This window comes from Mobula hypostoma, chromosome 1, assembly GCF_963921235.1.
Source record: "Mobula hypostoma chromosome 1, sMobHyp1.1, whole genome shotgun sequence".
NCBI lineage: Eukaryota > Metazoa > Chordata > Chondrichthyes > Myliobatiformes > Myliobatidae > Mobula > Mobula hypostoma.
The window spans coordinates 138,598,490-138,886,847 of record NC_086097.1 but is presented as its reverse complement, the minus strand read 5'-3'; the positions used below and the strand labels follow the sequence as shown (position 1 = coordinate 138,886,847).

The window sequence follows — 288,358 nt, the reverse complement described above, 5'->3', positions numbered from 1 at the left end:
CCCACCTCCCTCCCTTTATTCCATTCCACACCTCCCTCCCTTTATTCCATTCCACACCTCCCTCCCTTTATTCCATTCCACACCTCCCTCCCTTTATTCCATTCCACACCTCCCTCCCTTTATTCCATTCCCCACCTCCCTCCCTTTATTCCATTCCACACCTCCCTCCCTTTATTCCATTCCCCACCTCCCTCCCTTTATTCCATTCCACACCTCCCTCCCTTTATTCCCATCTCCACCTCCCTCCCTTTATTCCATTCCACACCTCCCTCCCTTTATTCCATTCCACACCTCCCTCCCTTTATTCCATTCCCCACCTCCCTCCCTTTATTCCATTCCCCACCTCCCTCCCTTTATTCCCATCCACACACCTCCCTCCCTTTATTCCATTCCCCACCTCCCTCCCTTTATTCCATTCCCCACCTCCCTCCCTTTATTCCATTCCCCACCTCCCTCCCTTTATTCCATTCCACACCTCCCTCCCTTTATTCCATTCCACACCTCCCTCCCTTTATTCCATTCCCCACCTCCCTCCCTTTATTCCATTCCCCACCTCCCTCCCTTTATTCCATTCCCCACCTCCCTCCCTTTATTCCATTCCCCACCTCCCTCCCTTTATTCCATTCCCCACCTCCCTCCCTTTATTCCATTCCACACCTCCCTCCCTTTATTCCATTCCCCACCTCCCTCCCTTTATTCCATTCCACACCTCCCTCCCTTTATTCCATTCCCCACCTCCCTCCCTTTATTCCCATCTCCATTCCCCACCTCCCTCCCTTTATTCCATTCCCTCCCTTTATTCCATCCCTCCCTTTATTCCATTCCCCACCTCCCTCCCTTTATTCCATTCCCCACCTCCCTCCCTTTATTCCATTCCCCACCTCCCTCCCTTTATTCCATTCCCCACCTCCCTCCCTTTATTCCATTCCCCACCTCCCTCCCTTTATTCCATTCCCCACCTCCCTCCCTCCTTCCCATCCATTCCATCTCCACCTCCCTCCCTTTATTCCATTCCCCACCTCCCTCCCTTTATTCCCATTCCCCACCTCCCTCCCTTTATTCCATTCCCCACCTCCCTCCCTTTATTCCATTCTCCACCTCCCTCCCTTTATTCCATTCCACACCTCCCTCCCTTTATTCCATTCCACACCTCCCTCCCTTTATTCCATTCCACACCTCCCTCCCTTTATTCCATTCCACACCTCCCTCCCTTTATTCCATTCCCCACCTCCCTCCCTTTATTCCATTCTCCACCTCCCTCCCTTTATTCCCATCACCACCTCCCTCCCTTTATTCCATTCCCCACCTCCCTCCCTTTATTCCCATTCCCCACCTCCCTCCCTTTATTCCATTCCACACCTCCCTCCCTTTATTCCATTCCACACCTCCCTCCCTTTATTCCATTCCCCACCTCCCTCCCTTTATTCCATTCCCCACCTCCCTCCCTTTATTCCATTCTCCACCTCCCTCCCTTTATTCCATTCCCCACCTCCCTCCCTTTATTCCATTCCACACCTCCCTCCCTTTATTCCCATCCCCACCTCCCTCCCTTTATTCCATTCCACACCTCCCTCCCTTTATTCCATTCCACACCTCCCTCCCTTTATTCCCATCCCCACCTCCCTCCCTTTATTCCATTCCACACCTCCCTCCCTTTATTCCATTCCACACCTCCCTCCCTTTATTCCCATCCCCACCTCCCTCCCTTTATTCCATTCCACACCTCCCTCCCTTTATTCCATTCTCCACCTCCCTCCCTTTATTCCATTCCCCACCTCCCTCCCTTTATTCCATTCCACACCTCCCTCCCTTTATTCCATTCCCCACCTCCCTCCCTTTATTCCATTCCCCACCTCCCTCCCTTTATTCCATTCCACACCTCCCTCCCTTTATTCCATTCCCCACCTCCCTCCCTTTATTCCATTCCCCACCTCCCTCCCTTTATTCCATTCCCCACCTCCCTCCCTTTATTCCATTCCCCACCTCCCTCCCTTTATTCCATTCCCCACCTCCCTCCCTTTATTCCATTCCACACCTCCCTCCCTTTATTCCATTCCCCACCTCCCTCCCTTTATTCCATTCCACACCTCCCTCCCTTTATTCCATTCCCCACCTCCCTCCCTTTATTCCATTCCACACCTCCCTCCCTTTATTCCATTCCCCACCTCCCTCCCTTTATTCCATTCCACACCTCCCTCCCTTTATTCCATTCCACACCTCCCTCCCTTTATTCCATTCCCCACCTCCCTCCCTTTATTCCATTCACCACCTCCCTCCCTTTATTCCATTCTCCACCTCCCTCCCTTTATTCCATTCCCTCCCTCCCTTTATTCCATTCCCCATCCCTCCCTTTACCTCCCTCCCTTTATTCCATTCCCCACCTCCCTCCCTTTATTCCATTCCCCACCTCCCTCCCTTTATTCCATTCCCCACCTCCCTCCCTTTATTCCATTCCCCACCTCCCTCCCTTTATTCCATTCTCCACCTCCCTCCCTTTATTCCATTCCCCACCTCCCTCCCTTTATTCCATTCTCCACCTCCCTCCCTTTATTCCATTCCCCACCTCCCTCCCTTTATTCCATTCCCCACCTCCCTCCCTTTATTCCATTCCACACCTCCCTCCCTTTATTCCATTCCCCACCTCCCTCCCTTTATTCCATTCCACACCTCCCTCCCTTTATTCCCATCTCCACCTCCCTCCCTTTATTCCATTCCCCACCTCCCTCCCTTTATTCCATTCCCCACCTCCCTCCCTTTATTCCATTCCACACCTCCCTCCCTTTATTCCATTCCACACCTCCCTCCCTTTATTCCATTCCACACCTCCCTCCCTTTATTCCATTCCCCACCTCCCTCCCTTTATTCCATTCCCCACCTCCCTCCCTTTATTCCATTCCACACCTCCCTCCCTTTATTCCATTCCCCACCTCCCTCCCTTTATTCCATTCCCCACCTCCCTCCCTTTATTCCATTCCACACCTCCCTCCCTTTATTCCATTCCACACCTCCCTCCCTTTATTCCATTCCACACCTCCCTCCCTTTATTCCATTCCACACCTCCCTCCCTTTATTCCATTCCCCACCTCCCTCCCTTTATTCCATTCCCCACCTCCCTCCCTTTATTCCATTCCCCACCTCCCTCCCTTTATTCCATTCCACACCTCCCTCCCTTTATTCCATTCCACACCTCCCTCCCTTTATTCCATTCCCCACCTCCCTCCCTTTATTCCATTCCCCACCTCCCTCCCTTTATTCCATTCCCCACCTCCCTCCCTTTATTCCATTCCCCACCTCCCTCCCTTTATTCCATTCCCCACCTCCCTCCCTTTATTCCAATCCCCACCTCCCTCCCTTTATTCCCATTCCACACCTCCCTCCCTTTATTCCCATCTCCACCTCCCTCCCTTTATTCCATTCCCCACCTCCCTCCCTTTATTCCATTCCCCACCTCCCTCCCTTTATTCCATTCCCCACCTCCCTCCCTTTATTCCATTCCCCACCTCCCTCCCTTTATTCCATTCCCCACCTCCCTCCCTTTATTCCATTCCCCACCTCCCTCCCTTTATTCCATTCCACACCTCCCTCCCTTTATTCCATTCCACACCTCCCTCCCTTTATTCCATTCCACACCTCCCTCCCTTTATTCCATTCCACACCTCCCTCCCTTTATTCCATTCCACACCTCCCTCCCTTTATTCCATTCCACACCTCCCTCCCTTTATTCCATTCCACACCTCCCTCCCTTTATTCCATTCCACACCTCCCTCCCTTTATTCCATTCCACACCTCCCTCCCTTTATTCCATTCCCCACCTCCCTCCCTTTATTCCATTCCCCACCTCCCTCCCTTTATTCCATTCCCCACCTCCCTCCCTTTATTCCATTCCCCACCTCCCTCCCTTTATTCCATTCCACACCTCCCTCCCTTTATTCCCACCCACCTCCCTCCCTTTATTCCATTCCCCACCTCCCTCCCTTTATTCCATTCCCCACCTACCTCCCTTTATTCCATTCCCCACCTCCCTCCCTTTATTCCATTCCCCACCTCCCTCCCTTTATTCCATTCCCCACCTCCCTCCCTTTATTCCATTCCCCACCTCCCTCCCTTTATTCCATTCCCCACCTCCCTCCCTTTATTCCATTCCCCACCTCCCTCCCTTTATTCCATTCCCCACCTCCCTCCCTTTATTCCAATCCACACCTCCCTCCCTTTATTCCCATTCCACACCTCCCTCCCTTTATTCCATTCCACACCTCCCTCCCTTTATTCCATTCCACACCTCCCTCCCTTTATTCCATTCCACACCTCCCTCCCTTTATTCCCATCCCCACCTCCCTCCCTTTATTCCAATCCACACCTCCCTCCCTTTATTCCATTCCACACCTCCCTCCCTTTATTCCATTCCCCACCTCCCTCCCTTTATTCCAATCCTCACCTCCCTCCCTTTACTCCACTCCCCACCTCCCTCCCTTTATTCCATTCCCCACCTCCCTCCCTTTACTCCAATCCCCACCTCCCTCCCTTTATTCCCATCTCCACCTGCACTGAATCATGGCTGAAAGAAGATCGTAGCTGGGAGCTTAATGTCAAGGGTACGCATTGTAACTTAAGGACAGGTGTTGCTCTGTTGGCAAAAAATGAAATCAAATCATTAGAAAGAGGTGACATGGGGTAGGAAGGTGTTGAATCATTGTGGATAGACCTAAGGAAATAGTCATAGTCATAGTCATACTTTATTAATCCCGGGGGAAATTGGTTTTCATTACAGTTGCTCCATAAATAATAATAGAACCATAAATAGTTAAATAGTAGTATGTAAATTATGCCAGTAAATTATGAAATAAGTCCAGGACCAGCCTATTGGCTCAGGATGTCTGACCTTCCAAGGGGGGAGTTGTAAAGTTTGATGGCTACAGGCAGGAATGACTTCCTATGACGCTCTGTGCTGCATCTCGGTGGAATGAGTCTCTGGCTGAATGTACTCCTGTGCCCAACCAGTACATTATGTAGTGGATGGGAGACATTGACCAAGATGGCATGCAACTTAGACAGCATTCTCTTTTCAGACATCACCGTGAGAGAGTCCAGTTCCTTCCCCACAACATCACTGGCCTTACGAATGAGTTTGTTGATTCTGTTGGTGTCTGCCACCCTCAACCTGCTGCCCCAGCACACAACAGCAAACATGATAGCACTGGCCACCACAGACTCGTAGAACATCCTCAGCATCATCCGGCAGATGTTAAAGGACCTCAGCCTCCTCAGGAAATAGAGACGGCTCTGACCCTTCTTGTAGACAGCCTCAGTGTTCTTTGACCAGTCCAGTTTATTGTTAATTCGTATCCCCAGGTATTGGTAATCCTCCATCATGTCCACACTGACCCCCTGGATGGAAACAGGGGTCACCGGTACCTTAGCTGTCCTCAGGTCTACCACCAGCTCCTTAGTCTTTTTCACATTAAGCTGCAGATAATTCTGCTCACACCATGTGACAATGCTTGGTAAATAGACCTTGATGGGAGTTATATACAGACCCCCAAGCAGTCACCATGAAATTTGAGAAGCAGAAGCTAAAGTCAGATGTATCAGTATTACAGTAGAGTAAAGGGAATTACTGAGGCATGAGAGAGGAGTTGGCCAGAATTGATTGGAAAAGAACACTGGCAGGGATGATGGTAGAGCAGCAATGGCTGGAATTTCTGGGAGCAATTTGGAAGACACAAGATATGTACATTCTAAAGAGGAAGAAGTATTCTAAAGGAAACATGACACAATCGTGGCCAACAAGGATGTGAAAGCCATCATAAAAGCCAAAGAGAGGGCATATAATATTGCAAAATTTTAATGGGAAGTTAGAGGATTGGGAAGTTTTTAAATACCAACAGATGGCAAATAAAAAAGTCATTAAAACGGTAAAGGTGGAATACAAAAGTAAGCTGGCCAACAATATTAAAGAGGATACCAAAAGTGTAAAAGGGAAGTGAGAGTGGATATCAGATCGTTGGAAAACGATCTGGAGCGGTAGTAATGGGGACAAGGAATTGGCAGATGAACTGAATAAGTATTTTCATCAGTCTTTACTGTGGAAGACACGAGCAGTGTGGTGGAAGTTCCAGGTTTCAGGTGTCATAAAGTGAGTTTACCACTACTAGAATGAAGTTTCTCGGAAAACTGAAAGATCTGAAGGTAGATAAGTCACCTGGACTAGATGGTGTACACCCAGGGTTCTGAAGTAGGTGGCTGAAGAGATTGTGGTGGCATTAGTAATGATATTTCAAGAATCACTAGACTCTGGAATGGTTTCAGAAGATTGAAAAATTACATATGTCACTCCACTCTTCAAGAAGGGAGAGAGGTAGAAGAAAGGAAACTGTTGGCCAGTTAGTCTGACCTCAGTGGTTGGGAAGATGTTGGAGTCGATTGTTAACAATGTGGTTTCAGGTACTTGGAAGCATTTGATAAAATAGGCCATAGTCAGCATGGTTTCCTCAAGGGAAGATCTTGCCTGAAAAAATCTGTCAGAATTCTTTGAAGAAATAACAAGCAGGATAGACAAAGGAGAATCGGTTGATGTTGTGGAGTTGGATTTTCAGAAGTCCTGTGACAAGGTGCCACACATGAGACTGCTTAACAAGTTACGAGCCCATGGTATTACAGGAAAGATTCTATCATGGATAAAGCAGTGGCTGATTGGCAGGAGGAATAAAGGGAATCATTTCTGGTTGGTTGCCAGTAACTAGTGCTGTTCCACAGGGGCCTGTGTTGTATGTCATGATTTGGATGTTGGAATTGATGGCTTTGTTGCAAAGTTTGCAGATGATATGAAGATAGGTGGAGGGGCAGGTAGTTTTGAGGAAGTAGAGAGGCTACAGAAGAACTTAGCCAGATTAGAAAAATAGTCAAAGAAGTGGCAAATGGAATCTGTGCCAGGAAGTGTATGATCATGCAGTTTGGTAGAAGGAATGCAAGAGTTGACTATTTTCTAAATAAAGAGAAAATACAAAAAACTGAGGTGCAAATGACTTGGGAGTCCTTGTGCAGGATTCCCTAAAGGTTAATTTGTAGGTTGAGCCTCTGGTGAGGAAGGCAAATGAGATGTTAGTATTTATTTGAATAGGACTAGAATGTAAAAGCAAGGATGTAATGTTGAGACTTTATAAAGCACTGGTGAGGCCTCACTTGGAGTATTGTGAGCAGTTTTGAGCCCCTTTTCTCAGAAAGGGTGTGCTGAAACTGGAGAGGGTTCAAAGGAGGTTCACGAAAATTATTCCAGGATTGAATGACTCGTCATATGAAGGGCCTTTGATAGCTCTAGGCCTGTATTCACTGGAATTCAAAAGAATGAGGGGTGACCTAATTGAAACCTATTGAATAGTGAAGGGCCTTGATAGAGTGGATGTGGAGAGAAGATGTTTCCTGTGGTGGGAGAGCCTAAGGTCAGAGGTCACAACTTCAGAATAGAGGGGTGTCCTTTTAGAATAGGGATGAGGAGGAATTTCTTTAGATCAAGAGTGGTGAATCTGTGGAACTCTGCCACAGTCAGCTATGAAGGCCAAGTCTTTATGTATATTTAAGGCAGAGGCTGATAGTTTCTTGACTGGTCAGGGCATGAAGGGATAGGGAGAAGGTAGGAGATTGGGGATGGATCAGCCATCATAAAATGGCAGAGCAGTCTCAATGGACCAAATGGCCAAATTCTATATCTTATGGTCTTCTGGTCTTTCCTATCAGATTCTACTTCTTCAGCTCTTTGTCACTTTACTATCACCTCCCTTCTGACATCATCACTTCTCTCTGCCCCTCCATCTGCCTATCACCACCTTAACTGGATCCACCTATTGCCTGACAGCTCTTGCTCCAACTGGGTAGCCTCCAAACTAAAGGCATGGACATCAATTTCTTTCTCTCTCCTTTTCTCTTTTTCCATTCCCAGAGCCAGTTACCCTCTGACCCTTTACTTTTTCCTCACCTGCCTATCACCTCTTTCTAGTTACCCACATTGTGTTGGCGCGTGGCCAAGTGGCTAAGTCGTTGGTCTAGTGATCTGAAGGTCGCTATTTCGAGCCTCAGCTATGGCAGTGTGTTGTGTCCTTGAGCAAGGCACTTAACCACACATTGCTCTGCGACGACACCGGTGCCAAGCTGTATCGACCCTAGTGCCCTTCCCTTGGACAACATCGGTGGCGTGGAGAGGGGAGACTTGCAGCATGGGCAACTGCCAGTCTTCCGTACAACCTTGCCCAGGCCTGCACCCTGGAAACCTTCCAAGGCACAAATCCATGGTCTCACTGACAGATGCCTATTATTAGTTACCCACATCCTTCTCTTTCTTCCATGGTCCACTGTCTTCGTCTAGTAGGTTCCATATTTTTCAGCCTTTACCTTTTCCACCTATCTCCTCCTTACTTCATTCTCCACTCCCCCACCCACCACCTGGTCTCACCCTCCACCAGGAGGCTTGTGCTCCTTCCCTTACCCCACCTTCTTGTTCTGGCTTCTGACTCCTTCCTTTCCGGTTCTGATGAAGGATCGTGGCCCAAAAGGCCAACTTCTTATTCCTTCCATAAATGCTGCTTGACTTTCTGATTTCCTTAAGATTTTTTTTCAGTATTAATCACCCTTTCCATCTATCTTTTTGTATTGGCTATCTCCGCTCTTTCTTTGCAGTCGAGGTGAAGAATCTCATCCTGAAATGTTGATTGTCCATTTCCCTCCCTTGATGCTGTCAGACCCATTGAGGTCCTCCAGCACCTTTGTGTTTTGCTTCAGATTTCCAGCAACTGCAATCTCTTGATCTCCTCCCAGCATCCTCTGCTTATTTTGTTGAGTTTCATCACCCACTTTAAAGTTTTATAGTCACTGATAGCTCCTTGTTCAACAAGAAGCCCAACTATAATTAACTACTCCATCTTCTGACTCCAAACCCATTAATGTCTGACCATCGTCCAACTCCCCTGACAATCTTCTTCCTTGGGCATGGATCATGGAGGAGAGACTTTTTTTCCCTCAGAGCAGTCCGGGATCTGACAGGCTGGGAATTTGGCTTATGGGCTATCAATAGGGTTTTTACAAATGCAGAAGTCTGCTGAGTCTATGAGTGTGCTTTAAAAGACTTCTGTAGCTTCAAAGGTACATCTTAACATAGGGACTCGTGCAAGGTACCTCCCGTCACCCAGCCTCAGACCTTAACCACACTTCCCATTTGCTGTACAGAGATTGCTGCCAATATCCACACATAGCAGCTACGGGCATCACGGTGACACTGACGAACACAGCAACAAAGAGCAATAAAACCACAGCACTTAATCATCAACAGAGTAAACCAACAATAAATCATTTTTCCTCAGTATAAATACACTACCATAGCAACACACTGAAGAGTTGGGAAGGATCTGACTGGTGAGCTGGAGACATACCAGGCAGATTAGAATGATTTGATTAATGGTATTATCCAACTCAGATCTAGGCAGCAGAAACATTGGACGTGAAAAGTTATTTAGACTTCTCAATTTCTCCTTTGTGTGGCAATGATTCATTGCACAATGTAACCATCAGCACACTGAATAATTTAACACAGCCTAGAGAAACTCACTAAAAACTAAGAAGGAGCCTTTTCTGTATATTTAGCAAAACAAACTTGCACAGGTTCACTATGTTCAGAAACAATTCCATCATCAGGTTGATGGAGTAGGGGGTGTGGGGGAGGGAGTCATTGAACTCTCCCACTTGCTAGAACTAGTAGGGAGGTGTAATAAAACACAGTCAGCACTGACAAAGAGTGCGCCTCTGTACTCTGTTATAACACTTCCTACAGATCTTCCTGGAGGTGCGCTCTCATTGAGCACAGACTTTTCACCATGTATCTCAGTCGCAGCAGCAGTTTCCTGGGTATCTGGCAGAATTTCTCAAATTTCACTTAACATTAAGTCTTTTGTTTTCAGATTACTGCTGGCAATATCAATATTTATTGCCCATCCCTACTTACCTTTGAGAAAATGATGGTAAGCAGCCTTCTTGAAACACTGGAAGGAGGCAGGTCTAGAGTTTAAACCCAAATGGCAATATGGGACCAGCAGTGCACTTCCAAGGGATGATGAGGAAACCTGTTCTTGCTGATCGAGTCTGCAGGTGCTTGGGTGAGTTGCGGGGCAGTGAGGGTTGAGCTCTTCACCAACAGGAGCGTCACAAATGTGTCAAGTTCATTTCTTACCTGCATCATTGCCCACTCCACTCCAGTAGGGTTCACTGAGCATAGGCCTGAGCTTTCACAGTAATGATAAGTCACCTCCATTCCCTTACTACACCCCACACACCTGTACAGCACAGTTGGGGTATACCAGTCTTAGAAGGAGTGCTATGCAAATTCACCACAAGTCCATAAGACATAGGAGCAAAATTAGTCCATTCAGCCCATCAAAACACTCCAGTCATTCTCTTGTTCTTTACTTATAGAACATAGAATAGTACAGCACATTACAGGCCCTTCGGCCCACAATGTTGTGCCGACCCTCAAACCCTGCCTCCCATATAAGCCCCCACCTTAGATTCCTCCATATACCTGTCTAGTAGTCTCTTAAATTTCACTAGTGTATCTGCCTCCACCACTGATTCAGCACCAACCACTCTCTGAGTAAAAAACCTTCCTCTAATATCCCGCTTGAACTTCCCACCCCTTACCTTAAAGCCATGTCCTCTTGTATTGAGCAGTGGTGCCCTGGGGAAGAGGCGCTGGCTATCCACTCTATCTATTCCTCTTATTATCTTCTATACCTCTATCATGTCTCCTCTCATCCTCCTTCTCTCCAAAGAGTAAAGCCCTAGCTCCCTTAATCTCTGATCATAATGCATACTCTCTAAACCAGGCAGCATCCTGGTAAATCTCCTCTGTACCCTTTCCAATGCTTCCACATCCTTCCTATAGTGAGGTGACCAGAACTGGACACAATACTCCAAGTGTGGCCTAACCAGAGTTTTACAGAGCTGCATCATTACATCGCGACTCTTAAACTCTATCCCTCGACTTATGAAAGCTAACACCCCATAAGCTTTCTTAACTACCCTATCCACCTGTGAGGCAACTTTCAGGGATCCGTGGACATGTACTCCGAGATCCCTCTGCTCCTCCACACTACCAAGTATCCTGCCATTTACTTTGTACTCTGCCTTGGAGTTTGTCCTTCCAAAGTGTACCACCTCACACTTCTCCGGGTTGAACTCCATCTGCCACTTCTCAGCCCACTTCTGCATCCTATCAATGTCTCTCTGCAATCTTTGAAAATCCTCTACACTATCTACAACACCACCAACTTTTGTGTCATCTGCAAACTTGCCAACCCACCCTTCTACCCCCACATCCAGGTCATTAATAAAAATCATGAAAAATAGAGGTCCCAGAACAGATCCTTGTGGGACACCACTAGTCACAATTCTCCAATCTGAATGTACTCCCTCCACCACCACCCTCTGCCTTCTGCAGGCAAGCCAATTCTGAATCCACCTGGCCAAACTTCCCTGGATCCCATGCCTTCTAACTTTCTGAATAAGCCTACCATGTGGAACCTTGTCAAATGCCTTACTAAAATCCATATAGATCACATCCACTGCACTACTCTCATCTATATGCCTGGTCACCTCCTCAAAGAACTCTATCAGGCTTGTTAGACACGATCTGCCCTTCACAAAGCCATGCTGACTGTCCCTGATCAGACCATGATTCTCTAAATGCCTATAGATCCTATCTCTAAGAATCTTTTCCAACAGCTTTCCCACCACAGATGTAAGGCTCACTGGTCTATAATTACCCAGACTATCCCTACTACCTTTTTTGAACAAGGGAACAACATTCGCCTCCCTCCAATCCTCCGGTACCATTCCCATGGACAACGAGGACATAAAGATCCTAGCCAGAGGCTCAGCAATCTCTTCTCTCGCCTCGTGGAGCAGCCTGGGGAATATTCCGTCAGGCCCCGGGGACTTATCTGTCCTAATGTATTTTAACAACTCCAACACCTCCTCTCCCTTAATATCAGCATGCTCCAGAACATCAACCTCACTCATATTATCCTCACCATCATCAAGTTCCCTCTCATTGGTGAATACCGAAGAGAAGTATTCATTGAGGACCTCGCTCACTTCCACAGCCTCCAGGCACATCTTCCCACCTTTATCTCTAATCGGTGCTACCTTCACTCCTGTCATCCTTTTTTTCTTCACATAATTGAAGAATGCCTTGGGGTTTTCCTTTACCCTACTCGCCAAGGCCTTCTCATGCCCCCTTCTTGCTCTTCTCAGCCCCTTCTTAAGCTCCTTTCTTGCTTCCCTATATTCCTCAATAGACCCAGCTGATCCTTGCTTCCTAAACCTCATGTATGCTGCCTTCTTCCTCCTGACTAGATTTTCCACCTCACTTGTCACCCATGGTTCCTTCACCCTACCATTCTTTATCTTCCTCACCGGGACAAATTTATCCCTAACATCCTGCAAGAGATCTCTAAACATCGACCACATGTCCATAGTACATTTCCCTGCAAAAACATCATCCCAATTCACACCCGCAAGTTCTAGCCTTATAGCCTCATAATTTGCCTTTCCCCAACTAAAAATTTTCCTGTCCTCTTTGATTCTATCCTTTTCCATGATAAATGGTTCAAATGGTTCAAATAGCTCAGTTTATTATTAGAGAATGTATACAGAACACAACCTGAAATACTTAGTCTTCACAGACATCCAGGAAAGAAAGACTAAAGAACTCTCTCTCTCTCTCTCTCACTCTCACCAGCAAGGAACAGAAAGATGTCACCCAGTCTGTCACGATGTTGCATTATGCCACATTGCTTTTTATTCCAAGATTCTCTGACTCGAGACTCGGCAGCAAACTCTCCCCAGCATCTAGAGAAAGAGAGAGTGGTCGTTCAACTACAGAGACCTCTGTCTGCAGCATCCGCCACCGCAAAATCCTGGTGTTCCTTCTCCTACGATAACTCAGTCGGTGGCACCAGCCTAGAATCTGTCTTCTTCGGAGTCGCACAGGGCCGCATCCCAGCATCTTCCATGCTGCATAGAGAATGCCTTAGTGTTTTCCAGAATCCCATCTGCCCCCTTCTAACTCTCCTAAGTCCATTCTTAAATTCCTTCCTGGCTACCTTGTAACTCTCCGGAGCCCAGTTTGATTCTTGCTTCCTAAACCTTAACTAAGCTTCTTTCTTCCTCGCAACAGGATGTTCCACATTTCTTCATGGTTTCTTCACCCCCACCATCCTTTCTCTGCCTCAATGGAACAAAAGTATCCAGAACCCCATGCAAGTACTTCTGGGTAATTTCCACATTCCCATTGTGCATTCCCCTGAATACATCTGCTCCCAATTTATGTTTTCAAATTCCTGCCTAATAGCATTATAATTTGCCCACCCCCAATTAATGCCCCACTGCATGATGAACTGAGACTGAGGCCTTGGGCCTACTCCAGCTGCTCCAGGCTTCTGGGCTATGGGCTCATTTTGTTTCGGAATGCTGTTGCTTGCTTTTACTGTTCGCGTGATTTTTTTTTTCTCCTTGTCCACACGTTGGGTGTTGGTCTTTTTTTATTTGGGTTTTTTCCGGTTTCTTGCTTTGTGGCTGGCTGAAAGCAAACAAATCTCAAGGTTGTATAATTTTTTACATTCTTTGAAAATAAATATACTTTGAATTCTTAAATATTTCCCCATACTGTCTGCTCCTATTTGTGTCCAAGGCTGTGGTGAAGATCAAGGAATTGTGATGACTGTCTCCAAAAGGCTCACCCGGTGAGAGATCTTGCACCTGATCTGGTTCACTGCCTAGCAGCAGATACAAGATGGCCTCTCCTCTGGCTGCCACATTGACATATTGTGGCAGGCATCCTTCCTGGACGTAACTACAAATTGTGTCCCATCTAAGGAGGTGCCAATCAATATTAGGGAAATTGAAGTCACCCATGACAACAACTCTGTTATTTTTGCACCTTTCCAAAATCTGCCTCTCAATCTGTTCCTCACTGTCTCTGTTGCTATTGGGTGCTCTATAGAATAAGCGCAATAGATTGATTGCACCCTTCCTGTTTCTGACTTCCACCCATACTAACTCAGTAGACAATTCCTCCACCACATCCTGCCTTTCTGCAGCCCTGATAAGCAATGCTACTGCCTACCTCTTTAACCTTCCTCCCTCTCTCTTTTGAAACATCCAAACCTCAGAACAGTCAGCAGCCATTTCTGCCCTATCAATAGAGAACGGGAGCAGCTGTGTTGGTCCAGTCAGATACCGAACCAGAGGTTAAACATTCAACTGGATAGAGTCTGAAGGAGACTTCAAAAATCTGTAAACTGGTGGGTGGGGAGTAAATTCTTTGGAGCTGTGACTTCTTGGTCTCACATTTAGCTTTCCATCTGCATGTTTGAAAGGCATACTGCCCACATACAAGTTCTGCAGTCCATTTAAGTAACACTAATCAAAAAGTAATTTATGCTGAAGTCACTTCTAGTATGTAAAACAATTAAAGCGATTATCCATGTTTAGGCTCATGATGAAAGTAAATTAATAAAATAATAACTAGTGCAGAAAGTCTATTTAATAAAAGTGAATGTCACTGGAGAGAAAATAGTAAAGATCTAGAGTAAATCAGGAGATGCCAATCAGTGAGGCTAGCAACAATAACTTGCATTTATTTGTAGCCTTTAACCAAATAAAGTTCCCTATATTGCTTCACAGAAGCAACATGTGAGAATTAGGGTAGATGCTCAAAAACTGAGGCAATGTTTGGTTAAGAAGCAACTTCAAGGAGAACATGAAGTTAGCTTAGGGAGGAAATGCCAGAGCTTGGGATCTTAGTGGCTGAAAATACGGCCATCAACAAATGGAACAATTAAATTTAGAAATGATCAAGTGGTCAGGAATTTGGGAAGGGATTGGAAAACAAGAGTGCAATTTTAAACCAAGGTGCTAACTAACTGGGTCCAGTGTAGGTCAGGATGAAAGGGACTTGGTGTACTGTAAGCTTGCATATGTACAACAGTAGTCTGGACCTTATAATAAAATAGATATAAAACTTGATTAAGACATGCTCTTGCCACATTTAACCCTTAATTAAAGTGGATATTAAGAGGTTAAACTCAATGTTCTGCAATTTGTGAGTTCTTCCCAGCTTGTTCCACCTCGCTGGAGATGGGCAGGTGAAGAACGTCCTTAACTGGGGAACCAACGTATCCACATCAGTGACAGTGGTAAGGCTGGATTGTGTGGTCTGTGCAGTGCCAGTGGTCATTATCTTTATCTGAGCTCCAAAGCTGTGATTTGTTGTGACTACAAACATCTCCTCTAGGTTTCTGAGACTTTTGGCTCCCCAGCCAATCATAATAATAATAATAGGCATTCGTTAGTCTCCTGAGACCATGGATTTGCGCCATGGAAGGTCTCCAGGGCACAGGCCTGGGCAAGGTTGTATGGAAGACCAGCAGTTGCCCATGCTGCAAGTTTCCCCTCTCCACGCCACCAATGTTGTCCAAGGGAAGGGCATTAGGACCCATACAGCTTGGCACTGGTGTCGTCGCAGAGCAATGTGTGGTTAAGTGCCTTGCTCAAGGACACAACATGCTGCCTCAGCCAAGGCTCAAGCTAGCGACCTTCAGATCACTAGACGAACGCCTTAATCACTTGGCCAAGCGCCAACAATCAGATCTAATATTATGAGTCACAGTAGGTCCAATGCCAAATTAGAACATGAAGTTAGGAGAGAGATAGACAAATAGAATTACGAGAAAGAGAATTGAGAGGAGGAAGAGGAGATGGAGATAGAAAACAATAGTACAAAAAAAGTGACTTTTATATACATGATTGACAATAATTCAGGTGGAATCAGACTGCAGAAGGGTAATTTCTCACTTTCAGTTCCAGAAAGATAGTTCAGCAGTAATTCAGATTTGCCCTTTGCCCTGTACCCACTAACCCCAACTAAACCTTCACGTTTGGTTGGAATCCTGGAAGGAAGTACTAACTGGAGCCAGCAGGGAAATGCTTGAAGCTAAACCATTTCTGGCCTGGTTGGTACTTGGATAGAGACCAGCAGGAAAGTCAGAGGGCATAGCAGTAGAGTTGTGGGAGCCTAAGAGTCAGCTCTGATACAAACCACACTGCATCTTCCACAATGCAGAGACTATGGGGTTGATTTTGACTTTTAAACTGGTCAGTACCTAGCAACCCAGCTATGCCTTCATGCCTAGTTGTGCTGATTTAGTTGGTGAGGTTTAATTGTGACTCACCTGAAAATGCCTGATGCAGGCCTCTCATGGTCTGAGCCGACATTCCCTCCCTCCCCTCCCCACCTGGACAGGACTACTGCAGCATGGGTTTGCATGTTCAGCTGGTTATGTACCGGAGCTAAAAACTTCATTTGATTTACTGTACTTGCAGCAACCCAAAGCCTACAGCTAATCTATACCCTAACTTTAGAGTCATGTAGTCTGTAGTTTGTCTATGGAATGCAGCAAATTTTCTGTAGTTTACAGTTTGTCTGTCTCCTACTATCTGTGTTCTGTCCTATTGCGTCTTCTGTAGCCTACAGTTAGTCTCCCACTGTATAGACCACAGTTAGTCTATAGCTGATTATTAGTCTCCTATATCCTATAGGTAGTCCCTATAATCTGCGGTTAGTACCCAACAGTCTACAGTTAATGCACTGTTGTCTACAGTTAGTGCACAGATGTCTACTGTTAGTGCACAGTTGTCTACTGTTAGTCTTTTGTAGCATGTTGGACTGAAAACCCACTTTCTGCAATCCAGATGCAGTCAGTTAGGTCTATAAGACTACCCAGGACTAACTGTAGGCTATAGTGACTAGCTGTAGGTCATAGAAGACTAGGAATGAACTTCAGACACTAGAATGGGTGGGATGGGTTGATTGGCCTCATTCTGTGCTGTATATCTTTTGTAATTCCTGCCTTACCTCCTTCCACAGCACAGCCAATCTTTTCTGCTCTGCAAGTCTTTACTTTGACTGTAATAAACCTCACAAGCAGGAGTGAGCAGCTCAAAGTCAGCAAATGGTTTTGAAGAATATTATCAAACCCCAGGATGGAGCATCTTGTGCAGCTGTCCTTAATTCCCCTGAGTGTGTTTATGTGTGTACTCTACAGTGAGAAATTCTCTCTCCTGCTCTCAGCTCTCTTCTAAATTCACTGCCAACGGGCTTCCTGACAATGCAGACACCTTTTATCAATATTTTTGCAGGGAACAGACCGTCTCTTTAAAGAGTGTTTCTAAGCTACAATTAGCTGGGGGATGATTGACGGTTATGATTAATGATGGCATGTTGAATCTATAAGTTTAATTCTCCCTGGCTGTGCAGAGTGCTGGCTGAGTTTAACTCTGCTACAAATTACATGGCTGATATCAGCAATAAAAAGCTTATTTGCTGTGAAATGTTCTACACAAAAGAATCGAGCAAAGAACAAGTAAGGTGAAACCACACTTTCTTTCTCCTACTTGTCCTCAGTTCCAACAGAGCCTCATAATGAAGAGGCTGCAGAAAGGAGAGTCTTGTATTGTATGTGTATATGTTACTCTCAATGAAGAGGCTGGAGAAAGGAAAGGTGGAACAAACCTCAACAAATAAGACTCATTTCCTTGGCTCTGTGGGTGTGGTTGTGTTCGTGTTGGGCTCTGAGAAGAAGCTAGTCTTCTCCCTGGCCCAGGGTTGGATAGAGGAGGACTGAAGTGAGAGGGTTACTGGCATGGATGTAGTTTCTGTCATGAGCCTACTATCATGGGAGGGAAGGAGGTGTAGAAAGGTTTTTGCTACCCTCACCCCAACTGGCACTTCAGTGCCATTAGTGTGGTGGCTCTGGGGTAGTATATTCAGTGCACAGTTCACACCACCTCTCAGACAGCTTTCATACAATATACAACACAGAGCAGTACAGCACAATGTCTGTGCCAAGCACAGTACTGCACAAATTGGACTAATATCTCTTCTACCTTTACATGACCCATATTCCTCCATTTTTTTGCATATTCATGTGTCGAACAGCCTCTCAACCACCTCCACCATATCTCCTTCCAGCACCTTTCCTGACAGCCCATTCCAGACACCCACCACTCTCTGTAAAAAAAAACTTGCCCTACACATCTCCTTAAGTGTTCCCTCTCTCACCATACATGTATGTCCTCTAGTATTTGACATGCCGAAAGTGGAAAAGGAATTCTAACTCTGTACCCTGTCTCTATCTCTCATCGTTTCTATCAGGCCTTCCCTCAGGCCCCAACACCTCCAGAGAAAGCAAAGGAAATTTGTCGAGCCTCTCCTTGTAGCTCATACCTCCTGATCCAGGCAGCACCTGGTGATCCCCTTCTGCACCCTCTCCAAACGCTCCACGTGCCTTCTGTAGCAGGGCAACTGGAACTGCACACAATGAGTGTGGGTGAAGTGAGATTGAACCAGTCTGTAACCTCTTCCAGGGCAAGCTGCCCTGCTCCCTTTCCAATCAGAGCCACGGGATCCTTTGTGCTCCATCCCTTTCACTCCCGGTAGGAAGTCAGACCATCGGTGGAGAGGGCCTGTGATCACACAGCACTCCTTCAGTACTGCTCAGGGTGGGACATCCAAGGGCTCCTGACTTCAGATTCTGGGGTGAGAAGCCTGGTCTTCCTGCAATGAGAGGAGTGATTTGCTGCTGCTAAGGTTTGGGCTGATGTGAGAGCGGGAGTTCATGAGCTATCAGTATCTGTTCCCCACATATGGTGTGGACTCAAGGAAAAGAGAAGCAAGGCTCCTACACTGCAAGGGACAGAGCCCCTGAGAAGGTATCAGAGACCACGGTGCTAAGACATGGGCAGCAGATACTAGGGAGTATGCCACTGACAATCCCCCTGCATCTACCAGACCATTGCCAGATGTATACCAGAACCACCTTACCCCTACTCGACAAAGTTATTCATTATCCTGGATGGGAATCGAATGCTGATTGTGACCTCGTGAGTGAAAGCAAGGGACTCCCCTCATTCCCTCAGGTCACCATAGCGCTGGGCAAACGCGGGAGCCAATTTTTACCCAGCAAATTCCCATGATAGTCAGCAGGCCATCTCTTCCAACGGGTGTTATGGGCATTGTGCTAAGATACCAGAGACAACTCACTCGCCCTGCTGTGAGGAAGCATTGTCAGATATGTTGCATCCTACAATCAGAATGTTTAAAACACATTTAGACAGGTACACAGACAGGAAAGATTTTGAGTGATATGGGGCAAATGCAGGAAGATGAGAGTTGCTCAGAGAGAGATATCTTGGTTGGTCTGAAGGGCCTGTCTCTGTGTTGTGTAATTCTATGAATCTATGACTCTGTCCCTTTGGGTGACCTCAGTTTAATAGCTCATTCTGTGATGTTTACTGTACCAGGATTACTGAACATACCCCTGGACTTTACAACTTTCACTCAGCATGGTGGAGGAAGCAGTGAATCTTCATTCACCAGATATCTTTGCTGAACTCCACGGGCAGTGCTGCACCTACTGACTTCTAGTGAGAGGTTCCGAGTCCCTGAGCATCAGGAACTCTGAGGATTTATCCAGGGCCCGACATACTGATACGTTATGAAGAAGGCACGCCCACAGCTCTACTTTGTTATAAGAGTTTGAGAACGTTTGGTACATCACCGAAGACACTAGCAAATGTCTTGGGTCGGATCACAGCCTGGTGTGGAGGCTCCAGTGCACAGGATCACAAGGAGTTGAGAATGTTTCGGAGTCAGCCAGCTCATTCATGGGTACACCATCGAGGATATCTTTGAGAGGCGGTGCCTCAGGAAGGCAGCATCCATCATTGAGCACCTTCACCATCTGAGCCATGTCTTCTTCTCATTAGTACCATCATGGAAGAAGTACAGGAGCCTGAAGACCCAAACTCAACGACTCAGGAACAGCCTCTTCCCCTCCGCCATCAGATTTCTGAACAGACCATGAATCCTCAAACACTATCTCATTTCGGGTAGATGGAGCTCGTCAGCCTGGGAAGGCAGTCCATCTAAGAGAGGGAAAACTCTGATTTCAAACCTCCGCTGCCTTGCGGCCATACCCACTCACGGGAAAGGCTTCGGGAGTAAACACTGAGGACAAATCCGGAGCTGGAGTCCCTAAGGCAGTCCGATGTTGCCTTCAACCTCGTTCTGGCAACTCCTGCGATGATACTGGTGCCAAGTTGTATCGGCCCTTGCCCTTCCCCTGGACATCGGTGTCATGGAGAGGGGAGACTTGCTGCTTGAGCAACTGTTGGGCTTCCATACAACCTTGCCCTGGAGAGGATACTCCAGACTTACCAGGCACAGATCCATGGTCTCACGAGACTACGGATGCCACCACCACCTCACTATTCACACTATTTATTTATTTTGTATCTTATAGATTTTATGTCTTTGCACTGTGCTGCCGTCCTGAAGCAACATATTTCACACTGTAGTCAGCGATAATAAACCTGACTTGGATTCTGTGCGAGAAGAAACATCTTCATCGGTCTTCATTACATTAAAGTTCTGTGTTATCTGTCATCTGGATGTTACAGTTAGCCAGTGAAGAGAATGGGAATGTCCCCGAGGTGACCTCCTCTATTAAATGTTTCAATGGTGCTCTAACTCCACACTGCAGTCACGTATCATTGAACTCAAGAGCACCATAAAATGAACAAATTGCCACCATTGGCCCTCACAAATCGTGCAGTGTTGAATCTCTCAATAAGATTTACATAGGGAATTACACAGGGAACTGTTAGTTTATACAGTTCCCCTATACAGCAGAGGCTGACATCTCCCAAACTTGACTGGGGGTGTGAGTGAGGAGAATGGAATGGGGGAAGGAGGCTATTCAGCCCAAAGTGCTCATCCCGGCCCTTTGGAAGAACTCCTACCAAGCCCACTCCACAGTTCTCTCCTTACTGTAAAATGCATGTGGACAAGCACATGGATGGAAAGGCTGAAGGGAATATCAGCCAAACAGGACATCACATGACACATAACACCGAACACATAAATGGGACTAACTTAGATGGACAGCTTGGTCGGCATAGATCAGATGGGCAGAAGGGCCTGTCTTCCAGCTCTACGTCTGATTTTACAGACTGCAAAACATTTCCTTTCCTGCTACTTTTCCTTCATTTCCGGAGGTTCTTGTTGACCCTGCTTCCTTTGCTCGCTTGGGCTTGGAATTCTCCCCACCGCCCACTCTTGGTTCTTTTGAAGGAAATTCCAGGCCCCTGTTTCTTGAGCTCCTCCATGTTTGTTGTGGCTGGGGAAGTGATTCTGACTGGTCAGTGACTGGAGGACTGTTCCCATCTGACTTCTGATCCTGAAGTAGTCACACTTCCTCAGGGCTCCTGCCCAGTCCCACATACGGAGGCTTGATGTGCCTTGCTACTAAAGGTTGGAGACTGGAAGGAAAGTTTTACTGGACAGTGTTGTGACTGTCAAAGATTTAATGAGCCAGAGGCATTGAGGAGGGCTCAGGATTGTCTACATCTGGTGCCAGCACTGATTAACTCAGTGGAGAGTTCAGGGAACATCTGTCCCTAGAGACTAGGGAGGGGCTTAATGCATTGAATCTGGCCTTTCGGCCCACTGAGTCACTGCTGTACCTCTCTATCACCCATTTACCCCAATCATACACAAATCCCATTTTATCCTCCCCACATTCCCATCCACAGCAACCTTTCCCACACTCCAGGGAGGGGTGTATTTTACAGTGGCTATAGGGCCTACCAACCTGGGGAAGAGACCTCGTGTCTCACCTAGTCCAAACTAGCTGTCCCAAGGGAGGGATAGATGGTGTCCATGATAGATCTGTCTGACACAGAGAGCTGGTCCCACAGGCACAACGTGCCAGGTATCCACTGCAAAAGCATCACCTACAGCATTCCTGCAGAAACCCTCGCCTGTGGCTCTGTCACGTAATTCCTGCAGGGAATGTCATGAGATCCAGTCAGTGACTTCCAGTGGGCCAAAGCGATGGGGCGCACCAATCACCTGCCTAATTGCCTGCCCATTCAAGGGGTTCAAATGTGCCCATTTCACCATCGCAGCACAGAGCCTCAGGGAAAGCACTGTAAGCAACATCACAGGCAGAAAGCTAATGAAAGAGCTGGCTTTCATCAGTCAGAGCACTGACAGTGGAGTTAGGACATTATGTTTCAGTTGTACAAAATGCCAGTGAGGCCACACTACAATGCTGTTTACAGCTTTGGTCACCCTTTTATAGGAAAGATGTGGTTAAGCTGGAATAGGTGCAGAGGAGATTTATGAGGATTTTTTCGAGGACTGAGCAAGCTGGGTTATCGAGAGAGATGGGCCAGGATTGGTCTTTATTTCCTGGAGCATAGGAGAAAGAAAGGGTAGAGAGTGGTCAGTATATAGGAAGTGGTTGAAGAAGGTACAATAATACCATTTAAGATCGGTGGGGCTTAGATAGATATGGCCCAACACAGGACATTGGGATTAGATGGCTGGGGACCATGGGTTAGCATGGACTGTTTGGGCCAAAGGGCCCATATCCTTGTTGTATTGCTCGATGACTTCATGACTGCAGAACCTTGATCAATGCATAGAAAATATTCTGTTACCATAGCGACGCCAGCCTTGGGAAACTAGAACCAGCTACTCCTTTTGGTTAGGCAAAATTGAAAATAAAGTGAAGAGTTTGAGCAGATAAAGAGGCATTCAAAGTCAGCCTGTGGAGAGATGAATCACAGAATGGAACACTTTTCTGCACAGAAAACATCGCCTACTGTCCTTCTGAAGTCATCGCTCATCGCAGTCATATGTACAGATAGGGAGAAATCAATTTTGTGTTTCTGGGACTACTCCCTCCCTCACTGTTTGCACCCACTCTATTCATTCATTCACCTTTCAGGATCCGGGCATTGATGATATTTATTGCCCATGCCTAACTGACCTTGAGAAGGTTGAGGTGATCTGCCATTTTGAATCACTGCAGTGCGACTGGTGATGGTGCTGCATCAGTACCACTGGACAGAGAGTTCCAGGATTTAGGAAAATAAAACCTGGAGGGAAGAATGGTGTTACGTTTCTAAATTGTCATTTGCTCTTGTTCCTGTCATTTTTGGTGGGAGAGGTGGTGGGGTTGTGAGATGCTGTTGAAGTAGTCTATGTGAGGAACTGTAGATCATTTTGTAGATGGTGCACACTAAAACCACTGGACATGGGTCGTGGAGGGAGGGAATGTTTAAGATGGTGGATGGGATGCCAACCATGCAGGCCACTTTGTCCTGGATGGGGTCAAACTTCTTGAGTGTTAGGATCAACAAACTGCAAGTGATGAATATAGTGGTCAACACCACTGTGGCATGGGACAACTGTTTGCAGTTGTCAGCTGAATGTGGTGGTGTGGAGATTACCTTGGAGATGCAAGAAACCTGCTGATGCTGGAATTTGGAGCAAAAACCAAAGTGCAGATGCAGACCCAAAATGCCGACTGTTCACTTCCCATCACAAATCCTGCTTGGCCCACTGAGTTGCTCCAGGGAATTGTTCGTTGTTGCCACGGCAGGAGCCCAGTAGAACAGCGGTCTGCGGGTTTGATTCCAAGTGTGTGCTCAGAGCGTGAGGAGCAGCCCAGCAGACATGGGAAAAATGGCAAAAAAAATATCAAAATGGCCATGGTTATGGAGGGATACAGCACTGCAAAGTCAAATTGGGAGTTGTAATGGGAAATAACTCCATAGGCAGGAAGTTGCAATGGAAAATAACTCCACAAGCAGGTTGGGACAGCCCAGAGCACAAGGTCAGGACATCATCAGACTTTGGTATAGTTCCAGTGATGATGGGCAGGACCCGCCCACCTGAGATCAGAGCAGGTTTCACACGATCTGGTAGGGGCACTGATGAGAATGTGGCAGACCCTCAGAATCATTACACAGGTCAGTCTGGATTTTGCGATCAATGTCTGGAGTGGGGTTTGGACCCACAGAGAGGGAGAGGTCATTACTCCCTGGGTTCAGGCTAACTGCCAGCATTAGGTTAATAACTGGACCAAACTCATTCAGAGCCAGAACAGAAAGAACTGTCAAACTTGTGTTATTAAACTACTACTAAGGCACGAGCACTGGTTGTAAAATGGACCCGAAGGAGCAGGTAGTTGCACAGTAATAAATTTCCCAGAATAATGTCCCAGATCCTAGACTAACAATCTAGAGAATCACAGTGTTATAAGCCCTTCAGTCCAACTGATCCAAGCTGACCAACATTCCCACCTGAGTTTGTCTCCTTTACCTGCATTTGGTCCATTTCCCACTTCACCTTTTTTATCCATGTACCTTTTAAATGTTGTTAATATACCTGCTTGACCACTTCTGCTAGCAACTCATTCCATATACGGATAACCCCCTGCAGGAAGAAATTGCCCCCTGGGTTTCTATTACTATCTTCTCTCTCATCTTTAAACCTATGCCCTCTAGCTTTCAATTCGCCAATACGTGCATTCATTGCATCTATTTTGTACATCACTATAATATCACACCTTACTCAAATAAGGTCCGTGGATAAAACCCCAAAGTTTCCCTGCAACCCGGGCCCTCGATTCCTGGCAACATTCTCATACTGTGAATCTTCTTTGCATCCTTTCCAACGTATTCATGCCTTTCTGTAGACACAAGTAGATAGTAGATGTGGAATTAGAATCTAGTTCGTTATCTGGAGTTTCAGGACTTGTCAGTGGCTGTGGGAGGGGAGGAGGGGATGGTGGGTTTTGCAGAAGGCCAGCTGGAGATTGGGGGAAAATCAGTGAAAGGGGCGGGGAAGGAGGAGGGTCAGAAGAGGAGTGGGGAGAGGTTAGAGGAGAGGTTTGCAGAGGGAGGCGTTGAGGTGAACTTTAGCCAAGAGTGGTGGCTTGGGGAGAAGTTAGATAAGGTTGTCAGGGTTCATCCTCAGGCCTGGAAATCCTCTCACTATTTTGAACTGCACTTAATCAATGGAATCTAACAGCAGAATATTGTCGACTTGGAAAACGGGAATCTAAATGGTGAGAGGTACAAGAGCAGATGCAGGGTTTTTTAAAGGATAATTTTTAAGAACTACTCAAAACAATAAACAAAAGCATTAGACTCCTCCTAAAAAAGATGCTTCATGGTCTACATTGGACGTGGGTCAAAGTCTGATTAGAACCCACACAACACTGACACTGTCCTGGTTTCCTTAACTGTAGATGTTATATTGGTACTGGCGAGAATACCAAAAATATTTACCAGGAGCATACACAACTGAGAGGTCCCACCCATCAGGAAGGACAGGTTTGCCAGCACCTTTCCGTTGACTGGGAGTGAGCTATAGGGGTTTATCATTTATTTAGTGCATCAGGGGTTTAAATACACTCTGGATGGACAATCACTTCCAACTTGACCATGTACCTCAGAATCAGGTTTACATTGGGAAATGTCAGACCCTACGGAGGCTAGTTGTTGGGCTCAGACCCCACTGTAGTTATTCCAATAATTACAGCCACAATGTACCTTCTCCCCTCCTCACCACCATGTTCAACCACTAGGGCCCAACATCTGACCTCCCAAAGATCCCACTGTCAACTCACTACTACCACAAGAACCTGATCACCTGCCCTCTAATCTCTGATGGAGCTACTGACCCAATCACATAAGCTAAAACTCTCCATTCTCCAGTCATCCACTGGCTGACATCCAATGGAGCTAGTGACCGGATCACACAGCCTAAAACTCTCCACTCTCCGATCTTCAACTGGCTGACATCCATCTCTGTTTTGGCAATGAGGTAATTGGATGTGCACTTGATATGGAGTCACAACAGAGAGAAGAACATGACTCAAGAGGAGAAGTGGCAGGTTGAATTTCCTGCGAGATGTAAACCCCAGACATATCACACTTCACTCCAGAAATAGTACTTTATTCATGGTTTGCGCCAAAGTAAACAGTTCTTTACATTTAGTCTTGAATCAACAGCTCCGATCAGGGCAATAATCGTTTGGGGAACAGCTTTTGTAATGCAGATGAGACAATGAGAAGCAAGAAATTAACTCAGTTTCTACTGCAACTGTTGAAGTCTTTTTCACTGGACTGATTCCTGGGATGAGAAGGGAAGACTGGTCCATACCAGGGATTCCCAAACTGAGGTCCACGGACCCCTCAGGTAAGGTTCCATGGCATAAAAGCAGCTGGGAGCTCCTGGTCCACACACACTAGACAGAGCGGACATCTTCTAGAAGTGTCCAGGAATCTGGGAGGGATGGGTAGGGCAGATCCAGGGAGAGGTCCACTGGGCGCTGGACACTATACAATGGAGGGAAGTCTCGATCATGTAAAATGGAACTACTTCTTTCAGAGAGTTGGAAGCATCTGGAATTAGATAAGGGAAGTAGATGTGCAGGTGACTTCAAGGCCGAGACTCAGAGGTCATTGTGCTCGTAGTGAATGTAGGGTGGCTAGGAATGTGCTCTCAGGGTGAATGGCGGGCAGGTTCAGTGTGCTGAACTGCATGCTTGCTCTTGTCTCTGATATATGATGAGGGTGGCACTGTAGTGTATTGGTTAGTGCCATGCTTTAGGACACTTGCAGTTGGGGTTCAATTCCTGTTGCTGGCTGTGCGAAGTCTGTATCTTCTCCCCGTGACTGCATGCGTTTCCTCACATATTCCAAAGACATAGGCTGTGGGCGCACTATGTTGGCACCAGAAATGTTGCAATACTTGCAGGCTGCCCCCAGTACATCCTCAGATGGTGGTGGTCATTGACAGGAAACTGTTTCAATGCTTTCGGTACACATGCGACAAATAAAGCTAATCTTTAGTCTTTTATGTCATGTATGAACCGATGTTAGTCCTTGAAAGTTAGAGCAGCAGATTTTGTTTTGTATGTAAAATTCCTGGAAATGCCTTATTTAATTAAATAATTCAGATTCTGACAAACGCAGCAGAGAGGTCCATGAACTGGTGTAGTGTTACTCACTATCCGTTGGTTGATGAGAGAGGGAAAATGCATTCAAGTCACCAGTGCTGTGATACACATGTAATATATATTATGTTGTCTATTGATTCTGTGAAGTGGATACTTGAGACTTCCGGAACAAGTGCCAACAATTTGTTTCAACTTAAGCTTTTGAGGGGAATATTAAAACACACCATAATTAATAATTTCCTGCAATTTATTCTCATACTGCCAGTAGGTTCAAGAAATTGCGGTCTCCTCAGCTAATCGGTCTGCTTCCAGATCACGTGCTGCAATCATCTTTTATGGCAGAGCAGAGTTTTTAAGTGCCTCAGTCTTTAATGGTCCCCAATGGGAAGAACATTAATGTTTCTCTCCGTAATGATGTAATAAACAGCCACTGTATTGTTCGGGCAATTACCCTGACTACAACCCCACCCTCACATGCATCCCCCCCCCCAAGGGCTCTGCAGCCAATGAAAATCTTTCTGGTGGAGTCACTGCTGTAAAGCACAAGACACCATGGCTGCTGCCTGCACAGAAAGTTCCCACGACTTCCTTTTGCGATGTGAGCGAATGACCTATTCTGACTGCTGGCTAAAGGAAGGGTATTAACCAGGCATGCGCTGGGTTCCAGGTCTGCGACACAGGGACAGTCAGCCTCAGCCACCCTCCTCCTTGACTCCTTGGCCTTCTCTCCCTTCTGATACCCACTGCTTAACTTAACCAATGCCCCGTGTGCCTGCTAGCTAGACACTGTAGACAAGGTCAGCAGTGGTGAGCTCCCCACATTGGTGAGCTGTGGGATGGGCCAGAAATTGGCTTAGGCTTCCAACAGAAATGCAGAAGAGCCAAAATAATAATTTCTCCACCAAAATAGTAGGAGTTCCAGGTCACAGGAAATTCTCAGTATCCGAGTCTCACCGCTGATACAGAAATCCGGAAGTCCGCACTGCAGGACAGGATGGAAGGAGTGATGCATTGCAAGGAGTGCCATCTTTGAGCATGAAGGAATGACAGGCCTCCATTGCAAAGTAAGGCAGCACAGTAAGTCCTGGCCAATATTCATTCACCAAACAACAACTCATGTTATCACTCATATTACGTTCAGCACCTTCTCACAGAAGAACAGTGATTTCACTTCCAATGCGCCACTGCATCATATTAAAAGGGCCGTTGAAAGTGCTTTGGAAAATGCAACTCTTTCTCCAGTGGCTGAGGAACACTGCCGGCCCTGGTGGTGGGATATATTGGATTAATAATGTTTATACATTTTAAATCTAATTTGGAAGATGTGCAGCTGAATAAATATCTTGACAGTTTGCAAAGGTTAAATGTATATTCATGTATTTGAAATCTAGAGAAAACAGGAGACATTTAAACAGAACTGTGGATGTAAGTGTCAATTAATGGCTTTATGCAATGGATATAAAAGTTCAATAACCTTAGCCAATCTTTAAGAACAGATGACAGAGTGGATAAGGTTGTTATATCAGGTTCCAGCAAAACTCAAGCACTTCTCATTGAGTAATGACAAAGCATCAAAAGCATTAGGATAGATCTAATTTGTAAAGGGAATATTAAGCAAAGTCACAGTACACCCAGAGGCATAACCAGTATTAACAACACCTGCTCTCTCCTGTGTTCCTCTCTTGCAGAGCCTGCTGCCTCCCATCCATCTGAGACACAGTGTCAGTGATCTGGGCAATGTCTGCATGCTGCTGGTGGCTGTGCTCAAAAAGCAGAGCTTGATTAGGTCACACGCTTGCAAGATCTGCATGGGGATAATCAGCCCGGGTGGGCCCGGGGGTCAAGAAATTTATCAGGTCTTGTTACAACTAGCAGGACCTGCGAGCTTCATAGTAAACTCTATCTCCCACACCATTATGTTTCCCCCCTCCCCCACCAAATATCAGCATCGGCTTGCATTTGGATAGCACCTTAGAAACATCTCAGTACTGTACAGCAGTGTGATTACATGCACATCTCCTGGAGCGATAACAGGGCAGTGGGCAACTGTCTGGTCAAAGGGGAAGGTTTAAGAAGAGTGCTGAAAGGGCAGACAGAAAGATTTTGAGATTCCAGAGGGCTGGAACTGGGGGGAGCACAGAGGTTGCAGAGGCTTTAGGTTTGGAGAAAGTTTAGTAACAGGAGAGGTGACTGTGCAGAGGTCTGGAAGCCACAGAAAATACTTGAAAAGCTGGTTGTTGCTAGAAGGGGAATACAAGCCTGAAGGTCTGAATGTCCCCCTCCACAGAGCTGTGTTAAATGAGAGTGAGTGGGAGGGCTGTGTCACCAACACCCCCTCACGCTCACAGAAGCAACCAGACTTCAACCTCCTCTTCAATGTCAAAGCATGAGAGGAAATGAAAGAGTCAGGAAGGATCTTGCTGGGGTGGATTGATGCTCGGTGTGTCTCCGCGCTGCAGATCAGCTGTCTCCCTGACTCTCTGAGAAAGCACACGTCAAAGCACACTTCTGCCAAGGAGGATGCTGCAGCCTGGAAAACCCCACGTCCTTCTCTCTCGCTGCTCTGTGTTCTGTAGAAGCAGATGTGCCTCACCCCGAGAGCCTGCCCCTGCTCCTCCCACCGTGAGTCGGATGACAGGGACACTCAGACAGTAAGCAATTCATACATGGCTGTGGGAAGGAGTGGTTGTGGGGGAGGTTATTGTGTTGCTGTGACTGGATAAGTAAACCTTACAAGGTAGATATGTCACATTACTTAAACCCTTCTTTACTGTCACTTTCTAACAGAATCAGGTTTCATTTCACTGACATACAGGTATGTTGTGAAATATGTTGTTTTACAGCAGCAATACATTGTAACACAAAATTTAAAAAACCAATAAATTACAATGAGAAACATACAAACAAATATATATATATAATTAAATTAAAGACGTAGTGCAAAACGAGAGCAAAAAAGAGAAAAAATGGTGAGATAGTGTTCATGGTTTCATTGTCCATTCAGCAATCTGATGGTGCTGGAGAAGAAGCTGTTCCTGAAGTATTGAGTGTGTGTCTTCCGGGTCCTTTACCTCTTCCTTGATGGTAACAAGAAGAAAATGGTATGTCCTGAGTGATGGGAGTCCTTAACGATGGATGCTGCCTTCCTGAGGCATCGCCTTTTGAAGATGTTCGCGATGCTGGTGAGGCTGGTGCCCATGATTGAGCTGGCTGAGTTTGTAACTTTCTGCAGCTTTTTCTGACCCTGTGCAGTGACCCCTCCATACCAGACAGTGATGTAACCAGTCAGAATGCTCTTCAAGGTCCAACTTTAGAAATTTGTGAGAGTCTCCAGTGACATGCCAAACCTCCTCAAGCTCCTAATGAAATGTAGCTGCTGTCGTGCCTTCTTTGTAATTATGTTGGGCCCAGGATAGACCTTCAGAGATATTGGCAGTCAGAATCTTGAAACTACTCACCTATTTGACTACTGATCCCTTGATAAGGACTGCAATGCTTAGGCAGGAGTTGATTCTGGCCATGATCAACCTCTCAAAGCACTTCATCACAGGAAACGTGACTGCAGCCGTGAATAGTCACTGAGACAGCTTACCCTGTTCTCCATTACTCTGTCTTCACTATAAATTCATGAATTGACATTACCAACAGAAAATAAAATCCTGCAGATACTGGGCATCTGAATTAAATGCATATGCCTGTATCTCAGGTTTTACCAGCTTGAACTGAGAAAAATAATATAATAATATTGGTCTGAAACCGATCTGGAAAATTTAAAAAGAAAGAAAAGAAATTAAATGACAAATTTCAAAATGACAAACACTATGTACACTCGAACACACTTAGCTTAACACTACCATCAAATTCAAGACGAAAAATGCAGAAAATGCCATGAGAAACCAGAAACAGTCCAACACATTACAGGATCCTGCAGCAGTTTAACTCAGTCTGATTACTTACACAGGGGCAATCAAATGGCAAACATCATTCACCAAAATCTTAATTTAAAATACAAATTTACAAAAGACTCCATACCTTACTATAAATACAAGCCTGCTCCAGTTTCAGAGTCAGAGTCCTATAAACTATATTACAACTGATCCATTCTGACAAATAGGGTAATCCATAATAACCATCCGGATATAATAATACAGGATAAACAAGCAAGAACAACCTACTTAATAGATATAGTCATTTCAAACACACATAACTTACAGAAACCAATAAGTAAAAAACCACCAGAAATATCCTGAATTAAAAGAGGAAATTGAAAGACTATGGAACATGAACAGGGTTTACATTGTCCCAATAGTAATGTCGACAACTGGTATCATCCCAAAGTCACTACACAATAGCATTAAACAATTAGACCTACAAAGCAATATTTATCTCCAGAAAGCCACATTACTAAACACCACTAGAATAGTCTGAAAGTTTCTGCAATTGAGAAATTAGTGTACTTTGCTGTGCCTGTATCTCGAGTTTTACCAGCTTGTGCTGAGAAAAAATAAAAATACAATTATAATATATTGTTATATTGACTACCAAAAGGCATTCTGTTCCATGTTCCTGGTTAATAGAAGCTCTTAATATACATAATCTACACAATGCTTGTGAAATTCCCACAACATCTGATGAAGCATTAGCTAATTAACTGAATCAGACAAAAATAGGATATCAGAACAGAGACAACAAAACAAATTATGCCTCGACACACCTTCTATACATGGATGATTTGAAATTATACGCTCCATCGGTAAATCTAAAGCAATTAATTTAAATAATAGAATTATTTTCTAAAGATATAATCATGAACTTTGGACTTGCTAAGTGCAGAACATTAAACATAAAGAAGGTGCAATAGAGCTAGTAGAATATAAAAGAGAGTAGCAGAATAAAATACAATCAGTGGATGAATGTTAAACATAAATATATGGGATATCATTAAGCAAAGAAAATAAATCATTGTGCAATAAATGGAAAACTTTTAACAGAATCTACTTCAAGGCTTAAGAGTATTTGCCAAACAGAACTTAATAGTTAAACTATAACAAAGGCAATAAACACTTTTGTTATACCCATATTAATGTACTCTTTTGACATAATATATTGATCTGAAACCAGTCTGGAAAATTTAAAAAGAAAAGTAAGAACTGAAATGACAAATTTTAGAAAACACTATGTACATTCAAACACACTTAGATTAACACTGCCTTGGACAGAAGGGGGAAGAGGAATACCAGACATTAAAAAATACACAACTGTCAGATAAAACTTCTAAGAAAAAGTTAACCCATGGAAGACCATGACCCTCCATGGAAGACATCCCCATGATCTAAACAGACTAGATGTTGACAAGGAAGCATTGAATGGCTGGCTCTAAGATGGAGATCTGTTCCCATAAACAGAGGGGTTCCTTGTGGTAATACAGGACCAGGTGGTTAACACAAAAAGTATCAAAAATACATAATAAAAAGACAACAGATTCAAGACAGCAAATGCAGAAAATGCCAAGAGAAACCAGAAACAACCCAACACATTACAGGATCCTGCAGCAGTTTAACTCAATCTGATTACTTACAGAGGCACAATCAAGTAGCAAACATCATTCACTAAAATCTTGCTTTAGAATATAAACTCATAAAAGATACGATACCTTACTATAAATACAAGACAGATCCAGTTTTAATGTCAGAGTCCTACAAATTATATTATGATTAATCCATTATTACAGATATTCAATCTATAATAACTATCCAGATACTATATCACAGGATAAACAAGCAAAAACAACTTAGTTAATAGATATAGCCATTCCAAACACACATAACATACAGCAATCAATAAGTGAAAAACACCAGAAATATGCTGAATTAAGAGGAAATTGAAAGACTATGGAACATGAACAGGGTATACATTGTCCCAATAGTAATATCTACACCTGGTAACATCCCAAAGTAACTACACAATAGCATTAAACAATAAGGTCTACACAGCAATATTTATGTACATCTCCAGACATGCACTATACTAAACACCACTAGAAATTCCTAGCAATTGAGAAATGAGTGTTTTTGGCTCTGCCCATACCTCAGGTTTTACCAGCTTGAGCTGAGAAAAAAATAAAAATAAAACTAATAAATAAATGAATAAGCAAAAACTATCAAGAACATGAGATGAAGAGTCCTTAAACATGAGTCCATAGGTTTTGTGAACATTTCAGTGAAAGCTGAAGTTGAGTGATGTTGTCCCCTCTGTTTCAAGAGCTTGATGGTTGAGGGGTAATAACTGTTCCTGAACATGGTGGTGTGGGACCTGAGGCTCCACTCTATGTAGATGTGCTCAATGGTGGAGAGGGTTTTACCCATGATTGACTGAGCTGTATCTACTACTTTTTGTAGGCATTTCCGTTCAAGTGCTTTGGTGTTTCCATAAGTGGCTATGATGCAACCTATCAATATACTCTGCACCACATACCTACAGAAGTTTGTCAAAGTTTTAGATGCCATGCTGAATCTTCAGAGACTTCTAAGGAAGTCGAGGCTTTGCTGCGCTTTCTCCATAATGCCACTGTTGTGCTGGACACAGAACAAACCCTCCGAAGTAATTGCACTAATGTTACTGACGCTCTCCACCTCTGATCCCCCGATGAGGACTGGCTCATGGGCCTCCAGTTTCCTCCTCCTGGAAGTCAGCTCCTTGATCTTGCTGACATTGAGTGAGAGGTTGATGTTGTGGCACCACTTAGCAAGATTTTTGTTCTCCCTCCTGTATGCTGATTAGTCACCACCTTTGAATCGGCAAGAACAAGTGGTGTTGTCAGCGAACTGCTCCTCCCTCAAGTCCTTAGTTCTGGAATTTCCCCCTCCAGATGGGAATGCACATCGTGAAGATGTTCTGTGGATCATCGTTGCAATCTGTGACAATATCTTTCTGTGGTAACAAGGTGACTGACACCTGTTCTTCTGTTTACCCAGTTCATCGGTTCCCCTCATCACCAAACTTCACCCATGGGATGTCAAGAATGAGGCATGGCAGGGGGAAATGATTCTCATGTTATTTCACCTCCAATCCCCTCCAGCAGAAAGCATGGATGCAGTATTATGTATAAGGATGGATCAATTATTGTCTGTCCTGATGAAAAAAAAAGCCTAAGACATGCGGCATCTCAGCCAGTAGAACATTCAAGAGCACTGTCTCCTCTCCGAAGAATATTCCCCAGTTCCTTCTGGTTTTTGACAGGTTGAAATGAGGAGTTGCTCATCCCTAACAAAGCAAGGAGGACATTATTGCCCATAATAGTTATTACCCTTCAACCATCAGATGCCTGAACAATCATGAATAATTTCACTCCCCTCAACTCTGAACTGATTCAACAACCTGTAGAGTCTCTCTACAACTCATGTCCTCAGTATTATTTTATTTGTGTATTTAGCTATCAATTTATTTATTTATTTGTTGATTGGTAAGTTAGTTTTTATTTGTTTTTGTGTTTGCGCAGTTTGTCTTCTTTTGCACATTGGTTATTCAGTCTTTGTAGTTTTTCACTGATTCTGTTGTGACGCTTGTTCTACTGCGAATGCCTGCAAGAAAACAAATTTCAGCATTATATATGGTGACATCTATGTGCTTTGATAATAAATTTACTTTGAACTTTTCTAATGTCAGCTGTTCCATTCCACCACCTTCTAGGCAAGAGGAAAATGCTCCAAGATTTAGGTGCACTGGCAGTGCCGTGATGCCACTATACAGTAATGGGATCAGCCCGCGGTGGGTGGAGGAGAATGCCGTATTTCATCTCATTGTCTCCCACCTCCCAAGCGCATCCAGAGCTATCATGACTAGCAGTCAAGTCAATTGCGAGATGCAGGTGCTGAATTTTGATACGAAAACTGACCAAACTCACCAGATCGTGTGGCTCTAATAAACACAGTAACACCTCAGTGAAGAAATGCAAATGACATTAAAGTTCCAGTGTTCTGTGGTTCACAGTAGACCGCATCCCAAGTAATCACACCACAAAATTACCGCATCAATAGTGGGTGGTCAGCAGAATTGTTTTGAGTCAATAACAAATTATTTAATATAATGTGGTTTAGCAGATGGATTTTTTAGTTATAATAATAATTGCAACTAGAAGATAATGATAATGAGAACCAAAGTGTGAGCAATGTTGGGATCAGTAGATAATTACAGAGTGCCCTTTCAATATCTGCAGAGCTAGATTAATTTACTCCGAAAGAAACAAGTGGCATTTCTCAAAAGGCCAGGCAGGGATGTACTGGATTTAATTTTCATTTCTCAATCACAGCTTATGCAGTTGTTATATCTAGTGTGTATTCAAACAGAATTCATTTCTTATTAATTTAAGTTTGAAGATCTTTTGTGGTATCACTCCACCCAGTGAAAAGATCCCTGGAAAATCTCCATGTGAGTGCCACATTGCCTGTCCTTTGGGTCCTGGTGATTGTCGTAGATCCCATAGCTTTGATCAGAGTCAGATTCTGTCTTCTCCTCACTCTGAGAGCTAGCTGTACTCCAGGACATTGCTCCTGTGCAGTCAAACACTGACGATGGCTGGCAGCTATGGCTGTCGTCAGCCTTTGTCTTTTGGGCATGGTGTTGAAACAACACCTCCTCTCAGGCAGACCCGGTGAAGAAGATCGAAGGAGTTCTCACCAGGACCCACCTGCTCTGCAGTCAACATCCCTACAACAGATGATCAGGTCACCATCCTGTTTGTGGGACCTTGTTGTGCACAGAAATGCCATTGCATCAGTGAAACAGCTGTCCTGGGGGTTGTAGGAAATGTCAACTTGAGGTGCTGACGGGCATTTTAAAAGTAAGTCTTTCGCTCTCTGATTCATGATTTGAGTTGACTGGTATTTTCCCCTGAGATCCCAGTCCTCACCATGAAGTGGGCTGTGGGCAGTAAGATGGATGTCAGACCAGCCACCCCATCACTGCACACAGACCTCAGACCAAGTCTTAATGAAGACGGGAGCAGCCTATTAGTCTGAGGAGAGGAGCAGGGATCCCAATCATATTCTGGACTGGGTCCCTAGTTAACATATTTAGGTACTTGTTTGATGTGTGGGCACCTCAAATAAAGGCACTCAACAAACTGGACAATCACCTTGCAAGGTTAACTGTCCTGCAATAAACCAGCTAGCTTGGTGCATGCACGTGGCATATGGTAGATCTGCCACACCCTCTGCAGCAATCACGGACCTTAGCCTCAGGTGTGGTCTCCGCACTACAGGACGGATGTGATCGCACTGGAGAGGAAAGGGTGTTTACCAGAACTGAATGTGGGTCACTGTTTTCTTTGGAGAGTGAGCCGAGATTTAATTTAGACACGATTATGACACTATGTGAACAGGAAGGAGTCATCTCCCCACTCTCACCGGTAGAGTGGACAATAGGGTGAAGAAAGAGACTTAAGGTATTGGCAGAGCATTAGATGGAGTTTAAGGAAAGATTTGGTGTAATACAAACACAGTCCTTGGCTGAGCTTCTGCAAAGCTATGGCTGGAAAGGCTGCAGCCTGCATTACTCTGTGAAAATTGAACTGAATGCTCTTTCTCTGGTTTCGTGTCGCTTGACAGCTCTCTACACTGGAAGTTCTAACTGCCTTGACCTTGGCCAGTTTCCCCTCTCACCGTTCAGCCCAGCACCCCGGAGATTATTCTGAGGTTGTTCTGCATTACGTGGCCTTCGGGCTCTGGTGAGTGTTGTAGTTAGAATCAGATTCTGTTACCGAGGTCAAATGCTCATACTGAGACAAGTCAGCCCTTCTCGACACCCATCACACAACTCAGCGGGGAACACAACACCCTAGATATGTCACAACCACGGAATCGGCAGCGCACCAGATTCAGCAATTGCACTCGTGAATATGCACATGTCCGCTAATTATTATTTCATTGTGATAGTATTTAAATCCATTCGCTCCGTCATAGTTTTTGTCGAGACTTGAACCCAGGATATGATAGTACTTCGCTACCTGCATTCCGCCTTGCCTGAGAACCTGGACTATTTAGTCAACTGAATCTGAAGACTAGCGGTATTCGTTTAATTCTTCAACCACGAGAAAATCTGCAGATGCTGGAAATTCAAGCAACACACACAAAATGCTGGTAGAACACAGCAGGTCAGGTAGCATCTATAGGAAGAGGTACAGTCGAGTTTCAGGCCGAGACCCTTCGTCAGGACTAACTGAAAGAAGAAATAGTAAGAGATTTGAAAGGGGGAGGGGGAGATCTGAAATGATAGGAGAAGACATCAACCATCTCGACTTCATTACACCTTGTTCCAATTCCAACCTCATTCCTTCTGAACGCTCTGCTCTCCACTCCCTCCGCACCAATCCTAATCTTACTATAAAACCCGCCGATAAGGGAGTGCTGTTGTAGTCTGGCGCACTGACCTATACCTTGCCAAGGCATAGCGACCACTCGCTGATACCTCCTCTTATTTACCCCTCGATCATGACCCCACTAAGGAGCACCAGGCCATTGTTTCCCACACCATCACCAACCTTATCAGCTCTGGGAATCTCCCATCCACTGCCACCAACCTTATAGTTTCCACACCCAGCACTTCCCGTTTCTACCTCCTACCCAAGATCCACAAACCTGCCTGTCTAGGTAGACCTATTGTCTCAGCTTGCTCCTGCCCCACCGAACTCGACACTGTTTTATCCCCCCGCCCCCCCCCGTTCAATCCCTTTCCACCTATGCTCATGACACTTCTCACGCTCTGAATTATTTCAATGATTTTAAGTTCCCAGGCCCCCACCGTCTTTTTTCACCATGGATATCCAGTCCCTATATATCTCCATCCCCCACCAGGAAGGTCTCAAAGCTCTCCACTTCTTTTTGGATTCCAAATCTAACCAGTTCCCTTCTACCACCACTCTGCTCCGTCTATCGGAATTAGTCCTTACTCTTAATAATTTCTTCTTTGGCTCCTCCCACTTCCTCCAAACTAAAGATGTAGCCATGGGCACCCGTATGGGTCCCAGCTATGCCTGCCTTTTTGTTGGCTTTCTGGAACAGTCCATGTTCCAAACCTATTCTGGTATCTGTCCCCCTCTTTTCCTTCGCTACATCGACGACTGCATTGGCGCTGTTTCCTGCACGCATGCTGAGCTCGTTGACTTGATTAACTTTGCCTCCAACTTCCACCCTGCCCTCAAGTTTACCTGGTCCATTTCCGACACCTCCCTCCCCTTTCTAGATCTTTCTGTCTCTATCTCTGGAGACAGCTTATCTACTGATGTCTACTATAAGCATACGGACTCTCTCAGCTATCTGAACTATTCTTCTTCCCACCCTGTCACTTACAAGAAATGTCATCCCCTTCTTGCAATTCTTTCGTTCCACTGCATCTGTTCTCAGGATGAGGCTTTTCATTCCAGGACGAGGGAGATGTCTTCCTTTTTTAAAGGAAGGGGCTTCCCTTCCTCCACCATCAACTCTGCCCTCAAACACATCTCTCCTATTTCATGCACATCTGCTCTCACCCCATCCTCCCACCATCCCGCTAGGGATAGGGTTCCCCTTATCCTCACCTACCACCCCACCAGCCTCCGGGTCCAACATACAATTTTCCGTAACTTCTGCCACCTCCAACAGGATCCCACCACTAAGCACATCTTTCCCTCCCCCCCCCCCACTTTCTGCTTTCCACAGAGATCACTCCCTACGCGACTCCTTAGTCCATTTGTCCCCCCACATCCCTTCCCACTGATCTCCCTCCCAGCACTTATCCTTGTAAGCGGGAACAAGTGCTACACATGCCCTTACACTTCCTCCCTCACCACCATTCAGGGCCCCAGACAGTCCTTCCAGGTGAGGCGACACTTCACCTGTGAGTCGGTTGGGGTGATATACTGTGTCCGGTGCTCCCGGTGAGACCCGACGCAGGCTGGGAGACCTTTTCGCTGAACACCTACGCTCAGTCCGCCAGAGAAAGCAGGATCTCCCAGTGGCCACACATTTTAATTCCACGCCCCATTCCCATTCTGATATGTCAATCCATGGCCGCCTCTACTGTAAAGATGAAGCCACACTCAGGTTGGAGGAACAACACCTTGTATTCTGTCTGGGTAGCCTCCAACCTGATGGCATGAGCATTGATTTTTCTAACTTCCGCTAATGCCCCTCCTCCCCTTCTTATCCCCATCCCCAAATAATGTACCATTTCTTAATGCATGCATTACTAAATGACAATAAAAGAGGACTACGTGTCTTCATAATCTAATGTAATCCCCTATTTTATTTCATTTATTATTTCCCCCAGCCTTTTCTCTCTCTTTCCCTCTCACAATCACTCCTTGCCTGATCTACATCTTCCTCCAGTGCTCCCCTCCCCCTTTCTTTCTCCCATGTTTCCAGCTTTGTTTCCCTTTAGCCACTCAACTTCTTGGTTCTTGATCCTCCGAAATATTCCGCATGGAATTTAAACTGGAGGTGGCGGAGGGTGGACTTAAAAAAGAGATTTTGAAGAAGAAAAGCTGCCTTAAATTTAATTGGGTTTAGTTGTGTGACTATGGTAGGATGAAGATTATTCCATGTTTTAATTGTGCGGGGGGGGGGAATGAATTGCTGTACACATCTGACTTGGTAGTTAGTATTTCAAATTGAATTGAGTGCCCTCATTTGCTCCTAATAGGTTTGGTTTGATGTGGGATTGGTAGTCTATGTCGAGCTGACTATTTAACATTTTGTAAAAACAGGCGGTGTGCTTCACGTCTATCTTGGAGGGAGTTCTACTTTAATGAATTTAAAAGTTGAGTAACACTCTCTTCTCTCTCATAGGTATTTGTGACAAATCGGGCGGCCTGTCTTTGGGTGTCCTGACGAAGGGTCTCGGCCTGAAACGTCGACTGCGCCTCTTCCTATAGATGCTGCTTGGCCTGCTGCGTTCACCAGCAACTTTGATGTATGTGGCCTGTCTTTGGACTCGCTTGATGGAAGTAGTGTTTCTGTTTGTGTATGGGTCCTATGCAGCGACTGCATATTCCAAATGTGGCCTAACAAGGGTGAAGTACAACTTCTCCTTGACTGAAGTTGAACAATGATGAAAATTGTGTCTCAAAAAATTTAGGACTCCTGTTGCATTCACTGTTGCATGATGCATCTGACTATTCCAGTGTAGGTCATTCTGGATTTCGATACCAAATACTTGATCTGTTTGGTTTCTTCAAGGGTGACACCCAGGGTTTTATATGATGTTTTACCTGGTTTTCCCTTCCTGGTGACACGCATTGTTTCACATTTGGAAGGATTGAACTGCATGCCCCATTGTTGTGACCACTCAACCATACTATCAAGATCTTTTTGGAGAGCATCTTCATCATCAGTTGACCTAATTGGACGGTATATCAAACAATCATCAGCAAAAAGTCTGGTGGTGCTTGTGAGTTTTTCGTGGATGTCATTAATGTAAAGTAAAAACAAATGTTGGCCCAGCACTGTGCCCTGGAGTGTACCACTTAACACTGGATGCCATTTAGAGCTTTTTTCCATTCACGCACACACGCTGAAGACGTTTTGTCAAGAAACTGGAAATCCATCTTTTAGTATTGGAGCAAACACTGTAGAAGTCAAGCTTCCTAAGTAATCTTTGGTGGGGAATAACATCAAATGCTTTGGAGAAGTCGAGCACTACTAAATTATTGATGACATTGATATCAAAGTTCCTGGCCTGGTCGTTTATTATCAGGATAAGTTGAGACTAGCATGATCTATGCTTCCTAAAAGCATGCTGGTTGTCAGCAAGAATATTGTCTGCTAAGGTACCTCATCAGTTTGCTGTCAATTATATGCTCCAAGAGTTGACAGCAAGTGCTTGTTAAAGAAATAAGATGATAATTTGCTGGGTTGGTGGTTGGACCCTTAAAGAGAGGAGTGATGTTTGCCTTTCTCCAATCCAGGGGAAGATCACCTGAGTCGAGCGACTGCTGGAAGATAGAATGCAGAACAAGAGCTGGTTCTTCAGCTGTGATCTTAAGGGCTTGATTCTGAATCTGGTCTGGCCCAATAGCTTTGTCGTATTGATGTTGAGCAGTAACTTTTTGACACCTTCACCCTCAATTTCGATAGGAGGCATATCTGTATATGGGCTCGGCGGTAGATCAGGAAGAGATGCAGGTTCTGTATCTTCCCGGGTAAAAACATTTTGAAATTGGTTTTCAAGAGCTTCTGCTTTCTCCTGGTCCTCAGTGATCACAGTTGTTCACCTTTTGCGTCTGGGCACCAGTGTTGTCTGTCCATCTGGATTTCACATATCTGCAAAAATCCTTAGGATGAGATGCTCTCCCTCAAGAATTGAGGAAACATGTTGTTTATGAGCACTCCTAATGGTAAGGCCGACTTGCTTATGCACTCTGGTGAACTTGTCCCAATCCAGTCTTGTACCACTTTTTTGGGCACGGATGTAAAATTTCTTTCTTACTAAAGATGTTTTAATTTCGCTGAAAACCAAGGAGAACAAGTTTGAGGAGCATAATTTGTAACAATATCATTCAGTGAGTCTCCCAGCCACACCCAGTTGTCTTCAACAGATCTTTTGTCTGGTTGTAAGTTAAAAGAAGTCTTTTCCAAGTTGTTTTGCTAAGTCCTTGAATTCCTCACTGTTCACTTTTCTCCAAAGGGGAATTTTACGAGGTGGTTTAGGGGGAACTTTAATCTTTGTGTGCAGTTTTGCTTGAATAATAAAATGATCACTGATTCCAGCACTGGGGGAAACCTCTGAAATTAAATCTGGATGCGAAGTCAGCAATAAATCTAAGGTGTTTTTGGTGCCACTTGTTTCATCACGTCTGGTAGGAAAAGTGACTTTCTGAGACAGATGATTTTTCAGAATCAAATCAGCCAGGGCTTCCTGAAGAGCATCCTTTGGTTCACGTTGTGTGCCGTCAGTCTAATCTACACCTGGGACATTAAAATCATCCCCCAGTGCGACAAGGCGTTTATTTTGGAAATGCTTGATTCAAGGTCTAAAAAGGGCCCGGACTTAGCATCAGGTGGACGGTAAAAACTTCCGATCCGAACCATTTGTCCCTGAAGTGTAGTTTGACACCAAATTTGCTCAGAGTCACTGCCTAAGTCAGTTCTTTCAAAACAAGGAATAGTATTGTTCACACCGATAAAAACACCGCCTCCTGGAGAGTTCCTGTCCTTTCTAAAAATTTGGAGATGAGGAGGGAATATCTCAGTAAATTTAATTGAAGGGTCAAGCCAAGATTCAGTCCCGATTAAAATGTCAGGATTTTCAGTTTCAATAAATGAATTAATAACAGCCGATTTTCCTTTTATACTGCGGCAATTAAAGATAGCAATTTTAATCCCATTACTTTTACTAATATCCATTTAACAATTCGCAATAAAGTCTGTGATCTATCGACCTGCTTCAGTGTGTCTCAGTCTGCACTTGGGCCCTATCCGAACCGAGGGTGACAGGATAGGGAGGCAAATTGATAGCACTGGCTCTTCCTATTTTACTTCCAGTTAGATTTCAGGGGACTTCCAGTTCTGAGGAAGTTCTTCATCAGAATCTTTCTCCCCTCACCCCCTCCCCCGCATAAATGTCAAATATTGGAAAACAAGTATCTGGCCTGACCCACTGAGTATTTAAAGTCAACGTCAAGTTTATTGTTAAACGTACGAGTATGTACAAGGGCAATGAAAAACAGCATTCACAAAAAAATCAATCACACATAAATTATACACAATCTCTACAAGAAAGAATAATTAGAACAAAAACAAAATACAAAGTCCATTTTAGTGCAAATCCTAATAACGTTGCTAAAGTGAGGTAGTAATTTGGGTTGTGCATGTTGGTTCAAGAACTGACTGGTTGAAAGGGGAGTAGTTCAAAGTAATTTTTTTTCAGAGTACATGCATGTCACCACCTACAACCCTGTGATTGTTCCTCCTGTGGGCATACAGTACTTAGCAAATCTTTTGAAAAGTAACTGTAAGCAGGATCAATGATCAATACCTATGCAAATATAAATAAATAGCAATAAATAACAAGATAAGGAGTCATTAAAGTGAGACCATCGGTTGTGGGAACACTAGAAATAAAATGAATGTGGTTTTCCCCTTTTGTTCAAGAGCCTGATGGTTGCGGGTAGCAACTGTCCTTGAACCTGGCGGAGCAAGTCCTGAGGCTCCTGTACCTTCTACCTGATGGCAGCAGCAGAAAAGAGCATGGCCTGGATGGTGAGGACCTTTGATGTTGTTCATGAACCTGTTGGTTATGGGACTTAAGGCTCCTGTACCTTCTGTCCAGTGGTAACTGCGACAAGATGGCACGGCCAGAGTGGTGGGGATCTGCGGTGATGGGTGTTGTCTCCTCTGGACACTACCGATGATGGTGGGGGAGAATTAGATTGTGCCCGTATTCAGCCGAGTTCACCGTTCTTTGCGACTGCTAATGTTCCTGCGCATTCGAACTCCGTTTCCAGCACCTCCTGTTTTAAGTTTGGACTTGAGTGACTATGAGGTGATAAAGTGTCCATCCCGCAACCTCTCACTGGCAAGAAGCTCCCGAAGCCACACCCTCAGTATTTGTCCGGCAGTGGCAGGTCAGGGCAGGGCACTGGACGGCTGCCGCTGGTTTATTTGGATGACCACGCACATCTCCGACGTTGCTGTCTTTCTGTCATCGTGAGGCATTGAGGATGTAAAGCCCTTCTTACTAGAGTATGCAGAATATGCCGATAGAGGATGGGGAATAGGGATTGCACGTTGATAAAGGGAAACCAGTCAAATCCCGGGGGAACGTTCCGCTGGAATTGAAGGAGTCCGCAATTACCCCTTCAGCCAGGTTTATTTTAAAGTGTCGGTAATGCCTTTCCGGAAAGATCAGAGCGGGCTGCCGTTTGCATATTGTAATCAGGGACTGTCGTTCAAAGGCAACTCTACACACCACGGCTTCCCTCCCCCTCTCGGGGGCTGGGCTTCTCCTGATCCGGAGTTCGCAAAGGCTAGTAATTCACAGAAGCAAAAACGGCATACTCCGCGGGCATACTCTCGCTACGGGCGGCGATCCATTTTACCAGAAACCCTCTGTTAACCACGTTGGTGGCTGGTAAATTGATGGAGAAGATCCTGAGAGGTAGGATTTATGAACATTTGGAGAGGCATAATACGATTAGGAATAGCATAGCTTTGTCAAGGGCAGGTCGTGCCTTACGAGCCTGATTGAATTTTTTGAGGATATGACTAAACACATTGATGGAGGTCGAGTAGTAGATGTAGTGTATATGGATTTCAGCAAGGCATTTGACAAGGTACCCCATGCAAGGCTATTGAGAAAGTAAGGAGGCATGGGATCCAAGGGGACATTGCTTTGTGGATCCAGAACTGGCTTGCCCACAGAAGGCAAAGAGTGGTTGTAGACGGGTCATATTATGCATGGAGGTCGGTCACCAGTGGTGTGCCTCAGGGATTTCTTCTGAGACCCCTACTCTTTGTGATTTTTATAAATGACCTGGATGAGGAAGTGGAGGGATGGGTTAGTAAATCTGCTGATGACACGAAGGTTGGAGGTGTTGTGAATAGTGTGGAGGGCTGTCAGAGGTTACAGCAGGACATTGATAGGATGCAAAACTGGGCTGAGAACTGGCAGACGGAGTTCAACCCAGATAAGTGTGAGGTGATTCATTTTGGTAGGTCAAATATGATGGCAGAATATAGTATTAGTGGTAAGACTCTTGGCAGTGTGGAAGATCAGAGGGATCTTGGGGTCCGAGTCCATAAGATGCTTAAAGCAGCTGCGCAGATTGACTCTGTGTTAAGAAAGCGTACAGTGCATTAGCCTTCATTAATCGTGGGACTGAGTTTAGGAGCCGAGAAGTAATGTTGCAGCTATATAGGACCCTCATCTGACCCCACTTGGAGTACTGTGCTCAGTTCTGGTCACCTCACTACAGGAAAGATGTGGAAACTATAGAAAGAGTGCAGAGGAGATTTACAAGCATGTTGCCTGGATTGGGGAGCATGCCTTATGAGAATAGGTTGAGTGAACTTGGCCTTTTCTCCTTGGAGCGACGGAGGATGAGAGGTGACCTGATAGAGGTGTATAAGATGATGAAAGGCATTGATCGTGTGGATAGTCAGAGGTTTTTTCCCAGGGCTGAAATGGCTAGCACGAGAGGGCATAGTTTTAAGGTGCTTGGAAGTAGGTACAGAGGAGATGTCAGGGCTAAGTTTTTTATGCAGAGAGTGGTGAGTGCATGGAATGGGCTGCTGGTGACAGTGGTGGAGGTGGATACAATAGGGTCTTTTAAGAGACTCCTGGACAGGTATATGGAGCTCGGAAAAATAAAAATAGAGGGCTATGGGTAACCCTAGGTAATTTCTCAGGTAGGGACGTGTTCGGCACAGCTTTGTGGGCTGAAGGGACTGCATTGTGCTATAGGTTTTCTATGTTTCTATGAGCCCCAGTATTCATCAAATTGGGGAAGCCTACACCCAATTGTAACTCTCCTCCCCAGTCAGATTTAATGCACAGTCGTCAAGAAAGAGGCCATGAGGAAGAAAATATGACAGGAAATGATTGACCAGAAGCTGGGATAAAACTAAGCTAATGAATTTGAGGTGGGTTAGTGGAGTCCCAACATCAGTGTCACATTGTCAGAGATAGAGAAGGACAGGAGTCTACCAGGTTTACTCGTCATTGAGCCTTCTAGGGGATCAGCTATACTGGATTGGGTGTTAATGTAATGAACCAGAAGTGATTAGGGAGCTCAAGGTAATATAACCCTTAGGAGGCAGTAATCACAATATGACTGAGCTTAACTTGAAATTTGATAGGGAGAAAGTAAAATGGCAGTATTTCAGTGGAGTAAAGGAAATTACAGTGGTACGAGAGAGGAGTTGGCCAAAGTAGATTGCAAGGACTTACTGGCAGGGATGTCAGCATAGCAGCAATGGCGTGCGTTTGTGGGGAAAATGAGGAAGGTGCAGGATAGGTGTATTCCAAAAACAAAGAAATACTCAAATGGCAGAATAGTACAATTGTGGCTAACAAGGGAAGTCAAAGATCATGTAAAAGCAAAAGAGAGGGCATTCAACAAAACAAAAATTAGTGGAAAGGTAGAGGATTGGGAGGCTTTTAAAACCCTACAGAGAGCAACTAAAAGAATCATTAGGAGGGAAAAGATGAAATATGAAAGCAAGCTAGCAAGTAATATCAAAGTGAATAGTAAAAGCTTTTTCAAGTATGTAAAAAATAAAAGAGAGATGAAAGTTAATATAGGACCACTAGAAAATGAAACTGGAGAAATAATAAAGGGGGCCAAGGAGATGGCTAATGAACTAAATGGGTATTTTGCATCAGTCTTCACTGTGGAAGACACGAGCAGTGAGCCAGATGTTGTAGTGTGTGAAGGAAGAGAAGTGAGTGCAGTTACTATTACAAGGGAGAAGGTGCTCAAAAAGCTGAAAGACCTAAGGTCACCCGGACCAGATGAACTACACCCTAGGATTCTGAAAGAGTTAGCGGTAGAGATTGTGGAGGCATTAGTAATGATCTTTCAAAAATCATTGGACTCTGGCATGGTGTCAGAGGACTGGAAAATTGTAAATGTCACTCCACTCTTTAAGAAAGGAGGAAGGCAGCAGAGAAGAAATTATAGACCAGTTAGCCTGACCTCAGTGGTTGGGAAGATGTTGGAGTCAATTTTTAAGGATGAGGTTATGAAGTACTTAGTGACACAGAAGAAGATAGGACAAAGTCAGCTTGGTTTCCTAAAGGGAAAATCTTGCCTGACGAACCTGTTGGAATTCTTTAAGGAGATTACAAGTGGGATAGATAAAGAGGATGCAGTGGATGTTGTATATTTGGATTTTCAGAAGGCCTTTGACAAGGTGCTGCTACACATGAGGCTGCTTACTAAGATAACAGCCCATAGTATCACAGGAAAGTTACTAACATGGTTAGAGCATTGGCTGATTGGTAGGAGGCAGTGAATGGGAATACAAGGATCCTTTTCTGGTTGGCTGCCAGTGACTAGTGGTGTTCCGCAGGGATCAGTGTTGGGACCACTTCTTTTTATGCGGTTTATCAGTGATTTAGATGATGGAATAGATAACTTTATCGCCAAGTTTGCAGATGGAGCAAGTAGAATTGAGGAAACAGGAAGGCTGCAGAAGGAGTTAGACAGATTAGGGCAAGAAAGTGGCCAATGAAATACGATGTTGAAAAATGCATGCTCATGCACTTTGGTAGAAGAAATAAATGTGCAGACTATTTTCTAAATGGGGAGAAAATCCAAAAACCTAAGATGCAAAGGGACTTGGGAGTCTTTGTGCTGAACAACCTAAAGGTTAACATGCAGGTAGAATTGGTGGTGAGGAAGGCAAATGCCAGGCTAGCATTCATTTCAAGAGGTCTAGAAGACAAGAGCAGGGATGTGATGCCGAGGTTTTATACGGCACTGGTGAGGCCTCACCTTGAGTATTGTGAACAGTTTTAGAAACATAGACCATAGAAAACCTTCAGCACAATACAGGCCCTTTGGCCCACAAAGCAGTGCCGAACATGTCCTTACCTTAGAAATTACCTAGGGTTACCCATAGCCCTCCATTTTTCTAAGCTCCATATACCTGTCCTGGAGTCTCGTAAAAGACCCTATCGTATCTGCCTCCACCACTGTTGCTGGCAGCCCATTCCACGCACTCACCACTCTCTGCATAAAAAACTTACCCCTGACATCTCCTGTACCGACTTCCAAGCACGTTAAAACTGTGCCCTCTCATCCTAACCATTTCAGCCCTGGGGAAAAAGCCTCTGACTATCCACACAATCAATGCCTCTCATCATCTTACACACCTCTATCAGGTCACCTCTCATCCTCCGTCACTCCAAGGAGAAAAGGCCAAGTTCACTCAACCTATTCTCATAAGGCATGCTTCCCAATCCAGGCAACATGCTTGTAAATCTCCTCTGCACCCTTTCTATGGTTTCCACATCCTTCCTGTAGTGAGGTGACCAGAACTGAGCACAGTACTCCAAGTGAGGTCAGACCAGGGTCCTATATAGCTGCAACATAACCTCTCGGCTCCTAATCTCAATGCCACGATTGATGAAGGCCAATGAGTTTTGCTCCCCTCGTCTATCTTGTCATGTATTGGCAGATGAAGTTCACAACAATGATTCCAGGAATGAAAGTGTTACATACGAGGATAGTTTGATATCACTGGGTCTGTACTCACTGGAAGGATGGGAGGTGTGGGGGGTGGGGATCTCATTGAAACCTTTTGAATGTTAAAAGGCCTAGACAGAGTAGATGTGGAAAGGATGCTTCCCATAGTGGGGGAGTCTAGGACAAGAAGGCACAGACTCAGGATAGAGGGGTGTCCATTTAAAACAGAGATGCAGAGAAATTTCTCTAGCCAGAGGGCGGTGAAGTTGTGGAATTTATTACCACATGCAGCTGTGGAGGCCAGGTTGTTGGGTGTATTTAAGACAGAGCTTGATAGGTTCTTGATTGGACACGGCATCAAAGGTTACGGGGAGAAGGGCGGGAAGAGGGGCTGAGGAGGGGGAAAAAAGGATGAGCCATGATTGAATGGTGGAGCAGACTTGATGGGCCGAATGGCCTAATTCTGCTCCTATGTTTTATGGTCTTATGGTCTTAGGAGTCTGGTGCTGAGTTCAGGGTGCAGATTGTAGTGGTCTCAGGGATGATAGAGGTCAGAATAGGACCTAAGCAGAGATTTTGGAATTACTGAGCAGTGTAGCAGCTGGCAGGTGAGAGATAGGGAGGTATCTAGTGATCCAAAAATCAGAGATAGGAATCGTGTAAGAGTTGGAGGGTGTTACAGAGATGGGTAGAAGAATAGGGGTTGGTGTAAGTTACCAAGATGAGGAGGCAAGTAGAGGTTTGAAGAGTTACAGGCAGAGATAGGAATAGTTTGGGAGGAGAGAAGGGATGTGGGTGAATATAGAGATAGGATGTAGGGATTTGAGGAGAGCTACAGAACAAGATTGGGAAGAGATATTTTAAAGTTGTTATAGAAAAGACCAGAGATGGAGCAGTAATAAAGGTCTTAAATTAGGGGAAAACCAGTGTCATTAACATAAAAGAAGAAATGACAAAGGTAAATTGGGGGCATCTATTTGTAGGTAAGTCTATGTTCACAGCAGAAATAGCTGGAGTTTGGGTCACCGTGTTCCTGTCAGAGTTCCGAGTGCAGGAAACAATAGATGCTGAGGGATATCGATGTCTGGATTAAAAGGGAAAAGGAAACATGCAATGAGTATCAGGAACTAATGACAGGGGAGGGGACAAGTATGAAAGTGTAGGTTGGTGTTAAGGTAAATCCAAAATGCTAGTCAGGTCTCAGCAGGAGAACTGAGAGCAATTTTGGGCTGAGGAATAATCGCGTGCTGCTGGGAGATGTAAGGTCCCAGGCGACATTAATGATCCACAACAGGACTTAGATTTCTAAACTAACAGTGTTCCCATGCAAACACGAGGAATTCTGCAAATGCTGGAAATACTGGTAACACACATCAAAGTTGCTGGTGAACGCAGCAGGCCAGGCAGCAGCTCTAGGAAGAGATACAGTCGATGTTTCGGGCCGAGACCCTTCGTCAGGATGAAGGGTCTTTCTGTCCTGACGAAGGGTCTCAGCCCGAAACGTCAACCGTACCTCTTCCTAGAGATGCTGCCTGGCCTGCTGCGTTCACCAGCAACTTTGATGTGTGTCGCAATGTTCCCATGCAGATTGACAGGACCACAATTTGCTTGGAAATTGAAATTCTTGGCAGATGTAACCCTCTAACTTGCACTAAAATATGTGGTGATTGTGACTGTGATCTATTTGACTGTCAGTCTAATGTAAAATTAGCCATTGAGTTATTTATACTCAGGGTATTTGAATATATCCCTTCGGCTTCAAAGTGGTCACAGGGGATGCCCGTGGTCATGTGATTATTTTTAATTCATTAATTGGGGGCCTTAATTGATCTGCTAATCACTACAGTATATCATTAAACTAATTATGGGCTGCTTTGAAAGGCATGCATTTGTAAAGGAGCGTTGAATTCTCTACAAGCCTGCTTGTTTAAGAGCTTGTGGCATTCATCAAGGAAATGGTTTAATTATGCAGAGCTGCAGATGTAAATGTAATGCACACAGGTGGCAAACCAACTTGTAATTAAAGAATTCTCCTTTACCTGGACTGGTTCTCAGATTCAAGAATGAAAGATGCAAATAGCTTCTCATTTTACTAACAAACCGGCACTGGGTCCCGTGAGATCAGCGCACTTCTGCAGAATGTTTTAACGGGCTCCCCAGAGCAGCCTTCTATGTTCTGCGGGTAAACAACATCAGGGGAAGGTGAGTGGCTGTCAGTGTAATTTCAACGAACTCATTACACAAAGGACCGCATTTGCATTTCTATGGAAGCCTCTGAAGACCCAAAGAGATTTGCAACCAATGAAGCACCTTGAAGTGTAGCCACTGTTGTCACATTCGAAGCAACGTGGCCTTTGTTTGTGTGCACAGGAGGGATTCCACAAACATCAACACGGTGGTGGCCAGAGACATTCCAGCGGTTGGAGGCACACTGTGCACCAAGGGTGATGCTTGTTGGAGGTCAGTCATTGCAGGGATTCCTCAGAGCAGAGTTCTAAGCCCACCCAACTTCCATTGCTTCGTCAATCTGTCACAGAACCAGGTCAGTACAGCTCATAATTCCTAAGCAAATGAAGCAGACATGGCCTGTACAGAGCAAGGCTTGGACCATATTAATGGCTGATAAATAGCAAGTAATATTTGTGTCACAAGTCTCACACCCAACAAGAAACACCTACCCTTGAAATTGAATGGTGTGATGGATATTGACTTTCCGGGCCCCAAAAGGGCTTATTAATAACCTCAGGATTTTAGCACAGCAGCAGAAACTGCCAAAGTGTCAAGAGGTTTGTTCATTAAGGTAAATTCTTTCTTGGTGCAGCAGCAGAAATTGCCCAAGGTCAAGATGACTGTTGTTCAATTAGTTAAACTTCTTAATTGTTTTCTTTCCTTGCCGTCTTGACTTCTAACCAGTACACTTTATTCACCCTCTTGACTTAATCAAGAGAAACAATGCAATCCATGTTGGCTTAGCTAAACTATGATCTAATCGAAAAGATACATATTGACCTAATTAAACATTCCATTCAGCATGATAATGTAGTTGAGAAACACCAATTAACAATGATGCCAATTAATAGAGAAAAAAACTGTATAAATGTTAAAAGGCTGTCAGGGTTGTTAAGAGCAACAGAAGGAAGATACAAAATTCATTCTTCAGCCATGGCTTCTGTAATAGATGACTTATTCATCTGAATTCTTTGGAAATTTTTCTAGTCTGTAAGAATTGTACTTGTATTTGGAAATCCTTTGCAAGTTATCCTGTAAATCTCTGTTAAGAATTACTCGTCAGGAATGAAAATGTGCTTCACTTAAAAATAAACTGTGTTTAATCTTCTTCCTTTCCTGGATGGTGGGGGTCCTTGATGATGGATGTTGCAGTCCTTGTAGAAGAAGAATTGATGAAGGTAAGGCAGTGGATGTTGTCTACATGGACTTTAGCAAGGCATTTAACAAGATCCCGCATAGGATGCTGGGTCAAGAAGGTTCAGTCACTCAGCATTCAAGATGAGGTACTAAATTAGATTAGACATTGGCTTTGTGGGAGAAGCCAGAGAGTGGTAGTAGATGGTTGCCTCTCTGAGATCTTAGACTAGTGGTGTGCTGTAAGGATTGGAACTGGGTCCCTTGTTGTTTGTCATCTATATCAACAATCTGCATGATAATGTGGTTAACTGGATCAGCAAGTTTGTGGGTGGCACCAAGATTGAGGGTGTAGTGGATAGGGAGGAAGACTGTTATGGCTTGTCATGGAATCTAGACTAGCTGGAAAAATAGCAGATGGAATTTAATGCAGACAAGTGAGAGGTGTTCCACTTTGGTAGGACCAGACAGGGTAGGTCTTACACAGGACACTGAGGAGTGCTTTAGAACAAAGGGATCTGGGAATACAGGTCAATAATTCAGTGAAAGTGGTGTCACAGGTTGATCGGGTCATAAAGAAAGCTTTTGACATATTGGCCTTCATAAATCAAAGTATTTACAAAAGATGGGATGTGTTGTTGAAGTTGTGAGGCCTAATTTGGAGTATTGTGTGCAGTTTTGATCAGCTACTTACAGGAAAGATGTAAATAGTTTGAAAAAGTACAAAGAAAATTTATAACGATGTTGCCGGGTCTGGAGGACCTGAGTTATAAGAAAAAATTGAATAGGTTTATTATCACCAGCATGTGACGTAAAATCTGTTAACTTAGCAGCAGCAGTTCAGTACAATACGTAATATAGAAGAGAAAAAAAATTTATATAATAATAAATATGTAAATCAATTACAGTATACGTATATTGAGTAGATTTAAAAAACATGCAAAAAACAGAAATCCTGTGTATTAAAAAATGTGAGGTAGTGTCCAAGGGTTCAATATCCATTTAAGAATCGGATAGCAGAGGGAAGAAGCTGTTCCTGAATCACTGAGTGTGTGCCTTCAGGCTTCTGTACCTCCTTCCCGATGGTAACGGTGAGAAAAGGGCATGCCCTGGACACTGCTCCCTGAAGATGTCCTGGGTACTTTGTAGATTAGTACCCAAGATGGAGCTGACTAGATTTACAACCTTCTGCAGCTTCTTTCAACCCTGTGCAGTAGCCCCAACCCCCACCATACCAGGCAGTGATGCAGCCTGTCAGAATGCTCTCCACGGTACATCTATAGAAGTTTTTGAGTATATTTGTTGACATACTAAATCTCTTCAAATTATTAATGAAGTATAGCCACTGTCTTGCCTTCTTTATGACTACATCGATATGTTGGGACCATGTTAGATCCTCAGAGATCTTGACACCCAGGAACTTGAAACTGCTCACTCTCTCCACTTCTGATCCCTCTATGAGGATTGGTATGTGCTCCTTTGTCTTACCCTTCCTGAAGTCCACAATCAGCTTACTGATGTTGAGTGCCAGGTTGTTGCTGTGGCACCACTCCACTAGTTGGCATATCTCGCTCCTGAACGCCCACTCATCACCACCTGAGATTCTACCAACAATGGTTGTATCATCAGCAAATTTATAGATGATACTTGAGCTATGCCTACCCACACAGTCAGATGTATGTAGAGAGTAGAGCAGTGTGCTAAGCACACACCCCTGAGGTGCGCCAGTGTTGATCGTCAGCAAGGAGGATATGTTATCACCAATCTGCACAGACTGTGGTCTTCCAGTTAGGAAGTCAAGAATCCAATTGCAGAGGGAGGTACAGAGGTCCAGGTTCTGCAACTTCTCAATCAGGATTGTGGGAATGATGGTATTAAATGCTGAGCTGTAGTCGATGAACAACATCCTGACGTAGGTGTTTGTGTTGTCCAGGTGGTCTAAAGCCGTGTGGAGAGCTATTGAGATTCCTTGGAACATAGAAGATTGAGTGGAGATTTGATAGATGTATACCAAATCATGAGGGGTATAGATAGAGTAAATGCAAGCAGGCTTTTGCACTGAGTTTGGGGGAAACTACAACTAGAGGTCATGAGTTATGGGTGAAAGGTGAAAAGTTTAAGGGGATCATGAGGGGAACTTTCTTCACTCAGAGCATCGTGAGAGTGCAGAACGAGTTGCCAGCAGAAGTGATGCATGCAAGCTTAATTTCAACATTTAAGAGAAGTTTGGATAGGCACATGGTTGGTAAGGATATTGAGAGCTATGGTCTGGGTGTAGGTTGAAAGGAGTAGTCAGATTAAATAGCTTAGCACGGACAAGATGGGCCAAAGGGCCTGTTTCTTTGCTGTACTGTTCTATGTCTCTATGACTTTATATGTACTCAATGGTGGGGAGGGCTTTTCCTGTGATGGATGAAAAAGCCCTCCCTACCACTTGAGCACCTACAATTACAATTATGAAGAGAGCGCGGCCGCGCTTCTACTTCTTTAGAAGTTTGCAAAGTTTCGGCACGACATCCAAAAATATGACAAACTTCTGTAGATGTGTGGTGGAGAGTACTGTAATTGGTTGCATCACGGTCTAGTATGGAAACACCAATACCTTTGTGAGGAAAATCTTCAAAAATGTAGTGGAAATGGCCCAGTCCATCAAGGGTAAAGCTCTCCCCACCATTGAGCATATCTACATGGAGCATTGCTGCAGGAAAGCAGCATCCATCATGATGGGACCGTCACTGCCCAGGCCATGCTCCTTCTCGCTGCTGCCATCAGGAAGAAGGTACAGGAGCCTCAGTACCCAAACCACCAGGTTCAGGAACAGTTACTACCCCTCATCCATCACCAGGTGGGATAACTTCACTCAATTTCACTTGCCCCATTACGGAACTGTTCCCACAACCAATGGACTCATTTTCAAGGGCTGTTCATCTCATGTTCTTGATAGTTATTGCTTATTTATTTATTATTATTACTTTCATTATATATGTTTCTCTTTTTATTTGCACAGTTCGTTGGCTGTTGCGCATTGATTGTTGTCTGTCCTGTTGGGTACGGTTCTATTGTGTTTCTTGGACTTACTGTGTATGCCAGCAAGAAAGTGAATCTCATGGTGGCATATATGTACTTTGTTAATAAGTTAAATTGGAACTTTGAACCCATGTTCTCACTATTGTTTATTTCATTGTTGATTTGGTTATTTTTTAAAATTTGCAGATTGTCTTGTTTTGCATGCTGTTTGTTGGTTTTTGCTTTGGTGCTGATTTTCAAACAATTCACTGCCAATACCAAGTATCAATACTCACCAACAATACTTACCATCAACACCAAACATCAATACTCACCATTAATTCCAAATGTTGATACCTACCATTGGTACCAAACATCAATGCTCACCATTGGTACCAAACATCAATGCTCACCATTGGTACCAAACATCAATGCTCACCATTGGTACCAAACATCATTACTCAACATCGATACCAAGCATCAATACTTACCATCGATACCAAACATCAATACTCACCATCAATACCAAACATCATTACTCACTGTTGATACCAAACATTAATATTCACCATGAATACCAAACATTAATATTCACCATGAATACCAAACATCAATACTCACCATCGGTACCAAACATCAATGCTCGCCATTGGTACCAAAAATCAATATTCACCATTGGTACCAAATTCAACATTCACCATCAATACCAAACATCAATTCTCACCATTGGTAGGGCCACAGACACGCACCACTGCTGCTAGGTTACCAAGACACAGGTTTCATCTGCATTTTTTTTTGTTGTGAAGTTGTCAGTAACTTTAAGCGGACCATCTTTATTCAGCTCAGCTGTGGAATAAATTATTTCATCAACATAGCTCTTGAGAATCAGGTTCAAAGCCTCTTGAGTAGCACAATTATGTTTTTTGAGAGACTGGCAAAAACACTATCAGAATTAGCTGAGGATAAGATTTAAAACTGAAATGAATCTGCTACCAATGGCCACAACATTTAAATTAACACTATTCCCTAATCCAGGTTTTGGTGTGAGCTCTGAGCTCCTGGTACACTTGACAAAAGTGAACTTAACCTCCCCAATAAGCTTCATGGGCACAGTTTCCAAACAACATATCATGCACCTTGAAGCACAGGGTGATGCCACCAGTATTGTCCCTGCAAAGTCTTCCAGTTGCACCATAAGATTAATGGCATCAGAATCCCCTCTCAGGCCAACATCCCCAAAGATGAGGCTCTACTTACCTGTACACTGTCAGTTCTATTGGCCTTATATTCAACATCAGAGCCCAAAAACAGGCTCTCTATTTTGAGTTCTGTTGTGATAGTGGTGTTGTGGGGGGGCATGGTGGGATTTATCGAACAGGAAGAAGGAAAGATTCAAAGTTGTGCTGTATCCTGCTCGGAAAAAAAGCCAATATCCCTGCTGTCTTTTGGGAATCCTTGTCCCATGGTTGTTCAGACTGCATAAGGAGCATTAAGGAAGGGAGAGATTACCTCAAGGCCATGCATCAGGACACACAGAGACTCTGTGTAAGTGGGAGAAGATGTGTACCCACCCATAAAGTGAACACCTGTCCACTCCATTTGGCATCTTCTGCCCAACTGCGTGAGTCACATTTGAAACCTCAGAAGAAAGACACCTTTAACCCAAGGAACTGCCAAAAAGGGGAGGAGCAGGAGGGAAAGGTTTTGGGGAAAGAGTAGGAAGTGGGATTGGCTGGACTGAATGGGTGAGAGGTCTACCTTCGGTTATGAGTCTGGGCTTCTCTGAGACTGCACCCTCCATGTGTGTGTGTGTATGTATGTGTGTATGTGTATATATATATATATATATATATATATATATATAAAATTTGAGATGGAGTTGGAGTTTATAGCTAAGCAGGGAGGAGTGTTGTGTATTTTTGATTAAACGTTATTTGTTGTATACATAAGGCATTACGGGTTATCTGTAGAAGTACATAAATGGCATACGTCATCACACCATCATGTGATACGTGCACACCTCACTTACAGTAAAAAATGAAGTTAGACTTGCATTCCTGGCTCTGTGTTTTGCTTCTAATTAGTTTTATGTTTTGGAGTTACACAACATAATGTAAGTTCAGAACTTGGTCCATCCCCAGGAGTGGGCTCTGCAGTTCTCTTCTGGATGTCTCAAATGGTTCAAAGATTCTCCATGGTTGGAGACAGACCCCGCCTCCTCTATTGACCCTTCTTTCAATGCCTTTGCCTGGTCCCAGGAACTCTGCTGCACAGCTAAGCACCTTCTGGCCAGATTAACCATGCAGAGACATGCCCCACTGAATAAATCTTATCTTATGACAAGATGCAGGAACCACTGAATATTACCAGTACCTGCTGTAGAAATAAACCACGGACAGAGCAGAAGAATGAGGATTCTCCGCTCACTCACATGTCTGGAGAGAAGCGATTGAACTGACCACCTGTCTGCCTGTGAGAAAGATTTGGAAGGAGCTGTTTGCAGTGACGTTGTTGAACTGAAATGATTAATGTTCCCAGCAAGAGGCAGTATCTACCAACTTTTGTAAGATTTCACTGGTAGTGTGGGAAATGCCAGCACTGAAACATTCCTACCAGTTGTTTTATCACAGTGACCCAGGACACCCTGTTATTTTTTTAAACTAGACCAAGATCATAGACTGACACGTGCTTTTCAACACTCAGTCTCTACTTCTGATTGCAGTATGTATTACTGTGAAACTGGAATAATCCTGAGGTCAGGGTTGAGTGACCAGCAAGAGACAGTTAGCTCTCTCCCAGCCCAGCCTCCCTTCCCATGACTTATACTGTGTGTGTGATGTGAGTGTGAGTGTATGAATGTGTGTGTGTGTGGTGTGTGTATATGTAAGTTGTGTGCATGACTATGTGTGTGAGTGTGTGTGAGCGAGAGAGAAAGAGAGAGGTGATTGTGGTGTCCAGGACTAGTGTACATAAAGCTGATATTGACAAGGTGGAAATTTATGAAGTGAGAATTCATAAGACTGGTGTTTATAAATGAAAGTGCATATAGGAAGGGTGTGTCTGGGGAAGGTGTGTCTGAGTGAGGGTGTATATTAGGAGTGTATGAATGGGAAGGGTGTGTAAAAGTGAAGGTTAGTATAGGAAAGGTGCCTATAGAGAGGGTATGTATAGGAAGAGTGTGTATATACAGTACATAGGGTGTATATAAGTGAATGTGTGTGTAGTGAGGGTGTTTAGGAAGTGTGCTTATAGGGTGGGTGTGTATGGGGGCGTGTATGAGTGAAGGAGTGTATAGAGTGTGTGTATAGCAAGGGTGTGTATCAGTTAGGGTGTGTACTTGGAGAATGTGTATAGAGAGAGTGCATATGGTATGTATAAGGAGGGTGTTTTATACAGAAGGTTTGTATAGGGTCTGTGTTTTATACTGAGGGTGTGTATAGGGAGGGTGTTTTATACAGAGGGTGTCTACAGGGTGGGTGTTTTATACAGAGGGTGTGTACAGGGTGGGTGTTTTATACAGAGGGTGTGCACAGAGAAAGTGTTTTATACTGAGGGTTTGAATAGGGAGGCTGCTTTATACAGAGGGTGTGTACAGCGAGGGTGTTTAATACTGAGGGTGTGCACAGGGAGAGTGTTTTATATGGAGGGTTTGTATAGGGCGGGTGCTTTATAGTGTGTGTATAGGGAGGGTGTTTTATACTGAGTGTGTTTATAGGGAGGGTGTTTTATATTGGGTGTGTGTATAGGGAGAGTGTTTTATACTGGGTGTGTGTATAGGGAGGGTGTTTTATACAGAGGGTGTGTATAGGGATGGTGTTTTATACTGAGTGTGTGTATAGGGAGGGTGTTTTATACTGAGGGTTTGTATAGGTTGGGTGTTTTATACTGAGGGTTTGTATAGGGAGGTTGTTTTATACTGCGTGTGTGTATAGGGAGGATGTTTTATACTGAGGGTTTGTATAGGGAGGGTGTTTAATACTGAGGGTGTGTTTTAGGAGGGTGTTCAATACTGAGGGTTTACATAGGGAGGGTGTTTTATACTGAGGGTTTGTATAGGGAGGGTGTTTTATACTGACTGTGTGTATAGGGAGGGTGTTTTATACAGAGGGTGTGTATAGGGAGGGTGTTTTATACAGAGGGTGTGTATAGGGAGGTTGTTTTATACTGCGTGTGTGTATAGGGAGGGTGTTTTATACTGCGTGTGTGTATAGGGAGGATGTTTTATACTGAGGGTTTGTATAGGGAGGGTGTTTAATACTGAGGGTGTGTATAGGGAGGGTGCTTTATACAGAGGGTGTGTACAGGGTGGGTGTTTTATACAGAGGGTGTGTACAGGGTGGGTGTTTTATACAGAGGGTGTGTACAGGGTGGGTGTTTTATACAGAGGGTGTGTACAGGGTGGGCGTTTTATAGAGGGTGTGTACGGAGAAAGTGTTTTATACTGAGGGTTTGTATAGGGAGGGTGCTTTATACAGAGGGTGTGTAGAGCGAGGGTGTTTTATGCTGAGTGTGTGTACAGCGTGGATGTTTTATGCTGAGTGTGTGTACAGGGAGGGTGTTTTATGCTGAGTGTGTGTACAGGGAGGGTGTTTTATGCTGAGTGTGTGTATAGGGAGGTTGTTTTATACTGCGTGTGTGTATAGGGAGGGTGTTTTATACTGCGTGTGTGTATAGGGAGGATGTTTTATACTGAGGGTGTGTATAGGGAGGATGTTTTATACTGAGGGTGTGTATAGGGAGGGTGCTTTATACAGAGGGTGTGTACAGGGTGGATGTTTTATACAGAGGGTGTGTACAGGGTGGGTGTTTTATACAGAGGGTGTGTACAGGGTGGGCGTTTTATAGAGGGTGTGTACGGAGAAAGTGTTTTATACTGAGGGTTTGTATAGGGAGGGTGCTTTATACAGAGGGTGTGTAGAGCGAGGGTGTTTTATGCTGAGTGTGTGTACAGCGTGGATGTTTTATGCTGAGTGTGTGTACAGGGAGGGTGTTTTATGCTGAGTGTGTGTATAGGGAGGGTGCTTTATACTGTGTGTGTGTATAGGGAGGGTGTTTTATACTGAGTGTGTGTATAGGGAGAATGTTTTACACTGAGGGTTTGTATAGGGAGGGTATTTAATACTGAGGGTGTGTTTCGGGAGGGTGTTCAATACTGAGGGTTTACATAGGGAGGGTGTTTTATACTGATGGGTTTGTATAGGGAGGATGTTTTATACCAAGGGTTTGTATAGGGAGGGTGTTTTATACTGAGTGTGTGTATAGGGAGGGTGTTTTATACTGAGGGTTTGTATAGGGAGGGTGTTTTATACTGAGTGTGTGTATAGGGAGGGTGTTTTATACTGAGTGTGTGTATAATGAGGGTGTTTTATACTGAGGGTTTGTATAGGGTCTGTTTTTTATACTGAGGGTGTGTATAGGGAGGGTGTTTTATACTGAGGGTGTGTATGGGGAGGGTGTTTAATACTGAGGGTGTGTACAGGGGGGGTGTTTTATACTGAGTGTGTGTATAGGGAGGGTGTTTAATACTGAGTGTGTGCATAGGGAGGGTGTTTAATACTGAGGGTGTGTACAGGGAGGGTGTTTAATACTGAGGGTGTGTACAGGGAGGGTGTTTAATACTGAGGGTGTGTACAGGGGGGGTGTTTTATACTGAGTGTGTGTATAGGGAGGGTGTTTAATACTGAGTGTGTGCATAGGGAGGGTGTTTAATACTGAGGGTGTGTACAGGGAGGGTGTTTAATACTGAGGGTGTGTACAGGGAGGGTGTTTAATACTGAGGGTGTGTACAGGGAGGGTGTTTTATACTGAGTGTGTGAATAAGGAGGGTGTTTCATACTGTGTGTGTGTATAGGGTGGGTGTTTTATACCGAGTGTGTGTATAGGGAGGATGTTTTACACTGAGGGTTTGTATAGGGAGGGTGTTTAATACTGAGGGTGTGTACAGGGAGGGTGTTTAATACTGAGGGTGTGTACAGGGAGGGTGTTTTATACTGAGTGTGTGAATAAGGAGGGTGTTTCATACTGTGTGTGTGTATAGGGTGGGTGTTTTATACCGAGTGTGTGTATAGGGAGGATGTTTTACACTGAGGGTTTGTATAGGGAGGGTGTTTTATACTGAGGGTTTGTATAGGGTGGGTGTTTAATACTGAGGGTGTGTTTTGGGAGTGTGTTCAATACTGAGGGTTTACATAGGGAGGGTGTTTTATACCGATGGGTTTGTATAGGGAGGGTGTTTTATACTGAGTGTGTGTATAGGGAGGGTGTTTTATACTGAGGGTTTGTATAGGGAGGGTGTTTTATACTGTGTGTGTGTATAGGGATGGTGTTTTATACTGAGTGTGTGTATAGGGAGGGTGTTTTATACTGAGGGTTTGTATAGGGTGGGTGTTTAATACTGAGGGTGTGTTTTGGGAGTGTGTTCAATACCGAGGGTTTCTATAGGGAGGTTGTTTTATACTGAGGGTTTCTATAGGGAGGGTGTTTTATACTGAGGGTTTCTATAGGGAGGGTGTTTTATTCTGAGGGTTTCTATAGGGAGGGTGTTTTATTCTGAGGGTTTCTATAGGGAGGGTGTTTTATTCTGAGGGTTTCTATAGGGAGGGTGTTTTATACCAAGGGTTTCTATAGGGAGGGTGTTTTATACTGAGTGTGTGTATAGGGAGGGTGTTTTATACTGAGTGTTTGTATAGGGAGGGTGTTTTATACTGAGTGTGTGTATAGGGAGGGTGATTTATACTGAGCGTTTGTATGGGGAGGGTGTTTTACACTGAGGGTTTGTATAGGGAGGGTGTTTTACACTGAGGGTTTGTATAAGGAGGGTGTTTTACACTGAGGGTTTGTATAGGGAGGGTGTTTTATACTGAGGGTTTGTATAGGGAGGGTGTTTTACACTGAGGGTTTGTATAGGGAGGGTGTTTTACACTGAGGGTTTGTATAGGGAGGGTGTTTTACACTGAGGGTTTGTATAGGGAGGGTGTTTTACACTGAGGGTTTGTATAGGGAGGGTGTTTTACACTGAGGGTTTGTATAGGGAGGGTGTTTTACACTGAGGGTTTGTATAGGGAGGGTGTTTTACACTGAGGGTTTGTATAGGGAGGGTGTTTTACACTGAGGGTTTGTATAGGGAGGGTGTGTATGAGTTTGGCTGTAGTTGCTGCCAAAGGTGCATCTACTAAATACTGACTTGAAGGGGGTGAATACTTATCCAATCAATTATTTTGTGTTTTAGATTTGTAATTAATTTACATCACTGTGTAGAGATTTGTTTTCACTTTGACACGAAAGAGACTGGACACAGCACTCCAAGTGTGGCCTAACCAGAGTTTTATAGAGCTGCATCATTACATTGCGATTCTTAAACTCTATCCCTCGACTTATGAAAGCTAGCACTCCATAAGCTTTCTTAACTACCCTATCCACCTGTGAGGCAACTTTCAGGGATCTGTGGACATGTACCCCCAGATCCCTCTGCTTTTCCACACTTCTATAACTACTGTACTCTATATGGAACTCCCAGAGCCTACCAGTAGCTGTTGGCAGAACCACCAACTCCAGTGCAAGACACAGCTCACAAGCCGGAAGAAAGATGCCTCATGAAGGTGTAAGTAGCTGTCCTATGCTGGCGTAGACAAGATATTGAGTCGGTTTCACTGCTTCTAAATCAACTGCACAGAGGATTTACAAGGTTCAAAGTCAAAGATGAGTTTATTGTCATATGCAGAAGTACATATGTGCACAGGTGCAATGAAAAACTTACTTTTACTGTACTACCAAGTTCGAGAATTATCATTGAGAAGAAACACTTCTCAGGATGGGCATGCTTAAACTGGAACAGAGGACGTTCAGAGAGGATTTCACTGAGATCAGTAAAATTATCAGAAGTTTACAGAGAGTGAACAGAAGGGCCCATCCCTCAGCAGAGAGATAAGTAAACGCAATCCTCTGCTGGATTGGGGTCTAGGTTGTTGTTTTTATTGTGATTTTTTTTTCTTGTAGTTTTAGCTTTCTTTACACTATCTTTTATGTTTACTACATAGTGTATATTGTATATAGAATATTACAGCACAGAACAGGCCCTTCAGCCCACAATGTTGTGCAACCTTTTAACCTCCCCTAAGATCAATCTAACCCTCCCCTCCTACATAGCCCTCCATTTTTCTATCATCCATATGCCTATCTAAGAGTTTCTTAAATGGCCCTAATTTATCTGTCTCTAACACCACCCTTGGGAGTGCTTCCCATGCACCCAGCACTCTCTTTGTAGAAAACTTTCCTCTGACATCCACCTATACTTTCCTCCAATCACCTTAAAATTATACCCCTTTGCATTTGCCAATTCAGCCCTGGGGAAAAGTCTCTGGCTATCCACGCCTCTTATTTTCTTGTTCACCTCTCATCCTCCTTTGCTATCAAAAGTAAAGCCCTAGCTTATTCAACCTATCTTCTTAAGACATGCCCTCTAGCTCAGGCACCATCCTGGTAAATCTCCTCTGCACCCCCTCTAAAGCTTCCACATCCTTCCTATAATGAGACAATCAGAAATGAACACAACACTCCAAGTGTGGTTTAACCAGGATTTCATAGAGTTGCAACATTACCTTGCACTTCTTGATCTCAATCCCCTCCCTAGGGTCTTAACAACCCTATCAACTTGTGTAGCAACTTTGAGGGGTCCATGGATGTGGACCCCAAGATCCTGCCATTGCTCCACGCAGCCAACAATCCTGCCATTAACTCTGTATTCTGCCTTCAAATTCAACTTTCCAAAGTGAATCATTTCACACTTCCCCCGATGGAACTCCACCTGCCATTTCTCAGCCCAGCTCTGTATAATCACTAATTTCTTTGTAAACTTTTAGTACCTTGTACAGGTCGACCTTCACTAATCTGACTACCTGTAATCCGGTTCCTTCGATAATCCGGCACTGATTATGCTTAATGTAATTCGACATTTTCACTAATCCGGCACTCCTCAGGTCCCAATGGTGCCAGATTAGTGAAGGTCAACCTGTAGTATATTTGGTTCTATGCTTCTGTGTTGTTTTTTGCTGAGCTGAAGTGTGACTCAGACAGTGCTTCTTCACGGGTTTCCTTATCTAACTGATTTAGACTGGTTTACAGTATAAACTGGGAAAGCGTGGGGTCAAGTTCTTCTTTTTATTTCTTTTAATTTGTCTTGGTTGCTGGTACAGGATGACCCTATCTGACCTGTACCTAATGAACATTTAATAAAATGGCAGTAATCATAAGATTTGTGCTTCATTCTTGACTTCCGAAGGACATAGAACATAGAATATATGACAGTACAGTACAGCACACCACAGGTCTTTTGTCCCAAAATATTGTGCTGACCTTTTAACCTACACTAATCTGACACTTCCTACCCTCGTAACCCCCCATTTTTATTTCAGCCTTGTTCCTATCTGGGGAGGGAACGTCGACTCAGACCATGAGAGGCCTGCGTCGGGCATTTTCATGCCTTATAAGGCGCAGATAGGAAGTCTGTGTGGGACGTTACTCCTCGCACAGACACCAGAGCAATGTGTGGTTAAGTGCCTTGCCCAAGGACACAAACACACTGCCACAGCTGAGGCTCGAACTAGCAACCTTCAAATTACTAGACGAACGCTTTAACCACTTGGCCACGTGCCCAACAATTCCTATCTAAGGTTTCTTAAATGTTCATAATGTATCTGCCTTTACAAACAGCCCTGGCAGTGCTTTCCATGAACTTCACACTCTCTATGTAAAAAAAAAAGCCTGCCTCTAACATCTCTCTTTTACTTCCCTCCTTAAATTTATGCTCTCTTATTGGCCATTGGCACACTCTGTCTAAGCCTCTCATCATCTTATACATTTCTATCAAGTCACCTCTCCTTCTTGTTCAATCAAAGAGAAAATCCTTAGCTCGCTCGGCCTTTGCTCATATGTTTTCTAATCCAGGCACCACTCTGGTAAATCTCCTCTGCACCCTCCCTAAAAACTTCATATCCTTCCTATACTGATTCAACCAGAACTGAACACAATGCTCCGAGTGTGGTTTCACCAGAATTTTGTAGAACTGCAAAATTACCTCAAGGGTCTTGAATTCAGTTCCTCAACAAATGAAGGGTAACACAGCACATGCCTTCTTAATCACCCTATCAACCTTGAGGGATTTAAGGACCCGAACTCCAAGATCCTTCTCTGTTCTTCCACATTGCTAAGCGTCCTGCCATTAACCTCATAATATACCTTTAAATTTGACTTTCTAAAGTGTATCACTTCACAGTTTTCTGGATTGAACTCCACCTGCCACTTCCAAGCCAATCTTTGATCCTGTCAATGTCCCAACGTAACCTACGATAGTCTTCTCCACTACTCCCAACACCACCAACCTTCGTTTCATCTGCAAATTTTCTAACCCACCTTTCCACCTCCTCATCTAAGTCATTTATAAAAAATTTCGAAGAGCAAGGACCCCAGAACAGATCCCTGCTGAACACCACTAGTCACAGACCACCAGGTAGAATACACTCCATTCATCTGGACACCACCCTCTCTGGACCTAACCCCTCACCTTCAGAGTGGTGACTTCTGGATCTTTTTGTCCAATGGATGGGTGGTGAATGCTGGATCATTCACTACATCCCAAGAAGTGTTGATAATTCAAAGAGATGGAAGCCTCAGGACTACAGAGGTGGGGAGCCAGCAAGTATGTAACCTTGTCTCAACGTGTCTTTATCAGATGACAGGACATGATGGACTGGGTGGATTCTGCAACTGTGGCACATCTCCACGATTCTGAAGATACTTGGAAGAGACGGTTTGGTGACTTGCGTTTCTTTCAGTTTGGGAGATTGATATGGAGGCAGAGGTGAGGAAGAAGAGCCCAATGAGACACTTCCTCTGTTAAATGGATTGATGATCCTGAGATTTCAGTCCCTTGGACTGATGTGTGAGCAGCCTTCAGGAGGATAAACCCACGAAAAGCATCCAGCCCAGACAGGGTACCTGGCCAAGTACTAAAGACCTGTGCTGATTAACTGGCTGGACTATTCACTGAGATCTTTAACCTCTCGCTTCAGTAGTCTGAGATACCCACCTGCTTCAAGCAGACTTCACTTCTACTGGTCCCTAAGAAGAACGTGGTAACTTGCTCCGATGACTATCGTCCAGTAGCACTTGCATCCACTGTGATGAATATGATAAAACATATCAACTCCTACTTGAGAAGCGACTTGAATTCTCTCCAAATTGCCTACTGGAGTAACAGATCCACAACAGATGCCACCTCATTGGCTCTGCACTCAACCCTGGAACATCTGGGCAGCAAAGGTGCATACATCAGGATGCTCTTTATCAACTACAGCTTGGCGTTCAATATCATCATCCCCTCAAAACTAATCAGTACGCTTCAAGGCCTCAACCTCAATACCACCTTGTGCAAATGGATGCTCAATTTCTTCACTTGCAGATCCCAGTCAGTTCAGATTGACAACAGCATCTCCTCCACAACCTCGAGGAGTACAGGTGCACCACAGAACTGTGTGCTTAGCCCCCTGCTCTACTCGCTTCACACCTATGACTATGTGGCTAAGCACAGCTCCAAAACCATATTTAAGTTTGCTGAAAACACAGGCTGACTCAAAGGTGGTGATGAATCAGCATATAGGAAAGAGATTGAAAATCAGTCTGAGTGGTGCCATAACAACAACCTCTCACTCAATGTCAGCAAGACCAAAGAGCTGATTATTGACTTCAGGAGGAGGAAATAAGAGGTCCATGAGCCAGTCCTCACTGGGGGATCAGAGGTGGAATGAGACAGTAACTCTAAATTCCTCAGTGTTATCAAGCGGACCTCTCCTTGGCCCAGCACATAAATATGAAGAAATTACGGCAGCACCTCTGCTTCCTTAGGAGTTTGCAAAGATTTGGCATGAAATCTAAAACTTTGACAAACTTCTCTAGATGTATGGTGGAGAGTATATTAACTGGCTGCATCACTACCTGATATGGAAACATCAAGACCCTTCAATGGCAAATTCTACAAAAAGTAATGATATAACCCAGTTGTTGCAGGAAAGCAGCATGCATCATCCGGGACCCCAACCACCCAGGCCATGCTCTTTTCTCACTTCTGCTGTTAGGAATAAGGTACAGAAGCCCTAGGAATCACACCACCATCAGCCTCTTGAGCCAAAGGGGATAACTTCACTTAACTTCCCTTGCCCCATCATTAAAATGTTCCCCCAACCTATGGACTCACTTTCGAGGACTCTTCATCTCAAGTTCTATACGTCCATGTTCTATTACAATAAAGTGTTTTAACAGACTCTTGGATCGGTACATTGAGCTTAGGAAAATAGAGGGCTATGCAGTAGGGGAATTCTAGGCAGTTTCTAGAGTAAGTTACATGGTCAGCACAACATTGTGGGCCAAAGGGCTTGTAATGTGCTGTAGATGGCTATGTTTTCTGTTCTATGTTCACGTTCTCAATATTTATTGCTTATTTATTTATTATTATTTCTTTCTTTTGTATTTACAGTTTGATGTCTTTGCACACTGGTTGAACACCCAAGCTGGCACGGTCTTTCATTGATACTATTATGATTACTATTCTATTATGGATTTATTAAGTATTCCGTAGGAAATGAATCACAAGGTTGCATATGGTGACATGTGTACTTTGATAATAAATGCACTTTGGTAGAGAGAGAGAATTTGTTTCTATGATGTTGAACAGGACCTTAAAATCTGAGCTGGGTCACTCAGATATTGCCCCCATCCTCATGAAGGAGGGATGTTGGTGCTGGGACTCTAGATTTGGCAGATCTTTTATGAATTACAGTTCTGTCCATCTAACAATGTCTCATTCTTGGTGCTGCTGCGTGACTGGGTGGGAAACCAGCAGGCTTGCCTGGACGGGAGTTGGTGTCAATGAAACTGGAGGGATTGGGACTCCCATGTTTTCCCTGGCCAAGGATAGGATCTCTTGGTTGTCCTTTCAACTGAGCATTGCAGGAAGCTCGGGGGCTCAAAGTAAGGAGAATTTTCCACTGAGCTGTCTGATCTTGGGTCACTGCTGAAAATTCAAATTCAATTCTTAATTTCACAATGTTTTAAGTACAGGGAAAAGAAGCACTCTACACAGCTAGACCCTGGTGGTATCAAAGCACATCAGTTGTTAGCAAACTAAAATTACAATCGCAGTGTGATTTTTATTATGGTAACAGGAAGCAGACTGCAAGATCACTGTTTAGCAATTAAATGAATGTTACCCATGCCATTTAGCTTGCCTTTCCTCCATAACTTGGTCACTTCCTGAATGCTCCAATACTGATATGATTGATCCTAGGAATAATATCAGCATCATGAATATATCAGTGAAGGAATATCACTGATAATTTCTTCCAACAGATATTGAAGGCACAGTGGTATAGTCTACATCTAGTATACTTTGAAATGAGGGCAAAGCAACAACAGTTTGATCTCTTCCTGATTCATCATTCACAAATTCTCTGATCAAAACATTTCTGTTCTAACCTGGAATATTGACTTTCATAGATTTACTGATCCGGTCACTTGATTCTCTCTGATTCCCATCGCTCCACCACTGGTGGCTGTGCCTTCAACTGCCTGGGCCCCACCTCTGGAATCTGACCACCTCCCTGCCTCCCTTGCCCCACCCCTTTATCTTTCCCCTTACTGGTTTTTCACCTGGAACCTACCAGCCTTCTCCTTCCCACCCTCCCCCCACCTTCTTTATAGGGCCTCTGCCCCTTCCCCCTACAGGCCTGATGAAGGGTTCCAGCCCGAAACGTCGACCAATCTTTTCCACGGATGCTGCCCGACCTGCTGAGTTCCTCCAGCATGTTGTGAGTGTTGCTTTGACCCCAGCATCTGCAGATTATTTTGTGTTTGCTACTTACCAAATCCCTCTTTTAAAAGCCTCTAAAATCCAGCCCTTTAACCAAGTTCTTTGGTTACTAAGTCACCTAATTTTGATATGAGTACTCTGAGCCATGTTAAACAGTATATAAATGCAGATTGTTGTCCATTGAGTGGGTTTGACATCTCTGCTTCTTATAACTGTGTATAATGACTAGGGTATCCATGTCAAGTGTTCCTTAAGTTTTAACTTAGCTCCCAGTGAATAGCAGTCAAAGCAATTATGCTGAAGAATATTCCCAATGACTGAGCCATTCCAAGTCTCTTCAATGGCACTGTTCACTTGTGTACAGATCATTCTTCGGAACAGCAAGGAGATAAGTATTAGATAGACAACTTGGGTTTATGGTAACAGTGTCATTGATCCCTGGGGCTAGTCCACTGGATGTACTAATAAGGGTTTGTAATTATCATGTGACATGGCGTGGGATTAAAAGCAACTAATGGGAAATTTTTCAATAAACAGCAATTTATTGAGAGAGATTCTAATAGTACCTTAATTCAGCAGAAGTGATTGAGCCCTAAGGTCACAGAATGGAACCCGTATGGTAAAAGTGATCGTCCTAGAACAGTGTGCTTCTCCCGAGAACTGATCAACCACATCCTTTACCCCCTTTTCTGCCTCTGAGGCCCCAGAAATTTCTTTGCTTTTATTTTTGGGGAAGTGAATTCTATCCCAATTTTATGTATCAACCTTCCCCGTCCAGGAAAGATGGATCACTGTTGGTATGAGAGTGAAATGTTTTGAGGTAACCATTTTCAAACATATAAGACCCTAAGGGAACTTGACAAGGTCAATGTTAGGATGCTTTCACTTGTGGGAGAGTCACAAGCAATAGGATATAGCTACAAAGTCAGGGCTGATTTTTTAACACAGGCGCATAGAAATTTCTTCATAGAGCAATAGAGCACAGATACTGACCCTTTGGCCCAACAAGTCCATGCTAGCCATGGTGCTCACCCAGCTAGACCGGATTTCCTGAATTCAGCCCATACCCCTCTAAGACCTGCTCCACCAAATCACTCTATTGTACCTGCTTCAATCACTTCCACTGACAGCTCGTTTCATATTTTCACCATCCTCTGTGTGAAAATGTTGCCTCTCAGGTCACTTTTAGACCTGTTCTCTCTCACCCTAAACCTATACCACCTAGTTTTGGACTCCCCTACTCTGGGAAAAGCCTTACCATCCGGCTTATCTGTGCCTGAGGGGGCAGTGGATGGTGAACCTCTGGAAATCTCTAAACCCGAGAGTGGTGGAAGCTGGATCATGAGATGTATTTAAGTTGTGATGGATAAATATCGACAGATCAAAGAACAGAAGCTGGGAAGCTGGCACAGAAGTGGAACTGAGGTTAACACAGATCAGCCATGATTGTATTGTGCTCCTTGAGTTCTGAAGTCAATGAGAAGTTATTGGTAAGTAAACAGTAAATGACGACAGTATAGATGACAACTTCTATCACTGTACTGCTGACTGAAAGTGGGTTGATTGTGTGATGATGAGATGGGCTGGTTTATGCTGCCTCCTTACCTGGGATGTACCTGTGGTCAGGTAGTTACCAGTGTTGTGACTGGAGGTGCAGCTGGTTCAGAACCACAACTGGAGTGTGGCTGGTGCCGTGGCCTTTACTGTCCCTGGTGCTGTCTGTCATGGAGTGAATGGAGATGGGTTTCTGTGCCAGTGGGGTCTCAGGAGGGTTAGAGACCGAGCACCCTGAACGTGGTTATATATAGGTCAGTCTTGTCCCCAGCACTCTCAGGCTGCTCCACCCTCACTGAGGGTAGGGGTCGACCCTGGAGCCCCCTCCACCCGTTACCCCCATCCACAACCAGATGAGGCAGACTGCAGAGCTTGCATCCGATCCCCCGTGAGGTCACTGAGCTCTATCACCCGCTGCTGGTGATGTTGAGCAGCGTGGGGTCCAACTGCAGCTTCACTGGGCGGGGACCTCATCAGCTTCAGGTGGACAGACCTGAGGCTGCTCCCTACCTGCCCTCCTGCACAGCCCATTGACCCGAGTCTGACAGTGACGGTGGGCGAGGGCGGTGTGTCGGCCGCGAGGTTACCGACTGGGACGGCGAAAACTTCTGATGAAGGACCTCAGCGTCTCACGGATGCTCAGTATTGAGTGGATGCCAGATGCGCTGTGGTTCTGCCCCGTTTGGCATAACATGCTGGGGAATATCCTCTATATGAAGAGGGGCCGTGGTGCTCATGGCCAGATGCATCTGCCACAGGGGGGTTGGTGGATGGGGAATTTTCAACCCCTCAGAGCAGGTGTGGCTGTTGGCAGACTCATTCCTGAAAAGATCTCTGACCTCCAACATCTGGCTTTAAATCAGAACTTCTAAACTCATCCATCCTTCCTGCTTACACAGTGCCTATAACCATCTTGCTGCTTCCTTCAAATTCTCAATAAGAGATCAGGTTTTAACATCCAGAGATGAGAAAGAATTTCTTTGAGACCACTGGTGTTTATCAGCAGCCAAAGGACGGGCAGGAGAGATGGGAAAGGAATCAGTAAGCGGAGCAGAGATGAGCCATCCAGGAGGAGCACAGTGCGGGAGGATTTCACTTCCAGTGGATGTGCAGTATCAGCATGGATGTAAATATGGAATTAATTCACTGACACGGTGGGAGGACAGGGAGTGGGATCAGGCTGGGGTTTATACAGGGCTGTGGGAAGAGAGCAGGGCAATACGATTAGGTTCGACTCTAATACAGGGATCTGGGCAGAGAACAGGGCAACGGGAGTAGTTTGGGGACTGATACAGGAATGTGGGGAGAGCACTGGGCGTGGACTTAGTTTAGGCACTGGTATAGGGATGTCACGAGAGGGTGAGGCAGTGGGATTAGTTTGGGCTTGGTAAAAGGCTGGGGGAAGAAAGCCGGGAGTGGGTTAAGAGTGCTCTGGGGAGAGAGCAGGGCAGTGAGATTAATTTAGATGACATTAGATTAGTTTTTGTCATTTTCATCAAAGTGGAATAAAATTCCTTCGCTTGAAGAAAACAGATGGGATTGACGCAGAGCTGTGGTGGGGGTGGGGACAGTGGGTCAGTGGTTTAGTGTGAGGACTGGAGATTGGGTCAGTGGGCTTACTATGAGGCCGCGGGGAGAATGTTGAATGTTTCATGTATGTCTGATGTAGAAGCAAGATCTCACTTTATTCATGGTGAGACCACAGCATTATGCACACGTTTTAATAATTTTCACACTAGGAAATGGTTCTGCATGTGGACAGTTTGGATTAAGTACTCAGCGTGGGTGTGGAATAAAACTTGTTTATTGAGGGGCAGTCTGACAGCTAGACTGGGCACACTCACTTGATGCATAATGTGTGCAGTTCCGAGGATCAGGGTGACGTTTCGTTCCTGTCACTGGCCTTGACCTGCCCGGTGTAATGCAAAGGCAGCAGACCTCAATTGTGTGGCTATCAAGGAAACTAAATTTCAATTCAGGTTTCTCATTCACCTTCCAAGCATTAAAACTATCCAGCACCGGATTCCCTTTCTGTTTCAGTGCAACTGGACCAATATACAGTCAAAAGTGAGGCAAGATTTATTTGTCCTGGATGTCAAATCTTCATCTGGCCGGCAGTGATACAAGCGGCAGCAGACTTTGGAATCTGGAGCAAAGTACAGACTGCTGAAAGAAGTCAGCCGGCTAACCATCCCTTTGCTCGACAGTTGCCGCCTGACCCACTGAGATCTTCCGGCAGCTTGCTTCCTTGCTCCATCTGGCCAAATCTGTCTCGAATTAACTACAAACAGGTTATCTATCGTTCCGTAATTAACTCATGTAATCAGCCTATGAGTAATCACAAGGTACATTCGGTGAGTTTTTAATAACATTTCATTATTAATGCACAAATGGAAATGAGTGTCCCCGTGTGTTTGTGTCCGAGTGTGTATTTGTGTCTGTGTGGCAATGAGTGTGTCGAGGTGTGCCTGCGTGCATGCTCTGCAGAATATTATTAAGATGGATGTGGACAGATTGCTGGGAAGGAAAAAGGTGAAAGATCGGCAAGGGTGAGTGGAAATGCAGAGCTGAGCTTACAGTGACATCAGTTGTGATCTTTTGTCCATATGGAGCCCCTGCAAGCCTGAAATTACTGGGTGTCAATGGGAGATCACTCTAGTGGTTGGCCAGAGTTCTTCGGGGCATTTTCAGCCACTTCAACACCCTTGCTCCTGTCGTAAGGTCAGATGTGGGGATGTTCACTGATGGTTGCAAATGAAAAACCCTAATGCTGCACATAGCAAAGACTGCTAAGTGACAAGTAACACTCTCATCACTAGGGTGCCCGCGGAGATGGTCATTGTCTGGCACTTTTGTAATGCGACTGTCACTTGACACACAGATTTGGGTTGCTTATCTACAGCATTCAATGGCATTACCACAGCACAATCTCTCGCCACCAACTTGCAGGTAGCCACCATTGCCTAGAGATTGACCTGGACCAGTCATGTAAGTACCATGACCATGAAAGCTGGTCAGAGGCTAGGTATTATATATCGACTGACTCACGTCCTGACAGCCCAAGGTCTTTTTACCATCTACAAGAAGGTGGTGAACTCTCTCCATATATTTATCCACACCTAACACTGAATCATTCTGTTTTCTTTTGAGAAATAGCTTCAGGATGTTAACACATTAAATTGGGCAATAGGTTTAAAAAGTCAATTAAAAACTTTAACATAAAGAGAAATGGGCGAAAACCTTTAAAAAGAAGTGTAAATCAATGCAGTTATGGAGTGACGCTCCATAGCTATGAAGAGGTTTAAGCAAAGAGTGAACCACACTGTAAACAGTGAGCATGGTCAGACCAAGCTTAGAACAGACGCTCCATCACAGCATCACTAAGATGGTGGGATAGCGAATTTGCACTTCTGTCAACTAATCTCTTCATGTTCTCTCTCCTCTGCCCGTTGAAGGTCAGATCTATTAACAGAGTCCTCGTGTTTTTAATTTCTGTTGCTATCAACTCTATCAAGAATGATCATCCGCCTTCCCTTTACCAGATGTTGCCCACTCTGTGATTATCTTTTGTTGTCTCGTTATAGTAGAGAATGCTGGGAACACTCAGTGGGGCAGCAGCATCAGAGAAGGAAAACACAGTCGATGTTTGAAGTCAATGACCTTCTCTCTGTCTGGGGAAAATAGAATAAACAGATGTTACGATGCAGAGAAAAGAGAGAGAAGAAAGGGATGGAAGAGAGGTCTGTATAGGAAGATTGTGTGAAAAGGGAAGGATAGTGGGAAGGTTTGCTAGTGCTGCATGGGGTGATGGGGGGGGTTAAACTAGACTTGCAGGGGAATAGAACAGATAGTGGAGAGGTTGTGGGGACTGATATTGTTAAAATCTCAAAGTCAGGAATCCAAAGGTTGAGCATGGTGCGGCTAATGTCCTGAGCTGCAAAAAGTACTGTAGGAAAGGCAGATGAGCTCAGAGCGTGGATCAAAAGCTGGGGTTATGATATTGTAGCTATAAGTGAAATGGTTGCAGAAGGGGCAGAACTGGCAGCTCAGTATTTCGTGGTTCCATTGTTGTAGATGAGACAGAGTGGGAGAGATTATGGGAGGAGGGTTGGCATTACTAGTCAAGGAAAATGTCACGACAGTGCCCCTATTAATGGGGCTATATTACAGACCACCCAACAGCTTGAGGGAGATCGTAGACTGATGCAAGAAACGTAAGGTTGGTATAGTAGGTGATTTTAGCTTCCCACATATAGACTGGGACTGTCATACTGTAAAAGGACTAGATGGGATAGAACTTGCTGAATGTGTTCAGGAAAGTTTCCTTAATCAGTCCATAAAGTCCCAGCAAGAGAGTGTGCGATACTTAAAATGCTACTAAGGAATGAGACAGGGCAGGTGACAGAAGTTTGTGTAGGGGAATGCTTTGCATCCAGTCATCACAATGCCATTAGTTTCAAAGTAAATATGTAAATAAATAGGTCTGGTCCATGGGTTGAGATTCTAAATCGGAGAAAGACCAGTTACAATGGTATCAGAAAGGATCTGGCGAGCATGGATTGGGACAGGCAGCTTTCTGGCAAGGGTGTACTTGGTAAGTGGGAGGCCTTCAAAAGTGAAATTTTGAGAGTACAAACCTTGTATGTGCCTGTCAGAATAAAAGGTAAAGATAACAGGTTTAGGGAACCTTGGTTTTCAAGAGACATTGATGCCCTGATTAAGAAATAAAAGGAAGTGTATTGCAGGCATAGCCAGGTAGGAACAATTGAGGTGCTTATGGAGTATAAGAAATGCAAGAGAACACTTAAGAAAGAAATCAGGAGGGTTAAAAAAGGCATGAAGTTGCCTTAGCAGACAAGGTGAAAGAGAAACTTAAGGTACGATAAGAATCCTACACATATGTTAAGAGCAAATGGATTACAAGGGACAAAATTGGACCAGAACAGTAATCCATGCATGCAAATGCAAGCAATTAATTTAAGATCTCCCCTATCAAAAAAGATAGGGGAGATCTTAAATTAATTGTTTGCATCTGTATTTACACAGAGTCAATAGAAGTGAGGGGAAATGGCGTCAACTTCAGAGAGCCTATACAGATTACAGAGGAGGAGGTGTTTGCTGCCTTGAGGCAAACTATGGTGGATAAATCCCCAGTGCCTGACAAGGTGTTCCCTTGAACCCTGTTGGAAGCAAGTGCAGAAATTGTTGGGGCCCTGATCCTTAGCAACATGTGAAGTACCAGACAATTGGAGGATAACCAATGTTGTTCCGCTGTATTAAAAAAGTCTCTAAAAATAAACCAGGAAGTTATAGGCCGATGAGCGTGATATCACTAGTGGGAAAGCTATTGGAAGGTATTCTAAGGGACTGAGTATTTGAATAGACATAGACTGGTTAAGGATAGTCAGCATGGTAGGTCATATCGAACCAATTTATAGATTTTTTTCAACCTAAGTTACCAGGAAAGTTGATGAAGACTGTAGTGGATGTTGGCTAAATGGACTTCAGCAAGACCTTTGACAAGGGAGACTGGTCAAGGTTTAGTTGTTCAGTATTCAGGGTGAGGTAGTAAATTGGATTAGACATTTGGCTTTGTGGGAGAAACCAGAGAGTGGTAGTAGATGGTTGCCTCTCTGACTGAAAGATTGTGACTAGAGGAGTGCCACAGGGATCGGTGTTGAGTCTGTTGTTGTTTGTCATTTATATCAACTATCTGGGTGATAATGTGGTTAAATGGATTGGCAAATTTGTGGATGACAACAAGATTGGTGGTGTAGTGGGCTACGAGGAAGACTATCATGGCTTGCAGTGGAATCTGGGCCAGCTGGAAAAATAGGCTGAAAAATGACAGATGGAATTTATTGCAGAGAAGTGTGAAGTGTTACGCTTTGGTAGGACCAATCAGGTCAGGTCTTACACAGTGAATAGTAGGGCACTGGGGAGTGTGGTAGAACAAAGGGGTCCGGGAATACAGGTGCATAATTCATTGAAAATTGCCCACAGGTAGAAAAGGTCATAAAGAATGCTTTTAGTACATTGGCCTTCATAAATCGAAGTATTGAGTACAGAAGTTGGGGTGTTATGTTGAAATTGTATAGACGTTGGAGAGGCCTAATATGGAGTATTTTGTGCAGTTTTGGTTACCTACCCATAGGAAAGATATAAATAAGATTGAAAGAATACAGAGAAAATTTACAAGGATGTTGCTGGCTGTAGAGAACCCGAGTTATATAGAAAGAATAAACAGGCTATGACTTTATTCCTTGGAATGTAGAAGATTGAGAGGAGATTTGATAAAGATATATAGAATTATGAGGAGTATAGATAGGGTAAATGCAAGCAGGCTTTTTCCACTGAGGTTGTGTGAAACTACAACTATATGTCATGGGTTAAGGGTGAAAGGTGAAAAGTTTAAGGGGAACATGAGGGGGAACTTCATCACTCAGAGTGTTGAGAGAGTGTGGAACCAGTGCAAATGCTGCATGTGAGCTTGGTTTCAATATTTAAGAGAAGTTTGGATAGGTACATGGATTGTAGGGCTATAGAGGGCTATAGTCCTGGTGTAGGTCAATGGGAATAAGCAGTTTAAATGGTTCGGCACAGACTAGATGGGCCGAAGGGTCTGTTCCTGTGCTGTACTTTTCTATGACTTTACAGAGAAATGCAATGGTAGGTAAGTAATGAAACAAGAGACAGAGTGGGAGAAGTAAACGCCGGAAGCTGTTGAACTCAGTTAAATTGTCCTGGTCCCAGCACATAAATACAATCATTAAGAAGGCATGCCAGTGCCTCTACTTTATTATAAGCTTAAGGGGATTTAGCACATCACCAAATACTCAAAGAAACTTCTACCTCTACACCGTTGAACATATCCTGACTGGTGGCCTGGTACGGCTTGCCAAAACACGGGAAGGCAAGAGGCTGTAGAGAGTAGTGGGCTTCACCTAGCTCATCAAAAGCACAGACTTCCCCACCACTGACAGCGCCTACAGGAGGTGCTGCCCCAAGAAGGCAGCATCCACCAGCAACAATCCTGATCATCTGGATCATGCCATCTTCTCGCTGCTACCAGCAGGTAGGACGTACCGGAGCCTTTTGTCCCACTTTTAGGAACCAGGTTCAGGAGCAGCTGCTTTCTCCACAGCCATCAGATTCTTGAATCGGCCTGCACAATCCTAACCCTATCTCAGCAATGGAACGCTATGGAGCAGCTCTTGCACTACCATGGACTTGTCTTGGATAGTGCCTTTGTTTCTTGTGGTGATATCCTGTGTTTGCACAGTGCATTTTTTCTTCTCTATCTTCACTATAATTCATGCATCATTTATATTCAGCGTGTTGTCTCAACATACCTGCCTGTAATTCTGCTACAAGTAAGTTTTTCATTGTGTACCTGTACTTCACCATATACGTACACATTACAATAAACTTGGCTTGAACACTTGGGCGAGGGCAGAGTAGGAGGTTGACGTTTTTAATAAAACTCAGTTTCTATAAGTAACTGCTCACCTAGCTATCCCTGACCTTAAAGCTGGGTGGGTAATGGGCGGAGTTGGGTGAGAGCTTTGGGTGGAAGGTGTGGGACAGTGCAACAGGGCTCTGGATGTGGGTGAGGGATCCAGATTAAAGCTTTAGTCCACCTAAGAAAAATACAGCTAGGTTACAGCACATAGAAACCAATCAGTGACTGTAGTCTCCATCCAACACAGAAACTGGCTCATGAGCATACTTTCATGCCTCTGAATATTTTGATGTAAGCAAGCACTGAATCTCAGAGCAGACACCAACTGTGTGGCTGGCGGTGTAGGATCCATTCTTGCTCTATGGACTGGTGAATGGTTATTTATATGCAGCCTGCTTTGCCATCCCTTCAGTTTGTGAAACAAACCCTGCAGAGTCCAATCAGAGATGTTGCGTTAACCCCATAACTGCTGATACAGCTTTACAGGCCACTTGTCCCCTCTGCTCTATGCTGGTGATTCCACTCTATGCCAGCCCCTCCAATTCCACCCTCTCCTTCATCTGAATTCCTCACGGGGTTAATTGGCGAGCCCCTTATACTTATGGCTCTAAGTTTTGCATGGGGACAGCTTCCTTGGACCCTTTGATAGCCTTATCCAACTCCGTAGCCTTCCAGTACTAGAATACAAAGCCCACCTCAGCCCTCCCTCTGGCTGACAGTGACCTCTCAGTTGTGTTACTGTCCTAAGGAATCCGTTCTCCTCCTTCTGTAAGTCCACCACACCTGAGTTTTCCAATAATGAACCTGTTGGGATTTGAACCCCGGTCATTCTCAACCCATGCTCAATCCCACTCTGCAAGTATTCCAGAAGCAAAAAGGCCTGTCATACCCCAGAAGCCTGATTCAATTCTTTGAGGATGAAGGCAGCACGTTGATGAAGGTAGATCAACGTGGATGTGGTGTAAGGTGTTTGAGAAGGTGTCCCCCTATTCTGAAAGTCAGGAGGTATGGGATCCGGGGAAACCTGGCTGTGTGGATACAGAATTGGCTTGCCCAGAGAAGGCAGAGGCTGATCGTAGATGGAGTGTATTCTGTCTGGAGGTCAGTGACCAATGGTGCTCCACAGGGATCTCTTCCAGGACCCCTGTCTTTGTGATTTTTATAAGTGACTTGGATGAAGAAGTGGAAGGGCTATTAGTAAGTTTGCAGACGACTCAGAAGTTGCTGGAGTTGTGGATAGTGTACAGGGTGGTTGTAGGTTGCAGCAGACAAGACGCAGAGCTGGGCTGCAAAGCAGCAGATAGAGTTCAACCCGGAAAAGTGTGAAGTGATTAACTTTGGAAGGTTGAATTTGAAAGCAGAATACAGGATTAATGGCAGGATTCTTGACAACTTGGAGGAACAGGTGGATCTTGGGATCCCCATCCATAGATCCTATAAAGTTGTTGCGCAAGATGATAGTTGGTTAAGAAGGAGTATGATGTGTTGGCCTTCATTAGGCGGGGGACTGAGATTAAAAACCATAAGGTAATGTTGCAGCTCTATAAAACTCTGGTCAGGACAGGTGTGGAATATTGTGTTCAGTCCTAGATGCCTCATCCTTTAGGAAGGATGAGGAAGTTGTAGAGAGAATGCAGAGGAGATTTACCAGAATGCTGCCTGGATTAGAGAGTATGTCTTATGAACATAGGTTGAGCGAGCTTGGGCTTTTCTCTCTGGAGCAAAGGAGGATAAGCAGTGACTCGCTAGAAGGGTACAAGATGATCAGTGGCATAGATAGAGTGGATAGCCAGAGACTTCCTCCCAGGGCAAAAATGGCTGATACAAGCAGACATAATTTTAAGGTGATTAGAGGGAAGTACAGGCAGGGTCACAGAGGTAAGTTCCTTACACAGTGAGTGGTAACATCCTGCCAGTGGTGCTTGTGGAGGCAGATACATTAGGGACATTTAAGGATCTCTTAGATGGATGATAGAGAACTGGAGAGCAATGTAGGGCAGAAGGGTTATCTTGATCTTCGATTATGTTAAAAGGTTGGCACAATAGTGCGTGCCAAAGGGCCTCTACTGTGCTGTATTGTTCTATGTTCTTTGTTAATAACCTTTCATCAGAACTCTGTCTCTGACTGACCACTGAGTACTTCTAGCATTTAGACCAAGAAAGCTCACCAACGCCTCTACTTCCTCTGGAGGCTTAAGAAGTTTGGCATGTTGCCTTTGGTCCTCACCAGTTTTTATCGGTGCACCACAGAAAGCATCCTATCTGAATGCAGCAGCTCTTGGTATGGTAATTCTTCTTCCTGAGACCATAAAAAAAAAACTGGAGATAGTGGTGGACACAGTCCAGCGAATTCCGGAAAACAGTCTCCTCTCCGTGTACTCTGTCTACATTTCTCGCTGCCTCATAATGCAGCCAACATTATCAAAGACTCCACCAACCCAGATATTCTCTCTTCTGTCTCATCTCATTGAGCAGAGGATACTAAACCTGAAAGCATGTACCACCAGGCTCAAGGACAGATTTTATCCTGCTGTTATAAAATTATTCATCAGTCCCCTAGTACATTAAGATGGACTTTTGACCTCATAGTCTACCTCATCATGACCTGGTGCTTTATTTTCTACCTGCACTGCAATTTGTCTGTAACTGTAACACTTTATTCTGCATTCTGTTCATGCTCTATCTTGTACCACCTCATTACTGTTGTAATGAATTGATCTGTATGAAGGGTACACAAGTTCTTCCCTTTACCTCAGTACATGCGACAATAGTAGACTAATTTACCAGTTTACTGAAGATCCAAAGACCATCTTGGGGTTAGAGCAGGAATTAGATGTCAACAGATACACATCTCTCCACACACACCACTGGACACCCCAAAATACAGTTATCAGAGAAATAGTACCAGGTACTATGAAGCAGATGGCCAACAATTAAAGTGTAAGTGTGTGTATATATAAAATTACACACATATATATACACATACACACACATACAAATACATAGCCATCTATCTATATATATATATATATATATATATACATACATATAAACACAGTGAATAAGTTTATTATGGATAGACTCAGCACTGTGTACACACCAGTCAAGCAACAAGGAGACAGTCATTGCTTTGATTATACAGTTATAGCCTTTAAAGCGTTTTATGTAGGTGATGTCCCTAGGACCTGTGGCAAACCCTGCATAACATTGCAGCTTGGCAGTGCTTGTACACATATGGGGTCTTCCTGGGATGTAGGACAAACGGAAAATGCAGACTCCATGTAATGAACAGTCCTTGTCCTGTGTTCAAAAGTCTTCCTGCATTTAAATAGACACATCTTGTTCTCCAACTCTGGGCAACTCTACAAGCAGGGGCTAACCTTGCATGTTTTAAATTATCTTAATGCAAACTTTCAGTGGCTTTTGTAAGAGTCTTTGCCACACCAAGCTTGTTCTTTACAGGTCAAACAGGGAACAGCAAACGCCTGATGTATAAATAAAATTTTTGATGGACTTTTCCTCTTTCTTTCATTTCTGCCACTAATATCGTCAAAAGCAGCACAACTGCAGGAGTGTAGGAAGGACGAGCAGCTTGATGTATGTTGTAGATTAAATGGCTTGTCTTTTTTATAGGTCAGTGCTCCCTGTGGTTTGCAGCGCCACAAATTGCTTGCGTTCCTTAGCACGAGCTCTCTTCTTCTTCTTCTTGTCTGCTCCCTTCACTTTTGCTCTTTGCTTTTTCTCTGCCAAAGGAAAGAACGACAGTTAGTCAGGGTTCTCGTCTCTGCAGACATGAGGCATTTGTTCATCTGCCTAATCCCATCCCTCTTTACCCTAAGGAAACTGGGGCTTCTGACAGAAACTGCCTCTTGAAGCCTGGAAAGATTCAGACTGTGGAGTCTTCCAATGAAAAGATGCACTCTCCACCATCCAGTATCAAGGGAACACCACCACCCCTCCAACTTTCCTGGGAAATATATTGCTGTTCATTTAACATCAGTAAATCCTGGGACCCTCTTCTGCGTTCTGGCCATAAAGGAGACTGCCGCCACAGCCAGAACTTAGAGGCAGACAAGAGGCAAAACTTCAAGGATGTTCTCAAAGACTCCTTGAAGAAATGCAACATCCCCACTGATCCTGGGAATATCTAGCCCAGAACAATTCAAAGTGGAAAAGATTTGGGGTGGTAGTGACAACCTCAGTCCTGATTCAGAGCAGACAGAAACCCCACACAGTGGTAAAAGGAGCACCCCATATCACAAGCTACACCCCCACCTTATCAACCACCTCTTGCCCATCTGTGATCCCCACACTAGCCTCAGTCACCTCAGAACCTGCAGAATGGGAAGCAAATCATCCTCATCCTGCCTAATAAGACACAATGCTCTGGCCATTGGTCTAATTAGTGTAAGTGTGGCCTCCCAGCTCTGAGCTTGTGAATCTTGGTTGATTAAGGCTAGATTGCTGCATACTGCCTGGTCTCGCTGGCCTTGACAGATGTGTGAACCAGCACTTCCCACATGCCCCTCACTTCTCCAGTTATTCTGTACAAATTCACCTGCAACCAAGAGGTTCTTTCATGGTGAACCTGCCTGAACTCTAATTTTCTGAGAAACCTGAAAGGTGATTTCATTGAAATATGTCAGGCTCCCAGGGCCAGAGCATTGCGTCGTCTTAGGCAAAGCCAGAGATGACGTGCTTCCACTCCACAACCGTGGGATTGAGGCTGGTGTGAAAGCTGGGAGTTTTGCTTTGGGGATGTGTTTGCAGAGATCCAGGCCTAGGAGGCAAAGTTTCTGGACCAGATGAAGAGGGATTTCTTCCCTCAGAGTATCTTTGCAACAGAGGGCTGAAGAGACAGACACTGAATATATTCAAGCTTGAGATAGGCCGAGAGTGTGGGTAAAAGACAGGAAAGTGGAATTGAGGGCAATATCATAACAACCATGGTCTTATAGATGGCAGCACATATTAGGACTCAGTGGCTTTCCCCTGCTCCTGTGCCATGTGTTCTTGTGTGCTTGGCTGCCTTTAGTACCACTTGCTAGCTCACCTCCTGCAGTAGTACATGATACTTAAAGTTTAAGGGAGATTGTGAGACACTGAAGGTCCATTAAAGGGATTTGTAAACATAGAAACATAGAAAATAGGTGCAGGAGTAGGCCATTTGGCCCTTCGAGCCTGCACCACCATTTATTATGATCATGGCTGATCATCCAACTCAGAACCCGGCCCCAGCCTTCCCTCCATACCCCCTGACCCCCGTAGCCACAAGGGCCATATCTAACTCCCTCTTAAATATAGCCAATGAACTGGCCTCAACAGTTTCCTGTGGCAGAGAATTCCACAGATTCACCACTCTCTGTGTGAAGAAGTTTTTCCTAATCTCGGTCCTAAAAGGCTTCCCCTCTATCCTCAAACGGTGGCCCCTCGTTCTGGACTTCCCCAACATCGGGAACAATCTTCCTGTATCTAGCCTGTCCAATCCCTTTAGGATCTTATACGTTTCAATCAGATCCCCCCTCAATCTTCTAAATTCCAACGAGTACAAGCCCAGTTCATCCAGTCTTTCTTCATATGAAAGTCCTGCCATCCCAGGAATCAATCTGGTGAACCTTCTTTGTACTCCCTTTGTAAATAGATGGAGCCATGGTGTAAGGCTGACGATCCCTGCAAATGCTACGGAACTTTACATTCCTCTCATACAGGGAGTGGGGGCCAAGGTAAAAATGATAGGACCTCGTGTAGTCCCATTGTTAATGGGCAAAGCAACCTTCCATCATTCCACAGTAATTAGCCAAGGTACAGACTCAGCCAATTGGGGATCAGTACCCAGAGTACTGACAGCCTCCATATCAAATGACTTCTTTGATTTTAGAATCACATAAGCAAATACAGCAAGGAGACAAGGCCTTTGACCCAACTTGCCCATGTCAACTATGGCTTCCACCAAGCTAGTTCCATTTGCCACGTTTGGTCCATATCCCTCTAAATCCCTCCCATCTGTCAAAATATCTTTCAAATGTTGTCATTGTACCTGCCTAACCACTTCCTATGGTAATTCAATCCTTATAACCATCATCCTCTGCATGAAGAAGTTCCCCCTGAGGTCCCTTTTCTGACAATGATCCTGCTGGGATTTGGACCCTAAAATTCCAGGAGGATCATTGTCAGAAAAGGGTCCTATATTCTTTGTTCATATCATGCATAGCTAATTCCACTCGGCAAGTATTCCAAAATCTATCCCCTCTCACCTCACAGCTATGCACTCTAGTTTTTAATTTCTTTCCCTGAGAATAAGACAGTGTACATTCACTGTACGTACAGTGTCACCCTCATGATTTTATAAAGCCCTGTATGTTTACCCTCCGTCTCCCACACTTCAAGAGAGATGACCTTTACTTATCCATTGTCGTGATGAAGCCACACTCAGGTTGGAGGAACAACACCTTTATTCCGTTTGGGTAGCCTCCAACCTGATGGCATGAACATTGATTTTCAAACTACCGCTAATGCCCCCCAGCCTCCCTCTTCTCCACCATTTCCCCTTTTCCCTCTCTCACCTTAACTCCTTGCCCACCCATTGCCTCTCTCTCTGGTGCTCCTCTCCCCTTTTCTTTCTTTCATGGCCTTCTGTTTCTTTCACCAATCAGCTTCTATGCTCTTTACTTCATCCTCCCCCTTCAGATTTCACCCATCACCTTGTGTTTCTCTCTTCCCTCCCCCACCTTTTAAATCTACTCCTCAGCATTTTTTTCTCCAGTCCTGCCGAAGGGTTTTGGCCCGAAACGTCAACGGTACTCTCTCCCTAGATACTGCCTGGCCTGCCAAGTTCCTCCAGCATTTTGTGTGTGTTGACTGGTGAATTCCTCCATTGGTTTGTGCTTTGCTTATATGTAATCCACCCCTACTTCTGTTCCACCCCCTCATACACACACACACAACTCACTGACACTTCAATAAAGACACATACACACACTGATACATACAGTCAGACATACTCACTCACACATTCACATACACATATACTCCCAGACACACATCACAGGCACACACACAAACAGATATGCAGATACACAGACTTTTGTGAGAACATACTCTCAGATACACTCATTGATATGCACTTGTGCACACTCAGATGAATTTACATACAAGCTCAACACAGACACACATACATATGGCACATCCTGAGACACATACATACACACACACACACACACACACACACACACACACACACACACACACACACTCTCTCACAAACATCCATGTGCACATACACATAAATACATGCACATGTATGTGATCTCAGGTCACCGTGGGGAGTCCTGCCTGCTGTGATCATGCTTGTTTTGGGGAAATGATACTGCTAATTTTCAGAGCAACACACACAAAATGCTGGAAAACCCCAGCAGGCCAGGCAGCATCTATGGAGAAAAGTACAGTCGACGTTTCGTGTCAAAGTCCTTCGGCAGGACTCGGGTTTTGGCCCAAAATGTGGACTGTACTCTTTTCTATAGTTGCCGCCTGGCCTGCTGAGTTCCTCCAGCATTTTGTGTGTGTTGCTGGGATTTCCAGCATCTGCAGATCTCCTCTCGTTTCTGCTCATTTTCAGTCAGGATCCTGGGATTTCCAGGTGTGCTATACACTCAGGTGAAGATGTACGGATGACTCCCTGCAGGAATGCTGAACTGGTTGGTGTGACCTGATCCAGTTAGGAAGGTGTTAATTCCCATGTTGAAAGATGAAGATTGAGACCTCCTTTCCTAGGAAGCATGGAACTGACTCCAAAGGGAGAGAGGGAAGAGGAGGGGAGCTGGACAGCTGGTAATGGGGGGGGGGAAGGATGGAAAACAGGTGGGAAGAGATTTTATGGGGCAGGAGCACCAGTGCCAGAGGGGCTGAGTGGTCTGTGTCAGCAGTGCAGTATTTGCTTCCTGCACTCCAGGCAGCGTGGAGTCTGTGGGCTCCAATCACTGACCTGTCCCGAATTCATGACATTCACATAGGTGAAGATTGTGAGGCTCCACTTGGTGCTCAGCATTCTGCTTAAACCAGGCCTTGAGGTTACTGAAAGCAGATAGTAAACTATGAATGCTTTGTTCAAAAATTAAGATAAAATCAGTCAGAGGTTCAGTCAGCTTCATTTCTACATCCTATTTACAGGTTGGTATCATATAACCATATAACAATTACAGCACAGAAACAGGCCATCTCGGCCCTTCTAGTCCATGCCGAACTCATACTCTCACCTAGTCCCACCGACCTGCACTCAGCCCATAACCCTCCATTCCTTTCCTGTCCATATATCTATCCAATTTAACTTTAAACGTCAACATCGAATCTGCCTCAACCACTTCTGCTGGAAGCTCATTCCACACAGCTACCACTCTCTGAGTAAAGAAGTTCCCCCTCATGTTACCCCTAAACTTTTGCCCTTTAATTCTCAACTCATGTCCTCTTGTTTCAATCTCCCCCATTCTCAATGGAAAAAGCCTATCAAACTCATTCACTTCATCAGTTGAATATTCCACGGTGAGGTGGAAATCTTAGTGTTTAAAGTCTTCAAGTTACTAGCATTGCAGACTGCTAGACTTTTCTGCTTGGTGTGCTTCTGAAGAGTTTGCTGGTGTGTCTAAGTGTGGTCCAGGGTTGGGCCGGTCCCACACTACGTGAGTACCCGGAGTCAGGTCTGTGCTGACAATCATTGGGAAGGTGCAGCATTCCAGCCCCTGTCAATGGATAACTGATGGAGACAACACCTCCTCAGCGTGCATAAGCTTGACACGGGCCAGGTGTGGGGAGGTTGTGTCCCCTGGCTGAGGAGTCTCACAGCAGTATCGGTCTCAGACGAAGGGATCAGCTGCTTTCGGCCTGATCTCCATAACCATCAACATCTGGGCATCAATCCTGTTTCAAATCAACTCATCTTCCGCAGCCTTCGGGGGATGGAATCTCAGAATCTGTTGGGTGAAGAAGAAGAGGACGAGAAATATCTCCCCTCAATGCATGGTGACTCTTCAGAACTCTTTCCCCCACGCTGCAGAGACAGTCACTGAGTTCATTCAAGATTGCTGGATAGATTTCTGAATGTTAAGGGAATGTGGGGATATGGGGGTAGTACAGGAGAATGGTGGGGCAGGCTTGACAACTTGAATGGACTACTCCTGTTCCTAGTTCTTAAGTCTTCATGACTATACTTCCCCCATGGTTGGCTGGGATAAAGATGGTCACCAGTTAGAGAAAGAGAATTGAGTTTTGTCCACCCAGCTCTCTTAGAAACATAGAAAATAGGTGCAGGAGTAGGCCACCCGGCCCTTCGAGCCTGCAGCGCCATACAGTATGATCATGGCTGATCATCCAACTCAGAACCCTGTAGCTGCCTTCTCTCCATACCCCCGATCCCTTTAGCCACAAGAGCCATATGTAACTCCCTCTTAGATATAGCCAATGAACTGGCCTCAACTGTTTCCCGTGGCAGAGAATTCCACAGATTCACCACTCTTTGTGTGAAGAAGTTTTTCCTCATCTCGGTCCTAAAAGGCTTCCCCTCTATCCTCAAACTGTGGCCCCTCGTTCTGGACTTCCCCAACATCGGGAACAATCTTCCTGTATCTAGCTTGTCCAATCCCTTTAGGATTTTATACGTTTCAATAAGATCCCCCCTCAATCTTCTAAATTCCAGTGAGTATAAGCCTAGCCGATCCACTCTTTCATCATATGAAAGTCCTGCTATCCCAGAAATCAATCTGGTGAACCTTCTTTGTACTCCCTCTATGGCAAGCATGTCTTTCCTCAGATTAGCGGACCAAAACTGCACACAATATTCCAGGTGTGGTCTCACCAAGGCCTTGTACAACTGCAGTAGAACCTCTCTGCTCCTGTACTCAAATCCTCTTGCTATAAATGCCAGCATACCATGCGCCTTTTTCACCACCTGCTGTACCTGCATGCCCACTTACAATGACTGGTGTATAATGACACCCAGGTCTCGTTGCACCTCCCCTTTTCCTAATCGGCCACTATTCAGATAATAATCTGTTTTCCTGGTTTTGCCACCAAAGTGGATAACCTCACATTTATCCACATTAAATTGCATCTGCCATGAATGTGCCCACTCACCTAATCTATCCAAGTCACCCTGCAGCCTCTTAGCATCCTCCTCACAGCTAACACTGCTGCCCAGCTTCATGTCATCCGCAAACTTGGAGATGCTGCATTTAATTCCCTCATCTAAGTCAATATATATTGTAAACAACTGGGGTCCCAGCACTGAGCCTTGCGGTACCCCACTAGTCACTGCCTGCCGTTCTGAAAAGGTCCCGTTTATTCCCATTCCTTGCTTCCTGCCTGCCAACCAATTCTCTATCCACATCAATACCTTACTCCCAATACCGTGTCCTTTAAGTTTGCACACTAATCTCCTGTGTGGGACCTTATCAAAAGCCTTTTGAAAATCCAAGTATACCACATCCACTGGTTCTCCCCATCCACTCTACTAGTTACATCCTCAAAAAATCCTATGAGATTCGTCAGACATGATTTTCCTTTCACAAATCCATGCTGACTTTGTCCGATGATTTCACCGCTTTCCAAATGTGCTGTTATCACATTTTTGATAACTGACTCTAGCATTTTCCCCAACACCGATGTTAGGCTAACCAGTCTATAATTCCCCGGTTTCTCTCTCCCTCTTTTTTTTAAAAAGCGGGGTTACATTAGCCACCCTCCAATCCTTAGGAACTAGTCCAGAATCTAAAGAGTTTTGAAAAATTATCACTAATGCATCTACTGTTTCTTGGGCTACTTCCTTAAGCACTCTGGGATGCAGACCATCTGGCCCTGGGGATTTATCTGCCTTTAATCCCTTCAATTTACCTAACACCACTTCCCTACTAACATGTATTTCCCTCATTTCCTCCATCTCACTAGACCCTCTGTCCCCTACTATTTCCAGAAGATTATTTATGTCCTCCTTAGTGAAGACAGAACCAAAGTAGTTATTCAATTGGTCTGCCATGTCCTTGTTCCCCATGATCAATTCACCTGTTTCTGACTAAGGGACCTACATTTGTCTTAACCAATCTTTTTCTTTTCACGTATCTATAAAAGCTTTTACAGTCAGTTTTTATGTTCTCTGCCAGTTTTCTCTCATAATCTTTTTTCCCTTTCCTAATTAAGCCCTTGGTCCTCCTCTGCTGGACTCTGAATTTCTTCCAGTCCTCAGGTGAGCCGCTTTTTCTGGCTAATTTGTATGTTTCTTCTTTGGAATTGATACTTTCCCTAATTTCCCTTGTCAGCCATGGGTGTACTACCTTCCCTGGTTTATTCTTTTGCCAAACTGGGATGAACAATTGTTGTAGTTCATCCATGCGATCTTTAACTGTTTGCCATTGCATATCCACCGTCAACCCTTTAAGTATCATTTGCTAGTCTATCTTAGCTAATTCACGTCTCAAACCTTCAAAGTTACGCTTCTTTAATTTCAGAACCTTTGTTTCTGAATTAACTATGTCACTCTCCATCTTAATGAAGAATTCCACCATATTTGTGTGTCAATGCAAGGAGCATTCGTAATAAAGTGGATGAATTGAAAGTCCAGATTGTTATTAATGATTATGATATAGTTGGGATCACAGAGACATGGCTCCAGGGTGACCAGGGATGGGAGCTCAACGTTCAGGGATATTCAATATTCAGGAGGGATAGACATGAAGGAAGGGGAGGTGGGGTGGCGTTGCTGGTTAAAGAAGAGATTAACGCAATAGAAAGGAAGGACATAAGTCGGGAAGATGTGGAATCGATATGGGTAGAGCTGCGTAACACTAAGGGGCAGAAGACGCTGGTGGAAGTTGTGTACAGGCCACCTAACAGTAGCAGTGAGGTCGGAGATGGTATTAAACAGGAAATTAGAAATGTGTGCAATAAAGGAACAGCAGTTATAATGGGTGACTTCAATCTACATGTAGATTGGGTGAACCAAATTGGTAAAGGTGCTGGGGAAGAGGATTTCTTGGAATGTATGCGAGATGGTTTTTTGAACCAACATGTCGAGGAACCAACTAGAGAGCAGGCTATTCTGGACTGGGTTTTGAGCAATGAGGAAGGGTTAATTAGCAATCTTGTCGTGAGAGGCCCCTGGGGTAAGAGTGACCATAATATGGTGGAATTCTTCATTAAGATGGAGAGTGACATAGTTAATTCAGAAACAAAGGTTCTGAACTTAAAGAGAGGTAACTTTGAAGGTATGAGACGTGAATTAGACTGGCAAATGACACTTAAAGGATTGACGGTGGATATGCAATGGCAAGCATTTAAAGGTTGCATGGATGAACTACAACAATTGTTCATCCCAGTTTGTCAAAAGAATAAATCAAGGAAGGTAGTGCACCCGTGGCTGACAAGAGAAATTAGGGATAGTATCAATTCCAAAGAAGAAGCATACAAATTAGCCAGAGAAAGTGGCTCACCTGAGGACTGGGAGAAATTCAGAGTTCAGCAGAGGAGGACAAAGGGCTTAATTCGGAAGGGGAAAAAAGATTATGAGAGAAAACTGGCAGGGAACCTAAAAATGGACTGTAAAAGCTTTTATAGATATGTAAAAAGGAAAAGACTGGTAAAGACAAATGTAGGTCCCCTGCAGACAGAAACAGGTGAATTGATCATGGGGAACAAGGACATGGCAGACCAATTGAATAATTACTTTGGTTCTGTCTTCACTAAGGAGGACATAAATAATCTTCCAGAAATAGTAGGGGACAGAGGGTCCAGTGAGATGGAGGAACTGAGCGAAATACATGTTAGTAGGGAAGTGGTGTTAGGTAAATTGAAGGGATTGAAGGCAGATAAATCCCCAGGGCCAAATGGTCTGCATCCTAGAGTGCTTAAGGAAGTAGCCCAAGAAATAGTGGATGCATTAGTGATAATTTTTCAAAACTCTTTAGATTCTGGACTAGTTCCTGAGGATTGGAGGATGGCTAATGTAACTCCACTTTTTAAAAAAGGTGGGAGAGAGAAACCGGGGAATTATAGACCGGTTAGCCTAACGTCGGTGGTGGGGAAACTGCTGGAGTCAGTTATCAAGGATGTGATAACAGCACATTTGGAAAGCGGTGAAATGATCGGACAAAGTCAGCATGGATTTGTGAAAGGAAAATCATGTCTGACGAATCTCATAGAATTTTTTGAGGATGTAACTAGTAGAGTGGATAGGGGAGAACCAGTGGATGTGGTATATTTGGATTTTCAAAAGGCTTTTGACAAGGTCCCACACAGGAGATTAGTGTGCAAACTTAAAGCACACGGTATTGGGGGTAAGGTATTGGTGTGGGTGGAGAATTGGTTAGCAGACAGGAAGCAAAGAGTGGGAATAAACGGGATCTTTTCAGAATGGCAGGCGGTGACTAGTGGGGTACCGCAAGGCTCAGTGCTGGGACCCCAGTTGCTTACAATATATATTAATGACTTGGATGAGGGAATTAAATGCAGCATCTCCAAGTTTGCGGATGACACGAAGCTGGGTGGCAGTGTTAGCTGTGAGGAGGATGCTAAGAGGATGCAGGGTGACTTGGATAGGTTGGGTGAGTGGGCAAATTCATGGCAGATGCAATTTAATGTGGATAAATGTGAAGTTATCCACTTTGGTGGCAAAACCAGGAAAACAGATTATTATCTGAATGCTGGCCGATTAGGAAAAGGGGAGGTGCAACGAGACCTGGGTGTCATTATACACCAGTCATTGAAAGTGGGCATGCAGGTACAGCAGGCGGTGAAAAAGGCGAATGGTATGCTGGCATTTATAGCAAGAGGATTCGAGTACAGGAGCAGGGAGGTACTATTGCAGTTGTACAAGGCCTTGGTGAGACCACACCTGGAGTATTGTGTGCAGTTTTGGTCCCCTAATCTGAGGAAATACATCCTTGCCATAGAGGGAGTACAAAGAAGGTTCACCAGATTGATTCCTGGGATGGCAGGACTTTCATATGAAGAAAGACTGGATGAACTGGGCTTGTACTCGTTGGAATTTAGAAGATTGAGGGGGGATCTGATTGAAACGTATAAGATCCTAAAGGGATTGGACAGGCTAGATGCAGGAAGATTGTTCCCGATGTTGGGGAAGTCCAGAACGAGGGGCCACAGTTTGAGGATAGAGGGGAAGCCGTTTAGGACCGAGAATAGGAAAAACTTCTTCACACAGAGAGTGGTGAATCTGTGGAATTCTCTGCCACAAGAAACAGTTGAGGCCAGTTCATTGGCTATATTTAAGAGGGAGTTAGATATGGCCCTTGTGGCTACGGGGGTCAGGGGGTATGGAGAGAAGGCTGGGGCGGGGTTCTGAGTTGGAGGATCAGCCATGATCATAATAAATGGCGGTGCAGGCTCAAAGGGCCGAATGGCCTAGTCCTGCACCTATTTTCTATGTTTCTATGTTTCTATTATGGTCACTCTTACCCAAGGGGCCTCTCACAACAAGATTGCTAATTAACCCTTCCTCATTGCTCAAAACCCAGTCCAGAATAGCCTGCTCTCTAGTTGGTTCCTCGACATGTTGGTTCAGAAAACCATCCCGCATACATTCCAAGAAATCCTCTTCCTCAGCACCCTTACCAATTTGGTTCACCCAATCTATATGTAGATTGAAGTCACCCATTATAACTGCTGTTCCTTTATTGCACACATTTCTAATTTCTTGTTTAATGCCGTCCCCAACCTCACTACTACTGTGACATCGGTGTGACACTGTTACTCAGGACCACAAGCATGACTGTCTGTGCAGCAGTAACTCCCAAAGTAAACCCTGAGGTCACGTGAGAGCTGGAGAGAACAAATAGAAGCATCAGTAGGCAGAAAGACATCTTCTGTTCTTTTAATGGCCTCATACCTCCTCAAAGTAGTTTGCAGCCAATCAACCTCTTTTCAAAGTGCATCTACTGTCTGTGTAGAGTGGCTGCAGTGCTGTTACGCACGCAGGCTGCTCTGACAGCACCGACTAAAACCTGTGACTTCTATGGCAGCAGTTACAGTTCCCCTCCAGGATACGAACTTCCTGACTTAGAAATATATAATTTGTCCTTCATCCTCACTGGTTCCAAACCCTGGTACTCCCTTCCATCTGCTCTGTGGGAGACCATCACCAGACAGACTAAACTTTCACCAGAAGGATTACACCTTCACCAGAAAAACCACATCTTCACCTGAAAGATTATACCTTCACCAAAAGGCACACACCTTCACCAAAAGGACTTCACCTTCACCAAAAGGACCACACCTTCACCAAAAGGACTTCACCTTCACCAAAAGGACCACACCTTCACCAAAAGGACCTCACCTTCACCAAAAGGCACATGCCTTCACTAAAAGACCTCACCTTCACCAGAATGATTACACCTTCACCCCAGAAGGACCACATTTTCACATAAAGGATTACACCTTCACCAAAATGACCACACCTTCACCAGAAGGATTATACCTTTAACAGAATGAGTACACCTGCACCAGAAAGATTACGCAACTTGAATAAACTTGGATGATAAATGTTATCCTTCACAGACAGAGAATAAAGACAGTCACTATCAGTTTCAGGAATAAACACTGGGGCCAGATACTGGCTCAATAAACATTTAGAATGAAATGTAGCACATCCTTGCTTAAAATGACAACAGATGTAAAAGCTCAATGTGAAGAGTTAAAGGCAGATTTGCCCGGAATCGGTTGCCGGCGTGGGCCCAAATTACAGCCCAGGATGAATGAAGAATCAGAAAATCTGCCCACAAGCAAAATCCACAGTGGGCATCCAGAGCTTTATGCTACCTCTGTACACGCAAGACCTGGAACTTACCTCAGTCTGAATAAATCTGGATGTGAAATCCATTTGGACTGTTTTATATCTGAAGCACTTTGTAGACAAAAGAAAAAAACCTAGCACAACTGTGCTAAAGACTGTGTTCCTGATACACTCCAGATTGATTCAGGGTCACTTGTGTTCAAACTCTCAGCATCTCCTTTTTGTGCTGTTTTTCTAATATTCAGTATTTATTTAAAACGACGTCCAAAGATTTGTAATGGAACAGCCTGGAACACAAGCTGTCGGTGGATGGGAGAAGGTTGCAGGTTACTACTCTAAAGGTTAACTGTTCAAATGTCAAGGAGTCAAACTTTAAAAAAGCAAGAGAGTCTGAATGGGCAGGAGTAGGAGGGGCTAACAAAGATGCTCACTGCTCCTGGAATCCAATCTCTGCCTAACCAGAAAACAATCCTAGGGCTGACACGATCCTCAGAAGGAACAAGCTGCAATTCCAATACTCCTTCCCCCTCCTGGATGTTCTTTTAGTGGCACACACTGCAAGAAGGATATGAGCCAAGTGGATATTTGAAAGGGTAATACAATCCCTGCTTTTCGATTTGAGTCATAGCTCACATATGCCAGCAAGGGAAAAAAAATAGGTGTATCTTCTGAGCAAAGAGCAGGGCTCTATAGCTGTAGGAATGTTTGCACACTCTACTATTACAAACCCAAGTGCTCCGTGAAAAAGTTATCGGTCGTCTTGCAGATTTATTCTTACTCTCTTTGAGTTTCGGCAGTTTCATCATGTGATTTGGAATTTTGCAGATCAGACCCATATATGGAAGTGTAAGCTCTTCTCACTTGGCGTGGAGTGCCCTACATTAGAGAGAGGTAGGCGGACTGGGCCTCACCATGGGTTTGTCAGATCTTGACATCACAACAGGGTTCATAAGTGAAAGCAGAGATGGAACCTGTTGACAGGAAAAGGATTGGTGCGGTGGTGGGGGGGGGGGGAAGAGAGGGAAAGAGGCAAGTGAGAGAGAGAGAGAGAGAGGGAGGGAGGGGAATGGAGGACGAAAGAAAGAACTGACAAAGTCAGGGAAAAAGATGGGTCAGAGGGGAAAAGAGCAACAGTGAGAGAGAGAGAGAGAGAGTGAGGAGTAAGACAGAGAAAGTGATAGACCAAAAGGGAAAGAGGACACAGATGAGTCTGCCAGAATATGAAAGAACACTACATCTGAGAGAAAAAGAAGAAGCCAATAATCACAGCAGGGGACAGGGAATGTAAAATATAGGGGCATTCAAAAATTAGTAATACACTAGGTTCATGGCTACAAGACATAGAGATAACTTTGTAACTCACTCTAACCAGCTCTGTTCGATTGGAACAAAAGCAGAAAATACATTTCAGTGTCCAGCATCTGCAGCCTTTTGATTGTATCTTCTTATCTTCTGCTGAATTTGTCCTCTCCCAAGTTCATCCCACCAGTCCCTAAAGATTTCTCCTCAGAACCTCAGACAAAGCAGTAGGAAGATCAACCCAGAAGTGGGTCATAGAACTGAAGGATCTGACTCAGCCCCACCAAACATCCATCGTCAATCTTTACCTCAATCGACTGCCCAACTGTGTAACTAAAGGCTTAAATCACCAGATATACATAATCAGGTCAACATTTCTCATCCTCCATAATCCAACAATCCCTCTCTCCTCCTCCCCCCCCCCCACCAATCCAACACCTCATCCTTCTCTCTCCCCCCTTCAAAAGCCCAACACACCCATCCTCTTCCCCCATCGACAATCCAGCACTCTCCATCTTCCCCTCCCTTCCTCACCAATCCAACACTCAACTTCCCTCTCCTCCTCAACACATCAACACCCTCCACCTTTTCCCTCCCTCAGTAATCCAACCCGGACCCTTCTCCTCCCTTCTTCAACAATCCAACATTCCTATCTACCCCTCCTCTCTCTCAATATCCCTATCCGTTTTCATCCCATCTCCCCTCCCAAATAACCCAATAACCCCTCCCTGTCGCGATCCAACCCTCCCTTCACCTTTCCTGCCTATCCCCTCCCTGCCTCCCCTCCCCCACCCCTTTATCTTTCCCCTTACTGGTTTTTCACCTGGAACCTACCAGCCTTCTCCTTCCCACCCTCCCCCCACCTTCTTTATAGGGCCTCTGCCCCTTCCCCCTACAGTCCTGACAAAGGATTCCGGCCCGAAACGTCGACCGATCTTTTCCACGGATGCTGCTCGACCTGCTGTGTTCCTCCAGCGTGTTGTGAGTGTTGCTCCAACCCTCCCTCCACCTGCTCCTCTCCAGAATCTCAATTTTTCAAACACTTTGCCCACCAAGTAACAACTTGCAAGAGATGCTTAGACCACAAATGTGCCCACAGCTCCTGGAGACTTTCAGTACATGTGCTGCTGATCTCAGGCGAGAAGGCTCAGCGGGCAGGGGATAGTCCCTGAGGAACTGAAGGCATGTCACACAGTGAGAGAGGCAGCACTGAAGGAGTGTCCTACTTGGAAGCAGTTGTTGAGGGAGCCCTGTACTTTGCGAGGAGCAGTATTGAGGGAGTGTCACACTGTCCTTTTGACTGAGATTCTAAAATGAGATTGCATCTACTCTCTTGCCGACAGTGGCGCTAGAGCCCAGAGAGGTTTACAAAAGCAGGAAAGGGTTAAGGCCCAGAAGAGATTACAGAGTTAGGGAGAGGTGTAGGGTCCCAGAGTAGGTTATAGAATCAAGGTTTGTGTAAGGACCGGAGGGGTTACAGACATAGGGAGGGGTGTAAGGGCTGGAGACAGTTACAGAATTAGGGAGGGATGTAAGGGCTGGATGGAGATAGAGAGACAGAGGAGATTTAGGGGCCAGAGTGGGTTACAGAGATAGTGAGAGGGGTAGGGGCGAGAAGGGTTATAGAGATAATACAGGCTGTAGGGGCCAGAGGTGTTACAGAATCAGTGGAAGTGTAAGGGGCTTGAAAAATCTGACAGTTTTATCATGAGATGGAACAACGTAGGAGCTAAGGGTACCAAAATGAATTATTAATGAACTGGATCAAATGAAAAATGAATGCAGTAATGTGGATTGAAAAGTTTGTTAGAATTTCCATTGAAAGTGCAAAACCCTGAGTTTAGTCTGTCTACACTCTGCAGGTGGATGTATCCAACAGAAAATGTTCGGTAATATCTTTCAGACAGTCCACAAGGAGTTGTACCAGAAACAAATGAAGTAGACAGGCTGGATACTAGGGTCAGAGCTTACACTCTGTGCCTACTGACAGAAACGCCAGTGCAATCAGGAGCAGCTCAAATCACATCTGTCAGGAGTAACACTGCCCCACTCATAAAATGACCTGGAAACCCCGGCTGGTATCATTGAACACTAAAGCAATTAGAGATGTACACTAATGCACAACTCAAGCTCAGACTGCACACTGTCAATCAGATGGTGGCGGCTGCCTCTTTCAGTAACAATCATAGTACAACATCCACCACAACCTCACTTTCACTGTACCATATGTATCTATTTATTGAGATACAGGGCGGAATAGGCCCCTCCGATCCTTCAAGCCATGACGCCTAGCAATCCCCTGATATAATCCTGGCCTAATCACGGGACAATTTACAACAAACCTGTTAACCTACTAACCAGTCCGTCTTTGCGCTGTGGGAGAAAACCAGAGCACCCGGAGGAAACCCACACGGTCACAGGGAGAATGTAGAAACTCCTCATAGGCTGCGGTGGGAATTGAACCCAGCTCGCCTGTACCGTAAGCACTGTGCTAACCACTACGCTACTGTGCCACCCCTACTCAGGCGTTGCACAGCTGGGCACGGAGAGTCGGAGGGAGCAATCAGAGGAATGTCCGAAGTAATCTGCCAGTCTCAGCACCTCTGGCACTTCCTGGTGCTGCACTGAGGAACTCAATTCTGTAGACTGAGACCTGGCAAGATGATTGAGCTAATTCCATTCCTTAGGAGATACCAGAAATATGATTTTCATGGCATAAGAAGTCGATAAAGACTATAAGGAGCAGTAGTGACTGCTGTACATTGCCTTTCTTCATCTTGTCAAACACAGACAGACCCACTGCAAGTCCATTCCCACAGGGGTCCACAAAAGCCAAGTCATGGCTCGGACCCTCCTCTCCATCTACCTCGTTGCAGTACCTGATCCCACCTTCAGCAAGCTTCCTATTGGACAGGCTAAGAGGGAGGTGGTGCAACCTTTGCCTCCGTAACCGGGCCCAACCAGCACTGTGGGCTCTGAACATTGTTGACCCCTTAACTTGGTGCAGAGGGGAATGATCCCTAAACAAATCATCCTGAGTTATAGTGTTACACAGCACAGAAACAGGCTTTCAGCTCATCTAACCCATGCTGGCCTGGTTTTCTACCTGAACCTGGATCATAGGCCCCATACCTCTCTTACCCACGGTCCCCATCCAAATTTCTCTTAAATGTTCTCTCTACAAATTCTCTACAACTGAACCCATATCTACCTTTCTGCTGGCAGTTGGTTTCACACTCGCACCATCCTCTGAGTTCCCTCACAGATTCCTCTTAAAAATAGTCCAACTTTCAGACTAAACCTGTGACTTAGTTCTCATCTCACCCAACCTGAGGCAGAGAAAAACTGGATTCACCCTGTCTTTACACCTCATAAAGACTGAGATCCTTTAGTAAAATGTCCCACCACACACACACACACACACACACACACACACACACACACACACAGCCCCTGACGCTGCTGCAAATCAATGCCCATTTCCACCAGCACCTTTTGGCAGCGCAGCCTTTGACTGCCAGAGACAAGATGACAAGATGTACGTGAAGGCCAAGACCTGAAAATCCTGAACCTTTCATTCTCCTGTGTGTTTCTGGTGTGGCCTCTTCGTTTACACATTAGCTTAGGACCTCCCAGCTCATCTTAACTCTCACCCTGTTGATTACCAGCAATCTGATGGGACAGGACAATATTTCATTGTGCCAAAGACACAGAGTACAAACTCACTCTCATTGCCCGGTCTCCTCTCCCACAAACCAGAACTGTATACGAGTGCATGACCCAATCTCAGACTGCGCACCAGTAACCACACTGCAGCAGTTGCCTCCTTCCTCACTGCTGATCGAGTGACTTCTTGACTCCAGAAAAAACTTGCCCAGTTGCTTTGCATTCAACCCTTCTTGGGAAGGACGAAGGGTCTCGGCCCGAAACGTCGACTGTACCTCTTCCTAGAGATGCTGCCTGGCCTGCTGCGTTCACCAGCAACTTTGACGTGTGGTGCTTGAATTTCCAGCATCTGCAGAATTCCTCGTGTTTTGCCCACAGTACCTGCTTGCTAACTTTCAGTAACTGGTGTATAGGGACACAGAGAACCATCTCACCTTTTAATCTCTCACAGTTTAATGGTATTCTGCTGTTTTAAATATTTTCCACCTGTCGAATATCTTGCATTTTCCAGCATTATATTCCATTAGCCAGATCCTTATCCAATCCTTTAACACATTGATATCACCCGAAAGCCTCTCTGCACTCTCCTCACGTAGCATAATCACTTCACTCAAATCATTTGTCTGGATGATGATGGATGTTGGGGGACACCAGTGCACAGTATCAATCACAGCAACATTGCTCAGACCAGCTAAATGTTCTCGCCTTTCTCGGCACCGCCCGGATTTAACCACACAGGCTACAACAGGGTTCCGTCCGTGAGAACTGTTAGTAAGCTGGAAATGAACAGGAACACTGTTTGGGAGAGGATCACGGATACAACCATGACAGGAGAGTGAGCAGGAATGGGAAGGGCAGCCACCAGCCAGCTTCACTGTCCTCAGCTCTGCTCGGCTCCACCCAGCCCCTGACTGTTGTTGCTTGGGGTGGGAATGCCCTACTCCCACCGAGCAGAAACACATAACATAGGACATAGAAATTTACAGCACATGACAGGCCCTTCGGCCCACAATGTTGTGCCGACCATGTAACCTACTCTAGAGACTGCCTAGATTTTCCCTAGCACATAGCTCTCTATTTTTCTAAACCCCACGTGCTTATTGAGGAGGCTCTTAAAAGAACCTATTGTATCTGCCTCCACCACCGCCGGCGGCAGTGCATTCCACGCACCCACCACTCTGCGTGAAAAACTTACCCCTGACATCCCCTCGGTACCTATTTCCAAGCACCTTAAAACTATCCCCCCTCGTGTTAGCCATTCCAGCCCTGGGAAAAAGCCTCTGACTATCCACACGATCAATGCCTCTCATCATCTTATACACCTCTGTCAGGTCACCTCTCATCCTCCGTCGCTCCAAGGAGCAAAGGCCAAGTACACCTAACCTATTCTCGTAAGGTACGCCCTCCAAACCAGGCAACATCCTTGTAAATCTCCTCTGCAGATGCCTGCAGAAATCAAACCCCGTCCATACCATTGATTTCGCAAGGTGTCCATAAGTCCTGTGGTCATAATTCTGGAAGGACCTGGACCTCCATGTGGGAGAAAGGTCCTCCTCTACTTCCTTGGTCATAGAAGTTTATTTGTGTGACTTGGTACTCTAGTATTTCAAGCAGAGTGATTCGTTATCAGTAATGCAGGGCACACCTGAGTCTGAGTCCTGAAAAAACACTGCCCTGCAATATCTCCACTAAAAGTTACGGTTGATGTGGAGACTGTTTGATGAGCAAAGTCCTTGGGAAGGTTAAACTACATCAGGGAGCTGGACTTTCTGACTTTCATTCTAATGGCTAAGGCACAAACAGTCGACGTGCTTTTAGAAAGGAAAACAAACACGTAAAATTCAGCAGGTTTAGTATTCTTATCAAAGGCTCAGAACCCAGCTTTTCTGTTATCAAGATAATAGCCAACTCATTTCTTTCAGTGAAGTTGTTTGAGGGATAACTATTGACGTCTAGACACAGTTTCACATTCAGATTCAGATTCGTTTATCAAATATACATCCAAACACCCAGTGAAATGCACTGTTTGCATTAGACCATAAGACATAGGAGCAGAATTAGGCCATTCAGCCCATCGAGTCTGCTCTGCCATTCCATCATGGCCGATCCCGGATCCCACTCAACCCCATACACCATATCCTTTGATGCCTTGACCAATCAGGAAAAGACCAATTTCTGCCTTAAATACACCCACAGACTTGGCCTCCACTGCAGTCTGTGGCAGAGCATTCTACAGATTTGCTACTCTCTGGCTAAAAAAATTCCTCCTTTCCTCTGTTACAAAGGTTTGCCCCTCAATTTTGACGCTGTGCCCTCGAGTTCTTGATACCCCCACCGTAGGAAATATCCTCTTCACATCCACCCTATCTATCTAGTCCTTTCAACATTCGGTAGGTTTCAATGAAATCCTCATGCATTTTTCTAAATTCCAGTGAGTTCAGGCCCAAAGCTGCCAAACGCTGCTCATATGTTAACCCCTTTCATTTCCAGAATCATCCTCATGAACCTCTTCTGGACTCCCTCTAATGACAACACATCCCTTCTGAGATACGGGGCCCAAAACTGTTGACAATACTTCAAACTCAACATGACTAATGCCTTATAAAGGCTCAGCATTACCTCCTTGTTTTTATATTCTATTCCCTTGGATAAATGCCAACATTGCATTTGCCTTCTTTGCCACAGACTCAGCCTGTAAATTAACCTTCTGGGAGTCTTACACGAGGACTCCCAAGTCCCTCTGCACCTCTGATGTTTGAACCTTCTCCCCATTTAGATAATAGTCTGCACTATTGTTCCTTTTACCAAAATACATTATCGTACATTTCCCAACACTGTATTCCATGTGTCACTTTTTTGCCCATTCTTCCAATTTGTCCCAAGTCCTGCTGCAATTGCATTGCTTCCTCAGCACTACCTACCCCTCCACTTATCTTTATATCATCCACAAACTTTGCCACAATGGAATCAATTCCTTTATTCAAATCATTGACAAACAATATGAAAAGCAGCGATCCCAATACTGAACCCTGAGGAACACCACTAGTATCTTTCCTGTAACACCACAGGATTTTATCTTGTTAAGCAGCATCATGTGTGGCACCTTATCAAATGCCTTCTGAAAATCCAAGTAAATGACATCCACTGCCTCGCCTTTGTCCAGCTTGCTTGTTACTTCCTCGAAGAACTCTAACAGATTTATTAGGCAAGATTTCCCTTTACAGAAATCATGTGACTTTGACTTATTTTATCATTAGTCTCCAAGTACCTCGAAACTTCATCCTTAATAATTGACTCCAACACTTTTCCAACCACTGGGGTTAGGCTAACTGGCTTATAATGTCCTTTCTTTTGCCTTCCTCCATTCTTAAAGAGTGCAGCGACATTTGCAATCTTCCAGTCCTCCAGGACCATGCCAGGATTAAGTAATTCTTGAAAGATCATGACCAATGCATCCATTATCTCTTCAGCAACCTCTCTCAGGACTCTGGGATATAGTCCATCTGGCCCAGGTGACTTTGAGTTTGCCTAGCATTTTTTCCTTTGTAATAACAATGGCACTCACTCCTGCTCCCTGACACTCACAGACTTCCGGCACACTGCTAGTGTCTTCCACAGTGAAGTCAGATGCAAAGTTCCCATTAAGTTCATCCGTCATTTCTTTGTCCCCCATTACTACCTCACCGCATCATTTCCCTGTGCTCCAATATCAACTCTCACCTCCCTTTTACTCTTTATATGAGGGGTGATTGATAAGTTCGTGGCCTAAGGTAGAAGGGTCAATTTTAGAAAACCTAGCACTTTTATTTTTCAACATAGTCCTCTCCTCCATGTACACACTTAGTCCAGCGGTCGTGGAGCATACGGATCCCTTCTTTGTAGAAGTGGTCCACAGCAGGGATGATTGATAAGTTCATGGCCTAGGGTAGAAAGAGACGACTGATTAACTTCAAACTTTCTGCATTATCACTCAAAGAGTTGAATTGCACGTGCATGTAACAAGAGGAGTGTAACAAGAGTGTCTTGGACCTCCAGGTGGTCCACAGCAGGGGTGATTGATAAATTCGTGGCCTAAGGTAGAAGGAGATGAGTTATACAGCTCTTGTTACATGCATGTGCAGTTCAACTCTTTGATTATGCAGAAAGTTCGAAGTTAATAATTCATCTCCTTCTACCTTATGCCACAAACTAATCAATCACCCCTGCTGTGAACCACTTCTGGAGGTCCAAGACGCTGACTTCTACAAAGAAGGGATCCGTATGCTCCACGACCACTAGACTAAGTGTGTAAATGTAGGAAAAATAAATGTGCTATGTTTTCTAAAATTGACACCTTCTACCTTAGGCCACAAACTTATCAATCACCCCTTGTATAACTGAAAAAACTTTTGGTATCCTGCTTTATGTTATTCGCTAGTCTGCCCTCATATTTCATCTTTTCCCTTCTTATAGCTTTTTTGGTTGCATTTTGTTAGATTTTAAAAGATTCCCAATCATCCAACTTCCCACTCACTTTTACTACCTTATTATGCCCCTTCCTTGGCTTTTATGCAGTCCTTAGCTTCCCTTGTCAGCCACGGTTGCCTACCTCTGCCATTTGAGAACTTCTTCCTCTATGGGACATATCTATCCTGCACCTTGTGAACTATTCCCAGAAACTTCAGCCATCTCTGCTCTGCCGTCATTCCCACCAGTATCCTCTTCCAATCCACCTGGGCAAGCTCCTCTCTCATGCCTCTGTAATTCCCTTTATTCCTTTGCAATACTGATACATCTGAAGTGGGAGGGTGAGGAGCCAGAGGTTGTGGTACATATAGGTACCAATGACATAGGTAGGAAAAGGGATGAGGTCCTGAAAGGAGAATATAGGGAGCTAGGAAGGGAGTTGAGAAAAAGGACCGCAAAGGTAGTAATCTCGGGATTACTGCCTGTGCCACGCGACAGTGAGAGTAGGAATGCGATGCGGTGGAGGATAAATGCGTGGCTGAGGGATTGGAGCAGGGGGCAGGGATTCAAGTTTTTGGATCATTGGGACCTCTTTTGGCGCAGGCGTGACCTGTACAAAAAGGACGGGTCACACTTGAATCCTAGGGGGACCAATATCCTGGCGGGGAGATTAGTGGGCGCTACTGAGGTGACTTTAAACTAGAATGGTTGGGGGGTGAGAATCAAATTAAAGAGGCTAGGCGTGAGGAGGTTAGTTCACAACAGAGGGATGGGAACCAGTGCAGAGAGACAGAGGGGTGTAAAGTGAGCATAGAAGCAAAAAGTACAAAGGAGAAAAGTAAAAGTGGCAGGCCGACAAATCCAGGGCAAGCATTAAAAGGGGCCACTTTTCAACATAATTGTACAAGGGCTAAGAGAGTTGTAAAAGAGCGCCTGAAGGCTTTATGTGTCAATGCAAGGAGCATTCGTAATAAGGTGGATGAATTGAAAGTGCAGATTGTTATTAATGATTATGATATAGTTGGGATCACAGAGACATGGCTCCAGGGTGACCAGGGATGGGAGCTCAACGTTCAGGGATATTCAATATTCAGGAGGGATAGACATGAAGGAAGGGGAGGTGGGGTGGCGTTGCTAGTTAAAGAAGAGATTAACGCAATAGAAAGGAAGGACATAAGCCGGGAAGATGTGGAATCGATATGGGTAGAGCTGCATAACACTAAGGGGCAGAAGACGCTGGTGGGAGTTGTGTACAGGCTACCTAACAGTAGTAGTGAGGTCGGAGATGGTATTAAACAGGAAATTAGAAATGTGTGCAATAAAGGAACAGCAGTTATAATGGGTGACTTCAATCTACATGTAGACTGGGTGAACCAAATTGGTAAAGGTGCTGAGGAAGAGGATTTCTTGGAATGTATGCGGGATGGTTTTTTGAACCAACATGTCGAGGAACCAACTAGAGAGCAGGCTATTCTGGACTGGGTTTTGAGCAATGAGGAAGGGTTAATTAGCGATCTTGTCGTGAGAGGCCCCTTGGGTAAGAGTGACCATAATATGGTGGAATTCTTCATTAATATGGAGAGTGACATAGTTAATTCAGAAACAAAGGTTCTGTACTTAAAGAGGGGTAACTTTGAAGGTATGAGACATGAATTAGCTAAGATAGACTGGCAAATGACACTTAAAGGATTGACGGTGGATATGCAATGGCAAGCATTTATAGGTTGCATGGATGAACTACAACAATTGTTCATCCCAGTTTGGCAAAAGAATAAATCAAGGAAGGTAGTGCACCCGTGGCTGACAAGAGAAATTAGGGATAGTATCAATTCCAAAGAAGTAGCATACAAATTAGCCAGAGAAAGTGGCTCACCTGAGGACTGGGAGAAATTCAGAGTTCAGCAGAGGAGGACAAAGGGCTTAATTAGGAAGGGGAAAAAAGATTATGAGAGAAAACTGGCAGAGAACATAAAAACGGACTGTAAAAGTTTTTATAGATATGTAAAAAGGAAAAGACTGGTAAAGACAAATGTAGGTCCCCTGCAGACAGAAACAGGTGAATTGATTATGGGGAGCAAGGACATGGCAGACCAATTGAATAATTACTTTGGTTCTGTCTTCACTAAGGAGGACATAAATAATCTTCCAGAAATAGTAAGGGACAGAGGGTCCAGTGAGATGGAGGAACTGAGCGAAATACATGTTAGTAGGGAAGTGGTGTTAGGTAAATTGAAGGGATTGAAGGCAGATAAATCCCCAGGGACAGATGGTCTGCATCCCAGAGTGCTTAAGGAAGTAGCCCAAGAAATAGTGGATGCATTAGTGATAATTTTTCAAAACTCGTTAGATTCTGGACTAGTTCCTGAGGATTGGAGGGTGGCTAATGTAACCCCAATTTTTAAAAAAGGAGGGAGAGAGAAACCGGGGAATTATAGACCGGTTAGCCTAACGTTGGTGTTGGGGAAACTGCTGGAGTCAGTTATCAAGGATGTGATAACAGCACATTTGGAAAGCGGAGAAATGATCGGACAAAGTCAGCATGGATTTGTGAAAGGAAAATCATGTCTGACGAATCTCATAGAATTTTTTGAGGATGTAACTAGTAGAGTGGATAGGGGAGAACCAGTGGATGTGGTATATTTGGATTTTCAAAAGGCTTTTGACAAGGTCCCACACAGGAGATTATGTGCAAACTTAAAGCACACGGTATTGGGGTTAAGGTATTGGTGTGGGTGGAGAATTGGTTAGCAGACAGGAAGCAAAGAGTGGGAATAAACGGGACCTTTTCAGAATGGCAGGCGGTGACTAGTGGGGTACCGCAAGGCTCAGTGCTGGGACCCCAGTTGTTTACAATATATATTAATGACTTGGATGAGGGAATTAAATGCAGCATCTCCAAGTTTGCGGATGACACGAAGCTGGGCGGCAGTGTTAGCAGTGAGGAGGATGCTAAGAGGATGCAGGGTGACTTGGATAGGTTGGGTGAGTGGGCAAACTCATGGCAGATGCAATTTAATGTGGATAAATGTGAAGTTATCCACTTTGGTGGCAAAAATAGGAAAACAGATTATTATCTGAATGGTGGCCGATTAGGAAAAGGGGAGGTGCAACGAGACCTGGGTGTCATTATACACCAGTCATTGAAAGTGGGCATGCAGGTACAGCAGGCAGTGAAAAAGGCGAATGGTATGCTGGCATTTATAGCGAGAGGATTCGAGTACAGGAGCAGGGAGGTACTACTGCAGTTGTACAAGGCCTTGGTGAGACCACACCTGGAGTATTGTGTGCAGTTTTGGTCCCCTAATCTGAGGAAAGACATCTTTGCCATAGAGGGAGTACAAAGAAGGTTCACCAGATTGATTCCTGGGATGGCAGGACTTTCATATGAAGAAAGACTGGATGAACTGGGCTTGTACTCGTTGGAATTTAGAAGATTGAGGGGGGATCTGATTGAAACGTATAAGATCCTAAAAGGATTGGACAGGCTAGATGCAGGAAGATTGTTCCCGATGTTGGGGAAGTCCAGAACGAGGGGTCACAGTTTGAGGATAGAGGGGAAGCCTTTTAGGACCGAGATTAGGAAAAACTTCTTCACACAGAGAGTGGTGAATCTGTGGAATTCTCTGCCACAGCAAACTGTTGAGGCCAGTTCATTGGCTATGTTTAAGAGGGAGTTAGATATGGCCCTTGTGGCTACGGGGGTCAGGGGGTATGGAGGGAAGGCTGGGGCGGGGTTCTGAGTTGGATGATCAGCCATGATCATAATAAATGGCGGTGCAGGCTCGAAGGGCCGAATGGCCTACTCCTGCACCTATTTTCTATGTTTCTATGTTTCTATCTGACTTATGCTTCTCTCTCTCAAACTGCAGTATAAATTCAGTCATATTATGTTCACTGCCTCCTTTACGTTAAGCTCCCTAATAATATCTGGATTATTACACAACACCCAATCTAAGATAACCTTTCCCTGAGTACGCTCTAAAAAGCCATCTCACAGACATTCAACAAATTCTCTCTCTCGTGATCCAACACCAACATGATTTTCCCAATCCCTTTGCATACTGAAGACCCCTATTACAATTATGTCATTACCTTTATTACATGCCCTTTTCAGCTCCATTTGCAATCTCGACCCCACATCTTGGCTACTATTCAGAAGCCTATATATGATTCCCATGATGTTTTTTTTTATCCTTGCAATTTCTTAACACCACCCACAAAGATTCAACATTTTCTGATGCTATGTCACTTCTTTATAAAGATGTAATTCCATCTCTTACCAACAGAACAACACCACCGCCTATGCCTTCCTGCCTGTCCTTTCAATACAAAGTATATCCTTTGATGTTAAGCTCCAAACTATGGCCTTCTTTCAGCCACGACTCAGTGATGCCCACAATGTCATACTGACCAATCAGTAATTGCGCCACAAGTTCCTCCACCTTATTCCGAATGCTCCATCCATTTAAATACAGCATCTTCAGTCCTGCATTCTTCGCCCTTTTGAATTTTGCCTCTGTGGTACAATTTAACTCTTCGCTCTGTCTGCATTTGAACCCAATCATTGGCTTGCCATTAGCAACCAACACAACCCAATGATGGGCTGAGGCAGCACACAAGTGTCACCACATATTCAGGCACCAACGTAGCAGGCCTGCCATGTTCACAGAGCAACACTAGCAACAGCAGAACAGCAACAAAACAACAACAGCAAGACAAGTCCCATCCTGTCCCTCCTTCACACCCATGCAATGCCCACACGGACACACAAATAGGACTCCATTATTCCTCCAGCCAGAGGACCCATTCAAACGATTACACTTCTCAGCTGAAGTTCAGCCCCACGACAGTGTGGACTCCTGCACTGGCCGCCCCACCCCCTCACAACGACATTCCCCAACGTGTGACACTCCCTCAGTATTGCCCCTCCCACAGTGTGACACTCCCTCAGTACTGTCCATCCCACAGTTTGACACTCCCTCAGTATTGTCCATCCCACAGTGTGACACTCCCTCAGTACCGTCCATCTCACAGTTTGACACTCCCTCAGTATTGTCCATCCCACAGTGTGACACTCCCTCAGTACCGTCCATCTCACAGTTTGACACTCCCTCAGTACTGTCCATCCCACAGTGTGACACTCCCTCAGTACTGTCCATCTCACAGTTTGACACTCCCTCAGTACTGTCCATCCCACAGTGTGACACTCCCTGTACTGTCCATCCCACAGTGTGACACTCCCTCAGTACTGTCCCTCCCACAGTGTGACACTCCCTCAGTACTGTCCATCCCACACTGTGACACTCCCTCAGTACCGTCCATCCCACGGTGTGACACTCCCTCAGTACTGTCCATCCCACGGTGTGACACTCCTTCAGTACAGTCCATCCCACGGTGTGACACTCCCTCAGTACTGTCCCTCCCACAGTGCGACACTCCCTGAGTACTGTCCCTCCCACAGTGTGACACTCCCTGAGTACTGTCCATCCCACAGAGTGACACTCCATCAGTACTGCCCATCCCACAGTGTGACACTCCCTCAGTACTGTCCATCCCACAGTGTGACTCTCCCTCAGTACTGTTCCTCCCACAGTGTGACACTCCCTCAGTACCGTCCATCCCACGGTGTGACACTCCCTCAGTACTGTCCATCCCACGGTGTGACACTCCCTCAGTACTGTCCCTCCCACAGTGTGACACTCCCTGAGTACTGTCCATCCCACAGAGTGACACTCACTCAGTACTGTCCATCCCGCAGAGTGACACTCCCTCAGTATTGCCCCTCCCACACTGCTCCTCCCGCAGATTTGATATTGGTCTGGATAGCCCACCAAAGATCTCATACATGGTTCCGTCACAGGGTAGAGGTAGAAATATCTCTCCTCGCCTGTCAGAGTCTGAAGAAATAATATGCGACTTTGTCCATTGCAGGTGTGGAGTCTTGTTGTTAAAGGCCAGGGTAGGCCAGGTCTGGATTGGGAGGGGGCCAGGATCTTGCTTCTGCTGCTGGTGTGCTTGCTCGGGGTTAGGTGGGAACCCCCGGGCACTTCAAAGTCCAGTTATGCTGCACTTCGCCAGATCTGGTGAAAGGCCCCTTAGCAAGTCTGACCAATGGGCTGAGAAAGCAATTAAGGCAGAGAAGTTGAATTTAGGTTGCCAGATGAGGAGGGGAAAAAGAGGGAGAGTGAATAAGCTGACTGAAAGATAAAGGAACATATATGAAGAACATTTACCATTTTTGAAAGTCTGTGAGAGAAGTTCAGAAAGTGAAACAAGCTGAACTGTTGAAATCATTCCGTCTCTGGCCTTGCTCAACAATTATCACTATTTAAAAACAGTTATGCTCTATTAGTTAGTGGTCACAGTCTCTGCTATTTGTTTACTTGACAGCGCACTCCATTTCCACATGTTTTCATACAGCACGGAGGATGGAATTAGGATAACACAATGGGCAAACAAAAAATAAAGCTTTAGAGTTGTGGAGCCTCCAGCAGAGAAACAGGCCCTTCAACACATCTAGTCAATACTGAGCTGTTATTCTGCCCGGTCCCATTGAACCGCAACTGGACCATAATCTCCCATACCCCTATCATCTATGTACCCGTCCCAAATTTCTCCTAAATGTTGAAATTGAACCAGCATCCATCACTTCCACTGGCAGCTTGTTTCACCCTCTGAGTGAAGACCACAGGTTCCCCGAAATATTTCATCTTTCACCCTTAAATATGACCTCTAGTTCTAGTCTCACCCAACCTCTGAGGAAAAAATCTGCTTGCATTTACTCTATCTATATCCCTCAATCTTGTATCATCGTCATCACCATCATCATCAGGTTTGAGCTTTGACTGCCATGGCCCACACACTCCTCTTTCGGGTCAAGTGGATCAATTCATTGGTATTCATTTCCAGTTCTCTGGCTGCTGTCTCCATCATCATTTGTCATTGCCTTCCTCTTGCTTTCTTCCCTTCAATCTTTCCCATAATTATCGCGCATTCTAACTCCTCTTTCCCAATCACATGTCCAATGAAGTCACGTTGCCTTTTCATGATCTCATACATTATTTCTCTTTTTGTGTTTGCTCTGTTCATGACATCCTCATTAGATATTTATTTTGTCCATGAGATTCTTTGCATCCTCCTCAAAAACCACATCTCTGCTGCTTCAATTCATTTCTTCATGTTACTAGATATTGTCCAACATTCTGAGCCATATAATATAACTGGATAAACGTAACATTTCAGTACTCTGAGGTGGGTTGTCATGCCTAGTTTAGTGTTGGTCAGTATACTCTTCATTCTCCTAAAAGTGTCTTTTGCCATCCCTATTCTTCTTTTGATGTCCATGTCGCACCTGCCATCTGATGTCACACAGCTTCCTAAGTAGCAAAAGTTCTGTACTTGTTTTATGTCTTCCCCGTTTATTCTCAGTCTGCAGATAGGATTCTCCTTCTTTTTGGATATCACCATACATTCTGTCTTTTTGCACTTTCTTCAACAAATATATCAATTAAGTTTTGTAGTTCTTCCTCTGTACTTGCGATTAACACAGGGTCATCCGCATATCTAAAATTATTGATGTTTTCACCACCAACTTTGATTCCCAAGATGTCTCTTATTTTTTGTAATATTGTTTCACTGTACACATTAAACAAATCATGGGAGAAAACACAGCCTTGTCTAATGCCTGTCTTGAATTTGGAAAACTGACTCACTTCTCCGTCTATTCTTACAGCGACAGTTTGTTCCCAGTACAGATTTCTGATTAGGTGGAGGTCTTTCAAATCTAGATCTAGGGTTTCCTGTAATATTTCGAATAATTATTGTGCTTCACTTTATCAAATGCTTTTGTGTAGTCGATAAAACAAACAAACAAATCTTTTTGCACTTGAATAGCTTGTTCTGATAGTATCCTTAACATCAATATCGCATTTCTTGTACCTTTGTCTTTCACAATCTTGTATACTTCTATCAAATTTCCCCACATTCTTCTGCAATCCTAATCTATTCAACCTCTTCCTATACCTCAGGTCTTCAAGACCTGCCAATATCCTTGTAATTTCTCTGTACTCTTTCAATCTTATTGATATGTTTCCTGTAGGTAGGTGGCCAAGACTGCACACAATACTCCAATTTAGGCCTCACCAACCTCTCATACAGCTTCAACATCTCAACTCCTATATTCAGTACTTTGATTGATGAAGGCCGATGTGCCAACAGCTCTCCTTATGTCCTTGTGCACCTGTGATGCCACTTTCAAGGGAGTAGTCATAGTCGTAGTCATACTTTATTGATCCTGGGGGAAATTGGTTTTCGTTACAGTTGCACCATAATTAATTAAATAGTAATAAAACCATAAATAGTTAAATAGTAATATGTAAATTATGCCAGGAAGTAAGTCCAGGACCAGCCTACTGGCTCAGGGTGTCTGACCCTCCAAGGGAGGAGTTGTACAGTTTGATGGCCACAGGCAGGAATGACTTCCTATGACGCTCAGTGTTGCATCCCGGTGGAATGAGCCTCTGGATGAATGTACTCCTGTGACCAACCAGTACATTATGTAGTGGATGGGAGACATTGACCAAGATGGCATGTAACTTGGACAGAGTATGGGTCTGTGTTTCCTCTGTTCTACTGCACTCCTCAGTAACTTAGTCCTACTATCCTGGTTTGTCCTCCCAAAGTGCAACACCTCATACTTGTCTGTATTAAATTTCTATTTGCTATTTTTCAGTCGTTTTCCAGCTGGTCCAGATCTTGCTGCAAGCTTTGATAGCCTTCCTCATTGTCCACTAGCCCCCCATTGCTGGAATCTGGAGCAAACAAGGAATTGTCAGCGTGTTGAAATTATGTTGATACCCTGCATCAGGTTTCAACCCAAAGCATCGACAATTCCTTTCCAAGAGATGCTGCTCGGCCCATTAAGTTCTTTCAGCAGATGGTTTGTTGGAGTGAGGGAAGTTTCAGTGCAAACTCAGCAGTAGGCTTTGCAGATTCACAATTCATGCAAGACTGAGATCATTCACATTTTAATAACTGCATATAGGTTACACAAAAAACCTACAGCTGAGAGAAAGAGAGAGAATGGGAGGAAGTGATGAGAACGAGGGGCAGAGGGGGAGAGGGGAAAGAGGGAGGGGAGGGAGGGGGAGGGAGGGGGAGGAGGGCGATGGGAGGGGAGGGGGATGGGAGGGGGAGGGGGAGGGGAGGGGGAGGGGAGGGGAGGAGAGAGAGAGGCAATGAGACAGACTTAGAAGGGAGATAAAGAAACAGATTGATAGAAGAAGAGGCAGAGGGAGATACAGAGAAAGAAAGAGAAGATGGGAGACAGTGACGTGGAGAGAGAAAGAGAGGTGGAAATGAGATAGAGAGGGACAGATACAGAGACAGAGAGAAAAATAGAAAAGAGGCAGAGCGAGAGATACAGAGTGTGACAGGGAAAGGGACAAAAAGAGAAATAGAAAGATAGTGACAAGGAATAAGATAAAGAAAGAAAGAATGAAAAAGGTGGAGTAAGCAGAGGGAGAAAAACAGAGAAAAGAGATAGATAGACTGAGAGATAATGAAAGAATGACAGACAGTGAGTGAGAGAGAACGAGAGAGTGAGTGAGTGAGAGTGAGAGAGTGAGAGAGAGAGAGAGAGTGAGTAACAGAGTGAGAGAGAGAGAGTAACAGAGTGAGAGGAGGATTTGACAGCCGACAGGTTTTGGGATACATTAAAATAAAAAAAGACAAATATCTTTGGGGGTCAGTGGTGGGACCAAATGGGAATTTGTGGTATGTTAGATTGTAGGGATGACTGTCCTAGCCAACTGTTGTGACCATGGCTGCGGATTGTGTTATAATTAAGGAAAAGACCACTGCACTTCCCCTTTGGGCAATCAAGACACAGAAATGTAAAGTGAAGCGTAAACCAGCAGTAAGCGAAAGGGCCTGATTAAGCCCACAGTCTGTATTTTATGGGTCATGTTTGTGAACTTCTGTTCCAGCTGGTGGGCATTGAACACCGTGCCAATGATTACTGAGCCTAACAGTTATTCCAGAAAGAGGAAATACACCAGCTCTAAGACAGAACAAAAAGACTCAGTTGATTACAATAAAAGATAGAAGATAGAAGATTCCCATGGTGGTATTTTGAAGCACTAAAGGGTGTGAAAGGTGTGAAGGGAGCTACTTGTCCCATCATGTCAACTAACTTCTTTGATCAGCCTTTACTCCCATCCCAACTCCCACCCCTTTTTCTTACCCAATACTTTTGTTTTAAAAGCTCCCATAGCCTCTACAGCAAGGCAGCATGACCCAGATCACAACTTGTAGAGCAAACAGTCAAGGACATCAGCCACACACACAAAATGCTGGAGGAATTCAGCAGGACATCAGCCATCCTTCTCCCATCAAGCAGGAAACACGAAAGCTTGAGAACATGTACTTCCAGCTTCAAGGACAGCTTCTAAACCACTGTCATCAGACCCCTGATTTGCCGTCTCTCTCACTAAAAGATGAACCTTGAACTTTGAGCTCCCAATCGACCTCACTGAGGCCCTTATGCTTAATTAGTCTCACTGCTCTGCACTTTCTCTGTGTATGCAACACGATATTCTGTGTTCTGTTTTATTTTAAGCATCTCAGTGTAATTATGTATGGCACTATCTGCATGAATGGCATGCAAAAGCTTTTCACTGTATCTTAATCAGGGCTGTGGGCTTAATCAGGCCCTTTATAACAAACTGATAACAACACCTTCCTCTCCTGCTCCACTTGTTAATTCCTCTCACTCCATACCTGCTGGTTCACCCATCCTCCATCAAAACCTCCACCAAATGTCAAGGGGAACAATCCCAGACCCCCAGATTCTCCAAAGGCCTGAACACCCGACCTCTGCAATGCTCCCCAAAATATCCCTTAACCTCTCTCTAAGTTTTAAAGAACCTTCCCTTAATTTGGTGACAGAATTAGCCACAGAATAATAGCTAATGCCCATCCAGTGATCTTTATAAAGTTTTAAAATACCGAAGTCCTGGCATTTGAGAATTATGTGTGCTTTCCGTTTCCTGGACAAACTTTGGTACAACGTAACTAGTTCTAAAACTCACTTATGCCAAAGAGCTGATAAGACGCAAAGAGTAATTACTGCATCCCTTATAGAATTTTTGTTGAAGGGCTCTGCCATGCTTCAGTTTGTCAAACTTCAGCTAACAAAGTTGCAACTGTTATTCAACTGGAAAGGATACAAAAAAATTTACAAGGCTATTACCAGAGGTGACTTTATAGAGGTTTATGAAATCATGAGAGATGTAAATAAGTTGAATGGCCAGTTTTTCTCCCAGGATAGGGGAGTCTAACACTAGAGGGCAAAAGTTTAAAGTGGGAAGGGGAAGATTTAAAATAAATTTGAGGAGCAGCTTTTCTACAAAGAGGGTAGTGGATTTATCGAACGAGCTGCCAGAAGGAGTGGCAGAGGTGGGTACAATTATATCATTTAAAAGACATTTGGACAGGTACGTGGATAAGAAAGGTCTAGAGGGATATAGGTCAAATGCAGGCAAATGGGACTAACTCCGTTGGGAAACTTGGTAAGAATGGATAAGTTGGACCAAATGTCCTGTTATGCCATTTATCTTTACAACCTTAACGACTGAATGAAATAGCTGCTTCTCCCCCATTTACAGCCTCTCAGCTCAGTCTCACAGAGCTGTTAAACAACCAACCCTGCCACCACACTGCTACATGTTTACACATCCCTGCCAGTAGGCAATGCATTAAAAAAAAACAAAATGGTTTAGAAGCCAATCAAAACATCAAATTTGTCTTTGATGTACTTCAAAACAGATGTTGATTAGCAGATCCTTAATCAGAAATGAGAGGACGACTAATATCCTTGCACTAACCACAGCAAAGTCTACACTGGTAGTCTTGACGATTTTAGCTCTGAAGTTTTTTGCTTATACTTATCAAACAGCCCAGGGAAATTGGTAACATATGGTCAAGAACCCTTGGCTAACCTTCTGTCACAATGTCTTTACTGTATGCCTTCAAATAAGCTGGTCCATAACTGGCAGATACCTGTCTTAGGTGTCTTCATGGGATCTGAGTGTTGCCAGCAGAACTAACGTTTATTCTCCATCCATGCCATCGTTGAGAAGGTTAGGGTGAGCCACCTTCTTGAAATATTGAATTCTCCCTGGTGAAGGTATTCCCACACTGGTGTCAGGGAGGGTTTTAGACCCAGTGATGAAGAAGGACCAGTGATCTATTTTGAAATCAGGACAGTAGTTTCCCAACTGGTGGGAAACCTACAGGTGATGGTGTTCGCCAGTGCCAGATTAGGCTAAAAGATCTATTGAAGTATTGCCACACTGGCAACAAGCCCCTAATGCCAGTACTGCTACCCACCAGCCATGCCAAGGGTGTGGTCAGAAGCCTTTCCATATTGAGAACCAATTCCCAGAACTTTCCAAAATTAGGAATCACTCCCCATTCTAACCCAGCCTTTGTTAACCTGTACATTGCTAAACATAAATAAGGTCATAACTCCAAAGAGGAAAGGAGAGAGAGAAAAAGAGAGAGACAGAGAAAGAGAGCGAGAGATAGAGAAAGACAGATATAGAAAGAGAAATAGAGAGATACTCGATAGAGAGAGATAGAGACATAGAGATAGAGCAAGAAATAGAGAAAGAGAGAGAGAACGCGCACCTGGGAGAAAAGATAGAAAGAAATAGAGAGAGAGAGAAAGAGAGAGACAGGAAGAGAAAGAGATAGAGAAATAGATAGAGATAGAGAGAGCGAGAGAGAAAGAGTGAGAAAGAGAGAAACAGGGAGAGAAAGAGATAGAGAGTATAGTACTTACTCATTTGAACATGCAGTACCTCGGTAACTCCCATGTTATAGATATCACGGGGTAAGCAGTGCAAACTGAGAAGATGCAAAATGTTATCAGATATTGTCTGTTAGCTGTTGGAGGGATGTCTGCCTAGTTTTATGTTTTAACCCAAACGTTCTGCGGCTGTGCTATCAGTGTTGAATGAACTCAGCCCATCTACCACGCCAGTATCGTGTTCTGAACAGATCCACCAAATTCATGAAAAGCTCAATTCTTTGCAATAAAGATAGGAGAACCGCAGCCAATGTGTTGTAGGGGGAATAACCACTCCTCACCACCAACACCACCCTCCCTCTGTTCAAAAGAAAAAAATCAATGTTGGTTTAAGTCTGGTCCATGCAACTTCCACCCTCTAATGGGCAGGGACTGAGACCTCAAATATTTCCTCTTGACACTCTGCCACATTTTGCACCTCTGCACTGAGCCAGACCTGCTGACTTCAGCCTGCTGGGTGTTACACTTCGAGACGGCACAGACCACATCTACTGAAGATCTTGGCTTTTAACAATGCTTTCCTCACTGCAGTTCAGTAGTTTGATGGTTCGATTCAGCACAGCAAGAGAGTATGGCTTGTGACTGGGATCCAGCTCTTCGTTCCCCTGTAGACATCCATGGCACTCACTGCCAGCTCAGACTGGCCCCAATTCAACGTCACAAAACTGTCCAGCAGCCAGCAGCTGATGAAAGTATCAGCGAGGCGTCAAGCAAACTTCTCATCACAGAGATCAAAGCCCACTGGCCCACCACAGGTTTAGTTCCAGAAGTGGTCATGTGACCCTCTTGGCTGGGCCCCACTAAACCCCATTAATAGTTAAACTAGGAACAACAACCTTCTCCGGACCTCAGCATTTGAGAGGCTTGACAGAGATGGTCTCCGTGCTTGGAATATAGACTGTGAAACAATTGAAATAATCTAGACTGCTAGACTCTTGTCCAGGAATCTGACAAGGTCCCCCCAGTAGGTTAGCCCAGAAGACGATTTTACATGGGATCTAGCATGAACAAGCCAACTGGGTGCAAAACTTAGCTTGGTGGTAAGAGTCAGAGTGCGAGTGGAGAGTTGCTTTCAAATTAGAGCCCTATAATCAGTGGTGTGTCACAGGGACTGGTGGTGGGTCTCCCATTGTTCAGCATCTGTGTTACAATTTGGATGAGAACATTTAGGGTTAGTAAGATTCCAGATGACACCAAAATTAAGGGTATACTCAACAGTGAAGAAGGTTTCTAAGGTTACATCAGCAAAATAGATCAAATGAGAAAGTGAGCCAAAGAATGGCAGATGGAACTAAACCCAGACAAGTGTGGAGTGTTGCATTTACTACATTAACTCACTGCAGGACTTGTACAGCAAAAGGCAAGGCCCTGGAGAACATTGAAGAAGAGAGCTGGGGGTACAGTACATAGTTCCTTGAAGGTAGACAGGGTGGAGAAGACTGGATCTGACACACCTGCCTTCATCGGCCAAAGCACTGAGTGCAAGAGTTGGGATGTCATGTTACAACTGTACAAGATGCTGGTGAGATCGCAGCCGAAGTATTGTGTGCAATTCTGGTCACCTAGCTTTAGGAAGGGTGTCTTCAAGTTGGAAAGGATGCAGAAAAACTTCACAATGAGTGGGGGGCTTTAGTTGTAAGGAGAGGCTGATAGGCTGGGACTGTGTTCCAGGAAATGAAGGGAGCTGAGAGGCGACCTTCTGGAGGTTTATAAAATCATGAGGGTCATGGATAAAAGTCGGTCTTTTTCCCCCAGGTAGGGGAGTATAAAGCTAGCTGGCATAGTTTTTAGGTGAGAGGATAAAATTTAAGGGAACCTGATGGACAACTTTTTCACACGAATGGTGGTAGGTATATGGCAGGAGCTGCCAGAGGAAGGGGTAGATATGGGTACAATGAAACACTTGAAAAGCATGTACATGGATAGCAAAGGGTTGGAGGGATACGGGCCAAATGCAGGCACGCAGATGGGAGAACACAAGTGGGAGTAGATCAGCGAGGCAACTTGGTCAGTATGAACAAGCTGGGCTGAAGGGCCTGATCCTGTGCTATACCACACTAAGAGTGTGAGGACATGGAGACTGAGCCCAGCGGCCGACTCCATTCTCCCACTCCCAGAGTCAGTGCGGCAGCTGGATCAGACCACAGCTGCGTGGGCTAACAGCTGCAAGGAATCAGGACTTCTGAAAGACGAGCTAAATTATATGCATGCACGAGCAAAGTACAAGGTAGACCTCCTGCCCAAGAGGAAAGCTGTAGGAATCTGGCAATTGAGGGTAGGGTTTTAACAGTGGGTTAGCAATGTAAAAGGCTTGTGTTTTACCCAGTGAGGCTTTCATTAGGCTATCTGTCTACTTGATCTGCACATTTTAAGCATATGAAAGACTCACCACAGCAGTTCAGAGGCAGGCGGGAACAAGCAGTAAGCTCTCCAATTGTTTTAATGTCCTGGGGTACACTACAAGCTTAACTCCTGCAAGACAGCACACATGATCGGGGAGCTGGTGCACCAGCCGAGCTCTCCCCTCTGTGATTGATACATGTAACTGTCGTTCATGCTGTTGGTAAAGGAAATCAATCTGTATCACTATTTCAGTAGAAGTGAACGATTACAAATCTAGGGCAAGAACCACTAGGAGACAAGTCTGACCAAATAAGCAAAGGACTTTCCATCAGGATAGTTTGCTAATGCGTAACACTGTTTCATCATCTCACGCATCCTGAACTTTACAATATCCCCTGTGGCACATCCACTGTCCTGGGGGTAACCAAGTAACCTGCACAAACAGCAACACTCTCCAAATATTTACCTGTCTCCTGGCCCTGAAGATGCAGAGCTGGGAATCTCTTCCAGTTGGAAATGCTCAGAGAACTTGTGGCACAAGTCATTACAAAGGGGTAAAGGTTGCTGGTGACACCACTGTGGTTGGCCAAATCAAAGGTGGTGACGAATCAGCGTATAGGAGAGAGAATGAAAATCTGGCTGAGTGGTGCTGCAACAACCATCTCTCACTCAGTGTCGGCAAGACCAAGGAGCTGATTATTGACTGCAGGAGGAGGAAACCAGATGCATGAACCAGTCGCCATCGGGTGATCAAAGGTGGGGAGGGTCAGCAACTTTAAATTGCTCTGTGTTTTCATTTCAGAGGACCTGTCCTGGTCCACGTACGAAAGTGCAATTATGAAGAAGTACGGCAGCACCTCTACTTCCTTAGGAGTTTGCGAAGATTCAGCACGATTTCTAATACTTTGGTAAACTTCTGTAGATGTGTGGTGAAGACTATACTGACAGGTTGCACTTCAGCCTGGTATGGGAACACCAATACCCTTAAACAGAAAATCTTACAAAAAGTAGTGAACACGACCCAGTCCATCACAGGTAAAGCCCTCCCCACCATTGAGCATGCCTACACTGAGCACTAGCACTGTCACAGGAAAGCAGCATCCATTATCAGGAACCCCCATCACCCAGGTCATGCTCCCTTCTTGTTGCTGCCATCAGGAAGAAGGTACAGGTGCCTCAGGACACACACCACCAGGTTCAGGAACAGTTAATACCCCTCAAGCATCAGGCTCTTGAACCGGAGGGGATAACTTCATTCAATTTCACTTGCCCCATCACTGAACTGTTCCCACAACCTATTGTCTCAGTTCCAAGGACCCTACATCTCATGTTCATGTTAGTGCTTATTTATTATTATTATTAATTCTCTTTTATATTTGCACATTTCGTTGTCTCTTGTACGTTGGTCGTTTGTCCGCCCTGCTGGGTAAGGTCCTTCATTGGCTGTATTACGTTCTTCAATTTACTGATTATGCCCACAAGGAAGCGAAGCTCAGGGTTGTACGTGGTGACATATAATAAGTTTACTTTGAACTTTTGATTTAGTCGCCATTACAGAAAAGTGGTTGCAGGACGGAGATGACTGGGAAGTAAATATCCAGGGTATCAGGTAATGATGGGCAAAAATGCAAGGGAAGTGGGGCCATGCTTTTAATTCTGGATGAGAGCAGGGCAACAGTGAGAGACGATATAAGATCTAAGGTGCAGAATGTTGAATCAATCTGGCTAGAGATTAGGAACAGCAACGGAGGGGGGAAAAATCACTGATAGGAGTTGAATAGTTGAATATAGGCCATCTAATGATAATATTACAGAGACACGGGCAATACACCAAGAAATGGAATGGCAGTTGTCATGGGGGACGTTGGCTTGCATATAGATTGGGTGAATCAAGTTGGTTGAGGCAGACTTGAGGGGGACTTCACAGAGTGTAGGTATGATAGCTTTCCTGAACACAGGGTTAAAATGTACAAGGGAACATGCTGTCTTCAATCTGGTCTTGAGCAGTAAGACAGGTAAAATGAATGATGTTATAGTTCAGGAAGAGTGATCACAGTGTGAATGAATTTCTCATACAAGTAGAGACTTGATCTAAAACCAGTGCATTATACCTGAACAAGGGAGACTACAAACAGATGAAGGATGGCGTTATATGGTGGAGCAGATGAAGGACAGTGGAAAACTTTCAAAGATTTTTCATATTGCTCAACTAACGTATATTCCAGTTAAAAGCAAAATCATTGAGGATCAAGACAGCCACCCTTCAAAAAGCCAAAGAAACAAAGGCAAGCATCAAACTAGAAACTCACGCATACAAACAAGAGAAAATCTTCAGAAGCTGGCTCTTGAACCAAAAGGGATAACTTCATTCGACTTCACTTGCCCCATCACTGAACTGTTCCAACAACCTATGGACTTGCTTCCAAGGACTCTACATCTCATGTTCAAGCAACACACACAAACTGCTGGAGGAACTCAGCAGGCCAGGCAATGTCTCATGGAAAAGAGTAAACAGTCAACGTTTCGGGCCGAGACTCTTCGCCAGAGCTCATGCATACGAAGTCACTAAGAACAGGTGGGAACTGGATTCCATCTTTATCGTAAACAAGCAATAAAGAAAGTGAAGATAGATTATGACAGTAAACTAGCACAGAATATAAAAAAGTGAAACCTTCCATAATTACATAAAGCGGAAAAGTTTAGTGGAAGTAAATATATAATGAGAAAGAAGAATTAATTTTGGGTGATGCAGAAATAGTCAAAGCTTTGAACAACTATTTTGTGTCAGCTTCACAATGGACTACATGTCCAACATGCCTCAGAGAGATGTTATGGATGCAACAGCACATGAGGACCTCGATACAATTGCTATCACTAAAGATGTAGTCTTGAGTAAACTAATGGGCCTAAAGATAGATGTCCCCTGGTTCTGATGGAGTGTATCCCAGGTTACTGTAAGAAATAGAGGCATTTGTAATAATTTACCAAATTTCTCTGGACTCTGGGCATAGGCTGATAGACTGGAAAACAGCAAATATCACACCACTATTTAATAGATTTATGCAGAGGACAGGTAGCTATTGGATGGTTAGCTTAATGTCTATAGTCAGGAAAATGCTCAAAGCAATCATTAAGGAAGATATTGCAAAAGATTTGGATAGAATTGGTTCCACCAGGCAGACACAGTATGGATTCAGGGGGGCAGATCCTGTACAACAAACTACTGGAGTTCTTACATGCAGTGGATAGAGAGGAAAAGGTAGATGCTGTATATTTAGATTACTGGAAAGCATTTAATAAGGTGCCATGAGATAAAGATATATGAATTTGGGACAATGTATTGGCCCAAAAAGAGGATTGGTTGGCTAATAGAAGGCAGAGAGTTTGGATAAATGGTTGCTTAACTAGTTGGAAATCAATGGTGAGCAGAGTACCACAGGGTTTGGCGCTGGGCCTTCAGCTGTTCATGACAGACATTAACAATTTGGAAGAGAGGGCCATGTTTATCATATCTAAGTTTGCTGATGACATTAAATTTAGTGGAAAAGCAATGTGCAGTTTGCAGAGAGTCTACAGGGAGATATGGTTAGGTTAAGTCAGTGGGCAAGGGTCTGGCAGATGGAATACAATGTTGGTAAAATCAAGTCATTCATTTTGTAAATAGATCAGATTATTATTTAAATGGTGAAAAATGGCACTGTGCCATTGTGCAAGGAGGGCTTTGGAGTGCTTGTGCATGAATCGCAGAATATTGGTTTGCGGGTGCAACAGGTTATCTAGAAGACAAATTAACTGAATTCAGAAGCAGAGTGTAAAGAGTACAATGCCCTTCAGCATCTCGGGATGGTCCAAACCACTTGGTTATTCACTCCAAAATGGTGCAGCAAACTTATGCACAATAAACTTCCACAAACAAATGGACGATGATCAGATCATCTATTTGAGGTATTTAGAACACATTCTTGCCCTTTTTAGTCCGGCCTTTGCTGCTGCCAATGACATTGCAAGTAAATGCACCTCAGCAACTTTGCTTTGTGCACTTCCAGTGATTATGGGAATGCACTGTTAACCCATCTTAGACCATGCCATAGTGACTGTCACTCCGGTCCTGTCTGAAAACGATCTATTTCTTCTTTAGTTCTGCTTCTCTCTCTCTTGCTCTCCTGGTCTGCTTTCCCCTTTCTTTCTGCTTTCCAATACCAGCACCTGGTGCCCAGTTGCGTTACACCACTCCGCAGCTCTGCTGAACCTTCCTGTGAGGACATTAGTCCCAGCTCTGCTGGCATTCAATCCATGAACCCCTGCAGGCCCCACTTGCCCAGACCCAGTCCCTAGGGATCCAAAGCCCTCCCTCCTCCTCTACCTCCCCGGCCCCACATTCACCTGCACCATACTCATAGTTCTGTTTTCCAGTGGTAGGGAGCCCAAAGATAATGTGGAATTACCACCTTCAGTGCCCTGCCTAAACTCTTCCCCAGCTTCTGAAGATTCTGCTCGCAAGACCTTGTTCCCTCCTCCGTCCATTTCGTACCACCCTGGTACCACATCTGCAGCTACAGAAATGTCTGCTTGCTTTCCAGGCTATGGAATCTTTTATCAATCCGTTACAGCCGTTCAGCTCACTGAACCTGTAGCAACTCTATGTAAGAACACCTACCCTCTTCCCCAGAAGCCTTCAAGTGCTTTCCTTCTAGATATTTATGTGGCTCCCTCTAATGCAGACTGAATCTGCCCATCCTGAATTTCCTGCATTCCAGACCCATCCTCATGTCCCTTTCACCAGATCTCATTCCCTGGCTCCTGGTGTGCCCACTGCTACCTTCATGTACAAGCTAGTTTAGATTTCTACACAGCTCTCGCAAACCTTCCTGTGAGGATGTTGGCCCCAGATCTTTAGGGATTTAATCCATCGAACATGTGCAGGTCCTCCACAAACTCCTCTGCATCCTCTCCTACATCTTCCTAATGTGTGGTGCCCAGAACTGGACACAGTCTCCCAGTTGTGCCTGAACCAGTGTGCAGTAAAGCTTCATTATGAATCCCTTGCTCTTGTACAACGTACGCGTATCAAAGTGGTCTGAGAGCAAGGAACAAGCTGTGTTTGGCCAACTTAAGCATCAGGCCGGATCAAAAAAGTCAGGGTGTTGGGGCCGGAGGCAAGGGTTGGGCCGCTGCTCGGCGAGGTTAACTCGTCTCTGCATTGAACTGAGGCTGTGGCCTGCAGCTAACCGACTCCTGGACCTGCTGCAGTGATGACTGGCTTCGTGGCTGTGAACTCACTTTTGTGAACTTTAATTCTGAATATTATTTGCTTACTTTTTACTGTTTGCACAATTTGTTTTCTTTGTTTTTGCACATTGGGTGTTTGACGGTCTTTTTTTATGGGTTCTCTTGGGTTTCTATGTTTTGTGGCTGCCTGGAAGGAGATGGATCTCAAGGTTATATATACTGTACATACTTTGATAATAAATGACTTTGAACTTTGAACTGTTTTTCCAACTTGCCCTGCCACTCTCAATGGAATTCTACCTATTTAGACCAAATCTCTCTTTCAGACATGCCCTTCGGTTTCCTGTGCCTAACAAGAACACAAGTGGCTGCTCAAGTTTCCCCACTGTTCAATATGATCATGGCTGATCAATGCTGGCCTCAACTTGTCTTCTGTGATATTTCTCTGTCCCCCTATGAAACACATATCCACCTCCACTTTACACACTTGTAATGATCCAACTTCTGCATCTGCCAGGGCAGACAATTCTAGAGATTCACGGCCCTCAGCCAGAAGTCATTTCTGTGTACCTCAGTTTTAATTTACCAGCTCTTTATCTTGTCGGGATTTTGTTCAAGACTCTCCACATCCTTCTTACCAAACCATAACACGTCACCTCTCCCCCTTCCCACCAACCTGGTCTACTCTTGTACTCTTCACAGTACACTACGCAGCCAGGTAGAATCATCTACAGATTTGGGAATCGTGCCCTGGACGCCCAAGGTGAAATGGTTAATATTTATTAAGAAAAGCAGCATTCCTCCATCTATTCCCCCACAGTCTGAAAACTACCAATCCACGTACTGGGCTAATTTTGTATCTGCTTTCTGTGAGGCTCCCACACCTTTTATTCCCTGGCTTTCGATCTCAATGGCAAGCCAGTAATGAGGCACCTTTTTAAATGCCTTCTCGGAGTCTCTATGTAGCACACTAACCACGTAGCCTCACCACCCTCTCTGTAAATTACTCCACCGACTGATTTGGATACAGTTAACCTTTAACAATTCCATGCGGGCTCTCTCCAATTGTTCCGCACTTCTCCAAGCAACTGCTATTTCTGTGCGTACTTTTTGTCTCACCACTGAGGGTTAAACATTTACAGTTTTCCTGTTCTGAACCTATAGCTGGTTTACAGTCAGACTTATCTATTATGACGATTATTTGCATTTTTTGTACAGTTTGACTTCTTTTGCTTTGGTTATCTGTCAGTCTTTGGGTGTAGATTTTCACTGATCCTATTGTACTTGTTGTTCTACTGTGGATGCCTGCAAGAAAACTTATCTCAGGGTAGTATATGGTGACTTCTACTTACTTTGATAATAAATTTGCCCTGAACTTTGAGACCCTCTGCAATTTCCTTCCTTCCCTCAGCAATCTATCAGAGGCCAGGGGTTTACACATACAAAGTGTGGCAAGTCTGTCTTCTCTATCAGTTGGCAGCCCATTCCAGATACCCACTACCTCTTCTAGCAGCACCCAATCCCTCCCTGTGAACTTCTCAGCCCATCCCTCAGTGCTCCGTCGCACACACGAGTAGCCTTCCACTTGCTCTCTGATGATCACCCTCCCCAACATGACGATAGAATATTTTTGGATTAGCCTCTCCGTTTTGTACACTCAACAGGCAGTGTGCCGTAAGAGTTAGTGCTAATAGGGAGAGAGGGTGAGTGGTGTGCAGGTTAAGGTGATTGTACAGAGAACTTGGATCCCTAGCTCCTAATTTTATCGAGTGGCCACAGTCTTCTGAATGCATTAAACACTACATAAAAAGTCAGGAAAAATTTTATTATTAACGTGCCTGGCGTGATGAACTTTGAGTTACTACTTCGTTTCTGATGCTGTTACATCAACGTGATGGCAGTGGCAATCTGCTACAGTCCGGTCTCATTGTGTCAAAGTCCTCATCCAGTAGAAAGTGACCCAATGAATTTGGTCACTAGATTTGGGGCGACTCGGTGCCATTGCTTTGTAGCACCAGCCATCACTGATTGTGGTTTGATTCCCGAGGCTGCCTGTAAGGAGTTTGTACGTCTGCCCTTTGAAGAACTGATCATGTGGGTTGCTGCACGGTTAGAGTTCGTAAATTGTGAGCACGGGTAGGCGCCAGGAGCGTGGCAACACGTGCAGGCCGATTCCCCCCACCCCCCCCAACTCCCACCCCCCGGACAATCTTTGCTGCTTTGATTTGACGCAATCGACGTTTCGGTGTGCTTATGCCAGATAAAACTAAACGGCATCTCTCTCTCCCTTTAGATTACACAATACTGAGCGTGATCGTCCACCAAACATTCCAGAATCATCTCCACAGCGTTCCTCGGCAGATAAAGAGCTGAACTCTCAAAACAAAAACCTTTCCCACTGACATTCTAATTCTGCCAGCCGCCGCCCCGCCTACACCCACAGCTCATAAATACAGGAGAACCATTTAACGTTGAGCAATAAAACTTGGACTGCTGCTCTTGTGTTTTCAAAAAGAGAATTAATTTTCCATCCAGCACCAAAGACTAGAAAACACAAACTAGTTTCCTTTCCAGATGTCTCACACCTCCTAGGGGCCAGAGCTATGTAATTTAAAACATACTGAGAGCTGGCCAGTTCCTCTGCCACACTGCTCCTTCCTCCATTCTTATTTCGCCACATCCATAAATACTGCACTTGGTACAGTTTATAATTAAATTATCGGGTCTTGTGTTCGTCCAGCCGCTTGAAGAGAGGTTAGTGGGAAGTGCTTTGTGGCCGACAACAATGGCAAACGGGCAGCAGCTGCGGGATCTCCGCTCCCGCTCCCACGCGCAGCGCTGGTGAAGTTTGCGAGCCGCGGTCAACCACAAGAGCTGGGCGCCTCCCGTACCGAACTCTCAGAGGAGGTCAGCGGGAAAGCAAAAGGCTCAGATGGTTTGGACCTGCGAGCCAGCAAGTGTCTAAACCATCTGAGGGCCCGGTACAAGCCTGTTGGAGGTGAGGAAGGATACTGCAGGAGGTATCCTTAGGCTCAATTAATGGCAGTGTGGTGGCTGTCAGACGACAATCAGAGAAATTCTGCAGTTTCTGTAAATTTCGAGCAACACACACAAAATGCTGGAGGTAGTCAGCAAGTCAGGCAGCTTCCCTGACTTGTTGAGCCATCAATCAGAGACTTTTCGCAATTGCATCTCTTTTAAACATAACTCAAATTCTTGCACATCTCTAACTGCTTGTTAAATTAAAGTATGCAGTGATGGTTAAAACAGTTTTATATCAATTTAAGACTCTTTTAATTCAAAGTCCTCTTGCCATAGACATTGCAGTACGTTGTAAACGGTTCACTACATAACGCAATCCCTGCAGGCCCTGTAATGCCCTCGTGGGTACGCTGTACAATCACTCTGTGACTCACTGTTGGGAGAGAGTGTAGTGTGTTGTCTGATGGTTGCAAGGTGTACTGGGTGTAGTACTACCACTGTACAGTCTGTTACACTGCCACATGGGTGCTCGATGGGGTGCATTATGCACACAGAGTGGTGTACTGTCACGACCTGGTTATTGTACATCAGGAGGTGGCAGTCAGTCATTACCCTGGGAGCTCACTGCTTGGTGTCTTATGCAGCAGACTGACCATGGTTCAACACAGGTACAGACACGCCTTGGTGTGTCTGTGAGCTCATCATGGGGAATTAATGGCCACACAGTCAGGGTGGTATTGTACTATGGGCCACTGACGCAAAATTCAGTCACTCCCTGGGCTCAAAACTCACTCTCCAGGTCCCCTGCACTGCCCTGGGGTCGTGAGTGGGAGAAGGGCCAAGGTCGATACAAGGAGATCAACTGTGAATTCCTGCAAAAATAATCTGAAGTGTAGTAATGGGAAGATTAACCCAATGAGATTGGAGAGGAACACACAGTCTGTGTGTGTGTGTGTGTGTGTGTGTGTGTGTGTGTGTGTGTGTGTGTGTGTGTGTGTGTGTTTGTGTGTGTGTGTTTGTGTGTGTGTGTGTGTGTGTGTCTGTCTGTCTGTGTCTGTGTGTGTGTGTGTCTGCGTGTGTGTGTGTCTGTCTGTCTGTCTGTCTGGCTGTGTCTGTGTGTGGGCCTCTGTCTGTCTGTCTGTCTGTCTGTGTACGTACAATGACCAAGCACAATACTCTCACTGTACACTGCTCACCAACTATAACGCTGGATATCACACTGGAAGACAAAGAGGGAATGAAAGAGAAACAAGGACATGGGGCAAATGGGGACAAAGTCAGAGAGCTGCCAGGTTTAACAGCTCATTCTACTGGTTCAACACTCCAAATCACTGAAATTTCACCACCTCCCACCATGGCCAATCTGGGATGGTCAAAGTGCCAAGACCTAGTGGTTCTCAGAGTCCAGATTGGGAACAGAGCCCCACTGTTCAACAATACCACGGCCAGTCTGATGTTTCATCACTTCAGCCTTGTATTGTCACCAGATTTAAATTCTATTCTTCCTGGTCAGGTATGCCTTCTCTCAGGGAAACTAAAATCTCCCCAAGCAATCCCCTTGATGATCTTGCAGCCACGCCCAGGTTTGATGTTACAGATTTCCTGTAGAAAAACCAAAACTTTAGCAATGTCCAACCCTGAGCAGTTAACTCACAAAGTGCTGACCATCAGCCAGGACAGAGATACCAAGGCTAACAGCACCACAGTGTTGAGATTTACAGAACTACTGTATCATTGCTTCTGTCTTTTCTCATATCCTTGCAGAGAATGAGTAACAATTGGTGATAGACACCACTAAACTGAGCAGCAGAAAGAGATGGGGGTGTTAAAGACAGGAGGACGTGGGAAAGAGAGAGAAAGGAGGAGAGAAGGAACAGGAAGGGGAGAGGGAGAAATATAGAGTGAGAGGAAAGAGAGACATAGGGAGAGGGAGGAGGAGAAAGGAGCACAGAGAGAGTGAAGGTGAGAGAAAGAAAGAGAGAGAAGAAAGAGGAGATACAACAACCAGAGAGGGGAGAATGCAGAAGGCAGAAAGTGGCAAAGAAAAAGAAAGAGAAGCAAACAGAAGAGTGAAAGGAGGCAGTGAAATAAAAACTGCAAACCACCACAGCTGCATAGTGCACATACAGCACTGTCCACCAGGCACACCTCGGGCATGGACAATCCACATACAGCACTGTCCACCAGGCACACCTCGGGCATGGACAATCCACATACCTACCCAAATGTACCTACCTCAGGGGTGGACAGTCCACATACAGCACTGTCCACCAGACACACCTCGGGCGTGGACAATCCACATACACCATTGTCCTCCAGTCACACCTCGGGCATGGACAATCCACATACCTACCCAAATGTACCTACCTCAGGCGTGGACAGTCCACATACAGCACTGTCCACCAGTCACACCTCGGGCATGGACAATCCACATACAGCACTGTCCACCAGTCACACCTCGGGCATGGACAATCCACATACAGCACTGTCCACCAGGCACACCTCGGGCGTGGACAATCCACATACAGCACTGTCCACCAGACACACCTCGGGCATGGACAATCCACATACACCATTGTCCTCCAGTCACACCTCGGGCATGGACAATCCACATACCTACCCAAATGTACCTACCTCAGGTGTGGACAGTCCACATACAGCACTGTCCACCAGTCACACCTCGGGCATGGACAATCCACATACAGCACTGTCCACCAGTCACACCTCGGACGGGGACAATCAGTGAGTTGCTTGCCCTTGGAGAAAGGTGGAGCTCCACCAGGAGTTAACCACAGTGCAGGGTTCTGCAGCAGCCCATGGAGAGTGCTCACAGCTAAGCATGTTCTGCACTCAAATATATCTCCTGTATCCACTGAATATCAAGGTAGGCTCCCTGGCCCCATACACACCACGGCAATATTGAAAGGGCAACACAATAACAGGGAGCACTCTGAGAGAGTGAACATCAAAAACTTGCAGCTGAGCAAATCTGAAATAAAGTCAGAAATTCTGGAGGGCAGATAACATACTGGAATAGAGCAACAGTCAACAGTTCAGATGAAAGACCCACTCAACGACTCCCTTACCTCCTGGACAGTGCCGCTTTTCCATTTTACATCTCCTGGATTCTGCGATGGTTGGACAGGGAATGGTGTCCCTTGCTGGCTTCTTCACGATCTGCCGTCTCCTGGTTTCCAGCCCCCACTTGTAGCCGCATGTTTTGTCATTCTTTATACAAGTTCCCCAGTTGCTCCACGGTCCAACCTCACAGCCCTCTGAAGACCAGAAACATGCACGTTAGGCTGAGACCAGATCCGAGCGAGTGTAAGAATGGATGCAACTTAGCTGGGCACACACTGACTGAAGTCAACCACCCCCCCGCCGACCCACCCACAAAGGCATTCCAGGTGTAAGAGTGAAGCAACTAAACCTTCTGCAAGATCCCTGCATCTTGTACAATATAGTCATAGAGTTAAACGACCCTTCGGCCCAACTCTTCCATGCCAACCAAATTACCTAACTGATCTGGTTCCACTTGGCCCAAATTCCTCCACATACCTACCCAAATGTACCTACCTCTGCCACTTCCTCTAGTAGTTCACTCCATATGCCCATCACTCTCTGTTTCAAAAATTTGCCCCTCATGTGCCCTTTAAAGCTTTTCAGTCTCACCTTAAGCCTATGCTCTCTAGTTTTGGACTCCCCTACCCTGGGGCAAAGGTGGTAAATGCCTCTTAACTTTTTTTAAACCTCTGTATTTGGAGCTATTACTATTCCAGCAGATATTAAGTATTAAGACTTTCCACAGAGCAAATGCTAATAAAATTTTCCAAGCAGTCAGGTAATTGGTCCAAGAACAACTTCCAAGGGTTCGTTTTATAAACATCAGCCGCAGTCTCAGAGGGGCTGCAGTTGACAGAGAGGAAGGAATCAGTGCCCTATTTTATGCAGCCCCAAGTATACTTAGGAAGGTAGATGCAGGCAAGGTATACTCTATGCTGGCTGTATACTATCACCAGCCTTGTAAGGGAAGATCGGCTGGGGTGATGGGTTTGGGTTATGGGGCAATGCAGAAATTTACAGGGCCTTAAAGGATTAACCACCGTTTGATCTGCTGCTTTTTTTTCATTCTCTTGAGTTTATTGAATCATTTTAAGTGATGAAGAGAATCCAAAGATGAGACAAAGGGGACAGTTTCCTGTTTGTCCGTGAAGTGGAGCTGTTTGGGACAATATCAGGAAACACTTCTCGACACAGAGGGCAATAAGAATAAGAACTCCCCCACCCTCCCCCCAATGAAGCTGTGGGTGGCAGGGAATGTGGCGCTTTCAAGATTGCAGACTGTATATTTCTGATCTATTTAGTAGCTCGAATCATTATGACATGATTTGTTACAGATGTCCATTCTGGCTGATTTAACTATTTTGCAAATTCCATTGATACATATTCACAATATTGCTGATATCTTAATACAAACTCCAAATCCCAAAAATGTCATGGTCACCGTATGCACTCATTTCCTGGTTGGAAAACAAGCAATTTCTGGGTGTAACCAATTGCAAGACAACACAACTCAATTTATTAGACCATCCACAAGGTGTTAATAAATCTTAAACAAAACCAGTTGCTGGAAGCATACACTATTCCCTCTTTAAGGGGTGTTATATGAGATCACTTACCCACACATTCCATGTGCTCTTGCAATGGTACATATGCTTCAGGGCATTCTTCAAAGCAACGCCCCTTGTGCAAGTATGAACCAGCTTTGCACTTTGTACAAAAGTCTTTGCTGAAACATGTGTCACAATTATCTATTTTGCATCCTAGGAGAGAAATTAAAACAAAACTACTGTTAGCAGGGAAGTGGGTGTAAGTCTGCTAACCTAACTGGAACAATGCAATCACATAAGCTTTCTTGCAAGAAAAAGAATGTGTATGAGAGACAGAGATAGAGGGAAAGACAGAATTAGAGAGAGAGAGAGAGGAATAGATAGATAGAGATAAATATGTAGAGATAGATAGATAGAGAGAAAGAGACAGACAGCGAGAGTGAGAAGGTATCACCAGGTACTGAAATGGAAAGCAGCTGTAGTAAATTGTTTCCCATACAACTTTCATTATAACTGACCCATTTAGTACAGCACTTGCAACCATGCTGCTACATCATATTAAATACACTCCTAGTCAGGACTACAATTTTTGGCACCACAGCATTTCAGTAAGAGAGTACAAGAGGATGGGCTTTATTTGATTAAAATAGCAGCCCCAATTTGCCTGTTCAAGACGAGTCTGCATTTAATATTGTAAATCATTCTGAGATGCAGTTATCAGACCAAACCGATTCACTTTGGGAGGTAGTGATGCATGGGCAGAAGACAGGCTCAAGGGGCATCTCAAGAGAAGAGAGAAATGTGGAGGGGTACAGGGAGAGAATTCCAGAGCTCTAGGCACAGACGAGATTAAAGCCAGGGGAGGACTGACAGGCCAGTATTAGATGATGTCAGGATTCGCAGAGGGGAGAGACAGAAGAATGAGACCATGGGGGAGGGGTGGTGTAGGGATGGAAGTTTAAACACCAGACAGCAAGGGTGCACAGGATGACGGGTGAGCGGTTAGCACATAAATCAAACACACTTTCCCAAGACCCAAACACGGTACGGTGACAGGGCGGGCCTCACCAGCATCAGATAGTTCTATTTAACTGAGAGCAGATGCTGTAGAGAAATATAGAAGCAATGAAATAAGGAGCAACAGTAGGCCGTTCATCACTTTTGATCTACACCATCGTCAACATGATCGAAGCTGTCCAAACTCACTAACCTGTTGCTCATTTCTCCCCACACCCCTTGAACTCTTTATGTCAAGAAGCACTATTGCAGATTTAGCCTCACTGCCTTCTGTGAATACCAGCTCATCACTCTCAGGATGAAGAACTCCCTCCTCATTGGAAACCCAAATGGCCAACCTCATTTCCCAGTTTGTGAGCCCTGATTCTCAACTCCTCCACCTTCAAGAAGTGTTCAGAACTAGGAGGATCTATTCCTGCATCTCATCTATCCAGCCCAGATTCAGTGCCATGCCCTCTCATTCAGTTTTGGTCACCCTGCTGTTGGGTGTTTAAGCTGGAACGATGCAGCAAAGGTTTATGAGAAAGTTGCCAGGACTCGAGGGACTAATTTAGGGAGAATGGTTGAGCAGGCTAGAACTTTACTCAGTGAAGTGAAGATGATCTTATGAAATTGTATAAGATCACCATGGATCAATGTGCACAGTCTTTCTCCCGGGGTGGGGAATCAAGAACTCAAGGGCATAGGTTTAAGATAGAAACATAGAAACATAGAAAATAGGTGCAGGAGTAGGCCATTCGGCCCTTCGAGCCTGCACCGCCATTTATTATGATCATGGCTGATCATCCAACTCAGAACCCCGCCCCAGCCTTCCCTCCATACCCCCTGACCCCTGTAGCCACAAGGGCCATATCTAACTCCCTCTTAAACATAGCCAATGAACTGGCCTCAACAGTTTCCTGTGGCAGAGAATTCCACAGATTCACCACTCTCTGTGTGAAGAAGTTTTTCCTAAGCTCGGTCCTAAAAGGCTTCCCCTCTATCCTCAAACTGTGACCCCTCGTTCTGGACTTCCCCAACATCGGGAACAATCTTCCTGCATCCAGCCTGTCCAATCCCTTTAGGATCTTATACGTTTCAATCAGATCCCCCCTCAATCTCCTAAATTCCAACGAGTACAAGCCCAGTTCATCCAGTCTTTCTTCATATGAAAGTCCTGCCATCCCAGGAATCAATCTGGTGAACCTTCTTTGTACTCCCTCTATGGCAAAGATGTCTTTCCTCAGATTAGGGGACCAAAACTGCACACAATACTCCAGGTGTGGTCTCACCAAGGCCTTGTACAACTGCAGTAGTACCTCCCTGCTCCTGTACTCAAATCCTCTCGCTATAAATGCCAGCATACCATTTGCCTTTTTCACCGCCTGCTGTACCTGCATGCCCACTTTCAATGACTGGTGTATAATGACACCCAGGTCTCGTTGCACCTCCCCTTTTCCTAATCGGCCACCATTCAGATAATAATCTGTTTTCCTATTTTTGCCACCAAAGTGGATAACTTCACATTTATCCACATTAAATTGCATCTGCCATGAGTTTGCCCACTCACCCAACCTATCCAAGTCACCCTGCATCCTCTTAGCATCCTCCTCACTGCTAACACTGCCACCCAGCATCGTGTCATCCGCAAACTTGGAGATGCTGCATTTAATTCCCTCATCCAAGTCATTAATATATATTGTAAACAACTGGGGTCCCAGCACTGAGCCTTGCGGTACCCCACTAGTCACCGCCTGCCATTCTGAAAAGGTCCCGTTTATTCCCACTCTTTGCTTCCTGTCTGCTAACCAATTCTCCACCCACACCAATACCTTACCCCCAATACCGTGTGCTTTAAGTTTGCACACTAATCTCCTGTGTGGGACCTTGTCAAAAGCCTTTTGAAAATCCAAATATACCACATCCACTGGTTCTCCCCTATCCACTCTACTAGTTACATCCTCAAAAAATTCTATGAGGTTCGTCAGACATGATTTTCCTTTCACAAATCCATGCTGACTTTGTCCGATCATTTCACCGCTTTCCAAATGTGCTGTTATCACATCCTTGATAACTGACTCCAGCAGTTTCCCCACCACCGACGTTAGGCTAACCGGTCTATAATTCCCCGGTTTCTCTCTCCCTCCTTTTTTAAAAAGTGGGGTTACATTAGCCACCCTCCAATCCTCAGGAACCAGTCCAGAATCTAACGAGTTTTGAAAAATTATCACTAATGCATCCACTATTTCTTGGGCTACTTCCTTAAGCACTCTGGGATGCAGACCATCTGGCCCTGGGGATTTATCTGCCTTCAATCCCTTCAATTTACTTAACACCACTTCCCTACTAACATGTATTTCACTCAGTTCCTCCATCTCACTGGACCCTCTGTCCCTTACTATTTCTGGAAGATTATTTATGTCCTCCTTAGTGAAGACAGAACCAAAGTAATTAGTCAATTGGTCTGCCATGTCCTTGCTCCCCATAATCAATTCACCTGTTTCTGTCTGCAGGGGACCTACATTTGTCTTTACCAGTCTTTTCCTTTTTACATATCTATAAAAGCTTTTACAGTCTGTTTTTATGTTCCCCGCCAGTTTTCTCTCATAATCTTTTTTCCCCTTCCTAATTAAGCCCTTTGTCCTCCTCTGCTGAACTCTGAATTTCTCCCAGTCCTCAGGTGAGCCACTTTCTCTGGCTAATTTGTATGCTACTTCTTTGGAATTGATACTATCCCTAATTTCTCTTGTCAGCCACGGGTGCACTACCTTCCTTGATTTATTCTTTTGCCAAACTGGGATGAACAATTGTTGTAGTTCATCCATGCAACCTTTAAATGCTTGCCATTGCATAAGATGAGAGAGAGGAGAGATTTAATAGGAACCTGAGGGGCAATTTTTTCGGAGGGTGGTGCATATATGGAATGAGTGGTTGGGGCAGGTACATTAACAACACTTAAAAGGCTCACCATGTGTATACGGATTGCAAAGGTTTAGAAGGATAGGGGCAAAATGCAGGTAATAGAACTAAAGGGCCTGTTTCTGTGCTGTATGACTCTGATAATCTTTGTCCAGCTCTCCTCACCGCCTTTCAGCAGTGAATCAGCACCTCAGGCTCCATCACCTCCACTTGTGTGTGCTCACAGCATCAGCTCAAGAGCACTCACTGATCTGTGTCGCTCCATCCCGCCGTTCTGCTGACGAGTAGCTTCTCGTTCTGCTACAGTGCCCCACATACAGTGAGCATCTGCAGGGGTATTGGCAAAGGCGTGACATACACAGTCGTCTGGTTCCCATTGAATTCCAGCTTCCTCTCAGAGTCCTCATTCCCTTTCTTTACACCCCCCCCCCTCTAGTGAATCCCATGATCACTGACACCAGGGAGTTTACAGTAAAGGGTGAGGGGAGTTAATCAGAGGAAGAGAAATCCTACTTGGAGAACAGTACCTAGTGACAGGAGTTACAGTATCTCCAGATTGACAGATCCACTCTCTTCCATCACTGCACTCATCATTTGGCTGCTGTTTATTTGTCTGTACCTGCTCTACGATAGTGACCTCCACAATCATATTAATGAGAGAAACGCCAAAACCTTGAAATATTCACTAGGTAGAAGCCGCCCTCAAAGGAACTATCAGCTGAGCTGGGTGTTTTATTAATGACGAGGGCTTCCAACATGGTGATGGTGGCATCCATCCGCCACAGCGACTCCTAAAAATGCCTTCGCACATGCACTGAACTCCATTTGCCCCAAAGTCCACTGACCCAGATGCTGGCATCAGAGTGTGAATGCATTGCACACTTAACACATGTGATCCCAGAATGAGATGGAGCGTCCTCGACACGTTTCAAGATGTTCAGTACCACCCAGGACAAAGTAACCCACTTTGATGGCTCGTCAAGCACCCCAAACGGAGTTGAGGAAAAACTTTTTCACCCAGAGAGTGGTGGATATGTGGAATGCTCTGCCCCAGAAGGCAGTGGAGGCCAAGTCTCTGGATGCTTTCAAGAAAGAGATGGATAGAGCTCATAAAGATAGCGGAATCAAAGATTATGGGGATGAGGTTGGAGGCTACCCAGATGGAATATAAGGCGTTGTTCCTCCAACCTGAGTGTGGCTTCATCTTGACAGTACAGGAGGCTGTGGATAGATATATCAGAATGGGAATGGGATGTGGAATTAAAATGTGTGGCCACTGAGAGATCCTGCTTCCTCTGGCGGACAGAGCGTAGGTGTTCAGCGAAACGATCTCCCAGGCTGCGTCGGGTCTCGCCAATGTATAGAAGGCCACATTGGGAGCGCCGGACACAGTATATCACCCCAGCTGACTCACAGGTGAAGTGTCGCCTCACCTGGAAGGACCGCCTGGGGCCCTGAATGGTGGTAAGGGAGGAAGTGTAAGGGCATGTGTAGCACTTGCTCTGCTTACGAGGCTAAGTGCTGAGAGGGAGATCGGTGGGAAGGGATGGGGGGGGTGCATGGTGGGGGACGCAGGCTAGGAGACTGTTTCGCTGGGCGCCTGTGCTCTGTCTGCCAGAGGAGGCGGGATCTCCCAGTGGCCACACATATCTGGGTAGATATGGCCCTTGTGGCTAAAGGGATCGGGGGTATGGAGAGAAGGCAGGTACAGGGTTCTGAGTTGGATGATCAGCCATGATCATACTGAATGGCGGTGCAGGCTCGAAGGGCTGAATGGCCTACTCCTGCACCTATTTTCTATGTTTCTATGTTTCTAAGGCAGGAACTGGATACTGATTGTGGATGATCAGCCATGATCACAGTGAATGGCGGTGCTGGCTCGAAGGGCCAAATGACCTACTCCTGCACCTATTGTGTATTGTCTATTAACATTCATTCCCACTATTATCAATGCCCAGTAGGTGCAGGGTTACAATCTACAAAATACACTCAGTCACCCTACCCAAGCTATTCCAACAGCTGAAACCCAGGATCTCTACCAGTAAGAGGAACACAGGAGCACCATCTGTGGCTTCCCTTCCATCTCCTACACTATCCTAACTTGGAAACATATCACTGGTCCTTCATAGTCACAGGGTCTAAATCCTGGAATTCCATCCCCAAAAGCTCTGTGGGAGATCCTTACAAGGAGGACTGCAGTTATTCAAGAAGGCCACTCATCACCACCTTCTCAAGGGCAGTTACAGATGGGCAATAAGTGATAGTCTTGCCAGGGACATCTACATTCTGTTAAAAAACGAAGGAAGAACTAGCTCTTCCCCTTCAAATTCTCTCCAGGAATTTTACATGTAATCCCTGCTTACAAGTAATGAAGAGGGCTTTGGCTTCAGAAGTGTCTTCCTCTGTGTCTCTGAGCCCTTGTTTGTCCCCTGTCATTGCCACCCAACATCAATCTCTTGATTAACGCACCTACATCTGTTCACTTTCATCCTGCTGTTTGTGGGATCCTACCATGCACATGTTGACGGTGCTACCTTCCCTGCAACGGGGACCACCTTTCCAACCACAGGCGTAAGGCACTTTGGGCCACCCTGATATCGGGAATAGTGTGATTAGTCCCTTTGATGGTGTTCTTGTTAAAAGGTCAGAGTCTGCTTCCAGGAAACAGGCAACGTGTTGGCTATGGCTCAGCCAGATGGTTAGTTGACAGCCTCCATCCTCATATCCTCCGGGCTTCCCATTTTAATAACTCATGTTCCAGATGATTGACTCCCAGCAGCTCATTTCTCAGGATGAAGATGTCACCAGTAAGCTGGACATTTATGCTCTATCACTAACATTGGTACGCCACAGGCACACCTGACAGCCAGACTCTCTGGTCCCATAAAGCCCAAGGCCAGCTGCAAACCAGCTGTGCGTCTCTCAGTGATCAGAGAGCTTCCCTCTGACAAACACTCAGCAACATCTTCACTACACCACCCTGGCTGGAGCGGATGGCATTTCCTGCAGATGCTCTCTACTCAAGCTTAGAGATGGCAAGGAAGGTATTGACAGCTGCATTATATAAAAAAAGATGACTAATAGTATAAATTCGCATAAATGATAGAATGAAAATATTTTGAATTACGAAGAAGTACTGAATGAGTGAAACAAAGTCTGTGGAAGGCACTATCATTCTGAGAGACCAAAGCAGTGAATCAGGGGTTCTGGGGGAACCATATCTGATTGAAGGGGGGGTAAGGGGGTCAGGGTGAGGGCCAGGTGTGAGCACTGGCTCAGACCACTTTCCTGGTTTGTTTCCAAGCTGTTGGCATTTTGGACCATGGAAGTAAATGCAGCCACTTCAACGCAATGACCATTTCTGCTCCCTGTCAGGTTTGCTCTCTCATGAGCTGGGAAAGAATTAGAAATCAAGTTGCGCGTCACTCATTGGTTAGCTCACCCCGTTGGCTGCCTGAGCACATCCGTCGCATCTGCTGGCCTTGGCCGAACCCTCAAGGCTGGGAGCGCCTCCATGAGTGACGGTGAGGAACTCAATGAGAAAACTCATTGGGGGTTTAAAACAGCCAAGTACAGTTTTGAAGAAATACTTCTCAGATTACCTTCCAGATTTGTTCCAAAATTAACCTGCTTTGGAAATAAAAGCTGCTTGTCAACTTTTATGCGGTCGTGAATAAGAAGACTCTATCAATGTTCTGTTTGGAGAGGGAAGATGGACTCACCATGGGCCTTTACGTGTTGCTGACCATTGGCAGGAACATGGCTGCAATGCTGTTGGTGGCAGGGGTTTCGTAATGATGTGCAACAGATCTTCAGTCAGAGTCAGCAAACCAAAAGTGCCATCATTGACCTCTAACTTCTACTAAAACCACCCAGGGTAAAAGCAACACACACAAAATGGTGGATGAACTTGGCAGGTCAGGCAACATCTATGGAAGTGAATAAACCGTCAACGCTTCAGGCCACAACCCTTCTTCAGGACTGAGAAGGAAGGGGGAAGATGCCAGAATAAAAAGGTGGGGGAGGGGAAGGAGGATAGCGGGAATGTGATAGGTGAAGTCAGCTGAGTAGGAAAGAGAAAGGACTGAACAGGAAGGGATCTGATTGGAGAGGAGAGTGAACCATAGGTGGAGGGGACCCAGAGGAGCAGTTAGGCAGGGATGAAGAGGTAAGACACAGAGTAGGGAATAGAAGAAATGGGGATGGGGAAGGAATTTTCTTTTACCAGAAGGAGAAATCGATATTCATGCCATCAGGTTGGAGGCTACCCGGATTGAACATAAGGATAACAGAGTTCATGATATAATTCCTGGTCTAAGTGGTAATACCTTACCATCAAAAGTCTGAGACTACAACTAGGCTACCAGTACTAGGGAGTTCATTGCCCTTGTTCGTTGAATGGTCAACTCTGCTCCTGTTCTCCATTCTCTTAGAACTGGTGTGTGTGGGTTGTCTGGATTTACAAAGCCACAAGACCTGAACAAACTTACAAATGGAGCATCTCTCCTCTACCCCACCCATCCTATTTCCATCCGCACCCTTACCCTCATTCAACATCACCCTTCTATCTCCATCTGAACTCCCTCCAATCATCACTCTGCCCCATCCTCACTGAACATCACCCTCTCTCCATCCACACACTCTCCCATCACCACTCTACCCCCAAACCCACCAAATATCACTCTTCTATCTTTATCCACACCCTCTCCCATCACCACTCTACCCCCAAACCCACCAAATATCACCTTCTACTTCCATCTCCACCCCCTCCCATCACCCCTCTATGCCCAACACCATCAAACATCACTTATCTCCATCCCTAATCCCACCAACATCACCCCTCTACCCCCAACCCCAGCAAACACCACCCATCTATCTCCATCCCCAATCCCACCAACATCACCACTCTACCCCCAAACCCAGCAAACACCACCCTTCTATCTCCATCCCCAATCCCACCAACATCACCCCTCTACCCCCAACCCCAGCAAACACCACCCATCTATCTCCATCCCCAATCCCACCAACATCACCCCTCTACCCCCAAACCCAGCAAACACCACTCATCTATCTCCATCCCCAATCCCTCCCATATCACCACTCTACCCCCAACCCCAGCAAACACCACCCATCTATCTCCATCCCCAATCCCACCAACATCACCCCTCTACCCCCAAACCCAGCAAACACCACTCATCTATCTCCATCCCCAATCCCTCCCATATCACCACTCTACCCCCAACCCCAGCAAACACCACCCATCTATCTCCATCCCCAATCCCACCAACATCACCCCTCTACCCCCAAACCCAGCAAACACCACTCATCTATCTCCATCCCCAATCCCTCCCATATCACCACTCTACCCCCAACCCCAGCAAACACCACCCATCTATCTCCATCCCCAATCCCACCAACATCACCCCTCTACCCCCAAACCCAGCAAACACCACCCATCTATCTCCATCCCCAATCCCTCCCATATCACCACTCTACCCCCAACCCCAGCAAACACCACCCATCTATCTCCATCCCCAATCCCACCAACATCACCCCTCTACCCCCAAACCCAGCAAACACCACCCATCTATCTCCATCCCCAATCCCTCCCATATCACCACTCTACCCCCAACCCCAGCAAACACCACCCATCTATCTCCATCCCCAATCCCACCAACATCACCCCTCTACCCCCAAACCCAGCAAACACCACCCATCTATCTCCATCTCCAATCCCATCAACATCACCCCTCTACCCCCAACCCCAGCAAACATCACCCATCTATCTCCATCCCCAATCCCACCAACATCACCCCTCTACCCCCAACCCCAGCAAACACCACCCATCTATCTCCATCCCCAATCCCACCAACATCACCACTCTACCCCCAAACCCAGCAAACACCACCCATCTATCTCCATCCCCAATCCCACCAACATCACCCCTCTACCCCCAACCCCAGCAAACACCACCCTTCTATCTCCATCTCCAATCCCACCAACATCACCCCTCTACCACCGACCCCAGCAAACATCACTCTGCTATCTCCATCCCCAATCCCACCAACATCACCCCTCTATCCCAACCCCAGCAAACATCACTCTGCTATCTCCATCCCCAATCCCACCAATATCACCCCTCTACCCCAACTCCAGCAAACACCACCCATCCAGCTCCATCCCCAATCCCACCAACATCACCACTCTACCCCCAACCCCAGCAAACACCACCCATCTATCTCCATCCCCAATCCCACCAACAACACCCCTCTACCCCCAACCCCAGCAAACACTACCCTTCTATCTCCATCCCCAATCCCACCAACATCACCCCTCTACCCCCAACCCCAGCAAACATCACTCTGCTATCTCCATCCCCAATCCCACCAACATCACCCCTCTACTCCCAACCCCAGCTGGGCATCACTTCTCCACCCACCCTCACCCCCAGCCCAGTTACCACCTGGGAGACCAGCAATAATTAAAGGAAATGCCAGGGAAACACAGAAAAGGGAGAATGCCTCCAAGGTTTGAAAACCAACCAGAGGAGTATTTTGACGGCAAAAAATGAAAACACATTCAGCACTCATTTCTAACATTTAAACCGTGTCGAGAGAAATGTAGGCTTTGAAACCACATCACACACCAGTGTAAATCAGAGCAAGAGGCATGTATGCACTGCTCATTCGAACAAGATGTATTCCCCAAACCATCAAACCAAAATAAACCGGTAAGTAGATAGCTACTTTCAGAGACAGCCACAGCCTAAACATTGTGACAGCTTCAGACTGGGCCATTACCCATGGGCTGGCCAGGGGACACTCTGATCCCGGAAACTTTACAAAGTAAAAGTAGGCTGGAGCTGCAATACAAATGATCAAGTGAAGCTGAGAGAGGTTCCTCTCTTCATCACCGCTGCCCAGCCTAGTGAGCACTCTGGAGATTTGCTTCTTAAATGTGAAACCAAATCCTTGCCTGGGCTTAGTGTGAAAAGAGGTTGTGCCTGCAGGTGCAAGCAAAGCATAAGCAGAGCAAAGCAAATACAATAATGTGAGACCTACTTGCACATCTGTTCATCTCAGGCGCCCGCAGACCATAGTACCCCGAGGGGCAGGAGTGGAGGCATTCACCAAACTGACGCATTCCCTGTCGTCGGAGGTAAAAGAACAGCTTCTGCTGGCAGCTAAGGCATCCATTATCCTTCGAACAAAGGAGACAGCCCTTACAGATTGGGTACAGTCCTGCGTTTGCTGCAGAATAACAACAGGGGAGATAATCCAACAGCAGGGTCAGGAGCTGGAACTAAAGCTCACACTGAAACCATATCTTCACAAGAGTGCTAAACCCCAACAGACAGTGATCCATTATGACCGTGGAAAAGCACGGGGTGGCCCTAGAACACAAATGTAATAACAACCTCTGCATCTTCAACGTGGAAAGTCCATCCCAGTGCACTGTATGGAATGTCACCATAGTAACATAACTACACTAAGTCACATCTGAGGCATGGCTGCCAGGGTGGCTTCCGGCAGGAGAGCAAGAGGTAGCGGGGGTTAGGAAGGGGATTCTGGAGCTCGAAGACACAAGCGGACAAACGTAAGGCAGCGATGGGAGAAGTGATGGTGGAGGGGGTGAGATCAGGCAGGTGAACGTGAAGACATGCAGAGACTGGAATGAATTACAAACTAGGAGGAGGACACGATGGTGGCAACCATTTACCACACAGTAACACTGCCCCTGTTCACCAACCAGATTCACATCTCTTGATGCTCAGCATGGGAGTGTGTTGGGACACTGAAAGGGTCCTGATGTCTGATGTGTGAAGGAAAACGGAGGATTTGAGAGAGAATGAGAGCCTCGGCTGCCCCATATAATAGAATCCACTGTTAGGATGCCTGAGTGGACAACTCACGGTCCTGTTCAGAGCTCCACCATGCAACAATACCAGAGCAGTGACTGGTAAAACAAAGCGTCACCACACTCTGGAGTTGGGGGTGGGGGATAGGGGTTGGGGAAAATACTTCCTCTGGGCTTTAGAACTTGTCTGAGCGCTTTAAATGCAGACCCCAAAAGGGCCTGCTTCCAGTTCTGAAGGCATCTCGAGTAATGATAAAATGATCAAAACCCGATGAACAACTGAAGTTGAGAAGGATTGCTTCCCCTGGCACGTGGGGATACTGTGAAGTCCTTTAGTATATCTGGAGTAAACTCAATATCTGAAGTGGGAGCTGGAAACAATGGTAAGTGCAGGTGAAACATGGAACAGTGACAAGCCCACGTCATTGCTTCACCAAGACAGGCCATTCGACCCATCGACCTATGTTGGCATTTATTCCCAATATGGACAGTCCTGGTAGTACTGACCCTCCTACATACTGTACACACATGGTCTTGGTCACACATCCATACATGTATGCATACAAAATCTTGGTCACATTTACACCTGCAGTCTTCATAACATTTAGCTCCCCTCCCCATCCACCCCACGCACATAAATACTTGTATGCACAAAAACACATACATAATTCCTTACCCCTCTTGCCTCCTCCACCCTCAACCCCACTCCCACACACACATCCACACATCATGGTCCTATTGCACTTATTCCCTAAACACCCCCAACACACACACACACACACACCCTTCATTACATGAACTTCTGTTTTTGCTTTGGATTTCCGACTCCCATGGTTTCTTGCTCTCTTGCTCCAACCAGATCACTTTGTGTCCAGCTCCCTCATCCAATCTCCTATAATTCTGGTTACCTGCATCTAGGACACTGACAAGAAGTCTCCATCCAGTGTTTCAAGTACTGTACCAGGCAGCCGCCCAGACAATACACACTGTAGCTCTTTAAACCGTCAATGTCTTTCCTAAAGAGTGGGGCCCAGCATGGACTGGGAACCAGGGCTTCCTTAACAAACAAATAAAGCTCAGCACTCCCTCTCTGCCCAAGGTAACAAAAGTGCAAAGGCATCTTATGTCCAGCACTCCACCCTGGAGATGGGCTTGTGCCACGCTTTAGATGTTAGATACATGACCACATCTGTGCTATTAACCTGTCCGGTGCTGGACAGTTGGTAACAGGATGGGTGACACAGGAAAGACCAGTAGATAAACCTTGAAACTCCAGGATTTGAACTTGTTGCCAGATTGAGCTGAGGTTTCAGATCAGGCAGAAATCTTACTCACAGTCTGACAATGAAGTATCAAAACTCCAGTAAAGATCACAGAGAGAGTCAGAGATGTGTCAAGACTAACCCAATTCACATTTGTGCTACCAGGGCACCTGGCTTTGGACTACAGAGGTGTCTGACCTTTATTTTCACACTAGCAGACTGGGACCTATATAATGTCTTCAAATCCATTATAGAAACTCTTAAATTTGGTTAAACCATTAAATTAGCATCATAGTTAGCAACAATTCACAAATTACAAGCTTCTTACATTCTGCTTTGTAGATCATTGGTTTAATCTCAGAGGAGACTGCAGCCCCCCTGGGCTGAGTGACTTTTCTGTGTGCCATGGGCAGACTGGACATCTTATGCTTCCTGCTGAACTGAAATAGACACTGTAGATCAGACTCGGAAATTCACTACACAGAAGGACGCCATTCAACATATCCAGGTGCACACCCAGCTGGTTCGTAAGAAACACTGTCACCAACCTTTCAGGGTCCCTTCTTCCCCTCCCCTATAATACATCCACTCAGTAACACAATACTCTGGTTATTGAGTGCCTTCCTGCTAACCCTGTCACAGGCCTTCCTAACCTCATATCCCTCAAATAAACCTTTTCCTAAACTCCTTTGTTCTAAAGAAGACAACAATCTCTCCTAATGTTGACCATTCTCTAACCCAGGCACCATTCATGTTAATCTTCTGCACCTCCTCTAGTGCCACCACATCCTCCCTGTAGAACCATATGCTGCCATTCAGAATAGTTTTCTGCACCACTCTGTCTGGCAAGGATTCATCAGATAACAAGATATAAAGATCCCAAATCAGATGCAAAGATGAATATCAGTAATTGCAGACTAAGGATTGGTCAAGCAAGAGTTCCAAATAAAAAGAAAGCCAGATAGGCCTTGAAATCTAGGAAGAGAATTCCAGAGCTTGGGACTTTCAGAGCCGTAGGCACGACTACCAGAGCCAGAGGGATTGGGGGACTCTCAAGCCTGGCCCAGGGCTGGAGTCCAGAGCTCATGTTAGAACCAAATACAACTTTTAACATTCTTCCTAAGCAGACAAGTGAAAAATAACAATGGTGACTTGCCAAAAGAAATTATATAAATTATGTCAAACCACGGCTAGCATTTTATACAGTGCATAAATAATGAGCAAAATAAAAGTATTTGAAAAAGGAAATTGCATCCAAAAGTGCTAAAGTCCACTTCTTTTAAACAAAACATGAACCCTGAACCCTCAGCCATCATCACATAGCAGACACCAGCTTCTCTGCAACATAATGTTGACTCTCATTCAAGCAAAACCTCCCTTTGTAATCTCTGTGTAGACGGGCTTAATTCTCAGTACCCATACCTTGTCAATTTGAGCAGAGATATTGCAATAAACCTGCACACAGTTGTTTATGTAAAAAATATTTCCAGGTTTAATTATCAGCAACTTTTTAGAAATAAGTATAGAAGAGATATGTGACAGAATTAAAAATGGTCAGATGACTTGTAGAAGCAACAATGAACGGATTTAAAATTGGAGATGAGATAAGACGAAATCAAAACCATATGAGATGAGAGGAGCTCTGGGGCAAGGCAGATGTAACAGTGTACATCTCTTGATGTAACACAGCAGAGTTCACAGCTTCAAACAGCACCATGCCCATGCACACTCGGAGACCAGATGTGACACACTTGGCTTCAATGGTGAGCATTAGGTCGGATCCACACAGACCTAACAAGATTTCCAGCCATCTATCGATCCCGGGTTTGGGACAGTGCCTGCAGACGTGCAGACTCATAAGCCTTTGGCCAAGAGAAGAGGTAGAGAGGCAGTCCCAGCAGAAAGACAGAGAAACACCATCTCACCCCTCAATCCGCACACCAGCACTGGACACACCAGCTCACACTCCACAGCACTATACACATTAGGAAAATCATCAAACTCTCTTGGCAAGGTTACCAGTGGAATACAGGCAGGTGGCAGAGAACCTGATTTTAATTTTGAGCTTGCAAGCTCCCCCCGTGACTCTGAAGGTTTCATCTGAGTGCTCTGGTTTCCCTCCCACCTCTCAAAAATCGTTGGGTTAAATTGTTGCTATATATTGCTCATATGTATCACTCTTTGCTACACACCCCCTACAGCAGAGACCAAAATCATTTCTGAAAGTATGGACTCACCAAAGTACTGTATAATTGTAGTGATGTAAGCCTAATCCTGTAGTCTACTTCTCTCATTATGAAGGCCAACGATCCGTTTATCATCTTAACAGCCTGCTACACCTGCATGTTTATCTTCATCGACTGGTCTTATTTCACCTCCCTTTTTCCCAATCTATTGCCATTCAAATAATAACCTGCCTTCTTATTTTTATCACCAAAGTAAAGAATCTCACATTTTCCCACATTATATTTCTGCTGCCACGTATCTGCCCATTCCTTCAAGCCATTCAAATCACAGTGGTGCCTCTTTGCATCCTCCTCGCCCTCCCACCCATTACATTTAATTCCTTCATCTAAGTCATCACCACCTTGTAAACAGGGGGTTCCCAGCAACAATCCGACTGATGCTCCACGACAATCTACCAACCACCGTGAAAAAGTCCTGTTTACTGCTTCTCTGTTTCCTGTCTGCTAGCCAGTTCTCTATCTTTGCCTCAACCCCATGTGTTTCAAGTTTGCAGGCAGATCATTTATGTGCAAATCTCTGTAAGTCCTAATACACCACATCTATTGGTTTATCTATTCTGATAGTTACATCCTCAAAACCAAAAAAAAAGTAGAGTTGTCAAGAATGGGGGTTTGATTTCCTTTTCATAAACCCATGCTGACTTTCTCTGATCTTGTCACCATTTTCCTTCTGCTCTGTTGCATCTTTCATTTTCTCCGTGACTGACTCGTCAATAACATCCTGTTTCCTCTCACTCCTCTTTTTAAGTTGTGAGGTAACAATAGCTACTCTTCAGTCTATTGGAACTCATCCAGAGTCTACAGAACTTTGGAAAATGATCAGCAACCCATCTATTATTACCGCGGCCTGTTCCTTATTGGATGTAGATCTCAGAGGCTGGGGAAATTTTCCCTGCTGAATGCCATCAACTACACACATGTTTTCCTGACCAAAACTTATTCAGCTCCTTTCCCTGCATCCTCTCACATTCCTGTGGATTGACTGTATCCTCCTTTGTGAAGGCAGAAACAATATAAATGATTGTTCCAAAATGCCTTTGCTCCTCGTTATCAAATCCCACCAATGATAACTGTAAAGGATCTAATCTTTTTCTTTTACATATTCACAGAAGCTTTTACAGTCAGTTTTTATGCTCTCTGCTAGCTTACCCTCATAGTCTATTTTCCCATCCGCTAGACAGCATGTTTATGAAGGAAAGTTGAGTGAGCTGGGGCTTTCCTCTTTGGAGCAAAGGAGGATGAAAGGTGACCTGATTGAGGTGTACAAGATGATTAGAGGCATAGATAGAGTGAACAGCCAGAGACATTTTCCCAGGGTGGAAATGACTAATACAAGGAGGCATAATTTTAAGGTGATAGGAGCAAAGTCCGGGGGGGGGGGCGGGTGTGGAATATCAGGGGTAAGTATTTTTTTTTACTCAGAAAGTTTTGGGCGCATGGAATTCCCTGCCAGAAGCAGATACATTAGGGGCATTTTAGAAACTCTTAGGCACATGGATGATAGAAAAATGGAGAACAAAGCGTTAGATTGATCGTACAGTAGATTAACAGGTCGACGCAACATTGTGGTTCAAAGGGTCTGGACTATGCTGTAATGTTCTGAACTATGCTGTAATGTTCTGAGTTCTATAACCTTGGCCCTCCTTCACTCACTTGTAAACAGTTCTCACTTTCAGAAGTGCTGCCATATCCAGCCATTTTCTACTTGTTCTCCTTGGATCTATTGTCCCTCATAAGCCACAGCTGAGCACATTTTTCCAGGCTGGTTTTGCACCAACCTGGAAGGAACAGCTGTCCACAGTTCTTGTCATTCACAGATCATCATGAGGCCAGCCATGTGCTCCTGGTTAACACCTCATGTTCCTCAGGAACCCTCTGTTTTCCTCAAGATGCTTTGTTTGTGCTGATACAGCAACGGCCAATATACGGCCATGCCAGATGTGGGGGGGGGGGGTCACCAGGTGTCGGGAACGTGAAAGTTTACTGACAGACTGAGCTTGGTACATGAGGGGGAGTGCAAGCCAGGGTCAGGATCAGGGTTGGGGTCAGGAACTCGAGTAGGTTTATGCCTGTGGTTTGTTGTGCATGCATTTTTCAATCCACCCCATTTCCGTGTCTCCTTGCAACCTTTTCTTTCACATTCACACCCACCCCTGCCCCCAACTCTTCTCTGAATCGTTTTGTCGCTTATGGGCAACAAAGCATAAGTTACAGTCACCAATTAACCTACCAGTACATCCTGGGATGGGGGAGAAAATGGGAGCACCTGGGAGGAGGCTGAGAGTGTTCAGGGATAGTTGGTAGCAAGAAAGGCAGGGTGAAAATGCCCAAAATTGTGTTTATGGGGCTGACAAACTAGAATCTCTAGATCTAATGAAAATATATCCACTTAACACCTGAAAAAATGCAACCGGGTAGCTGCCAGGAGAATGCTTTGCAAGGTTGTTACACAGAGGAGACAAGGTAGTCGTCATGGAAACCAGAACTTGGTGAAACAAGTATCAAATCTCAGTCCAATATGATCGATGATGATCGCATTATGCAATTCCCAGAGCAACCATAGTATCTTCAGTGTTAACAGGAAGGCTTTGGAAAAGTGCATGTGTTGACTGCTTCTGAAATAAATTAGGCTTGGGCTTTGTGACCAAGATTGTGCTGTTAAACTCAAGACACCAGATTTGGCAGCTTGCGACTTAATGAAAAGGACTAGCTGAGTTAGTGAGGAAAAAGACAGCAAACGCCTCATCTGCAAGGGTCACAGCAAGGCAGCAAGGGAGTGCAGCGGGTAGTGCGTCTGCCACACCGCTCCAGTGACCCAGGTTCGAGTCTGGCTCCCGGCACTGCCTGTGCGAGCTTGCGTATCTCTCCGCAGCCGTGTGGATTTCTGCCGGGGCACCGGCTCCCACCCCACCTCTGCATCACAAAAGATGGGATTGGCTGCTGCAGTTGGCCTCTGGTGTAAGAGGGAAGGAGTATTCAAAGACGAGTTGGTGGACATTGTGGGGGGGAATAGTAAGGGTTCAGGGAACAAGAAGAGGAGAATGGGACTGGTGGGATGTCTCCTCTCGGAGCCGGCATGGACAGATGGGCCGACTAGACTCTTCCTGTGCCATTTTAATTGATTGGGTCAAATCCACTTGTATTGTTTACCAGACAAAGCATATCACACCCCACTGATTTTGCAGCTGATGAAATACTTTCTCCGGTGTTTAGAGGAAGGCCGTGGCCAACTTCATGCACAGCAAGATCCTCTGGGCAAGAAGATAAATGATTCGTTGATGATGGTGACAATGGTGGATGAGATGTTAAACTCGAGGCCCTGATTGTCCTGTTTGTTTGGTGTAAAAGATCCCATGGCTTTGTCTCAGTGAAAGAACCTGGGAGGACTACCAATGCCAGAGGACGATTTCTATTCATCCACATCTGGCAGAGCAGGGCACACACTAATGGTCACCCTGTTGTTTGTAGGAAGTGCTGTGTGAAAGAAAAGGATGGATTAGCTTTCTTTTTCCCCAGACATGTACATTCAAACTTACAGTGAAATGCATCAATGGCATCAAGCCAAATCAGCCAGGACTGTGCAGACATCGCAAGCGTCGCCACACTTCCAGGGCCAGCGTGGCATCCACTCGACTCCCTAACCCTTAACGTTCGTCCTAGGAATGTGGGAGGAGGCTGGAGCAGCCAGAGGAAACCCATCTGATCATGGCAAGAATGTACAAGCTCAGGAATTGACCTGCTGCAACTACCATCGCGGCATCAGTCGGCATCATTTGCCCATCATCAAACTTATGCCATCATACAGGTCTTGTGCTGTTGAGAAAAGCATTGGAATCTCTCCTTCCATTACGATTATCCAGCACAATCCAGCCAGCAAACCCATGCACATACCCTACACCGTCCTTCGCAGGACTCACAATCACACCGCAATTTCCACAGGTACAGTGCCCTTAACACGATACAATAAACAAAGAAGCTTCATAACATGCTCGCCAAGCATCATTTAACATCAAACCACGCAAGCAGCAGATGGGAGAAGAAACAGCTTGGTAAGGGAGACACGGGAGACTGCAGATGCCAGAAATCTGGAGAAACTCAGCGGGTCAGACAGCGTCTATGGAGGGAGATGGACAGTTAAAGTTTCTGTGTGCCCCACTGAGTTCCTCCAGCACTTTGTGTGTTGCTTGGTAAGGGACGTGAGTTTTCGGGCTACCCCCCAGGTGCCAGGGACAGGGACTTCTCGGACTGGGTCCATTGCATTCTGAAGAGGGAGGGTGAGGAGCCAGAGGGCTTAGTATATATTGGCACTAACGACATTGGGGAACTAGGTAGAAAGCTGAAAAGCAGGACTTCCCGGGTAGTGATCTCTGGACTGCTGCCTGTGACATTCGCCAGCGAAGGTAAGAATAGGATGATTTGGCAGATGAATGTGTTGCTGAAGAATTGGTGCAGGGGGCAAGCCTTCAGACTTCTGGACTTTTGGGATCCCATCTGGGGAGGGTATGGTATGACCAGTACAAAAGGGACGGGTTACAGCTGAACCCAAGGGGGACCAATATCCTTGCGGGCAGGTTTGCTGGAGCTGTTGGGAAGGGTTTAAAATGGCAGGGGGATGGGAACCAGAGTGATAGGGCTGAGGATGGGGCAGTTGGTATACAAGTTGATGCAGAGTGCAGTGAGACTGTGAGGAAGGACAGGCAGATGATGGGGTAAAATTGCAGTCAGAGGGATCAGTTGCAGTGTCACATGGGAGCAAAATTGAAAAGGGTGATGAATACGGGACAGAAGGTCTCCACATCTGAATGCATACAGTATACGGAATAGGGTAGATGACCTTGTGATGCAGTTAGAGTTTGTGGGCATCATTGAAACGTGACTGAAAGAAGATCATAGTTGGAAGTTTAACATCCAAGGATACACGTCCTATCAAAAGGATAGGTAGGTAGGTAGGTGGAGGGGGTTGGCTTTGTCGGTAAAAAATTAAATCAAATCCTTAGAAAGAGGTGACATGGGACCAGAAGATGTAGAATCTTTGTGTGTAGAGTTAAGAAACTTCAAGGGTAAAAAGACCTAGATGGGATATATATCTAGGCCTCTCAACAGTAGCCAGGATGTGGGCTACAAATCACAACAGGAGACAGAAAATGCACGTCAAAAGGGCAATGTTATGATAATCATAGGGGATCTCGGTATGCAGGTAGATTGGGAAAATTAGGTTGTTGCTGGATCCCAGAGAGAGTATTTGTAGAATGCCTACGAGATGACTTTTTCGAGTAACTTGTGGTTGAGCATACGAGGGAAAAATCTTTTCTGAATTGGACTTTGTGTAATGAACCAGACTTGAGTAGAGAGCTCAAGGTAAAGGAACCCTTGGGAGGCTGTGATCATAATATGGTGGACTTCTCCCTGCAATTTGAGAGGGAGAAGCTAAAGTCAGATGTATCAGTATTACAGTGGAGTAAAAGGAATTATAGAGGGATGAGAGAGGAACTGACCCAAGTTAATTGAAGAGGAACACCAGCAGGGATGACAAAAGAACAGTACTGGCGATGTTTCTGGGAGAAATTCAGAAGGCACTGGATAGATAAATCGTAAAGAAGTAGTATTCTAAAGGCAGGATGATGCAACTGTTGGTGACAAGGGAAGTCAAAAACAACATAAAAACAAAAGAGAGAGCAAAGAATAGAGCAAAAATTAGTGGGAAGTCAGTGGATGGATTGGAAAGCTTATAAAATTAACATAAAGCAACTTAAAAAGCCATAAGGATGGAAAAGGTGAAATATGAAGGTAAGATAGCCAATAATATCAAAGGGTTCACCAAAACTTTTTTTCAGATATTTAAAGAATAAACGAGAAGTGAGGGTAGATATCAGACCACTGGAAAATGACACTAGAGAAGAATTAATGGGGGAGAAGGAAATGGCAGACAAACTAAATAAGTATTTTGCATCCGTCTTCACTGTGGAAGACACTAGCAGTGTGCCAGAAGTTCAAGAGTGTCAAGAGGCAGAAGTAAGTGCAATTGCTATTACTAGGGAGAAGGTGCTTGGGAAGCTGAAAGGTTTATAGGTAGATAAGTCACCCGGACCAGATGGACTGCCCTCCATGGTCTGGGAGATTGTGGAGACATTGGTAATGATCTTTCAAGGATCACTAGATTTTGGCATGGTTCCTGAGGACTGGCATATGTCAGTCCACTCTTCAAGATGGGAGGGAGGAGGAAGAAAGGAAATTATATGCCAGTTAGTCTGACCTCAGTGGTTTGGAAGATGTTGGAGTCGACTGGTAAGGATGTGGTTTTGGAGTACTTGGAGGCACATGTCAGCACAGGCCGTAGTCAGCTTGGTTTCCTTAAGGGAGGGTCTTGCTTGACAAACCTATTGGAAATCTTTGAAGAAATAATAACCAAGATAGACAAAGGGCAGATTAGTAGATATTGTGTACTTGCATTTTCAGAATGTCTTTGATAAGTGCCGCACATGAAGCTGCTTAACAAGGTAAGAACCCATGGTGTTACAGGAAAGATACTAGCACGGATATAGGATTGGTTGATTGGCATGAAGCAAAGAGTGGGAAGAAAGGACGCTTTTTCTGGTCGGCTGCCAGTGACTAGTGGTGCTTTACAGGGTTTGCTATTGGGACCGCCTCTTTTCATGTAATATATCAATGTTTTTCAATGATGGCTTTGTGGCCAAGTTTGTGGACAACATGAAGATAGATGGAGGGGCAGAGAGTGTTAACGAAGCAGAGAGGCTGCAGAAGGACTGAGACAGATTAGGAGAATGGGCAAAGAAGTGGCAGCTGGAATACACTGTCGGGAAGTGTATAGTCATTCACTTTAGTAAAAGGAACAATAGCATCGACTATTTTCTAAACAGGCAGAAAATTCAAAACTCCAAGTTGCAAAGGGATTTAGGAGTCCTCGATAGAGTGGATGTGAAGAGGATGTTTTCTATAGTGGGTAGTCTAGGACCAGAGGGCACAGCTTCGGAATAGAGGGATGTTCATTTAGAACAAAGATGAGGAGGAATTTCTTTAGCCAGAGGGTGGTGAGTCTGTGGAATTCATTGCCTTAGGTAGCTGTGGAGGCCAGGTCACTGGGTATATTTAAGGCAGAGGTTGATTAGTCAGGGTGTGAAAGATTATGGGGAGGAGGTAGGAGAATGGAGTTGAAAGGGAAAATAGATCAGCCATGATGAAATGGCAGAGCAGACTCGATGGGCCAAATGGCCTAATTCTGCTCCTATGTCTTATGGTCTTATAGAGCAGCTTGAAGAGCTACTGGAAGGCAGACAGTTCGGGAAACAGACTGACAGATAGAGATAGATGGAGAGAGAGAAATGGAGAAAGGCAGGTAGTTTAGTGACAAGTTTGAGAAGGTCTTATCTCCTGTTTCATCACACAGAACCTAAATGCTGACCCTTAACCATGTAGAGTCTTATGTGTGTGTGCTGTCCACTGTGCTTATGTGTGTGGGTGGATGAGTGCAGAAGGGGGAGGAAGGAGAGTGTTAGGACTGAGCAATAGTGGATTTTATTGTGAGGGAACATTAGGTGGCAAGTTCATGGTGGTAGGGTCAAGCATGTCAGGAACGGCTGCAGAACATCTTGAAAGAGCAGATGAAGAACCCTAGAGGTAATTTGTACAGTACATATTGGCACCAAAATCAGAGACCATAAGACACAGGAGCAAAATTAGGCCATTCGGCCCATCAAACCAGCTCTGCCATTCCATTATGACTGATTTATTATTCCCCTCAACTCCACTCTCCTGCCTTCTCCCTGTAACCTTTGAAACCCTTACTAATCAAGAAGCAATCAACTTCCACTTTAAATATACCCAATTACTTGGCCTCCACAGCCACCTGTGGCAATGAATTCCACAAATTCACCACCCTCTGGCTAAAGAAATTCTACCTCAACTATGTTCTAAATGGATGTCCCTCTATTCTGATGCTGTGCCCTCTGGTCCTAGACTCCCTCACTATAGGAAACATCCTCTTCACCACTTTTTGCCAGCTTTTCAATATTCTATAGGTTTCAATGAGATCCGCCCCACCCCCATTTTTCTAAACTCCAATGGATACAGGCCCAGACCCATCAAACACTCCTCATATATTAACCCTTTCATTCCCAGGATCATTCTTTTGATCCTCTTTAAGAGAGATGAGAATAAAATGAATTTAAGGAGTTATGAAATAACAAAGCAGGAATTCTGAAGTAATATTGTCAGGATTACTTCCAGCACCATGTGCTATTGAATACAGAATCAGGGGAATAGAACAGGTAAGTGCATGGCTGAAGAGATGGTGAACCAGAGAGGGATTTAGATATCTGGGACACTGGAACCAATTCTGCAAAAGGTGGGATCAAGTGGAGCAGCTCACATACATGGTGCATCAAGACTAATAGGGGTGTTGGCTTTTGCTGTAGGGGAAGCTTTAAGCTAGAATGGCACTGGGATGGGAAACCAGGCAGGGAGCTGGAACAAGGACAGGAATGAAATGAAAGAACAAATAAAACACAAAACCAAAAGAAAGGGAAGTTGGTGTTGAGAGACAAATAGGGCCATGTACAATAAAAGGTAAAAATAGCAAGCCTGAAGCCTTTGCACCCTAATGAAAAACAGCAATCATTCTAGATGAACAAAATGAACACAGCTCTGTACGTGACTCAAATCAGGCCCTCTGCCTGTAGTTTCTGATAGCTCAGGACAGCAGCCAATGTAATCGAGGACTCCTCCAACCCTCTTCTCTCCTCTCCCAATATATAAATCCTTGAAAGTATGTACTACCAGGCTCAGGGACAATTTCTATCCCACCAAGATATCCCCTTGAACGATCTCTCATACACTGAAAGTGAACGCTTGATCTCTTAATCTAGCTTGTCATGGCCCTTGAACTTCACTTGCACAACTCTTTCTCTACAGCTGTAACACCATATTCTGCATTGTGCTTTCTTTTTACTGTCTTGATCTGCGTGCATGTGGAATGATTTGTCTGCGAACAAAAGCTTCTCACTGTACCCTGGTGCGTGTGACATATTAAACAGCTCCAATCCCAATTCCAAACTGCACAGATGGAGGTGAACAGGTTGAAGGACCATTGCAAGGTGATTCAAGCTGTGTGCTTAATATTCAGAGATATTTCACTTCTGGGAGGATGGATAGGAAGGAAGTGGAGGGTGGCACTGTGAACATGATATGAAAGTAAGTCCGCCTGTGAGAGGGGAACTAAGCTCCAATGATGCTGAGTCCATTCGGATAGAGGCAAGCAGCTAGGGAAAGAAGGCACTGGCAAGAGTGGTGCATACCCATGATGTGGGAAGGGACATAAACTGGCAAATAATGGGAATGCCTAGAAAGAACAATGCTGTAATGATGAGTGACTTCAATTGTCATGTAGATTGAGTTAATGAAGTTGGGAAAGGCAGCTGCAAAAATGAACTCATAGAATGCATTCACGACAATTTCCTAGAGCATTCTGGAGTCACATGGAACAGACTACCTTGTGTCTGGTAACGGATAAATGAGGCAGTTTTAACAAATAACTAGACAACCGGGTGACCCATTGGGGCACCCTTTGGGAGAAAGGCAGTGCAGTCTGATGTGATGTGCTTTGGAAATTAAAGAAGTAAAACTCAGCTTATTAAAGAAGGAAGATGCATAGCAAGACAAATATAGCTCCTCTTCGTCTAACGATGGACAATTTTGATGACAACATTTCTGGTTGATCTGCCACCCTTCAAGAATACTCTAATGTCTTCATTTCTTTTTCCCCGGCTTAAAACCACATACAGCTGATCATGCTGGAATACCGGTTTCTCCAGATAGGTCAACAATATTCTCCATGGTTTGGCCTTGTGCCTTATGTATAGTCATAGCAAAGCATGACTGTATCAGGAACTGGCTCCGCTGAAGAGGGACATCTTCCCCTTCTGATAAACTGAGAGTCATTCTTGGGATCATGGCAATGTCATTTTTGAACGCACCAATGTTTATCTTTGCTATGATAAGATTGCCGTGCAGTTCTTCCACCATCATTCGCGTTCCATTGCAAAGCCTTGGTGAATCCGAGTTCCTCACTGAAATGATGGGAGATCCCCTCTTCAATTCCAGTTTATGTGGTGGCAATCCAGAAAGTTCGACTGAATCAAGGAATTCTGTTGGAAAATGAGTGGCGTTAGCTCCTTCACTTACGGCATTGAAAGAACAGTATTCTTTCATGATTCCAAGGAAGCGTCTAATGCATGTGAATTTATTTTTCGCATCATTTCATTGAGAGGATCCAAGATAGAATTCCTCGAGAACAGTTCTGCAGGATTGTCAAATGTCGGGTAGATGAAATCAATGCATTCTTCCATAGTTTTTGCTGGCAGAATCATATCTTCAGGTAATTCAATTTCATTGTTTTCATTTTTCTCAATCTTGGCTTCTCCAACATCCAATAAGAACTCAGAATATCGTCCTTCTTCCTCGCTCAATTGCATGTTTCTCTTCAATTGAAACTTGATGAAGCTTCTCCATAAGTAGGATTTTTTATGCATGAATTCTCCACATCAGCATTATTTCCACGTTTCACAACTGCTGGAAGCTGATGGAAATCAACACAGCAAATGTTTAAAATACCCCCCGAAGGCCTCATTCTCGCCACATACATCACGAAGTGTCCGGTCCATGGCTTTGAAGCTCTCCCTCCTGATCATGGGGCACTCATCGTTTCCATGAAAGGTGGAATGGGGTCTGTGAGCATCGTGAGGCGCTGCTGTGGCTGGCCGTACGCATGCGTCATGGTGTCACGTCACGGTTTCCATGAAAGGTGGAATGGGCTCTGTGAGCATCATGAGGCGCTGCTGTGGCTGGCTGTACGCATGCGTCATGGTGTCGCGTCACGGTTTCCGTGAAAGGTGGAATGGGCTCTGTGAGCATCGTGAGGCGCTGCTGTGGCTGGCCGTACGCATGCGTCATGGTGTCACGTCACGGTTTCCATGAAAGGTGGAATGGGGTCTGTGAGCATCGTGAGGCGCTGCTGTGGCTGGCCGTACGCATGCGTCATGGTGTCACGTCACAGTTTCCGTGAAAGGTGGAATGGGCTCTGTGAGCATCGTGAGGCGCTGCTAAGGCTGGCCGTACGCATGCGTCATGGTGTCACGTCACGGTTTCCGTGAAAGGTGGAATGGGCTCTGTGAGCATCGTGAGGCGCTGCTGAGGCTGGCCACAACCATGTGTTGTGGTGTCGCATCGCAGTTTCCACTAAAGCTGGAATCGGCTCGGGTTGTTGATTGCTGAGTGAGCAAGTTTATACTAATATATAACCTTGAACTTTGCATGCATTCTGTAAGTTTGCACATTTTAAGTCGCCTTAGTCAAAAAAAAAGTGCCGCTGTAATGCACCGTTTGGGTTAATTGGAGGTCACAAACAGACAAACAGAGCATGAGGATTTTAGTAGTATATGGATTCCAGAGTAATATTATTTCTATGAAATAGTATTTGTGGTATAACAAAATTTTTCATCCAGTTTGAGAGAGACTGGAGCTTGAGAGGAGCAATGGTGTTCAATTTAATTAAAAGAATGAGCACAGACAGAGTTGGCTAAAGTGGATTGGGATGTTAGATAAACAGGAAAGACAGTCGACCAGCAGTTAAGGAGATAATTCATGATACCATCCAGCAAAGAGGAAGAAAACAAAGCTAATAAAAGAGGTGAAATAAACCATGAAGCAAACGAACGAGGATTTAATAACAGATGATAAGAGTGTGTTTAAGTATGCAAAGAGGAATGAAGACTTACAAGTAAACATCAGTGCAATGGAGAATAAAACTGGGGAAATAATGGGAATAAGGAAATGTTAGAGGAGTTAAAGAGATACCTTGCATTAGTTTATACAGTGAAAGATACAACAAACAATCCCATTAACACTGGGAAGGAATTAAATACCATCCCTAGAGAATTGGTATTAGGCAAACTAATGGGGCTAAAGGACGATAAGATCCCTGGTCCAGATGGCTTGCATCTTAGGATCTTAAACAAAGTGACTACTGAGATAGTGCATCTCCCAAAAATCTGTAGATTCTGGTGAAGTGCCAGAGGATTAGAAAACTACCAGCGTGATGTTTCTATTCAAAGAAAAGAGAGTGATTTTAAAAGCATGCAACTTTGAACGGATTAGCCTAATGTTTATTGTTTGTTGTGGAAAAGGTTAGAACCAATTATTAAGGAAGCAATAGCAGTGTGTTTGTTAGCAATCTAATCATTGGAGTAAGCGTGGCTTCATGAATGGAAATTGTGTCTAACAAATCTATTAAAGTATTTTGAGAAAATATTGACCGCAGTGGGTAGGGGAGAAGCAGCAGATGCTTGGACTTCTGGACGATGTAAGACCATGTGTCTCACAAAGGGTTAAGTCCCAGGAAAGGACTGCATGTCATTGAAGGTAATATTTTGGCTTGAGCAACAGAATGGCTTGAGTAGAGACAGAGGGCCATTTTCAGGCTGGCAACCTGTGAGCATTGGTCTATACAGAAATTAGATCTGAATCCTCGGCTTTTCTGCAATAGATGTTGATATCTTTGGAGGAAGGAGGCAAAAGACACAAGGGTAGGGGAGATGCTGAGTTGTTTGGAGGGTTGCTTTGCTGATGTTAATGTAGAAGAAAGAAACAGAGTAAGGGCAAGTAATGGAGAAAGGAAAAGAAAGGACGGAGTATGACTTAATTGGGGAGAAGTCACAGAAAGCTGCACTTTAGGGATTCTAGTGCACAATCAGGAAGATACCACACCAGTGCTCAGGTAATAGGGAAGGCTAACAGAATAGAGAGGTCCAGCGACTGAAAGACAGAGCACCGTGCAGCACAGAGACAGTGGTAAAGGAAGAGTCTATGTATCAGTGAGCATGAGAGGGTCACTGCAAGGCCCTTACTTCTCTAGTAGATGACCCTAACATTGGTGGTGCACCATTCAACCTGCGATGAAAACTTAATGTTAGCAAATATGTAGGTTGAATATTAAGTGCACAAGTAAAAGCAAAGGAACAAAATAATGGAGAACTCAGCTGGTCGGGCTGCATCGGTGGAGGGAAATGGACAGATAACATTTCTGGTCAAGAACCTTTATCTGATCCAGATGTTCATTGCCCATTTCCCTCCTCAGGTGTTGCCCGGCCCACTAAGCAGTTTGGTTTTTGCTGCATGTTCCAGCATCTGCAGTCTGGTATGTTTCCATTATACAAGTCAATGCTGGTCCATGTTCGACACAGCTGTGGCCTCTAGCCTTCTCCACCGTCCACTCCACTGCTCTTGGTGTCCGCTCAGTGACCAGACAAGCTTCATTCTGATGTGTCCTGGAATGCAGGGCACTCCAGCGCCAGAGCACCCAGTCACTACATGGATGCCCTACCAACCCACTGATAACTGATACTCGCCATTAAAATAAAACACAGGCTGTCCACCTATACGGGTGGGCTCAGACTCCCCGGGTTTATGCACTGGCAGCCCCTTGTCTGGGTGGAGTTAGCTCCAAACCAAACTCTGCAAAGTACTCCTTTTTTAGGAGGCAAGCCCTCGTCTTAACTTCTATCACAGCAACAGTAGTCAGTCGGAGAGGGTGTGAGCTAGTGGAAAGGTGGGGGAATGACCCCACCTGATCACCTTTTCCCATCCTGTGACCCATCCCAACTCCTCAGCTGACCCTACCCTTTCATTTGTTCCCACTGTCGTCTCTTTCCACCTGTCGCAAGTCTCTACCCCATCACCTCAGCTCTCCTACTTTTCCCTCTGCCATCCCCTCCTCTGGAACCCCCAACCTAGCCTCTGCCCCCCTCCCATAAGCTCTGCTCGAGTTCCAGTGCCACCCCTGCTTCAATCCTGGAAACGACCCTTTTGAGGTCACCCGTGTTTGGAGAGGGTGTGAAGACGTCGCCGATTTCTACTCTGTACAGTCCTCATTGCAGAACACGAGCCACACCTCAGAAGACAATTCTCCATGAAACCATTCGCTAGTCATAACTTTGCATGCCAGGTACATCAAGGAGGCAGTGCTGAGACATCAGACTCAATACACCCGTCCTCAGACAGCCCACCCTGCAAAACCTCATTTCAGGGAGGTAGAACCATCAATTTGCGGGAGACTTCCGGGAGAGGTGGGATGTCTGCAATAGAGTAGCTCCTTAGCAGCTGGCCAGCTAGTTTAAATAATGTTAGCTATGCTAATGAATGAATGACACCTGTTAAACTCACCTCAACATGTCTTTTACAGTCTTAACCCACCACAGGCAATAGAAAAGTCACTGTTGCAAACAGTGCAGCGAGCAACACTGTCATTATTTTGACCCCTATTAGGCAGGGGTACACTTTAGTGTAGTCTGGGGTGACGTACGTTTTTTTTTGGAACACTCTGCCATGGCGCGCTGTCGCTCACACTCTCTCACTCTCGTGGCCGCCTATGCGCTCTCAAGCGGTCTCACTTGCTTTCTCTCTCACTCGCTCACTCGCTTGCTTGCTCTCGCACTCTCTCTCGTGGTCGCTCTCGCGCTCTCTCTTGCTTTCTCTCGCTCGCTCTCAAAAAAATTGATTTCTATGATATTGTATATAATCTGTGGGCATCAGGGAGCCACTATCAATATGCGGGAGACTCCCGGAACTTCCGGGAGAGGTGAAATGTCTGCGTCCTGGGCAGACACAGCACACTGCCTCAAATCAGGAGCTGATTCAGTACATTATCTGAAGCGGAACGTCCTGCACTTCTCACACACCTTGCACCTTCTCAGTGTCCCGAAACGCTTTGCATTTCCTTTGGAAGGAGCCACTGGTACAAAGTAGGAAGCTCGGATTGTATTCAGTGGGAAAAAAAACATGTGACCAAGTTGGGAAAAGAAAATCCACCAGGAACTTCATTAGTGAATGGATGGACACTGGTGGGAAGAACAATTATGTACCAATGATGGCATATAACAAGACAGCAGCAAAAACTTTTTAGCCACTGCACTAAAATAAAGCACAGATGACAACACATTCCACTGACTAGTTTGTGTAACTTGGGCTAATATAGGTTTCATTAAAATGCACAGGGATCTGTTCTGGGACTCCTGCTCTTGGTGATTTTTGTAAAGGAGGAAGTGGAAGGGGGGTTAGTAAGTCTGCAGATGACATGAAAGTCGGTGGTGTTGTGAATAGAGTAGAAGGTTGTCATAGTGTAACGCGCTGTAATGTAAAGGTTTCACTGTAGCAGCAATGTTTGGGTTATGACTAGAGACAACGGGGACTTAGGAATGTGCGCTGGCCAACGAGGGGAGATGTTTTCTTTCTCATGTGCCCGAGCAAAGGTTTTGCGGTCTTTTGTTCGGTGGAAGATGGCAAGAGAAGATGCCAGAACGGGGAAGCCATTGTCTGCAGGATGGAGTGGACTTGGAGTGGGGTCAGGAATCGACGCCCGAGGGGAAAATCAATGGAGAACAGACTGGAACACAGTGAGCTCCAGCATTGCACATTAGACTGTTTGATGAGAATGGGCCCTTTTCTTTTTTGATTCTTTACTAACCTATAGTCAAATTAAGAATTATAAAGCTCATTGGTTTAATCACATATTGTGTATTGTTTGTTAAAGGATTGACGGTGGATATGCAATGGCAAGCATTTATAGGTTGCATGGATGAACTACAACAATTGTTCATCCCAGTTTGGCAAAAGAATAAATCAAGGAAGGTAGTGCACCCATGGCTGACAAGAGAAATTAGGGATAGTATCAATTCCAAAGAAGTAGCATACAAATTAGCCAGAGAAAGTGGCTCACCTGAGGACTGGGAGAAATTCAGAGTTCAGCAGAGGAGGACAAAGGGCTTAATTAGGAAGGGGAAAAAAGATTATGAGAGAAAACTGGCAGAGAACATAAAAACGGACTGTAAAAGCTTTTATAGATATGTAAAAAGGAAAAGACTGGTAAAGACAAATGTAGGTCCCCTGCAGACAGAAACAGGTGAATTGATAATGGGGAGCAAGGACATGGCAGACCAATTGAATAATTACTTTGGTTCTGTCTTCACTAAGGAGGACATAAATAATCTTCCAGAAATAGTAAGGGACAGAGGGTCCAGTGAGATGGAGGAACTGAGCGAAATACATGTTAGTAGGGAAGTGGTGTTAGGTAAATTGAAGGGATTGAAGGCAGATAAATCCCCAGGGCCAGATGGTCTGCATCCCAGAGTGCTTAAGGAAGTAGCCCAAGAAATAGTGGATGCATTAGTGATAATTTTTCAAAACTCGTTAGATTCTGGACTAGTTCCTGAGGATTGGAGGGTGGCTAATGTAACCCCAATTTTTAAAAAAGGAGGGAGAGAGAAACCGGGGAATTATAGACCGGTTAGCCTAAAGTCGGTGGTGGGGAAACTGCTGGAGTCAGTTATCAAGGATGTGATAACAGCACATTTGGAAAGCGGTGAAATGATCGGACAAAGTCAGCATGGATTTGTGAAAGGAAAATCATGTCTGACGAATCTCATAGAATTTTTTGAGGATGTAACTAGTAGAGTGGATAGGGGAGAACCAGTGGATGTGGTATATTTGGATTTTCAAAAGGCTTTTGACAAGGTCCCACACAGGAGATTAGTGTGCAAACTTAAAGCACACAGTATTGGGGGTAAGGTATTGGTGTGGGTGGAGAATTGGTTAGCAGACAGGAAGCAAAGAGTGGGAATAAACGGGACCTTTTCAGAATGGCAGGCGGTGACTAGTGGGGTACCGCAAGGCTCAGTGCTGGGACCCCAGTTGTTTACAATATATATTAATGACTTGGATGAGGGAATTAAATGCAGCATCTCCAAGTTTGCGGATGACACGAAGCTGGGCGGCAGTGTTAGCAGTGAGGAGGATGCTAAGAGGATGCAGGGTGACTTGGATAGGTTGGGTGAGTGGGCAAACTCATGGCAGATGCAATTTAATGTGGATAAATGTGAAGTTATCCACTTTGGTGGCAAAAATAGGAAAACAGATTATTATCTGAATGGTGGCCGATTAGGAAAAGGGGAGGTGCAACGAGACCTGGGTGTCATTATACACCAGTCATTGAAAGTGGGCATGCAGGTACAGCAGGCGGTGAAAAAGGCGAATGGTATGCTGGCATTTATAGCGAGAGGATTCGAGTACAGGAGCAGGGAGGTACTACTGCCGTTGTACAAGGCCTTGGTGAGACCACACCTGGAGTATTGTGTGCAGTTTTGGTCCCCTAATCTGAGGAAAGACATCTTTGCCATAGAGGGAGTACAAAGAAGGTTCACCAGATTGATTCCTGGGATGGCAGGACTTTCATATGAAGAAAGACTGGATGAACTGGGCTTGTACTCGTTGGAATTTAGAAGATTGAGGGGGGATCTGATTGAAACGTATAAGATCCTAAAGGGATTGGACAGGCTAGATGCAGGAAGATTGTTCCCGATGTTGGGGAAGTCCAGAACGAGGGGTCACAGTTTGAGGATAGAGGGGAAGCCTTTTAGGACCGAGATTAGGAAAAACTTCTTCACACAGAGAGTGGTGAATCTGTTCAATTCTCTGCCACAGCAAACTGTTGAGGCCAGTTCATTGGCTATGTTTAAGAGGGAGTCAGATATGGCCCTTGTGGCTACAGGGGTCAGGGGGTATGGAGGGAAGGCTGGGGCGGGGTTCTGAGTTGGATGATCAGCCATGATCATAATAAATGGCGGTGCAGGTTCGAAGGGCCGAATGGCCTACTCCTGCACCTATTTTCTATGTTTCTATGTTTCTATGTTATTTCGTGATACTGATTTGTAACAGGGGAACACATTGCGCAGCATCCACCCAAACGAGATTTCTCCAGTTTGGCCGGGCCAGAGGCTGTTTTCCCCTCGATTAAGCCGCTAGCTGAATCTGAGGGTTAAAATAGGTTACAACGGGACATTGATAGGATGCAGAAATGGGCTGAGAAGTGGCAGATGGTGTTCCAACCAGAACAGACCATGAGACTATAAGACCATAAGACATAGGAGCAGATTTGGGCCATTCAGCCCATCAAGTGTGCTGCACCATTTCATCATGGCTGATCCAATTTTTTCCTCAGCACCAATCTCCAGCCTTCTCCCTGCTCCCTTCATGCCCTGACCAATCAAGAATCTATAAACCCCTGCCTTAAATATACATAAAGAATTGGCCTCCACAGCTGCCCGTGGCAACGAATTGCACAGATTCACCCAATCTCTGGCGAAAGAAATCCTCCGTATCACCATTCTAAAAGAACGCCTCTCTTTTCTGGGGCTATGTCCCATGAAGGGATACACCTTGGAAGGTCAAACTTGAAGGCAAGTACAGGGTTAATGGGTTAATCTTGCACTGTGCAGGATCAGATGGGCCTTGGGGTCCACGACTGCAGATCCCTCAAAGTTGTTGCGTAAGCTGATAGGTTGGTTAAGAAGGTGTATGGTGTATTGTTCTTCATTAGTTGTGGGACAGAGTCCAAGAGCCACGAGATACTGATGCAGCTCTATAAAACTCTGGTTAGAGCACACTCGGAATATCATGTTCAGATCTGGTAGCCTCATTTTCGGAACAATGTGGACGCTTTAGAAAGGATAAAGAGTAGAGACACCAGGAATGGTTCAGCAGGCTGGTTTAGATTTTTCCCTTTGGAGCAGAGGTTGAGAGGCAACTTGATAGAGGTGTATAAGATGATAAGGGTCAAAAATTGAGTGAACAACCAGGCCTTTCTCCCAGGGTGGCAATGGCTGATGCAAGAGGTGATTGGGGAAAAGTATAGGAGGGATGTCAGAGATCAAGATTTCACACAGTGTTGTAAGTACATGGAACACACTGCCAGAGGTAAGGGTAGAGGCAGATACATTAGAGACACTTAACAGACTCTTAGATAGGCACATGGATTAAAGAGAAATGGAGAGCTGTGCGGGAGGGTAGGGTTAGATTGAACTTGGAGTACGTGAAAATGTCAACACAACATTGTTGGCTAAAGGGCATGGTTGTGCTTTAGCATTCTATGTTTCACGTTCTGAAAAAACTGCATTCGGCACCCCTAACATCCTTCTGCCCCACCCTGCTCCACATCACATCTTATCCCCCAGCCCCAAACAAACTCCACGGGAGATGAGTGCAGAAGGTCTGTCCAGCAGGTTTCTAACAGAAGTCTCACAGTATCATCCCTGGCTCTACTCCAGGGGCACTCTGGGGCGATTCTTCCTGCCCACATCAGGATCTGACAGTGCTGAGGAGTGAGATGGCAGACTTTGCTGGAAACACTCAGTGGATCAGGCAGCATCTCTGAGGAGAGTAACAGTCAACATTTCAGGCCTGAGGCCTCTCTGCTGTCCTGCTGAGCATTTCCAATATTTCTTTATATTATTTCAGATTCCACCTTTTGAGTTTTACTAAGAACCAGATTTATTTCAAAATCCATCACAATTCAGGCAGTTTATTCACTGGCTTGGCAGGCAATGTTCTCATTAAACACAGCAAGCATAGTATTCTTCCCCAATGGTATTTTAAGTCTGTTTCTCCTTCCAGTTCTTCACTTTAGTCCAAGCACATACTTGGGGATGTTCATATCTTTGCTTTGTAAGGTTACGCAGAAGCAATGGGAATTTTAGGATTAAAGAATTAGGATTACAGTTCGTGTTTTAGAACAGGACTCAGTGATTGCAACAACCTCAGGTCTCTGCAAAAAAAAAAAATCTCAAACTACTTCGGACCAGGTGCTGGCAAACTCCTTTGAATTTTACCACAGAATTACAGAGCATTTACTCCAGGCCATTCAGCCCACTATTGACAAGTACTTTGTATAAACATGATAGTCCTGTCCCAACACACTGCAAATTCTTCTTTTCACTTACGTATACAGCTCTCTTCTGAACACTGCAATTGAATCTGCCTCCACTGCTTCTCCAGGTGCCAAAGGCTCACTATCTGAAAAATTTTGTCACTGGGTGCTTTTGCCAATCATCTTCATTCTTCATCTCCCGCTTGCTGACCTGCCAACCAAGAAAAACAGTTTCTCTCTATCTACCCTGTACCCTTCCTGATTTCAAAATCTTCCCTCACATCCCCTGTTCTGAAATGAAACTTGAGCTTCTCCAGTCTAAAGACCCTCTTCCCTGGAATCATTTTGATGAATCACTTTGCAGCCTCTCTCAAAACTCTGATTCAAGTGCTCCCTTAGAGGGCTTTGTTTCCCACTCCCTTTTAAATTCATACTCTTCCATTTACTGGATTACTTTAGGTTACTGAATTCTCTTTCTTGCACACTTAAAACTCACTTTCTCAATGCATCTTCATTTTTTTCCATAATTACTACATTCTGTTTCAGATTTCCTTTAATCTCACCAAATTCTGTATGCTGCAACCTTTACATTCAGTGAGCCCTGTTAAACCTTTCCAGATTCTGTTTCCACATTCCATTTAATGTCTGAAGGTATTTTTTTTAAATACACTTTCTGGATCGGAAACAAAAATGGAAATTCCTGGAAGCATCTAGCTGATCTGCAGGGAGAAAAACAAAGTTAGCATTTCAGGCTAAAGACCCTTCGTCAGAACTGGGAAAGAGATGAAAAGTTATTTTATGGTGCCTGGAAGGTTAACTTTGTCACATGTACATTGAAACACCGAAACATACAGTGATATGTGCCATTTGCATCGGTTACCAACACAGTCCGGGAGGTGCTGACGCAGTCCACAACTGTCGCCATGCTTCCAGCACCCGCAACTTACTAACCCTAACTTTTCCGTCTTTTGGAATGTAGAAGGAACTGGAGAACCCATGTGATCACAGGAGAACGTGCAAACTTCTTACAGACAATGGCAGGAATTGAATCCCAGTCTTCCAATCACTGCTGCTGTTAAACATGATGCTACACGCTATGGTACTGTGGCACCCAGATGTACATGTGGCAAATAAAGCTAATCTTATCTTATCTTATAGATAAATTGAGGATGGTAAGAGTAACACAAAGGGAAGAACTGACAGGGCGAGGCCTGGATTGCAGTGTGGATAAATTACAGATGATGGCTAAAACCACTATGACTCTATCTTATACAGGCAGTGAAACTGAGTAAACTTTGATTCTGGAAAGCTGCAGTGTACCCAGAGTGAAGATGGAATGCTGTCCCATAAGCCTGTTAGGGCTCATGATTACAGTACAAGAGGGGACAATCAGAGAAGTTAGGCCGGAAGTAGGATTGGGTATTAAAGTTACAGGCATCAGGAAGCTCAGGATTTCCCTTGCCTACCTACTGAATACAGCAGCACCACAAAGTGATCCCCCAGTCTGTGTCTCATTTTTTTAGTATAGCAGATATTGTAGCACGAGCTGCAAATGCAGCAGACAGAACAAGCAGCAGTGTACATCAGTCTCTGTTTCACCTGCAGAGACTACTTCACGTGGACGGCGGAAGGAAGGAGAGGTGTTGCACCTCCTGCATGGGAAAGTGCCATATAGTGAGAGAGGTTGGTGAGGATGAAGATCAAACCAGGGACTCGTGAAAGGAACAGCACCTTCAAAATGCTGACAGCGAAGGGGGGAGTATAATGTGTCCGCTGGTAGAATCTTGGAGCTGATGGAAATGGTGATGAATGGTCCATTAAATGCAGAGGCTGGTGGGGTGGAAGGTAAAGCAATTCGTGTTCACCAGCCAGTTCCATAACTGTTCTCTTTGTTCTCAAAAACAGAGAACTCAAGCACAGACAGAGTACCGTTTTGTGGGATCAAAGTAAGTGATTCTGAGTTTTGTTGCTGCAGCTTCAATTCTCCATTCCACTCCTACTCTGATCTGATCTGGTCTGTCTCTGGCCATGTAATTGTCATAGCAAGATGCAACACAAGCTAGAGGAACAGCATATCACCTTCCGTCTGTGCACGTTGCCACCTTGTAGACTCAGTATCAAATTCTTTAACTTCTGATAACTCACCTTCTCTGTCTAGATCAGGATTGCCTATTTCTGTCTTAATGGCTCAGAACTTTGTTTTTATTGTTTCTGTTTCCTCCTCTCCACTAACATAAACTTAGTGATCTACAATTGACACAACCACACTTCTTTATCGGCCTCTAACTGCTTCATCTCCAAGGTGATCCTGGTCCCACCTTACTACAGATATTTCTATTAGCCTGCACTTTCAGCACATCAGACTTCTCCATCACCCACTAACTAGCCCATTAATCACTCATCCTTTTGACAGCCTTGATTTACCTGATCATGGTTATTTCCTTTACCCCATCCATCCCACCCCCATCTTCTCTCCAATTTAAAACTATGTCTCTTTCCAACTTCCGATAAAGGTTCTTTTTTTTTTACCTCAAACATTAACTGCTCCTCCTTCCATAGCTACGACCTGACTAAACATTGTCTCTTGTTCAGATTTCCAGAGCCTACATATTTTATTGTAACTTCTGTTTCCTGCATTCGCTTTAATCTCACTGATTTCTGTTTCCTCTTCCCCCTGTAATCTCACTGATTATTGTTTTCTCTTCTCCCTGTAATCTCATTGATTTCTGTTTCCTCTTCTCCCTGTAATCTCACTGATTTCGGTTTCCTCTGTTCCCTTTAAACTCACTGGATCCTGTGTCTTGCATTCCTTTGAACTCATCAGGATCTAATAGAATCATGGAGTCAAATAGATGAGAAAGTGGCCCTTCAGCCCATCATGTACATATCAATGATTTAGCTCCCATCTGTACTAATCCCACTTACCAGCAATTGGTCCATAACCTTTAACGCCTCAAAGTGATTCAAATGTTTGACTTCTTAAATACAACGGCAGCCTCTGACTCCAGAGCCCCCTCTGTCTATGTGCTCTAAATTCCACCCACCTTCTGGTGAGAAATATATCTTCTGCTGATTCCCTCTACACCTCCTGCCCTTTAACAATCCTGAGTCCTCTAGTTTTATACACTGCTGCCTTGGGAAAAAGTGTCCTGCCATCTACTCTCTCATAACTTCATGTATTCAGTCAAGTATCCTTCAACCTCCCCCAAAGAAAACAAGTTCAACCTACCCAGTCTACATTTCAAGCGACTTCCTTGCATATGTCCTCTACATCCTCTCCCCTGCAAACACATTCTTTCTATAGTAAGGTGATCAGTACTTCACCTGTGGCCAAATTAATATTTTATTAAGTTGAGCCATAACCCCTCTCCTCAGGTGCTATGTTCTAGTTAATGAAGGTTAGTTCTTCTTCACCTTCTTCATGGCCTTACTTATCTGTGCTGCCACCTTCAGGAATTCTTAGACTTGTACACCAACGTCCCTTTGTTCCTGAATACTCCCGGGGATCCGAGCATGCATTGTATACATCGACTGTTATTAGTCCTCCAAAATGCATCACCTCACCTACCAGAATTAAATTCCATCTCTGTCAAATTTACCAACTGATCAATATCATCCTGTAGCCTAAGGCTACCCTCCTCACTACCATCACCACCACTGATTGCCTGACATCTACAGACTTACTCATCATATATCCTATACCTATATCCAGAAGGTTAATGCACTGGGAGTCCCAACACTGATCTCTTTAAACTGGCCAAGTTCCGGTCCCAACTCCCTTTAAACTTAGTGGCTTCTGTGTTGCTCTGTAATCACAGATTAATAGTTTAAACTCACTGGAACTCTTGTTCCTCAATCCTTTAATCGCCCTGGACCCCTTAAAGCCCCCACATTCTCTTTCCTGCTGTCTGGATGTTGCTCACTTTAAACCCATTGGGATTGTGTTAACCTAGAGGTGTTTTTAATATCACAGGACTTTGCTGTTCCAGCTCCTTTTAAAACGTTGTTTCCCACTCCGTTTACCAGCTGCTGGGTCCTGCTCGTGAACTCACGGCACTCTGACGCCCATTTCTTGTAACTAATCCAAGTCTGCCCAGCGCCCATCGTCCCCTTCACCGCTCCCTTTAAACCACCAAGCATTGATGCTCTCCTTTTAAAACTCACTGGCTTCTACTTCGCTGAATCAAAGGAACTGACTCTCACTCCCTTCAACACTCAATGTGAGTTTCCCACACTCACGGGATCTCATAGAATCATCATGGACCAAAGGGCCAGTATTGTGCTGTAATGTTCTTTGTTCAAAGCACCAAACTACACAGAGACAGCCCTTTCTGTCTACCATGTCCTTGGTACCATCAAGCACCCATCGATGTTAACCTCATTTCACTTGGTCCAGAGTTCTCCCTGCCTTGGCGATACAAGAGCTGGTCTTGTTAAATGCTCTCCAAGTCTCTGCCTCCACCATCTACGCAGGCAGTAAGTTCTAGGCTTCAATCATCAGGTATTCTTCAAGCTACTGACTCCTCAATTTATTCCTGTTCCCTCTGGCCTTGGACATGTCTGCTCAGGAGAAAGTTTCTATTAGTGCTGCACACAATCTTGCACTCCACAATCAGAAGCTGTCAACCATCAGCTTCCAACTAAACCAATGTTGGGTTTGATTTTCCAGCTTATCCTGGATCCCTTCTGATCAGTTTCCTATCCAAGAAGCAGTTTTTAAAAAAACCTTCATGTAGACTGTACCAACTGCACTGCCCTTAACACTATTACCTCTTCAAGATCTCTACCTAACCACGTCCTCCTTGATCGATCTTTGCCTTTCGAAGTGGAGATCAACCCTGTCCCATAGAATTGTTCTGTATCTTTCCTACAACTGACATTAGACTCGCTGATATGTAATCAGCTTCTCTTGCTGCCCTTCTTGAATAAAATGATCGCATTTGCTATGCTCCAGTTAATGGGCACTTCCACCCACGTCCAGAAAGGATTTAAAAATCTGCCGTAACCTCAAGAGATTTGCGGATGCATCAAATCATAAGCAACACACACAAAATTCTGGAGGAATTCAGCAAATTAAGCAGCATCTAAGGAGAGGGTGGCATGAACATTGATTTCTCCAGTAATTTCTCTCCCTTCCCCTACTCTCTTTTTTCATTCCCCATTCTGTTTATACTCTCATCTCTTCTCTTCTACTCACCTACCCTTCACCCCCTCCTTTTTCCCCCTTCTGTCCCTTTCTCCCACGGTCCACTGTCCTCTCCCATCAGATTCCTTCTTCTCCAGCCCTTTACTTCTTCCACCTATCACCTCCCAGCTTCTTACTTCATTCCTGCTACCCCACCTGGTTTCACCTATCACTTGCCAACTTGTAGTCTTTCCCTCACCTCATCACCCCCCCCCCCACCTTCTTATTATGACTTCTGCCCACTTTCTTTCCAGTCTTGATGAAGAGTTTTGGCCCAAAACATCAACTATTTATTTCTCTCCATAGATGCTGCCTGACTTGCTGAGTACCGCTAACATTTTTTGTGAATTGCTTAAACACTTGTTTCCTCTCTTTCCTTCCATAACAATCTAGAATATACCTCACCAGGCCCTGAAGATTTATCCATACTTGATATCAAATGATTCTTCCCTTTTCAATGACTATTACTCTCTTAACATGATTTGTTTTGAAAATCCCATTTCAAAAATTCCAGTCCCTATTGCCCTTTCACACCGTGATCCCAGTTAAAATCAGGAGCGTTGAAGACCTCGACGGGGACAATGTTGTTACTCATTACCCCTCAGCAGTTTGCTACATATCTGTTCATCCAACCCCTGCTGTCTATAGGGAAGATAGCATACAGACCCAGCAAGCTGCTCACACCTTTGTATCTCTTTGTCCTATCCGCATGTCCTTATTTGAAGAGCCTTCTGGTATATCCTCCATCAATAACTTCTCCTTAGTCAATATTGCAATGCCCCTTCCTCTTTTATATCCACCTCCACCTCACCTGAAGATTCTAGACTTGGAATATGGAGTTTCCAGCCCTGCCCTTTCTTCAACTGACTCTTGTCCCAGCAATGATATCAGATCGCCAAGTGCTGATCAATGCTTTCAATTCATTTGATATGCTCAGCAGACCTTTCACTTAAAATATTTGTAATTCCTGCCACATGTGGTATTATGCCCATACCTGTTTAGCCTACTGGAATAATTTAATTTTCCTTCTGTATTTAACTGGACCACCCCACCAACTTACTCTTTGTTCCATACCCCTGTCAGATTAGATCAAACCCTGTCCAATAGCACCAGGAAACCACCCTGCAGAATATTGGACACACTCTAGCTAATTGGTCAAGTTCTAACTGGCCAGCTGGAAAAAGTCCCACCCGCTCCAGAGACAATGCCAGTAATCCAGAAATGGATTAGCCATGCATTTATCCAAGTAGATCCGGAAGCATCCTTTATGCTTCGCATTTTCTCCAATCCTTCAATATTTTTTCCAGATGTGCTCCAAATATGGTCTGGCCAAGGTTCAATTATACCCCACTGGAAATGACCCCGGTGTCTCATTTTATTAATGTCATATGATCCAGACCCACTATTTTTAAAGACTGGGAGAATCCGAATTAAGTCAGAGTTCGTACACAACAATATCTACTAAACGTCTAAAGAGAGCTCACCACTGAGCATGGACTTCCTTCAACCTCACTAAAGATTCCTCTCTTTCTGATGGTATTCTGATCCTAGTCCATCCACATTAGAGCCAATATCGAACACTGGCTTCAAGCAAGATTGTGTCATCACTCCAATGCTTTCCTTAATCCTGTTCACACAGTGCTCTTCCCTCACCTTCAACAAGCTTTCATTTGAATGTAGAACACAGAACACTACAGCTCAGTGCCGGCCCTTCCACCTATGATGTTATGCTGACCTTTTAATCTACTCTCAGATCAATCTTATCCTTCCTTCCCAGATAGCCTTGCAATGTTTCTGTCATCTATGTGCCTAATTTGAGAATCTCTTAAATGCCTCTCAGGTATCTGTCTCTACCACCACCCCTAGCAGTGTGTTCCTCACATGCACCACTCTCTGTGTAAAAAAACTTACCTCTGACATCCCCCCTATACTTTCCTCTAATTATCTTAAATGTATGCCCCTTAGTATTAGCCCTGTGAAAAAGTTTCTAGCTGAAATTCGATCATCCTATCATTCCTATCATCTTATACACCTTTATCAAGTCAACTTTCATCTTCCTTTTCTCCAGAAAGAAAGCTACTCAACCCTATCCTCGTAAGACATGCTCTCCAGTCCAGACAGCATGTCACAACCACGGATTCGGCAGCGCAGCAGATTCGGCAATTGCACTCGTGAATGTGCACGTGTCAGCTAATTATTATCTCATTGTGACGGTATCTAACGGCATTCTTTTCGTCGTAGCTCTTGTCGAGACTTGAGCATAGCACAACAACAGCGTTTCGCTGCCTGAAACATAGGATTGCCAAGTCAATCGACATTGATTCGTCTTTTATTTAATTTTCCTTTCAGCCGCAGTGTTGGCTTCATTTTCCATTTGAGAGTCTGGCCTAGTGTTTATTGTTTTCCTTTCCCTCTAACTCTGTTTGCATTAAAGTCTGTGAACTATTGACCTGCTTCAGTGTCTCTCGCTCCGCACTTGGGCCATATCCCAACCCGTTGACAGCAAGTCTCAACCACACAAAGATGGACCCGGCAGAGAGAGAGAGAGCGAGAGCGGCTGACCTTGGCCCTGAGATTCATTGGTCAGGTAGGCCCCAAGCTACAGGCAATTGAATCTGCTTTGGGTGAAATTACTGAAGCAATGAGGCAGATAATCTCGTACCGACAAGCCCGGTGTCATCTGGAGGAACAGGAATCATCCCTGTCCGCAGCTGTTCAACAGTTCACCGCAGACCATCAGACTCGGGTGTCTGAGAATTCCACTCTCATGGCTGCCGTCCACGAGATCACTGTGGACAGCCAGCATCAGCTGGCAGCCACTAGTGTTCTCGCAAATGCAATTCAGCAGCCCCTGGCTGCATCAGTCCCACTCCCAGCATCTCGCAGATCCTCCTTTTCTGCTGCCCCGACAATCTCTGCTGCTAATGCTCCAGTTCCCACGCCCGGACTAGGAATGTCTCCCGCCTTCAGACCCTCGCAGACTCCCGCGTGCATACAGGAAACAAGTATTCCACCACCAGGCAGATATTCTGGTGGTCCCCACTGGCTGCAAGAATTTTATGACCCATCGCAGCCACTCACAGGCAAGGTGGATGCATCCATTGTCGGCATTGGAACTGTCCTCTCTCTGAGCTCTTTTGCAGATAGCCGGCTGCAGCCAGTGTCTTTCTTTCCTGTCGCTCCTCTCTGGAACTACAATGTTGGGAACCGAGAGTTTCTGGCTGTTGAGGAGGCCCTGGAGGAATGGCAACACTGGCTGGAGGGGGCAGGGCATCCTTTCTTGGTCTGGACAGATCACAAGAAATTCTCTTACATTCAGGATGCAAAGAGACTCAACTCACGTCAAGCCTGGTGGGCTCTCATCTTCACACAGTTCAATTTCATCCTCACCTATCGTCCTGGCAGCAAGAATATAAAGGCCGATGCTCTCTCCTGGTAGTTCGACAGATCTGAGGACAGTGCTGATCCAGAGCCCATTCTTCCTCGCTCGTGTATCGCTGCTCCGAATGATCTGGGGAATAGAGGCAGAGGTGAGGGCCACCAAACAGTCGGACACAGGCCCGGATGGGGGACCTCCCAACTGATTGTTTGTCGCTGTTGCAGTGCATTCCAATGTGTTGGAATGGGGTCACTCCTCCCGGGAATTTAATGGACTTGGGAGTTTACAAAGAGACAATTTTGGTGGCCGTCTATTTCCCAAGATGTCCATGACTTTGTATCTGCCTGTCCCACCTCCACTCGGAACAAGACATCATGCCAGCATCCTGCAGGACTTTTATGTCCACTGCCTGTGCCCCACTGCCCCTGATCCCACCTCTCAGTAGATTTCATCACTGGTCTGCACCTGTCTGATGGAAACACCACCATTTTGGTCATTGTGGGTTGATTTTTCAAGGCTACCCACTTTATTGTCCTCCATAAGCTCCCATCGGCTCATGAGACTGCCACACTCATGGTTCAACATGTGTTCAGGCTCCATGGCTTCTCTCAAGACAGCGTTGTCATGTTCCACAGTTCACTTCCTGCTTTTGGAAGGCTTTCTGCTCTTTGAAGGAGCCACGGCCAGCTTCTCATCGAGTTTCCACCCCAGTCCAATGGCCAGACTGAGAGAGTGAACCAGCAGTTGTCTCCTGCGCTGTCTTGCCTCTTTCAACTGCGCATCCTGGAGCTCCCAATTGGTTTGGGCAGAGATCACCCACAATATCCTCCAGTCATCCTCCACCGGTATGTCTCCCTTTGAATGCCAGAAGGGATTCCAGCCCCTGCTCTTCCCTGACCAGAAGATCAACGTAGGAGTTCCTCCTGCTGATCTGCTGATCCAGCGCTACCAGTGCACCAGGGGATGAGCCAGGCTTTTCTGCTGAGTGTCCAGAAACAACATGCCTCTCTTATTAACCTTAATGCTCTTTAAGAGATCTAACACTGCCTCCTCCTTTAAATGCTCTGGCATATTAATACTCTGATCTCCAGGTCCTTCTCTTTGGTAAATACTGATGTAAAGTACTCATTCAGAACCTCACCCACATCTTCTAAGTTTAAGCAAATGTTCCCCCCTCCCTTTATCCTCAAGTGATTGTACTCTCTACCTGGTTACCCTCTTGCTCCTGATGTGTGTAGAGAATGTCTTGCAATTCTCTTTAATCTTTCTTGCCAAAGACTTTTCATGACCCCTGCTGGCTTTTCTAATTCCCTTCACGTTCTTTCCTAGCTTCTTTATAATCCTCAAGGGCTCTGCTTGATTCCAGCTTCCTAAGCTTTACATACTTCTCATTCTTCTTCATCACCTCCCAAGGTTCTCTCTTACCTTTCCATCCTTGGCCTTCCTTTTGACAGGAACTTACCTGACCTGTCCTCTGAGCAGTTGGTCTTTAAACACCCTCCACGTGTCAGGTGAGGACCTGCCCAAAAACACCTGTTCCCAATCAACTCTCCCTAGTTCCTGCCAAACGCTTTCGTAATTTGCCCTGTTCCAATTTCTATACTCTCTCGCAAGGTCCATACCTACCCTTACGTACAGCTATCTTAAAAAGTAAGGAGCTATGAGCATTCTTCTCTAAGCACTGACACACTGACAGGCCGGTCACCCAACACCAAATCACGTGCAGCCCCTCCTCTTGCTGGGGTTTCTGGCAAGATCCCAAAACATATGGACCACTTGCTGTATTTGCTTCTGAGAGTTGGACTATGGATAAGCACCACCTCAAGTCACAGGGGAGATACCACCAGCACTATTTTCAGTAAACACGCCAAATCACGAGAAAATTAACACCTCAGGGATTAAGTGCTAATTACACTCCATGGTCCTCATTGGACAGGCATTCACTTTGATGCCTCACCCCAGGCTCTTAAACAGATCCTCATTTCAGGCCTCTGAGATAGGCAACAATGGACCGCAGGGTTGAGGAAAGATTCAAGGACATTCCCAAGCCTCGTTGTAAACAAAAGCAATATCCCTGGCCCGATATCGATCTTTGGCCCGGAATCACTTAGTGGAGACAGAGCACATGCAACGGTAAGCTGTGCATTAGGAGTGCACAGATGCCCACAGGGTCGTGGTGGAAGGGGTGAACCACCTCCAAAGCTACCATTTGCCCACCCCTTCTGATGTCTCCTACCCTCTGTGGATGGATCTGCGGTTTCCATTGACTTTATCAGTCAGCTCAGAGCCCGCAGAACTGGAATGAGAACATGAAACTGCAATTCGCTGAAGTCTGTTGATGTGACAGCAGTGGGAAATCAAGAAGTCTAAACGTTGCCACGGTTACACAGCAAACACTGTTGATATGACTGATGGAAGCAGTGCCCAGCCCATGGCTGCTTCAGCTTTTAATATGAACAACCCTCGATCAGTGTCTGATACGGGGGGGGGGGGGGGGGGGGGAGGGGTAAAGTTTGTAAGTTGTGAAAGCCATTTCTAGTAAAAACACCCACTATATATCTGTCCATGCTTCAACACCCCGGACAGAAGAATAGTGATCACAAAATAAGGCAAACATTTTCCATTCCTATGTTGGTGGAAGTTCCAAATTCCATTTCCCCACCAATATCTTGTTTGGAAGCTGGGAATTATACTGGATTTTGGTAAGAATGACTCATTCATGTATACTTGCTTCCAGTACAATACCTCACCACTCCCCACCGGAATGGAATTGGGTGATAATTTGTTTACACCACTTCCCTGCCCGATGGAAATGATTCCTCTTATCAAGCATTTGGTAGAACTGTTAATATTGTAGCAGAAGCAACCCACCTTCTCCCCCGACCAAGACCTCATCCCTGGACCCCACGCAGGGAAATATCCAAGATCCCAGTATAGATGACCCAACCACACAATGAGGCTGAGCTCTAGGTCTCCTTGTTGGAACTTGGAAGTCCACAGCTCTATGACTTCATAGTTTTCAATGGTTCTAACTATATTTCTCCTCTGTCATGCTGGATTACAAGAACTGTTAGTTACTGAGAGGTGATCTGGAGAGGATGCAGGCTGTGGAGAAAGGGTGCCTCTCCAGCTACCTGGATCTGCCTCCAGTAACCAGACTTCACAACGCCAAAGTTCTTCTGCAGAAAGGACACTTCAGTCCACACCAGTAGCCCTCAAGGAAAATATAATCAATGGTAAAGTGAAAAACCCCCACATACATACCTGTTGTAAATAAGAAGCAGGCATGGGCTGAGAACAAGGGAGATCTATCTGAATGTATTTCTCCGTCGGATAAAATTTGGATTTGTTTCTCAAATCTAGTAACTGCTGCCAAAAGGCTTGGTTTAAATATGATACTATAATGTAGTGTTTATGAGAGGAAGGAAAAGGACGCCTGACCAAACAAAGGAACTAGATTAAATGCCACAGCCAATGCCCCACTATTTGGTCCAACCACCAGCAAATGTACTGTACTGTACTTTAGAAACTGATGCGGCAATAAATCTACAAGCATTCAACATCTCTTCATCTCTGCCCTCTCGAGCAACCCACCCCTCTCCATCATCAAATCTTCCTCCTCTCCCTCCAAACCCCTACAATATGCCGTTGTGCTCACAGATGTCTAAGCTCATATTTGGGAGCTCCCTCTCCTAATTCCCCCTCTCTGCTCCTTAAAGACATTCCTTAAAGCCTATTTTTCTGGCTAATCCTTTAGTCACCTGACTAAATGACTTGCAGACCCCAGTCAGTTCAGATTGTCAAAAACATCTCCTCCACAATCTCCATCAGCACAGGAGCACCACAGGGACGTGTGCTCAGTCCCCTGCTCTTCTCATTTTACACCTATGACTGTGTGGCTAAGTACAGCTCCAACACCATATTCAAGTTTGCCGCTGACACCACTATTGCAGGCTGTATCAAAGGGGATGATGAATCAGCATACAGGAGGGAGGCTGAAAATTTGGCTGAGTGATGTCATAACAACAACCTCTCACCCAATGTCAGTAACTTTTAATGCCTGGGTGTCACTATCTCAAAGGACCTGTCCTGGACTCATCATATAAATGTAATTGTAAAGAAAGCATGACAGTGCCTCTACTTCCTTAGAAGTCTGTGTAGATTCAGCATATCATCACAAACCTTGACAAACTTCTTTGGATACATGGTGGAAAGTGTATTGACTGGCTGCATTATGGCCTGGTGTAGGAACACCAATGACTTTAAGCAGAAAATCCTACAAAAGGTAGTGAATTTGGCCCAGTACATCTTGGGTAAAGCCTTTCCAACCATTAAGCACATCTACATGAAATAATAGTGTCGTAGGAAAGCAGCATCCATCATCAGAGATACTCGCCACCCAGGCCATGATCTTCACTCACTGCTGCTGCCATCAGGTAGAAGGTACAGGTGCCTCAGGACTTGAACCACCAGGTTCAAGAACAGTTACTACTTCTCAACCATCAGGCTCTTGAACAAAAGAGAATAACTACACTCATCTATTGAGATATTCCCACAACCAATGATCTCACTTTCAAAGATTCTTTATCTTGTTATTTCATATTCTTGTTATTTACTACTATTTATCGATATTTGTATTTGCAGTTTGTCGTCTTCTATGTTCTACTTGATCTTGCATTGATCCTCTTTATAGTTACCATTCTATAGATTTGCCAAGTATACCCTCAGGAACAAAACACTCAGGGTTGTATGTGGTGACATGTATGTGCTCTGATAATAAATATATTTTACTTTTATTTATTTTTAAGTTCTCATCAGTTCAAATCAAAAAATGCTCCTAAAGTTCCGCAAGTTAACCAAAGATGTCATGCAGACGAACTCCAGGCCTGGCATGCTGGGAGTTCTTCACTGAGAGCCCAGTAGCACCCTATAACCACTCACCACTTGTATATTGCCTAAATCCCACCTGCTTCCATTATAGACCTAGAGAGCTGATGTAATGCCAACCTGGGGTGCGGGGAGGGCAGCTGTTAGGCAACAGAATATGTTATCACCAAGAGTACTCGGTTGACCACTCTTGCCTCTGACACAGGAGGTCACGGCTCCAAGTCAATAATCCTGAGTAGTTCTGAACAGAGGCTGAACCATTGGAGGAGTCTTTCAAAAGAGGACTTAAACTGTTCTCTGCAACACACACAAAATTGCCGGAGGAACTCAGCAGGCCAGGCAGCATCTATGGAACAGAGTAAACAGTTGATGCTTTGGGCTGAGACCCTTCATCAGGACCCCCCTTTTACCTCCCAGCTGTTCTCTCATTGCATATAAAGAATCCCATGATATATATGGAAGGGATGGGGTAATATTTATCCCTCAAATAATATCAGAGACCCAGATTATCAGGCCACCATGATATTGCTCTTTGTTGGAGCTTGTTGTACACAACTTAGCCATTGTGTTTTCTGTATCAACCCAGACTGAAAAAAAGACTTTACAGAATTTCAGGTGTTCTGGGGATCTTTGATTTCACACTAAAGAAATGCAAGTCTTTTTTTTTTTAGTTTTGGGGTCCTGCATATAAGCAAAAGATCATTCACACCGAAAAACAGAATTATATTCAACAATCCCAGGGTGAAACTTATGAGGGTATCTGGTTCTCCTTGCAATTCTCCAAATTGTGACGTTCCTGCCAATCCTTACCCTACAGTGCCAAATTCAGAGAAAGAGTTCATGCCCATCAGGCTCAAGGACAGCTTCTATCCCACTACTGTCAGACTCTTGTATGATAAGATGGACTCTTGGCCTCACGGTCCATCTGCTAATGATCTTTCACTGTCGGTAGCATTTACATTTTATTCTGTACTGTTACGGTTTCACCTTATTTTATCTCAATGTACAGTACTGTATAATGATTTGCTCTGGACAGTGTACACAAGACAAGTTCTCCTCTGTATCTCGGTATATGTGACAATAGTAAACCAAACCCACTTAGACATGTGGAAAAGACTGATCTGGAATGGAAACTGCATTCAGCAAGGTGTTATGTTGCCACAGCAACCCAACAGGAGAAGAGAACCTGATATCCTCACCTGGAGTAATCCTACATGTGACTCTAGACCCTCTCCAATTGCTCAAGTCTAAACTGACCCAGCAAAGTTATACCAGTAGGTCCTTCCACCACAAACATCTAACTGAGGACAGAAAGTAAATGCCACACGGGCCAGCAATGTTCTCAGAATTTATTACTTACCATTCATTAAGCAAACAGTAATTTGACACAGATACCACTTTTTAACCCATGGCCAGCTGATGTTGTAAAGCAGAATCCATTTCTCCTCATCCTCATGGGCCTCAGCCTTAACAACACTTACAAACCCTGGACAGGGTCTGCTTTAGCAGGCAGTAGTGTTACACTGCCCCTGCAGCTCCAGGTAACATTGTGGTAGCTCTTCCAATCAATTGGCCAAACTAAGTTTGGCCACTGGCCTTGTTCACCCTTACAGCCATTCTGGTGAATATAATTTTCTTCGACAGATCTTTATTCTGCAGCTGATCATACTCATCGAGTTCCTGAGCATCTACCAAGCCTCCTAACCCTCAGTGCACTGCAGGTTGTGCCAACTTCTACAGGGGACTGCCCATTTGAAGAGATCTCTACTTTCAGTTGACAGATCCCTACCCTTCCACGTTCAGACAGGAGTAAAACGTTGCACTTCCTTTGCACTTTTCCTAGCTATGGGCCATTCTGGGACGGACAGAGTGAAGTACTGGTTAAGCATGACCACTGTAGTAGCCACAAGGAAGCTCCCACAAACAATATGACTGTGATCAGATCTCTTGATTCAGTGAAGTGGATGAAGGGATTGGTATCTGCCTGACATTGGTAAGAAATCATTCCCCCTTCAGTATATTGTACAACAAGACCATATACCTCTACTGAGAGAGCAGGTGGTTCCTCTGTTAATGTCTCTTCCAAAAGGTAGCACCTCTGACAGTGCAACACCACCATCGGGACTACTTTCAGATCAGTTTCTTGTCGTACACACCAGGATGCCACGGAGTTTCTGGCTCAGGTGAAGCTGGCAGACCAGTAGTACACACAGAAATAATAAATAGAACAGGTAAGACAGTGAGAGGCTCCAAACAACAGGGTGGTTTTGTTACAATCTTGCCAAGATTGTAGGGCAATCTAAAATAGTGCAAAACAAAATGCTAAAGTGGCAATATGGAATAACCGAGCGAGGAGTGGGTCTGTCAAGAGGTGTTGCAGGATCGGAGAGCTTTCTGATCTCAAGAATGGAATGCTACCAGCCTAAGATATACTCATCAATAGTTTGTTCGTGTTATTTGAGCTGAATTGTGGTAGAATACCACCTCAGCCATTGTCACATGCAATCCCTACGTTCAAATGTAAACTCCCAGCTAAGTTAATGCGTTCCACAGGATGCTTGTGTTTGTTATTTCAGCTGCTACAGGCGTTAAAAAAGCAGAACTAAAAACCACCATGAAGCAAATATATTTGTTTATTATTTGTACATAAGATTTTGTGTTCCATTATAATTGACTATCAGATTGGCACTGAGAGATCACCAGGAAACACTACCTCTGACAGGGGATTGCTTGAAGACCTGTAGGGCGGAGTTCTGGCAGGATTGTGACCAAAGGTTTCATTTTTCTAAAGGGCTTACTTATAATCTGAAGTGAGTTTGCATGTATATAGTTAAGCTAAAATCATGCTGTAATGATACCTTTCTAACTTATTTCAACTAGGGTACATGTTTTCTTTAGAAATATTGATGCGCATTGGTGACATTTGGGCATCCAGGCTTTTGGGATCTAAATATGGACATTTTCTAAGCTGGAATTCAATAGGATACAATTCTGAAATGAGTGTCTATTTGAATTGTGCAACCATTGTAACTCCATTCTCTAGAAAACTGGAGTTGTTCCAGTATAAAGCTGCCATTGAAATAAATCAAAATTACCGAACAAATAGAATACACAAGCCCAAAAAACACAAAGTGTTTTCCAAATTCCAGTGTATTACAGATTAATGAACAATATCTCGTAGTATGTGTCACATAACCTCTCGACTAATCACCAGCAGTGTTGCTACATCATACAATTCATTCTGAAAACCTTTTAAGGAAACAACAGAAGTCTGCATCAAAACGTAAGAGACCAATCACTAACTTGAGAGCAGCGTGTGTGCACATAATGGGTGAGTCTTACTGGTGAGTTAACCAGTTGCCAACCAGTCTGAATTTCCTCCACACAACCATACAGAACGGGAAAGCTCGGTATAACCAGCAAACACTACGGTAATACTTGGGTTGCTCAAATGTTACGTGGCATTTACTCAGCCTGTGCCTGAACATTACCCAAGTCATGCTGTGTGCAGGCACCAGCTGCTTCATGAGCTGAGTTGCGAATGGAATTGAATATTGTGCAGTCATAGGTGAACATCCCTACTTTCGGCTGTACGATGGAGGGGAAAGGTCATTGAAGAAGTAGCTACAGATAGTCGGGCGCAACTCACTGCCCTGAGTTTGCAAAACAACAAAAAAAAAGCTGCAGAATGTTGCTTGTCGCACTGAAAAGCAGAAAATGCAGAAAATCCTCAGCAAGGCAGTAGAATGGGCTCCACGCCTTTCCCCACCTTCCCCCGGACTGACACTCAACTTACTCAGGACTGGTATGTAAGTGAAGCCCCACGTCCCATACAGTACATTCTGTGAACTACACTGTGTGACCGCATAGCCACCATTCCCATAGTGTGTATAATGTTTAATGGTTCAATTTAATATCAGAGAATGTGTACAGTATACAACCTGAAATCCCCCAGCTCCATAGCCAAGAAAGCCCAGCAGCATCTCTACTTTCTGTGAAGGCTGAGAAAAGTCCATCTCCCACCCCCCCATCCTCACCACATTCTACAGAGGATGTATTGAGAGCATCCTGAGCAGCTGCATCACTGCCTGGTTCGGAAATTGCACCATCTCAGATCGCAAGACCCTGCAGCGGATAGTGAGGTCAGCTGAGAAGATCATCAGGGTGTCTCCTCCCGCCATCACAGACATCTACACCACACGCTGCATCCGCAAAGCAAACAGCATTATGAAGGACCCCACGCACCCCTCATATAAACTCTTCTCCCTCCTGACATCTGGCAAAAGGCACCAAAGCATTTGGGCTCTCACGACCAGACTATGTAATAGTTTCTTCCCCTAAGCCATCAGACTCCTCAATACCCAGAGCCTGGACTGACACCAACCTACTGCCCTCTACTGTGCCTATTGTCTTGTTTATTATTTATTGTAATGCCTGCACTGTTTTGTGCACTTTATGCAGTCCTGGGTAGGTTTGTAGTCTAGTGTAGTTTTTGTGTTGTTTTACATAGTTAGTGTAGTTTTTGTATTGTTTCATATAGCACCATGGTCCTGAAAAACGTTGTCTCATTTTTACTGTGTACTGTACCAGCAGTTATGGTCGAAATGACAATAAAAAGTGACGACTTGACTTAACCAAGACTGAGGCTTCCTACTCTAGTGTATGTAAGTGTAGTGTATCTTTAAGAACCTAGAGTATCATGTCCTCTGAGACTTGACACCATGTTACATCAGGCTCTGGGTGGATGAGGGTTTACTGCCTCCAGTAAGGGAGCCTTTGCTGATGGAGCTAACTACTATTTGCCTTTACAACATGAAGGAGCTGACAGAAGCTACATCACAATTAAGGTTCCTAATTAGTCATTCAGCATGCAATCAGTCTCTTCAGCCAGCAAGCCCGTGCTGGACAAGAAGCACCATCTGCACTTGTTGTTATTGTTTCATATGGCATGGCCCAGGGGTGGGAGGTGGGAGGTGGGAGGTGGGAGGTGGGCGGTCACCAGTCGGTCCGTTCAGGAGCCGGGGTTGGATCAATCTTCATCTGGGATCTCGTCCACAGTCATTCCAACATGGGTGGCCCTGAGCTGGCATCACCTGATGAAGTCCCTGAAGCACACAAGCCTCCACACGATGTCAACATGCTGATCCATCTGCACTAAACCTATTTTCCTTTCACCAATCTCCACTAACTCCATTCAGATCCCAATGCTCACCAAGCCTCTCCCATAAATCAGCCCAAGGTACTTTGATGCTGTGGGGAGGAAGAGTGAAGTTGAGGTTCAGGAAGGAAAGTGCAGAGATCAGGTACAGGCAGCTGAGTGCACCAGGTACATCTGGGGAGGACTTGGTCAAAGGCAAAGGGTTATGGAGCTGGGAAGGGTTACAGGGATAAGGGGAGTGTGGGTGTAGGGGCCAGAGGGGTTTATAGTGATAGGAGCTGGAGGGGGTTACAGGGGTTGGTGAGGGCTGCAGGGAAAGGGAGGGGTTTAGGGGCTGGAGAGTGTTACAGTGACAGTGCTTGAGGAGTTCCAGGGATAGAATGTAAAACATGAAAAATAGATACAGGGACAGGCTATCTAGCACTCCTTGCCCAGTAGCCATTCAATAAGATGACAGTTGATCTGTTACTTTCATGCCATCTACCTACACTAACCTTCCAATCTTGATTCCCTAAATATCTAAAAACTTGTCTATATTTCTCTTGAATATACCCAGTGACGAAGCCTCCACAGCCTTCCAGGGTGAATGATTCTGAAGATTTACCAACTGGATGAAGACATTTCTTCTCATCTCTGTCCTGAATGACCAACGAGAATGATTCCAGACAGGGGAAACATCACATCCACTTCTCCCCTGTCAAGTCCTGTGAGAATCTCTGATCCTACTAAGCTCTTGAGCATGCATACCTAGATATCTTAAGCCTTGTTGTACGACATCCCAGGATGACATCTGGGATCCTTCATCCCAGGATCACTCTGGTGAATCTTTGCTACACTCTCTCATCACAAAAAAAATACATCTTTCCTTAGATACAGAGACCAAGCTTCTACACAACTATCAGATGTATTCTCACCTGGTAGCATACAAGACATTTTTACCCTTCTACACAAATCAATAAAGGTCAGCATTATATTTGCCTTGCTAATTGCTTTGCTCTATCTGCATGGGTTAAATTCCAGTGTTTTGTGCACAAGGATACCCTGAATATCAATACCTTTCAGACTCACACCATTTAGAAAATGCTCTGAATTCATTTTTTTCTCTACAAAATAGAACAAAAATGGAAAAAATAGACTATTTCACCTCACACTTTTCTATACTCCATTTTGTCTGCCTTGTCCTCACCCATTCATTCTGCCCATCTCTGTAAACCTCAGTCCTCTCCGCCATATCCACATTGCCCCCGTATGCCACCCAGTTTTGTATCACCAGCAAGCTTCAATATACTTCACTTTGATTCTTTCTTGCAAAATCACTGCTCATAATTGTGAACAGCAGGTTCCCAGAACCAATCTCTGAAAATCCCATTAGCCACTGCCACCCATCCCAACAATGTCAAAATGTGACCTACTTCTTCTCCCTACCTCCTGTCAAACAACCAAGCCATTACACACCCCATGTGCTCCCATTCTTGTTTAATAACCTGTTGTTCAATGGCCTTGTGAAAGTCCAAATCTGCTGGTGAAAAATGGTATTGTTTTCATAGATCCACACTGACTCTGGTCAATTTTATTGTCTTTGAAGTTCTCTGTTCACACTGACTTTTCAATGGGGTCCAGCAGTTTGCTTTACCACAATATCGAGCTAACTGTTCTACACTTCCCTGTTTCTCTTTCGCTTCTTTCTTTAATCGTAGGCCACGCTTTCTACTTTCCAATCTGTTATAGAAGCTATGGATCTTTGGAAGATGATATCCGGTACATTCTCTCGCTCTATCACCACTTTCTTTAAACCCCGGGGTGCAGGACTTGGGAAACTTCTGTCTTTCAGTTAAGTTAGCCTCTCCAGCTTTCTTCAATTAACATTAATTACCTTTGCCTTTTCCCCCTCTCGTCCTGGTGTTCACTGTTTCAATAAGGTTTCTCTGTGTCTTCAGTGAAGATCAACACCAAATATTTGTTTAATTTCCTTGCTGCCTACTCGTTCTCCATTATAGCTACTGTCTCAGTCTATACAGGAACCATATTAACTTCTGCTCATATTTCCCTTTTTCCAGATCCGTGGAAAGTTTATTATTATGTTTCTCACTAATTAATTCTCATTTCCTGCTTTATCTTTCTTTATCCAAGTTTCAGTCTCCCTTACCTGGCATCTGAAAATTTCTAGCTCCTTTTTGGCTGACATTATGGACTTTGATCTAAGGCGTTCTATAACTCTTGTTTGTCACAGCAGGACAATTTTTTCTACCAGGCTTTCACTCTCTGAAGAGTTTTCTTGATATAAGCTGTGTACTAATTCTATGACTGTTTCTTCTTGCTTATTTATGGTCATATTTATTGTCGTTTCCCAATTTACCAATTTATGCGTTCCCAATTATTTTGTTCAGATTTAGAACACTAGTTTCAGATTGAACTAAATCATTTCCATTTTTTTGCAGAATTCTATTATTCTAAAAGCCAATTGATATAAGGTGTACGGCACTAGATATAAAGCAGACTGTTCCCCTTCGCTCCCTCAATATCCTGGTCTGGGAAACCACCTGGTATAAGATCATGACTTTATTTCCCAAGCTATCACTGCTTGGGATGTAAATATACATTTACTTTGCAAAATGTATATGCACTGTATATTAAAGTCCCTCTAGGAAATTGTATTCGTCCCACTACATTTGCTTCTTGTTTCCTTATTTATACCATGCCCTGCATTAACATAAGGTTTGGGGAAGGAGTGTAGGTTTACAGAGTTAGGAACAGGTGTAAGGGCTGGAGCACTTGGGGAATAGGAACGGATACAAGGGCTGGAGGAGTTATCAGATGGTGAGGACAATAGGAGAGTTGACATGGGTGCTAAGGAATTAGTAGCTGGAAGACATCCCTGGTGGAGTAGTGTTTCATTTAGGGAGGAGGGTAAGGGCAGGAGGGCATAAAGAGACAGGGAGGGGTGAAAGGACGGGAGGTGGTTACAGAAATACCAAGGTACATGAAGGTCATGGAGGTCAGAAGTGGTGTAAGGGCTGGACAAGTACATAGGAGCAAGATTGTGTACAGCTGGAGGGGGCACAGACATAGAGAGGGGTGTAGTGACTAGAGGGATTTGCAGACATAGGAAGGGATGAAGGGCTTGGAGAAGGTTACAGAGTGAGCGATGTGCTTAGGACTGGAAGGAGTTGCAGAGAGTGGAGGGGCTGGAGGTAATTACATGGATAGGGAGGGGTACAGAGACTGATGGAGATTTTACAAATATGGGGTTTGTAGCGACCGGAGTGGGTTTGCAGAGACAGGGAGGGATTGTGGTGGTTACAGAGTTAGGGGTCTGACAGTGTTACAGCGATCGGGAGGGTTGAAAGGGCTGTAGAGGTCACAGAAATAGGAAGGGATGTAGAGGTGTAGGGGTTGAGGTGGTTACAGAGACAGGGAGTGTTGCAGGAGAATGGGTGGTTATAAAGCAATGGTATAGAACCAACTTAAGTGCTTGATTGCAAGATGCACTCCCTCAACCGAATAACTAAGGCTATGTAAAACAAGTTTAAAAAATAATCATATTCTGATTCTGACATCACGTTAAGAGCCGTGGAGGTTTGAGCCGCCTCGGTCAGGTGATAGAGAGGAAGTTTCCTGGCCACTTGAGGGCAGCTGAGAGCCAGCCTCCCGATGTCTGATTGGACTCACAAACAAGCCGCGCTCCTCTCGACCAGACCAGTCAACCGCTACAGCGCGCCTGACACCTCACAAGCTACTTAGCAAAGTTATCCTCCTGTTTATTAGTCTGAGAAAATTACAAACACACTATAAAATAATGTTCAACATACTCTGATCCGGTAGCGAAACACTTCCACGCTACAGGATTTTGTACCGTATTTAAAGCACCTTTCGAACCCCAAAGCCTCGACAGGTACAGCCACATTGGAAATCAGACTGCCAAATTCTGAATAGCAAGATCCCACAGATAGCAATGTAATAATGGCAGGATAGTGTGACATCCACTCGGCAATAAATTCTGGCGGTGACCAAAGGAGAGCAGCCTGCTCTCTGTTAACAAAGTGTCGAGGAAACAATGACACAAATAGGAGCGGGCAGACAAGACCACAGCGAACGTCTCATGTGAATGACAGACTACTGGTAAAAATGCACACCGTCAGTATTGCGTGCAACAGTCCCTCAGTAGTCCCCTTCCCGTGGTGTGACTCTCCCTCATCGCTGCCTCTAACGCCCCTCCAGCAGTACGGCACTCCCTCAGTAACGCAACTCTGACAGTGTGACACTCCCTCATTACACCCTCTCCCACACTCCATCATGACCACCCCTCTCACGGTGTGACACTCTCTCAGTATTGTCAGCTCGGTTAGGTTCGGCCCTACCATTAATGCAGTACGGGCAAGGGAGGTTTCAGAGCCTATGACTGTTGACAGTAGAAACAGACAGTCCTGCTGGGAATTGATCCTCAGAATTCCCGCCTCGACTGGGGAGGGTCCGGATGCATCAGGACCCTGTGGTCCTACGCATCGGGCTCGTATGTGTACATCTCCGAGTTTTGTTGGGATATCTCAGCCCCACCTACACCTACACTCGCTGGGGAAATGAAACAGATCCCGGGAAGTCGTGTGGGACAGTGGGCAAAGGAGAGGGAGCGACTGGAGAAAGACGAAAGAGGGGTCGGGATCAAGGAGAGAATTGGGAAAGGAAGGGGAGATGGGAGAGGGAGAGGGAGAGGATTTAGAGAGGGGATTGGAGTAAGGAGTATAAGTTGGAAATAGGGTTCAGAGAGAAGAGTGAGAGTGGACCAGTGAGGAAATGGGGAGACAGGATTGGGAGGCGAGAGGGGATGGGAGAGAGTTGTGCGTAGGTAGGGAGGTGGAGAGGGAATGGGAGGGGAGAGGAGTTGGGGAGGGTTTAGGAGATGGAAATAGATTGGGGAAGTGAGCAGAGTAGGGGAAGGGAAAAGTAATTGGGGTGGGGAGGGAGAAAGATTGGAGTGGGAGGGGAGAGAAGTTGGGGAGTGTTTGGGAGAGGATAGGAACTGCAGTGAAAGGATTTTTGGGAAGGGAAAGGGATTGAGGATGGGGAAAGAGACTGGGCAGTGAAGAGGGGACTGGGTAGAGAGAAGTTTGGAGAGGAGAGAGGGGTTTGAGGAAAGGGAGAGGAATTAAGGAGAGGGTTGAGATAGCGGAGAGCAATTGGAGAAGGAGAAGGGACTGGGGAAGCGGAGGGAGTTGAGGACGGTTGTGGGGAGGTGGAAAGATCTGAGACAGTCTGGGCTGGGGAGAGTTAACTGCCTCTTGCCCCTCACTCACCGCCGTGCCCGGGACAGGAGCCGCAGCGGCCACGGAGAGGGTGGGATACGATGGAACTTCTACCTCCTCTCTGTTGGACTGGGGACCGGTTGATGACCCGGGCCAACGGCCGGGACAGGGCAACCCCTCAGCGCGCAGACACATCGCGCTGCGCCCCAGGATCAGCTCTCCGCGTAAAACTGCAGCGCGCCCGGTGGAAGTTTGCGGAATGGGTCGGGGGGTCCCGCCGCCGACACTGACCTCTCCTGCTCCGCTTGCCTCGCTGCCTTAGGCCGTGCCCATAATCCATGCAGTTCACAAGAAGCAGGGCCAGAGAAAAGAGTCGAAAATGCATCTGTGCTCCGGGGCCGTGCGGTGGGATCGGACCGTGCCGCCGGACCTCTTGCTCACTCTGCGCTCCGCTCCCCCGCACCCAGCGGTGTCCGGATTAATCTGACAACAACTGGGGGGTGTCCTGGGCTCCGGCCGCTCTCCCTGCAGCCCCCACCCCCCTTTGTAGACGCACCGAATAATTCCGGTTTCAGGCACCTTCCAGCCGCGACATCCTGGATGGGGCGAGCCGGCGCCCAGACAACCGATCGCACGGAGCCGCTCCCAGAGCACTCAACCCCCGCCTTAAATCCTGCCCCGTCTCCACGGGGTCGGGGACACCAAGGCTTCGTGCGATCTCGGGAGGAGTTTGAACAGTCAGCCCGGGATCCGGACCAGAGCGGCGAGGATCAGTGCAACATCGGCGCATGGAGATGTGCTTGGTACCTCTGGACAGCGTCTGTCCCGGCCCTGCCTCTTGTAGCGGCTCCTCGGATGACGCTGGGAGCTGTGGTACTTGCTGATCAGGGTGGGGGGAGAGAAAGGAAACCACAGCTTTTCAATGCAAGGTGCAAAAAGGTTTGAGGACTAACAGGGGGTGCTGTGCTCCCGTCTCACATCAGCTCGCTCCACAGTCTTACTCTGGTCCGCAGGCTCCGACCGTCCCACATCCCACGCCCGCTCCTCGCCGACACGCGACAATAACGCCACCGGGTGCAGATGCAATTAAATCATTCGGGCCCAAAGCTGCGTGCATTAATTTTGATAAATTGCGCTCAAGGTTGGAACTGAGGACAGAAATAAGTTAGATTTGCGAGAATCGCCAATGTAGGGGCTTCATTTGGTAAACCCGCCACTCGCCCTCAACAACTCTCTGGAAACTTCGCGCGATCCAGGATAAAGCAGCCACTTCGCTCCGCACCCCGTCCACCCCACCCCATCCCACCCCACACCCTGAACACTCCCTTCCTTCACCACTGGTACAGTTTGGCTGTAGTGTGCACCCTCTCCAACATGCACCGCAGTTACTCGCCCTGGGCTCCTCGGACACACGTCCCAAAATCTGTCTCCCGTCCCACCAAGGACAAAGGCAGCAGGTGCAGGGGAGCGCCGCCGCCCGCGGGTTCCGCTCGGGGACACATGCATCAGCGCTTGGTCTAAATACAGGAAACAGGAGCGGGCCATTCGGCCCATCATGCCCGCTGCGTGTGCCCTGTTCCCGCCTTCTGCCCATACTCCTTGAACTTGGATCTTCCCACCACCACCGTGGAGTCAGTTTCTCCACACGGACTGCGAAGGATCGAGGCAGCGGCTGATCCCACCGCCTCCTCGGTGGTAGTTAGGGTTGGACAGGGAGTGCTGGTCTTGCCGCGGAATGCCTGGAGATGAATAATTAAAATATGCCTCCATCTGGGAGCTCTGATTAGGAATATACTCAGCCCTAGTAAATCTCCAGTGGATGGCTCCAACATTTACCTACCATATTGATTCCCATGTCATGAGGACGGTTCCAAGGGAAGTAACGGGGCATTGACCAGTTCCCTTTGTACTTGTCCAGGCGGCAGATGGGGTTGTTTGTTGTCTGTCACACCGTTTTGAAAGGATCTCACCGAGTGATTATAGAGGGAAAGCTTCATTTTTAATTCGCCGGTAGTCCCACTCTGTGCCTCCCTCACACCTTCTCCCTCTCCCCTTCCCTCACCTCTTCCTCTATTGCTCCATAACCCTCCTCTTTCCTACTTCCCTTTCCCCGTTCCTTCTCCTCAGCAGTACGTCCTCCCATCTCCCTCTCCTCCCTCCCTGTCCCGCTCCTTCGTTTCTCTTCATCTCTGCTCACTTTCTCTTCACTCCCTTTACTCGGGGTCAAAGGTTGTAGCTCAACTCCCGTCAGCGGACCGAGTCACAAAAAGGTTTCAGCTGCCGCCCCTGGACAGTGCTGTGTACAAAGTACTAAAATCTCAAGCTGATGTCACAGGAGCTGCAGGAATCTGGGACTCACTCTCCCTATCTGGGATGGAGGCCAACACGTCACTGTTGGGCAAGAGGCAGAAAGCGTGTGGAGCTATAAGTAAGCATCCGGCCAGGCTATCATTCTGGCATAACAACCTAAAGGGGCCGAGTAGTCTCCCCACGGATCCTCTGTTCCTAGACATCCAAGGAAAATGATTTGACAGGAGTGCTGCTCCTTTTCGACAGTTGCATCTGCATCCCATCAGGGCCGGTACCACAGTTCCATCAACCTCCTCACTGACCATGATTTACCTCTTTAATTCAGCCAAAGATAAGACGGGAATGTCCTTATGTTAAATTGTCGTGACCGGAGTCCAAATCCACAGAAGGTGAACAGTGATATTTGTAATGAATGTGATCATTTATAAGCTGTTCAGTTGATTTTACATCACACAGCCACTGGCTGACAACACTGGTGTAAGAATTAACTCAGCTATTCAGGGAATGCTAGACAGTTCATTTTCAGTCTAAGAAACTAACTAGGTGGTCTATTAAACTCCATCACAGCTTTACACAAAAATCTCAAGACACCATGGGAGAGTTGGCTTGTTGCTTTGGGAGGAAGCACTTCTCCACAGAATACAAGCCTTTAATCTCACCTCCGCACAATCTCTGCCTTACGTTGACTTCTGAAGCTAGGTCCTTATTAAAGCAGGAACTTGCGAATCCCGCCTTTCTCCGTCTTGCCTCTGATCAAGCTTCTAGTTACCCATCAGAATGTGCCCATCAGGTTTTGTCCAAGAACACTGCTGGGAGCTTTACTCCGCTCGAGGTGCTCAAAGTGTAGGTTGGAGGGGTGCCTCGCAGGGGTCAGAAAGATCAATCTCATCAATGTTGCTTGAGGGGAACTTTTCTTACACAGAAGAAAAGCAGCTAGATCTTTCACACCTTCTAAAGGTAAGGCTTGTTCTATAGACTCATATGATCTCTAACCAGTCTGCAATGCTAAATTACACCACAACAAGGAGTGTACAGTCAAACCTCTTGAGTCTTAAACTCAACTCCACAACTCAATGGCTCAGAGGCAAGAGCCCTCTGATGCACAATTAAACTAATTATAGTCTGTAGTATGAGAGAGCACAGCAAAAGGGGCATTAGAGTTCAATGAGAAGTTAATTAGTACTCAGATTGGTCCGTTCCCTCATGCACAGCTTGCTTCATTTTACCATACAGATAATGAGAGGCCAGTGCAGGCTTCAGGCTCTGTCTGCTCCGCTGGAGCTGAGCGACTCAGCACTGGCAGTGCAGCGGGACCAGGAGATGTGACAAACTGCTATCAAAATACCAACAGTTTGTTGGAAACCTATTCCAAGATTGTTGGCATATTAGCTTTGTGGAAAAGACTTTCTGTAACACCTTCCTAGATCACGCACACTCAATTTTGTTAAGACTTGCATCTTAGACTTTTTCCTCAGGATAGAGGAGTGTAAAACTAGGGGACATTAGAATAAGGCGAGAAGGGAAAAATTTTAAAGGGACCCGAGGGGCAATTTTTTTTATACAGAAAGTAGCGGGTAAATAGGAACGAGCTACCAGAAGAAGTGGTTCAGCTGGGGACAGTGATCCCATTTGGACAGGTGGATGGAAAAGGTTCAGGGAGCAATGGACCAAAAGGTCGTTCCCATTTACCCTATGTACATTAAGGTATTGAGGAAGGAAGTCTTTTCCACAATCCTAATGCGCTGACAATTTTGGAATACAATTCCCAGATGAACTGCTTGGGGAGGATACTGGCGAGTGGGACCTCAGAGTAATATGGAGCACGGAAGTAGACATTTCAGCCCTCCTGCTCCCTTTTGAATGAACTGTCTGTCTAAGCTAGTATGATTTGCCTACTTTCCGTCCATTTCCCTCCGAGACTTTTCCATGTACCTGTCTAAATGTCATCATTGTCCCCACCTCAGCCGCAGCTCGTTCCTATTTACCCGCTACTTTCTATATAAAAAATTTGCCCCTCAGATCCCTTTAAAATATTTCCATCGTCACCTTATTCTATGTCCTCTAGTTTCACACTCCTCACCCTGAGAAGAAGTCTAAGATGTAAGACTTAAGGCAGTAGACCAGTTGCGTAGTCTTTATGACTGATAACCATAGACAAGGTGGTACGCGTGGCAGAATCCTCCAGCTGTCTCCAGCACACGCTAAAACTGCTGCAGATCCTGGGCTGCACAGTAAGATCCCACGGTCCAGAAGTCTGCACCTCCCCGGAGTAAACGTTGTGAGCAGGTGCATGAAATAGAAGCAAGTGGGTAGCAGCTGATGAACATGCTGCACTTCCCAGCCAAATCGTGGATCAAAAGTTTGACTATCATTGCTAGAGGCTGGCTAAGTTTAATTTTGCGCATACAGCAAATGACTACAGTGGGCCAGTTTCTCATTGGCTGTGAAGGCCTTTGGGAGATCCTATGGACAGGAAATGGCACATCCCTCCTACTGTACTTACACTGACAATATTTGGCATGTTTGAAGAAGGGCTATATAATTCAGGTACAACATACACATACAAAATGCTGGGAGACCTCAGCAGGTCAGGTCAGGCAGCATCTATGGCAGAAAATGACCAATCATTTTGTGTTTGTTGATCCAGATTTCCAGCATCTGCAGTCTCTAACACAAGAGAGTCTACAGATGCTGGAAATCCAGAGCAACACACACACACACACACACACACACACACACGCACACACAAGATGCTGGAGGAACGCCACATTTATGGAAATGAATACACTGTTGTCGTTTCAGGCCAAGACCCTTCATCAGAACCCAGTCTCTCTTGCTTCTGTGTGTTGCAAGTTAGCTCTTCCCATCCTCTCCTGTTTCCACAAACAGAATTGCTGTTAAAACCTGTATGGAAACTTCATAAAGATGGTTTATTTTAATTTCTGAAACATTGAAAGTGATGATGTAGCAGAATTATATGAACATATTTAATATGTGACAGACGTGCTACTTATCCTCATATTTACAGTGCCGGAATCGGTGGTGCTAGTTTCATATCGGTGCAGGTGGATTAACAGACAAAATATAAAGGATACAGGAGAAAAGAAAGGTAATGAGAGATGGGAACAAGGGAATAAGAGAGGAACAAAAGAGAAAAGAAGAGAGGAAGAAAGCAGAAGATATAAGAAATAGAAATACTTGCATCACTCTAAACTCTTTCATAAGAGACTACTAGACAGGTATATGGAGGAATTTAAGGTGGGGGGTTATATGGGAGGCAGGGTTTAAGGGTCATTGTGGGCTGAAGGGCCTGTACTGTGCTGTGCTGTACTATTCTATGTTCTATGTAACATCACATTATCCTAAAGATCTTCCCAGCCAATGAAGCTGTTAATGTGATACAGGAAATGAGGCCAAATTTAACGGTCCCATAAATGTCCAGATGATCTGCTTTTGTGATGTTTATTGAAGAAAGTTGTTGGCCCATGGGTCTTGAGGAAGAGCACCCCTGAACTCTTCACCAAAATGCCACCAAATCTCCTGAACCCATCCACAAGCTCTCAGTTTAGTGACTCCACTTGCTGCTGAGCCCAATGCCCAGTGATCCCCTCCTTCGGTGGCCAGAGAGTGACTTCAAAAGGTAAAATGTTCCCCGCTCACAGTAAAGAAGGTCTGAGTCCAGTGTCCCACATTGCCTTCATCACCCACCAGATAGAAGTGGGAATGACCCGAGACTGGAGTTCATGGCCTAAGGAAGAGATGGTGGGAATGGAGAAAATTGGAGAGTGGCAGTGGACAGCTGGTGGGGCAGCGCGTCAACTGTGGAGAGCTGTCACAGATTGTTGAGGAAGCTGAATTTGAATCTGAATGGCTGGGAGTGAACGTGGATAATGATCCTGTTCTGAACTCACCAGGGAGAGGAACACAAAATTTGGGCTGTGCATTATCTGTACCTATGAGTTAGAGGGCAAGATCCCAGGGGACGAACACACATCAATGACTCAGTGCCTGGACGTTACACTGAACAGATAGTGAGTGACAATCCAGGTATTCAATGTTCATCCATCACCCTCCAATGCTAAATTATTGGTACAGTATAAGTTTATTATCGACACATCTACTGAGATAAAGTGAAAGTTTTTGGTTTGCGTCTGATCCAGACAGGTCATTCTGCACATAATAACCTCAAAGTGGTAAACAGAAAAGCAGAATATTTTACAGTTACAGAGAAAGTGTAGTGCTGGAGGACAATTCAAGTACAAGGGCCATGACAAGGTAGATTGAGAGATCAAGTGTCTATCTTTTAGCATATGAGATGTCTGTTCAAGAGTCTGATAATAGTGTATAGAAGCCTGGTCATCCATACTCCCAAGCGTTTGTATCTTCTGTCCATTGGGAAGCTTAACCCAAGCCCTGGATTAAAGTCCAGGCCAAATCACTGGGCACCAGCCCTTGGGGAGGGGTGGATGACACTTCATGAAAGGTTGGGAACTTGGCTATTACATTAGGGGTGAGAAAATTCTGGACAAACTGGAGCTATATTCTCTAGAATTAAGAAGACCAGTGGGGATTTTAAAGAAGGCTTGAAGCAGGGTTGAGAGAGTAGAAGGATAGGAACTTTGCCCCTGAAGAGGAATCTGGAATTACTGAACATTAAAACTGGCATTTTCAGAATTGTTAGAAATTCGCTTCTGCCCAAGATGATCAAACTTTGTCACCCTCTTTTGCAAAGGGCAATAGTTAATTTTAAATCTGGGCTTGATAGATTTTTGTTAATTGAAGTATTGATGGGGATGGGGAGAGACTGAAGTTTGAAATTAAGTCACAGGGTGGACCGGGTTGAGGGGTCCCCCGCGACTCTCTGTTCCCCATCGCAGAGAGCTGAGGACATAGAATAACAGTGAGTAGGAAAAAAACCCACAAAGACAAGGGAAACAATTCTACATATCAACCAGTTGTTATGCATTGATTGACAGGACGGTTTATGACCCAACAGAAGCCTTCACAAGGATAAGTTCTCCTAGAAGTTGTTGTAGTTGTACAAGGAGAGAGCAGAGCAAAGGAATTGAACAGATTGATTTTTAAAGGGTCAGCATGCATTTGTTGGGCTGAATAGCCTGGAATCTGACCACAATTGCAAGAAATAATAAATTTTCAAATTTGAGATCTAATTGCTCTTAGAGTTAAATAAGATTTAGTGGACTCTGACTATCAGGTTGATGTAAACATTTTATGATAGTGAAATAAATTATTCATTATCCCTCTCTGCTGTAGCAGTGATCATGTTACCTTCTCCTAAAGCCATTACAGTACAGCATGAGACATTTGGGAAGGCCTTTAGTAAGATTCAAAATTGTCTCCAGTAAATTCTGTTACATTCATTACTTGCACTTGAACGTAAGCAGATTTTTCAAAATTGCATGTGCACTTCTCTGAGTTTTGTTTTGCAATTCCACAGTGACAGTTCTCAGTACGCAGAGAATTAAAATCATAATTGAGGTAGCGCTGCACAGTGAAGGAGAAATGGTGAACAGAATGTGCCTAGTGTCATTTCAATAAAGGTTATATATGATAGTTGTCAAGACATATCACGAGCTAAAAAGTTATGGGTTTCAGATTATTAATAGATGATCCCCAAATATGAAAAGCATTTCCGAAGAATTACATTGCTCAAGTCCTTGATGTAAGTCTGTGAGATAATAATGCATACTTTCAAGGGTTATTCTGATTAAAAGCAGGCAACTTTTAATGCTGAGAGTCCACCATCAGTCACAGGCATAGAGCACCGCCTGTGACTCGGAGAGCCATAATTCAGTGGCTACGCGAAGAGGTTTGATTCAAGGCCAAGTAGACAGGTCAGTTAATCGGATTCTGTACCATTTGGTAGATGTGTTGCCCTGTTACGCCATTTCTAGGGTACGCCGTTTCATTCCGCCTCCCACGTGGATTAGCTGTCTATCACCAGTCTGGTGAAAGTCATGAATCACTTTTGAATAACAGGGGGAAGACTCGTCTGGTTCCGTGACTCCTGGTACTGGCAAAAATACTAATTCCATTTCTCTCCTAAACAGTGCGTGAGTCGAGCAGTTTCAAAGGGGTAAAAGATAATCATGTGAGTTCGAATGACACCAAAGCTGGGAATTGGGAAGAGATTTGGAATTCAACCAGCCTTCTTAAGTGGGATTTATATGCTCTTCCTAAGCTTGGAATGCATATTTTCTGCCTTTCTGGCAGTGCAGAGCAGTTCAATGCTTCCTCCATTAATCCAATTGAACAAAGGTGACTCACTCAACAGGAGATGGCAGCCTGACCAACAGCAGCCTTGGAGTGAAAAGATACAGAGGGAGGGCAGGATCTTAGGATGGTTTGAAGGATTAGTTTACATACAAAGCATTGGTATTTATGTGTGATCTCATCAATGACAAAAACTCATGTAAAGATACTACAGAGTGAGAAAACAAAACACATTTCAGTGGGTTAGCTCAGAGGTGGACTACCTTAGAAATGGGGCACTCCGAGTGTAATGCAGCCTCTCTCAAAATGGGCTGTGGATGACCGCAAGACCATAAAACATAGGAGCATAAATATGCCATTCGGCCCATTGAGTCTACTCTGTTGTCCAGCATAGCTGAATTATTATCCCTCTCAAACCCATTCTCCTGCCTTCTCCCCATATCTTTTGACGCCCTGACTAATCAAGAACCTATCCACCTCTGCTTTAAATATATCCAATGACTTGGCCTCCACAGCAGTTTGTGGCAATGAATGCCTCAGATTCGCCACCCTCTAGCAACAGAAATTCCTTCTCATCTCTGTTCTAAATGGACATCCTTCTATTCTGAGGCTGTGCCCTCCGGTCCTAGACTCACCCACTATGGGAAACATCCTCTCCACATCCACTGTATCTAGGCCTTTCAGTATTCAATAGGTTTCAATGAGATCCCCCCTCATTCTTCTAAATTTCAGTGAGTAAAGGCCCAGAGCCATCAAACATTCCATATAGATTAACAGTTTCATTACCGGAATCATTTTCGTGAACCTGCTCTGGACCCTCTCCAATGCAGCATTTCTTTTCTTAGAAAAGGGGCCCAAAACTGCTCACAGTACTCCAAATGCAGTCTGATCAATTCCTTATAAAGCCTCAGCATTATATCTTTGCTCTTATATTCTAGTGCTCTCAAAATGACCGCTAACCTTCTTTACCACTGACTTAACCTGCAAGTTAACCTTTAGGCAGGGGTTCACAACCTTTTTTAAGCCATGAACCCCCTACCATTAGCCAAGGGGTCAGAATCTCAGGTTGGGAACCCCTGCTTTAGGGAATCCTGCACAAGGACTCCCAAGCCCCTTTGCACTTCTGATTTTTGAATTTTCTCCCCGTTTAGAAAATAGACTACACCTTTATTCCTTCCACTAAAGTGCATGACCATACACTTCCCTACACAATATTCCATCAGCCACTTCTTTCAGCCAATCCATCGAAGTCCTCCTGCAGACCCCTGCTTCCTCAACACTATCTGCCTCTCCACCTATCTTCGTATTGTCTGCAACTTGGCCATAAAGCTATCAATTCCATCATCCAAATCATTGCCATATTGCATGAAAAGAAGCGGTCCCAATACCAACTCCCATAGAGCATCACTTGTCACTGGCAGGCAACCAGAATATGCCACCTTTATTCCCAATCTTCGCCTCCTGCCAGTCAGTCAATCTTCTATCCATCCTATTATCTTTCCTGTAATATCATGTGCTTGTCAAGGCCTTCTGAATTTCCAAGTAACCAACATCCACTGACTGTCTATCCGGCCTACTGTTCCCCTTAAAGAAACCATGCTGACTTTGGCCTATTTTATCATGTGCCTCCAAGTACCCTGAAACTTCATCCTTAATAATGGACTCCAACATTTTCCCAACCACTGAAGTCAGGCTAACTGACCTATAATTTCCTTTGCTCTGCTTCCTTCCATTCTTAAAGAGTGGAGTGACATTTGCAATTTTTTTGTCCTCCAGAACCATTCCAGAATCTAGTGATTCCTGAAAGAATCTATTCAGTTACCTCCTTCAGGACCCAGGGGTGTAGTCCATCTGGTCCAGGTGATTTATCTACCTTCAGAACTTTCAGCTTCCCAAGCATCTTCTTAGTAATAGAAATTTCTCTCACTTCTGCCCCCGACTTCCTTGAATTTCTGGCATATTGCTAGTGTCTTCCAAGGTGAAGACTGATGTAAAAACAAAGTTTCTTTGTTCCTCATTACTAACTCTCCAGCCTCATTTTCCAGCAGTCCGATGTCCACTCTCACCTCTCTATTATTCTTTATACACTATCTGAAAAACATTTTTGGTATCCTCATTTATATTATCAGCTAACCTTCGTATTTCATCTTTTCTTCCCTTCTGGTTTTTAGTTGCCTCTGATGGTTTTCAAAGACTTCCTAATCCTCTAACATCCCTCTAATCTTTGCTATATTATACACCCTCTCTTTTTTTTTACACTGTCTTTGACTTTCTTGTCAGCCACCGTTGCCTCATCCTCCATTTAGAGTACTTCTTCCGCTTTGGGATATGTCAATACTGCGCCTTCTGAATTGCCCCCAGAAACTCCAGCCACTGCCGTTCTGCCACCATCCCAAGGAGGAAAAGATGGCAGTGCGACACAGCACGCATGGCCACTCCGGTGAATGATATCTGTAATCTGTCAAGTAGGGTGCCGTGCTTAATCCTGATTTGATGGAGGCAGACGTGAGAGCATGAGGAACATCTGGAGAAACTTCTGAAATGCCTTTTTCGCTGCCGCTGTTACTGTGTGATCCTGATTCTCTGGATGGGAAGGCTCCGAGTCCTCGGCTTTGCCTGTTGCTTGGCGGCCGGGGGCGGGGACAAAGTGCTCGGCAGAGATGGTGCTCAGTGCTCGGTGTCGGAGGGCTGGTCGGAGGCTCAAAGTTTTCGGACAGACTCAGAGTCGGCTGTGGTCGGGTGCTTCCAAGAAGCGAGTTTCTCCCTTCTGCCGCCTGCTATTGGGGACTATTGGGAGTCGATTGGAGCTTTGAGAATTTTTTTTACCGTGCCCATAGTCTGTTCTTTATCAAATTATGGTATTGCTTTGCACTGCTGTAACTATATGTTATAATTATGTGGTCTTGTCAGTGTTAGCCTTTGGCTTATCCTGTTTTTTTTGTGATATCACTCTGGAGGAACATTGTATCATTTCTTAACGCATGCATTTCTAAATGACAATAAACGAGGACTGAGTGTCCTCATAATCTAATCTAATCTAATCCCTGATAGAGCTCCCTTCCAATCAACTAGGCCAGCTCCTCTCTCATGTCTCTGTAATTCCCTTTACTCCATTGTAATACTGATACATTTGATTTTAGCTTCTCTCTCTCAAATGCATGATGAATTCTGTCATATTTTGATCACTGTCTCCCAAGGGTTTCTTTATCTTAAGCTCCCTCATCATATCTGGTTCATTACACAACACCCGATCCAGAATTGCCTTTCCCCTAGTGGGCTCAACCACAAGCTGCTCTAAAAAGCCATCGCAAACAAGAGAAAATCTGCAGATGCTGGAAATCCAAGCAATGCACACAAAATGCTGGAGGAACTCAACAGACCAGGCAGGATCTATGGAAAAGAGGATAGTTGACGTTTCCGGCTGAGACCCTTCAACAGGACTTCGGCAGTGCTGAAGGGTCTTGGCCTGAAATGTTGACTGTACTCTTTTCCATAGAAGCTGCCTGGCCTGCTGACTTGCTCCAGCATTTTGTGTGTGTTGCTAAAAAGCCATCTTGTAAGTAGTCAACAAATTCCCTCACTTAGGATCCAGCACCAACCTGATTTTCCCAATCTACCTGCATATTGAAATTCCCCATGAACATCATAGGCCCTTTTCTCCTGCCTTGTCTATCTCCATGTTCCCCATGAACATCATAAGTCCTTTTCTCCTGCCTTGTCTATCTCCCATTGTAATTTGTATCCCACATCCTGGCTACTGTTTGGAGGTCTGTATATAATTCCCATCAGGATCTTTTTACCCTTGCAGTTTCTTAGCTCTACCCACAAGGATTCTAGATCTTCTGATCCTGTGTCACCTCTTTCTAATCATTTGATTTCATTTTTGTCCAATGGAGCCTCTCCACCCCCTCTGCCTACCTGCCTATCCTTTTGGCACAATGTATATCCTTGGATGTTAAACTCCCAACAACGACCTTCTTTCAGCCACAACTCAGTGATGTCCACAGCATCATACCTGCTGATCTCTAACTGAACTTCAAGATCTTATTCTGTATACTGTGTGCATTCAAATATAACACCACCAACCCTGCGTTCATCACTGTTTTTGAATTTTCCCCCATGTGACCCCTCAACCCATCCAACTGATTGCAATTTTTCCCTATCGTCTGCCTTTCCTTCCTCACTGTCTCAGCGCAGACTCCATCTACTTGTACACCAACGGCCCCATCCTCAGCACTTTCACTCGGGTCCCCACCCCCTGCCAAGTTAGTTTAAACTTTCCCCAGCAGCTCCAGCAGACCTGCCCATAGGGATATTGGTTCAGATATAGCCGATCCTTTTTGTTTAGGTCACCTCGGCCCCCGGAGAGGTTCCAATGATCCAAGAACCTGAAACCCTGTCCCCTGCACCAGTTCCTCAGCTGCTTATTCATCTGTATTATCATCCTATTCCTGTCCAGACTAGCACAAGACACTGGAGCAATCCAGAGATTACTACCTCAGATCTTCACTTGAGAGCCCATAAATAGATCAGAGGAATGAAGACCACCATCCTCGACCTCGAGGGATAGCCACAACCACGACAACTACCTTGGAGGCATTGCTCCTTAGCTTTTCCCCTAATTCCATATACTCACTGCACAGGACCTCTTCCCCTTTCCACCTACAGTACTGTGCAAAAGTCTTAGGTACATATACATATATATAGCCAGGGTGCCTGGTGCTTTTACACAGTATTGTATTTGTCAAGGTGGAGTGGAGAGCGATTTTGTAAATCTGGATGTTGGGAATGTCGAGGGGGGAATGCCACGGGAAGGGTGTGGGGCAGGTGGCAGAGAAGGAGTGCCAGGGACAGGGGGTGGTGTGGGTACAGACACACCCAGAACTGGGACATCGTGCAAGGTCATTTGATTCCAAACAATTGGTTTATTGATCATTACAGAGTATCTCTGTCTTATGCCTCCTGCTCCCTCCTCTCTCCCTTCCCACTTTCCCTAAAAAAATTCCCCTCTCCCTTCCAACTCTCAGTCCACAATATAGACCCATATCAGAATCAGGATACATACATATAGTCCTAAGACTTCTGCATATTGTTATAAGTCATTGGTACCAAAGTGCACCACGACTTTTGGCTGCTCACCCTCCCTCTTGAGAATATTCTGCAGCCACTTTGAGACATCCTTGACGCCAGCACCTGGAGGCAAAACACCATCCTGGCATCTATTTCGCAGCCACAGAATTTCCTGTCCATCCCCCAAATTATCACCATCGCTCTGCCTGACTTTACCCTTCCCTGCTGAGCCTCAGAACTGGCCACAGTGCCACCGGCCTGGCTGTTGCCGCTGTGCCCAGGTGGATCATTCCCCCACAGCAGCATACAAAGGGCTATCAAATCACAGACAAGAGAATGTCTGCAGATACTGGAAACACGAGCAACAAACACAAAATGCTGGAGGAACTCAGCAGGCCAGGCAGCATCTATGGAAAAATGTACAGTCAATGTTTTGGGCTGAAACCCTTCAGCAGGCTGATGGGAATGGCCAGTCCCCTTACTTCTCCTGGTGGTCACCCATTCACTATCTGAAGCCTGAATGGATATTTTCAGATAGCAACTGTGGGTGAATGGGTTGGAGGAACAAGCCAGCTTCAGCCTGATTGTGGCTGGAGGTGGGTCTAAATACCAACTCCTTTCTAGTAGATATTTCCTCTCTTCAAGAGCAGCATAAGCAACATTGGGTCAGGACCAACTTCACCCAACTAGTGCACCAGAGTTGCCCTAATAATGCAGAGAAGGAACAGCAAGATCTTGTGCCATTCAATGTATGCAAGCAAGTTGCAGTGCCTATAAAAAGTATTCCCACCCTCCCTCGGAAGTTTTCACATTTTATTGTTTTAGAGCATTGAATCACAGTGGCTTTTTTGACACCGATCAACAGAAAAGACTCTTTTGTGTCAAAGTGAAAACGAATTTCCATAAAATGGTCCGAATATAATATCGCTATTTTTCCCTTTCAGGGTTCTTTTGAAGACCCTGACCTGGAGTTACACGCTGACTATGGTTCTTTGTGGGAATGGGACCCACTCTCGGGATTTCATGACCGACCATTATCCGACATGCCAAGGGCACAGTCTAAGAGTTCAGCTCGCTTTTGGACGCCTAGGATCTTGGGGCTCTGGAGATGGGTGGATCGAAGGTCGGTGTCCCGACAGACCGGTGTGTCGTGGGAGCCGGAAGATCTTTGGCTGTGTGCCCAGAGACCTGAGATCTTTGGGCACAGAGCTCAGAAAAAGCCACACAGTGGACTTTTTAACATCATAAACCAGCAAGTTGTTTGCTATGTCTCCACTCTCACTGTGAAACAGAGACATCTCTTTCTCCCTTATTAGGGAGAGAGAGAGCCTGTGGTATGTCGAATACCGGGTGAATGCATAGTCTTTGGAGTACTGCAAGTCTGTGTCTTTGCTGTGGCTTTGCTGCACACTTGAGTGCTCAGTGATGGATGCCAATGCATTTTTTTTGCCAATGGTGGAAGGCGAGATTGTTGCTTGCTCCCGCTTACACGCGAGATGGAGGGGAGCTGGGGGGGGTGGACTTTGGGGTTCTAACATTTAACTGCCATTCATTCTTTGGGGAACTCCTCTGTTTGCATGAATAGTTGTGAAGAAAACACATTTCAGGATGTATATTGTATACATTTTTCTGACATTAAATGTTCCTCTGAAACCTTTGGAAATTTATGACAATAATCAAACACAAAATAATTGATTGCATAATTACTCACTCCCTTCAAGTCAGTATTTAGTAGGTGCAACTTTGGCAGCAATTACAGCTTTGAGTCTGTGTGGATAGGTCTCTATCAGCTTTGCACATCTGGACACTGTAATTTTTCCCCATTCTTCTTAACGAAACTGCTCAAGCTCTGTCAGATTGCATGGGGATCATGAGTGAACAGCCCTTTTCAAGTCCAGCCACAAATTCTCAATTGGATTAAAGTCTAGACCAGGGGTGGCCAACCTTTTACATTCCATGCATCAATTTTTTTCACACACGAGTTCAGATGCGCCATACAACTCTTGTACCCCATTCATTTCTTGTAAAAATATGTTAATATAGACATATTTAGCATTTTTACATGATATATTGATTTAATATAAAAACAAGATAAACATTACTTACCTTAATTCGACTTCTTTTAACAAATATATTTTGCCTTCTTTTGATTTCTTTCTTCTTCTTAATCACATATTCTTTCTGTAACTCAGACCCAAGTACTAGCTTCAGTTTTCCTTCTATTTCAGTCTGATGTTGTGTTTTATAGTGTCTATTAAGGTCTTGTCTTCTATTATGTGAGAAATGTTTTCACAAGCAATGCACAACGGTTTTCCTGACGTACCTGCTATAAATAAGAACTCATTTTCCCACTGTTCATCAAATTCACGCTTACTATCACTTTCTGATTTTCTTTTGCACTGTGATGGGTAACTGAATGTAAAAACAAGGCTTAATTTTCGAAAAAGTACGAAACAGCAAATGTTCACAAAGGACGAACAAAGCACAACTCCGTAGCGCATGAGTGTCAATTGTAAACTGACTGGCAAAAACCTGTGACGCACCGCTGGTGCAGACGCCTGGCGCCTTAGGATCAAACAAGTATCAAACGTGTATTGAACAGTTATGGAATGACTGCAGAACAAAAGTCCTTCTTTCCTAGTTTGACTCATTGAACATTTTTTTAAAATGAAAACAGATTAATGTGAAAGAAGGTAACGTTTGCCAAAAGATGTACACAAAATAATAAAATCGCTAAAAATAATTGCTAAGTTTTACATTTATTCTCAGTAAAACCCATTTCTAGCTCTAAGCTACTGGAATTCCTGTTATAGATTTTTTTTCTACAAATTGGTTTTGGGTTAATACTTTTTGCATGAGTAGGCTTACTTTTTTATTATTATCACTGGGGTGCAATGTGCCACTTCTAATCATCCAATATGCCACTTTTGGCACATGCACCATAGGTTGGCCATCCCTGGTCTTATCTCTGACTTGACCACTCCAGGACATTAACTTGTTGTTTTTAAGCCATTCCTGTGTAGTTTTAGCTTTATGCTTGGGGTCATTGTCTTGCTGGAAAACCAGTCTTCTCCCAAGTCGCAGTTCTCTCACAGACCGCATCAGGTTTTCTTCCAGGATTTCCCTGTATTTTGCTTTCACCCTCTACCTTCACAATACTTCCAGGGCCTACTGCAGTGAAGCATCCCCACAGCATGATGCCAACACCACCGTGCTTCATGGTAGGGATGGTGTGTTTTTGATGATGTGTGGTGTTTGGCTTATGCCAAACATAGGATTTAGTCTGGTGGCCAAAAAGCTCAAATTGGTTTCATCAGACCATAGAACCTTCTTCCTGCTGACTTCAGAGTCTCCCACATGCCTTCTGGCAAACTTTAGCCAAGATTCATGTGAGTTTTTTTCCAACAGTGGCTCTCTCTTTACCACTCTCCCATAAAGCTGTGACTGGTGAAGCATCTGGGCAACAGTTGTTGTCTGCACAGTCTCTCCCATCTCAGCCACTGAAGCTTTTAACTCCTCCAGAGTTGTCATAGGTCTCTTGGTGGCCTCTCTCACTAGTCCTCTTCTTGCATGGTCATGACAGCCTGCTCCAGGCAGATTTACAGCTGTGCAATATTCTTTCTATTTCTTGATAACTGACTTAACTGTATTCCAAGGGATATTCAGTGACTTGGGAATTTTCTTGTATCCTCTCCTGTTTGTGTTTTTCAATAACCTTTTCACATAGTTGTTTGGAGTATTTGTTTGTTTTTGTCAGGATACCGACTCATCAGCAGTAGGATCTTCCAGATACAGGTGTATTTTTACTACGATCAATTGAAACACCTTGACTGTGCACAGGTGATCTCCATTTAACAAATTATGTGACTTCTAAAACCAATTAGCTGCACTGGTAATGATTTGGTGTGTCGTATTAAAGGGGGCAAATATTTAAGCAATTATTTAGTTATCGATATTTGTAATTAATTTAGCTCATTTTGTAGAGATCTGTTTTCACTTTGACACGAGTCTTTTTCTTTTGATCAGTGTTTTTTTAAAAAAAGCCAAATTAAATCTACTGTGATTCAATGTTGTAAAACAATAAAACATGAAAATTTCCAAGAGGAGTGAATAGTTTACTTTCTGAGCAGTGACTCCCCTCTCAATCTTGGGGGACGTTACAATGGCTCCTGAAAGATACGCACCCAGGGGGGCATAAAGAGGCAAGATTTCCCTGAATGGTGGATGGTCCAAGGGCAACACCATTCTTGGACCCTCATATGGAGCATTAAAAGGGAAGCAAAGAGCTAACCTGGATGAAGGCTGTAAAACTTTTATATTGGTTGTCAAATCTTGTCACATCTGCTGAGTGTGGAGAAGGAAATAGAGGCCACGCTGCTAAAGCTTAAAGGCCTGAGCCCAGTACTCAGGTATACAGTGGATAATGATTTGTACCAACCTTTTGAAGGGAACTGAACACAATCTCGTTGGATAGAAGATTGCAGGCACTCATGTGCTCACATAATTATGGAAGATCCCAGGAAAGGTAGGCTAACAGAGCTTCTTTTCAGTAAGCCAGAGCATAGGTATCTGGTCACTGAGCTAAGGATGGGTGTTCAATTATTGATTTCTCTCACAACATAGCCTACCATTCCTGACCGCCTGTCAAGTGCCCATCATGTCAGCATCCAGGCAAATCCGCCGGTCCTTTAGGCCAGACATTCCTGAATTTTTAAATCTGATCACAAGGCCACCTGAAGTTCTGTTACACCTCAATCCCATTCCAGTGTTCCCTCACCAGCCCCTCCAAGTTTAAGTAGAGAAAAGTCCTTGTCTGGGCACGGGCTTCTCAACATCAGTCCAAGGATTGCAAAGTGCACAGTAGTGTTCACTTTGCATGTTCTAGTTTTCAGAGAACGCTGTCATTGTGCTGATACTCTGTGCTTCATGACATTGCATTGAAGTGTCCCTGCTGACAGAATTAGATCAGGTCTGTGAACATGTGGTCGAGTAATTCTCTTCCTGAGTCTCACTATCAAACTGTCAATTGGTGCTGTACATATGTATTTATAAACCTCCCAATCTGTTCAATTCGTGCCATAGCTTATGGCTGGGAGTGTGAAATACTCACATCAAGAGCTTTGATTACCCCACGCTACATCTGTGCCACACAGAACCTTCTTTCAGGGCTACAGACTTACCCTTCCGTGTGGGTGAACTATCACAAAAATAAAACAGAAGGCAGCTTTGAAATAAATGCTTCCAAAGATGAAACCTCTCATCTCCTCACCACAGCACTGAACACACCCTCAATGTGCTCAAGGTATTTCATTCACTGCATTAGTTATCATAAAACAACAACTCAATAAACCTTACTGAACAAACCACTATTCAGCCCATTAGACCTGCGCTAGTCCATTGAAAGAATGCTCCAATTATCTCCACCTTATGTTCTTCCCTGCACATGCTTCATGCATTTATCCAGTTCCCCTATTCAAAGTTCCAGCTGAGCAGTTTCCAGATCACAATACTCTCTCCTCCTTTCTTCTTCGTTTTCATCAGCAATATTCTTTGATCAATGTCCTCCAACGTCAGACATAGGTTATCAATGACTACTAAAACCATTGCTTCCTTTAAATCTCCTTCCCCTCTGCTCCATGATCTACCCTGGCTTCTCCAGTATCTGCACAGCTATAGTCTCATGCTTCCTGGGACTCCCATGGTAAACCTCTCCATTTTTCAGAGCCCCATTATCTTTTTTAAGAGTTGGTGTCTGGACCAAGTGAGGCTTAAACAAAATCAATCGATTAATTTCCAAGCACCTACTACACCTTCACCCTTGACCCCGGCTTAGCCCTCCTTATGGCCCTGCTTCCCTTTCTACAGCTGCTGCCCGTGTTCCCTGCGATGTTTTTTATCTCTGCTTTCCATCATCTGCAGCGTTTTGCTTTTAGATTTAATCACCCTCTGATAATAATAGTGCACAATGTGGGTAACTCTCCCAAAGCTGAGAAGGTTAAGAGGAGTTCTAAACATAGTCCCACAGCCAACTGTAAAGCATGTCAGGTTGCTGTTTGACTACAGCTCAGTATTCAACGCCATTATCGCCTCAGTATTAATCAACAACCTTATAAACCTGGGCCTCTGTGCCTCTCTCTCCCTCTCTCTCCAACTGGGTTCTTGACTTTATCAGACCAGTCAATCTGGATCAGTGATAACGTCTCCTTCTGATGATAAAATGAGGTGAACTTCACGGAGATGTGCTTAACTCACAGCACTACACCCAGAACTGTGGCTAGGCACAGCTTAATTGCCATTTATAAATTTGCAAATATCCACTCTTGTTGGTAAAATCTCAGATGGCAACAAGGAGGCATACAGGAGCGGTAGGTTGTTAATTCACTGGTGTCACAACAACAACCTTGGACTCAATGTCAGCAAGACCAAAGAATTGACTGTGGGTTCAGGAAGTGGAAGTTGGAGAACACACACCGGTCCTTATTGAGGGGTCAGTGATGGAAACGGTGAGCGGCTTTAAGCTCCTAGTGTCAATATCTCAGGATCTCTCCCGGACAAACATATTGATGCAGTCACAAAAATGGCACACCAGTGGTTCTACTTCATTAGGAGTTTGAGGATACTAATACTTATGTCAGGCTGCTGTTTATTGAAATACAGCTCAGCATTTAACTGTCATTCCTACAGTTCAAAAAGCTCCAAAGCCTGGGCCTTCGTAGCTCCCACTGCAACTGGACCCTCGACTTCCTCACTGGAAGACCACAGTCTGCGTAGATCGGATATAACATCTCTCTCTCATTGATATTCAACACTGGTGCACCTCAAGGATGTGTGTTTAGCCCACTGCTCGACACCCATGATTGTGTGGCTAGGCACAGCTCAAATGTTATCTATAAACTTGTTTATGACATAGCTATTGTGGGCAAAATTTCAGATGGTGAGCAAGATAGATCATCTGGTTGTGGTGTCACAGCAAGAACCTTGCACTCAACATCAGTAAGACCGAAGATTTGATTGTGGACTTCAGAAAGGGTAAGACAAGGGAACACACACCTGTCCTCATGGAGATCAGAAGTGGAAAAGATGAGCAATTTCAAGCTCCTGGGTGTCAACATTTCTAAGGATCTATTCTGGGCTCAACATATTGATAGTTACAAAAAAGGCATGACAGCAGCTTATTTCATTAGGAGTTTGAGGAGATTTGGACTGTCACCAAAAATACTGTGGAGCCACTGGCTGCATCACTGTCTGGCACAGGATCGAAATAAACTGTAGAAGTTTGAGAATGCTGTCAGATCCATTATGGGCACTGGCCTCCCCAGCATCCAGGACATCTTCAAGAAGCAATGCCTCAAAAAGGCTGCATCCATCATTAAGGACCCCCACCATCCAGGATGTGACCTCTTCTCATTGGTACCATCAGGGAGCTGGTACAGGAGCCTTAAGACACACACACAACAATTCAGGACTTGCTTTATCCTCCTCTGCCATTTCTGAATGGATATTGAACCCATGAACACTACCTCACTACTTCCCTCTTTTCGCACTACGTATTTAACTATATATATCAATTTTTATTATGCATTGCAATGTACTGCTGCCGTATAACAACAGATATCATGACATATGCCAGTGATATTAAATCTGATCTTAATACTTGGTGTGTCACCAAAGACACAAATTTCTACAGATATACGGTGGAGGGTTCTGACTGGTTGCATCGTACCTTGGTATGGAAGCAGAGATGCAGAGGATTGCAAAAAGCTGCAGAGGGCTGTAGACTCAGCAGCTCCAACATGGACACAATCCTCCCCACCATCTAGGTGATTTTCAAGAGGCAGTGCCTCAAGAAGGCAACACCCATTATTAAATCCATTTGGCCCTACCCTCTTCTTCTTCCTACCATCAGGGAGGACCACAAAGGCACACACTTAATAATTCAGAAAAAGCTTCTACCCACTGGTCCCCACCATCACATTTGTGAACAGTTCAAGAACACCAAGCCATTATTCCACTTTTTTGTAATTTATAGTAATTTTATGTATTTGGCACTGTACTATTGCTGCAAAACACCTAATTTCACATTGTACAAGACAGTGATAATAAACCAGATCCTAAAGGGAAGCTTGGATGCAACTTGACAAGGGCCAGTGAAACTGCAGGAGGGTGAGAATACCCAAAAGACAATGATAATGATAAATGGAATGGATCCCTGCTTAGGTGGGTAGACAATAGATGATGCTTGTACACAGTGGGTGTTATGATGTGGGATGCTTCAGCAAAAAGGTTAGAGGAAGTAGAGTCACCAGCATCTTCCAGAAGGGAATTGGATAAACACTGAGAAGGAAAAACCTGTTTATGGGAAAGAAGTTGAGTGGGATTAATTGGAAAACTAAGTCCTGGTCAGCTGAATGGCTTCCTGTTCATTCACACCTAAAAATCACTAGCATGGTGTTAATGAAGCTTTGGCAATGAATAAAATCAAATCTTTCTTGCTGTAAAATATTTAAATATAATGGGCCAACAGCTGAGATGTGGAGAGAGCAGAACCTCAAAACATGCAACGGCCAATGAATTCTGTTTAGAATTTGGAGATGCAGGAAACAGTGGCCAACCTTTACAAAGCAGGACCTACAAACAGCTACAATTAATAAAAACATGAAGAACAGTACTGTATCAGAATAGGCCTTTCAGCCCACAATGTCCATGCCAACCAAGCCGACAATTTAAATGGCACAGTGTCTGCACAGGACCCGTACCCCTCCATTCTCTACCTAAATGCCTCTTGTACATTTGTTGAGTGCCACTATGCCTTAATGGTTATTTCTGAGGACTTGGAATGCACAAGATGGATTATAAATTGGAACCTGCCCCAGAAGCAGTGCTTGGGGCACCAGACAGCTCCAATGAAACTGAAATCAGTAGAGGCCAAGATAAACTCCACACCCCTTGCACAGCACCCCACACAAAGCGCAGCCCCAGGACCTCACAACTGGAGTATTTCAGCATGGTATTCTAGACCCAACAATTTATAAATTTCCCTCTGCAATACAGAAGAACCATGGATTCTGCCTAGAGATCTGCTAACACTGATGAGGGGGTCTTGCTCACAGACAGAGCTAGTGAATAACCTGGTCCATCCCTGTCTGATTTATGGGACACACAATGACTACTTCCAACAAGTACCCGACAGTCTCTTCTGGTATTCAGTGTATGTCATCATGGAATTAACATCCTAAACTCTGTCATTATAACTGGATCAGCCACACAGCGGTGTGGAGAGTTGATCAGAAGCTGGGCACCCTGCAACAAGAGGCACCACCATCCATAAGCTACAAGTCAATGGATTCTCTCCACACAAGGTCATCACCATCCAGTGCCAAGTAGCCCATGTAATTGGTGCAGCCACTTCCATGAACATAGACCCACTCCATCAACAAGGTGCAGCATATAATGCATAATGTCACTCATCTAACCTTCTCCACCAGTAGTTTCCAAATCCAAAGCTGTAACAGCTTAGAGAAGATCAGAAGATGCTTTGCTTCATCAATGTCTAACTGAAAGGGTCAACTGTTTAAGGAGAAACAACTCCTCTGAAGAGATGATTCCAAAGTGATCCCGGGCTATCATTTGGAGGTCTTGTTCATCTCCCTGAACTTCCCAATGAACTAGAGGAATTCTACCCAGTGAACCATTTTCAAACAAAACAGTAAAATGAAAATGCTAGAAATACTCAATAGGGCAGGCAGCGTGTATGGAGAGAAACAGGTTTAATGTTTCACCTGAAAGGCCATTGATCTGAACTGTGTCTTCACAGGTGCTGTCACTGAGTATCTGCAGCATTTTGTTGTTTTGTATCAGGATTCCATCATTTGCAATATTTGGCAATAGGAAAAGTGAGTGAAATTACTTTGAGGAAGATAGCCAAGAGAATGCCAGGCCAGATCCCACTTTATCACCAGATGCATACGACAGTGATGTGAATTCCACACAGCCGAATAGAGAAACCTGTATCATAGAACATAGAAATTTACAGCACATTACAGGCACTTCAGCCCACAATGTTGTACGACCATGTAACCTACTCTAGAGACTGCCTAGAATTTCCCTAGCACATAGACCTCTATTTTTCTAAGCACCATGTACTATGAGGCTCTTAAGAGACCCTATTGTATTCACTTCCACCACTGCCGATGGCAAGGCATTCCACATGCCCACGACTCCGTGTGAAAAACTTACCCTTGACATCCCCTTGGTACCCATTTCCAAGCACTTTAAAACTATGCCCCTCGTGTTAGCCATTTCAGCCCTGGGAAAAAGCCTCTGACTATCCACACGATCAATGCCCCTAATCATCTTATACACCTCTATCAGGTCACCTCTCATCCTCTGTTGCTCCAAGGAGAAAAGACCAAGTTCACTCAACCTATTCTCATAAGGTACACCCTCCAATCCAGTCAACATCCCTGTAAACCTCCTCTGCACTCTCTCTATAGTATCCACATCCTTCCCGTAGTGAGGTAACCAGAACTGAACACAGTACTCCAAGTGGGGTCTGATTAAGGTCTTATATAGCTGTAACATTACCTCATGGCTGTTGAACTCAAACCCACGGTTGATGAGTGCCAACAGACCATACGCCTTCTTAATAACACTGTCAACCTGAGCAGCATCTTTGAATGTCCTATTGACACAGACCCCAAGATCTCTCAGATCCTCCACACTGTCAAAGAGTTTTACCATTTATATTATATTCTGTCTTCAAATTTGACCTACCAAAATGAACCACTTCACACTTATTTGGGTTGAAGTCCATCTGCCACTTCTCAGCCCAGTTCTGCATCCTATCGCTGTCCCGCTGTAACCTCTGACAACCCAGATTATCCACAACACCCCCAACCTTTGTGTCATATGCATCTGATAAGTTTACACTATTTGCTGAAACTAAGCACCATGTGAATTCCTGTACTGTTTTTGCCTTGTGATCTCAGCCTCTGCATCCAGTGCATTTACAAACTTTTAAGTCATGACAGGGCACAATGCTTCACCATTTATAATCAGCTTCCTCCTGCAGAACATTCTAAGAGTAAATCTAGCAATTATCGTCCTGTGAGTTTGACATCAGTGGTGGGTAAATTGATGGAAAGTATTCTTAGAGATGGTGTATATATAATTATCTGGATAGACAGGGTCTGATTAGGAACAGTCAACATGGATTTGTGCGTGGAAGGTCATGTTTGACAAATCTTATTGAATTTTTTGAAGAGGTTATTTAGGAAAGTTGACAAAGCTAAAGCGGTGGATGTTGTCTATATGGACTTCAGTAAGGCCTTTAACAAGGTTCCACGCGGAAGGTTAGTTAGGAAGGTTCAATTGTTAGGTATTAATATTGAAGTAGTAAAATGGATTCAGCAGTGGCTGGATGGGAGATGCCAGAGAGTAGTGGTGGATAACTGTTTCTCAGATTGGAGGCCGGTGACTAGTGGTGTACTGGGTCCAATGTTGTTTGTCATATACATTAATGATCTGGATGATGGGGTGGTAAATTGGATGCAGATGATACTAGATAGGTGGAGTTGTGGATAACGAAGTAGGTTTTCAAAGCCTGCAGAGAGATTTAGGCCAGTTAGAAGAGTGGGCTGAAAGATGGCAGATGGAGTTTAATGCTGATAAATGTGAGGTACTACATTTTGGTAGGACTAATCAAAATAGTACATGGTAAATGGTAGGGCATTGAAGAACGCAGTAGAACAGAGGGATCTAGGAATAATGGTGCATAGTTCCCTGAAGGTGGAATCTCCTATGGATAGGGTGGTGAAGAAAGCTTTTGGTATGCTGGCCTTTATAAATCAGAGCATTGAGTATAGGAGTTGGGATGTAATGTTGAAATTGTACGAAGCTTTGGTGAGGCCAAATTTGGAGTATTGTGTACAGTGTTAGTCACCAAATTATAGAAAAGATATCCAGAAAATAAAGAGTACAGAGTAGGTTTACTAGAATGTTACCTGTTTCATCACCTCAGTTACAGAGAAAGGTTGAACAAGTTGGGTCTTTATTCTTTGGAGTGTAGAAGGTTGAGGGGGGATTTGATAGAGGTATTTAAAATTATAAGGGGGATAGATAGAGTTGACGTGGATAGGCTTTTTCCATTGAGAGTGGGGGAGATTCAAACAAGAGGACATGAGTTGAGAGTTAAAGGGCAAAAGTTTAGGGGTAACATGAAGGGGAATTTCTTTACTCACAGAGTTGTAGCTGTGTGGAACGAGCTTCCAGCAGAAGTAGTTGAGGCAGGTTTGATGTTGTCATTTAAAGTTAAATTGGACAGCTATATGGACAGGAAAGGAATGGAGAGTTATGGGCTGAGTGCAGGTCAGTGGGATTAGGTGAGAGTAAGAGCTTGGCATGGACTAGAAGGGCCGGGATGGCCTGTTTCTGTGCTGTAATTGTTGTATGGTTATATTCAGAATAAAATCAAAGCAATTTCCTGATGTATTAATATATTACTACTAACAGCCACAAATAAATTTCACACAAAAAGTCACAATATTTAAAAATCACGTTTTATTTGACCCATAAACACAAATTTCGAAATGTGACAAAGGTTTTAAAAATGGATTATTGCAAAGATGAGCTTCATTTGGTCTGGTAAACCAGGACCGGTCTGATCTTCAATTTGTATATTATTCGGCATTTATTTTCAGTAAAAGCCAGAGTCTGTAGTAGTCCAGTTGGGAGCCTGCAAAACAAGAACAAGAACATATCCATTAAGACAAAACAAAAGGAGGTTTACTTCACACATGTTACACCTTGGCATCTTAAACTCTAAATGCATTCAGTTAATCAGACCAGATTATAACATTACTAGTTCACATTTGTTAAATAAGGAAATCTGTATTGATTTAAACTGAACATTTATTACACTCTTTGGCTGAAAATACCATTAATAGTCCAAACAGCAAATATCCCTAAACAATTAAGTGCCTGAAGTGCGACACACCATTTCAATAACAATTGAGTGCATGACATAATGTTCCTCTCCTAAAATGGCAACAAATACCAATTTTACAAAAAGAACCAAAGACTGCCTTAGAGGGAAGGCTGGGCATGATAAATATGTACCAACCACATCAGGAAACCATAACTGCTTCACCAAGAAAACAGGAGGCCACTCAGTCTCTCATTCTATCCTTCACTGCAATCATGGCTGATTTTAATCCTATCACAAACAAGAGAAAAATCTGCAGACGTTGGAAATCTGAGCAATACGCACAAAATGCTGGAGGAACTCAACAGGAAAGGCAGCATCTAAGAAAAGATTTTAACCCTATCCACCTTTCCTGTTTTTATAATGCTTCTAATTCCCAAATTTTCCTGGATAGTTTTTCTCCAGCTCTTCTATCGATAAACTGTTTCCTGCTTGAGCCAAAATTTTCAAATTTTGACTCATCAGTTCAGAGCACTTGCTGCCATTGTTCAGCAAACCAGTCTTGTGTTTTTGTGCATAGGTGAGTATCCTGATTTTGTTTCCACTCTGAAGGAATGGTTCTCGCATCAACTTTTCCATTAAGACCATTTTTGACAAGACCTCTCTGCATTATAGAAGGGTGTTCTTGGGCTCCCGTGGTTTCTGTGAATTCAGAGTTGATAGCAGTGCCAAACTTCTTTGGATTCAGAAGGGCTGTCAGTTTGTGCATCATTGGAAGAGCTTGGAAGGCACCTCTTGAAACTGTCTGCCACAAAATTTATGTTTGGGAGAGCTTGCTGATGCAGAATGACCACCTTGTGTCTTTTTGCTATGCTCACTCTTGCCATGGTATAAGAATTTTTGAGTTTAGTTCATTCAACTCATTGTCAATGATCAGCACCTGTTTGTTATATTGTTTAATCCTGCACAGGGCTACATACCTACAAAGTAATCAAGTTTTCATTTGAAAAGTGGTCTATTACTTAATATGTTACTTTCTTTAATGAAATACAAAAAAATCTCCAACGTTTAATCTTTTGGAAAAAAAAAGTTGAGATCTAAAATCCTTTCTTTTTTCTGACACACTAATGTAGAAGACAGTTTATCGATAGAAGAGCTGGAGAAAAACTATCCAGGAAAATTTGGGAATTAGAAGCATTATAAAAACAGGGAAGGTGGATAGGATTAAAATCTTTTCTTAGATGCTGCCTTTCCTGTTGAGTTCCTCCAGCATTTTGTGTGTATTGCTCAGATTTCCAACATCTGCAGATTTTTCTCGTTTGTGATAGGGTGAAATAATAATATAAACATCTAAAACAAAATTTATATACAAAATCTAGGGTGCCTGAGACTTTTGCACAGTACTGTTACGTCAGTGATATTAAACTTGATTCTAATCTCCTTAAAAATGAAAAAAAAAGTCACTGATACATTATCTCCACATCATATAGCATGGACCCTGAAGCTCCACTGACAAAGTACCCAGTTACGCCAATGAAAACACAGATGCCCAGCTGAAATGCTACAAGGGATAGTTGGCGTAACATAAATGCTGTGTACAAACACTTAAAAATAAGGGATAAAACAAAAATTATATTATTATCCATCTCCAACATGGACAGAAATCAATCAAAAAGGAGACTCATTGAAATAAGTATTGAGAATTTCAGATACTTTATGTAGCAGTTAGCATAATGATATCACAGTGTCATCTCTAAGATCAGAGTTCAATTTCCGCCACCGTACGTAAGGAGTCTCCCCTTGAGCACGTGGATTTCTCTGGTTCTCTGGTTTCCACCCACATTCCCAAGATGTACAGGTTAGGGTTAGTAAATTGTGGGCATGTTACCTTGGCACAGGAAACATAGCGACATTTGCAGACTGTCCAGCACAATCCTCGCTGATTTGATTTTATACAAACAACACATTTCACTGTGTTTTGATGTACATATGACAAATGAACCTCATCTTCTTTTATTTAAATTTTTAGATATTCCACAAGTCTTTCCAAAAATTTGCCAACTTAGTTCTAAGCACCAAGTTAGTTGTGAAGAAATTCTTATGGATCTACCTTCACATTAACAATAATTTAAACTCAAAGTGCCTTATCTGCTCCAATACACTTGAGTCAATGTTATTCTGTATACTGACTTGTCACTCCCCAAATGAATGACAGTAATACCTCACATATCAGAAGCTTGATCTGTTAAACCAAAATCACCTGCACCATTCAGCAGAATTTCCAACATGTAGAAAGGTCTTGGTATTCCCACAAAAATAATGAGAATGGCTCAGCCAACTGCAGGAGCACTGCAGTCATGTCATCACAGACAGTGTCAAATATTCAGGAGCAACACGCAAAGTGCTGCAGGAACTCAGTCAGGCAGCATCTACGGATGGAAATGGATAGTTGAGATTTCAAATCAAGACCCTTCATTGTGACTGGAAAGAAGCAGGCCAGTATAAAAGATTGGGATGGGGGGTAGAGTGGAGGAACAAAATCTGGTAGGTGTCTTTCTTGTGTCTGTCAACATTTAGGCAGCTTTAAATACAAATTGATAGCAAGTCAACAAAAATCCAGTAGATACATGGACTATAGATCTGCAAGGAAGGATAAAGAACTGGCACTTCTACAACACTTCCCTATTTATGATAACTGAAAGCATTTGACCACTAGGAAATATTCTGAAAAGCATAAATGAAAAGTAGGAAACAGGGAAAGAATCCTCTGCATAGCAAGCTCCCAAAAACAGCATGTGAAAATTAGAGATCATTTAACATTAGTGAAGGCAAGGTAAAGTATTTTGAGTACAGTTGGGGAGGGGGGGAAACGACCTACCTGGGGGATGTAACAGGGCAGTGTCTCTAGCACTGAGCCTACCCCTGTGGCTCAGAAGGGTAGGGAACTGAAGAGGATGGCAGCAGTAACAGGGGACTCCATAGTTAGGGGGATAGACAGATGATTCTGTGGACGCGAAAAAGAAATGTGGATGGTAGTTTGCCTCCCAGGTGCCAGGGCGTGGTGTTTCTGAATGCGTCCACAATATCCTGAAAAGAGAGGGTGGACAGCCAGAGGTCGTGATACATATTGGTACCGAGGACATCGGTCGCAAAAGGGAGGAGGTCCAGAAAACAGATTGCAGGGGGTTAGGAAGAAAGCTGAGAAATAGGACCTCAAGGGTAGTAATCTCCGAATTGCTGCATGTGCCACGTGACAGTGAGGATACGATTAGAATGAGGTGGCAGATAAATGTGTGGCTGAAGAATTGGAGCCGGGTCAGGGATTCAGATTTCTGGATCATTGGGACCTCTACAAAAGAGATGGGTTGCACTTGAATTTGAGTGGGGCCAATATTCTTGTGGCAGGTTTACTACAGCTGTTGGGAGTGGTTTAAACAAATATGGAAGGGGAATGGGAACCAGTATGATAGAGCTGAGGATGAACCAGCAGGTTTACAAATAGATGATGAATGTAACATGAATATATGGAACAACAAGCCAATGATAGGGTACAAATACAGACAGAGCAAAAAGTTAAATTGTAGCAAAGAGGCAAAATTCAGAAGAGCGAAGAATGCAGGACTGAGGGTGCTGTACTTAAACGCATGTAGCATTCGGAATAAGGTGGGCGAACTTAAGGCGCAATTAGAGACTGGTCAGTATGACTGAGTCGTGGCAAAAAGAAAGCCATAGTTGGAAGCTTAACATCAAAGGATATGCTTTGTATCAGAAGGACAGGCAAGGAAGGCATAGGCAGTGGTGTGGTTCTGTTGGTAAGAGATGGAATTACAGCTTTAGAAAGAGGAGACATGGGGTCAGAAAATGTTGAATCTTTGTGGGTGGAGTTAAGAAAAAGCAAGAGTTAAATAAAACATTTTGCGAATCACATATAGGCCTCCAAACAGTAGCCAAGATGTGGGGATAAGATTGCAAAGGAAGCTGGAAAAGGCATGTAATAAGGGTAATGTCACAATTGTAATGGGGGACTTCAACAGGCAAGGGGATTGGGAAAATAGGGTTGGTGTCAGATGGCAACAGAGGGAATTTGTTGAATGCCTACGAGATGGCTTTTTAGAGCAGCTTGTGCTTGAGCCCACTTGGGGAAAGGCTATCTTAGTCTGGGTGTCATGTAACAACCCAGATCTTATTATGGAGCTTACTGTAAAGGAACCCTTAGGAGACAGTGATTATAATATGATTGAATTCATAGTGCAATTTTTTTTAAATTAAGTGCAATCATGAACAATAGCCAGATCAGAAATGCTGACCAAGTCAACTAGCTCCCAAAGAAAACTCTGATAAACTAATCAGATGGTTCACTGCTGCTCAGCAATAGAACATTAAAAAATCATATGTACAATTAAGAAACATTAAAAGATAGTAGAAATACTGGAATCATGATGAAGTCTGCTGGAGAGAGACATTTATACACATATACAAAGAGATTGAAGGTTAAGGTTGCAGGATGACAAAACGTGGCAGGAGCACTTGGAACTAAAAACTAATCCCTACCGGGAGAAATCAGCACCTGTTCTTTCTGCACTGTTCTCCAGCAGTTTAAGGACTAAGTCCAGCCGGAACATAACTCACAAGTGCCCTTGAAAGTCAGGTATTAACCCTACCTACCAACAACCAAGCACTGCCATCCTGGTCCCCTTCATGATAGCTTATGAAGAAGCATGTGACTTCCCTCCCAGAGATGATAGGTGTTTGTGCACTCGACTCTTGAAGGCTTGGACCCCATCGTTGCAGATGTTTCCAACCATAGCATCTGGAAGGCTGTTCCAAATTCGGATAGCACAGTGAAGGAATCTTCTATCCAGTGTGTAGGTTCTCACATCAAGCATAGAAACAGCATGAGCAGGCATAGATAAACTTGATCGTGTGGTGCGCCGTCTCTCAGAAGGTGAAGGCAGCATGGTGCGAAGGTCTGCATTTTGTATAGCACAGTAGCTGCAGCAACCTGTCATCTGTGGTGGAAGCTACTGATGGCTAGCTTTTCACGAGCTGAGGCTTCATCTACACCTATAATCCTGAGGGCCTTTCTTTGAATAGAATCAAGCTGGCTGAGGACACTCTGTGAGGCATTCATCCACGATACTTTGTACCTGGGCTTTGTAAACCGTGGCTCTGCCCTTTTTGTCTAGTTTGGATGCTACTTTCCGCAGAGCTCCAAGCCTTTGTCCGGCCCTGTTTGAAATAGTGGAAAGTGTTTATCCCACACCAACTGGCTGTCAATTTGAGAGGGAGAAGCACAAGTCACATGTATCAGTATTTTAATGGAATAAAGGGAATTACAGAAGCATGAGAGAGCAACTTGCCCGGGTGGAATGGAGGAGGATGACAGCAGAATAGAGACGGCTGATGTTTCTGGGAATGGTTCACAAGGTGAAGGATAGGTATGTTCCATAGACGAAGAAGTTCTCAAATGGCAGGGTACACAACTGTGGCTGACAAGGGAAGTCAAGGATTGCATAAAAGTCAAGGAAAGGGCAAATAAAGTAGCAAAACTGAGTAGGAAGTTGGATGTTTGGGAACCTTTTAAAATCCAACAATAGGCAACTAAAAAAGATCTAAGAAGGGAAAAGATTAAATATAAGGGCAAACTAGCCAATAATATAAAGCATGATACCAAAAAGTTTTTTCACTTATATGAAAAGGGAGGTGATAGTTAATATTGGACCACTGGAACATTATGCTGGTGAGGTAGTAATGGGGGACAAAGAAATGGCAGATGAACTTAATGTGTACTTTGCATCAGTCTTCACTGTGGAAGACACTAAAAGTGTGCCAGAGGTCCATGAGTGTCAGGGAGCAGAAGTGAATGCCATTGCTATTACAAAGGAAAAAGTGCAAGCAAACTGAAAGGTCTTAAGGTGGATAAGTCATCTGGACCAGATGGACTACATCCCAGAATCCTGAGAGAGGTTGCTAAAGAGAAAACAGATGAATTGACCATGATCTTTCAAGAATCACTTTATTCTGGCATGGTCCCAAAGAACAGGAAGATTGGAAATGTCAATCCACTCTTTAAAAAGGGAGGAAGGCAAAAAAAAAAAAGGAAATTATAGGCCAGTTAGCTTAACCTCAGTGGTTGGGAAAATGTTGGAGTCTATTATTAAAGATGAGGTTTCGGGTACTTGGAGATTAATGATAAAATAAGTCAAAGTCACAGGGTTTCTGCAAAGGGAAATCTTGCCTGACAAATCTGTTAAGAGTTCTTCGAGGAAGTAACAAGCAGGGTGGATAAAGGAGAGGCAGTGGATGTCATTTACTTGGATTTTCAGAAGGCACTTGATGAGGGGCCACACATGAGGCTGCTTAACGAGATAAAATCCTATGGCACTACAGGAAAAATACTGGCATGGACAGCGGAATGGCTGACAGGCAGGAAGCAGTGAGTGGGAGTAAAGGGGGCCTTTTCTGGTTGGCTGCCAGTGACTAGTGATGTTCCTCAGGGGTCAGTATTGGGACCACTTCTTTTAATATTGTTTGTCAATGATTTGGATAATGGAATTGATAGCAAAGTTTGTGGATGATACGAAGACAGGTGGAGGGGTAGGTAGTGCTGAGGAATCAATGCGATTGCAGCAGGACTTAGAAATTGGAAGAATGGGCAAAAAAAGATGGAAAACAGTGTGGGAAATGTATGATAATGCATTTTGGTAAAAGGAAGAATAGTGTAGACTATTATTTAAATGGGAGAAGGTTCAAACATCAGAGGTGCAGAGGGACTTAGCAGTTCTTGTGCAAGACTTCCAGAAGATTAATTTACAGGTTGAGTCTGTGGTAAAGAAAGCAAATGCAATGTTGGGATTCATTTCAAGGAGAATAGAATATAAAAGCAAGGAGATAATACTGAAGCTTTATAAGACACTAGTCAGGCCACACTTGGGAGTACTGTGAACAGTTTTGGGCCTCATATCTCAGAAAGGACGTGTTGTCATTGGAGAGAGTCCAGAGGAGGTTCATGAGGATGATTCTGGGAATGAAAGGGTTAACATATGAGGAGTGTTTGGCAGCTTTGGGCCTGTACTCACTGGAATTTAGAAAAATGCCGGGGGGTGGGAGGAATCTTATTGAAACCTACCGAGTGTTGAAAGAACTAGATAGGGTGGGTGTGAAGAGGATGTTTCCTATGGTGGGGGTAGCCTGAACTACCTGAACTACAGGGCACAGCCTCAAAATTGAGGAGTGACCTTTTAGTACAGAGCTACAGAGGAATATTTTTAGCCAGAGAGTGGTGAATCTATGGAATGTTTTGCTACAGACTGCGGTGGAGGCTAAGTCCGTGGGTATATTTAAGACGGAAGTTGACAGTTTCCTGATTGGTCAGGGCATCAAGGGATATGGTGAGGATGCAGGTATATGGGTTGAGTGAGATCCGGATTCAGCCATGATGGAATGGAGGAGCAGACTCAATGGGCTGATTGGCCTAATTCTGTTCCTGTGTCTTATTGTCTTAAGTATTGGTCAGGGTAACCGGGAGAATGACTTGTACTTCGGAGGGGTCATGAGGTTCTTTATATACATTAAGAAGCACAAAGTGAAACATGAAATGCATGTTAAAACAAAAAAACCCACTCTACTCTGGCAGCTACAGAGGTTTGGCAGTGCTTTTCTGCTTGATCTTTAAAGGAGAGACGGAGTTCCAATACAAGGATCACTGGGATTTTCCCCCTCTTTCTTTAATTAAAAAGTTCTAAAATTAAAATTCTGAAGTTGCCTGAACTTGTTTGGTGCTAGTCACTTCCTTTACTAAAAACTCCTTAGCCATTTTTGTTCAGCTTAGAAGTTGAACAAAACTAATTATTCTCCACAAATGACATAAAAGCAAAAGGATATTTGTTACCTTAATCTAGCAAAGTTGTTAAAATCAATTATTTCCCACCAGTCATAGACCTAGCTAATCTAAAGGATTATTGGAAAAATGGAGCTGTGTGCTCTTTTAGAACTTAAAGGTATTCAGTATTAATTTAGCTAACTCCCAGAGAAGCAGCTCACAAAATCCCTTCATTATACCAGGGAAATAAAATAAAGACATCCTGTTCTTTTCTTTGACACATATTGAACATGGAATATTAGTTCAGGAAAAAACCTCTCTGGACTTGAGCTAGTACTTACCTGACAGTTTGCAAACACAGGATTCAAAATAATCTCCAGTTTAAAACAGCAAAGCACTGCCAAAAATGTTAACTCTTCTCAATAAATAAGGCACAAAATATTATCTACATGATTGCTAGTGTAGATGGTTGTGCAAACAACAGAAATTTTCTCAAATTTGAAAAAATAAACTGCAAGCATGATGCACTGACCAAGGAAAAAATTCAGAAGAACTGGCAGAAGTCCTACAGATTCAATAACAGATTTAGTATCCTACAAATATTTCCTTCTTTCAGATCACAGCCTTTCATTGGCTGGTGGAGATGAAGAAAGGAGGATGGCTGCAGCGCAAGCTGCTTGGACAATGAACTGAGCATGCCCACTTTGGCTGTACTGCGAAAATACGTGGCATAGAGTAATCCTCGGCACAGCTGGAGGTTGTTTTGTTGACTGCACAGCTTGTTCACATGCTTCCTCCTCTTAACCCAACCCCCCCCCCCCAAGTCCCCCCATCCCAACTACATATTTCAGTCAGGATCAAGAACAATGAAAAAGAAAACAGCAGTCTGATACCAGTGTTTAATCACTCATGACCAATCCCCTATCTTCATGGCATGTAACCTTGCCACCACCCACCAGAATAGCTAAACAAAGTTGCATGTGGATTCAGCTCTGGTGGTGGACAGATCAGAGATATTAATGTTTTTATTAATACCACGTAGAACAAATGTACACAACACAGTACTTGTTTCCAAAATTCCCTTTTAACACTTACCATTCAAACTACACAAGACGTTTTCACTAATTCCCCAAAGCAGCCTACAGATGTTTTTTTCTATAGTCACTTATTTTAATTTTGCGTTTTATAAACAATCACACTAAATTTAACCTTACGTAATCATGAAGCTCAGTTTTGTTATTGGTTATTAAAAACAGATATATCATGGAATATCTGTCAACATGGCTGAAGGATGTACTGATTTCAACCCATCTGAAAAATCCCTAGATAAATCAGTGCAAGAAATTTACACAGCTTCTTTGCAAAGCCAAATAAACATGGGAAACAAGGTAATTTTTCTGGATGGGGGCAAAGGAGAAATGACTGGTTCCCAGTTCGATGTGTTATTCAAATATGGGTAAAAAAAAATAGACACCAATATATTTTACACAAATCAATGTGAAAGTTTTTGACAGTACAGCATACACAGACCCTATAAGACTTTGCATTTTTGCCAAGTTGATTATGGAGAAGGGAACATTATGATGAATGCCTAAGATTCAGTTTAAGATAAAATATGTTGCATTAAAATTGTTTCCTTTTACAGTATTTTCTGAGCAAACTATATAAAAGCTGCGCATGAAATACCAAATGGAAATGCAAACCGGTGGAAAGGAGACAATACTCACTGGAAAGAAATTTCTTGAAAACTTGTGGGGTAGTGAGGGAAGATTAGGTCATTACTTGCACTTGTTAGCTAGAAAAATATACCTTTTTCATCCCCATTTTATTTGGCTCTCATAATGGATCCTGCGATGAAACTGTGCGGATCTCGTGTTGATTTAACTAGGGACTTTTTAAAATGGGATGAAGTTACAAGCTTTCAGCTGTATTGGCAGCTTTTCGATGACAAGTCTGTTTTTAATAAGGGCAGCTACATGGAGCAACTAGTAGAGTTGCTGCCTTGCAGCTCCAATGATTCAGGTTCAATCCTGACCTCTGGTGCGGTCTGCATGGAGTTTACATGTTCTTCCCATGATTCCAGGTGCTCCAGATTCCTCCCAGATCCCAAACAAGGACACTACAAATTGCTCCATTGCGTAGGTGAGTAGCAGTAATAGGGGGTAATAATATGAATGTGGGAAGAATAAAATGAGATTGCCATAAGTTTAGCTTAAGTAGCTGCATGATGATCAGTATAGCTCAACGGGATGAAGAACCTTGTTGTACAAGGCTTTGCTAAAATATATTTCATTCAGTGCCATTTATAAATGCAAAATTTATGTTGTTGCAATTTCTTCTTTATTACCTTTGCTTTAATTTCAAAGCGATTCAATTCAATCTGAAGTTGTAGTGACTATGGGTCACTTAATTACACATCATTTGCCATTTAAAACTTTTGTTTTGTGCTGTAGAACTAATGATAACTATATTATATCAATTTAAAATACTAAATTAATATTAAAGAACTGGCTTAAAGATTAGGTTTAATAATGAATAATTAAACAAACCTAGTCTAACACTGCATGGCCCTGAACACTCTAGCTCTTAGATTCTGTAAGACCACAGCAGTTCACATTGCTCACCTCAGTCCTGTTGTTTTGATTCATCTTTTTCTCAATGTTCATAGCCAGCATCTGACTCCGAAAAGAGAGGCTTTTTGTTTTCTCAATAACCTGTTGGTATGGTGAAACAGCATTGTTTCCCATGACGACATGTCCCTACAAACAAAGAAATAGTTACCTCAACCACTGGAAAGAATTGCACACATCTGTAACTTGGAGTCAGTGGACTAAAATAGATCAAAGTTTATCAAGCAATGTAAATAATTAAGAAAGAATGGGAAATTCTCAGGTTACCAACACATTTGATATTTTCTCCATTTAAAGCAGAGATTGTTGAAGATGGAGATGGTCAATGCCACGAATCATGGTCTTCCACACAACAATACAGACAGCTGTATCCTTTCAATACCTAATATGAGCCCATGAGTCATATTATCATCAACCCTGAATTATACCAGCTTTAATGCAGAAAGGTTATTGAGCTTCACTCAACATCAGAGCTGCAGCACTTAGAAAAAGCTTGTCAAGTATAAGTGGTGGCATTTCTGAACTAAAAACCTTCTAGGGTTAAAATGTTGAACTCATTCTTCAATTGGCAGAAGTACATACAATGAATTACAATTGGAATAACAGCTCAGCCAGAGGGCAACTCTGAGAAATCGTACTACCAGTGTTAACACAAGACAACTACTTCATCAAAACCTAAAGCAGGCAAAACCAGCTGTCGCAGATTTCCTATTTATTAGTTCACAAGAAAAGTGCCTGACAATATTTGTTTGTTGAGGCTTTGGCCCTCTTGAATTTTCTAGTGAGTTGAGGTTTAGCAAAAGCAGACACTGTAGAGACTCTCATTACAAAAAGCTGTCAGCATATCAACCACTGGATACGGTTAGCTGAATATGAATATTCAACTTACAAAAGATTTTAAATTTGCATAAGATATGCAAGAGGTATTCAGCTCTGAAATGTTAACCTGCTCCAGCTTAATCAGGCTCTAGGAAAAAGTCAGCTTTAACATCAGTCAAAATCATCTGTTCATTACAACACCAGTCACTAACCTGGGAAACTGTGTACATAATATATCCAGCACCAAATATGATGACTGAGCCCAAACAGTCCATGCGACATTCCATTCATGCCCCTTCCAACCTCTCTTATCAAAATCTATCAGCATTGTCTTCCTCCCTGCGGTGAACACAACTGCAACTGATTCCCATTATCCTACATCATCTTTGCTGTTTACTTTATCTGCACAAGTTCTATTCTCAGCTTCTGAAAAGCAGCTTTTCTCCAATCTGTTAGCTTGGCGTATTTACATTATTCTTGTCATTTCAAAACACTACATCATCATACTATGGTCACTAATAATTCAATGTCCCTATACATTTTATTCTCATTCTTTGTTATTAGCTCAATTTGAATTCTATTAGTTTGCACTTAATATCTATTTTATCTATTTATTTAGAGATACAGTGTGGAATAGGCCCTTCCAGCTCAATGAGCTGCACCGCCCAGCAACCCATCTATTATAACACTAGCCTAATCACAAGGCAATTCACAATGACCAATTAACCTACCAACTGGGATGTCTTTGAATTGTGGGAGGAAAGCAGAACACCCATGGAAAATCCACTGAGTCATGGGGAGAATGTATAAATTTGTTACTGACTGCGCTGGAATTGAATTCTGAACTCTGAGCTGTAATAGGGACGTGCTAACCTCTGCGCTACCATGGTGCCTGGTTCATAAAGAAGTCTTGCCCCTTTATTGTTCAATTAACATCAGAGTGGTTGAAATCCCCTGTGATTATTCTATTTTTAAATTCATTTCCTGAATTTATTTCTTCTTTACCTCCCTTTCACTAGTAGATGGCCTGGTGGATCCACCAATTAGTGCAATCTCGCAAGTCACTCCCTCACCATCATTACATTTCCTGCTAATTTCAAGTCTTTGCCAGTATAATTTCTGCTCGATCACAGGTCCCATGCAGTTCAGCTGAATCTGTGCTATTGGTCCTATTCCTTCCTGTTTTGGAACTAGTGTCAAGGTGCCATGAATATGAATCCCTCTGACACTTTAATCTTTCAGCTACAAATTAATTTGGTGATGTGAAGGTCTATACCAATTTACATGTTGAACCAATTAAAAAATTCTCATTCTTCTTTCTATCACTTCCTGCAAAACTCCACTCCACGTGGCTTCAATGGTTATCACTAATTCCAAATCCTGGAACTCTGGATGCATCTTCAACATATGGACTGGAAGAGTTGTGACGAGAGTACACATAGATTAAGATGTTAACTGTCCTGTGCTGGCACCAGTGGGATCAGCGGTTGGTCTGCCACCTGTCTTCAGGACAAAGAGAGATAAGGAAAACAATGGAGCAGCATTTGGAGATGTTAATTAAGGGATGGAAGGAGAGCTGTCAAGAGCGGCCCCCCCTTTGAACCCTGAACTGTTTGAAGTGATGGACAGGCGATACCCCAGCAGGGGTATAAAAAGGGACAGGTTCACTAAGGCAAGACACACACGACACCCCGAGGTAACGAGACCCTGGAAGCAGTGCATCTCCCACAAGTCGGTGGGAGGTTTTGGAGGGCTGGTCGCGGGACCAAGCCATAGACGCACAGGGTGGAAAGGTACGATCGGTGGGAACCTGGTGTGTGTCCGCCCTTGCCTGGGTGCCGGGTTCACTGCAGAGAAACAATCGTATCTGGAAACGGAGGGGTCACGGTCGGTGACCTCAGAAGACATCACAAAGGGCTCGCCCAAAAGCTGACTGCGAAGAATATCGAAGATCTGTGTGGAAGCCGTTTGAATATTCATTCGTTTTTGCGCTCTCTTTCCTTCCCACAACTGTCCATCTCCCACGGCAGTGATTACTGTGAACTGAACTGAACTCAATTGAACTGATCTTTGCATCACTTTGAAACTGGTCATTTACCCCTAGACGACGATAGAGCTTGATTGATCCTGTTATCCTAATTCTGTGTACATGTGTGTTTATCATTGCTGAACTGTTGCATTTATTATCCTTTTGATTAGAGTACTGTGTTGCTTGTTTCTTTAATAAAACTTCCTTAGTTCTAGTAATCCAGACTCCAACTGAGTGATCCATTTCTGCTGGTTTGGCAACCCAGTTACGGGGTACGTAACAGGGTTCACAGCAGCTGCTGATCCCAACCTTCCTGAAGACATTGAGAGATAGATGTTGTTTGATATTGTAGCGATGCTCACATCCCACAAGAATAAAATAATCAATGTTATTTATATACAAACCATAATCCCTGATCTTACCCAATTTTTAGCAAAATGAACTTGTTCATGGTTAATGAGCAAGCCAACAATCCATGGAATGTGTGGGCTAAAACACTTGGCCAAAATATTCCGATGGTAGTGTGAACCTTCAGGCTCAAGGGAGAGAGGATGAGTATGTATGTTTCAACTACAGATCGTCTTTCTATTTGGATTACAACGTTTCAAGTCTAGTGTTCTGATTGATTTCTAGCGTCTGGAGACAATGAGGAAATCAATGGTCTACTTGGTTCAGTCAGGAGCACCACATCATGAGGGTTTATATCGATCAATGCCAGATTTTTAAAAATCTTAGTGGTGTTCAGTCTGCCCATTAACGTGAGATGGACCCTCTAGCTTTAGGTATCAAGGCAGTTAACAATGGTCCTCTATTGGCCAGATGAAATAGCAGAAAGGCTGGCTGTGAATATCCACAGACAAGTTTCAGTCTACAGTGTGCCATAACCCATCTCATCAAAGCTTACTCCTTGAAAGAGAATTTATTAGGCTTTGTTTAATGCCCCATGGCTTAGCGTCACAAAACACTATACAGGTGGTCCCCATTTTCCGAATGTTCGCTTTACACCTCGTTGTTACGAAAGACCTACATTAGTTACCTATTTTCGCGAACAGAAGGTGTCTTCACTGTTACGAAAAAAGGCAGCATGTGAAAAAAGGCAGCACGCACCCAAACAGCCAAGCTCTCCCCCCGGAACTGCATTCTAGCCGGCATGCTTAAACACGCGCTTTATCTTGATTTATTTTGTGCATCCGTTAGCAAGATGAGTTCTAAGGTATCGGAAAAGCCTAAAAGAGCTCGTAAGGGTGTTATACTTAGCGTAAAACTAGACATAATTAAGCGTTTCGATCGTGGTGAACGAAGTAAGGACTTTGTCCGTGCGTTGAACTTGTCTGCATCCACCATTTGCACTATTTATACGCAGAGAGAAAGAATTTTGAAAGCTAGAGATGTTACTGTTGGTTCTGCTCATAGCAAAGTGGTCTCTCTTAGTCGGCATCCAATAATGGATAAAATGGGAAGTCTATTGCTTGAGTGGATTGATGGGTGAACAAAGTGTGGTGTTCCGTTAAGTTTTCTTATACTTAAGGAGAAATCAGTCAGTCTTTTTAATAAGCTGAAACAGAAAACACTGGAAGATGGTGATGAAAGTGTTGCGAAAGTGGAATTTAAAGGAATTCATGAGTGGTTTGATTGGTTTCTGAGGCGAGGGCACCTTCATAGTTTAAGCCAGTGGTCCCCAACCACTGGGCCGCGGACCGGTATCGGGCCGCAAAGCATGTGCTACCGGGCCGTGAGGAAACGATATGATATGGCGACAGGAGTCAGTGGCACCTTTCCTCATTCCCTGTCACACCCACTGTTGAGCTTGAACGCACGCGAGCTCATTAACCGCGCATCATCCATGTCAGCGCGGGACGGAGATCAACTCCTCGAGCTTGCAAATGTCGGTGGGCTGAAAAGTATGTTTGACATAACATCTCTGCTGGCATTCCGGATCAAAGTCAAGGCTAAATATCCTGAGATAGCCACGAAAGTACTGAAAACGTTGCTTCCATTTCCAACATACCTCTGCAGTGAATGCAACAAAAATTAAATTGCGGAATATACTGGACATAAGGAACCCCCTTCGAGTATCGCTGTCTCCCATCACCCCTTGATGGGACCGTCTTGTTGCAGGGAAACAAGCCCAGGGCTCCCACTGATTCAGCGATATTGGTGTGTTGCAATGATTTTAAGTGTTCATACGGGGAAAATGTGTGCTGTGTGTTTAATGTCCAAATGTTACTTAAAATGTTATGATGCTATTGACTTATAAGTGACTTATATAACCATATAACAATTACAGCACGGAAACAGGCCATCTCTGCCCTTCTAGTCCGTGCCGAACGCTACTCTCACCTAGTCCCACCGACCTGCACTCAGCCCATAACGCTCCATTCCTTTCCTGTCCATATACCTATCCAATTTTTTTTTTAAATGATAATATCAAACCTGCCTCTACCACTTCTACTGGAAGTTCGTTCAACACTTACTTCAAGCTCCCCTGTCCTCCCCTGATAATTGACTTATCACTCTTATTCATGCAAGGAAAATATGCGCTGTGTGTTTAATATTAAATTCGTTAGATAAACCCTTTTAGAAACGAAATTGAGTGTATTAGCCACTTATCACCTATATTCTGGTCGTGATTACCCCCCCCACCCCCGAACAGAATTGACAAAAACGATTTGTAGAAAAAAAATCAGCACATACACACATGTGACTGGTGCCCGGCAAGGCTTCATGGTCATTGTAGTCTCTCTGGGTAAACACAATGTATTTGACTGCTATTCTTGTCCGTTGGCAACTCTACACCCACCGCCCCCCCCACCCCGGGTTGGCCGGTCTGCAAGAATATTGTCAATATTAAACCGGTCCGCAGTGCAAAAAAGGTTGGGGACCCCTGGTTTAAGCAGTGGTCCCCAACCTCCGGGCCACGGACTGATACATTGTCGCGAAGAATGCAGTGGTGCAGCAGTAGTCGGGACGCACCCAGCACATCTTTAAGAAAAAAGCCGAAATAAACAAGCTAATTAATTAGGTGCCGCCCGGCACATAAATGTTGGCCCAGATCAGAGGCGAATGCCGATTGCATCAGGTGGTTATTCGTATAAGCAAGTGTTTGACGAAACTGCAATTTATTGGAGTCTTCCCGATTCCAGTAAGTGAAACTACACTGTACATACATTATTTCTACTTTATATAGGCTGTGTATTTTTATGTGTTATTTGGTATGATTTGGCAGCTTCATAGCTTAAAGGTTACCAGAGAGAGTGTTTCTGTCGAGAGTGCTTCTGCAAGATTTTCGCTGCGCTAGACAGTGCTGCAGAAAAGTATTTCTACTTTATATAAGCTGCGTATTTATCATATCATTCCTGCTTTTAGTATATGTTACTGTTATTTTAGATTTTATGTGTTATTTGGCATGATTTGGTAGGTCATTTTTGAGTCTGCGAACGCTCACAAAATTTTCCCATATAAATAAATGGTAATTGCTTCTTCACTTTACGACATTCCGGCTTACGAACCGTTTCATAGGAACGCTCTACCTTCGGATAGCGGGGGAAACCTGTACAGTTTTAAGTATATAGGTTTCCCCCGCCATCCGAAGGTAGAGCGTTCCTATGAAACGGTTCATAAGCCGGAATGTCGTAAAGTGAAGAAGCAATTACCATTTATTTATATGGGAAAATTTTGTGAGCGTTCGCAGACTCAAAAATGACCTACCAAATCATGCCAAATAACACATAAAACCTAAAATAACAGTAACATATAGTAAAAGCAGGAATGATATGATAAATACACAGCTTATATAAAGTAGAAATACTTTTCCACAATCAATGCCTGAACTGTTCTCTGTAGCGAAAATCTCACGCAAGCACTGTCGGCAAAAACACGGCGCAAGCACTCTCCGGTAACCTTTAAGCTATGAAGATCCCAAATCATACCAAGTAACACGTAAAAAATACACAGCCAATATAAAGTAGAAATAATGTATGTACAGTGTAGTATCACTTACTGGAATTGGGAAAGCACAGAGCACACTGATGATGGTGTGTTAGACTGAGTCGTCGGAGTTTGGGTGGTGCAGTGGCCCCCACCCTCCGGGCAGCGAACCGATACCGATCCACAGAGAATGCAGAGGTACAGTGGTAGCTGGGAGGCACACAGCACATCTTGAAGAAAAAAGCCGAAATAAACATGTTAATTAATTAGGTGCCGCCCGGTACGTAATTGTTGGCCCAGATCAGTGCCGATTGCATTGTCTCTGATCTGGGCTGACAATTACGTGTCGGGTGGCACCTAATTAATTAGCATGTTTATTTCGGCTTTTTTCTTAAAGATGTGCTGTGTGTCTCCTGGCTACTGCTGCATTCTCCGCAAATCGGTATCTGTCCGCAGCCCAGGGACTGGGGTGGTGGGACACTGGGGTGTCATCTCGTCGTCTATTTCCATTCGAGCAGGCAGCTCATCTTCTCCTATGACTGCCCGCCTCGATGTCGAAGGTCGAAGTTCGTTGTCTGCTGTGGCTGATGTGGAAGGCTTGCTTGACTGCTGAACCTCGCGCATTTTTCTATCATACAGTTCTTTGTAAGCACTCAAACCATCCTGCAAATATACCCTAAACTGACGTACCCTTTCAAAATTAAAGTCGTACTTTATCATTACTCATCCAGTTTTGATTGTTATCCTTTCCTCTTCCAATTGCATCAGCTCTTCATCTATCAGTTCTTGGTCATGGGATGCCAAAACCTCTTCAACATCATCTTCGTCAGCTTCCACAAGCCAAACTCATGTTGTCCTTACTTCATTCACCACGATCAAAACGCTTAATTATGTCTAGTTTTACGCTAAGTGTAACACCCTTATGAGCTCTTTCAGGCTTTTCCGATACCATAGAACTCATCTTGCTAACGACTGCTCACAGACACGTGTTTAAGCAATGCCGGCGAGAATGCAGTTCCGAATCCAGGAGAGAGCGGCTGCTCAGGGCGCACGCTGCCTTTTATCACGTGCTGCTTTTTTCATAACAGTGAAAACACCTTCTGTTAGCGAAAACAGGGTACTAATGTGGGTCCTTCGTAATAGTGAGGTTTCGGAAAGTGAACGTTCCAAAAGTGGGGGACACCTGTACTTATTATTGCCGTATAGACAAATTCAGCAGCCCACATGGTGCACACAAGCTCCTGCAAAATGTAGTAATATACATGGCAAGGGCACTGTTTTGGGGCTTAATTATAAATTTTGACCAGGTATCCAGTCAGCTCCCTACTTTTCAAATGTTTACCCGATTTCAAGAATGATGGTCTTAGATTACAGGCTCATCTAAAAGAATTGCACTTGAAGGGATGCAGCATTCTTTCAATATTGCACTGAAGTCTATACGAAGTCTTGGCTTGGATTAATTGCTCAGTATGGATTGAACCCATGCACATTTAGTCAGTCTATTACATTCACTTATAGGTTCCAACTCTTGAACTGAAATCTGAAATTTCTTTTAGTACATCTCGCAAACTTATTTTTCATCAAGTTAACTTGGTGGCACTGCCATTAACCCTTCAAGTACTATCCTGATTTATGTTTTATATTTGTTACATGAGCTATTAAGTTAAACTCCTTATCAGGCCTGAAGAAGCAGCTGAACCAAAGACAGTTATCAATTAAAAACACAAAAAATGCAACCACATTGTGTTTGTAGAAGTAGAGAGTATTTAGAGATCATATAAAGATGTGTGATTAGGGATAACTAACCATGAACAGTGAAAGGAGAATGGCTTGCTTTCTGTGAGGAGTCACTGTAAACAGAAAGCCAGAAGACAGCTGGTTTATTGGATAGTTATGGCAGTTGGAAAGTAAAGAGGTTTTCGCCACAATTTTTTTCATTAGGTAATTGCAAGTTTAAGTAGGTAGGGCAGCACGGTAGCATAAAGGGTGCACAGCAGTGTAATGGGCAGCACAGTAGCGCAAGTGCAGCATGGTAGTGTAGCAGTGGGCGTAACACTTTAGAGCACCAGCTGTAAAATTGGGGTTCAATTCCTGTTGTTTATGAGGATTTTGTACGTTCTTCCCACAGGTCTCTCCTGGGTGCTCCGTTTTCCTCCCACATTCCAAAGACACTTGCGGCTGTTTCGATGGACATGTGACAGATAAAGCTCATCTTTAAGTTGGTTATTCCATAAATAGCTTGCCCAACTTTCCTTTCAGTAAAAAAGTTACATAAAAATTATCAAAAACTATACAAATGTGATATGCTTCCACAGAACAATGAGGCCATCTAGATATTGCACACTACTGTTGTATACTTTGAAAAGGAGACAACTTGATACTAACCAATGAATTCCCCAAACCTCCACCTCCTTGTTTCACAATAAGACTCAAAATCCACTTGAATGGATTTGCTTTTGAAGCAAACCAACAAAACAACATTTTCAGAGACCCACTTACCAGTTTGGAATCTATTTTCGCATCCAACCTGGCATTTCGAATCAAGTTGACAATCCATCGCTCTGCTTCTTCAGGAGTCATATTCAGCTTCTCTGCAAGCATGCTGAAACAAGGAGAAAGGAGAGTCTTTACAACAAGGCAATTTGATCATTTACATCTCTGAACAAGCTGCAAGAGTCTTATAAATTGTCTTCAGATGTGGTAAAGTGACCAGCCTTTAGCAGTAGGAAGGACAGAATCCACAGCACAGCAATGAATAGGCTTTAAATCTGGTTGCAACAACTGTTAACTATAGCAGGAACAAAAACCAAACTTGTGATTTATGACATGATTTGTAACTGCAGATTTAAAAGAAAGAAAGTTCCTAACCAACATTTAACTCTACAGTTTTACTAGTAGATCAGCACTTTTGTAATTGCAATGTATCATTTGACTATGTTATCCAAACCATACATAATCTAAACCATTTACCAGCACATCAGGACCAGAGATATTTTGTTTAAAGCAAGTTGGAAACAATTGCAGCAATTTTAAAGGAAGGGAGGCAATGACAGGTGGAAGGAAATAATTTTATCAGTGTGTACAAATAAATACGAACTGGGTCTGAATGGAATAGACATTGACATTTGTCACATTGACACAGTGAAAGTGGTAGGGGAGGTAGCATTGTGCTTGTCAGTAGGGTCAACATCACTCCTCAGAACAATCCTAGTAAACAGAGTGAGATATTCAGATATCAGTATGTCAACATTGACTTAATACAGTCAAGCTCCGCTCTCTCAGATCTGAGAAAACTGGTGTGGGGGTTGCAGTAAATAATTTAGGTTTGGCCAAAATAACAGACAACGTGAGAAAATTATCAGTTGCTCCGCATGTTATCGAACTGTGGGACAGACAATCAGCATTTGAGAACAGAGGATGCAACTGAAGGCACTTGGGACAGTAGCTCATAAAGAATGGAAGTGGATTTGTGTACCTATGTGGTGAATCCAAGATCATTCTGCAGTCTTACACTACTGGGCAGTGTTAATGTTTTCTATACAGTGATAATGACAGTGTCACCAACTTCCCAAGAAGCCTCCTCTAGAACCTTCATCAAAATTTGTAGTTGCCTGAGCTATTCATGTTCCTTAAATCCTTGCTTCTTGTTCAGAGTCCTAAGTTGGCAAGTTCAAAACCAAGAATTCAGTTAGTAGGAGGTGGAGGTAAATCTTATAAAATTCTATGGAACTGCCTTCAAGGGAGAAGAGCTAGATGTAAACAGATTAACCAGTATTTGTAGTAGCAACATAGTTGGTTGATACATTTCTTATTTCATAGCTTTGGGACTTTGATGCTGAGAAAGGTGTTGAATGAGACTTTTCACCATTTTGATCTTCTGTGAAAGTAGTCCTAGAAAATCTTTACAATCAATTTCCTGTGCAGATGAACATGGTCCTTAATTCCTTTCTGATTTTAACCTTACCTGCAATGCCCAAAACTCGCCACAGAACTCTTTGGAGAAACTATATTGCATCACAAATTTCCTGTCACTTTGCTGCTGCTGAACTCCATGCCACTTCTAACTCAAAATCCATGTCAATAATGTCAAAAGCCACATTAATAATAAAAATTCAGCTTCAGTACAGGAACAAAGAGCTTCTGGATTTAGGTTTGGCCTATTCTATTGATATGAGGCTGTAAGAATGGGAGGACTTTTACTTGAAGGAGACCAAAACTACAACAGCTGTTGGAGTCATATACAAGTGTTAGAAAATTATTTCAAATTGCACTGGGAAAGTTGAAGAATGGGGAAATGCAAATGTATTTGAGGCTTTTTATCATTTTGATGAAGCCCTGAGTGTTTGCTCATTATTGCATAGTGCCTTGAAAAAATATTCAGCCCCCTACAACCACTTTAGCATTTTTTTGTCTCATTTTCTAAATCTAAAATATACTGAAATAGTATTTTTGAGCTAATCTACTAAACATTATGCATCATGTCAAACCAAAAGAAAAATTTCACAACCTGTCAAAAGTCTACTAAAAAATTATAAACCACAATTGTGCGGCAGAAAAAGTATTTGTTCCCTTTGCAATTACTATGCTAATTTTCCTCAGGTTCAATACTGTAAGATCCAAGTATGGTAGACTTTCAAGAGACCAAACCAAAATGAAGATAAAAGAGCATTTGCGACACGTCAGGGAAATGATAATAGAGAAGGACAATTTTGGAGAAGAGTACAAGGCCATCTCAAAGGCACTGAACATACTTAGGAGTTCAGTGTAGTTCATCTTGAAAAAGTGGAAAGAGTATGAAAACATAGCCACACTGCATAGGTTAGGCCGCCCCTCTAAACTTAGTCGCCACAGAAGAATGGTACTTATAAGAGAGGTTACTGTGATGCCAACAGTCACTCTGAGTGTGCTGCAGAAGTCAGAGACTGCAAATGAAGATGTTCATGGTTCCATAATCTCTAAGGCCTTGCACAAAAAGGGCTCTTATGGAAGAGTGGCAAAGCAGTAGCTCTGGCTTAAAAAAAACCATATTCTTGCCCGTAAAACACTTTGCAAAGTGTCACTCAGAAGATAATGTAAAGATGACACATGGATGATAAGGGTATGGAGAACTATGGTCCGGGTGCAGGTCAACGGGAGTAGGCAGATTAAATGGTTTGCCATGGATTAGGTGAGCTGAAGGGCCTGTTTCTGTGCTATACTTTTCAATGTGGAAGAAAGATAAGTTTAAAATGGAACTTTTTGGCCTTAACACTAAGCGGTACATGTGGCATAAATCTAATACTGTACATCAGCCAGGTAACACTGTCTCTATTGTAAAGTATGGTGGAGGTAGCATCATGCTGCAGGGAATGGAAATCTGGTCAGGATTGATGGGAAGATGAATGCTGGTAGACATAGAAAGATCCTGGATAAAAATCTGTTAGCCTCTGTCAGAAAGCTTAACCTAGGAAGGCAGTTTCCCTTTCAGCAAGACAATGACCCAAAGCACACTGCCAGAGCAACCATGGAGTGGCTTCACATGAAAAACAATTGTTTCTTTGAGAGGCCCAGTCAGACCTAACATTATCCCAATCAAATATCTCTGGCAAGAGCGCAAGATTGCTGTCCCTTGTTACTCCTCAACCAATGAGGCACAGCTTGAGCAATCTTGCAAGGAGGAATGGGCAAATCTTGCTCCATCATGCCGTGCAAAGCTACAAAAGACTTACCAAAAAGACCACTGGCTGTAAAAGCTGCAAAAGGTGGTTCAACTAAGTACTGAACAAAGGGGGATGAATACTTCTAAACTGCTGACATTTCAGTTTTAAAATTTTTAGTTTTTCATGCTTTATAATTTTCCGTTTCTTCGGCTCCACTGTGAAAAAAATGAGTATGTAATTCACAAATAAAAATTCTAAAATGAAATAGATCAAAATCCCTGGTCAAGACACTGTTTATCATCCAATGCAAAAGAATGCCAGAATTACAAAACTCACCTGCCCAAATTTTTACAGCACAATACCTGAAGTTTGATGTGGAGTTTGCAATCTCTCCACAACTATGCACTTCTGTTATACTGTATGTTAGTGGCACACCAACAAACCACAACAAAAATCAGACATACAAGATGCTCAGATTAGTACTTTGTTAACCTGAAGAACAAATTCTGAAATGGCAGCTCAAAGAGATTCTGAGGGTTTGCAAACATGGTATGTAGTACTCAGTGTCAAGACTGGACCTCAGCTCAGTTTCCAGACTTGTCTCAACTATTCTCCCTACCTTCAACGAGGAACATCTAAGATGCTCTACTTTTGATTAAGAATCACAAGCATAGATGTCATTACTTGCGTCTTTTCAATAAACCCAATGCATTTCCTGCTGCTCTGTAGCTAGTTTCAGAGCCCCATGAATCCTCGCCTATCAACACTACAGGTCTCAACCAACTGCTGGCGTTTTCCTCAGCAGCCTGAGACTACCTGGCAGTAAATAGCATGCAGTAAACCCTCAGGCCAAAATATCTGCAGCTTCCCATCACTTCCTGCAATTAAATTTCTTCAAAAGCCGACTCACCACAATTAACTGTCTTCAACACAGTAAAGGCAATCATAAATGGTCTTTATGCTTTAAAGACAAACATTTGAATTTTTTAAGACTACACTTAGAATACAGAAAAGTACAGGCCTTTGACCTTTGTACTGTGCTGACTGTGTCCACCTTTTAACCTACTCCAAGATCATAGCCCTCCATTTTTTTCTTTCAAAAATGTACCTGTACCAGAGTCCCTTAAACGCCCTAAATGTATCTGCCTCTACCACCACCTCTGGCATCATGATTCATGCACCCACCACTCCGTGGGTAAACAAAAACATTTTGGTTACCTGCCCCTCCCCCCGAACACTTCCCTCCAATCACCTTAAAATAAGCTCTCTCATATTAGCCTATTAGCTGTTTCTGCCCTGGGCAGATGTCCACTCTATCAATGCCTCCTATCATCTTCAGGTCACTTCTCATCCTCCTCTGCTCCAAAGAGAGAAGTCCTACTTCATTCAACCTTTCCTCATAATTCATGCTTACTAATCCAGACAACAGCCTGGGAAATCTCTCTAAAGTTTCTACATTTTTCCTAAAATGAAGTGACCAGAAATCAACAAAATCCTCAAAGTGTGGTCTAACAAAAATGTTATACAGCTAATACCTCACAGCTCTTGAACTCAGTCCAATGACCAACATGCCATACACCTTCTTAATCACCCTATTGACAGCAACTTTAAGGGATCTATGGACATGGACCCCAAGGTACATGCCACATATTCATGTGCCACACTATCCTATTCTTACCCTCAATTGTGCTTGGTCAAAGCAGCTACCTAAAGATTGCTATCCTTGGGGTCCTGCTTTTTAGCTTCCTACCCAGCTCCCTATATTCGATCTTCAGGACCTCATCTTTTTCCTACCAATGCATACAATGACTTCTGGTAGCTCACCCTCCCCTTTAAGAATACTGTAGACCGAATATGAGACCTCCCTGACCCTGACACCTGGGAGATAACATACCATGTAGGAGTCTCTTTCACATTGACAGAATCTCCCATTTGTTCCCCTAGCTATAGAAACCCCTATCACTCCTGCTCTCCTCTTCTCCCCCATTCTCTTCTGAGACACAGAGCCAAACTCAGTGCCAGAGATCTGGTGGTTACAACTTTCAGTAGGCTGTACCTCTCAACAGTACCCAAAGCAGTAGACTTGTTATTGAGGGAACAGCCACAGGGATACTCTTCATTGTTTGTCTATTCCCTTTGCCTCTCTTGATAGTCACCTAGTTACCTATCTCTTGTAACTTAGGTTGACTACTTACTTGTAGTTCCTATATATTAATTCCTCATTCTCCCAGATGAACCGTTTGTCATCCAACTCCAGTTCTCACGGATGTATTAATCACTGGGGGTCTCCCAGGTCTCCTACATCTTGCAAGAGGAGCACACCACTGTTCTGGGATTTATTTTCACTCTTCTAAGTAAACAGTAATAAAAAAAAATTAGGAACTTGATAGAAATCTCAACTCTTCTCACCAAAGCCTCAGTTCCCCACTAACTCTGTCCACTCACACTAGGGCTGCTCCCACAATTATATATGAACAAAGCTCTATGATAGGCCCCACTTTTGAAAATAATCGCATATTTGCACAAACACTAACTCAGGGTACTCCCCGTTCGTCCCTCACCTAACATCACTCACAAATAAGATAATTATTTTCTTATGTTGAAATACAAGCCCACAAGAAAACACCTATTGGTATAATCAACCATATAGTACATGGACATGAGCACATATACACATATACCCAATACCACCATGGAATCTCTTACAAAAGAAATCCCAGTGACAATAAGGGATAGAAATAAAACAAAGGAAAACTCTCCAACTTAAGGATAACAATGAACATGCAAAGATTCACTTAATTCACCAAACTTCTTCACAGGACAGAATCTGCACCAAACGTAGCCATACTCAAGGAGAAGAGGAAGAGTGCCTTAAAATTTATTTCTACTTTTGCTGAAGCATAATGCATACCCTGTGGTCTACCAATAATGGATAAGAGTAGGCCATTTTAGACTATAGACACACTATGTGGATTAGAATAATGTAAGTCCAATTTATCAAACCTGAAAAACAAAGCCTGAAGTCTTTTTCTTTTTAATCTCTTCCAGGGTCACTTACAGTGGCATGCAAAAGTTTGGGCACCTCTGGTCAAAATCTCTGTTACTGTGAATAGCTAAATGAGTAGGAAAGATTTTCTTCTGATGACTCTTCCATGAAGGTCATATTTGTGCAGGTGTCGCTACACAGTAGAACAGTGCACCACCACTCCAGAGTCTGCTAAGTCTTCCTGAAGGTCTTTTGCAGTCAAACGAGGGTTTTGACTTGCCTTTCTAGCAATCTCACAAGCAGTTCTCTCGGTCTTCCAGACCTCAACTTGACCTCCACCGTTCCTGTTAACTGCCATTTCTTAATTACATTATGAACTGAGAAAATGGCTACCTGAAAATGCTTTGCTATCTTCTTATAGCCTTCTCCTGCTTTGTGGGCATCATTTATTTTAATTTTCAGAGTGCTAGGCAGCTGTTTAGAGGAGCCCATGGCTGCTGATTGTTGGGGCAAGGTTTGAGGAGTTACGGTATTTATAAAGCTTTGAAGTTTGCATCACCTGGCCTTTCCTAATGATGACTGTGAACAAACCATAGCCCTAACAAGCTAATTAAGGTCTGAGACCTTGGTAAAAGTCATCTGAGAGCTCAGATCTCTTGGGGTGCCCAAACTTTTGCATGGTGCTCTTTTCCTTTTTTTCACTCTAAAATTGTACCAAACAAAAATAATACACTAATCTTGCTTAAAATGTTGAAAAGAATGTTTCATCTTTAACTTTATGACTTTTGGAGATCAGTTCATCTTCTACTCCCTTAACTATTCACAGTAACAGAAATTTTGACCAGGGGTGCCCAAACTTTTGCATGCCTCTGTATCTCACCAACTTGCTCTAACAGTGGTGATGATACCACACCATGAATTAACTTGGCTGCAAAGCACTTTAGGACATGCTGAGGACATTAAGGCATAGTGCCTCCTTCCAATGCCTCGGCTAGAGAATAAATGAACAAGTTGATAGAGAAATATTTCAGCCTTGTTTCCCATAAAATAATCTTTCAACAGTTGCAAAATAGCAGTAATCTGCAAGGAGGAGGAGAAGATGGTGGCGCCACACAGCACTCTCCAGTGATGAATATCTGTTATCTGTCAAGTAGGATGCTGTGCACAATTCTGATTTGATGGAGGCAGATGTGAGAGCACGGAGGAACATCTGATGAAACTTCTGAAATGCCTGCTTCGCTGCTGCCGCTACTGTGTGATCTGAAATCTCCAGAGGGGAAGGCCCCGAATCTTCAGCTTTGCTTGTTGCTCGGCGGCCAGGGGCGGGGTCAAAGTGCTCGGCAGAGATGGTGTTCTGTGTTGGAGGGCTGGTCGGAGGCTTGAAGTTTTCGGACGGACTCAGAGTCGGACTGTGGTCGAGTGCTTCCAGGATGCTGCATCGGCAAGTTTGCGGCGTTGGAAGCTCCTGGCAGGGAGAGTTTCTCCCTTCTACCGTCTACATGAGATGTTGGGGCTATCAGGACTTAAGAGACTTTTTGTTTACCGTGCCCATGGTCTGCTCTAATCAAATTACGGTATTGCTTTGCACTGTTGTAACTATATGTTATAATTATGTGGTCTTTGTCAGTTTTTGTCTTTGTCTGTCTTGTGTTTCTGTGATATCATACTGGAGGACCATTGTATCATTTTTTAATGCATGCATTTCTAAATGACAATAAACGAGGACTGAGTGTCCCCATAATCTAATCTAATCTAATTTTCTTTAAGGAGCGTTCTAGTTTTTGGGAATGTTAAAAGGAGTGTTATAAAACTTAACTGGCAAGAGCTTGCTAGTGAATTATACACAGGCTCTGCACAAATAAAAAGCAGTGTCAGAATCTTTGTGATATAAAAAGTACAAGAGCCATCTGCACAACACAACACAGCTCTCAGCTAAAAGCCATTGTATTCCAGTAAAAATAGCGAAATCTGTTATCCTCTTGGAAGATAAAATATCTTTATATACATTATTAAGCTTAATTTTCCCTGGCATATTTTATTAGAATAACTCAGGGCTTTATCGACAAAACTTCACAGTGAGTCCTTCAATTTAAGTAGCATTGCTACACATTAGGGAGAAGGAAAGGATTTTGAAGCAGAACAGAGGCAGAGCAGCCACTGAGGCAGTAAAAACCTACACACAAGCCAGCTGGTTCAGAAACCAATATAACAGGGCATGGAAATTGCCTTCTTGTGTTAACTCACTGGTGAGACACATGAAAGTCCATAAAAGGAAGTGTGGAAAATGGTTGTTTATTTCCTAAATAAAATATTGCTTCCTTTGTAAATATGGAATAAATCTGGAGGCATAATCCAGTAGTAGTATTGCCTACAGCAGTACTGCATTGGAGAAACATCAACCAAATAAGGTGATTGCAACAAGTTTTAGCCAATGCATGCATTAATAGAAACTACCTTAAATACATTTCCACTAAATAGGATCTGATTAACAGTAATCTGTAATATGGGCATGTCAATGGTTGACTAACTCACCATACTGATTACTAGACAACTTCTACAGATAGTGCCAAACATTAACAAATGCTCTTTCACTTCACTAACGTGATACAGCAAGTAGTGAATACCCCAAGTGCATCTACTTACAAGTTCACGTGTAGAAAAGTCTGACATTGAAATCTCTGCTCCCTTCTGCTTGTTTGATAAATTGTGATCAAAAATAAAGACCACTCCTACTTTTCTTCAAATAATGCAAAGGGATCTCTTGCATTTGACAGCCAGGACTACGAACTACTCTCTCATATCTCATTTATAACGCAGCACTGTTTTCAGCACTAGAGTGTAGTATCTGCACAGATTAAAGACTCAAGTCTGATGTGAGATCACTCATTGTCAAGTCTAAAATTCCTGCAATGATTTGTTATGAGTCACTTCTACTATGGCACACCTACTTTATGTACTAGATACAAGTTATCTTCAAGTATTACCTTAAACCTCTTTATGCAGCTCCAATTAACCATACAACTAATAGATCATGTTGAACAATATTCAAACTGCTACTGGTAACTTTTACTTACATGGCTAATCCAGGTTCAGATTTAATAGTACACAAATGATGAAAGTGATAAATAAGGATATTCATGACCAACAGTTGCAAATATTTTAAATAATTTGACAGAACAAAATGAAGTGATACTACATAGCTTTTAACATGGCTTCCCAAAGATTAAAAAGGAAAAGCATATATAACATACCAATCCCTCCCTCTGTCCCCAAATGTTACAGTAAGCTGCAAAAATAAAAGCAATGAACTGAGATATGGACAAGAAATTCCAAACGCTAGTTTAAGATATTCCAGATATTCTATGTAGTGAATCTCAATTTGACAAGGACGTTTTTCACAAATGTCCATTCTTCTGCAATAATTCAGTGTCCAGTGATACAACAGCTGAATCTCACCTCAGCTGTACACTGGTTTCCCTCAGTCATGGGAGCTGGCTTCAAGGCAGAATGCCAATATGTGCAGAACAACACCAATTTACACGTTCAACAAAAAAAAATCAGGAGAGCCAAGTCAGCCAGAGCTTCAAATAAATCAAGGTCCATCAACAGTTTTGCAGAAAATTTACATCCAATGCTTCTGTTAATGAATCTTTTATTTAACTGCAAATTCTTTAGCCATGAAACGCTTGCGAAAGCATTGGCATTCCAACATCAGTCAACAAGAGGTAAAATTCATTCAAATAGTTTCTTTAACAAGGATGGTCTCAGCTGAGTTCTTCCAAAATGGGAGATGAAAGTAAAAATTATTTCTCAACTTAACATCATTGGCTTTCAAAGAGCATTTTAACAAAAGCTCATTGAGTATTTAATTGGCTCTTCATATTCATCTTTGCCCATCTCCCCAAAAAAATCCTCTGACCATTAAGGAAACAAGATATCTGTATTTAAAAAAAACCAGCAGAGAGACAGATTCCAGTGTCCAACAGGTTCAGCTCAGTCTTTTGGCGAACACATTTCTTAGCTGTCCAAATTTCATTGCTGAGCTTGAGGCTTCTGGTAACATGGAATGAAATTTGCTCCTGTGAATAATGCTCAGTGATCCATAGCTAGAGTAAATGCTAGCACCTAGCCTTAAAGCATGGTGGCCATCTCTTCTCCATTTCACAATAAAAGTAATTGTGGGATTCCATTTTTACTTCCTCCGTGTTGAACACCTGCCATACAAGTCTGTAGATATGTATGGTTTAACAGCAAACTCAAAAAACATGTTCATTTCAAGCAGCAGCTCAATGATTTAAAAGGAAATTAATCTGATTATAATGCTTGCTAGAAAAGACCAACTTTGTTTGTAATTGAGCATATTAGTGCTATCACATAGCAGCTCTTGAGTCTGTAAGCTACTGGCAAGCACTCAGCAGCTTGGCAATTCTATTTGTCCTTAAAAGTCACATTTTAAAACAACTACTTTCTTATTTGAAGCATCTGACTAATTAAAGTGTTTGTGCAAACTGTGCTGCCCCTTTCTCAAGTTAACTGCAAGGCAAACAGTGAGTGTGGGACACTCTTTTGCCATGATGAGGCCACTCTCAGGGTGGAGGAGCAACACCCTCATATGCTGTCTAGGTAGCCTCCAACATGATGGCATGAACATTGATTTCTCCTTATGGTAATTTCCCCCCCCACCCTCTTCCCTCGTCTTCTGTTCCTCACTCTGCCCTCCTTCTTCCCTTTCTCCCACGGACTCCTCTCTTATCAGATTCCTTCTTCTCCAACATTTTATCTTTGCCACCTACTTGGCTTCACCTATCACATACAAGATAGTCCTCCTATCCCTCCCCTCACCTTTTTATTCTGGCATCTTCCCCCCTTCTTTTCCAGTCCTGAAGAAGGGTCTCGACCCAAAATGTTGACCGTTTATTCAGCTCCATAAATTCTGCCTGACCTGCTGAGTTCCACTGACTTGTATGATGTAAATAAACAATATAAAGAAAGGAATAATGAGGTTAACTGCCCAAACAACTTCTCTTGAAAGCTTCTTTCCCTGACCAAATTTCATTTCCAATCCTTAGCTCTGTGTAATTTTTTGTCAGAATGATTTGGCTCTGTGAAATGCTTTTCAGTATGAGGAGAGATTGAATAGGCTAGACTTGCTTACACTCAAGTTTAGAGGAGTGAAAGGCAACCTCATGGAAACTTACAAAACTCTACAAGGGTTGACATGGTGAATTCAGAGAAAATGTTGCCCCAGCTTATGAATCCAGAAACAGAGCGCATCGTTTCAGAACAAGGATTATGCTGCAGTGTTTATGACTTGGAATGAGGAGAAATTTCTTCACACAGTGGTTTACTGTTGGAATAGTTGGGATAGTTAGAGAGTCAAGAGATGTATAGATAGTGTTGGAAAATAGAGTTTGAGATGATGATTATCTATGATCTTACTGAGAGATGGAGCAGCTCAAAGTGCCAGATGGGCTACTCCTGCTTCTACTTGTAATATTCTTATGAGTAAGAATGACAACTTAAAAATCTCATGGCTATGAGCATTCCAGTTTAAATCAATCTAGATGAAGAACAAGTGCTCAACATCTTCACTTTGGCAAGGGTGTATTTCAATTTCCTTGTCTGTGGACAGTTCTGATGAGCTGGATGTTTTTATTATTCATCCCCAGTAGGATTAGTTCATGTTAAATTACAGAGCCTTAATAAAAACAAGGCAAGATTCCTTCAATACCTCTATTCCAGTGTTCCTTAGGTCTACAGTAAAGACCGTGATAAAGATTTCCTGCCTCAGCAGTCGGAGGATGCTGCAGTTTTAATTATCCTTCTTACTTAACAGCATTCAGAATTCTTTCACATATATTTGTACATCAAAATTCATTCCTTAAGAGTGGGAAATGTTTGCAGCATAAATCTTCCTTGGTTCTCTTACAATGTAATTTGCAGTGAGTAGTTTCACCCTCTCTTCTTTTTAGTATTTGTATTATTAATTTGAATTTTGATCTGTAGTAATTAAACTATTTTATAAATACATGAACAGCAAGTTGCTCTAACAAGGGCTCTAATAAGTGCAGTAAATATGAAGTAGAATCCTTAAGATATATAATGAACAATCAATTCAGAGAAGCATGGCACTTTCCGATGCATTCTTGAGACCGTTTCTACCATGCACTCACAGTACTGTCAGATGTTATCAAAAAGAACAAATTTCTAATGGGGATTATGACTTTAATTGGATATCCAAGTATTAAATAACTACACAAAGATGGAAGTCTCCCTCACTGCAATGCTTTGCAGTAGCAAATTAGATCTGCATCTGAACAGCACATTGTACCTTCTTGCAGAAATTACACATGAACGCAAACAGTATGAATCCATGCACAGCTCAACAGATTATTAATCACATATGCATTTTGCCTTCTTAAAAGTTCACAAATTTCACAAATATTGGGCACCATCCAGACAACGACCCAAAGTTTCATACTCCACAATCTTGTACAATGTGCAATGCAGGAGACCAGAGATAATATCCAGGAATAGATCAGGCTCAGCTCATTCACAAAATGTGCCGTGGTCTTCACAACAGAAAGTTACTTAATTACTCACATACAACGTCATACTGCAAATGCATTTTGTCACTTTGCCTCACTTGTAGCTAAAAGGTGCTGCAATATGCAAAGAACACCTTTTGCACAAAAGCCTGTATTTATCTGATTATCTGTGAAAGAATTTCAGTTTTTGCAAAGCACTAATCAATTAATGTAGATAAAGGCAATTTACTTCATTGAGGTTTGTGAAACATGCCATCATCAATTTTATGCCGGCAAACTTCCCTTCCTGACTTTCAAACTTGTGTACTGTGCAAAGAAAACAGTATGGATCCATGCTCCAATAACTAACATAGTTTTGTGGCAGTTTAATAAAAAAAAACAGGGAACTGATCAGTAATTGAAAAGCAGTACCAATTGATCAACAAGGTACCATCAATCCTGAATTTTGAGAAACCTGTTAATATTTCAGATGTCAGGTGTTTCTGTTTAAGGCCAGGTTTTACTCTGTAAGAATGAACTACAGATGTGCAAACCTGTGCTTACAGAACCTCATTAAAGAGAGAATTCTATCAGTGGTTTCTTGGAAGTGATTTATTTTCTTGTGTTAAGTTAATATGAAACAGGAGAACCATTCAACGAACTTGTTACCTTATCAATGGGAGCTCCCTGATAATCCGGTGCAGAACACCAAAAATAACTAACAATAAAATAACACATTCACAGATAATCTTGACTGTATAATATAAACACCATCACTTCCCGTAACATTTGTATGCGTCAGTGCATTTTTTGTATTTGTCACAAACACCAATAATTTTGATTTTTGACTGCAGATCGAAACAATACCAAATTAAAGCTAAAATGAATTCAGATTTGGATAACTTTTCTGCAATCCTTTTTTAAGAAAAAATGGTATTTGGAAATTTGCACTTTGCCCACTCTAGTTATAATATTGACATCATTTCTTAATCCACTTGAATAACAGCATCAGAAACAGAATCATATTTTCACAGAATACAGCTGGATCAGACCAAAGGTCTCGTGCGTATATCCGCATTAATCACGAGAAGAGTGACCACAAAGATGAGAGAACTGACTTAGTTGTCCAGATGGAATAATTTCAATAATAATGAGGAAATTAAGGATTTCTAGAGACTACATGGTTTATTGATGTACTTTATTAATAAGTGCATGCAACTCAGTGTCTCCCAAAAGATTTTTCATCAACTTGTCACAATGTACATTTAGCCTGTAAATTGGCAGTGACACAGGCAGGTTTTAAATGAGAAATTTTTAAAACTTCATTTCAGAAGCACATGATGATTCTTGAGAGGGAATGTTAAATTTATAGCAATACTATATCTTCTGATTAACTATAAAGAATCACTGTCTGCGTGAGATGACGGGACTTTTGAGACTTTTTACTGTGCCCATGGTCTGTTCTTTATCAAATTATGGTATTGCTTTGCACTGTTGTAACTGTATGTTATAATTATGTGGTTTTTGTCAGTTTTTCAGTCGGTTTGTCTTGTCTTTCTGTGATATCATTCTGGAGAAACACTGTATCATATCTTAATGCATGCATTACTAAATGACAATAAAAGAGGACTGTGTGTCCTCATAATCTAATCTAATCTAATCCCAGACCTAAAACCACTCAAACAGTTAATCACACGTGAAATTGAGGAACTCCATATTGCCTGATTTGTTGAGTTCCTCAACTGCTTGGTGTCTGTTGCTCAAGATTTTCAGCATCTCTTGTGTCTACCGTTTAAGATCATGATTGCCTGGAGAATAATCCTGAAAGAAATGTAAATGCCTAAAATAGCTGAAACAGTTAACATCCCTCAATGAAGACTTTTATAAACTACAACAACAACAACAGAACAACAACAGCAACAGAAGCCATATTGGTGTTTGCCAGTACTGACCTCTAACTGGTAGATTCTTATATTTCCACTCAGACAACTGTCAAAACTCTGTTGCATGTGACTGTTCTGTTCAGCCTTTGCCTTGATTTGGTCATTTATAACTTTGCACTCTTACGGTAAATTTTAACTTGTGATTTACAGTTCAGCAGCATTTATCTACCATCAGGGCGGGATTACTTAAGGCCAGCTGTCAAAATTGCCAAGGTGCTGCATGATATGCTCCATCCAGTATACTAATGCTATTAGATTCTGACAACATTCAGCTTATCCCACCCAGTCAATGGCTGATGCATAGATGCACAAGTATGCATTAATATCAGAGACATGCAATTATGTGACACTGAAATTTAATGTTAGGCATTCCACTGCTCGGCTCTTGAGGGAAAAAGTGACTAATGGTATCCTTTTGGTCTTTGTAGAATACCTCAAAGCAGGTGGTGTAAAATGGCATTTCTTCTAGTTCAAAGAAAGGTCATTCACCTCCATGTGACTGCTTGGGGGAAAAAAATGACTACTTGCAGCATAGTACTATTGCAGATAGTTGGTAATGGAAAGATACACAGTAGCAGACATCCCACCTCTCCCGGAAGTTCCAGGAGTCTCCCGCATATTAATAGCGGCTCCCTAATGCCCGCAATTTATATACAATGTCCCGGAAATCACTTTTTTTTTTGAGAGCGAGCGAGCGAAAGTGTGAGAGAGACCACGAGAACGACAGAGAGAGAGAGAGAGAGAGAGAGACTGCGAGAGTGAGAGAGAGCAAGCACGAGAGCCCAAGAGAGTGAGTGAGAGAGAGAGAGAGAGAGAGAGAGAGAGAGCGAGCGAGCCAGCGCACATGCGCGCCATGGCAGAGTTTTCCAAAAAAAGAAAATATAAAATGTACATCACCCCAGACTACACTAAAGTGTACCCCTGCCTAATAGGGGTTAAAAATAATGACAGTGTTGCTCGCTGCACTATTTGCAACAGTGACTTTTCTATTGCCTATGGTGGGTTAAGACTGTAAAAGACATGTTGAGGTGAGTTTAACAGGTGTTATTCGTTCATTAGCAATAGCTAACATTATTTAAACTAGCTGGCTAGCTGCTAAGGAGCTACTCTATTGCAGTCATCCCACCTCTCCCGGAAGTTCTGGGAGTCTCCCGCAAATTGATAGTGCTACCTCCCTGAAATGAGTTTTTGCAGGGTGGGATATCTGCAGTAGTTCCATGTACAAGCTTTATTTATATTTTGGCACCTAAAATGCCTTGTACTAAACAGTTTCAGAAATTTTTGTAGCTGATATTACCTATTTGCAATGAAGATACAAGATAGACTGCTGATGTTGGAAGTCTGGAGCAACACACAAAAATGCTGGAAGAATTCAATCAGTCAGGCAGGATTTACATAGGGAAATGGGCAGTCGACATTTTGTAGCCCGACCTTCGTTCAGGACTGGGAAGAAAGAGGGGAGTTAGCCAGTATATAAAGGTGGGGTAGAGGTAGAGCAAGAGCTAGCAGGTGATAAGTGGACCATGATGTGAAGGAAAAGACAGGCAGGTAGAGGAGGGGGAGAGAGTGGAAAATAATGTAAGGGAACAAAATGGAATCTGATAGGAGAGGACAGTGGATTATGGAATATGGGAAGGAAGTGAGAAAGGGAATTAAAGGGTGCAATGAGTAGGCAATGGGCAGATCGAGAAAGCGGAGGAGTAATCAGGAATGGTTGAATAAGGGAAAAGGAAGGGGTGGGGTCAGAGGCGAGTGGTACTGCAAGCTGAAGAAATCAATGTTCAGAACATCAGGTTGGGACACTAGCAAGGCAGAATATGAGGTGATATTCCTCTCATCTGCACTTGGCCTCAACTTTGAAGTAGAGGAGGCTGTGGACAAACACGTCATCATAGAAATGGTAAATGGAATTAAAATGGCTAGCCACAGAGCGATCACCACCGTTACGGCAGATAGAGTGGAGATACCCTTCTTCTTCTTCTTCTTGTGTTGTTTTATGGCGGTTGGCAAACCAGCTTTTAGGTGCATTACCGCCACCTGCTAGACTGGAGTGTGGATCGTTGGATAAACAGAAGGGAAAAGAATTGCATTCCCTAAATTCTATATAATAAACCTGAATCTTTCAGATACTTCATGATACGGATCTGTATTTCTCTTGAATTCCCACTTAAAATGTCTTCTATACCCACATCAGTTTTTGTTTGTTTATCTTAAGCGCTCCTATCATCTTCACTCTTTCTTTTTGATACTTCTTACATTTTATCAATACATGTTCAACTGCTTCTGGATGATTACAGTGTGGAGATACTCAATGAAGCACTCACCAATATAAATGAGGCCGCACCAGGAATACCGGATGCAGTAAGTGACCCTGATGGACTCACAAGTGAAGGACTGCCTCATCTTGAAGCTCTGTTGGGATCCTGAAAGTTGGTGAAGGGAAGTTGTAGAGGCAGGTCTAAATGCTTAGTGCTACATCTATTTGCATTGGACAAGAAAATGATCAATTTCAATCGTTTCTCATGAGCCAATTCAAACAGAGGTCTCAAGCAAGTACTGATCCTTCCCTCACTCACAAAGACCCTCTTCATGTGAGAATAATCTCAAGATTCACTGAGGATACGTACATATACAAGCAAAACAATCTCAGAATGCATGCACTTTTGCACAGGTGTGTAACCACTAAGTAAGATTCTGACAATGAACCTACAACTTATGGATAATTTACTAGCCTTTAATTGCTTTCAGCATATACAAGCAGTTATTAACAGCTTGGATTCTCATAAGGAGAACTTACAAGGGCCTTAGATTAGCCAGGTGAGCAAATGAAGTATTATGTCTGTCCTCCAGGCTAGGCATGAGCAATTCCACATTACATCCAGTGAGCATGTGTCATACGCAGTGTTTTGTACAAATGAGATATAGCCAAAAGATAACCACAAAACACACTCCCAATTAAGGATATTTCTGACTTGAACCATAAAGTTGCTGTTTTGTCTTCAACCTACAAACTTTCACAATCACACAATGATGTTAACCTAATGTAGCTGGCAATGTGCATTGGGAGGGAGGAAAGAACTGGGCGTGTTTTCCTGCTGTGCTTAGTGCACGTTCTGCTTTGTTGTGCTCTGTGTTGCACTGCTAAGCATTCTGGCCATGCTATGTTGGTGCTGGAATGTGTGGCAACACTTGCAGCCTGCCCCCAGCACATCTTTGGCTGTGTAAGCTAACGGAAATGACATTTCATTATATATTTTGATGTACATATTACAAGTAAATATAAATCTGAATCAGAAGTGGGTTAAGAGAGGGATGGGAAATGTAGGTTGGAACTTGGTTCAAATATACACAGCTTTCAAGTCAGGTTGTGTAAATTGGGCAAGAGATGGCAAACAGCACACTAGTTAGTTATACTGAAGAATTAAATCCTATAACCCCCAAGAAGTGAGTGGTTCAGGATCAGCTCTGCTGTTTTGCATGATATGATATTCTATAATCACAGCTCCATCTTTCAGCTAGACACAAGCAAAAGACAAGAATCCATATTCAACAAAGTATCCCTGGAGCTGGAACATTCCACATCATTTGGAAAAGACAAACTTCTGCAAAAAGGAACTACTCAGCTGTCTTTAATTGCAAAGATTTTGGCAATAAAGCATCAAATTATTTTTCAAAAGAAATATCTATTCCAAATATGGCAAGATTGATTAATTCATACATGTTGGGGAACTTCTCACCTAATCCATTAACTTGGGTAACAGACTGACACCCAGCTGAATCCTCCAAGAACTAAAGTATTTCTTCAGGAATTTTAATCCAATATTTTAAAATATTTTACTGCTCCCTTAGCCTACAAAATACATGTGTGACTGACTAAAGAGCCATTACTTGTAGAAGTGTTTCTCACAAATGTCTAGTAACTTATATAAACATACATGCTTCAAAAACCATTACTAATAAGCAGTAGAATTGAAACAAATAGACACTGACACTGTGGGGCCCTGCTCTCCTCAGAGATATTCAAATACATGAGCTGCTCTGCCAGGCATTTAATGGTCTTATGAATTTTTAAAAAGTAAAATACAAAAACAATTGAGTGAACGCAGCCTTTTCTCCTTGGAGCGACGGAGGATCAGAGGTGACCTGGTAGAGGTGTACAAGATAATGAGAGGCATTGATCGTATGGATAGACAGAGGCTTTTCCCCAGGGCTGAAATGGCTAGCACAAGAGGGCATTGTTTTGAGGTGCTTGGAAGTAGGTACAGAGGAAATGTCAGGGGTAAATTTTTTGTTTATGCGGAGAGTGGTGAGTGCGTGGATTGGGCTGCCAGCGGAGGCGGAAACGATAACGATAGGGTCTTTTAAGAGGCTCCTGGATAGGTACATGGAGCTTAGAAAAGTAGAGGGCTATGGGTAAAGCCTAGGTAGTTCTAAGGTAGGGACATGTTCGGCACAGCTTTGTGGGCCGTAGGGCCTGTATTGTGCTGTATGCTTTCTATGTTTCTATGTTTTCACAATAACTTTCAGAGATTTTTCACAGGCTGTGTTATCTGTGCTATCTTCTGCTTTCTAAACAAATTACAATCACCATAAATAATAATTGTCATTTTCACCACTGCCATATACATGGCTCAGTATTTTTATTAAGCATGCTTTGAGCTTATTTTTCCTTAACAGATTTCTTGATACTAAAAACTATTCTACTTCCCAGTGCAACCCCCAGAACACTAGTTAACAAGGAGCCAACAGGTTTTGTTTCAGTAGCCAAATGCATGTTAATCATTAGTTAAACAATTGCTCTCAATATGTTCAAATAGTATGTGTATTCTGCGGTATCAAACAGTGCCAAACAAGCAACTATTATACCAAATATTACAAACAAGTCACAAATCTGCTGGAATGGCTACACCTCTTCCGTCAGCCCCAAGGGAAAATAAGAATATATTTTATTCGAATAGATACACATGCACACTGAGTGGTTTTTAAGGACACTTCGACAAAAATAAAATTCTAGTAAATTTCTTGTATTATTCACCATTAAAAAATTAAGAAGATTCCACACTTTTATTTAAAACAAACCACAATCAACTCTATAGATTGACAGAAAGATTTTCTTTGTTCTTTTCAGGATTTCAGCTTCCAATCAAAAATTATCATCTATTGACGGGTGGATGAGGAGGTGTTTGCTGCCTTAAGCCTACACACTAGCATCCTAAGGTTCAATTTCCCATTACACTATCTTTCATATCATCATGTTGCAACAGATTTCATATTCTTAGCTATCTGACATTGGAAAATTTAAATTTATAAGCCTGAGCGTCATGTACAGTGGCTATAAAAAGTATCCCCCCCCCCGAAAGTTTTCATGTTTTATTGTTTTACGGCATTGAATCACAGTGGATTTTACTTGGCTTTTGTGACACTGAGCAACAGAAAAATTTTTTGAGGATGTGACAAAACACATTGATGAAGGTAGAGCAGTAGATGTAGTGTATCTGGATTTCAGCGAGGCATTTGAATAGGTACCCCATGCAAGGCTTATTGAGAAAGTAAGGAGTCATGGGATCCAGCGGGAAATTGCTTTGTGGATCCGGAATTGGCTTGCCCACAGAGTGGTTGTAGACGGGTCATATTCCACATGGAGGTTGGTCACCAGTGGTGTGCCTCTGGGAACTGTTCTGGGACCACTACTCTTTGTGATTTTTATAAATGACCTGAATGAAGAAGTGGAGGAATTGGTTAGTAAATTTGTTGATGACACAAGGTTGGAGGTGTTGTGGATAGTGTGGAGGGCTGTCAGAGGTTACAGCAGGACATTGATAGGATGCAAAAATGGGCTGAGAATTGGCAGATGGAGTTCAACCCAGATAAGTGTGAGGTGGTTCATTTTGGTAGGTCAAATATGATGACAGAATATAGTATTAACGGCAAGACTCTTGGCAGTGTGAAGGATCAGAGAGATCTTGGGGTCCGAGTCCACAGGACACTCAAAGATGCTGTGCAGGTTGACTCTGTGGTTAAGAAAATATACAGTGCATTGGCCTTCATCAATCGTGGGATTGAGTTCAAGAGCCGAGAGGTAATGTTGCAGCTATATAGTACCCCACTTGGAGTACCATGTTCAGTTCTGGTCACCTCACTACAGGAAGGATGTGGAAACCATAGAAAGGGTGTAGAGGAGATTTGCAAGGATGTTGCCTGGATTGGGGAGCATGCCTTATGAGAATAGGTTGAGTGAACTCGACCTTTTCTCCTTGAAGCGACAGAGGATGACCTGATAGAGGTGTGTAAGATGATGAGAGGCATCGATCGTGTGGATAGTCAGAGGCTTTTTTTCAGGGCTGAAATGGTTGTCACAAGAGGACACATGTTTAAGGTGCTGGGGAGTAGGTACAGAGGAAATGTCAGGGGTAAGTTGTTTTACGTAGTGAGTGGTGAATGCGTGGAATGGGCTGCTGGCAGCGGTGGCGGAGGCCGATACGATAGGGTCTTTTAAGAGACGTTTGGATAGGTACATGGAACTTAGAAAAATAGAGGGTTATGGGTAAGCCTAGTAATTTCTAAGGTAGGGACATGTTTGGCATAAATTTGTGGGCCGAAGGGCCTGTATTGTGCTGTAGGTTTTCTATGTTTCTATATCTGAGGTCCCAAAGGAAACTAGTCACAACATGTTGGAACCATTCTGGAAGAAAGAATTTTGAAAATAGAGCAGATGCAAAGGTGAGAAGTTTGAGCACAAGAAATCTGAAATCACAAGCTTCACTCAAAATCATATCTATATCAAACAATGCATCTCAAAAAGAATGAGGCAGATGCACAAAGTGCCAGAGTATCTCCAATGAATCTCACTTAAAGTGCAGAAGCATGAATTCTCTCAAACTCCACTGGTTTAGTCAACTGGTTCAGAAATTATTTGAACAGTAGTAAACATCTCAGAACTACATAGACAGTTAATATTTATTCAAACAAAACTTAAACACAAGGTCCCATGACCACTATCCACTTAATTTGCATTTCTGTCAGTTAAACTGATCAGTTGAAGTTAGAGTATTACTCAAGCATCATTCAAAAGACTGGCCATTATTGGGTTCTGGGAGTTGAAAAAACAAAATTCTGGAAACACTCATCTTGACAGGCTGCAGCTGCAGAGAAACAAACCAGATGAATGTTTCAACTCTGAGACCCTTATTCAAAATTGGGAAAGGGTAGTTCCCAGTTCTGATGAATGGTCTTAGATCCAAAGCATTTACAAGTTTCCCCTTCCACAGATACTGTTGAGTGTTTTCAGCATTTTCTGTTTCCTTGTCTAGAGGAGCTCACGGTAAGATCATGAATTTAAGTAACTTGCTTCTACACAAGCTGGTGATTAAGAGGCATCTGTACCTGATGCTAATGCACTGATGAATACGACAAAATGTCTCAAAGATAAAGAGCCGGGCATTCTCTATGAAGTCCTCAAGGCAGGCCACCAAGAAGAAATCATTCACAAGCACCTGAAATGAGAAAATATATATATATATATACATAGATAAATAATCAATGAAAATTCCACAATAAACTATTAAAATAGCAAATAACATGTGTTTTACACGGCCCTCTTTCACTACATTTGTAGCAGTTTGCAATACATCCTTATCTGAAATGATTCTCATCTTGGAACATCAGCCCAAAAAAAAAATCAAGTTTCTACATAGCAGCAAAGAACAGAAAGATTTAGGGCAACTCTGTGGGTGTTGGTAACACAAGCAGAAAAATTGTTAACCAGCAAAAGCACATCTGTAAGCAAAACTATTCATTTTGGAAACCAGCAAGAGAGTTCTGCCCTTAGTAAGATTAGCTGTTAGATAAAGGGAGAAATAAAATTCTTTTAAGTATTGTTTTATTCTCCTGAACAGATTGATACAGATGGATTTCAAACTTATCAATATCAACACAAAATTCTCACCAGCCAATCTAAGATGATTTTAAGATGGTACTGACAAGTGGGTACTCTTAGCTCCAAAGGGAATCATCAAATATTCTCATTTAGGATCAATACAGCTGAAATCCACAGTCAGAAACATGGGTATTTTAGTGAAAACATCATTTTAAGATGTTTTTAAAAATCTATCATCTTCTATCAGCAGACCCTGGACTATAGCATCAGGTCACGAGTAAAATTCCTCTTTAAGAAAAAGAAAGTGTTGAAATGCAGGGCCCTTAGATCCCCATTCCCTACTATCCTACTGGTAAATGTATAGTCTCTGGAAGATAAAATTGAAGACTTCAGAACAAGATTGCAGAGAACTAAAGGGACATGAGGGACTACTGTGTAATTTGCTTGCAGGAAACATGGCTCCCTTGCCCAATCCCCCGCCATTTTGTATGCAGCTCTGCAGCCCGAGGGCTTCGCCTCACTGCCAAGACAGGACAGCCAAGCCTTTTAAAGGCAGAGGAGGGAAATTATGCTTCATGATTAACTCATTGTGGTGCACAGATGTCAGTTCCTCCTCAGTCCTGCTCATCTGACCTGCAACATCTAGCAGTCAAGTGTCTTCCATTTTATCTGCTAAAGGAGTTTACTGCCATCATCCTGGCTGCAGTGTACATTCCACCCTTGGCCAATGTCAGGCAGGCACTAGAGGAGCTGAGCATTGTGATCTGCAGTCATGAAAAAGGGCACTGATACCTTCCCTATCATCGTGGGGGATTTCAACCAGGTCAGCTTGAGAAACTCACATATCAACTACCAACAAAATATCACCTGTGGACCCAGAGGGAAACACACTTAACCATTGTTACACCACCATCAGAAATGCTTACCATGACATCAAACACCTGCTCTTTATAAAGTTTGATTACATCTCTGCTCAGCACACAGAGATCATAGTACCAGTGGTGAAGACCAACAAGGGATGGTCACAGCAGATGGAGGAACATTTACAGCACTACTATGAGCTGCCTTCAAATTTGAATTAATATGTCAGGTTGTTACTCACTTCATCAAGACTTGTGTACCTGAGTGTGTGCCTTCAAAAATATACTGGATATACCCAAACCAAAAGCCGTGGATGAACCAAGAGAATCGTAGACTGCTGGGGACTAGATCTGTGGCACTTAAGACAAGTTATCTAGAAAAGGTACAACCTATAGAAGGCTATTTTGTGAATAAGCAATTCTGATTGAAGTTAGGAACAGGAGCAGATGCACCATCAGTTCTGGCAGAGTTTGCAGGCCATTACTTCCTACAAGGCGAAACTCAGCATCATGAACATCTGAGGTGCTTCACTCTCAAATGAGCTTAACACCTTTTTGCATGCTTTGAAAGAGAATAATACTAAACCTGTGTGAACCCCTGCACCATCTGGTAACACTGTGATCTCTGTTTCGGAGGTAGACATTAAAACATCTTTCAAGAGGTCAAACACACGCGACAGGACCTGATGGTGTACCTGGTAGGCCACTGAAAACCTGTGCCAACCAACTGGCGAGGGCATTCAAGGGCATCTTCAATTTCTCACTGCTTTAGTAAGAGGTTCCCAGCTGCTTCAAAAGGGTGACAATCATACCAGTGCCCAAGAAGAGCAGAGTGAGCTGCCACAATGACTATTGCCCAGTTGTACTCACATCTGCTATGAAATGCCTTGAGAGGTTGGTTATGGCCAGAATCAACCCTTGCCTAAGCAAGGACCTGGACTTGCTGTAATTTGTCTATTACCACAATAGGAATAACTATGCCAGGCTGCTGTCTTTTGATTACAGTTCAGCCTTCAACACCATCATCAATATGCTCCAAAACTTGGACCTCTGTACCTTCCTCTGCAAACAGATCTTTAACTTCTTCATCAGTAGACCAAAGTTAGTACAGACCGGAAATAAGATCTCCTTGCTGACAAGCAACACTGATGCACCTCAAGAATGCGTACTTAGCCCATTATTCTACTCTACCTACACCCATGACTGTGTGACTAGGCACAGCTCAACGCCAACTATACATTTGCCAATGACACAAGAAGTTTTTTTTTGCGCAGAGTGGTGAGTGCGTGGAATGAGCTGCCAGCGGCGGTGGTGGAGGTCGAAACCATAGGATCGTTTAAGAGACTCCTGGATGGATACATAGAGCTTAGAAAAATAGAGGGCTATGGGTAAGTCTGGGTAGTTCTAAGGTAAGGACATGTTCGGCACAGCTTTGTGGGCCGAAGGGCCTGTATTGTGCTGTAGGTTTTCTGTGTTTCTATGTTACCCAGTTGTCAGAATTTCAGATGGTGATGAGGAGGCACAGAGGAGTGAGACAGATCAGCTGGTTGAGTGGTGTCACAAAAACAACCTTGCACTCAACATCATTAAGACCAAGGATCTGATTGTGGACTTCAGGAATCAGAAGTCGAGGAAAAGTACAGCAGTCCCCATTGAGGGATCAGCAGTGGAAAGAGTGAGCAGCTTCAAGTTCCTAGATGTCAACATCATGGAGATCTATTCTTGACCTAACATACTGACAACATTATAAAGAAGGCATAACGGCGGCTATATTTTATTAGGAGTTTGAAGAGACTTGGTATGTCAACAGACTCAGCAAATTTCTACAGATGTACCATGGACAGCATTCTAATCATTTGTTATGAAAGGGTCAATGCACAGGATTGGAAAAAGCTGAATAAAGTTGTAAACTCAGCCAGCTCCATCATGGACATTAGCCTCCCAGCACTGAGGACATTTGAAAAGGCGATGCCACAAAAAGGTTGCATCCTTCATTAAGGACATGCTTTCTTTTCATTGCAAGCATCAAGGAGGAGGTACAAGAGCCAGAAGACATTCACTCAATATTTTGGGAATAGCTTCTTCCTCTCCATCATCATATTTCTGAATGGTCAATGAATCCATGTATACTCACTATTTTTTGTTTTCTTTTTGTACTACTTATCCCCTTTAATTTTATATATACTGTATATATATTTTCTTACTGTAATTTAAAGACTTTTAAAAATTACTATGGTTGCACAGTACTGCTGCCCCAAAACAGCAAATTTCACAACATATGCCAATGATATTAAACCTGACTTAGAATCTGATTCTGATTCTGAAGCAGCAGCTGGGGCTCACTGGCCAAATGCCAGCATATGCAATAGTGTTTAAATGAAAAATAATCCAAAAGTTAGATATCAATGTTATAAAAAAATTCACGGGGTCTTGCTATGGGAATAACCCGAGTTACAGCCTCTTTCAATTTTGTAATGATCGGAGGGAAAGTCAGCTCAAGAAGGCAAATGCCAAATGGTTCTTTGGGTGTGATGCCTGACATATGCTGTAGCTTATTATTTAATACTTAATTTCGTACCTTTTCCATCATTCTTCTTTATCACAGTGCTTATTAACTGGCCAACAACTTTACCTATCACTTATCTGCTCTAAGCAAGGAGTCTCTATTATATCTATAATTTAGTTTGTCTTCCTTTGAAATCCAAAATCAAAATCATGAAAAATGACTAGCACCAGTCATTACTGGAAATTCGAATCCAATACTCATGCATGAAATTAAAGCAGAACAGGAAAACAGCCAACAAAATACTAATGCATTTTTCACCCTGACCATATTACCTACTAAGACAAATTATAATGGTTATCTTCAGACCTATATTATCAGATTGCATCGAGAATACTGTAAGAATGTTTGGGCAAACAGCAAACTCACAAAGGACTACAATCTAAAACTTCACTATTTCTCCAGATAGTGTTTTGGTGCACCAATATTTTCAACAGACTGTCAGTGTCTGCAGTTTCAAGTTGCCATTTTGGGCTGTGAACTGTCCATTATTCATCCAAGTTAAGTAATCTTCCCTTAAGGTGGTAAATTGCAATCATATTACTCTCTACTAGTCTGATTGCTGTTGATTTCTACATTGGTCCAGCCTCCAAGGAGATCTGAAAGCACAGACATTGCTCCTTCCAAATGACAACCCACTCTGTGTTGTTACAATGAGAAAGATCAAACAATATCAACGGCCTGGTTTATCAGTGTTGTGTCCTGTCATAAATGCAATTTTCCAACAGACAGATGTGGATTAATCCTCACTGTTAAGCAATATCAGAATACATGTTCCGTTATGAAATGACCATAAAATTCCAAATCAGAAGAAATCAAAATGTCACAAACTCCTATAACCACATCAGAGCCATTAATATTTGAAATATCGCAGGAAGCAAAAGCTGGAGAAATTACCAAGCCAGACTTTTCTATGTTTTATTAATTCATGCATCCAGATTTAAAAAGATAATGAAACAGCCACTCTGGCTTCAACATAATATCTGGACTGGCAGTCTCCCTCAAATCTGCAACTTCAGTCTCAAGAATTTTTCTCAAGATGTTTCTCAAGAATTAGTTTAGGTGTTTCTACTATTGTTAAAGCACAACTTTTTTCAAACAATGGAACTTAGAATATTCTGCTTAAAAAGACACCAAAATCCAACATCTTATTACAACTAGTCTCAGACCATCTCAGATCAGCATGTTCTGGGTTAAAGGAGGCATGATTGAGATATTTCACATATATAAAATTATGAGGCAAACAGATAGCAGGATTTTTTCCCCTTTTCAAAAGTGAATAAAATTTAGAGGGCATAGATTTTGGGCAAAGGGTAAAAGATTTCGAGGTGAACAGAGGGAGACCTTTTTTCACCTGGAGAGTGGCAAGTACCTGGAATGCACTGCCAGAAAAAGTAGTGGAAGCAGAGTTACTGTGAGCACTTAGGAAGTGCCTAAACCATCAGGCATAGAAGGCTACAGGCCAAATGTTGGAAAATATAATTAATACGGAAGGGTCCCTGTTGGTTGGTGTAGATGTGGAAATTCTTCCATATTCATCCCACTTTCCATTCTGTATGACACTGTGATTCAAGCCAGAAATTTGAGCCGTGGGGGGAGGGGAAGGCAGACAAGCTAGAAGGTGGTAAGTGGACCCAGGTGGGTGGGAAAGATAAAGGGCTGGAATAGAAAAGATTAGATAGGAGAGGGCCAGTCTGGCCTCTTACCCCTTTTCCTCACCTTCCTATCACCTCCTCCTGATGCCCCTCTTCTCCTCTTCCATCAGATTCCTTCTTCTCCAGCCCTTTACCGTTCCCACCCACTTGGCTTCACCTATCATCTTCTAGCCTGTCCACTTTTCCCTCCTCCACCTTTTTTAAATTCTGGTATCTTCTCCCTTTCTTTCCAGTCCTGATGAAGGGTCTTGGCCTGAAATATTGACTGTTTATCCAGTTCTACAGATGCTGCCTGACCTACTGAGTTCCTCTGCCTTACACAAATCCCATTTTATTCTCCTCACCCACATTTCAATCAGCTCCTCCCAACCAGATTCTACTTTTCTTCTATACAATAGGAGCAACTTACAGTGCCAATTAACCTACCAATCAGCACATTTTTGGAATGTGGGAGAAAACAGAAAATTCACTGAACTGCATCTTCCACTTTTTCTACCCAAGAGGGTAACTATACTCTCCACGTTGTTTCATCTGTGTTGTCCTCACACTTGCACTTTGCTTGCCTATATCCCCATTAGTCAACTGCAGGAAACATAAAGTTGTGGTGGTAGGGGATTTTAATTTTCCATACATTGATTGGGACTCCCATACTGTTAAGGGTCTGGATGGTTTAGAGTTTGTAAAATGTGTTCAGGAAAGTTTTCTAAATCAGAAGATAGAGGGACCAGCTAGAGGGGATGCAATATTGGATCTCCTGTTAGGAAACGAATTAGGGCAAGTGACAGAAGTCTGTGTAGGGGAGCACTTTGGTTCTAGTGATCATAACACCATTAGTTTCAATTTGATCATGGACAAGGATAGATCTGGTCCTAGGGTTGAGGTTCTGAACTGGAAGAAGGCCAAATTTGAAGAAATGAGAAAGGATCTAAAAAGCGTGGATTGGGACAGGTTGTTCTCTGGCAAAGATGTGATTGGTAGGTGGGAAGCCTTCAAAGGAGAAATTTTGAGAGTGCATTGTATGTTCCTGTCAGGATTAAAGGCAAATTGAATAGGAATAAGGAACCTTGGTTCTCAAGGGATATTGCAACTCTGATAAAGAAGAAGAGGGAGTTGTATGAAATGTATAGGAAACAGGGGGTAAATCAGGTGCTTGAGGAGTATAAGAAGTGCAAGAAAATACTTAAGAAAGAAATCAGGAGGGCAAAAAGAAGACATGAGGTTGCCTTGGCAGTCAAAGTGAAGGATAATCCAAAGAGCTTTTACAAGTATATTAAGAGCAAAAGGATTGTAAGGGATAAAATTGGTCCTCTTGAAGATCAGAATGGTCGGCTTTGTGCGGAACCAAAGGAAATGGGGGCGATCTTAAATAGGTTTTTTGCGTCTGTATTTACTAAGGAAGCTGGCATGAAATCTATGAAATTGAGGGAATCAAGTAGTGAGACCATGGAAACTGTACCGATTGAAAAGGAGGAGGTGCTTGCTGTCTTGAGGAAAATTAAAGTGGATAAATCCCCGGGACCTGACAGAGTGTTCCCTCGGACCTTGAAGGAGACTAGTGTTGAAATTGCGGGGGCCCTGGCAGAAATATTTAAAATGTCGCTGTCTACGGGTGAAGTGCCGGAGGATTGGAGAGTGGCTCATGTTGTTACGTTGTTTAAAAAAGGATCGAAAAGTAATCCAGGAAATTATAGGCCGGTGAGTTTAACATCAGTAGTAGGTAAGTTATTGGAGGGAGTACTAAGAGACAGAATCTACAAGCATTTGGATAGACAGGGACTTATTAGGGAGAGTCAACATGGCTTTGTGCGTGGTAGGTCATGTTTGACCAATCTGTTGGAATTTTTCGAGGAGGTTACCAGGAAAGTGGATGAAGGGAAGGCAGTGGATATTGTCTACATGGACTTCAGTAAGGCCTTTGACAAGGTCCCGCATGGGAGGTTAGTTAGGAAAATTCAGTCGCTAGGTATACATGGAGAGGTGGTAAATTGGATTAGACATTGGCTTGATGGAAGAAGCCAGAGAGTGGTGGTAGAGAATTGCTTCTCTGAGTGGAGGCCTCTCACTAGTGGTGTGCCACAGGGATCAGTGCTGGGTCCATTGTTATTTGTCATCTATATCAATGATCTGGATGATAATGTGGTAAATTGGATCAGCAAGTTTGCTGATGATACAAAGATTGGAGGTGTAGTAGACAGTGAGGAAGGTTTTCAGAGCCTGCAGAGGGACTTGGACCAGCTGGAAAAATGGGCTGAAAAATGGCAGATGGAGTTTAATACCGACAAGTGTAAGGTATTGCACGTTGGAAGGACAAACCAACGTAGAACATACAGTGTTAATAGTATGGCACTGAGGAGTGCAGTGGAACAGAGGGATCTGGGAATACAGATACAAAATTCCCTAAAAGTGTCGTCACAGGTAGATAGGGTCGTAAAGAGAGCTTTTGGTACATTGGCCTTTATTAATCAAAGTATTGAGTATAAGAGCTGGAATGTTATGATGAGGTTGTATAAGGCATTGGTGAGGCTGAATCTGGAGTACTGTATTCAGTTTTGATCACCAAATTACAGGAAGGATATAAATAAGGTTGAAAGAGTGCAGAGAAGGTTTACAAGGGTGTTGGCGGGACTTGAGAAACTCAGTTACAGAGAAAAGTTGAATAGGTTAGGACTTTATTCCCTGGAGCGTAAAAGAATGAGAGGAGATTTGATAGAGGTATATAAAATTATGATGGGTATAGATAGAGTGAATGCAAGCAGGCTTTTTCCACTGAGGCAAGGGGAGAAAAAAACCAGAGGACATGGGTTAAGGGTGAGGGGGGAAAAGTTTAAAGGGAACATTAGGGGGGGCTTCTTCACACAGAGAGTGGTGGGAGTATGGAATGAGCTGCCAGACGAGGTGGTAAATGCCGGTTCTTTTTTAACATTTAAGAATAAATTGGACAGATACATGGATGGGAGGTGTATGGAGGGATATGGTCCGCGTGCAGGTCAGTGGGACTAGGCAGAAAATGGTTCGGCGCAGCCAAGAAGGGCCAAAGGGCCTGTTTCTGTGCTGTAGTTTCTATGGTTTCTAGTCATTCTTCCCTCTGCACTCACTGCCACCTAGTTATATATAAGCACCAAATTTGGATACAATGCACAAAATTCCATCATCCAAATCACTGATGTAAGTCGTGAACCACTGGAGATTCTATAACCACCTTTGTGGCAGAGATTTCTCAGCTTCCATTCTTAAAATCTGTTCCCAACCTCTTTTCTGACACTTTAACCAGTCATTAACCAAGATCGATATATTCCCACAATACAATGTGCTTATTGTTTTTCATAAATATTCCTGTGATATTCTACTGAAGGCCTTCTGAAAGTCCAAATAAACCATGTATAAAGGCTATCTCTTATTAACTCTGCCAACCATAGGTCATGAACTGGCAAATAGAATTATTTCCATAAATCCATGCCGACTTTGCCCAGCAAATGCTGCTATCAATCCCTTAATAAGACATTTGAGCAATGAAGTCTACTGTTCCTCAATTTGGCCCTATCTCCTTTCCTAAATAAAGAAGGGAACTGGCATTTATCACCCAATCTGCGAGAAAGATTTGGAAAACAACAATGTCGTCTCCGTTGCTACCTCGTTTAAAACTCTAGGATACCAGTAATCATCTCCTGGGTATTTGTTGGCTTTCAGTGTCATTAATCCCTTCAAAGTACATCTTTTCAATACTGTAATACTGATGACTCCCAGCTCCTCATTTATTCCAGAACTGCAGTACTCCATTATTTCGTACAGACAATTGTGAAGGGTTTAGTCATTCAATAGATGACAGCATCATAAACCCAGACAGCAAAGATAGAAGGCAATTGGCAAATAGGCAAAGATAGAAACCAATAGAAGAGAAGCACTTATATGTTGTGAGTGGTAAGGAATGAGAATAGTGGGAATACAGTGTAGACAGATTAAATTGCCATTCAAAAGGAAACTGGGTAAGGATTTGAAAAGAAACAGAAACTGCAGGGGAAAGGGCAAGGAAGGTGGCTGAAGTACTCTTGTATAGAATCAGCAATAAACTGAATATACTTATAACCTCTGATTCAATTGAAAGAATAATTATATTCAGTACCAAGGTGCTACAGTTGCAAGAAAAAGTTTGTGAACCCTTTGCAGTTACCTGGGTTTCCCTACTAATTATATGTGGTCTGATAAAATGTGGTCTGATCTTCACCTAAGTCACAATAACAGACAAACACAATCTGCCTAAGCTAGTAACACACAAACAATTGTACTACTTCTTGTCAATACCGAGTACACCATTTAAAGAATCACAATTTAGGTTCAAAAAAAGTATGTGAACTTCTGAGTTAATGCCATCTACAAAAGCTATTTGAAGTTGGGTATTCCAATCAAGAAGGGATTGGAGGTGTGGATTGTAGAGGTACTCGGCCCTGCAAAAAAAAGACACACAAAGTCAGGTTACTGACAAAGCCTGCTCTTCTCAAGAAAGATCTGTTTATGTGCACCATGCCTCGAGCATAACAATTTTTAGAGGACCTCAGAAGAATTGCAGAAATGCACGAAGCTGGAAAGAGCTACAAAAGCATTTCTAAAGACCCAAGTGTTCTTCAGTCCACAGTATACGAAATTGTAAAGAAATGGAGGAAATTCAGTACTGTTGCTACTCTCCCTAGGAATGGGTGTCCTGCAAAGATCACACCAACAGCACAATGTGCAATGCTGAAGGAGGTGAAAAAGAACCTATGGGTATCCGAAAACCTGCAGAAATCTCTAGACCTTGCTAAAGTCTCTAATCATATCTCCACTGTAAGAAAAACAATGAACACGAACGGTGCTCATGGAAGGATGTCACAGAGGAAACCACTACTCTCAAAAAAAAACACATTGCTGTACATCTCAAGTTTGCAAAAGACCACCTGCAAGTCCCACAACACTTCTGGGATAATGTTCTGTGGATAGATGAGACAAAAGTTGAACTTTTTGACAGAAATGCACACCCTATGTTTGGAAGAAAAAGCACACTGCATGCCAACACCAAAGCTTCATCTGTGAAGCATGGTGGAAGAAGCATCATGGTTTGGGGTTGGTTTGCTGTCTCAGGGCCTGGACAGCTTGCAATCATTGAGGGTACAATGAATTCAAAATTGTATCAAGACATTTTACAGAAGAATGTCAGGCTAGTGGTCTGTCACCTGAAACTTAACAGAAGCTGGATAATGCAACAAGACAATGATCTGAAACACAAGAGTAAATCAACAACAGAATGGTTTAAAAAGAAGAAAACATGTTTTGGGTTGGCCAAATCAGAGTCCAGATCTTAACCCAACTGAGATGCTGTGGCATGACCTGAAGAAGGCTGTTCATGCAAGGTATACCAGAAATATTGATGAACTGAAACAGTTTTGTATGAAGGAATGATCTAAAATTCATCCTTGCCATTGTGCAAGTCTGATCAGCAGCTACAGGAAATGTTTGGTGGAGGTAACTGCTGCTAAAGAAGGCTCTACCAGCCTGGACTGTGAATAATAAACAATGTGTTCAATTAAGACATGAGAAGTACAATAGTTTGTGTGTTATTAGTTCAGGCAGATTATGTTTGTCTATTATTGTGACTTAGATGAAGATCAGACCACATTTTATGAGTACTTAATGCAGAAAACCAGGTAATTGCAAAGGATTCACAAACTTTTTCTTGCAACTGTCATTGTTGCCTGAAATAGCATTAAAAAATGACATCACTGTAGTGTTTTCACATTAACTTGCTATGAAAGTAAAAGCAAATGATTATTTAAAATAACTATAAAGATATTCTAACTATTACCATCGAGTGCTTATCACTTGCTACAGACAGGCATTTCATTATTGTATTCAGTTGAATTTGACACCAGATTAAGTCAGCTGTATACCCTTGCATACTTTAAAGAACAGCATTGGCTACTCAGTAAGAAAAATCGTGCTTCTACCAACACCTGCTTTAAATATAGGTGTTCATAGTCCCAGTATGACAACCCAACTATACCCTCAGAGTTATTGCTCCATTTAGGTAACACCTAACACAAGAAAAAGATAAGAGATACGTTTACAATTTATCAGAGTTACTGGTGTTGGGCTACTTCTTTATATGTTATATATCAATGTTCTGAATGAAGGAATTGATGGCTTTGTGGCCAAGTATGGTGACATTATGTAGATAGGTGGAGAGGCAGAAAGTGTTGAGGAAGCAGGGAGTCTGCAGAAGGATTTAAACAGATAGGGAGAATGGGCAAAGAAGTGGCAGATGGAATATAGTGTAGGGAAGTGAATGGTCATGCATTTTGGTAGAAAGAATAAAGATGTAGACTATTTTCTAACAGGGAGAAAATTCAGAAATCAGAGATGCAAATGGATTTAGGAGTCTCCATACAGGATTCCCTATAGGTTAAGTTGCAGGTTCAGTCAGTGGTAAGAAAGGCAAATGCAATGTTTGCATTTATTTTGAGAAGACTAGAATATAAAAGCAACCATGTAATGCTGAGGCTTAATAAGGCATTGGTCAAATCACACTTGAAGTTTCATGAGCAGTTTTGGGATGCTTATCGAGAATATGTGCTGCCATTTGAGAGGGTCCAGAGGAGGCTCACGAGAACAATTCCAGAATGAAGGAATTAATGTTTGAAGAGCGTGATGGCTCTGGGCCTGTACTCACTGAAGTTTAGAAGAATTTAAAGGGGATATCTGATTGAAAACTTTTGAATATTGAAACTTGTTGAGTGGATGTTCCCAACCTCTTTAATGCCATGGACTCCTACCATTAACTGAAGCATCTGAGGACCATAAGTTGGGAACCCCTGCTATAGAGTCTAGGACCAGAGGGTACTGCCTCAGAAAAGAGGGGCACCTATTTAGAACAGAGATGAAGTAGAATTTCTTTAGCCAGAGGGTAGTGTAATTGTAGAATTAATTGACATAGATGGCCGTGGAGGACAAGTTATTAGATACATTTAAAGCAGAGGTTGATAGATCATTGGTGAACGCAGCAGGCCAGGCAGCATCTCTAGGAAGAGGTACAGTCGACGTTTTGGGCCGAGACCCTTCCCGGCCCAAAACGTCGATGGTACCTCTTCCTAAAGATGCTGCCTGGCCTGCTGCGTTCACCAGCATTTTGTGTCTGTTGCTTGTAATTCCAGCATCTGCAGATTTCCTTGTGTTTGCGTTGATAGATTATTGATTAGCTCTTGATCAGAGGTTACAGTGAGAAGATGGAAGAATAGGGTTGAGAGAGATAATAAATCAGCCATGATGGAATGGTGGAGCAGACATGATGGGCCAAATGGCCTGATTCAGCTCTATATCTATGGTCTTCAAAGTCATCATAAATCAGTTGATAAAGAGCTCTTGGGTGAATGTTGATGAGAAAAACACGTCCATATGATTAGAATTAAATGATCACATTAGCTACAGTACGCAGAATAAGTGGTTTAATGGAAAGAGGCCAAAATACCTAATGATTTGATGCAGCATGTATGAAATAAATAATTGCCATTTTATTATGGCATAATAGGATTATAAGATTATATGACAATGTAAATCTTAGCTAATGTACAATTTTAATTCCATAAAGAATAAATCTCATGTTTATTTCTAACGGTATTTGAACCAAAATGTTGTATTTAAATATCAACAGTAACCAAACAGTCTATACACAAAATGCAAATGTTACTTCTTCACAGACCTAATTCACTTCTTGGCAGATGATGTGGTGGACTGAGATTTCCCAAAAGTCATGGGCTGCTACAGAAACGTTTCCTAGGAAAAGTGAAGTGAGCCCTGGCCCTTTGACTAACAGCCTGACTTGACAGTGCTGATCTTCTGCCTCTCTTCACCAATGAGAGGGGGAAGCTTCTATCAACAAGTAGTTAGGCTAATGAGTTTCTCTAGGATTGGTCTGAATTAAAACTAGGAGCAGCAAGATAGCGCAGTGGTTAGAGCAACACTATAGCAGCGCCAGTGACCCGGGATCGATTCCCACTGCTGTCTGTAAGGAGTTTGTATGTTCTCACTGTGACTGCATGGGCTTCCTCTGGGTGCGAGAGTCTCCTCCCACAGTTCAAAGACATACGGGTTAGTAGGTTATTGATCACATGGGTTTGACTGGGTGGCACAGGCTTCTTGGGCCAGAAGGCTTATTGCTGTGCTGTATCTCTAAATAAAATAAAATAAAACAAAGCAGCTTTGTAATGTAATGGTAGCATGGATAGATTTTTAATCTCTGTTTTTCTTCTTCTGGTGCTTCAGATTGCAGATGTCCGCTACTTACAATCCCCAAACAAGCCTTCTGTTACTAACTAACTTACTTTTTTTTTTAAAGATTTTGCCACTCTTTTAAAGCCAGCTCCTCCACCATTGTATTAGTTACTCCCTCCTGGTCTCTACTCTTTCGTACACCCTCCCTTTTGCTCATTGCAACATCATCCCTTCTTTTCCATGGCTGATGACAAAAAAAATGTTGAGATGCTGAACGGTCCTTTCAGGACCTAATGTACTTAATAGGCAATTTCATAATCTTTGCATCTAATTTTGTATAAATACTATCCAAATTCTTTTGTTTTAAATCTACCTATGGATGGTTATGTTCACAGCCATTAGTGAATCAACTAGAATGCAAATGAATAGCTGCCAACATTTAACATTGGATGCAAAGGATAGAATTGTTATGTTGTTCCTATACAACAATGAGAAAGAGAAAGATGAATCATTAAAATGAACAGCAATTCAAAGACTCAAACATACTTTTATAACTGAAAATACCTGTTGCTCATCACAGCCATTTATTTTTCAGCAGTATACTAAATTGTCAGAAATATTATACTGTCTAAGTAAACAGGGACTCTGATATGAATCAACCCATTTCCAAAGAATACCACTGACCCCACATGAAGGCACATGGGTGAATCAAGCTCCCAGCTACAGTGGCCATTTGCAGCACTGAAATTTACAGATCTCTTACAAACAGCAGATGGAATGCAAGAAAAAAAAACATTAATTTACCTGATTCACTTAGCTCTCACACAATTTTAGAAAAAAAAGAATCATGGAAGTATCATTATTTCCTGCTTTCACCTTTTGCCAGTATAATTAGTTACTATCATAATTAAAATCAGCTGAATTCAGCACAAGTTGAAGCATCAAAATGCTGTGTTAAGGCAGAAAAAACATTATTTCCCTTTCGCTTGACTACTCTCCATTTATCTTTTCTCCCAGCTGTACATTTATTGAGCCTTGGTTTCGGAACACAGAGTAACCACAGTATCCACAAGCATGGCAAGTATTCTTTGTATGCAAAAAGGAGTGTCTTACTGATGGCTAAATAAATGATGTTGGCTTCTTTCTCCCATGCTCCCAATGTAGCCTTCTCTACATCGGTAAGTTCCGTCATAAACTGGGGGTGGTATTGGGGGTGGTGTGGGGGGGAACTACTTCATTGATCTCTGTTACATCCGCCAAAAGCAGGACTTCCTGGTGGCCAAACATTCAAATTCCCATTCCGACATGTCAGTCCATGGCCTTCTCCTATGCCAAGATGAAGCCACCCTCAGGGTGGAGGAGCAACACTATATATTCTGCTTGGGATCCTCCAACCTAATGGCATGACTATCAATTTTTCTTTCGGGTAAACAAATTCCCCCCCCTCCGCCCACCCCTCTATTCTTCACTCTGATCTTTTACCTCTTCTCACCTGCCTATTACTTTTCCCTGGGTCCGCCCTCCATTCCCTTTCTCCTATGGTCCACTCTCCTCTCCTATCAAATTCCTTCTTTTCCAGCCTTGACCTTTCCCACCAGCCTGGCTTCACCTATCACTTTCCAGCTAGCCACCTTCCCCTCTCCCCCACCTTTTTATTCTAGCATCTTCCCTCTTCCTGCTTAGTCCTGAGGAAGGGTCTCAGTCCAAAATGTTGACTGTCTGCTCACTTCCATAGGTTCTGCATGACCTGCAGAGATCCTCCAGCATTGCGTGTGAGTGAGTTGCTTTGGATTTCCAGCATCCGTAGACTTTTTTTTGTGTTTATTCTTTCGCCCAAGTCTGAGTGTGATTTACACATCACCATGACATATAACTTATTCGAATATAGAATGATTTAGGAAGCACAAAATCTACTCCATCCTATGTGAGACATTCCTTTCACTTCTACTCTTCCTTGCCTGGAGTATATTTCCACAGACACTTGGAGTTGTACACTGAAACAAAGCTAAAGTTTAGAGGGTGAACATATCATCAGCAGAAAGTGGCAAGGGAGATGCAGACTGTTCATGAAATAATGGATCAGCAAGATAGCTGATGAACAACTGGGCTGATCATCTACTACTCAAAGGTGCAAGACAGTTGCGGTGTGACGTGTACGGGTCAAATCAAGGCGGCAGGGCCCGAGCCTGAAAGAGAGGAACGAACCAAGGTTTGGCCATTGCTGGACTGAATTTGGAGCCAATTCGAAGCAGCAGAACTGAGGTGAGACAGAGGGGCCAGATTGAAAAGGTCGGGTATGCACTGAATCGAGGCGACAGGTTCCGTGTCCAAGAGCATATCAAAGTGGCAGGCCTGGGTCCAAGAGCAAGGAATGACCTGCTGTTTGGTTGATTTGAGCACTGGGCCAACGTTCAGTTGCTGCTCGGCGAAGTTTAATCATCTCTGCACTGAACTGCATCCAGCTGCAGCTCCTCGAAGACCATGTTAGGGATCTGCAGCAGCATCAGGATGACCTTCAGCTTGTACAGGAGAGTGAGAAGATAATTGATCAGAGTTACAGGGAAGTAGTCACGTCTAAGTTGCAGGAGGTGAATAACTGGGTGACTGTCAATAGAAATGGAAATGTGAATAGGCAGTTAGTTTAGAGTACCCCTGTGGCCATTCCCCTCAATAATAAGTATACTGCTTTGGATACTCTTGTGGGAGATAACCTCCTAGGGGAATTCCACAGAGACCGGATTACTGGCACTGAGCACAGGTCTGTGGTGCACAAGAGAATGAGGGAGAAGAGGCGAGTGGTAGCGATAGGGGACTCATTAGGGAATAGACACAAGATTCTGTGGACACAAACAGGACTCCTGAATGGTACTTTGCCTCCCAGGTGTTAGGGTCAGAGACGTCTCGGATTGCATCCACAGCATTTTGGAGGGGGAGGGAAGGCAACCAGATGTCTTGGTACGTGTTGGTACCACTGATGTAGTAAGGGAAGCAACAAGGTCCTGAAAAGAGTACTTAGAGAGCTAGGTAGAAAGCCAAGAAGCAGGACCTCCAGGGTAGCAATTTCTAGATTGCTGCCTGTGCCATGTGCCAGTGAGGGTAGAAACAGGATGTTTTGACAGATTAATGCATGGCTCAGAAGCTGGTGCAGGGGATAGGGCTTCAGGTTCTTGGATCACTGGGATCCCCTCTGAGGGAGGTATAACCTGTTCGAAAGTGATAGGTTGCACTTGAACCCAAGGGGATCCAATATTCCCGTGGACAGGTTTGTTAGAGTTGTTGGGGAGGGCTTAAACTAATTTGGTGGGGGGGGGCGGGTGAGAACCAGAGTAAAGGGACTTAGGATAGGGCGAATGGTAAAAAAGCAAAGATAGCGTGCAGTCACACTGTCAGGAACGGCAGGCAGATGATAAGACATAATTGCAGCGAGCAGGGTGAATATCTGTGCATTATGAATGCAGAATCAAAAAGGGTAGCTAACACAGTACTCAAAGTGTTATATCTCAATGAACAGTGTATAAGAAATAAGAAATCTTGTTGCACTATTACAGATGGTGTATGATGTTCTAACCATCACTGAATCGTGGCTGAAGGATAGTTATAGTTGGGAGCTTAATATCCAAGTTTGCACGTTGTATCAAAGGAATAGGAAGGTAGGCAGAGAGGGTGGTGTGGCTCTGCTAGTAAAGGATGGCATCAAATCAGTAGAAAGATGTGACATAAGGTCGGAACAATTGAATCCTTGTGGGTTGAGTTAAGAAACTGCAAGCGTAAAAGGACCCTGATGGCAGTTACATACAGGCCTCGCAGCCAGTAGCTGGGATGTGGACCACAGATTACAACGAGAAACAGAAAAGACGTGTCAAAGGGGCAATGTTTTGATAGGAATGGGAGGTTTCAACATGCAAGTCGATTGGGAAAATCAAGTTGGTAATGGATCTCAAGAGAGTGAATTTGCTGAATGCCTACAAGATGGCTTTTTAGAGCAGTTTGTTGTTGAGCCTGCTAGGGGATCAGCTAAACTGGATTAGGTGTCATGTAATGAACCGGAGGTGATTCATGGAGTTTAAGGAAAAAGAACCTTCAGGAGGCAATGATCACAATATGATTGAGTTCAACTTGAAATTTGATAGGGAGAAAGTAAAGTCTGATGTAGCGGTATTTTAGTGGAGTAAAGTACAGTGGTATGAGAGAGGAGTTGTCCAAAATAAATTGGAAGGAAACGCTGGCAGAGCAGCAATGCTGTCAAGTTTCTGGGTAAAATGAGTAAGGTGTAGGCTAAGTGCATTCCAAAAAGAAAGAAGTACTCTAATGGTTAAAGTGTACAACCGTAGCTGATAAGGGAAGTCAAAGCCAATGTAAACACAAAGGAGAGGACATACAACAAAGCAAACATTAATGGGAAGACAGAGGATTGGAAAGCTTTTAAAATCCTACAGACAGCAACTAAAAGAATTAGGAGGGAAAACATGAAATATGAAAGCAAGCTAGCAAACAATACCAAAAATTGTAAAAGCGTTTTCAAGAACGTAAAACATAAAAGAGAGATGAGAGTGGATATAGGACCTCTAGAAAATGAGTCCAGAGAATTAATAACAGGGGCCAAGGAGATGAACTAAATGAGTACTTTGCATCAGTCTTCATTGTGGAAGACACTACCAGTGTGCCAGACGTTGAAGGGTGTGAGGGGTGAGAAGTTAGTGCAGTTACTATTACAAGGGAGAAGGTGCTTAAAAAGCTGAAAGAACTAAGGGTGCACAAGTTACCTGGACCACATGAACTGCAGACTAGGGTTCTGAGAAAGGTAGCGGCAGATACTGTGGAGGCATTAGTAATAATCTTTCAAAATCCATTGTACTCTGGCATGGTGCCAGAGGATTGGAAAATTCAAATGTCACTCCACTCTTTAAGAAAGGAGGAAGGCGGAAGAAAGGAAATTATAGACAAGTTAGCCTGACCTCAGCGGTTGGGTATATGTTGCAGTATATGTTAAGGATGAGGTTATGGAGTACTTGGTGACATAGGACAAGTTAGGACAAAGACAGCATGGTTTACTTAAGGGAAAATCTTGCCTGACGAACCTGTTGGAATTCTTTGAGGAGATTAAAAATAACATAGATAAAGGAGATGCAGTGGATGTTGCGAATTTGGACTTTCAGAAGGCCTTTGACAAGCTGCTACACATGAGGCTGTTTACCAAGTTAAGAACCCATGGTATCACAGGAAAGTTATTGGCATGGTTAGAGCATTGGCTGATTGGCAGGAGGCAGCGAGTGGGGACAAAAGGATCCTTTTCTGGTTGGCTGCCAGTGACTAGTGGTATTCTGCAGGGGTTGGTGTTGGGACTGCTTCTTTTGATGCTGCATATCAGTGATTTACAGGAAGGGATACATGGCTTTCTTGCCAAGTTTGGAGTTGATATGAAGATTGGTGGAGAGGCAGAGTGTTGAGGAAACAGGTAGGCTGCAGAAGGACTAAGACAGATTAGGAGAATGGGCAAAAGAGTGGCAAATGAAATACAATGTTGGAAAATGCACATGGTCATGTACTTCGGTAGTAGAAATAAATGCAGGCCACTTTTTAAAAATTCAAAAATTTGAGATGCAAAGGGACTTGGCTTCGTTGTGCAGAATAATTTGCAGGTCGAGTTGGTGGTGGGGAAGACAAAAGCAATTCATTTCCTTTCAATTCATTTCAAGAAGTCTGGAAGACGAGCAGAGATGTGATACTGAGGCTTTATAAGGCACTGGTGAGGCCTCACCTTGAGTATTGTGAACAATTTTGGGCTCCTCATCTAAGAAAAGATGTGCTGGCATTGGAGAGGGTACAGAAGAGGTTCACAAGGATGATTCTAGGAATGACACTGTTATCATATGAGAACGTTTGATAGCTCTTGGTCTGTACTCGCTGGAATTTAGAAGGATGGGGGGAATCTCATTGAAACCTTTTGCATGTTGAAAGGTCTAGACAGAATAGATGTGAAAAGGATGTTTCCCATATTGGGGGGAGTCCAGGACAAGAGGGCACAGCCTCAGGATAGAGGGGCGCCCATTTAAAACAGAGATGTGGAGAAATTTCTTTAGTCAGAGGGTGGTGAATTTGTGGAACTTATTACCACAGGCAGCTGTGGATAGATAGATATACTTTATTGATCCCGAGGGAAATTGGATTTCGTTACAGCCGCACCAACCAAGAATAGAGCATAAATATAGCAATACAAAAACCACAAACAATTAAACAACAAAATGCAAACTATGCCAGATGGAAAAAAGTCCAGGACCAGTCTACTGGCTCAGGGTGTCTGACCCTCCACGGGAGGAGCAGCAAGTTCGATGGCCACAGGCAGGAACGACCTCTCGCGCCGCCCAGTGTTGAATCTCGGTGGAATGTGACCGAAGTCCAACAGTAAAAAGTTCAATATCCGGTCTACAAACACGTTCCTCGATCGTAATATGACCCGGATTGCACCACCTGTTGTTAACCAGAATAGTAAGGACCCAACTCCTTTATGCTTACCGCTCTCAGTGCACTTCCGGTCAGCCGGAACGGTCTGGAAGCCGTCCATGGAGAAATTTTGACTGGGTATGTCCTCGTGCAGCCCCGTTCCAGTGAAACACATAACACTGCACTCCCGAAATGTTCTCTGACGCCTGGCTAGTGCCGTGAACTCGTCCATTTTATTACCCACCAAACTCCTCTTCTCCATAAGTCTCTGTTGTCTCGACCCGGTCCTCTTTCCCAATGAGGGGAGGTCATTGGGCGTATTTGAGGCAGAGTTTTAATTGGTTCTTGATTGGACATGGCATCAAGGGTTACGGGGAGAGGAGAAAATGATCAGCCATGATTGAATAGCAGAGCAGACATGATGGGCCAAATGGCCTAAGTCTGATCTTATGTCTTATGGTCTAACTGAGGCTGTAGCCTCTAACTAATGGGTTCCTGGATCAGCTGTAGTGATGACTGGCTTCATTGTTAGGGACCTACTTTTGCGAATTTTAGTTCTGAATGTTATTTGCTTACTTTTATTGTTTTTATTTTTTCCTGCACACTGGGTGTTTGACGGGCTTCTTTTATTAATGGGTTTTATTGGGTTTCTTTGTTTTGTGGCTGACTGTAAGGAGACGAGTCAAATTTGTATAGAGTATACGTATTTTGATAATAAATGTACTTCGAACTTTGATCAAAATCATTAATGATTGAGCAGGATCTCAGAAAAGTGAAACCAGGTCTAAAGCTAAAATTTGAACGTTCACCATCAAAGCTGGTTTGACTCTTAAAACATCCGCTTTTCTTAATTGTAAGGTAAAGACATGGTCAGTCTGAACATTCAAGCTAACACTGTGCAAAATATGCATTAAAAAAGCACTACAGATTCCTTTCACAAGAAAACAACATTTAAAAGCAGCAAATGTTCTTTCCACACGTTCCTATACCAAGCCAGGGCTCTACTTCCTCTTGATATGTTAATGCAACCTTTATACATTTGTCACACGAAGACCAGAAACACCAGCATAATTGGAGCTGAAAAGTGAGAAGGGGCCATATTTCAACATTACTTCAATAACCATGAAGCAATTTAGAAGTTTTAATGTTCAGAAAGATGCTGTGGAAAGTTAAATCAGATTTATTTTTAGGGAGATTACAAACTGAATCACTTGATATGCCTAATATTTCACTGATATGCCTAAACTCAACTAAATGCATAATTACATATTTCAGTGCAATTTTGTTTTTTATTGCATTCTGAAGTTTGAGAGAACTACATAGATATGTTGACATCTTGTCAAACTACCTCTTCTAAAAAACAATCCTACAGGATTTGACAGAAGACTGGCTGGTGTTTCACAAAATCACAGAAAGAATACAAAACAGATCATTCAGTATATCAACTCCTCCCTTCACTCCACCCCACAGCCTTGCATCTTATTTCCCTCTTCGAGTACCTATCCAGATCTAGTTTTCGCCCTGTTCTTGAGCCTACACAAATTTGTTCCTCATTTCTGAAGAGCTATCACTCTTCTCTAGTGCTATAATTTCCATTCCCCAAGCAATCTGCAAGAGCACCTTCCATCAAAAATTAATTTGTCAATCATGATGGATGTGACCCATTATTCATTCATCAGTCATTATTTTATAAACCTCAAATTACCCAATGTCTACTCTTCCCGAGACCTCTCCTCAAATTGTTCTGTAAAGAAATCTTAAACTGAGAAATAATCAAGATCCTTCACTGGGGACAACCAACAAAACACCTTAACGCCGAGAATTAGACAAGATATTGTAAAATAACAAAGTGGCATACTTTCTTTTAAGGTCAATTGGACTGTGAATATAACTTCACTGTTCTAAATTCTGGGAATGGCAAAAGAAGTTTACATCAGAAAGAAAGGCAGAGTAATTTATGAACAATCACAAAATCAGGATCCAATATATAATTTTGAAGACAAAACTTCGGTGCTTTCATCCTTGCCCAAAGGATATTGTATGTCATAGTATTTTAAAACATACTAAGTAAATGAAGATACATCTCCATATACTTAAATATGGATTAAATGAGAACATTTTAAATTTGAGTCTAAGTGGCTGCTTTGCATTCAAAATACTTGTCTCATTCTGGAAAAATCAAAACCTCCCAACATCTCCTCCACAACCATCACAGCACAAGTGCATAATGAAGATGTATGTTTAGATTCCTGCTCTACTCACTTTATACTTATGACTATGTGGCTAAGTGCAACTCCAATGCCATATTTAAGTTTGTTGATGACAGCATGGTCGTTGGCCAAATCAAAGGTGGTAACGAATTACATATAGGAGGGAGATCAGAGGATTCATCCTGGGACCGGGGACCGGCACATAAGTGCCACACAAAAGCGGCATGACCGTGCCCCTACTTTCTTGGAAGTTTGCATCGTTGATTGGCCAGATTAATTCTAGAAAAATGAATATTTTACCTAAATTTTTATATTTATTTCAGGCCGTACCTGTTTTTATTCCTAAATCCTTTTTTGATTCTCTGGATTCTATTATATCTTCTTATATATGGAAAAATAAAATTTCTCAATTAAATAAAGTTCATCTTCAAAAAGCTAAAAAGAGTGGAGGTTTAGCCTTACCCAATTTTAGGTTTTATTACTGCACAGTCAATATACGGAATCTTACGTTTTGGTTATATTATATTAATCAAGAGGACTGTTCCGTTTGGGTTTCTTTAGAAGCTAATTCTGTTAATAAATTTTCTATCATTTCTCTTCTCGGATCCTCAATTCCTTTATCTTGAAGTAATTTAACTGATAATTTTGTAGTTAAACACACCTTGAGGATTTGGGTACAATTTAGAAAATATTTTGGTTTATTGAGTTTTTCACTTTCAAGTCTCATTTTTTCTAACTATTTTCTTAAACCTTCTATGACTGATGTAGTTTTTAAAGAGTGGAATAGATTGGGTATTAAATGTTTCCAGGATTTGCTTGTTGGAGATAGTCTCTCTTCATTTGAACAACTGTAAAGATTGAAAAAAGTGGGTTTTGGGTAGTATAGCTTACCCAAAACCCACTTTTTTCAATCTTTACAAATTAAGAGACTTTTTGTGTTCTCAAGTACATACATTTCCTATAAGTCCAGATAAGAATTTACTTGATACAATTTTTAATTTGAAACCCTTCCATCATGGATCTATATCTAATATTTATGTTATGTTTTTGGGAATGAGAAATATTCCTTTCGACAAAATTAAAAATCTCTGGGAACAAGATTTGCAGATTCCAATTTCTGAGGATCCTTGGAATGAATTTTTAAAATTGGTTATTACCTCATCGTTATGTGCCTGTCATTCCCTTCTTCAATTTAAAGTGGTTCAAAGGGCCCACATGACTAAAGATAAGCTGTCTCATTTTTATTCGGATATATCTCCTTATTGTGATAGATGTAACAATGGAGAAGCTTCACTAATTCGTATGTTTTGGACTTGTCTGAGTCTTGAAAAATATTGGAAGTAAGTATTCCAAACTTTTTCAGTGCTTTTTAAAGTAAATTTTAAACCTAATCCTTTGACTGCCTTATTTGGTATTGTTGGAGGAAATTATATTATTTGGAGTCACATGGTTTGCATATTTTGGCCTTTATTTCTCTCATAGTCAGGAGGGCATTGTTGCTTAAGTGGAAGGATGCCACTCCGCCTACTCATACTCATTGGTTACACGATGTTATGTCATGCTTAAATTTAGAGAAGGTTCGTTGTTCAATTTCTGAACCTAGATATGATTTTTTAACATTGTGGGGACCTTTTCTGAATTATTTTCAAAATCTTTGATATGCTATTAAGCACAGATGTTGGCTAACAATATGTTTTATTATATGATATGGATTTTTTCTTTTTCTTTTTTTTAACCAAACAGCTGTTTTTTTTCTGGTAGTGGGTTTAGATCTTTTTTGTATAACAAAATTACCTCTTTTCAATATTATATTTAAATTTAATGTATACAGATATGGGGTAATGAGACTATATTTGTGATTCCAATATATTGTAATCGATATGTATTATATATCCTACTGTACTCTATTCTTTTATGTAAGAAGTCAATAAAAATATTGAAAAAGAAAAAAGAAGTTTGCATAGATTTGGTTCGTCATCTAAAACTCTGACAAAGTTCTAGATACACAGTGAAGAACTGACAGATTGGTTGCATTGCGGCCTGGTATGGAACATCACTTCCCTTGAATGGAAAAATCAACAAAAAATGGTGGAAACAACTCAATATATCACAGGTAAAGCCCTTTCCACCATTGAGCACATTTACAAGGAGCACTACCACAAGAAATCAGCATCCATCATCAAAGACCCCACCATCCAAGGCCATGCTCTCTTCCCACTGCTGCGCGGAGATTGTTCAGGAGCCTGTGGTCCACACCACCAGGTTCAGGAACTCATTATAGACAACTGAGTGGTATCCAATAGGAATTAAGGTTTCACAAATTAAGCTTTATTAGCTAAGTTATTGTAGGTGATCTTGATTCCACTCAGATAACAGCTACAAAAGACTGATTTATATTCAAGATTACCTTTATAGTAGCATTCTTAAATTAAAAATCTGCAGCACTCAAGTAAGCTTGCTCAGTTTTCAACATCCAGAAACAACGAGCATTTACATTTAATTTCAAACACAGGATCTACAGCAGCCGTTAATGTATAAGTTTTTACAAAAACTAATTTGCTGATGATGAAATAATATGCTATACTGATTGATAAACATTCATCCATCAATCAACAAGCTATTATAAATAATTCCTCTGTCCTTCTTTGATATGGTGTCATGGATATTATAATATTCATCCAAAAGGGAAGAGTGGTCTTGGCTTATATCTCATCCAAGAGTGCATCTAGACTGATGCCGTATTTGAATTAAAAAATCTGGGACACCAATTCATGAAGGTGGCTACGTGGAAAAAGCACTGGAAAGCATTTCAACCATAAAACAATATCAAAGTATTGCAAATGTTGGCAAGCTTTTAAAAAAAATCATTTTCTGCAAACTCTATTCATGAACTACTTGAGTCACTAGAGCATTTGTAATTATTGAAGCTAACCATATGTAAATACAATAAATTCTCAGACCAAACTCCCTCTATACTACCTTGAGAAGAGCAATGATATAGGTTACATTCAGTCATATTCTGTTGCAAAACTCCAACAAACAGTTTGAGAATTTCAGAAATACAGAAAACTAGGCCATTAGCTGGTTGCTAATCACAACATAAAAGACCGATATCAAATTAGGCATACGAAGAATGCTCTCAGCAGATGGTAATAGACCAATTCCCAAACTAAAGGGCATACACATCTCTAGGATGACATTCCAGACCACTGCAGTACAATAATAATAATTTAACTGAAAACTCAACGCAGTTCTCAAATAAAATAAAATGCATAAAATAAATGCATAGTGCTAATTTTAAGACTTAAATCATTTCTGTTCATTTCCAAGCCCATTATCTACCAAATTATCATATTCAATTATGGCTGTCTCACAGCTGTTCGTCATTGTCCATGTACCTGAGATTCCAAAATGTTATTCATGGAGTAAAAGAAGTGAACTATTATATTCATATTTTCAGCAGATGATACTACAGCATGCCAAGAGGGCAGCCTGTATACATTAAATTGAGAAAATATTTGGCTGGGTACATTTTAGAAGGCACTAATATAAAGTAATATAATTTAACTTGACTTAATCATGGCATAAAATGCTCAACCTTTACATTTATTAGAACTATTCCACTGCTTTTGAATACCAAACCAATTTGAGTTATCTCAATTACCACTGCAGCACTTTAATAATTCAACCTGCACCTTCTATAAATTGATGTTCCCTTGAATTTACTGCTGGATATTCAAGACCTTGGTGTTCTAAGGGCTAGAAGAGAGTAATAGCTTTCAAAATATCACCTTTTGTAAGTAATATAGGCATGGGGAGAGATTATGGATTGATCTTCACTTAATTTTCATCCCCCCATCACATTCTCATCATCAATACAAAAATCACCCTGTTTCATCATCAAGTGCTACATCTCTTCCCAGTTCTGAAACACTGGGGTAATTCCATTGCTATTTTTCAAACTACATTTCAAATGTTTCTTTCGCATTCCACATTAGACTCAGTGGGGAATAAGCATGCACCTGCCAGGTTGGACATCAATATTTGAGTGGCAAGAATGATCAGGCCTTGGTAATGAAGCAGCAGAAGTCACTTTCCAGAATGTTGATCCAATACTCTGAGCATTCAAACTGGGAGAGTTCACTGGATTTGATGGCAGTTCCTTAATGGGGTGGATTCCCAGTACACATATTAAGCAGCAACTACTTCCCGCTTCAGGATGGTGGTAATGTAAATCTACCTGAGTCAGCTGAGGACAACAACAAGAACGGAACCATAGATAGATATGTTCAGATAGGCAAGCAAAAATGGAATATAAAAAAGAAAAAGAAAGGTTGGCCTCTAAAACAACAGGATATTGCTTGTTGAAGAGAGACTACAGAATACTCCTGCTCAGAGGAATCCACCTGAGATCATAGAAGAAATACAAATTCGGTATAAGGCTACAGTAATAATTAGGAAAGCACAAGGAAGATTGGCTTTATTAAAGTTTCAAAGTACAGTATACAACCCTGAGATTTGTCTTTCCACAGATAGCTGTGAAACAAAAAACACCATAGAACCATTTCAGAGAAAAATCATACATTAAGACCATTAAAGACCCAATGCATGAGAGAAAATAAACACAAACAGCAAAAAGTAAGCATATAACACAGAGAACAGTAAACATAAAACCGCAGAGATCCTAAAATGGTCCAGGAGCTGATGATCTAGTCAGCTCAGCACTCTGTCGATGGCAGCAGGCCAAAGCGCGCAAAGCCAGTTCCGCACTAAGGCGCCTCAATCAGATCACACAAGTAGTAAAAAAAAAGAGTAAATGAGAATACATGGCACTTGAGTCCCCAAAAGCAAATCCACAGCCATAAGCCACCTAGGCGATTGTACCTTGCAATATGGGACCCTAGACCCCTGCACCTTCCACTAGCTACACCGAGAGGGAGACAACTTGAATGTAGGTAGATGCTGCTGAACACTCATTCGTTTTCCACTCTTGACCTCATTAATTTTAATCTCACCCGACAGTTTAATCGGTGCAGAGTAATGGAGCCGACTACGGGTTCGTACTGCGCCATTAGGGATGGATGGCCACACTGCACACTCCATTCTCAACCTTCCCAAAGCCCCCAAGTGATTGCAGAAGTGTCAGATCATTTAGTTGGTTCAAAAATACATTAAAATGGAATTTAAAGGTTGCAATCAATCACAGCTCAAGAGAAGTATATTTAAAAGAAGAAGAGTATTCAGTAGTGTCGAGAGCTGTTTGCAGGATGACTCCCCATTGATCACCAGCGCCATCTTGCCAGAACATTACAGAGAGAAGGGAGTATGAAAGTACAAACACCTTGCTGCATCTGCACAAAGCAATTGTGAGACCACACCTGCACTAGTTTGGCTTCCTTACTGCAATTTACAGTCCAATTGTTTAGAAAAGACTCTTTAAATTGATTCTTGGGGAATGCTTGCTTTATGAGGAACAGTTGAGCAGATTGGGTTGATATTCTTTAGAATTCAGTAAAATGAGAAGTAATTGAAACAAGGATTCCAAAAGGCACGTAAAAGCTGACAAGCTACTCCACCCCACCCTCAAGAGAGGAAATAGAATAAGGGAACACATTTTCAGAATAAGGTTAACTCCAAAACTGAGATTAATGTTGTCACTCAGAGTTATGAATGTTCAGAATCTCTACCCCAGGGAGCTGTGGAACACATTCAAGGCTGATAGAAACGATTGGGAACTAAAGAGGAGTTACAGGCTGTGGACCAACAGACAGGAAAATTAAATTCATTACTGGATAAACCATGAACTTCATGGAACAGACTGGCAGGAACCTACATTCAACCTCTGCTCCTAGTTCTTATATTCTTGTTGGATGTCAGCAACATTCACTATCTTGGCGTATACAAAATGCAAGAGGAAGGCCAACTTCCCATCCATTTAGTACTGCACGTTAAAGTTATCTCCATTTAAGGATTGATTAAAAGACAATTAATCTTGAACAGATTGACTTCTGCCTAAACAAAAAATGTCCAATTGTTAAACCATTTAGAAAAGACCCCCTTCTCCCATAGGCATGGCCCCCCGTCCCTGCAAAATTGGATTTCTGTTCAGAATGAGATGTGTGGACAATAGCAGGAAATTCCTGGAATGTTTAGATACTGCAATGAGGCACCTTGATTCTGGTCAGCTTCTGAATATGATGAAATCAGTAAATTCAGCAAGACAATTACAGATGTACTGAGAAGGCAGCTTTTGGTTAAAATGGGTAATAGCTATTTGGCCATGACAATGCAAGACACCTAATACACTCCTAAAATTTCTCCAGAGAGATCACTGTTTCTTCCCCCCACCCCAATGCCAATCCACTATTTTATTTATTAGAAGATAAAAGCAGGGGATTCTAAATTATATCCACAGCCTTCATCTACAGGTAACTTGCAATTAATACCAATTGCTGATAAGTCCTGTTTGGCGAGAATCTGAAAAAGCATTTTCTGGCAGGACGAGAAATAAAGAGTGGGCTAAATGAAGGGGCACACACGTGAAATGTCAGCTACTTTTCTCTCTTTGAAGGCCAGCTAACAGGCAGATTATCTATGTTTTATGTTTACAATATAGCATTTTTTATCTCTGAGGTTATTGGGATAAAAAGCTCAGGTTACCATATAAACCAACCTTGCTGGCATTTGGGAGTAGTGGAATTTCAGACACTGCTAAAGCTCCTAAAATAACGCTCAGCTCCTTTCACTTGGTATTTACTCAAGGTACTGTGAGGCAATATCTTTGCTTACTTTTTCAATTCCCAAGCTTTTAGTAAATATGCTTTTCCTTATAGTCAAAATCTGGTGAAATCTACACTGACTTCAGAGTTAGTAAGTAAATCTGAAAAATTGATTAACAATGCCAGAAGCCCAAAGAAATTAAAAATCAAAACAGAAAATGTGGTCAATTAGAATGCTTCCAAGATATTAACATATATGCTTTTATTGAACTCCTGATGGAGAACTGATTTCTATAGGTTTACCAACCAATTCAAAACATTTATTATGGTTTATCAGTTGCCCAGATGGATCAAATGCAAAAGGACACCTTCTTTTGAGAAAGATGATTAACCAGGTACACAAGAGGAAGAATAAAGAATCCTTCTGGCGACATGGCAATTGAAACTTATTCATGCATCGCACCTCATTGCCACAATACCACTTCAAAAGCGACTCAACTGAACTCATAATTGCTGTCGTGATCACCACTTGGCCACAGAGTTTTAAATTTTTAACTTTTTCTGCAAACATTTTGCTGCTCCACTCCTATATTACATGGTAAATAAATATGTAAATAGGACTATGAGGCCTATGAATCTGAAGAAGGTCTCAATTCAAAGTTCTATCCATAATACTCAGGAATATTCTCTGGAATTTACCTACTGTATCTTCTATATTAGAGGTATTTAAAACTCTTAAACACAAAGATATTCTTCAAATGCTAGAAATCCAGTTCAGCACACAAAATGCTGGAGAAACTCAGCAGGCCAGGCAGCAGCTATCTAAGAAACTCTTAGAAAGCCACATGAATGATAGAAAAATGGAGGGCTATGTAGGAGGGAAGGATTATATTGATCTTAGAGTAACCTGACCTTTACCGCACTGTTCAATGTTCTAATACAGCCTCTTCGAAAGCTGCAACATATTTACATAAACATCCTGGACACATAAGTTAGCCACATAGAAAATCCAACTTAAGGACAGCCTCCGAAAACCAAAGGAGGTTTAAAAATGTTCGAAGAGGAATGAATGTGACATAATAATTTGGGGGAATGAACGGCATTACTGGTTAGATGTCTAAAATAAAATAAAAACTACTGCAAAATTATCCTTATGCTTGTAGCTTGCTGTTTCAGATGTATAATACATCAAAATCATCAACTAGACAGAGCAATGCTGAAGTTATCTGTGACTGTAAATGAACCTTTCTTATATAGCAGTTAAAAGTAACTGTACTCAGAAAAAAAACTTTAAAAAAATGTCCCAATGTCCCTGACACCAAAAGAAGGCAATGACTGCCCCAAGAAAACTCCACAAAGACATGATTGAACAATTTTATGAGGAAGCCATTATTTCAGTTACACGATGGATTACGTATTTATTTATTGTATAAACAAAATATCAGCACAGTACCCTGATTGGCATTGCCATTGAAAGTCTCCTAAGATTT

At 43.6% G+C, this 288,358-nt stretch overlaps 2 protein-coding genes across 2 annotated transcripts in view; both read right to left on the bottom strand.

Annotated features, from left to right (window-relative positions):
- Window positions 1–79,763: 79,763 nt before the first annotated feature.
- On the bottom strand, window positions 79,764–190,419 carry rspo2 (R-spondin 2). Its single transcript, XM_063039052.1, has 5 exons — window positions 189,743–190,419; window positions 141,534–141,722; window positions 130,627–130,770; window positions 129,034–129,222; window positions 79,764–81,070 (listed from the first exon to the last, which is right to left on the bottom strand). The coding sequence occupies exons 1-5, from the start codon at window positions 189,834–189,836 to the stop codon at window positions 80,955–80,957; spliced, it is 732 nt and encodes a 243-aa protein (XP_062895122.1). The 5' UTR covers window positions 189,837–190,419; the 3' UTR covers window positions 79,764–80,954.
- A 25,189-nt stretch (window positions 190,420–215,608) lies between these two features.
- Window positions 215,609–288,358, bottom strand: part of LOC134350924 (eukaryotic translation initiation factor 3 subunit E-A) — a 211,554-nt gene continuing 138,804 nt past the window's right edge. The window contains exons 10-13 of the mRNA XM_063056770.1: window positions 257,693–257,802; window positions 235,714–235,816; window positions 226,434–226,568; window positions 215,609–215,798 (exon numbers count right to left, since the gene is read on the bottom strand). Coding sequence (XP_062912840.1) covers window positions 215,760–215,798; window positions 226,434–226,568; window positions 235,714–235,816; window positions 257,693–257,802 — 387 coding nt within the window. The 3' untranslated portion in view covers window positions 215,609–215,759. The remainder of the gene's footprint in view (window positions 215,799–226,433; window positions 226,569–235,713; window positions 235,817–257,692; window positions 257,803–288,358) is intronic.

Excerpts from the sequence above, each read along its gene's own strand:
- rspo2 (XM_063039052.1), bottom strand. The coding sequence starts at position 189,836 with ATGCATTTTCGACTCTTTTCTCTGGCCCTGCTTCTTGTGAACTGCATG. Across the intron at positions 141,723-189,742 it reads AGGCAAGCGGAGCAGGAGAG|CAAACGCAGGACTGTACCCA; the intron begins GTCAGTGTCGGC and ends GTTATTCTGCAG. Across the intron at positions 130,771-141,533 it reads TGAGATGAACAGATGTGCAA|GATGCAAAATAGATAATTGT; the intron begins GTAGGTCTCACA and ends TTTCTCTCCTAG.